The 288358-nt window shown below is 45.8% G+C and overlaps 4 protein-coding genes and 4 long non-coding RNA genes across 31 annotated transcripts; 5 read left to right on the top strand and 3 right to left on the bottom strand.

Annotated features, from left to right (window-relative positions):
- Positions 1-3722: 3722 nt before the first annotated feature.
- EPB41L3 (erythrocyte membrane protein band 4.1 like 3) lies at positions 3723-150707 on the top strand. Of its 18 annotated transcripts, none has more exons than XM_084780487.1 (25): positions 3725-3960; positions 74724-74926; positions 77200-77400; positions 103892-103996; positions 104916-104958; positions 108131-108206; positions 109898-110116; positions 110720-110807; positions 114654-114806; positions 118709-118806; positions 120046-120221; positions 124205-124425; positions 127525-128064; positions 132817-132870; positions 135969-136004; positions 136721-136912; positions 141929-142003; positions 143377-144099; positions 144603-144728; positions 145326-145688; positions 146689-146820; positions 147552-147650; positions 148080-148160; positions 148387-148503; positions 149603-150707. In XM_084780487.1, exons 1-24 carry the CDS (start codon positions 3906-3908, stop codon positions 148495-148497), a joined length of 4170 nt encoding a protein of 1389 aa, XP_084636613.1. In that variant the 5' UTR covers positions 3725-3905; the 3' UTR covers positions 148498-148503; positions 149603-150707. The 18 variants fall into 18 exon arrangements, with proteins under 18 accessions (XP_084636627.1, XP_084636613.1, XP_084636624.1 ...); XM_084780498.1 differs by having other exon boundaries at positions 124259-124425; XM_084780499.1 differs by lacking the exon at positions 3725-3960 and adding an exon at positions 28244-28641.
- A 2905-nt stretch (positions 150708-153612) lies between these two features.
- LOC311596051 lies at positions 153613-160625 on the bottom strand. Its single transcript, XR_014778684.1, has 4 exons — positions 159226-160625; positions 158609-158696; positions 154816-154973; positions 153613-153869 (listed from the first exon to the last, which is right to left on the bottom strand). It is a non-coding gene; the product is annotated as an uncharacterized lncRNA (long non-coding RNA).
- Positions 160626-180865: 20240 nt separating this feature from the next.
- On the bottom strand, positions 180866-193733 carry LOC311596748. The gene is made up of 4 exons (XR_014778959.1): positions 189807-193733; positions 189220-189322; positions 186899-186981; positions 180866-184049 (listed from the first exon to the last, which is right to left on the bottom strand). It is a non-coding gene; the product is annotated as an uncharacterized lncRNA (long non-coding RNA).
- Positions 193734-200718: 6985 nt separating this feature from the next.
- On the top strand, positions 200719-207620 carry ZBTB14 (zinc finger and BTB domain containing 14). 3 transcript variants are annotated; one of them, XM_084780505.1, is made up of 3 exons: positions 200719-200935; positions 203171-203255; positions 204457-207620. In XM_084780505.1, exons 2-3 carry the CDS (start codon positions 203253-203255, stop codon positions 205801-205803), a joined length of 1350 nt encoding a protein of 449 aa, XP_084636631.1. In that variant the 5' UTR covers positions 200719-200935; positions 203171-203252; the 3' UTR covers positions 205804-207620. The 3 variants fall into 3 exon arrangements, with proteins under 3 accessions (XP_084636631.1, XP_084636633.1, XP_084636632.1); XM_084780507.1 differs by lacking the exon at positions 200719-200935 and adding an exon at positions 200969-201086; XM_084780506.1 differs by lacking the exon at positions 200719-200935 and adding an exon at positions 201595-201876.
- Positions 207621-225258: 17638 nt separating this feature from the next.
- On the top strand, positions 225259-232293 carry LOC311596749. Its single transcript, XR_014778960.1, has 3 exons — positions 225259-227303; positions 229493-229680; positions 231557-232293. It is a non-coding gene; the product is annotated as an uncharacterized lncRNA (long non-coding RNA).
- Positions 229313-247519, bottom strand: LOC311596745 (uncharacterized protein). Of its 5 annotated transcripts, none has more exons than XM_084780508.1 (5): positions 247103-247519; positions 246868-246935; positions 246567-246632; positions 233975-234067; positions 229313-231397 (listed from the first exon to the last, which is right to left on the bottom strand). In XM_084780508.1, exons 2-5 carry the CDS (start codon positions 246904-246906, stop codon positions 231269-231271), a joined length of 327 nt encoding a protein of 108 aa, XP_084636634.1. In that variant the 5' UTR covers positions 246907-246935; positions 247103-247519; the 3' UTR covers positions 229313-231268. The 5 variants fall into 5 exon arrangements, 2 of the variants coding, with proteins under 2 accessions (XP_084636634.1, XP_084636635.1); XM_084780509.1 differs by lacking the exon at positions 229313-231397 and adding an exon at positions 231762-231845; XR_014778956.1 differs by lacking the exons at positions 229313-231397; positions 246868-246935; positions 247103-247519 and adding an exon at positions 232299-232551 and having other exon boundaries at positions 246567-246680.
- Positions 232811-242618, top strand: LOC311596750. The gene is made up of 3 exons (XR_014778961.1): positions 232811-232966; positions 240930-241064; positions 241166-242618. It is a non-coding gene; the product is annotated as an uncharacterized lncRNA (long non-coding RNA).
- On the top strand, positions 246596-286320 carry AKAIN1 (A-kinase anchor inhibitor 1). Its single transcript, XM_084780510.1, has 2 exons — positions 246596-246920; positions 284178-286320. Exons 1-2 carry the CDS (start codon positions 246905-246907, stop codon positions 284372-284374), a joined length of 213 nt encoding a protein of 70 aa, XP_084636636.1. The 5' UTR covers positions 246596-246904; the 3' UTR covers positions 284375-286320.
- The last annotated feature ends 2038 nt before the right edge of the window (positions 286321-288358 follow it).

The raw sequence follows: 288358 nt of genomic DNA on the forward strand, positions 1-288358 counted from the left end.
CTTTCACAAGTCTTGTTCTGTAAAGTGTATGCTGGAGGGAGACGGAGTAGGAGATTTTGACAGCAGTTACTGTGTCTCCTGAGTAATGCTGAAGAAACAGACAGATGAATGAGTACGTGTATGTGCATATGTGTTATCTACACCTCTATGCGTATGAACACATCTCTATATATTTGTGCTTGTTTATGTGTATCTATGTATGTCTATGTATATCTACTTATATATCTGTAGATGTACATATCTATACACACATGTGAATGGATACTGTCAGTACTTACAGAGTGTATAGGCCTTCATGCTTGCCCATGAGTGTGTGTGTATTTCTTACAATTTATCTTATTTTTTTATGTGCATGTGCATATATCTGTGTGCATGTATGTGTGCGAGTGGCCACAGAGACAAGAAGAGGGTGTCAGATCCCCTGGGTCTGGGATTACTGGCAGTTATGAGCCACCCAAAGTGGGAGCCAGTCCTGTGAAAGCAGCGAATTCTCTTAACCTACAAGCTGTTCTTCCATTTCCACCATCTAAATGTTTCTATATATGTGTCTGTATGTGCATATATGAATGTACACACACCCGTATGTACGTGTGCATCAATGTGTGTACAAGCATGAATCTATGTAATGTGTCTACGTAAGTGTGTGTGTAGATATACCTGTGTGTCTGTACATACATGTATGGGTATGTTCTCTAAACAGTTGCATGATTGTGTGTCTATGTGTGTGTGGATGTATAATGCCCACAGAATAATTGATGAACATATTGTCACTACCCGCTGGTGCTATTGTGGAAGACTGGAAACTTTAAGAGGTAGGACCTGTGCCTGGAGGAAGTAGATCCCCAGAAGCAAGCCTTGAAGGTCATACTCAGACCCCAGTGTACTACACGCTCCATGCCATTCTTCCTCAGCGCGGGCCCAGGACACTGTACATGCAGATCTATGAAACTGCGAGACAAAATAAATCCTCCTAGGGTTGGTGGGGTGCTCAGCTGGTAAAGCACTTGCCACAAAGCCTGAGGGTTCCAGGAACTCACATGATGGAAGCAGAGAGCTGACACCCAAAGGTTGTCCTCTGACCACTCCACATTCAAGCACATGAGCAAAAACACACATACACTCATGCACGTGTGTACATACATATACACGCAAACACGCACACACTCGTACACACAGATAAATAAACAAATAAGCCTTCGCTCCTTTAAGTTGGTCATTTCAGGAATTCTTTCAGAGTGATAGAGTAGCAATGTGTCTTTACATCTATGTGTGATTATGTAACAGCGCACATTAGGCCTCCATACCCAGGAGTGTCCATTCACAGGTATATATTGACTTATATAAACTAGTGCTTATATGTGAACATTTCTGTACCTGTACATGTGAGTGTATATGTGCACATCTATGCATGTGTCTACACATGTGTTGGTTGCATATCTACACATACGAGATGTTAAGAGCATATGTGCACATTTGTGTACCTGTCCATGTGAGTGTATATATGCATATCTATGCATGTGTCTACACATGTGTTGGTTGCATATAGAACAGGAAGGGGAGCGGGATGAAAGCATGTCATGTTTGTCATGTTTCATCATAACTGTATGACTTTGGGGGAACCCCTCGCCCTCCTTCACTATCAAACCCCTCATCTTTCCATTGACCATAAGAATAACTCATGCCCCGTGGGTCCCTTTAGTGAAGGTCATATTCAATTAATCTTTGTTTTATACCCAACTAAAAGTACTAGTCCTAACATCATCGCTTTGTCAACATATCTAGCCCTCTCATCCTGAAGAAACCGAGGCCAGGTGGTTGCAATGTCCCCTTGAGTGATGTTGGTGGGAGTTGGTCCAAGGGTTCCAGCCTTGCTTAGTCTCCCTACTGCCCAGAGTATCTCTTCAGACGTGTCATCAGTCCAAGCTACATCTCACATCACAAGAGGACGGAATAGTGTGAGCTGCTCTGCTGTGTCATGTTGAGGAAGACAGTCTGGCCCCTGCCCTGCAGGCAGCCCAGGCCTTGGGGTCTGTTGACTGGAACTTGAGCCCTGGCAGCATCTCCGTATGATGTCTGCCTGGTTTTTGCTTATTTGTTTTCTAGGACCTCAGATATATGGAGTGGAGTAACTAATGACCTTTGGCCAATGTAACACTCTTATCAGTGTTTCTTCTTTATGTTTTATTTCATTATTAGTTAGGCAGTTTAAATAATGTAAAACCCTGAGAATGCTTTCCCAAAATGAAACCTAGAATTGTGACGACGACCTTTGCCTGACATTTGCCCAACCCCCATTCCCTTCTGTGTTGTCACCTGACAGAATTCTTAGGTCCGCTATATTTTACTTTTACATTCTAATGATGACATTCATGACTATTTTGAAAATTGAATTTTAAAATTTAACTGTTTTGAACTTTAAAAGAAGACATCTTGTGGTTCGTAACAATTGGATACTTTCTGGTGTGAGTTTTTACCTATATTATGGTATGTGTGGTAAATGTATTTGCTCTTATGTTTAGTGGTTCTGGGTATGGAACATCCATACACTGGTTACTCACACCCTCTCTTTTTGATTGGTATTTTGAGGATTGTGCTATAGAGGAAAGAGCTGTCTTAGCGTTGTTGGTTAGAACTGTAGCCCCTGATGCGCAGGTCCAAAAAGTTGCCTTGGATCAGGTAGAATTGCTGGACCGTGGGGTGCCTGGATGGTCAGCTTTGCTTTGCTGCCTTAATTAGATTGTCACTAGAGGGTGGGTCTGCCTTTCTTCCAAGGCTTGGAATTGCTACAGTTCTTTGGTGTGTGTTAATTGATTTATGTAAATCGGATTTTTAATTTATATTATTTTGTGCAATCACCCCCTGTTAGAGTTTGAATTGATATTTCTCTGATGAATGATAGTGCTGAATACCTCTTAAATCACACATGCATTCATTTTTCCTTCCAGTCACGAAATGTCTGTTCTTGATTTTCATTATTTTGCAGCTGAGTTGTGATTTTCTTGCTGTTATGTTGGAATGTGTTGGGCCATATCACTTAACTGCTGTGAGATACTTCCTTTATCAGTTAAAGGTGGGGTGATAATATAATGCTCATAGGGTTGCCTTGGAATTAAATTAGTGTTTGAAAATGGTATTTTGCGTTCTTCCATAGAGCATTCTAGAGCACTGAAACAGGTTGCTTCTTCCTTGCTGGGTAGGCTCTGCCCCTTCCCATGGGAACCACCCGACAGTGGACAGATTCTATTGGAGATTTGCCCCATCTACTTAGCTGAGAGACTCCGCTGTTTGTGTGACCAGGGTATTTTTGCTAGTATTCTCCTTCAGGACTAAATCAAGCCATATACACTCAGACCTACCTGGAGAATCAATAAGGAAACAAGCTGGAAGGAAGGGATAAATTAAAGGGCAAAAGCTGGCATAATTATTCTGTTGATTTTAACAGCCTGCCTGTAGATTTTTGATGTGTGTATTGATATGATAATTGGGAAATGAAACGGTTTCAAAAACAGACCCAAGAAAACTAAAAAGCCGATACCAAAACAGCGGATTATAAGTTGATGCCTAGAAGCCGAGGTCACAGGGAAGCCTGGATTCTCGCTCCTAGAGTCTCCTTCCACAGCAGTTTGGAGAGCACTGCACAGTCATGCAGAGCGCTACACTGGGAACCCAGGAAAGTACTAGAAGGAGAATTCCAAGGACATTGCAAAATGCTGCACAGTTACTAACCGCTCCTGGCTCGCGGCTTGATCTTTGAGGGTTGCATTCACGAGGAGATTTTGGAAGGCACTGGGAAGCATTGCTTTTGCCGCCCACCCGGAGCTTCCTGTGCCTCCCCTGAGAGTCCTGGAGGCACGGATGGATCTGCGCTAGATGCCACAGTAACAGCGACATTGCTGCACTGCAGCATGCCTTCCCTCATCTGCCTCTATCTGTGCTCAAAGTCTCTCTTAGGACTGGGAGGTAAAAATTTTTTTTTCTATTGCTGACATGAATGTATACCTTTGCGAATTATGATTGTGATTAGAACCAGACCGTGATAAACAATTGAGCAAATTAACACATGAATTCTACAAGGGGAGTATGGAAACTACTCTCACAGCATAATCTTCTTGTGTGTGTTCGCTTGTGGCTCTGCTCCTCTGTCCTCTGGTTTGGAAGCTCTGCTTGTTAGTACTGAGCTGGGAATTTGAGGGTGGAAGGACATGGGCCTAGCCACAATGTCACCTCACCTTGGGTCGTTGTCCTCTCTTGTACTGGCTGACCATTTGCTGGGAAGTCTCTGCTCTGGAGAAATATGATTGAACGGTCTGGAGACAGCTTTCAGTTGTGCTGGAAACGTGACAGTTCAGGAGGCAGTAAGTTAAGAGAAGTTTGAACGCCCTCCAAAGATGTGAGTGCTTGAGTTTCGTCTCGGCAGCTCCTAAATTGGGATTCACTTCATCCTGTGCTGAGAGCTAAACAGAAGAATGGTGCGGTGGAATTCATGATTACTTTGTAAGCAACTGCAAAGACCAATTGGTGACCGGTGTCACTGATCCATGGCTGTTAGTTCTCTGACTAAGGGTGAGGCTGCCTCTAAACCCAATTCAGCTGTTGTAGGAGTGAGCCCTGTGCCCGGGTCTCTTAGTGGATGTGTTGGCCTCTGTGTGACCCTGGAAACAGTGGACTTCAGCAGTGACTGAGGCCAGAAGGTCAACAGACTTTTACGGAGAGAAGGTGGGCACCTTGGGAGCTTCTCTTGGTGAAAGCTTTAATCTTTCCATCTATTTCACAAAGCATTTTTCATGTCTCAGAAGTGACATTTCCCAAATGTTTTATGTGCCTCATCTGGAGGGGCATAGGAACTCAACCCCTCTCCTGCCTACTATTTGGTGTTCTCCCTCCCTCCTTCCCTCCCTCTATCCCTCCCTCCCTCTATCCCTCCCTCCTTCCATTCCTCCCCCTCTCTGCCCCCTCTCTCCTCTCCTTTTCTCTCTTCTTCTTCTTCTTCTTCTTCTTCTTCTTCTTCTTCTTCTTCTTCTTCTTCTTCTTCTTCTTCTTCTTCTTCTTCTTCTTCTTCTTCCCCCCCTCTCCCTCCCTCCCTCCCTCTCCTGACCATGGCTCTCAAAAACAAAGCTGTACTTTGAAGATGTACCCATGTGTGATATTTTAAGTATTTCTACATTTGCAGTACATTCCATTTTCCCTTACATGTCTAACTATGAAGTATTTCTGATACTTTTACAATGAATCTAGATATTCTTTTTGTAGAATTATTTAATTCTTTTTCCAAGCCTGAAGTTATGAGGTGTGTGTATGGGAAATGAACAATCCCCCCCCCCAGGCTGTAATTTGAGATTTTTGATGATAATAGTAGTTTTGTGTTGTTTTCAACACAACTATGTCATGAATATGGACTGCACACATGACATTCAGATTGTGTATATGCCAGGATCTTAAATGCCACTTTGATATTTAATGCAAGGAGTTCCCAGCTTTCATTTCTTCACTCAACTTAAAGGTGGCCCCGCAGTCACAGGCACAGAGTGGAGTCCCCTGCCCTCTGTGATTAAGAACCACTGTTACTTTTCACATACTGCATGACGCCATAATGTCACACATTAACTCTAGCCTTCAGAGCATGCCTGTGCATTAGAGAGGCCCCATGTGTCCTAATGCGGGAACTGACAGACAGCAGCACTAAGTGGCCAGCTGGCATCCTGGTGTCTTCTTATTTCTTCGGGCGTCTGACTGGCATAGAGTTCAGAAAGGGCCAGTGTTTCCTAGGACACTCTTCTTTACAGGAGTAAAAGGATGAAGTCTGAGAAAAGTAGGCGGGCTCCTTTAGGCAACTCTCTTCCTGAGTGCACATCCCCCTGAACGGGGACTATTCACAGTCGGTAAGAATAACTCAGTGCTTGGTCCCAGTTAGAACCAACTTAGCTGGAACTTGAGGGTCAGTGCTCCCAGAGCATTTGAAAGTTTTTTTTGGGGGGGGGGGGTTGGAGGGCACAATTATTTTTCATTGATAAAATTTAGGGACATGTCCTTCGGTGGCTGGTAGCTTGCTTCACCTGGAGAGGGAGAGTTAGCCTCTGAGGGGTCTCTCTCAAACTAGTAAGGCATGTGATCCTAACCCAAGCTGTCTCATTTTTATTGAAGTTAATTTGGAAAAGCTAAACATTCTTTGCAATGATTTGTCACCAGACTGAAAAGTAACCCTTAAAATGCCTCACAGGAAAAAAAAATGACACTTACTACTGTGAGCAGTGAATCTTCCAGAGCTTATTTTGAAATAGAGACAAGAAAAGGCCTAGATTGCGTTAATTATTTTTCCTAATAAGCAGAGAGCTACACTTCAAAATAGAATTTGACGTGATATTAACTAATGCTCCCCAGTGAGGGTGTTTAGAGTCAATGATTGTTTCAGATACTTGGAACATTTTCAGAAATGTCTCTTTTCTTGCAGCCATAGCTTTGTAATGCCACACGCTGTCCACTCTAACCTTCAAAGCGGTCTGGTGTAACAGAGAGCCCTGTTACAAAGCAATGCACATAACTGTAATTCCGCATGTACAGTGGACTCGTATTCAGAAAGGAAAAAAAATGTCTCTAAAAACTTGGCATTTGATAAGAAAAAAATTCAGGCATTTAATACAATGAAAACTATTTTATTGCAAAGATTACAAAGCTTGATGGAAAACGCTGGATAGGGCTACTTTCCATGACATTGATTTGCTCCTTAGCCTCTGACATCTCTGGCCCCATCTTGTTGCCAGGCAACAGCAGGGAAATAAAACCTGAGTAACAAAAGTTCCTCACATAAGAACGGTTGCATTTTAGAAGCCAGCAAGCTGGGTTTCAAGAATTTAAAAGTATTTTTCTTCATGTACCAATTCTGCTCGTTATACGATTCGCAAATCTTCTGAAGCATTGGCAAGGAATACCTTTGCTATCAGGAGGAGAAAGTGATGACTCTCTTATTTCAAATGCCAGACTCCATGAACTGGGACACACCACTGAATGGCCAAGAGGTCTTAGCTGCAGGGAGGTAGATGAAGTCTGAGTCTATCAGATAAAGTTCAGAAGTGATTCCTAACAGAAAAGGCGAGAAGGGGCCCTGAGAAAGCTACTCCCACCTTCAGAATTCTCGAAAGCTGTGTATATTGTCCCCACAGCAAGAATGACCAGGCCTGTGCTCAGGGGGTTAAGGAAGCTGTCACCAAGGCTGAAAGCCTGAGATCCATCCCCAAGGACCCACATGGTAGGCAGAGATACCAGTGCCACAGGCTGTCCTCTAACCTGTACACGTGTGTGGTGGATTGCGCAACCAGGTACATACCCGTATGCATGCATGTGTGTGTGTGCATGTGTATGCATGTGCATACACGCGCGCGCACACACACACACACAAGCACCCACACGTACCCCCACACACATGCACACACCCTCACATACACATGCACACACACTAATCATAACTTGCCTATAGTCCCCACACTTAGGAGACTGAGGCAGGAGGACTGGATGTTTTAGGCTAACCTGAGCTACATGGTCACTCTGGGCTATCTTGTAAGTCACTATTAATATTTTTTAAAAGAACAATAATAACCAATAAATTATGTTCTAGTTAAAGATTCCCAGTTGTGTCCTTTGGAAAGCTGGCATTATTTATAGTCTACATTGAAACAGCACTGATTACAACCTCTTTAATTTAGATGACAATAATTCAAGAGTTTGCAGAGGAAAACGTCACTGTACTGTGTTCTTATTTTTTTCTCCTTCCTGTCACCTTTCTCCATGCCTTCTGCCCAGCTCGAGGCTGGCTCTCTTTCTGACGTCAGCCCCAGATAGTCCATGTCATATCTGTATGACATACCTGTATGGAAAAACCATAACAAAAGTAATTACTTTGTATGCTAACTTAAAATTAGTTTAAAATGGGTAGTAAGTTGAAGTTGTCTATGTCAACTGCAACTTAATTATACTTGTAACTTAAGCATTGTCAGAGAATAAATTCAATTTATTACGAATTGAAATTAGAGATGTCACATACGGACCCCACCCAACCCCACCCTGCAGATACTGAGCACTAAGCACAGAAAACTGCCTGCTCTGAGGAGATGCAGAACTCTACAGAAGAGAAGTTCCTGGCTCTGATGAGTCCAAGATGTTAAAATTCTGTTGTAATGCCATTTGTCACCAAGGAAGGCAAAACCGTACATACCCCCCCTTCTTGCCCATTAAAGTGCCTCTCTGCAGGGCCACTCGGTCACAAAGGATACCTCCAATTAGGGAGAATATGTGTCGTGTCTCTGTAACACGAGAATCTAATTGTTCGTGAACCCTGCCGACTCTTAACTACTGTTTATGTCATGCACACAGCAGTAAGAGTAATTCCAAATTAAAAGGTGAGTGATTGGTGCTAAGCATTTGATTAACTCTATATGATACGTACTGAAACTTACTAAAAATAAATTCATCAGCTACACCTCCCTAGGCTGCGAACAGCTTGACTGAAAACACTGCTTACCGGAGCCAGGCTGCTGGCGCTGTTTTTTCTCGTTTATTTCTGTACATTGTCCCCATATCAGAAGGACCCTGACTCTATGTTCCAGATGTGCAAACTCTCTCATAATGCTGTGTATTCCTGTAGAAGGGAACACCGTAGGCACATGTATGCAGTATCTTTAAGACACACTTTGTAAATGTGGCCTTGAGGAAGTCGGCCTTGGGAGACCCTGTGCGCAATGCCACATCAAGCTTTGCATGGCTCTTCGTCTATGCAGTTCTTTGTTTCATTTTGTGTGAGGGTCTCATCTAACCCAGCCTGGCCCCGGATAGACTATGCAGCTGAGCTTCACCCTCCCACTTCTACCGGGCACCAAACCCAGGGCTGCCTGCACACTGAGCTACACCTCTCACCAACTTCTGCAGGGTTTTTATGACTATAGAGTCTTCAGTTTTCTTTCCCAGGTCTTCAATCTAAGTTTATTTTATTTTTGTTGTTGTTTATTTCATTTGTGCTCTATTTTCTTTGAGACTGAGTCTTGTCATTTAGCCTTAGCTGGCTCCAAACTCCTAGCATGCCTGCCTCAGCCTCCCAAGTGACAGACAAATGGGCGTTACCACGCCTGGCTTCCACCTCAGGTTCCTACAAGAGCCCTGAATCATCTTAGCATCATGCCAAGGCTTTTTGAAAGATTCTGGTGCAAAAATGGGCAGCACAGTTTATATAGAACAGCTAAAAATCAGGGGTCCACAATTCTGATGTCTAAGAACAAAATATTCACGGTGCTTCTTCCGTGAGAGAGCCCGTGAAGGTTTGGAATAGACAGTGCCGGGGCGACGCCTCGGGGAGCTCTGCGACTCCATTAGTCTCTTCTTCTGTTGACAAACAATCTCCTCACAGATGTTTCGCATCTAATCAGGGCTGTGCGTGCCCTGTGGGGCCTCTGGCAAATGTGGGTAGCCCTGGGAAAGCTAGGGCCATGCTTCACACTCACTGCTCCAAAACATTTCCTCATACAGCAACAATCGCTTTGCATTTTCTCCTACCTTCCACCGCCCGCCCCAACCCCCGTTTTTTAGAACCATCCCAGCGAGTTGGTAGGAATCAGAGTCCCAGTGAGGCAGGAAGATGGTGGGTGGCCATGTAGGGGTTGCCCGCTCCTGGTCTTTCCGGTCCTTACTGTGGGCTGCTTAGCAGCACTTTGATGAAACTATATGCTCCTTACGCACTTTAAAAGTTCACGTCTTTTTTTTTTTTGATCTTTAAGTAGTTACACAGCATGTAATTTCAGACATCATGTATGTATCTTGTTTTTTTACAGCCAACGCACACCTCACTTTTCATGTGTCTTTTAAACGCCGTAGTGATTCGTTGTCTACTGCTGTATACATTGCAAGCACAGGAGAAGATTTTTTTAAAGGTTTTCTGCATATGTTTTACCCCCCAAAACTTTTATTTGCATCCTCCTTCCTCTACAGAATGCTACCTCAGCCTAATATTTTTAAGCCGGGAAACATTTTGCTAATTACCCTATAACTTGATGAGATAAAAGGAGCAAAAATATTGAAACTTTGTCACTGTATGTGAATAAACACTAGCTTTTTAAAATAATTTCCGAATTATGTAACAACCATAATTATTAGTGATCTATACTTAGATATAAATAATACAAAATATATTACAAACGGACACTTATAAAATACAGAAAGCAACTCAGCAAACAGTATCAGTACAAGCAGAGTGTTTTCTGTTATTTCACATGTTTGTGGATAGCTGACATACTGCCAAAATGAGAAAGAGTTCAGAAAATTTCCCTCCCTTTCTTCCTTCCCTCCCTCCCTTCCTCCCTCCCTCACTCCCTTCCTCCCTACCTCCCTCCCTTTCTTCTTTCCTCCCTCCCTTCCTGTCTCCCTTCCCTCATGCTCTTGCCTTTTCACTTTGGAAGATAAGCACAAATCAAGCAATCGAGGCATGGAACCAGCCATAGCTGAAGAGCCAGCCACACCCCCATCTGTCCTCTGGGTCTCTGATTCACTCTGTTACTCACTTCGTTTTCTCTTTCAATTTTGTAGAAAGAACAAAAAAGTGGTTAGTTGCCTGTGGTATATGGGACTTGTTAACTAGTGATGAAAGTAATTCAGATAATTGAAGAAAGAACTTTCTCGAAGCTGGCCTCAGTGCTGGAGAGGGCCAGCCCTCTGACTGGCCAGCACTACAGACCTAGTTCTCCAGTTTGGAGCCTCGGTTCCTTTAACTCTCATTTCTCCCCTCAACCATTGAGCTACTTACCCTCCGACTCATCTGAAATGTCTCAGATGACGTCACTTGTGACTTTTATGTCCTAAATCCAGTAAAAAATAAAAAATTCCTCAGCTAATTTTTTGGATGACTGGGCTATTTCCTGACCTCTTTTCCCTTACCTGAAGTTCTATTCCATCTTTAGCCTAGTTTTTTTTCTCCACATTCCTAGGTTTAGCTTTTACCTAGTGCTAGTCTCCTGTGAGCTGCAGGTAAATATTTTATTGATTATTTATTAAAAGCACGAATTAAATACCATAGGAATAACTTAGACTTAACATGCCCCGCCCCCCGGAGATTTTATCAGCTTGTCTGGCAGTCCTTCCAAACACAGGGTTTTTCTGTGTAAGAGCCTGGATATCCCAGAACTCGCTTTGTAGATTAGGCTGGCCTCAAACTCACAAAGCTCTACCTGCCTGTGCTTCCTGACTGCTGGCATTCAAGCCACTGCTCTTTCATTGATAAAGTGACCCGATACCCTGGCAGAAACCTGGCAGACCCGTCCTTCTAGAGCCAGAAGTTACCGTAATCAACACTGTGCAAAGGACCTGACATCAAAGGGAGCAGATCTGGAGAGAGCCAGGCAACGAGTCCCTCAACACCATCAGAAGCGTAAAAGATCTGTGTGTTCTATTGTTCCGTGACACACAGTGTGACTACAGGTTACATGTGAATATTCTGATGCAGAGAAGATTTATAGATTTTCACTATGAAGGATGACAAATGTTCAAGGAGATGGAGTCTTACTTGATCACACCATAGCATATCATATATACGCTGAGTGCCACGAGTAAATACAGCTATATGTGTCAATCAAAAATCTAAGCTGCTGATTAACCAAAACAGGGGAAATAAATGGTGCATCAAATCCTGAGGAGTGTTTGCCCTCTGGCATGTTTTTATTTTTAATATTGCTTCTTTCTGTCCCTTCTATTAGTGCCCGAATAGTGACATGAAAGTTGTCATATGTGCCTTTAAATATTAATATTGGTATTTTACTTGTGGCTTAAATAATAGCAAAGTGTCCTTTTGTCTCCCTGCTGTAAACTAATCTGTTATGTCTCCTAAACGCAGGCAGATGGTGCTTCTGAAATATACGTGCAATGGCGCCCCCTTGTAGACAGCTCACCACCTACAGGTGCACTTCAAAGTCTGGCCCTTGTCAGCCGCCTGCCACTCACCTGGGCCTCTGGTGCTCCCGTGCAGACATTTCCAGCCCTCGCTTTCACAGGCCTTTCAGCATGACTGGTAGTTCAGGGATGCTGGGGATTTGCTTCAGCCTAGAACCCCTTCCTGGTCTCCTCCCATCTCCTTTTGCTGCCCAAGTCCCTCTTTTCCTACAAGGCTTGGTTTAGCTGGGTTAGAGTTTGGGTCCAGGTCAGCCTTCTCCTCAGCGCAGAGGCTCATGGCTGTGCCTTTTCTCAACAAACTCATTCTGAGGTCTGATCCTCGGTGTAATGGTATCGAGGGGAGATGGGTTCAAGGGGTCATTAGGTCATTCGGTTGTTATGGGGCATTAACGCCTGTCTTCTGGAAGCAAGTTCTTATTATTTCAGGACTACATTAATAGACACAGAAGTGTGTTGTCATGAAGCAAGGAGCATTCCTTTTGTTTTTGTTATTTCAGGCTCTGTACCCTGTGTGTGTGTGTGTGTGTGTGTGTGTGTGTGTGTGTGTGTGTGTGTAGAGAGAGAGAGAGAGAGAGAGAGAGAGACAGAGACAGAGACAGAGAGACAGAGACAGAGGGGAGGTGCCTTCACTACGCTTTTAGGCTTCCAAGCTTCTAGAACCGTGTGAGCCATAATACTTCTTCCCTTCCTAAATTTTACCCCGTCTCTGGGATTTTGTTATAGCAGAAGACTACATAGATACCGAGTCTCTCTTCTCTCCACGCTCTGGTTACTTTAGTGCAGTATCCACCACAGTGAGTGCTCAATGGTGTTTGAGTAGAAGCAGCTGGGGCGAAAGCTCTGGCTGAGTCATCCCTGTCAGTGGGCGGATGGGTTATCTCAGGGCATCAGAGGAGAAGATCTGCCAGTATCCAATCATATACAGGGGTCCACACTTCTGAGTCACTGCCGTTGGCATGTTTGACAGTGATTGAGTTCCAAGGATGTGCCAGGCATGTGCTTCTATTTATTTGGAAATAATGTTAAGAGGAATAACGAAGGCAGCACTAAGAATAATTATATAAAACTCATGCCATCCACCCTGTGAACAATATTTTTTATATAAATACAATACAATGATTAAAACTAGGAAACTGACGCTGGTACAATACTAGTAACAAAAATTTAACCCATATTTCACACTTCTTCTATTGTCATCCATTTTACGTTCTCCTGGGATCCCGCTTTGCGGATGAGGTCTCCTGTTCCCCTCCGTTCCACGGCAGGTCTAACGTTCGCAGACCTCACCACAGTCTGTAGTGTGCTCTCCTGGAGACCTGACATTTCTAGTCTCAATGCTCCACCTACAGATTTCAAGTCCTCTGTGGTAAAGCATGTTCCTTCTTTTATTTATTCAACCATTTGCTTATAGCAGTATGAACTCGCGGCTATTCCTTTATTCTTAAGTTTTAATTCTATGCTATCCCTCACCACATTTTTGTTCAGATGGCCTGACTTTTGCCATCAGGAACTCTTCAGGTAAACTTGAGAGTCCTTTCAATGAGCCTCTCATTTTGTTTTTTTAAAAAGATTTTTAAGTGCTTTTTTTTTTCACTTCTGTCACTTAATGATGCTCAGCAATTTTTTTAAAAAATTAAAAATTTAATTGCAACTTGTTAATTGTTATACGTAGACATTGACATTTCTTATCAGAAAACCAGGGCAGGATGCCTGTAGTCCTGGAATTTGGGAGGCTGAGGAAGAGGATTGCTGACCGTTGGGAGTCACCCTAGGATATATAGTAAGCTCTGTCTCAAAGGAGTTCTCATAGGCTATCTCATGTGGTCTGTTACTGCCCTCCAAGCAGCTTGCATCTCTTGTGAAGGGTTGGTCACATGTGACCTCAGAAAACAATAGGTTTTTTGTTCCTCCTCCTGCTCTGCCATCAACATAAAGTCTTGGCAGTTACTGTGCTAAGTGTGGGGTGTAGCATGTTCCAACCATGTCTCAATGCCTGCCACTCACTCTGCTTCCCATAACAGCGCGAGTGTTCTCCTTCCTCATAGATGAACCCAATGAAATGCAGAGTCTCAGAATGGCACAGAAGGGGACGGCAGGGTGGCTGCTGAGCCCTTTACAGCATGTGGTGTGTGCGCACATGACGACCTGTGTAGATGAACTTTGCTCATCACTTGGGGCTTTGACTGAGCTCAGTAGTTAGTGTCTCTTTCTTCTTAGTGGATTAAGTTTGAAAAGCTAAGATGACTGTTAACTTCATGGTGTTGCCAACACTGTTTAGACAGCATCTGCATCTCAGTAGGGAGATTCTTCTTTGAAATTATCAGGAAAGTGATGCCCCCAGCTCCTCACTCCTGAGCGAGTGGGAGCAGTGCTGTGTAGAGGAGCCAGCCGACGGCGGCTCTTCTCTGCGCATCACTTTTCAGGCTGTTGCTCTGCTGTCAGGCAAGGGAACCCATCTAATATTAGGTTTCACTTTAATTGGCTCTTGTGATGTTTCCCTTTTTATATCATCTTTCTATAAAAACACCTTAAATTATTCTTGGCATTTTTGTAACTAAAAGTTACAGAAATTTCCAGCACAGCAAAATAATTTAAATAGAACTTGTAGGAATAGATTTTATTAGGAAATTTCTTTTTGGACAATATCAATGGGAGTGCATACATTTTAATAACTGCATGGCATCTGTATTTGAGCTAAAGATGAAAATAAGAGGAAAAGAAAAACATGGAATTATGCTGAGCAGAGGGCTATTGATGTGCAGTGTATATGTCAAAATACTATATATAATAGTTTGGACTATGATATAGATGTCAGGTAGATAAAAAGAGAGATAGAAGATTATATGTATGGATAGGTAGATAGATTATAGATAGATAGATTATAGATAGATGATAGATAGGTTATAGATAGATAGATAGGTTAGACAGAGAGGGAGGGGGGGCAGACATTTTATGTGGTCTTATTGATGCCTATGTAAGAGATAAAGAATATTTTATTTGGCTGGGCATGATGGTATATATCTGTAATTGTAACAACTAGGAGGCTTAGGCAGGAAGATCACCATATTTGTGGCCACACACTGAGTACCAGGTCAGCAAGGGTTACACAGAAATGCCCAGTCTCACAGAGAGTAAAAAGTGAAATAAAACAAAACCTGAAAAAAATTTTTATTTGGATCCTGCACAAAGAGTCTGAAATGGCAACTAAACCTCCAAAATGTCTGTCAAGCCTTCGTAGGTGTCTTTAGGGAAGTGAAAAGGAACCCTGTGTGACTGATATCGGCTGAAAGAAAGTTTCCTTAAAACAGACGGCTGTGGCTATGCAAACGTTCACGTCCACACGTTGGTTCACAGACTGATCATCTGTAACTCAGAAGATGCTTTCCCTTAGAAAGGCTACTTTAGTGGTTGGAATCCCAGATGACATGACATCAGCCACACCAAGTCACCCTTCCCTCTGCCGTTGGGAGTTCTGCCTTCACGGTTCTGTCTGGTGGCTGTTGAGTGAGCTATGTCTGCACAGCCCCAGCACAAGGTCTCTGCAGGAGCTCCTGGACTCAGAGACGTCACCGCAGAGCACACAGCTCTTTCTGTCCATCACGTGAATGCTCCTGACGAGAGGAATTCCCTTCCACTCATTCATAGGTGGGGCTTCTAATAAGATCAAGGTGAAAAAATGCAAGAAAATACCTCCTCTATTTTCTTCGTAGGCAACTTTGTTGTAAATGTTATAAAGCTGTGGCCACGCATTCTGAATATGGCGAAGTCTTCTGTGGGACAGTGAGGATGTTTCTTCATGCTCTGAGGAGCGCATGCCAGATGATTTATTTCCTGGGACTTATGCAGGAATGGTCCTAGCAGCCTTTTTATTAATCACAGACATAGTAATATTAACTAAGAATCACTTTTACTCTTAAACAAACATAAGCCCCTTATACTTAAGCATAACGGGGAAGCAAGGCCAGCTGTAACTGCAAAGGCCCACGCTAGTGGCCTGTTCCATCAGCTTTCCCCTTGCCTAGAAAGATTCTATAGCTTCCCCTAGTACCATCTGGGGATTGTGTGTGTTCACACACATGTGGGAGAAAGGGGGGGGGGTCACTTCACAGTCAGAAGACTGATTGATGAAAGCACTCTGAGGGAGGCGAGGTTTCTCTTGCCTCACAACTTCCAGGAGGCCAGCCCATCACAGTAGGGTAGGAACTACATCTGTGCTAATAGCTGCGTTCATCAGTTCTGACCTCAGATCCTTCAGCTAACTCCTCATTTGTGACGTAAGGGTGATGGGGTTAGAGGTTATCTGCTCTTACATGACACAAAGGCCGTAACATGCTCACAGAGCACTCGGCACCTACTCGGTGCTTAAGAAAGAGCGGAGGTTATTTTGAGGAGAGGAGAGATGGTTGTGTTGCCCCAAAGCTTTTGGGAAACTAACCTTTGAGTTTCCTCTGCAAGTAGCTCATCAAACTATCCTAAAAATTTCGCTGTTTTATGGACAACTAAGCACTGTAGAACCCACAGGTGGGTTTGTTTGTTTTGCTTTTGCTTTTGTTTGGCTTGTTGCTGTTGCTTCATGTTTTTCTTTTGATGGATGCCAAAGAGCTCTGACCATGCTTAACATTGCGTTTCTTTACCCTGGTTCTGAACCATGTCGGTTCCCGAAAGAAAGAAAGAAAGAAAGAAAGAAAGAAAGAAAGAAAGAAAGAAAGAAAGAAAGGAAGGAAGGAAGGAAGGAAGGAAGGAAGGAGAATCCATCTCAACAGTATGTGTATGTGTATATTTGGCGTATTTGCAGTGTGTAGTCTCTAGAAGATTTCTCAAATAAATAAACACTTGAAGCAGGTTTTGGCAGCCAGTTACAGTGGTGCACCAGAACTTGGGAATCTGAGGCAGGAGAATCACCATTTTTGGGCCAGCCTGGAATACAACATAAATTCTAGGCTAGCCTAAACTGCACCCTATGTTGCCATAAAATAGAAGACTGAAGTAAATCATGGCTTGCAGGCCTGGAGAAAGGGGTCAGGAAAGCACACGGCTCCATCTGTCTTCACAAGCTGCTTCCATGTCAGTCCCAGTGTCTCCGAACAGATGCATTTCCTGCGTTTGCCTCTTTTGCCCAAGCAGAGTAAAAATAACTATGTCAGCACTCACCACAGACAGGCTGCCACGAGTCCTGACTGTGTCTTCTCAGTGTTGCCCTGACCAGTGAAATCACCAGTGTGGTGCACCCCAGGAGGGCAAGAGCCTGTCCCCTTCACATTGTCAAACACTGGCATCTACAGGGGCATCCTGTTCCACATCCTGTCCTCTGTGTCCACAGAGGGAAGACAAGAAAGCGAGACGCCTGTACCACCACAGGGGGAAGTGGCTGAGGGGTATCAGTGAGAGCTGGTTATGCAGCACTTAGCGCCCAGTGCTTGCTATGTTAGTTGTTTTAGTTAACCCTCTCTATGATCGCGAAGCCGGTCTAGACAGTAAGGTGGACAAGAACACACATAAAGGAGCCAGCAATACGAGCCAGCTAAGGTCGGCACAGGGGCAAAGAGAAGAACGAGGTGTGTCTGGGGACACCAAGACTCCCCCTCAGAGTTTCCCAAGGTCCATAGACCGACAGAGAAACTTGTCTGTTTCAGGCTTTTTCAGCCTATCAAAGGTCCGTCATACCAAAGACCCCTCATGTTCAGGCTAGGGCTTTCCAATCATGTTTAGTCACTGGTACTCAGGGAGCAAACGTGGAGTGTGAACCAGTACCTGACTACAGAGGCCAAGGTGAGGAAGAGATAGGTATTTTGCCCTTTGGAAGCTGTGTGTCAGCACTGCTCTGATGCAGCTGAGAAGCTAGGGAGAGTGCTACAGGTTGGGTTTCTTAAGATAAAGTGCACCATCCGCAGTTGTGTCCTGCCCCGGCCTCTCCTGTTCTGTACCTAGAGCAGGTGTCCTGTCTGTGTTTGCAAATGATAAGGGCTCATATTTGCATCTAATGTGTCTCACCTATGTGAGTAAAATCTACAGAGCCTGTTGACTTCTTCTGCCTGTGGGCTTGCTTCTCCCTGCGATTCCAGCAGAACTGGAGAGCCCCTGGCCAGCCCCTCTGCAGAGGGAGCCCAGACTGTGCGAACTGCACCTGCTTCCAATGATGGTATCCAATCAGTGTTTGTCAAGAGCATCCACTGAGCATCTGACACCCACCAGGCAGTGTGCAGGTCGGGGACATGAACAGAAGTGGCCCAAGTTCCTAAGGAGAGCATCCAGTTAATGAAGGGTGGCAGTGATCCATAGACCAGCCCCCCAAAATGCAAAAGTGGTCTAAGAAAACTAGAGGGGCCAGCACCACCAGAACCCTCCGTGCGCAGGTGTGACCTTCGTGACCTTGAAAAGGGTGGATGGATGGGTGGTTCTGCTGACTGGAGTGAAGGAAGGAAGGAAGCACTCAGCACCGGAGAATGTCATCCTTGCCCCAAGGAGGATGGGATGTGGGGGCTGGAGGTCTGGGTGAGGGCATCACCTTTGTAACCAGAGAACTCGTTCATGTGAGGGGAAACGGGATGGGAGACCAGAGGAGAGAACAGCACAGGTTAGGTCGGAGTATGGGAAGACCCCAAGTAGCCAGGGTAAAGCATGCAGCACTCCGTGCTGGGTATGCTAAGAGGGTTAAGGAGAATAACGTTACATGAAGACACCTGTCTCAGTTGGGGTTGCTATTGCTGCGATGACACACCATGACCAAAATCAACCTGAAGAGGAAAGGGTTTGTTTCATCTTACATTTCCAGGGCCATCACTGAGGGAAGTCAGGGCAGGAACTCACACAGGGCAGGGACCTGGAGGCAGGAGCTGATGCAGAGGTCGTGGAGGGTGCTGCTTACTGGCTTGGTCCTCGTGGCTTGCTCTGCCTATGTTCTGATAGGACCCAGGACCAACAGCCCAGGGAAGTCACCACCCACAATCAGCTGGGCCCTCCTCTATCAATCACTAATTTTTAAAAGTGCCCTACAGGCTTGCCTACAGCCAGATCTTATGAGGTATATTCTCAGCTGAAAGTCCCTCTTTCCAGATAACTCTAGTGTGTGTCAAGGTGGCAAGCTGGAGAGTACAATACCAAGTTTCGAGTTTGCATGACCCTAGATTAGTGGCTTTTCTTATTGGCCCAGTACTTTTTCTTTTACCATCAATGCATTGTGTTTATTACACTGGAGTGAGCAAGCCCTTGCAGAGGCTGTTAGTGGGAATTAAGGAGTTAAGATGTACGGCACCAAGCTGCCACCTTCCAACATGCCCAAAGTATGACAGTAGTAAATAATAAAGGTCACCACACACATAGCCCCCTAGAAGGAGATGAGAGGGCGACACCCTGAAACTTGAGTGTCCTCTTAGAAGAAAAATTGGGATCAGGGCCCCGATGCAGGAACGGCCTAGGGAGGTAAGAACTCTCAAAGTCACCAACTCAAACCTTGCTACACAGCCACGTGGGAAGATAGCTCAGCCTTCAAGCCTAAAATGGCAGGGTATACCTCAGCTCCTCCGTGGGCGCACCGAGAACTATTGAAAGAAGTGAGCTGCTTTATGGGAGCCCGCCCGTGGGATGAGTGAACTGTGAGGACAAAAGGTGGGCAGCAGTTTCTTTTACCTCAGTGGCCTCTCTTAAAAGTGCAAACTGCCTGATCATTGCTGAGTCTTTATAGGTATCATCATGGCAACCATTGATATGAAAACTAATATTAGCCTGGGCGCTTTAGCCTCAGATGACCTGATATTTTCCACTGTTGTGGTCATCTCCTTGGTTTGTGCACATGAGCAAAGACGGTCTCCTCAGATCCTGTCATACCGTCATTTGTCCTGAGGAGACAAAGTGCTTGTAAAATGTCCCTGGTGTCACTGCTCGACTCTGTGGCATGAGCATAGGGTGGCTACACATCCAGTATGTCAGATCTGCTCTCTCTGGGTGCACAGTGAAGGGCCCTGTGGTATCACGTGAGGCAGATTTGGGATGGCGATGGGGTACTTCCTGGGGTGGTTGGCCGGAAACAGTGTATGGTCCCTCCTCCCCCACCCCTTATCTGCAGCTTCACTTGTAAGGCTTAGGTTACCCCTAGTTAGTATGAAATGGACGAGTAAAGGACAATAAGGTGTCGTGAGCGAGGTGAACAGACCACATTCACGCTTTCATTACCGTACATTCTTGTACTTTAATTTTATTATTATCAATCTTTCACTATGTCTAATGTGTATATTACATTTTACCATTGTTACAGCCACAGGGAAAAATAGCATATATTGGGTTTAGTCCAGGCCCTGGTTTCAGTGTGTGTCATATGCATCTCCCATATCTAAATAGATGTTTCCTTTTTTTCCCCGTATAGCTCTGTACATATTTTTATCATGTTTCAACTGTTACCTTTGTATTTAATTTCTTTCTTTCAAACCTTCTTGTGTCTCATCTCAAAACTGTGTGCCACACCTCTTTAATTATGTATTTTCCTATCATCACCTCCTTCACTGAGTCCCATATTTTATAATCCTTGGGTCCCTTTTAATCACTCATTCACTCAGTCAGTCAGTCAGTCATTCTTACATCCATCTGTCAATTCAGTGAACAAATGTACTGAATACTGGTGTGTTAGTGAGCCTTTCTGCACTGTGACAAAACGCCTGCAGCAGACAAAGGACAGTCAGAGCTGGGTAGTGAGACTCTATCTCAAAAAAGAAAAAAAAAACAAAACAAAACAGTTCCTTGTCAACTCCCTTTATCAGTGCAGTGACAAAATATCTAAGAAAGGCATGGCTCACATTGGTTCACTGTGATGGGGAAGGCAAGAGTGTGGCCCAGCTGGACACATGCTCTGCTAAGTTCTGTCCTTTCTCTTGGGACCTCAGCTCAAGGGACGGTGGCACCATGCTGAGAGCATCTTCTCTCCTCAGTGAAGCCTCTTTGGAAACATCTTTAGAGTCCTAGACAGACGCCTGTGCTTCCATGGTCAGGCTAAGTGAAGTTGACACTTAACACTAGTCATCACATATCCACATTGTGCTAAGTTTCTCCTAATTGAAACTTTTGTAAAATGCTTCAAGTGTGGACCACAAAGGGAGAATGTTTCCATGAGCAACCAACGCTCACCCTCCAGCCACGATAATTAACTTCAGCTTCAGGAGGAGTTTCCTCCCAGGACTCCACTGCGGAGCCACGGTTAGTTAAGGAGCACCACCGCATCCTAATCAAACAGAAAACGTAAGGCAGGTTTGATGGATGATGGCCTTGAGCAAAGTCAAAGCCCAACACTACCTCATATGCTGCCTATCTGCTACAATGGCATTCATGAGCATACAATTTGTATGTGCATGCTTCTTGGATTCTAACAGTCATACGATTTCAGGACCAGCTCTGTGATGCTTCAGAGGGATTTAGTGAGAAAGCCTTCCTGGTTTTCCATTCTGAGCATCTGCACCTTGACTCAAGACATCACCTCCAGCCACCTAATTTAGCTTGGTGAAGCCTGGCTTATAGGTAAAAACAGGTCTTCTGTGAGGGGGGAGGGGGGGGATATGGGAGGAGAAAGAGTAGATTAAGCCAAATTGGTTAGAGGACCTGAGAGGTCCTTCTCAGGGGAAGAAGAGCTGGGAACTGTCACTAGACTCAGAGAAAAGCACTGCCCCAGAGCCAAATGCATCGTCATCCATAATAGGCATAGTCTGCACTATTTTCCCCAGACAGTGAGTGCAGAATCCAAGGCATTACCACAAGTGACGTATGAATACAGGCAAACCTTCCTTCCTGGGTGACAAACTCTTGAAGAGCAATTTCCCCTCCGAGTTGGATAGCACTTTGTGCATGTTCTTACCCAAATACCCCGCAGACAGGGGAGCCCGTTGGAGCATTAACAGGTATTGTCTGGCATCTCCTTGAACGGCACAGCCACATCATGCAATGTTCTCCACAACTTGATCACATCACAGCGATCCTCACTTTCTGAGCCGAATCCTGACTCCTCCATACTACCTGAATAAGGAAGACATTTCTGAAACCATACGCTGTTGTCTTAATGCATACAGATATAAAATTAGACCTAGAGATTTCTGATGCTTATGAGTTCTTTCATAAAACAAAAACAGTGCTTTGAATTGACATACAAATGCAAGATCCATAGCGAAATATTAACAGCATGTTGATTTGAAAGCATTAATGCTTTGTAACACTTCCGTGAGCTATACTTTTGGAGAAGAAGTTGTGACCTGTAGTCAGTTTACTTAACTCGGTCACTAGTTAGCATGAGAAATGTCACTTTGCGTACATTAATCCAAAATGTATTAATCCAGGTAAATCTCTCTTGGGTTTCAATGCCAATGCTCATAGTCAGATGCCAGATTTAACTCAAACTGCCAGAAATGAATCCTTTATGAAATCTCAGTGTGGCACGCCTTGGCGATTCTGTAAAGATGTTTTGTGTGCTTGCAAATTAAGGTCAGATGTATCATTATTGCAATCTTCAATAAATGGCCTCCTAATGCAATTATGGCTGGAGCTGGGAACAGAGCACTCACTCATGGTTATTTATTACTGTACTTACTGCTAATGAGCTGCTGTTGCAGGCTGATGCATCCGAGGACAAGATCCAAGCAACTGCTCTCCTGAAAAAATGTGAGATGACTTCATGGTGTGTGCTGTGGGCCTAGCTCACCTGTGTGTGTGTGTGTGTGTGTGTGTGTGTGTGTGTGTGTGTTGAATGTGTATGTGTGTGTGTGTGGTGTGTGTGTTGAATGTGTATGTGTGCACATGTGTCTATGTGTGAGTGCATGTATTCATGTGTGCATGCATGTGTGTTTAGAGTGTATGTGGTGTGTGTGTGTGTGTATATACAAATTTCTTCTTACATGTTGTGCTGTTTTATGTTTCTGTGAAACATCCATCACCCATGCAGACCACTGTGGACATCAACTGGCCACTAAGATCAGTGGCTGCCAAGATTAAGTGACTTATAATCACCTTGGAAATTGTTGCCCTGTGTCTTTTGATTTGCTTAGACTGGGAAAATCTGGCCACACAGAAAAAAAAAATCATTATTAATCAGAATTCAAGGTGATTCTGACATAAACGGTATAAATTGTTGCTGAGACAGAAACAGCTTAGAGAGCAGTTTGTACTCAGTCTAGTTTGGGAAGTTCCAATATTCTTTTCCAATCTATACTGTGTGCAAATGTGTCAGCCTTTACTACTCAGGCCTGTCCCTGCTACACGCCGGTCAGGGCAGAGGCAGCAGCCATGCTGTTTTCAAATGCCTCTGACCTTTGTATGAATTGGTTTCCGGTGGTGCCGACATTCTGCACAACATTTTCACTGACTCTTAGAGGGTTCTAGAAACTGTGCACCATAGCAGGACCACATTTTCAGGGCTGGCCCATACTGGACATGAACAGGTCAGTGAGCAGGGGAAAGGAGAACAGGCGCTGGACAACAGGGAAATGCTAAGTAACAAAGCTGTGTTTGTGGAGCCGCCATGGCAGGCTCGCCTGAAGAGGGCGATGTAACCCTGAGAGCTGGCAAGTCTGCAAGCCAGGCCCAGTTGCCTCTCTCCTCGCTCCTCCTTGGTTAATTGTTGGAAGAAGTACAGGTGACTAGGATCACTGAGGACTTCATGAGACTCAGGCTCGCTGGGGATGGTGTGTGTCTTTCGAGGGAGGGTAGAAAATGACAAAAAAACAAAAAACAACAACAACAACAAAACAAAAACGTTAAGCATCTCAGAACAGCTTAATACAAGTCATCTGTTCTGGGGTTGAATTTAGCAGTATTACATATTAGCAACTTCCATTCTTAATATTTTTAAGAGTATATCATCCTGTGCATATCTACTTTAATTGGAAATTGGATGAAATTTACAATTTCCAACCCCGATTCTTTATGTTTTACAATTCCATTCTTTACATTATATACAAAAACTCCAGAGTAGAAAACATTCGTAATGGAGCCCTATTTCTGTTTAAGAGAAGAATACAATTATTGAGTATTCCAACTCTACAAAGAGCTGAGTGTTACAATAACTCTTACAACTGCATTGTTAGAAATTGCTCTATTTAAGCTGGGTGCCACTAGTAGTGCACACCTTTTAATCCCTGGCAGAGGCAGGTGGATCTCTGTGTGTTCCAGGACAGCCTGGTCTACAAAGCAAGTCCAGGACAGCAAAGGCTACACAGAGAAACCCTATGTTGAAAAAAGAAAAAGAGTATTTTTTATTTTATTTTATTTTTTGAGGCAGTGTTTCTCCGTGTAGCCTTGGGCTGACCTAGACTCACATTTTTAGACCAAGTTGGCCTCGAACTCACAGTCATCTGCCTGTCTCTACCTCTTGAGTGCTGGGATTAAAGGCGGTGGCACACACCTTTAATCCCAGCACTCAGGAGGCAAAGGCAGGCAGATCTCTGTGAGTTCGAGGCCAGCCTGGTCTACAAAGTTGAGTCCAGGACAGCCTACACAGAGAAACTCTGTCTCGAAAAACCAAATAAAATAAAATTAAAGGCAAGCACCACCATACCCAGCCAAAAAAGAAAAAAAAAGAGTATTTTTAAAGAGGTAAAACAATGTATACTGGCTGACTTCTGGCTTCTATAAAAGAGTGGAAGAAACAGAGACAATTGAGGAATTCTACTGAATAGGAATGACCTCCATTAAGGTATATTAACACGTTAAAACCCACTCCTTTGCAAATGCTCACTTTTGTGTATGTGTGCACTTTGTTTCGCATTTGTAGCTATTTGGTGGTTTTTAAATTGTATCTTACATCTGTGCCATGCATCTCTTCAGCCCCTAGACTGATGAATACACACCCAGGGTAGAGGCAGCATCTGGAAGCCTTAATGAGCTATAAGCTTAGCACTATTCTGAGAATCTAGAAACTAGAAACTCTTAAATTGAATTCTTATTCCAGGAGACGCTTGTTGCTTTTGAATTATGCATCCATCCCCATATTTCTTATTTACGGTTTTCAGTAAGGCTGTGGCTAAAGACGTGCCCTGATATCAAGGAATTCTGTGCAACTGAGGTGCCTGGTATTCCTCTAAGCAGAATGCAGGCCCCAACTGGTTCCTGTGAGGGCTGCTAGCATGTTATTAAGCCTGCAGCTTAGGTTGAACAAATGGGAGCAAACGCTGTGTATGCCCAATGGACTAGCAGGGTTTGGCCCAACTTCAGTCTTCCTTCAGCTGTTGTGTTTGGCACGTCTTCAGATAGGGTGACCAGTAGGATTCCCATAATTTTTTATGATCTCTTGATCACGACACTGACAAATGTTGCTGTCAAGGCAACCGGAAAATTCTGTTTGCCCTGCCTTGGTTATCGAGGCGGAGCAATCATCGCTGTTCAGGTGCACAGGGCCGCGTACCAGCAGAGTGGCCTTACACAGCTGCTCGTGTATGGATGGAGTGTCGTGGGGGAATGAATCCTGCCTCTTTATTTCCTGTCTGAGGTGAGCTGCATTCGTAATGCCAGACCATGGATAGAATTCTGCACGCTGGTTGGCCTTCAGCGATACATATTATGTGCAGTAAAGCAATTATAGGAAGCGTAGAAATAACTTTAGTGTGATAGAGTAAGCTTGAGTGTGTAGCAGGAGAGCAGGGCAGGCATCCTGAGACCTAAGCGGAAGAGAAGGAATCTTGCCCCACAGTTTTGAATTTGCATAATGCATGTGATGCCATCTATATAAACCCGAATTCTCCTGTAAAACGGCCACTAGCTCTAGACAGTGTGGAAGGCTCTTACCTGGGAGCTTTGCTTCAAATCTCTGAAATACACAATAAAACTTTTTTTTTTCTGTAACTTGTTGGAAAAGCATCGAGTTTTGCATTAGCAAAGTGAGGACTTCCCTGAGGTTTTGTAATAGTGAAAGGGATGCGAGACGGACGTACGAAAAGCAAGTGAATCCAGCTGTGAATGACATCGTCACTTCACTCACGTGTGACTTTTCTATGAGGAAGAACTGGATACTTTATTTCCCCATGAGTGTTAGATGGGGACTTTACATATTACCTTCCCTAAGTCGGTATTAAGATGTGATGTTATTTGTCACGGGCGTGTGAGCATGCGTGTGTGCGTGTGCGTGTGCGTGTGCGTGTGTGTGTGTGTGTGTGTGTGTGTGTGTGTGTGTGTACCCGTGATGTCTTTCAACTTTCATAGAATCCTAGAATATGGAAGCACAAGGAATTTTGAAAATAGCTTGGTACCTCTTTTCTACATAAGGAGGCCGGACCTGCAATATAAAGACGTGGCATGGCCCGTTATTCAACAGCTATTCATTCATTCCGCAAAAACTAAGCTCTGACTTGCAGTGTCCCCAGTGTGGGGAGACAGAGATGAGGACTACCAGGGTCTCCCTGCCAGACAGTAACAGGGCAGGATGGCCAGTGCTCAGTTCAGCACGCGAAGGAAGCTGCTGAGGAGCAATGCCCTGCTTGCAAGTTGGCCCTTTAGCATTTCTTTTCCTTCTGTTGTCTGTGTGAGGTAAACAAAAAAGATAGCTGGTAGTCTCGGTTGTGCCCAAAGGAAGTTAGAACAATTGTTTCCCAGATTCGCTATTCAACTAGGCAAGAATCCAACTTCTACTCCAATTCTTTGTGGGGGCGTGGGCGTGGGCGCGGGGCGTGTGTGGAGCGGGGCAGGGAGGGGTAAGATGCTGTCTCATGGAGGCCAAGCTCAGTAGCTGAGGAAGACTGAACTTCTGGTCCTCCTGCTTACGCTCCAGCTGGTAGCTGAGATTTACCAGCATGCATTGCCACACCAGGTTCATACAGTGCCCCGGGTGGGGTGGGGTAGGTAGGTGGGGGTTGGGGGTGAGTGGGTGGTGTTAACCCTGCAGCTTCCTGGGCGCTAGGCAAGCACTCTGCAAACCCACCTGCTTCCCTAGCTCTTACTCCTGTTCTTGAGCTCTTGAGCCTGTGGAATATGAGGATGATTAGCTCCATGTCCCCAACTTTTCAATCGACTACTTAGCGTTCCACCATTTTTCTCCCTAGAAAGTAGTCACGCACATGCCACCACGAACGGATCCACAAGGATCCAGCTCCGTGAGTCATGGAGAGAACAATTTGCGTTCAACTTAAAAAAAAATTCACAAAAACACTACAACAAAATGAATGAAAGCACGAAGAAGCCACCTGTGTCTCAAATGATAACGCTAAAGTTTGTGTTTGTTATAAATAATGCGGTTTGTTCATGCCCACTTGCAAAGAAGGGACCCTCATTGTGCACGCACACATATACAAAACAAACAAACAAACAAACAAACAAAAAAACTCTGCCTTCCTTTATGGATCTATGTAACAGAGCCATGGACACGCACACATGATATGTACACGTGTCCCAAGGCTAACATAGTCGATATTTGAACCTTCACATGTTAGTTCTAAGGAACTCTGGGTCCTTGGGTCTGGGCCATAGGCTTCTCTTCTGCAGCCTGGAATCTACCCATCTATCTACTCTTCGGACTAGGCAGTGCCATTGGGTCCCCCCCTCCCCCTTCCCCTCCCCCCTCCCGCTGCTACCCGCCCCAGCATAACTTAAGTCAGACTACCCTACCCAAATGTTCTCATTCTCGGGGGTGCGAATCTACAAAACCCAGTCCCTAAACTCCACAGCAGACCAGTAACATAATTTTCTAACATTCTCCCATCTGCGTCCTCAGAGTCCCCTCCTCACGGCCCTGGCACCAAGGGGCTGTCATCTCCCTTTCTTACTGACATCGCTCATACTCTAGGTAGCCAGGCCAGGCTTCCGCATCCCCCCCAGGCCTGCTGACGGAGAAAACCACTCATCTTTGCCAGAGGCGTTTATTCTGCATTGTATCTGTGCCATCCGTTAGTAAATTCTAGCTTGTGAATCTCTTTCGCCTTTTATGAGTTTTAGCTTCAGGCCAGTGACTAGGTACTTTGAGAAAGGCCTTATAAGTCTGAAAGAAATACGACAGGGTCCCCTGTCGTCGTTGTCGTCGTCCCCCCAGCCCCGCCCCAGAGTGTGAGGCGACCAGAGAACTGAGCGATATCTTTCTTTCACTAGCAAGTCAAGATGTGTCTGCCTCTCTCCATTTCAGCTTAAGCGGTACAGATGCCAGGAAGGAGGGAGCTGCTGCCAGACACAAAACCTAGTTATCGCCCTAATTAACTAGGGTCTTCTCTATGAACTTAAGTATTTGGAGTAACAAACCTGTGTAGGACACTTCCAGTTTTAAAACGAGTGTGGGAGGGTGGGGGGTGGGGGGGAGGACACTGCGGTCCCTAAGCCAATGGAGAACTCACAGGAAAGTCGGGGGTGGTGTGGGGGGGAGAAAGCGCCTCCCTGCACTGGCACCTCAGTCTGTAAAGGGAGAGGAGAGGACCCAGAGGCCCAGCAATAATCCAAGTGTAAATCCAAAGGCTACTGCTATTGGCAGCTGTCTCAGTCGCGATTCCCAGAGGCAGGATCTAGAGGACTGCTCCACCTAGGTGTCCCGAAGAACTGCAGCGGCCCCCTCCCCCGCGCGCGGGAGGGAAGTCGGGACGAGGTTGGCCCTCCTCGCTCGAGTGTCTGGGCGTGGGCCCCGCCGCAGCTCCGCGGAGCCTCCGTGTCTCCTGCAAAGGGGGGCGGGGGAGCCCTGAGCTGCGGCTTCCTCCCGCGCGGAGTCTCCTGCGCACCGCCGAGCAGGACGCTAGCGCCAGCCGCGTCCCCACGCCGCGGCGCACCCGGCCTTCCCGCCGCCCCCAGGTAACTTTTCTGCCCTTGGCGGCCGAGGGGCTCTGAGGGGGGTGAGGGGATCGTTCCCGAGCCGCGCGGGGCTCGGGGGCCGGTGCGCTGCACCCGCCACGCTTGGCCTCCGGCCTGAGGGGCCTCTGTCCGAGCCCCGGCCCTCGGGGGCGACCGGGCCCCGTGCCCCTCTCCGGCCATCGTCACGGATCCCAGGGCCGGGGCGCCATGTTCTGAGCCTGCGGGGCTCGGAGCGACACTGCGGCGCCAGGCAGGGGTGGTTGTGCGCGCGGGAGGGGCCGTGCGCCCCGGGGCTGCGGCTTGCAGCTGCGTCCGTGCCCGGTGCAGGCGCGGCGGGGCTCGGAGCATCCCGGCTCTGCAGCGGGGACGATTGCTTTTACGTAACTTGCCTCCTTTCCCGAGTAGGCAGCGTCCCCAGGCCGGCAGCGGGCCAGCCCAGGTTGCTCCGGGCCTGGGCACCTGCCGCCCGCCCGCCCCTGGGACAGCTCCTTGCACCAGGCGGGAACGCGCCCTGGCCTGCAGACCGACACACCGGGGCGGGCGCGGCTCACCTGGCGCCCTCCGGGCCGCGCGCCGCCCGAGAAGGGTGGGTGCACGAAGGCAGGGGGTCGCTAGAGTGGGGTCCCTGCTAGTTGCGGCTGGTGAGCCTGGGCTCCTGCACGGGGCAGGGGGCTTGCTTTTCGGGCTCCCCTCTAATCGGGCCCTACTTCTTCCCCTTCCCCCTTCCCCCTTCCCCCCTTTCCCCCTTCACCCTGTGCCAAGTTCACAGCTTCTGCAATGCGGTGGGTGTGGTTACCTCGCAGATTTTAAGTGTGGTCCTCCTCGTGGTGGAAGCTTTCTTGCCCTTTCTTTCTCCTTTTAGATTTACCGAACTGAAGTTTTCTTGGGGGGGGGGGGTCTTTACCCTCCTGTATTTGCAGACCAGGGTTCAAGTTGAGAAGGATGCCACAGAACAAACAAACAAATGATAAAGGGAACATGTGGTATTAATTAAGCCTGGAGGCTGGGCAGTCCTGAGAGGGCCAGGCAGTTGTGCTAGTAACGCAATGCTTCCATTACGTGTTTAAGTTGGAGTTTCAGCTTTTTCTTTTTCTTTCTTTTCTTTCTTTCTTTTTTTTTTTTTTTAAACATTGCTTTTAGGGAATTGCTTTTGCAGACGTCCTTGGCTGCGGTTTCCAGGGGGCCCACTTGGGGGTCTGTGGGGCGGCCAGATGTTCTGGGGTTACTCGTGGTTAGCATAACTACCCAAGTAAAGGAGGCATCAAATCCGGTGCTAAGAGATACTTGTTTTTGCATCTTATGCTGCGTTTTAAAGGCTCAACGAACCAAAAAAGAAAAGAAAAAAAGAAAAAAACCGATGCAACTCCACCTATATCTGAAAGCCACGAATGCAACACCCTTTACAGCAAAGTGGGGCATCACACTGGAGTACACCCTGAGGACAAGGGGGTGCTGGGATGGACGGTCCCTGCGTCTTGACTCAGCAGTGGTGGTTTGCTGCTGTCTTTTAGCTGCATGTTCATTGTGGCACTGACTTTTAATACTTTAATTGCTGTAACAAAGTTATTGAGAGAGGAATTACTTTCTAATTTGAAGAAGCACGCCTTTCCTTTGCTAATTTCCAAGACGCCGATGAGACAAGCTGAGTACTCAGTAACTTACATTATGATTTCCCAATGGTTTAGAGAAGCTGTGCGGTGAGAAAGCCAGAGCCACCGCAGGAACTGGCCTCGCTCAGCAAGTTCCTACAAAACACGGCAGCGCCAGTTCTGAGTGGCCACTGCAGCTTGTGAATAACTTTAGGCCAGGGCTTGCAGAGCGCAAGGTCAAAGGCCAGTGTCCCAATGACATGTTTACATTTAATTTTTAAGCGTTTCCTTAGGTGTACCTATAGCTTAGATTAGAAAGTACATTTGTCAGTTCTTGTTCAGCGGTTGGACCGAAGCCAACTTTGACTTGTGTGGAAATACAAGATGTCTGGATCAGATGTGATTGTAGTGTGGGTGTGTGTCTGTGGGTGTGATTTTATATATGTGTGTGTATTACATTTATGTGATTATCATCATACACATGTGTGACTATGTACGTAGATTATGTATAACTATATATGTGTGTTTTTTTTTTAACAATCCAATGGCAAAGCACATTGAGGGCTCGCGGAGATAGAAGAGAGGTGACCACCTGTGTCCTCAGAGAGGCACCATTGCTATCCTCTCCTGGCTGTGTGGGAGTGAGTGTGGAGGGGTCCCCACGGCAGCATCTTCCCTTGTAGGGCGTGCATTCACCGCTTTAAGTCAGTGATCTAGACGCTCCGCAAAGGATTAAGTGAGAATTCGGGCCTCCCATGCCAGTGAAAAGGGACTCCAGAAGCGGCCTGGAAATGGTTTGTTTTGGTGAGATTCGAGCATAATGAGGAGAATTTTCCTAAGCAGAGCACCCTGGGCACCTTTAGCTCTATTTTCCTGGTCTTTTCCCCATCACAGTTCTTCGCTTTGAATGCCAGCTGTGTTGTGGAGTATGGACACCCCTGATTGAAACCCGCGAGGAGTCAAGTTTATCTTCAGCACCCCTCCACTTAGAGAGATCCTCAGGGGTCCCATTGCAGGGCCCCTTCCTTTCAGAGGTGGCTGACTTGCTGGGAACTGCTCAGGACACCCTTGGAGGGCTCTGCTGTCTCTTCCTTTGTCCTGGCTTTGAAGGATCCTGTCCCCAGGAGCAGGGCCTGGAGCAGTGATGTCATCGCTGTGGCAAAGGCTGTGACATCACTATGGCTCAAAGGAAGCAAGGGTGGGGCGGGCAGAACCATGGGAAGCCTATTGCTGCCTTTAGCAGCCTGGTGAATGAATGGGATGCGCACGCTGAGCCACACAACAAGGTATCAGGTATCCTACGGATGTAGGAGAATGTGTCGCACAGATCAGAGATTTTTGGTGAAGTAGTAAAAGTCTGTTGACTATTTCTGTTAGATAAGAAAATACTATGTGTGTGTGTTTTAAGGGTCATTAAAAAAAAAAAGTAAAGAACCAGAAACTTAGCGTTTTAATTTAGTAAGTCAGTAGTTCAACCTGCTTATACTAATAGCATTCATTGTACTTATATTTTGGGTTAGATTTTTGGGAGTGGTCTTCAAAATACATCTATATTGCCTCCTGAGTTGGCAATGCTGTCATGTACTTTTATGTGAGGCACTTGCGGTTTTGCAGCTGGGGAAAAATAGAAAAGCTAGAGGTTTCGCAATCACAGGAGATATCTTTCATGACTTGGGAGGTGATTAATTTCCATTATAACTTTGATTTATTTGCTAATATTAGTCTATAACTTGACATTTTTAATCCTTGTAGAATTCTACTGTGGAGACGCGTTTCATCCAAATTAGTGTGTGATGAGGGGAAAGCGGAGCACTCGGGTTCAGAATCTGTGAAGTGCATTTGCTGTTCTGTTGAGAACTTAGCATGATCTCAGCAGGAAAGGGAAGAGCTGTAAACGAGCTGCAGGCATCTTCTGTGTGGGTCTTTGCTACCATGGCTGCCATATTTTTCACCTTGATGTGGTCAGGGCCTAGGGACCCGGCAGGGCAGTTCCTACTAGTGGTGCGGCTATCCCAGGACACACTTCTGGAGCAGAGAGAAGAAAAAGACTTGAGGGCAGCGGGGGTAGGGAAGTCTAAATTAGGTGCCGGGACTGCAGATCACTTGTGAAATGTCTTCAGTACTGGCTGTTAGACCTTGCAATGACTGGTTAAATTGCACACTGTGGGACTGGAAGCTTCTATTAGCTCCAAACCCCTAATTCTTTTGTAATTTGCAGGATGGAAGAAAGGCTGACAACTTAATTTTCAGATTGCTGACATTTTGATACATTGTTCTTATCGACTTTCTTACAAACCACACACATATGCAGTCACACAAGCATATGTGCCCACAACACACACACACACACACACACACACACACACACACACACACACGCATGCACTCGAAGGGAGGGAGGTAGCCTTGTGGTAAGCCTAGAAGACAAGTGCATTACTTAACTCTTTTCCTGTGTTTATTGCTTTCGCTCCAATCATGAGGGCATAGTTTGGGTAAGGACAAATTCTTCCTGGGCTGTTATCACTGACTTAAACAGTTGTAACTCCTAAAGCATTCAGTAAGTATTTGTGGAACTAAATAAATAATTTTGACATGTTGCTTAAAAAAGAAATGCTACAGAAGTAAGTATTCCTACTGTGTGCAAACTCTGAAGTGCCTGGTCTTACTGTGTGCACAACTCTGGTCATGCTTGCAGCCTTGTTTTTTAATAGAAAGATCCTCTTTGTATCTGCCTTGTTCTCTCTCTGTGGCTTAAGTTGTGGAGGACGTCTCCTGTGTGGTCTTTGCAAAGATGGCTGCAGGTATCAAGTTTATCAGGGAAGAGCAAGGTATTAAGCAAAGAGGGGATGTTGCCTTTGAGGGGAGGACTGTGGGCAGCAACTCTAATTGGTGTCAAGGAGAACCAGTCTGGGGGATGCTCACTCAGGAGAGAGACAGCTAGCTGGTGGAAGGGGGACAGGCTGAAGAGGCTCAGTGCTGGGAGATGGTTCTGTGCTACTGGTCTTGCCTGTGATGCAAAAGGGGAAAAACCCCATATATATGCATACATATATGTATATATTTGTGTATATATGTATATAATATACAAGACATACATATACATTATTTCTTTATATATACACAATATATATGTATAATGTATATTATATATCAAGATATACATTATCTATATACATATATACATTGGATTCTCAAGAGTACGGTTCCTTTGCTCCTGGTGACACGCAGGTTGGTAGCATGCATCCATGCTCCTGGTGTCACGCAGGTGGTAGCCTGTATTAAAGTATCAACAGTGATGACTGAGCCAACATGAGATGTAGTATCTGTGTATAGTGATTTTATAAAAACCCAGATGGTTTTGTTTTGCTCATGTTGTTTCTATGTGTTTAACACTTAAATAAGTCCGAAAGTTCTTTAAACCAGTGGAAATTTAAATTTCTGGTTTTAGAAAATGCGTGAGTCATAGCTTAATTGGATGAGTACTGTGTAACTTAATGTTATCTCATAACAGATGATGCCATAACCTATATAAACATGTTTTGCCGCTCTTATGAGCTGTGATAATGATCTCTCAATGTACAAGAGCCCGAGAAAATTGGCTTAAAACAAGGAAGTATTTATTTTGACCCCTTGGTTTTAGAGAATTCAGTGCCTGGGTTTTGGCCTTTGGACCTATGGGAAGGCAGCACGTTATGACTGGAGGTCTGGTGGTGAAAATTATGGCCATAGGAAATAAAAGCATAGATGTAGAGGAATTCTAATTCAGAACATGGCTGCTCTGGCAAGAGATCACATTCAAAGATCTCCTAGGTCTGTGTGATCTGGCTGGAATACAGACACACCTTTAATCCAGGAGACAGAGGTAAGCAGACCTCTGAGTTCAAGGCCAGCCTGGTATAGAACAAGTTTCAGGTAAAGAAAAGTTTAGGTCCAGGAGTGTTGGTACACACCTTTAATCCCAGCACTCAGGAGGCAGAGGCATGCAGATCTCTGAGTTGTAGTCAGTGCTGTCCAGGCAGCTCGGTTGAGCCAGGGAGTTGAGAGGCGGTGCGGGGGAGCTGAGTTCATGGCAGTTCAGTTTGTGGAATTCAGAGGCAGTCTTACCAGGAGAGTTTTACAGAGACAGGCTGAAGAGAGAACAAGCTAGACGCAGGAGAAGACAGAAGGAGCCGGAGAGTGAGAAGGAGCCAGAAGATTAGAACAGATGGCTACAGTTGGTGTGAGGCTAAGCAGAGCAATTCAGTCAGATGCCGAGAGAGAAGCCAGATTGAATCAGTCAGCCTGGAGAGGAGTCTGAGCCAGAGCAGCTGAGTTGAACCAGCCAGCCAGAGTTCAAAGCAGCTAGAAAGGGTGAGCTTATTCAGCAGTAAGTCTCAGAGGCTGAAAACATTCTAGTCTTATATTAGATTGTGTGGAGGCTAGAAGCTTCCAGGGCCAGGCGTAGGTCAGCAGAGCAGTAAGCCTTCGAGATGACAAGTACGTCAGGGGAATAAAAGATATTTTTACAGAGAGGGAAAGGATCCTAGTATCACCTTTGAAGGAACTCTCCCCTCGGCCCAACTGCCTCAAGTTAGGCCCCACTCTTTAGGGTTCCAGTCAGGCCCCAGACTGGGGACCAGTGCTTCAAGAGTGGGCCTTTGAGGACCCTTCCAGATCTGAAACATAGGCCGTGTGTGTATATGGATATTTTGTCTAAATACATGTCTGTTTACCATATGCGTGCCTGGTGCCCAAGGAGGACAGAGAGTGTGGGATCCCCTGGAACAAGATGGTTGTGAGCTTTCAAGTGGATGCTGGGAACCGAACCCTGGTCTTCTATGTGAGCAGCCAGTGCTTTAAATGTAGAACCGTCTCTCCAGCTCCAGCTTACATGTCTGTAATACCGTATGCTACAGAGTGCTTACGATTGTGGCCTTGTGTGTGTGTGTCAGGTGACTTGTGCTTGTTAGATGCACCATCTTGTAGGAATAATGTGCCCTTTGTTTCCTGTTTTTGACTCGGCATTTTGACCCTGGTAGATGGTTTGGTTTTTATTAAGATCTTCTGGGAGCCAAGAGCCTAATCATAGTAAACTTTGCCCTTCGTTTCAGGGAGCAATAGTGAGAGATGACTCTAAGAGAGTGTGGCCGGCTGTGGAAGACTTGGGTGTGCTATGTCATGAGGAGCCAGTGAAAGGGTTTGGGTAGGAGGAAAACTCCGTTGGGTGGTACTCACAGGGTGAGCCAGAAGATGGAGGAAAACTCCGTTGAGTGGTACTCGCAGGGTGAGCCAGAAGACAGAGGGTCTAGGTGGGTTTTTCCTTATTGAACTAATCCTTTTGTTGTTGTTTATCTCTCTGTGTTAGCCTTGGCTGTCCTGGACTCGCTTTGTAGACAAGGCTGGCCTCGAACTCATAGTAATCCACCTGCCTCTGCCTCCCAAGTGCTGGGATTAAAAGTGTGTGCCACCATGCCCGCAAGAGTGAACTAATCCTTTTTTTAAAGAAATTGAGACTAACAATTATTCTTTTCAGAGGTTGACATCTTGGCAATTAACTCTTTGTATGTATGTAGTTGGAGATTAAATATTACTTCTGGATCATTAGTGACAGAAATGAGATATACAGAAGATGAGAAATTGTTTATCCCTCCAATCAAAACATCTTCAAAAGCCTTCATTTCATATATTAAAAATGATGAACTCTTACTTTACAGTGTTCTCTGACAGCACTGAAAACACTCTGGAGATTTTTCACATCTACAAATTTTTACTCATGTTCTTTTCTTTAATGATAAACATTTTCTCTTGGCCCTGCGCAGTGGTGGTGAAGGATCATTACCTTAATGATGATGACTATTAGAAGCCATCTTGTCCAGCCCTACATCTCTCTGGTTTCCACACTTGTCATCGCCGGCTTCTAGCCTGCACATTGGAAAACATCCAATTATGTACACCTCCTTGCTATGTGTAAAAGTTTAGTTTTTAAAAATGAAAACAACCAGACTTCCACTATGTATTCCCCAATTTCTCCCTTCAGTTTTGATATCATCTCTTCATAGAGGGCTGATCTCACTTTGCTCACTGTAAGCCTGAGTTCCTAGCTGCTCACTGTCCTGCCCAACCCTGCACCTCCTGGCATGCCCAGGGGCCAGCAGACCTAGTGTGTGTGTGTGTGTGTGTGTGTGTGTGTGTGTGTGTGTGTGTGTGTGTACGAGGAGACCCTAGGTACCAGAGACAAAGACTTAAGCTTATGACTTTTTCTTGTTTCAGTCTGAATCTTTCCTGACTTTGTCCTCTTTAATACAGTGGTAACAGAGGTCAGTCCCCAGTGCACAGATCTCATACAAGTTCTGCAGACAGATTGGCCACTCTGTTATCCATGAGTGCAGAGTCTTCAGTTTTTGTACCATCGTGCTAACAGCAATGGTGCTAACAGCAATGGTGCTAACAGCAATGGTGCTAACAGCAGTGGTGCTATAAATTTCTCCCAAACCATGTTAGGGAGTTTGTGAATTCACAGGCACATTTGAGTTGTCTGCTTTGACGCTAGCTATTTGTACCTAATGTTTCTTACGTCACAGAGATACAGGGTTTGGGACAATTAAATTACAGAGAATTATTCCCCCTCCCCCGTCCCTGTACCTTTGCTTGTCCCCTTCCTGTCACTGTCACAGAACACCTAGGTTGACCAGCCTAAGAAGAAAAGGTTTCTTCTGACTCATGACTTCTGATTTTAGTTCAGAGTTGGCTTGGGGATGTTGCTTTGGGCCTGTGGGAAGGCAGCACCTGGTGGCGGGAATGCATGGCAAAGGCAAGCTGTTCACCTCACTGAGGCTGGGAAATGGGACCTACCTCAAGCCCTTTAAGGCTGAGTCCCTGCCAACCTGACTTCCTTTCACTAAGCCCCACGTCCTAAAGGTTCTGCCACCTTCCAATAGTGGTGCTGGCTGCTAACCAAGGCTTAAGCCTGTGGGTCTTTAGACAAATGGAACAGATTTACACTTTTAGCTTAAAACATTCTAGGCGTGGTGGCGCACACCTTTAATCCCAGCACTCAAGAGGCAGAGGCAGGTGGATGTCTGTGAGTTCGAGGCCAGCCTGGTCTACCAAGCGAATCCAGGACAGCCAAGGCTACCCTGGAAACCCTGGCTTGAAAACCCTAAAAGAAAAAATAAAAAAGACATTTGACATTCTTGAAATGTGGATAGTAGCAACACACAGGGAATAGCCATCTTGTTAGATAAAGAAAACGCAGTGAGTTAGAGGAGGCCCGAATGGAAGAAGCATCCGCTGACGGGAGCTGGCTGTCCAGTTCATCGCATCTCTGCCGCAAGGTTGATTTGCTTGCTCTGAGGTGGCGACGGTGCTGCCTGAAGGGTCCTGTGAGAAGTGTGACGAGACGTGTCGGGGTGTGGTGAGAGCAGGCACAGGTCATACTTTAACATTTTTGGTACTAGGTATTGTTTTCCCACTTTGTTAATGGGGACAAACATCAGGAATTTTGATCCAAGGATGACTCCCAAGAATATAGGATTTCGTGGTGTTCTGGGTAAAATTCCCAGGATGCAAAAGAGGATTCCCTGGTAGAATTGTAGAGTTTTGTCAAGCAGGAGACTCCACATGACAATACACATTGGCAAAGGGCAAGACATAGTGGATTTTAAATGCAACAGAATTACCTGGGGGCAGTCAGTGAAAAGGGAAATTCTAGGGGCCACTCGTCGATTCCCCTTTGGTGTGACCAGAGTGGGGTCCAGGCAACTGTTACCCAAGAGTCTGGTGGCTTCTGATAGAACTGGATCCGGACCACATTTGAGGGATGCTCAGTGACTCTCTAGCTTCCTGGCTGTGGTCAGGTAAGCATTTGCTCTAGGAAGACAGTGCACTATACATTAATAGTACTGATGTTTGTGAGAGAGTTACACATTGAGCAAAAGCCCTGGCCCTGGACCCAGAATGTCTGGGTTTTGTTACATGGATGGCCTACTGGTCTACCACTTGTAACTCTTACTGCCTCAGGAAACTTTGTAAAGTTTAAAGAAGTAGAGTAAAGGCTGGATTTTCTTATCTATTAAGTAGGAAGGATAGCAGTTGGGTAGCCAGGTGTTCAGAGGGATTAAATAAGAACTGTAAGGAAAGCATATGCTCTTACTATGACTGCATTTAGAGTTAGTTCTGCATGACAAAGAAGTGAAGTGATCCTGAAGATGACATGGCAGTCTGAGTGGGTAGGGTCATATGATCAAAACTGGCTGGGGAATGCTCAGAGGTGTCAAAGCATTTGCCTCAAGTGTTTGAACCCCTAAGCTGGGGACCTCACACTGAGCTGTTTGGGTCTTGAAGGTATTCTTGGGCCTTACAAAGCTCTCTTATATAAATGGAACTCACCGGGGTCAGAACTTTTCACTGCAGATGTTGTATCTGGTGTTTTTAGTGCCAGAGGTGAAGTGGGCAGGATACACTGTGGTTAGTATTTTCCCTTTTATTTATATCCGGAAAAGGAACACATACTAATGTGAGTCACAGTGTCGGGCCCTTAACATCACCATATCCTACATCCATTTGCACCCATTTGTCCTTACAACCTGTCAGCCTTTGGATCTGTAGCTATCAGTCCACGGGAGCTTAACTTTTCTGAGTCTGGCCCTGACCTGCAGCTGAGCTGTCACATCTATGAGATGTCACCCACATTCAGGCACTGGCCTTTCTTTTTCCTTTCCTCTGGGCCTCATCACCCTTCCAAAATGGAGACTGCCTCTATGCATGCAAAGAAGAAGGTTCTTGAAAGGTCCTGTGGTGAAGAATAATATATATGTATATGTATATATATATATATATATTAATAAATTGAATCTCATTATCTCCCCCACTCAATTTTCAGTAAAATATTCTGTGGGAAAACTTCTAATTGTATTGGCTTGCCATCAGACCTTGATTTCTGCAAGATCCCATTTAGGAGTTGGATTTCAATTTGATGTTTTTCTTGCCTGGGGCTTTTCCTGGCTAGAATCGTAAAATGTCTTATTTGGTCACATTAATGTAGTCAAGTACCTGTGTTGCTGGTCTGATCAGAGATGGCCCCGTAGGCTCCTTACCTGAGTGGGTCTTTCCTGCCCTTCAAGAGGAACCAGAGCCAACTCTAGAATTATCTCGTCTCCAGATGATTAGTCCAAGTATCTCTCAACCTAAAGACACAGAATACGCCAAGCCCATCTTTTGACTCAGCTTCCTTCTAGGCTAATGTTCTTCTTCTTCTTCTTCTTCTTCTTCTTCTTCTTCTTCTTCTTCTTCTTCTTCTTCTTCTTCTTCTTCTTCTTCTTCTTCTTTTCATCCCTTGGATGTGCAGGGAACATTTTCACATTATGATTTGTCCCAGCAGGATGATCATTTGGCCATTAAAAAAAAAAAAGATTCGCCAGCTGTACCTACCACCTCAAGCTCTGAGGACCTGAGTTCAGATCCCCATTAGCCATACAAAAAACTGGATGTGGTGGCATATGTCTGTAACCCCAGTGCTGGCGGGCCAGTCTGACCACTTGGTGAGCTCCAGACTCAATGAGAGAAACCCTGTCCAAAAGAAGAAGATGGAGACAGACTGAGAAAAGACACCAGCTGTTGACCTCTGGCCACCATATGCATACACACACACATGCATAGACGCACACATGTGCACCCAGACACACACACACATACATACACACACTAGCAAATTCATATATCACTCATAGAAAAAAATGTTAAAACATTAAAAACATGTGCTAAAACATACGTCCACACCGAAGAAAAAATCTGAAATTTATGTAGAAATGAAACACAATGCGGTTTTGCAAAGCTTTATTTTTGTGATTGTTTGTTCAAGCACCAATCTGAAATGACCATTTAAACAATTTTATACTGTCTTTGAAAAAAAAAAAGTGCTTCCTTAGATTATTAGAGGATGTCTTAGCTTCTGGAGGACGCATGTTTGATAGTGTCACCCAGCAATCAGTAAACCCACGAACACATCCTGTGTTCCATCACTGTGTAGCTTTATGCAAAATGCCTAGTTTTAAAAGCTTCACTTTTGTTTTGTTTTGTTTTTAAATGCTATCAAAGCAGTCGGAGCTCTCGCCATCAAGCGTCAACCCTTAGATAAGTCAGTGTGTGAGCGCTATGCCCCTGGTGTGTACTGAGTCATGATGTCAATGCCATTCTTCAAGGAGGAGCTGAGGTTGGTGAAGATGAAGAGAGTGGCTGAGAAGTGAGCTGTCTGTCTGTCTAGAAGGATAATTTTAATGCTCCCTGCCATGTTAGTATAGAGGCAAGGGTGTGATGACCCTAATTACCGTTCCCAGAGATTGCATCCATCAGGGGAGTTACTACAGTGGGATAGATAATTGGGGGGAGCGGGTCAAGATTCTTGTTGGAGGCCTCGGGAGGGGCTGTGAGATGACGCCTAGCAGCCCTGTCAGTCTGCAAGCCTGAGGGGTCCAGCTAAAGACGGAAGCTCAGAGTCACTGAGGTAGGAAGATAACCACAGTCATGCTCACCAGGGATGGGGTAGCGTGGAAAGGGCGTGTGATGGAGGGACTGCAGAAGAGAGCACAGGGACAGGAGGCGTGGGACGCTTGCTCCAGATGGAGTAGGCTCAGCCCTCGGGCATCCTGATGGTACCTTGAGCGCATCTTTCTCTCTGTCCAGCATGCTGATGGAGAGACACCAGAAGGCAAGCAGCACTGAGCAGGGTACCACTGTGCGGGACACCGCGGTGCAGGGTGTGTACACCCCATTCATCCACATCTCTGTCTTCTTTTCATCCTCAGGCCCTTTATTCTTGGGTGAGCTCCAGGCTCTGGTAGCCTGTGAGAGGAAGTCAGTGGGGGGTGGAAACATCAGCGCACACAGCAGGGCCAGCTGGACACGCCAGGAGACCCAAAGAGAAGATTAGAAATGTATTTATATTAGGGATAAAATGCCGTTTTAATTCACCGGGGGTTTTGTTTTGTTTTAAGGGCTTGGTTGGGAAGCAGAATGACATTGCCGAAAGTCCAGACCTCCTATGTAGACGAGGAGTTGCACTGACCATCGGACAGGCAGCTCAGCCCAGAGTGCTGACCACAAGGCGTGCTGCGTTTGCTTTCCTAAAGCCCTTTTATGCTCTATGCACAGTTACAGAGAACTGGAGAAGCGGAGACACCTTCTACTCCCTGTAGTTTGCTCTTTTTCTTCATAACAAAAACTATTCAAACAGTAGCAGGATGTTCGTGGTCACAGCTGACCAGGACAGACATTGGCTTGGGGTTGCCTTGCCCATGGCTTAGAGATAAGGGCCCTGGATTCTCTTTGAGAACCAGCCTGGCTAGTTCTAACGTACTGGGAGATCGGGCTGAGAGCGTGGTAACTGGCTCCACACTGGACAGCCAACTCGGGTGGACATTCCTGGAATTGCTTCAGTCACCAGCTTTCCCCTCCTCCATCGCCCCTACCCCCTGGGAAGATACCTCTTCCTCTGTCTCTTCTCTGGACTGGATCCCTAGGTTATCTGTGGCATTATTTTTAGTGCCTGAAAATATTTAGTATGTGTGTTTCTCACAGCTGGTTCTTTGGTTTGGCGTCATGATCAGGATCTGCACATGTTGCTATCTGAAGGGCTGATATTTTGCGTCGGTAAATTGAGTTAACTGGGAGCTATGAGTCATGTCGGACTCAGGAGGACTGGACTTGCCAGCTCCTCAGGCCTGGAGACCACCCCCCTGGCCTCTCCCCACACACCCCCTCCCCGCAGCATACACACAAATCCTGCGCTCTCAACTCTCATAACCCTTTGCCCCGTTTCTCCTTCCTGCTGTCCACCCACCCCAACTTAGCCCTGTCTTCTGCTTGCTTTTCGTCCTGTCACTACATGTTTTACTTATTCTGCCTCCTGAGTTATCCATTTGTTTGCTGCCATAGCTACCCTCTCTCTTGCTCTTTAAAAATTGTAACAAGTTTGTTTTAATGCAATTTTATATATGTATATTTTAGGGTTGGAGATAACAGGAGAGAGAGAGAAAGAGAGGGAGAGAGAGAGAGAGGAGCAAGGATATGATTCACATAGGGCCTTGCTTACTCTAAGTGTCACTGACCTCTGCATCTTCAGCCCTCAGTAAGTATTTAAACGAAGGAGTTCACAATGTGAAAGTCTGATAAGCTTATAAAAGGAAATAACCCTTGATGTTTTCATGGCTTCGTTGAAAACCATTTGAGTTTAGATTGTAAGTAATACCTCAGTGTGAGTGTCTGGGGAGGAGAGCTCCTCTGTGATGCCCCCAGAAGCTTGTTGGGGATGTGAGAGAGCAAGGCTTTGCCCCACAGAGCAGTGTGAGGGGCCCTGCTTATCACTTTCCGTTAATAGGGACCTCCCCTTCTCCGTGCTTGTTAGAGAAACACCCCCACCCCCACCCCCCGCCGAGGGTGAGTGTCCCTGAGCTAGCACTTTCTCCGCTGTACCAGCTGGCCTGTCTATTTCATATTCTTCCAGATTTATCACAATCCCAGGGAAAATGGCTTTCCTTACCAATGAATATTCCATTGTCATATAATTTGGAAAATTAGCTGCATATACCTAAGTTTCACTTCTATATTCAGTGCTGGGAAAATCAAAATGCAATTGCTTCTCACTGCTGAGTTTAGCACTTCATAGAGAAACAAGAGTTTGCTTGGGTATGAGTTCTAACTAAGGAAAAGTGAACTCATTTCCGTTTGGACCTCTGTAGGGCATGCTCCTGAAGTGTAAAGACATGCATCTGTGTTTTCTTTTTGGCCGAACAATTTTAAATTTAGTTTTGAAGAACTTCTCATCCAAAAGAAAAACTTCACCACTACCTTATTTTTATCTTATGGCAACTTAAAAAAAACTTTTTTTTTTAAAATCTCACATCACTTAGGAGGACACACATCTGGACTCCCCCTTTAGACCCAGGATCTCAGTGCGTGTCGGTGAAACTGGATGCTCTGGTCCATTCTCAGACCTGGGCTTCATCGCACGCTGTTCTTGGCGTCAGTTGCTCTTCAATGGGGGTCTAGGGTTAGTGCAGTGGTTTCCCCAGGCGGGAGGGCAGACAGCAGCCTAGACGCTCTCCACGGTTTGCAGGGGCGAGAGGCAGCCTGTGCTCAGGCATCCCCGCACACTGTGCCAGGGTGGAGGAGGCACACAGGAAGGTCTGAAGGAGAACCCATGCTCTCTGCCTTCACCTGAAACTAACCACACTGGATTTAGGATGTCCCATAGTTACCACTTGGCTGGAAGTTACTGTGCTTTGAAGTAGTAGATAGTCAGGGTTTGGGCCCAGGCCTGGGCCCATAAGAGAAACTCTTAGGGGCTCCCGTGGATAGGCGATCATTTCGTGGCTCCTTGTGAATCGAACTTCCTGATAGAACTGTCCTTTCGGGAGGAGGGTAAGATGGAAAGTGTCCAGGCGAAGCGCAGCAGCATCACTGTCCATGTGAGCGCTAAATGTGTCAACGGCATCCTTCCAGATGGACCGGCCATGCTGAGGCCTCTGCAGGTAACCATCGTGGCGTGTTTGTTTGAGCAGCGAAGAGATGTCAATTGAGACATTCTCTAGTGACTGAAGGTGTGGGAGGCCCGATCCTCCTGATGGCGTTCTCCTCCGATTCCTGGGTTCTAAAAAGAGACTTGAAATCTACATAGGTTTTATGCTAGTATATGTTACCAACAATAGTGATCCTATGTACTATATGTATATGTGTGTAACAACCATGCGTACTATAATCAGGGTGGGCCCTGGTGTTATAAGTTCCAAATGCTGAGGTAAGGTCATCCGTGTGGTGGCTGAGGTTCGAAGGAAGATCTGAGAGAACGAAAGACTGACTGACATCCGCAAAGCCTTTATTCAGAAGCGAGTGTGGATACATTTCTGATGTCACATACGGTGGTCTGGGAAGGCCGCAAGTGAGAAGCAGGAACGCCAGGGCACTAGTCTGTCCTCTGGAAAGATCTTAATGGCGACTGGTGAGGCGGCCCACCTGGCAAAAGGGCGTGTGCTGCCTGGCCTAATGTCCTGCGTTTAGTCCCTGGGCTTTAATGTTGGAAAGAGAACCAATTCCCACAAGTTTGCCCTCTGACCTCCACAGGAGAGCTGTGTTGTGTGCCCATCACCCTCAGCCCACGATAACTGAATAAATGTACATTTCTTTTCCCATTAGATTTGATTACTTCCTGTATCTCTGTTTGCTAAAGCCTCGGATGTTGCTGGTATTAGCTAGGTCCTTGTTATTCCTCTTCCAATACTAAAATAATTTGACATGTAGTTGTAGTAAAAATTGAAAGCATATCTATTGTTTGCATCTGTTTTTTTTTTTTCCATTAAGATTCCCTCACTCCCATTAGGATGGTATTTAAAAGCAACTCTAGTGCCCTCCCCGCATTTTGGCTCATTTTAGGTAGGAACTGGTAAAAAAAACAAAACAAAAACCTAATGACTAAGTGCCTGTTCTGTGGTATTTTACACCACAGCATCTGTCGACTGCACCTGTGTAAATAACTCTGAGGTTTGTTGTTTATAGTGTTTGGTTGTATTCTTGCTACAAATTTTAAAAGGCAGATATGTGTTTTAATTAAGGTTATTTTTGAAGTTTTATTTATATGTATGTTTGTGTAATATTCTCTCTGTGTGTGAGTGAGTGTGTGAGTGTGAGTGTATATGTTTGTGTGTGTGTAAATGTATATGAGTGTGTCTCTGTGAGTGTGTATAAGTGTGTAAGTGTGTGTGTGTGACTGTGATTGTGTGTGAGTGTGTATATGAGTGTGTGTGCTGTATCTTCACATGCCACATGGGAGTGTAGCAGTCCGAGGACAACATGGGGAAGTCGGTTCTCACCTACTCTATGGTCCCAGGAATGGACCTCAGGTCTGCAGGTGCAGTCCTGGGTGGGCACAGCCCCAGGCAGGTGCAGTCACCTGTTGAGCATCTCTCTGGAACCCTGGGATGATAATTTTTATTATTCAACAATTTCCCTAAATGTTTCTTGAACACCTGTTGTGTGCCAGAAATTTCTGTGCATAGCAGTGAGCCAAAAGCAAGCGTGTGTGCCTCTATTGCATTCCCATTCTAATGGGCTCTTGATAGCTTTAAGCCCACAGCATTCTGTTAGCCGATATCTCCCTGGTTTTCACAACAGGAAACTGAGCTTTAAGGAGTTAAATGACTTGTCCAACATCATATGTACAGCAAATGCAGACTAAGAACTTGAATTTGAGATCATCAAATTTCAAAAGCAACTTTTGGCACTGATTATTCTTTCCTTGGTTAGATTCTGCCCCACCCCTGCCCGTTTGGGAAACAATATCCTTAGTGTGGCTGAAATTTTCTGTGATCATTCTAAATTTCAAACATTTCCACTTTTGATAATTGCACTTCTTAGCTAGCCACGTTCATTGTCATGCTAGGGACTTACTTATTAAATAGCTGGATCCCTGGAATACACATAGTTCTGACAAGCTCCTCCTGTTCATGTTAAGTCAGTATTGGTTAAATGGATGAGCTGTATGTTCGCTAAATATAGACTCAATCAAGATCCTTCCAACTGTCACCAAGAGACGCCCATGCCACACCAAGGCATCTGACAGGAAACCCCAGGCAGTTGCTGCGCTTGATGAAGAACATGTAACGTTAGTCAATAATTTAGATTAGAGTGGTTAAAAGGAAGCCATAGCCTGGTGCAGTCTGTATCAGCCGCCTATTGGAAACATTTAGGTTAGAATAACAAAATGGGGTTTCTGTTTGTGAGTGGGCCTCTGCTAAACCTGAAGCATTCTGGAACTGTTTCCGGTGATGTTGGTGATTTCTCATGGCACTTTGATTTTAAGGCTTGAGTGACTTGTAGGTTACAGTGTATATATCTTTCTGTTTCTTTTTCTTTTCTTTTCTTTTTTCTTTTCTCTTGCCTCCTTAATACTGAGGTCCTGTTTTGGCGAATATTTTCTCTCAAATCATACTTGTATATACTTACTCTTTTATTTTTCTTAAAGCTGAGAGACCTTTTGGAGGTTATCTCACCAAGGGCTTCCAATTGCGAGTCATATAAGTGAAGTTCAAGGCGAGCGTAGCCTTTCCCAAGGCTGCCAGCCTCGGAGTGGAGGAGGCTCGCCCCGCTGCACGTGTGCTGACTGAGTCCAGTCTCCGCAGCAGGAGTCGAACTACTCAGAGTTCTAATTATTAGTGGTTGGGTCTTTTCCCTACCATTTCAGTTATCTGTGGATTTTGACAGGCTCTCTAGCATTATATGCTCTCTCCCCTGAGATGTCAGTGCACAGCACAAGGATTGTGGTAATTAGGTACCATTTTATTGTGTTACCAAGTGATAGAGATCTGTCTCAGTTACTTTGATATTGATGTGATAAAACACCATGACCAAGGCAACTCTTAAAGTTTTTAATTTCATTTATGATTTCAGAGGGTTATGGAGGGTCCATGATGGGGGAGTGAAGGAACAGCTGACAAGCTGACAGATCATATCTTTTTTCCCCCTAAGATTTATGATTTATTTATTTATTTATTTATTTATTTATTTATTTATTATGCATACAGTGTTCTACCCGCTTGCACCCCTGCAGGCCAGAAGAGGGCACCAGATCCCGTCACAGATGGTTGTGAGCCACCATGTGGTTGCTGGGAATTGAACTCAGCAGCATAGTTCTTCAGGAAGCACATAATCCCCTTCACCTCCTTCCTGGCTCCTTCCTCTATACAATAAGGCATGCAGTGTGATTGCTCTTGTAGATTAATACTCAGACACACGTCCAACTCGCCGAGCACAGAAGTAAATCCAGTGACCTACTTTGTTTGGCCTTGATCATGTTCTCCTGGTTTGGGGGTACATCTCTTTTGGGGCCAAGTCTTAATGCGACATCTTCAAAAGTGGAAGTTGTAGGTTAATTTGCATCCGGGGCCCAGCAATGGAGTTGGGAAATTTAGCACCTGAACACGAACAAGCTCTGAGTTTCACCTCAGAAAGCAAACTGTTCCAGGACCGAGAATCGCTCGCCCCTGTGAGCTACACAGACTGACTGTTTGGGTTTGTGTTGTGGTGCTTACGATGCCAGTCCACATCTGTGTGATTGCCCTGAAAATGGAACTGTGCAGGTCTGTGGAATAAGGCAAGAGGAGGAAGACGCGCCCGCTCCGGGATCGCTCAGCTGCAGCGTTGCTTCAGGTGCAGGGAGGGGGCCGGAGGAGCTGGTGATTGCCTGGAAAGTAGGACAAGCCCCTGTCCTCACTGGCTGACACGTGGCTCATGGCTTGATAGAGCTGCGTGGGGGGAGGGGGCACCTCAGTGTGTGGGGCACAGATTATGCCTTCACCTCCTCCTGAAAACTGGAGCGTGGAACGCTTCCAGGGAGCCAACTTCCGTTCCACAGACACGGCTGACAATTTGCTCTGTGGTTGTCTGGTGCAGCTTGTGGTAGCAGATAACCAAGTGACTCTTCCTTGAGGACTTTTGTTAGGAGAAAAATAAGAAGCAGTGTGGCCATGCTGGGAAGTAGCTTCTGTGTGGACCAGCTTGAATAGCTCGGATGCGGGGACGGCTGGGTTCTGACAGATGTCCCCTTGCCTGACAATCAGACCCGAGCGTTTCCATTTTCACTGTATTTGGGCCTTTCTGCCAGGTTCCCATGAAGAGGGTCAAACGTAGTGCCAGAACACAAGGGCACTTTTTTTTTCTCTCCTAGAAATGTGATCTATGCATTTAACAAAAACAACTGTCGGGAGTTCACTGTTGTTTCACACATTGTTTTCCTCTCTTCAAAGCTTAACATGAGTCGTTTTCCCTGTTATTTTTCTCTTTTACTGAACCTATAATTTAACATAATAATCCACCGTGGGCCGTCACATGACACAATCTAAGATGTGTCTCTGCCCAGCAAACAGATTGCCTAGTCGTTGGCCCACAGACATATTTATCCACATTTAAGTGGGTTTCTGTTTATTCTTATTATATCTTAAGGTGTGTATAATAGAAAAAGAAAAAAAAAACCTGCATTTTGCATTTTAGTATCGCTTCTTTGCAAATGCTGTGTTCCTGAGCAGTGTGCATGACTGGGGACCCCCAGGTGCCCCAGCTCCTGAGGCTGGTGGCACAAATGCGTCTTGGGGGCTGGCAGGTGGGGAGAGGCAGCAGCTGATCCTATGATAAATATGAGGAGGCCATTTCAGGCATTTGATAGAGAAATTAACAGGAGACTGCATTTGGTCTGTATTCTTTATTTGCTTGTTTAACAAATACAGATTGAGAACAGGAGGGCTTTGTTCAGATTCTGGGTAGAACAGTTAAGGCATGCTTTAGGGGACACTCATGAGTGAGCCATGGGATGCCTGGAACATTCCAGGTGATGCTCTGAGGACAGGTGGCATAGCAGACAGACAGACAAAACAAAACAAGCAAGCAAACAAAACCCGTACATATAAGAGGGCCGCGTTTGACAATGGAAGGCCAGCCACGGCCTCCCTGAGAATCATGGGAAGTTGATGGAAGCTCTGACCATAGAGATTCCCTCACCCAACCTCATGTTTTCAGAACCCTCTAGAAAGGCAATAGCGTACTCTGTGGAGAAGGGGAATGAGGACGAGATGCACAGAGAAGATGGGGAGCCCGTCGTGGGGCTGTGGTCCATCAGTGAGGTAGAGGGAAAACCAGAAGCCCAGCAGCGAGGTCCTCAAGGACGGGACTGATCGGCCGGGAAGGAAGTGACAACCAGGGGAAGATCACGGCAAGGAGCTGTGTGTGTTGGCTCCTCCTGCCCCTCCTCTCACCCTTCCTCCTGCTCCTCCTCCTCTTCCTCTTTCTGCTCTTCCTCTTCCCTTTTCTTCTCTTCCTGTTCCTCTAACTTCTCTTTCTCCCACTTCTCCTCCTCTGTCTCCTTTTATTTTATTTTTTATCTTCTTCCGAATGTGTTTGTGCTGTACACACATGTATGCTTAAACATGACCAGCACATTTCTAGGAATACCCTCAAAGCCTGGTGTTGTTCCTCCTATGATATAAAACTGAGACTCCAGTAGGGCAAGAAGGGGTGTTGCCGTCTAAGTACCGTGGCCCGTCTTAAGCGCATAGATAGGCCATTTCCAGAGCAAGCGCTTGAGTTGACAGTGGCCCCAGCCTTTCTTCCCTGCTCTTTTTATGTCCTTCTAACTCCTTCCAACGTCTCTGACTGGTGGACGCCTTTCAAACCTCTTTCTCTCAGCAGACTCTCAGAAGCTTAGCTGGGGTGTTCCCTCACCCACACTGAGTGCCTCGCGCGTTCCAGGAATTGCTTGAGGCATGTAGTGATGGAAATGGGCAGAAATGGACAAAGCAGCTTTGCTCTGTCTCACGGCATCAGGCCGTCCTCCCTGAGGCTGACTCCCACAGGGTGCACGGAGGACATTCACACAGGTCTGCAAGATTCCACCGAACGTTGCTGCTGCTTGCGTTTGTTCCGTATCTGACCTCCATAGAAGGCCTTTGAAGATTAACTTATAAAGTGATTGCCAAGGACCTCGAACTCCACCTTCCACCAACGTCATATAATAGGTCTTACTTATCTGAGGCCTCACTTCCTGAAGTTTGCCGTCCACGGGCAATAGTGATCCAAAAATGTTAAATGGAAAGTTCCGGAAATAAAGAACTGTTTGCCACCTGAGATGTAAATCATCCTTTTGTCTATTGAATTCATGGTGCCCACACTCCCCTTCTGGCCCTCGGCGGGCGTTTCAGTCACAGGCTGGCACGCATGCTACTGCAGCTTTTGTATTCAAGAAATTCTATTTCACTCGTGTAATCCCAAAGTAAGCAGGTCCTAACACTAACATTGCATATGCAACAAAATGAAGCTGAACAATTCAGGTGAAAAGCTGAGCAATTAGAAAATAACGCTGGTGCTGAGGCTCTAAGGCCTGTCGTCTGGGAAGAGAAATCCCTGTTAGCATTGCTGCCGACCCTCACGCTGCCAAAGACGTGGCCACAGTCCTTGGTAAGCTCTGTATGGTTGGAATATGTGATGTCCCCAACTGGCTCACCTGTGGAATGTGTGGTCCCTCACTGGTAGCACTATTTTGTGAGGTTCTAGAAACTTTAGGAGTCAGGGCCTTCCTGGACGGAGTGGACTGCAGAGGGGTATGCCTTTCAGGGTTGCGCCTGGTCCCTGGTACTTTCCTGTCTCTCTGTGTCTAGCATGATTTCAGCCACATGACCCCACTGCCATGATGCTCAGCCACATGACCCCACACTGTCATGATGCACAGCCACATGGCCCCACTGCCATGATGCTCAGCCACATGACCCCACACTGTCATGATGCACAGCCACATGGCCCCACTGCCATGATGCTCAGCCACATGACCCCACACTGTCATGATGCACAGCCACATGGCCCCACTGCCATGATGCTCAGCCACATGACCCCACTGCCATGATGCTGGGCCACATGATCACACTGCCATGATGCTATTACTGTGCCTTACCATGGATCCAGGCCATTGAATTTAAGAATCATGAGCTGATGTATGTGACGTGTGAGGCAAACTAAATAATTTCTCATTTTAAATTGTTCTGTTGGAACTTTTGTGACAGACTCATCTGATCTGACAAACACGATTGCCTGATTAATATAGGAAAAGCGTTAAGGGCCTCAGGGCTTCCCTCCTGTGTGTGGGATGTGTATGTGTGTGTGTGTGTGTGTGTGTGTGTGTGTGTGTGTGTGTGTGTGTGTGTGTGTGTGTTTTGGTGCCCATGTACAGGAAAACAGAAACAACACTTACTGTCTATATAAACCATGGGATATGACTTTGTCCTGTATTACCTGAAATTTTAAGCATTTACTGAGGGGGATGAAACATTTCCCTGAACTGACTTTACTCTTCCTATAAAAATGGCATTTAGGATCTTGGCAGCCATTTTATAAAACTCATTCTGGAATAATTAACTGGCACGCTGGGGCTTCCTGTGCTCTGGTTTTAGTCTCCATCAGCATATTTTGTGTGAAACTAGCAACTGTCATTTACCTCCACTAAGAGAAGTGTGCAGCAGGGTAAACGAGCCTCTGATAAGCCCAACATGGGTTTCTTCTGCCATGTACTTAGGCTCATCCCAATGAACGTGTCCCTCAGTTCCCAGCAGCCACCTTTGGAGCTGTAGAGCCTGCCATTGCTAGGGGCTTGCTGGGAATTTGGTGTTGGGTGGTCTTAGTTGAAAGGCAATCAGGAGATTGGGACTATTTCCCAACTTTCCAGGACAGATGTTTTTAAAGATTGTTTTGATGTTGGAAAAAAAATAAACGTTTTTTAGGAGAAAATCCACTTAGGAACAACAAATGATGTCAGGGCCTTGTGCACGTGTGTGCCCTCCCTCCTTTATCGTGCGGCACCCTGCTAGAGAAGTCCTGTCACCAACAAGCAGATGGCAGGAAGAAGAGCGCCCCCCCTCCAATCCCCCCGAATTCCCCCTTCCCCTCTCTCCAACATTCCCCCCTCCACCACAGTGCATCCTTCCTGGAGCTGCCATGCTCCCAGTCGCCTCCCAGAGGTCTGTTCAAAACCTTTGGCTGCCCAGACTGGTGCTATACAGAGGTGGTAGAAACTTCAGGAAAGTGGTTCTCAACCTGGGGGCCATGACCTCCTTGTGCATTGTATGTCAGACATTAACATTTTATCTCATGACAGTAGGAAAATTACAGTTATGAAGTAGCGATGGAAATGATTTTATGGTTTGGGGGATCACCACGGCGTGAGGGTCACAGTGTCAGGAAGATCAAGAACCACAGCTTTAGGGGGTTCCAGCCTCATCTGAGGCCTTCATGTCTCTGTAGGTGTTCCGTAAAGAGCGCTGGGACCCACCCCCTTCTTGCTTTTTATTTCCTTGGGCGGTTTTGTCCTCTACTCGTTTCTACTGCGATGCCCTGGGCTCCCTATAGCGCCTTCACAGCCGGTCCACCTGACAGAGATGGGAACCTCCAAAGCCAAGCACAAACTGACCTTTTCTCTCCATTGATGTAGCCACAGAAGGTTAACAAAATACCCTCTCCTCTTCACTGAGGTTTGGCATTTCCCATGAAATAAATGGAACCATGGCTTTAGCTGCCTTGTCCTTTGGGGCTTAAGAACCTAACAGCTCAATGAGTTCCCAGCAGTGGACAGGTGTCACCTGCCTGGGAAGAGCACAGCTGTACCAGACATGAGGAGCAGGCTGCGGGAGGGCAACTGCCCGTTCTTGGATCATGGCTTCGCCCTGATGCGCAGACCAGAAACATCTGCAGCAGCTCACGTGACAGTGTCTTACCACCACCTAACCCTGTACCCGGCTTTGGCACCTGGTTTTCTAGAAGACTGGCAGGGTTTTTGGTGTTTGTCTTGTTCTGTTTGGTGCTGGGGATTGAACCCAACATCAATGATGCTCTATCCCCAGTCTCCAGCAGATTCCGTAGTCAGGGCAAGGGTAGCCTTCGCAGGCAGAAGATGGTGGTGATCCCTGGGCTGGTTTCTGCAGCTGCGCAGGGTCTGTGAGTCCTTCTCCGTGGCATGGGAGGCTCTGCCTTGAGCTTGAACATTTGTTTCCTAGGACACACAGCCTGAATGACCATAGTGGGTGGGTGGCTAAGCTGTGTTTTAAAAATATTTTCCTTTACATTTTATTTGAAAGACTTACTCTAAACTAAAACCTGTCTTCCCCGCCCCCCCCCCCCGTCCTTTTTTTTTTTTGGACTTACAACTATCTTTAAATCATGTGATGCTTTTCTGGTAATGTGAACCCAACAGATTTGGAAATAGGGTGAGATTTTCGGCCTGTCCCTTCCTGCTTAGTTCCCTTGGGCTGTGTCATATCAGTTAGTTCTGACAATGTCGTCTGAGAAGGGGAATTACATAAATCACCAAGAGGACTGTTGTAACCTGACAGCCTGGACGTTGCCTGCAAGTTCAAATTAGAAGTTTCTGGTGTTGCATTTGACTTCCTTTTTTTTTTTTTTTTTTTTTTTTTTTTTTTTAGTGTGCTTAGTCAAGATTCCTTTCCCATGTGGCTGACACGGGGCCCATGTCAAAGCAGACCTTGGTTGTTCACAGCAAAAGGCTAAAGAATTCACATTTTCTATCCCAGCTGAGTCCCAAGCAGTGTGATTCTGGCAATGAAGGATTTTTGTAGGCAGTGCTGTAAAGCAGAGGCCTCTCCATGCCACCCCACAGGGTCCATGGCAGCAGCTGGCAAGTCTAATTATAGTGTGGGAAGCCCCTTAGGAATTATAGACAGTGTTAGCAAAAGGCCTGAAGTAAATGACAGCTGTTTGCCTTGGGCACCAGGGAGCCAAAGTCCACATAGAATAAAAATAACATGTCCAGCCCAGCATTTGCTGGCCTTAGACACTTGCAAAATCACTCTCCTCATGGCTGGTAATAGTAGATTGATGGCCAATTACTGAAAGCGTTGGCTCCAGAGGTCTGGGAGCAAGGGAGTGCACACTCATCTTTCACAGTTCTGCATTGTGCAGTGAAAGCATTGGGTGAGGAGATAAATATCACATATATGCTATTTGGAAAATCAAAATATTATGGATACAGCTGTATCCTGCCTGCACCAATGAATTTGTCTGGTTTATTTTTTTTTTTTAATAAAAACTCAAACACAAAGACTACCAACAAAGCGATAACGGTTCCTACAATGAAGTGCATCCCCGAGTCTCAGCAGTTTTGTTAGAAATTCATTTAGAACTACATTGCTTCAGTTTTCATTAGTGTTTAGGCCTTTTGATAAATTTAAGACAGGTATGGTTGTTAGTAGCATGCCTCACATAAATAAGGCTAGGTTCCCAGGTTCCTCTTCTAAAGAGGAGGAAATCACCCCGGATATAAAAAGCAACAGTTGCGCAGATGAGCAGTGTATAAACAGAAGAAGAATGTGTCCAGAGCGCCCAGGACAGGGCCTGTGTCTCCACCGTTTGCGCAGCGTAGCCTCAAGTTTGGTTATAGTTTCAAATTGCACAGAAACGGTACAAGATCATTCTATGCCATTTGTGACCAGTGTCACATACAAACGCGTATTAGCAGAGCATCCGGGGAAGATGAGCCTCGCGCCGTGAGCGGGCAAGCACCGCCAGATGTTTGGGCGTTCTGTTTCGGTTGGGATGGGGCTGGGAAGTGGAAGACGTGCTGCGTGTTCCACGCTGAAATCATCACCGCATGAGGGTTGATGTCATCTCCGTTGCCGCTGAGGGTTGTAATTTAATACGCAAGGCATGCTGGGAGAAATGCTCGTTTTTCTTCCACTTTTGCAACCTTGTAATTATGCTTCTGCCTCTGTGCTGACATGAATGAAGTGCTTATTACTTTTCAAATGAATATAAACTTAAAGTGCAACTTTAAAAAGGCAGCGTTAGTGAGGTGGGAAGGGGTCCATGAGCGACAACCCCTAGCTGAGGAGCAATGAGCGGCTGATGGTCGGCTGGGGAGTTCTTTGAAAGGTGTGGCTCCTGGTAGGTCAGCCACGCCCAGCAGACGCCCCACCCAGGAGCATATAGGCAACACAAATTGGAGGCAGTGAGTTATTTCTTTTTTAAAAAAAGAAACAAGGTTGAGCAGGTAAGGGATCTGTGGGAAGTTACGGGTAGATATGATCAAAATACATTGTGTGACATCATCTCAAATGATTTTAAAAATTGAAACAAGTGAAACTTGAGCTTTGCTTCATTCCATTTTATTATTATCAGGTTGTCCACTTGAATTTTGTTATGCATTGGGTTTAGAACATTGTGCATAAATAATAAGTAATATCTGGTACCCGAATAATATATGTTTAAAGTATATATATATATTGTCTGTATAGCCTCAAAAATTGGTGATTCTTGTCTGATTTTGTGAATACAACTAACATCCCCATTTGTCAATCCAAGGTACTGGCAAATAGAACCACTCACCTAAGTTATGCAGTTGATTGCAGAGGTAGTTGGTTTCCAGTACTTTGACTACAGGATTCAGACATCTGGTCTACCCAGCCAAGGCTTTCCCAGGAGTACAATAGTAGGCTCCTAGCGTCATGGAGGAGATGGGCAAGAGAAAAGGCCCCTTGATTTCTGCCTTCTCTCTGCATCCTGCAATCCCACATTTTCTTCTCTATCCAGACTCAAGGTTCATACACTCACAGCCTTAGATTTCTCTATGGGTCACATGCATGGTCTCCTTCTCCAGTCTGGGTCCCTTAGAGCAGGCAGCTAATCTACTGTGGGGCCCACCACATCTCTTTAAAGGTCCTTTTTGTTTCTCACATGGGCGTTACAGTTGGCAGGGCCTATAACGGGCCTCTAGTTATTATAATAATGAGGGGCAGGAGCCAGGAGGACCTGTAAACGTGGGCCTGCGTGAAGAGGAAGAGACGCCAGGAGGGAGCGCTGGTTTTTTACATGTGTTTCCTTATGGGGAGGCACTGCCCATTGCATAGACAAGAGCCCGCGTGATGCTGTTTTCCTCATTTCACAGCAGTCTGCGGTTTTTGGCCTTTTTCATGCTGAATTTGTCTGCATCCCCAGCACTGATTTGATAATGAAGTTAAGTAGCACAGTTTAACCATGTGATGTTAATACCGTTCCAGAAATTAAACCAAACAAAAAACCCAAAACAAAACACTGTTTCTCAGCTCTTCACTGTTCCCTTAAAACTGAGGGTGCAATACCAATTTTTCTGATTTTCCTGTTAGAAACATTTGTAGCATGTGGTGCTGTGTGTTCTAGTACTGTAGTGTGCGGTGCTGTGTGTTCTAGTACTGTAGCGTGTGGAGCTGTGTGTTCTAGTACTGTAGTGTGCGGTGCTGTGTGTTCTAGTACTGTAGCGTGTGGTGCTGTGTGTTCTAGTACTGTAGCGTGCGGAGCTGTGTGTTCTAGTACTGTAGCGTGCGGAGCTGTGTGCTCTAGTACTGTAGTGTGCGGAGCTGTGTGCTCTAGTACTGTAGTGTGCGGAGCTGTGTGCTCTAGTACTGTAGTGTGCGGAGCTGTGTGTTCTAGTACTGTAGCGTGCGGAGCTGTGTGTTCTAGTACTGTAGTGTGAGGAGCTGTGTGTTCTAGTACTGTAGTGTGAGGAGCTGTGTGCTCTACTACTGTAGTGTGCGGAGCTGTGTGTTCTAGTACTGTAGTGTGCGGAGCTGTATGTTCCAGTACTGTAGTGTGCGGAGCTGTGTGTTCCAGTACTGTAGTGTGCGGAGCTGTGTGCTCCCATGGAGCAGGTAACTTGTGACCAGAGTCTGGCCAGGAGGTTACTTGTTCTCATGTATTTATTTTAATAATTGCAGTACATAACATAGTCAGTGTGAGAAGTCCAAAATCCACTGATACACAGCTCCCTTTGGTGTAATAAGCTGGGTTGTTTGTTTGTTTGTTTTTATAACCCATGCACATTCTCCTGATTCTTTAAAACTGCTTTAATACTGCTATGCGGTAAATGTGTAGATATAGGGAGCAACAATACAGAAAACCTGCACAGCTACAGATTTTGCACATGCTGTTTTTTTTTTTTTTTAAATCAGTGCCCGGCTGAGTCGGCAGATTTAGTACCTGTGCCTATTACAGACCAGTGGGTTAACTGCGGGGATAACAATGGGTGAAGGGTGAGAGGGATTAAAATAACAAATTCACTTACCAAAACAAGGTGGAATGATAGCAAACCGCCTCTCAGCAGACAGGGCCTCTGAGTGCCCTGGAAGGGAAGGTGAAGCCCACCTTCCTCCCACAATGCTTTTCGGGAGCAGTAGTCAGCATAAACAGACCAGGGCTAGCTACACTTACCTTCTGATCTCTTAGGATTCCATTGGAATTGGTGTGAATATAGACGATCAAACCATGAAATAGGAAGATTAATGTCTGTAGTCCCACTTAAATCCCACCACACACACACACACACACACACACACACACCATCTTTCTTCCCACTGCATTTACTGCTGTTCATTAGACTGTCAGGATCCCTGTGGGGAAAGCTGCCTTGGACCACCCCCGTCCCTGAGGCGCTAACTGTGGCCAGTGAGGAATGGGGTCAGTTAGTCCTCTGTCTGTAGCACACCTTCCATCACAAGGCAAGGGGTTTTCCTCTTGAAGGTCGCGGGGATCTGGCTGAGGTCAGAGGAGAGTCTGAAGTCTCCTTTGCCAGGACTCTGGCTAACTCGATTTTCAGGAATCTGCAAGGAAATCATAAAGTATTTATTCTTTCAGGCAAATGCAAAGCCATTTAAATTATTTAAGAGATGTTTCTTAACATTATAGCAGTGTCTGATCGTGAGAGTGTGTGTGTGTGTACGTGTGTCACTCAGGCTAGACCTCTGGGCTTTAGGTCTGTCAAGCACAGGTTCTGCCAAGCTCCACCACAGCCTGCAAAGCATTGCTTTAATTGCTTTCCAAGGCATTTTGCTGGTGAGGCCTTGAAGCTGGACCGTGAAAGCCGAGCTGACCTTATAACCTTATATCCGTCTCTGACAAGCAAACAGCATCAGCCTGCAGTCCCTCAGAGGCATCTTGGTTCCCGTAGTTCAGCCGAGCAAGTGGGCGTCTACTGTTTGTCTCTCCTACCTGGTCTGGGTGCTGCTGTGAGCATCCTTGCACGTGGGTCTGACTCTTGCTGTCTTATGTAGAAAGCAAATTACACAGTCATGCAGAATGCGAGAGTGTGTCCAGAAAACAGAAAGCCGGGCATGGCTTCTCAAAAGCTTTGGAACAAATAAGATGCTTCAGTGGGCTGAATACCTCTGCAGGTACTCGGACTACATTAATATGAAAATAGATCTGAAGTAAATCTTGGCATTTCTTCCCCTTCGCCAGGGAGAGGGCACAGCTCGGGAAGCAGCACAGGTTTCCTTCATTGTTGTATGTTGATATGCCTCTGGAGAGTTGAACGAAGAAGACAGAGTATTTCCTGTGTACGTAAGCAGGCCCTGCCATTTAGACTTTTGTCGTTTGGTATTTAGAATTTTGTAGTTGCAGCCCTGATTCATAGAAGATTTATTTGCATTGTCTTCCTAGCTAATCAGGGGATCCTTCCACGGACACCAGCCTTGCCTCAGCCAGGGGATCCTTGCACAGACAGCAGCCTTGCCTGAGCCAGGGGATCCTTGCACGGACAGACGGCAGCCTTCTTTGAACTCTTGACCCCTATCTCTCCTCTGAGGCGCTCCTGGGTTAAGATAATTATCTCCCAAACCCAGACTTTCAGGGGTTCCATGTAAGCAGGACACTGGAGATGACACGTGCTCAAAACTGATAGATGCTGCTGCTCGTGTTCTGACAAGATGACACTGAGACTTCAACCTGTCTCATGATTTGGTTCATATTAGTTACAGTCACATGAGGACCTGTGGTCTTTACAGCAGCGCAGAGAGCACTGAGGAGTGGGTACTGTTTCACTAGGGTGAAAGAGCCTGGCCCGACTCATTATTTGAGCTTAACAAAATGTCTGTTTGTTTTTCTTTTTTTGTTTTGTTTTGTTTTTTTCCTCATTACTACTGGCATAACCTGTAGCCAGGGGATGGTCACAGGAGACATTCTCCTGATCTAAAAACAGTGACAGCCACTCGTTGGCACTTGTTGGGCATATTGTATCACGTCAGATGCTACTCAACACGTACTTAACTTACCAGCTTAAGACGTGCTGTCTGTGTTTTACAATTGATAAAAGTTGGTTTTTAGAGAGCTAGTGTAACTTAAACTCGCATAGCAAGAGCCGGAGTTAAGCTCTGCGTACAGGCTGTCAAGTGTGGGCACTGTATAGGAGGATACCTGATGGGCATCTGCAAAGTGACTGACAAGGGTTGCGCTTGGCACAGACGGTTGGATCAGAGAGGGTCACTGGGCTGAAAGGGCAAGCTGCAGGCTCAGTGAGAGACCCTGTTTTAGGGAGTAAGGCCAGAAACAGTTGAGAAAGACATCCCAGTGGCAACCCTTGAGTAAGCGCAGAGGCAGTTGTTATCCCAGATTTCATGTTGCAGTGTTCTCACGGCTTTACAACGTTTTTATAGTAAAAGATAGCCATAAATCAAAACCCTCTCAAAGACATCGGCGTGTGCATCTGACAGGTGCTGGGCAGGAGGACCTCTGGTACAGGGCGTGCACACTATCTGATGACATCTTCAGCTTTGAGGCTGACGGGAGCTGCTGGTCCGTCAAACTAATACAGCCTAGAGATTTCACATCATAAAAGATGTTAGTCAGGCACGGGCAGGCAGTAAGCAGCTATTGAAGAGGCTGGAGAAAGTTCACGCCAATTTGTAACTAGGCTGTTGGACGTGCAGCAATCTCACCTCTCACAGTCGTGGAGTTCTGTCAATCAGCCTTTGTAGAATATGAAATGTAAGATGTGGCTTTCCGGGGAAACTTCCGGCTCGTATTTCCTTCTGATTATAAAGGTAGTTTTTAAGGAAATCTGGAAAATGACTGACTATCATAGGATAATCGCTCTTAAGCATTTTAGACTGATGGCTGATGACCCCAGGTCGTGGTCCTCAGACGAGCAATATCGCTCTTATCAGTCTCACTTTTCCTTGAACAGCAGCACCCTTCCTTGGCAGTGTGTTGTCTTCTGTATTGGACAAAAGCAAGCACTCCTGCCCTACTGTGTGCAGACCCCTCAGGATGGCAGGTGGAAGGGTCAGTGCACTCCTCCCTACTGTGTGCAGACCTCTCAGGATAATGTGTGGAAGAGTTAGTGCACTCCTGCCCTACTGTGTGCAGACCCCTCAGGATGGCGGGTGGAAGAGTCAGTGGACTCCTGCCCTACTGTGTGCAGACCCCTCAGTGTGGCGTGTGGAAGAGCCAGTACAGAGTCTTGTTGTGCACTGCATATAAAGCTTTTGCCTAGACAAACTTGCTTTCATGTTAACATTTCAAGTAGGCAAGCTGAAGGATTTAAACTGAATTCCCAGTGAAAAAATATGGTAATTAAAAAGATTATCAACACATGAAGGGGAGCACATTTTGCTGTGATAAGACAGTAAACAAAAAACTAAAGAACCCATAAGAATTCGCGAGATGAGCTGTATGTCAGCTTTTCAGTTTTCCTTCAAATGTATTTTTGGCCGTAAGGTTTTGAGTTCTCATTGATCTAGAGATGTGTGGATTTGAAGATTGAAAGGGCTATTTATTGGCTTAGTTTCCCATTGGAGAAAAATAAAACATCACACCTTGTAGCTGTTCCGTCATTTTCTCCATATAGTGTGTGTGAGAAAACCAGCCCTATAATCAGGCCAGCAGCTTCAGTCACCATCCTCCACTTCACAAGCCGAGTTCCCTCCTGGCAGGAAGACGGTAGGAGCTGGCCTCCTTCCCTGACGTGTTCCTGACCACTTCACGTGCAAACTGGGAGCCTGATCATCAATGTAGGCCTGAAACAAGCAGAAACAAGCAGCCCTGGAGGAAGGAGTCCTCTCCTGAAGCCTCCAGGGAACTTGCTGAGGCGCTGTTTGCAAGCACCTCATCTGTTTGCCACTGAGATCTCTATAACAACACTGTATAATCCCCATCCATTCTAACCAGCCGGAAGTTCAGATGATACATTACAGTAAAAACAATAATTAAATAGTTGGCCTCAGACTTGTCTCCAAGATTGGAAAACTCAATTGTCTGTTTGACCTTTGGAGTGAGGAAAAGAAATAACACATTAGAAGAATTCCCCGTTTCCTCCCTCTCTGTGAGGAGGCATGATGGATGCAATTGTGAATCAATTAATTGTTAGGCATCAGAGATGCCATACTGTAGAAGGTTGAGGAGAGGCTGAATTCTATTCATTTGGCTTAGGAAATGCAGTAAGTGGCCCGGAACTGTTAGGGCTGCAGGGTAACTGATCCAGCGGACCATATTGTGTGGGAAAGGAGCTGAGTAACGGTGATCTGTCTTCGTTAGCGGCTCAGCTCAGTAGACCACAGGGCAGCCAAGGGCTGGGGGTCAGCCTGGCCTGGATCCGATTTTCCAAGACATCCATCATGTCTCCTCACACAGTGTTTGAGCTAACAGGGGCACTCTCTCCAAACGTTAGTTCTTCTGAGTGTGTAATGAGCACCAAGCACTGTACATGATTTTCATAAGCGTTAAACAGAAACAGTGATATGTGTCTAGAAATTTTACGCACATTTAGTTCTTCACAGCGGGAGTATCATTTTCATATTTCTTTATTGATTCGACCTAATGTTATGCACGATGCACAAGTCATCGGGGCTTCCTGCCCTGAGATAGGACTATTGTGGGCAGCCAGTCTGTTTGGGCTCCTAAGTGAGTGAGCAAGCGAGCGAGCGAGCAGCCCTTTGCTTCGCTTTGCTTGCTTGCTTGCTTTCTCTCTTGTTTCTAATTATCACTACAGTGTCCTTAGACACGTTTTGGGGGTATGCACAAAGCTCACCGTTAGGAGCTGACTGCAGTGATCAAAGCCCCAAGACTTACAAAGGGGCTCAGACAGCATGCAGGCTGGCTCCTTGCTCAGTCTCTTGTTTGAATTAACAGGGCTCCAACAGTGCTCCGTGCTAGTGTGTTAGTGCGATAAGGGGGGCAGAGACGGCTCACTTATGCACTCATCCTTAGGCTCTGCTTGCTTGCAAAATTCTCCCTGGCAGAAGGGAGGCAGACTCATGGGTTATTGGAGGCAGCCATCTTTGTTGTCCTGCTTGTCATCAGCACTGTGGGATGAGACAGCGTCCACTCACCAGAAGTGACCTTAGATAGAAGGGGATATACTGCCCCTCCCCTCAGGTGCATAACTCTTAATCCTAACCTGTGTGGAAGTGGAAGAGCTCTTACTGATGGGGCGGGGGTTGGAGAGGGGCTGACTTCACAGGACCTGTTGTAATTTATCCCTTCTCTGTGTTTTGCACCATATTTCTCACAGATGCAAAGTCAGATGCTGCATAATAGGAAAAAAAAACATGCTCCTGAATTAAGGTGCCAAACTTATCTTTTTGCTAATAAGTTCTTCCCAAATAGAGCTGGCCAAGTGTGCAGGGAAGTGTGCTGTTGCCATCTCTTGCCTCTTGAAGGGAGTGCTGGGACTTTTGAGCAACGGGGTTGGACAGCGATCACTGGAGAGTCCAGCCTCTGACCGCTTGCCTGGTGATTCTCAAATTTGTAACTGAGTGAAATTTAGCCTTGTGAGCTTAGAAGCTTAGGCCTACTGTAATGACGCTCAGGGATGTGTGTATGTGGGGGAGGGGTCTGGAAGTAGACGATGTCGTTCCTGTTTTCTTGAGAAGCAACTGTGATTATATGTTGTTTAAAGGGCAATCTGTGACAGGGCCCTGAAGGTCCCCCCTCAATTAGAGACCTCGCTTTAGGAAAGAGGAAGGTACAGTTCTGGGGTTTCACATCTATATTTAGTCAGTAATATAATTTTACCAAAAGGTTGCTGTACTGATGCTTGAGTTGCTAAATAAAAGGGTCACGCAGCCTTTTGGCTGGATGGAATCACAGACGATCACATGACCTGGTAAGTCAGGTAAATTGTCCAGTTCTGCAATAAAAAATGGATCAAGTGGGGACTTCATGGTTTACTGATTTACCAGTGTGTGCAACTTGGCAACTTGAGGGGGGGGAGGGAGGGAGGGGGCAGGGAGGGAGGGGGGAGTGAGGGAGGGAGAGAGTTAGTTTTGTTGTTGGAGGCAGAAATGTAGCTTTAGCTGTGGACTATTCTCACTGTGCAGTGTCATTTAAACATTTTCATGTGACCTGTGTAAAGCGTACACAGCTGCCACGGTAAGCATGGAAGAGCGTGTCTCCTCCCCGACCTGCCCCTCCCCCTTGGTGACCAGCCACCCTTGCTCTCACGGGCACACCCTAGTGGTGAGAACGATACTATCACACAAGGCTTTGAGAAACCTCTGCAGCCACCTCCTGAGGAGCCAGTGTCCTTCAGTCTCCCTTGTGGGAACCAAGAAGTTGTCTTTGCTTTAGAGGCAGTTTTTGCTTAAAGACTAGTGGAGAAGGCAATCTGCAGTATTTACGGTATATAATGTGTGCACTGAGGGCATAAGGACGGCTTTGCTCTTACAAAGACTGATTCACAGCTGACGGAAAAGGAGTAGTATCCCCTGACTCTTCCAGGATTTAATTCACCACAAACACTTTGCTGTTACATAGCTCGTTGTGTACTGAAATTTCTCTTTTGATTTAATGAATTCCTCATAAAATCTCCAGAGTGCTGTTGAGTGGTTGCCTTTGGGTAAGGGAAGCGAAGTCGCAGTCACAGTCAGCCATGAACTCCGTCTCGGTGCTGGAGGATGCTAACGAACCGCTGTGAGCGTAGCTATCAGGAAACAGAACCCAAGCATTTGCGTTAACTTCTAAACATACAGTTTTTTTTTCCTTTTTGGCACTTTCTAATCCCAGGAACGGCTCCTTGAGTGTTTCTGCTGTGCACTAAGCACTGCATTGAGACGGAAAGCACAGCTAACTTGTGGGACAACCCTGCCCTGTGATGGCTGCAAGGAGTTTGCTCTAGGTGTAGTTCAAGACAGAGTTGGCATGTCCACAGCTTAGAAAATGAAAGCCACTGATGGCACCAGAGGGACCGTTGTGTGGACCTGATAGAAACTGTGAGCAGTAGCTGTTCAGGCTGGCAGTGGCACTCTCGGGCCACTGATGCTAGTTCCGGGGAGACGAGGATTCCGCCATATTAAGAGCGTTAGAGACAAGGGCTGTTTATCCTCTGGTGACTCCTCAGGTGAAGTCTGGAAGTGCACCGCAGACCTACATGTGAGTGTTTGACTTATGCGAGAGGCTGGCTCTGTCCCCCAAAGCCACAGAAAGGCATCTGTTAGAGATGAGGTAAGGCCTTGCCTTTGCGCAGCTTGAGGCCCGTACACAATACTCATGGGCTTGGCTAATGATTTCCCCAGCGGAAAGTGATGGAGGAGCCACTATGGCAGACATGTGCTAACTCTAACCCTAACCCGTGATACCAGCTTGTTTGGCGGCCCCTGCTTTGCTGTCTGTTGGAGAGTGAAATGTTTTCACCCCTAGGGACCCTCTTGTTAATGAGACCTAGCGGTTGCGGTCATTGGTTTGACTGGCCTGGGATGGATGCTGCCTCATTCAGTTCTGTCTCCTGTGCTCCCCAGCTCTGCACAGTTCCTGTCACTTGGATTGTTGCCCGGAGTCTGGTTTCTCATTGCTAACACTTGTCCATCCTTTGAAGAAGCCAAAGAGACCCTGTGAGAGTGCCCAGAAGGTTCTCTTTGCCCGCTTCAGATGCTCCTTGGTGTTTACGAGAGGATCCAGCCTTGTGTGCTGGCCCTGACATCAGCTCCATCTTCTCGGCTGCTCTTCCTTTCCTGTACGCCCGTCTTCCCAGCTACTCGGGACTTGTTTTGTACCTGGACCGAAGCTCATTTTCTTTATCAGGCCTGAGCCCCAGTGCGCACCATCTCAAGTCCTCCCCCGTCACCATGCAGCAGATTCTCCTTGGAGTCTGAATGCTGCCTGAATGCCCCTCCTGAGTAAAGCCGTCTCTAACCACTCAGCATGAAGTGGCTACTGTCTGCTTTAACTGGGCGACTTGAAGCCCTCTACCTCTTGCAATCTAAAAACATTTTCTCTTTCTCCTTCCAATGGAGGGTGGGCTCTGCCAGAGCAGAGAACTCATACAGCTCGGTGTGACATGTTGCAGGAGTCAGAACGGCTGCCCTGGGATTGTTCGTGGAACGACTGTAGTCACTGAGGAAGCAGGCTGAGGCCAGGATTTATAACAGTAACTGACCCACCCTCAGCTCAGAGAGAAGCAGGCATGTCGGTCTGTGTGGCCACATGTGTTCTCCTTTGAAGTGGCAAAACTCAGGAAACACGGTGGTAGTAACAACACGAAGTAGAAGAAAGTTTGTTATGGAGGTCAAGTGACACCGACTGACCCTCCTGACTCTAGGACGTGCAGCCTCCCCTCCCAGACCTCTCAGGTCCAGCGGTCCCTGCTTGGAGACCTTGGTGCTTCTGGTGGAATACACAGATGCAAAGGTCCTAGAACAAAGCCTGACTGGCCACTTCCCCCACAGCCTTGATTCCAGAGAGTCCCACCACCCCCACACCCCACCAGGAGCCTGTCTGTTCTATCAGTAGGGTTCCTAAACTCTGTTACAGGCTCCCTGTGGCTCAGACCCTCCTTTCACAAGAGGGAAGGCCCACTGCCTACTTTATTCACAGGTGTTTGGAAGACAAACAGGGGAAGAGTCATAGTGTTTTAGAGATAGTGGATTTCAGGCTTTAGTGCCGGGCATCAGTTGGAGTTAGAAACGTAAATACTAGGTAGACAAGATGTCCATTATGCTTATAAAGTTATCTCATCAACATATTTTAAATATGCAGATGCACATTGAATTGTATTCTAAACTGTATGTAGAAACTTTTCTGCTCACTCATAGCAGAAAAAAAAACAAAAAACGTTTTTGATTGGAAAAGGTAATAGCATGCAGAAAATGAGCCGTTTTTTTTCTAATCTATTAGGTGCAAGTACGTCTTGTAGCTTGCCCCCATTGTCTGAGTTGTGTATTATTTCAGTGAGCTGAATAAACATTGGTGGTTCCAGTAGTTAATGACGCTTCAGCCAACCTTAGTGGGATCAAATGATTAATGACACGTCAGCTGACCTTAGTAGGACCAAATGGTTAATGGCAGGTCAGCTGACCTGGGCAGTGGAATGGAGTTGGCTTTCTTAGCAGCTAGGGTGTTAACAGTTGCCTGTCCTGAGACGCGTGTACCTCAGACCTAATCAGGAGGGTCAGTTGGCGCTGGCTGACCTTCCTTCAACTTAGTGCTGCTGCTACCACAGTGTTTCTTGGTAAACCTAGAATTTTGAAGTTTTAGAATAGAAAGTAAAACCAAATTCTGTTGAGGTCACAGAGCACATGGCATGGGTGGGTCTAGAAAAAACCGAGGTATCCTGACCACTTTGCATCCTCCTGCTCCTGTCACGGTACTTCCTTGATATTTATTATACCCAATTTTTCTTTAATCTTTCTGAAGTAGGCTTTGACTTTAATGGCATGTAATGTTTACAATTAGTAACTTAATTAGGGACTGAAGGTGAGTGGTTGTCTATCAAATGCGTGTTGCTTCTCATGGGTACCCTCCCACCTCACCTCCGTGGGTCTGATGGAACCCCCCTCCCTGGGCTGAGTTCTAGCCTGACACAGGGGTTGGTTTGCCTCTCAGGGTGATCACTCAGTGAGCGTTTTTGAGATAGAAGACTATTCCATCTATTTACTTATTTGATCTTGCTAGCTTTTCAGCTTACAACACTGAGTCGCAGATACAACGTGGCTGTGCTGTCTTCCTCTGGGTAGATCTTAGCACTGGTCTCCCACAAGTTGGCAATGACTTAGAGCTTCTTCATAAAAATCCCAACTTTCTGCTTCTCACATCATCTTTATATGTCAGTCAATGCTGAGTTGAGATATTGGCTTGCCTATACTTAGTGTGGCCGTGTGTGTGTGTGTGTGTGTGTGTGTGTGTGTGTGTGTGTGTGTGTGTGTGTGTTGTGTGTGAATGTGTGTACATGTGTGCACTTGCACACTGCATCAGGATTGCTCCTACTGTTTGCAGTAGCAGCACCTCAAGTCTATGCTGCTAACATTTTTGAAGATAGCTGAGTAGCCCTGCATGTGGCCAATGGGCATTTTGAGGGGTAAGGAGCCCACTGTCACTCATCACCCTATTTGGTCTCCTTTTGAACTGAGTGGTAACAGAGTCCAGCTGGTCCTCATGGCTGCCACAGTGTTTGTTGTGTAGCGAGTAAAGTCTTGGCATGGGAACAGAAAACCTTAGACAACTGGCCTACATCCTCCATGCTTAACAGTCACCCCTACCTGATGGTAGTCCCTACCTTTGACCCTTCCACTATTTCTTTAAGTAAATCCCCATAGGCAGTGTGTGGCCTGGATTAAAGTGGTGGGTAAGGAGGAAGTGGGTGCTGTGACCCAGTGTTAATAGCTGGACCAGCAGAGGTCACTTGCTGAAGTGGGTGAGGCTGAAATGAACAGACCGGGGGTTCAATGGTGGCAGAGCAACCTCTTGAATAGAGGCAATCAAAGGTCTAGATGTGGCAATGGCAGGTCTTGGGTTCCCCTGAGGTACCTAGGTAGAACAGGATGCCGTCAGTGAGACTGAAATCCTCGGTGGAGGGATGTATGTCTCTGTATCCGAAGTGGATAAGCTTTCCAAGAAAGGGAAGTGTGAGACAGACTTCTGCTTGGCTTGGAAATGACACTAGGAAGAGGCAGCCAGAAAGAGACAAGCCAGAAAAGAGAGAAGGAGAAACCACAGGGCCACATACACGGGACATCATAAGAGTAGGTGTCACCTAGGATAGGCTTCTGAAATGCCACTGAGAACCTTTGTATGTTTTCTATGGTGATGTGGTGTGTGTAAAGAGCGGGCAAAGAGAGGAAGTGGTGACGGTATGAGACTATTCTTCCCAGAGCCATGGCTATAAGAAAAAGCGGAGAATTAGAACCTCACAGAAGGGGGGGGGGAGATGGGAGGGGTCACATAGAAGGGTGGGGTGTGAGGAGAGGAGTGTATTGTTCCGGGTTCCTGCAAGGGACTTCAGGTTTACTTTTTGTTTTGGTGGTGGTGGTGGTGGTGGTTTGTTTGATACTGAGACATTTGTTAAGAAGCAAATTGGCAGTATCTGCTGGAAAGGCGCAGGCTGCACTGCCTTCTCAGGGACCAGCGCTGGGTGGTTTTCAGCATGCTGGTGTATAGTGCTCCACCGGCCTGTCCTTGTGCTGACTAAGGTCACTGCAAGGGGAAGGCGATGCTATAAGTTATGGGCAAGAAAGCAAGATGTCAGGAGCAGAAAGAAGACCCAGGCCGGCAGCAGATGTGGCAACCACAGTTAAAGAGATGTTGAGGCACACCAGGGAGGAAGTGCTATGGCTCACCGAGGTAACAAAGCTAGAATGCTGTCTCCTGTTAGCTGGTTCTCGTTGCTATTTAAAGTAGCATTTGTTTCTTTCCTATATTGGCATGTGTGTAGGGAAGGGAAAAGGAATTGACTTTAGTGATCTAGGCCAGCAAGGTGGGTACATTGTGTGTGTCTGTGTGTGTGTCTGTGTGTGTGTGTGTGTGTGTGTGTGTGTGTGTGTGTGTGTGTGTGTGAGAGAGAGAGAGAGAGAGAGAGAGGGAGGAGAGAGGGAGAGATGAATTTATGTGCCTTTATATGGGTAGAATTGGATATCGATTCTAGTGAGAGCCCAGCATTAAGAAGCATTACATTTTTAAAGGATTGTTACTTTGCTGTCTCTTTTAGCCTTGAAGGTTCTATTTTTATAAAAGGTCATCAAACTATAGCAGTGGTTTCATTGTCTATTATCTGTGTAGGGCTGGAAGCAGCAGTAGCATGCCTAAGATTTTGATGGCAGCATACGCGTTTATTTTGAGGTATGAAGTTCTGTGATTCATGTGATATACGATACACAAGGTGTTATATGGGACATTCACGGGTAAATAATGATGGCAGGTTATTTTTTATTTAAATAGCTTACAAGTAGCTGTCGAACTCTATTTTGCACTTTGCTTCTGGTTTCTTTTGCTGTGAGAAAACACCATGTCCAAAAGCAACTTGGAGAGGAAAGGGTTTATTTCAGTTTACAATCCCCCATCATAGTTCATCATCAGAGGAAGAGGTCAGAGTAGGGACTTAAACAGGGCGGGGCCTGGAGGCGGGGTGGGGCCTGAGGGCAGGGCGGGTGGGTGGAGGGTGGGGCCTGGAGGCGGGGTGGGGCCTGAGGGCAGGGCCGGTGGGGGGAGGGCAGGGCCTGGAGGCAGAAGCTGAGGCAGAGGGCGCTGTTTACTGCCTTGCTCCTGATGGCTTGCTCAGCCTGCTTTCTTAAACAACTCAGGACCACCTGCCCAAGGTGGCACTCCTCACAGAGAGCTAGTCCCTCGCACATTAATCATTAATCAAGAAAATGCACCACAGGCTTGCCTACAGACTAATCTGGTGGGGGCTTTTTCTCATTGAGGTTTCCTCCTTCCAAATGACTCTAGTCAACATAAAAACTGTCTGGCACACTGGCTTTCTGCCCTGGAGGTGAATCTCAGAATTAAAGACAAAGCAAGAACTAAATCCCTAACCAGAATTACAACGTCAACATCCGCACTGGAGTGCTTCCTTAAATTTCTCCTTACATTTCATGTTTGATACTGACGTTATGTTTAGGGATGTTCCTGTTTCGATGCACAGTCAAGAGTTTCTGTTTCGATGCACAGTCAAGAGTTTCTGTATGTGTACCTTGTGTGTGTGTGTGTGTGTGCATGCACATGTGTATGTGTGTGTACATGCAGCTGCAGTGTGTATGCATGCAGGTAGAGACCAGAGGTCAACTCTGGGTGTTTTCTCTTTCCACCTTATTTTCTGAGACAGGGTCTCTCACTGACCATTGAGCTGGATTGGCTGGCCAGCGAGCTCCAGTCCCTGCCCAGCCAGCACTGACCGAGGTAATACACGCTCTGCCGTGGCTGACTTCTCACATGGCTGCTGGGATCCCAACTCACGTGTGGCAATTCACAGTGCCACAGCTTCAGTCGCCATATTTGGTGGCTGTTACGCTACATCTAGACCGCATGGATGTGAGAGATCTATGGTATAGATTCTCTTTTTGAAGTGCTCCTGGGTTGAGAAGGTAGAAAAGTGAACAAAGAAAAAGACCCTGAAAGAACCAGACTTGCAGAGTCCCGTGGGAAGAAGGTCTGCGTCTCTGCTCTCTCCCTGTTACACACGCAGAGTCCCATGGGGGGAAGGTCTGGGTCCTCTGCTCTCTCTCCGTGTTACACACCCATCGTTGTACTTGCCTCCCTTCATCTGGAGAGGAGCGCGTTCTCCCTCCTCGTCTGTGCATCTCAGAAAAGTAGAACGTGTTGAGGTGCCCGTGCAAAGTCACACGTGACACACACACTTGCTGACAATTATTTCCATACATTACACACATAAAGATTATACAGAGAACTGGATAGAAACATTTCCAGCTGGAAATGAGATTCTAGGCTTTTAACTGTTTATAGTTTATCTGTTTTAAATTTTCTATTATATTTAGTGTATGTTTGTGTGTACATGTGTGTTTGTGCATGTGTGTATCCATGCTGCAGCATACATGTAGAGGTGAAAGACAACTTGGAGGAGTCAGTTCTTTCCTTTCACGATGTGGGTTTTTTAAATTTGAACTCAGGTCCGCAGGCTGTTGGCAAGTGCCCTTACCTCCCAGGCCATCTTGCCTGTCCTTAGCAACAGTTTTGGCATATAACTATTAAGGCATAGCTACCATTTATTAAGCCATTCATAATAACACAACAAAAAATCCTGAATGTGATATTCATAAAACATAACAAAAGGCCTTAATGATACCCAAAATTATTTAATAATATGAATATGATTTATATGTAAAAACTATATTAATATAGGAAAAATCTGAGCTTTATTTATACTACACCTTTCTCATGGTCATTTTTTGTTTTCTACACTCATCACTCTGTAGCTAATGTTCTGTTTGTTTCTTATAGAGATTCTGTGGAATAGCTAAACCTTTCACTTTGATTCTTTGGGAAGGTCTTATTCTACTGACAAAATCATTAGAGTGAAGAGGCCAGTGGCATTCCAGTGGGCCCCATGTTTCTCACTGGGTAGTGGGAAACACAAACGCTTTTTTTTTTCAGGTTTCTCAGACACACACACACACACACACACACACACACACACACTGTATATATATATAAAATACTTATAGCAGTACTGTGTTCTTGGTTGTATGCTGGTGCTGAATATCCTGGGGCATAAATATACATGGCTCTCACTCTTAAATATGTAGACGCAGTTGCTAGAGAGCAGAGAATAATCACAAAATTGGGTAATTATAGAGAGCAAGCTCTTAAGACACAGATAGGACAGCTGTGTGACCAAGGAGGGCTTCTCTGCCAACACTTAAAGAACAGGAAAGTAACTGCTTAAGAGTAAGGAAACGCGTGTCTTCATGTCTCCGAAACCTTGACTCGGAAGACTGAAATGGTGTGGATACTTGGAGAGGACCAACTCTGTGTTGGAGGGGATAAACAGTAGCCACCAGGCGGGAGGTGGGTCCTGGACGTAGATGTTAAGCTGTGGCCAGTAGGAACTTGTGTGCACTGGGAAGCTGTTAGCGGGTTTCCAACAGTGAGTCCCACGTCAGGCTTGTGTTTTATGACGATTACGCAGAGGCGAGCGGCAATGGGACTGGGAGGAGTAATTGGAGGCTTGAAAAAGTCAGTAGAAAAATGATGGGGTTCAGTTTAGTGCCAGGAAACCAGCTCCAGGTGGATTTGGAAGATGGAATCATCCTTTTTTATTAGATAAATAAGATAAGAGAAATAGCAGGTGTCTGAGATTCTGACTTGAAGAAAACAGCTTTGATTGCCCTTTCTGAGGCAAGGGGGAGGGGGACAGGGAGAAAGGTGGGTGGTCCCTGATCTGAGCACAGAGCTAGGAGCTGAGCTGGAGAAGGGGACAGTGGGCTTACAGGAAATACTCACAGCACAGGGAAGCACTCTGTGTGTTATGGAGGAAACTTGAAGAGAGAAGACGGACCAGACAGAGTCTTCTGACTGGACAGGATGTAGGGCTGGGCTAGAGGATCAGCTTGCAGCTTAGAAGAGGAAGAGCCAGAGTGGGGACAGGAAGGGAGCGAATGGGGCGCCCTGAACCCCGAGATGTCTTACAAGGACATCTACTTTCTGAGTCCAGGCTGCCAAGGAGGAACCGGATGAGGGTCTGGCTTGAGCTGATTGGTGGTCTGACATGGTGGCTGCCAGAGCCACAGCAGTGCCATGGTGGAGTCACCAGCTGGATGGGGAGGTGGCACTGGAAAGCAGAGTCGAGGAAGGCCGTGAGAGAGAAACCTGCTGGCTAGGTGTGCAGAATCTGCCTTTTGTGGAGCAGACTGGCTGCGAGTATGTGTGTGTGTGCGTGTGCGTGTGCGTGTGCGCGCGCGCTCTAAGGTTCAAACAAGGAAGACACAGATTAGTGTCTCAGGAATAATCAGAAACAGGTGGTGGCCCTGGGTCCTGCTGTGTCTAAAGAAACTATGTAATTTGTTGTCATTTTCCAGGCAATGTGCAAAGTAGGACAAGTGGTTTGTCATATAAGGATGAATACCAGACATTGAATACTGTTTTTTAAAAAGTACTTTTATTCTTTGATAACTCTACACATTGTATCCTCTTTTTAAATTTTTTTTCTAAAGTCCTAAATTATTGAATCCCATTAACTTGGCTGCCCATGTACTTGGGTGTGGGGCCGACCATTGGAAGGATGGCCAGCCAACCAGGAGCCACCCCTCCAATTCCCCTCCCCTCAGCCTGCAGTTGCCTCATTAACGTGCCCTCATCCTGACGCCACGCAGGGCTTTTGTCTGTCTGGCTGTGAGTTTGCCCAGGTTCTGTGTGCGCTCTCGTAACTGCCGTAAGTCCATACGTGCAGCTGCCCTGTTGTGTCTGGAAAGTTCTCTTTGCTGTGTTTGTTCATCACCTCTGGCTCTTAGAGTCTTTCCGCCTCCTCTTCCTCAGCGATTCCCGAGCCTTGTGGGGAGAAGGTGTGAAATGGTGCTCCCCTCAGGGCTGAGCACTCTTGACTCTCTCGCGTTTTCTCCGCCAATCACCATCTACTGCAGAAAGTAGTGTCACTGATGAGGTGTTTGTGGGTGCACTAGTCTGCGCGGGTGTGAGGATTAGCGACTAGGAGTCTAGGTGTTACTGTGTCCACTTCAGGGCATGGTAATGCTAGGTTCTCTGTACTGCCTGCGGCCTGTCTAGCATTACGTCCTTGGCCCAGTCATGGTGCCTAATACGTATTTTCAGTTGTCTTACTGTTCAACCCTGAGCCTGTCTCAAGCCAGACCCTCATCCGATTCCACCTCTTCACAGACTCAAGCTACAGGGGAAGGAATGATGGTTGAAGTAAAGGACTATGGGAGGAACGGGCTTTACCATCCGTGGCGCAGTCTTCGGGATTAGAAGGGGTCGTGCTATGGGGCAAGTGCTGTTAAAGCGCACTAACTGGCTCGCGTTTGGTCCACAGATGAATTGACTATTAAAATTATCTTCCACCTTCCTCCCAAGCCTGAACGGCTGAATTCCACAATGCTAACCCCCGCCCTCCTGCCCCCATACAGGATTTCTTTGTACTTAACACCAGCTTTCAGGGTAAGCAGACCAAGGAGAGGTAATATTTACTTTCAAGATGTGTTTAAAAAGCTAAAGTGTGGTGGGGGCGGGGGGTGTGCGACTCACAGTCTCGTCTGCGTTTGATATTTACACTGCTTAGGGCGGCTCAGCGCATGCCAAGCTGATATGTCTTTTAGGCAGGAGTAGCTGGTGGCTGAGAGAAGGGACCCTACAAGACGGCCGTAGACAGAGCCAGACTGGTGTTTGTGATTCTCCTTCACTGAAAATGGTTAAATTATTAAATGGCGGGCTTGCTGTAGAGTTACACATGCCGCAGTTGCATAATCCCGTGTCGGACCAGTGTGTGCGCCGTTTGCTTAAGGTATTATACTAGCTCTTTGCTCAGAATGTATTGTTTTTCCCTTAACCAGGGAATTAGAATTGTGAAAGGAAATTGTAAAAGGCATATTGTCCCTAGGATATTCACCATGCATCTGTGAGTCACGTAGCACATCAGGTGTGCTTGGCATAGCGTTACTCTTTCTGCATGCGGCAAGAATGTGCTTTAGGACATGGGGCATGTCTGCCAGCGGGACACAGGGGTGACTGCGGAAGTCTGTTGTTTAGGCTTGAGAGCAAGGCGCTCAACCAGACCACCCTTCCCTCATTCAGAACATGCACGTTCACTCTTCACCTGCTGTCCCAGTTAGAGTGCTGGGTTTTTATTTTATTTATTTATTTTATTTATTTATTTAGTGGCCGCAACCTATCAGGAAGAGACACTTTGATCATTACTGATTAATGTTTAGTGTGTGTTTTTCCCAGTTAGGGTGGCTCTTGCTGTCGTCAAACACTGTGACCAAAGCAAGCCGGGGAGGAAAGGGTTTATTTGGCTTACACTCCCACATCCTAGTTCAGCGCTGAAGGAAGTCAGGACAGGAACTCAAACAGGGCAGGAGCCTGCAGGCAGGAGCTGATGCGGAGCAGTGGAGGGGTGCTGCTTACTGGCTTGCTCCTCATGGCTTGCTCAGCCTGGTTTATTATAGAACTCAGGACGACCAGCCCAGGGATGGCACCCCCCACAATGGAATGGGCCATCCTTCATCAATCACTAGTTAAGAAAATGCCCTGTAGGCTTGCCTACAGCCTGATCTTATGGAGATACTTTCTCAACTGAATACCCCGTTCTCCCAGATACATCAGTGTCCTGCGTCCATTTCTGAGCTACTGTGAGCATCGTTCTCTGTGGTGCTTCTGCACAGAGCCCCTCTGGTATGCAGTGGAGGACTGTGCTTGCCTGTGTCACTGCACCTCACCCTTTTCATCTTCTTCTGGGGGAGAATTGCACCTAGTGACATGCCCTGGCCTCTTTCTCTGCAGAACAATCAACCATGACGACCGAATCGGGATCAGACTCAGAATCCAAGCCAGACCAGGAGGCTGAGCCCCAGGAAGCAGCGGGGCCTCAGGGGAACGCAGGGGCACAGCCTGGACCAGAGCCTGCCAGCGGGAGCATCGAGGAGCAGCCAGCGCTCGAGCAGTTCCCTGCAGCTGCTGCACATAGCACCCCAGTGAAGAAGGAGGTGAGCTTGGAGCATCTCAGGGGAGGGCCAATCAGGGAGAGCCAATCAGAGAGGGCCAATCAGGGAGAGCCAATCAGGGGACTTGGCTGAGCTGTGCGGCTCTGTCTTTGCCCTAGGGGCAACTCTAAAGGTCACCTGCTTGTGCCCTCTCACCCAGGGGGATAACAGGGTTGCTGTTGTTGAAGGCTTCTAGGGAGTGACATTCTTCAGCTGGCACTGGTCCCTCCTGCCTTTGATAAAAACAGTTCCATTCGGCTGGACTTTCCACTGGAGATTCTGCCCCGATCTGGGTTGACAGGAAGGGTAGACAGCAAGCTGGAAGCCCCCAACTACGTCTCTGGCTGCTTTCATTTCAAGCTGTAAAGTCTAATGACAGAGTTAGTTTTCCCAGCCTTTATTCTGACCCTGGACATTGCCGGCTAGTTTTACGGACTGCTTTGGTAGGGCCCCCTCTGCCTTGTACAACTCTGTAGGCTCATGGCCGCCTCTTACGCACGTTGTGGGTATGGTGACCAATTATTTATGCCTTGTGAGATGGAGCTCAGTGGTAAGGCATGCAGTTAGCCTGTGGAAGTTTGTTCTATTCCCACTTATTATCAATTAAAAAAATATCACTAAGTATAAATGCTTAATAAAATAAAAAGGAGAGAGCACGGTGGTGGCTAGGCTGAAGCAGTGTAGCCTTGAACCATCAAACCTGGAATCAGCACATTTTGTGGTCAGTTCCTCCCTCTTCCACGTGGTCCAGCAAGATTTCTCCTTGAGTGATGTGTTTAATGTCTGCACAGAGCAAGCAAGCGAACATCATTTGCAGTTGATGTTTAATTAACCCAGAAAGTATGTTTTCACTATGGACACTTTTACTGGAGGGAAATCAAACTCTCATCTTCTGTAGTAGCTATAAGCAGGTGATTCACAGCTAAAAAAATTAAGTTAAAAGTAGCTTCATTTGACTTTGCATGAAATGAGACAAGGCTAGTTTAAATATGCTCAGGGTATATATGAATTACAAATTATCTATTAAGACACACCATGCTTTTTGGTAGTTAATTCCAGGATTACTGTACTTCTCCCTAAACTATATTGAGGCCAAATTAATGACGGTCAAGACAGTGGGATTGCCGGGTGGTGGTGGCGCACGCCTTTAATCCCAGCACTCGGGAGGCAGAGGCAGGTGAATCACTGTAAGTTCGAGGCCAGCCTGGTCTACAAAGCGAGTCCAGGACAGCCAAGGCTACACAGAGAAACCCTGTCTCGAAAAAGCAAAAAAAAAAAAAAAAAAAAAAAAAAAAAAAAAAAAGACAGTGGGATTGAGTTGTCAAAACAGTTTTCTTTCGATTATTGACTTGTCGGGGTTTGCATTCTCAGCTACCTTGGCTTCTCAAGTCGGCATTCAGTCACTGTTGGCTTAGGTACCTGTCTGTGTGAGAAGTCCTATGCTCACCCTGAGGGGTGGGCCCTGAACATTAGTGCCTCCATTGCAGACCACCCAGCCATGCCTCAGATTTGCACGCCACCATTGTGACGATCAGAGAGGAGTGCAGAAACATCTGGGGAGCTGTGGTCAGAGATACTGGGGCACGGGAGGGAGGGTGGGCTGACTCTGGGGAGAATTTCTGGTTCCATAGGACATTTTCTCTGTAGTTGTGAGGCTGGCCCAGAAAAGAGCGTGGAGCTGCAGGAGCAGATTAAATCTTTGCACACACTCGGTCTCTCCTCACACCAGCCCATTACCAGGAAAAAAATGCACACCCAGGGGATTGTTGGTTCAGAGCAAAACCGAATAGTTCAGCAGCTGTAAAACTCCTGACACAATGAACACTTGCACCTCTGTAAGCCTTAGCGTTTATAAGATATCTTGTGAATTCACAGGGGTGGACCTACCACGTCAGGGAATGTAGCCGCATCCCATGAATTACGAACACAGGGTACAAAAGGCAATCCAGGTGTGATCTGGAGCCTTCGCTATCCAATGCCTTCTAAAAGTCAGGGATGGGCTTGCTTCTTCGGTGAGATCTTGATACAATTGGTTAATTCTCTTCCCTGTTAAGACTTCAGTCCACTGAGAAAAGGGCCCAACTGGTGCATTTAAGTGAGCGGAGTTATGTAGGTGTAACTAAGTTTCAGGAACATTTCTAGCATCATAGTTGAGACAGCTCCCACCCTCGAGGAAATGGGAGTGCAGCCTGGCTCTCTGAAGCTGCACAGTGTCTGAGCGACTCAATGTCCATTTCCTGTGTGTGACGAAAGGTGCTTGTTGTTCCTGGTCACAGGTCAGCGACAAGGACCGGGACTTCGCTGCTGCTGCAGCTGCGAAACAACTCGAGTATCAGCAGTTTGAAGAGGATAAACTCTCTCAGAGGTCATCCAGCAGCAAACTCTCGAGGTCCCCACTAAAGATCGTGAAAAGGCCTAAAAGCATGCAGTGCAAAGTGACACTCCTGGACGGGTCGGACTACATCTGCGACGTGGATGTAAGTGCACACTTAAAAGCAGGAAACTGCTGTAAAACGTTCAAGGTGACATTTCCCAGAAACATGGAGACTTAAATGCAGAACTGTTTAACTCCAGCAGGAGATTAAATTACTGCAAGTTTCCAGTGTCCCAAAATGTTTAATGAAAAGTAAAATGCATCTAAAAACGAAAACAGATGGACTCTTTTAGCATTTGCCATGTTAAAGTGCACTTTTCTTTAATACTTCGGCTATGAACAGCATGTCAATCTATTTACCTTTCCTATTGCATCGCTTATGGCCCAGACACCCCGTGGAAATTTGTTGCCTGGTAGTAGTTGGATAACTTAAAATGGCCATGTCCTTTTGTTTCTGAGTAACTATTTTTTTTAAAGAAAAACAAAAATCATGTGTGGTAGACTTTGAGCCTCCACGTAAAACACTGCAGTCTTCTTTGTTTTGTGTGTGCTCTCACATTCCACATTCATGTGCTGCTCCCTCCTCTCACTTTCAAAAGATTCATTTTATTTCTTAAAATTATGTATACTTGTGTTCGTCTATATGGGTCTGTGTGTGCATAAGTGCAGTACCTGCAGAGACCAAAAGAGGGCGTCTGGTCCCGGGGAGCTGAGCGTGGGGGTGGGTTATAGGCTCTGGTGAGGAAAGGGCCCTGGGAAGCAAACTCAGGTCCTCTTGCAGGACTGCTCACCCCTGAGCCGCCTCTCCAGCCCCCATCGCTTCCTCTTCTGTTTACGGCACATTTAGCATTCTAGTTACATTTGATGCAGTTTACCTGTGTGCACAGCAGGGTGTTTTTTTGTTGTTGTTTTCTGTTTTGTTTTTGTTTTGTTGCAACAGAAAACAATTTATTTCAGAGTTAGTGTTATCTTGATGGCAATGAAAGACCGATTGCTAAGATATTTCAGGGCACAGGAACACAGAAAATAAGTCTTTACATTAATAAAGATACTTAATCTAACATACCCTCATGTATATAGAATTTAGTCGTATAAAATTTTTGTGGGTGGTACAGTGTATATAAGACACTTAAAAATTCTACTGAGCACAGATCCATTGCTTTTATTTTGTTTCCGCTGATTTTGAATTGTTTGTTTTTTTGTTTTGTTTTGTTTTTTCCAATCAGTGTGTGCAGTAGTTGACTTAGATGTTAACTACAGGGCACTTGGAGGGTGACCCGGGATTGGTTTTACTGTGTGGCTCAGAGGACCTCTACTCCCTCGTGGGAGACTGTACTTGCCCTCTGAAGGCCCACGTTATGGAAGGAATTCCTGTGCAATGGATGCTCTCTTCTTAACTTTGATTGCAAGTATGTAGTAGAACCCATGGGCTGCTGTATAATGCTCTGGTCATTGCTGTCCAGTGTGCTGTGCAGAATTCTGGGTAGAGGAACTCCCGTGTTTGGACACATTGCCTTGCGGATGACAGATAACATTTATCCTGTCTGTTTAATTTATGCCTGGCACCGTGGGCTCCTTGTGGGTAATCACCCTGAGTCTGTGCACAACGTCCTTGTTGCCTTTAGTCCATGTTGCTGTGTTTGTCTTGAGTAACATCATTATAAACTGAAATTTTTTTCTGAGCATAGATTTTTTTTAAAGGAAAAAAACTTTTTCTCACATTTATTTTGATCATGTTTTCCCTTCCCTCCTCCTAGGTCCTCCCCACCTCCTTCTCCACCCAACTTTATGTTCTCACTTCTCCCTCCCTCTCTCTTTCTCTCTCTCTCTCTCTCTCTCTCTCTCTCTCTCTCTCTCTCTCTCTCTCTTTCTCTCTCTCTCCCACTCTAGCTAAATAAAACAGCACTCAAACAAAATACAAAAATAAAAATCGAAATAAAAAGTAAAAAAAAACCCCAAGAAGACAAATAATAATAATAATAATAATAATAATACCCAAATAAAGCACACTGAAACAAAACGTCTACTAAAATACCATTGAGTTGGTTTTCTGTTGGCCAGTTACTCCTGGGCATAGGCCCTGCTCTGAAATGGCACAGGTATACTCAGTAAGATGCCCTTGGAGAAACTGGTCTTTTTTTTTTTTTTACCAAAGGATATCAGTATCAGTTTCAGATAATGTCTTGGCTAGTGGTGGGATCTCTGTTCTGCTTCTCCTTCTCAGTGCTGGGACCACATGTAGCTAGAACTTGTGTGGGCCCCGTGCGTGCTGCCACAGTCTCTACGAGTCCATATGTGCATTTATCCTGCTGCGTCTAGAAGACACTGTTTCCTTGGAGTCACTCGTCACCTCTGCCCCTTAGAATTCCCCATCTCCTCACCGCAGATTCCTGATCCCTGAGGAAAAGGATTTGATGAAGGGCATCCACTTGGAACGAAGGACTGCATAGTCTCCCGCACTCCACACATAGCTTAGTGAAAAACCAATCTATGAATCTTTGTATTTGCTGTGTCCTTTAACACAATAGCAGTCCACTGTTTTCACATAGGCCCATGGCCTGTCCACTCTCAGGTCTTGGCCAGTTAGCAGTGTCCGATATGGGCTTCATCTGATAGTGCGGGCCTTAAATCCAAGCAAAAAGCAGTCAGCTGTCTCTCTAACGTGTGTGCCACTAATACACCAGTGTTTCCTGCAGTGGATCACTGTTGACGGTCTCAGGGTTTGTAGCTGGGCTGGTGTTTAGCTTTCTCCTCTGGTAGAGCGCAGATCTCTTCCAGAACCGTGAACACTGGTCACTAGGTGTAAAGCTCTGCTTCTCCACGTTCAGTGAGATGGATGAGTGTTGTCTTCAGCTCTGGAGCCTTATCGTCAGGGTGTGGAGTGTTGGTAATAGCCTTGATATTTGGGGGATTTCCATGGGTTGTTTGTTTTCTTGGTGTCTTAAGTGTTTTAGTATTTTATATAGTTTAGATACTAACCCTCTATCAGATACATAATTAGCATCAGATGTATAATCAGTGAAGATCTTTCTCCATTCCATAGGCTGCCACTTGGTCCAAATGATGGCTCGCTTTGCATACGGCTTTTCAGCTTCACGAGGACCCGTCCATTAGTTGTTGCTCTTAGTGCTGTGCTGTTGCTGTTGTGCCTGCTCAGAAAGTCTTTTCCTGCACCAGGGAGTTCAGAACTATTCCTCAGTTTTGTCTTCTATCAGATTCAGTTGTCTGGTCTTGCGTTGAGGTTCTTGATTCATTTGGGATTGAGTTTGTGCAGGGTGATAGTGTCTTCTGTTCTACGTGCAGCTGTCTGCTAAGCACACTTATTAGCCTGCTTATGGAATCACAGGCTACATCTGTGGAAGATCTTGCGGTTGGCATTGAACTGCTGGGCAGATCTGGCATATGGCATCTGCAGGACCATCTTGCTCATGGGCGGCGAGTGCTTTGAAGCCATCTTGCTCATGGGCGGCGAGTGCTTTGAAGTTACCAGACTAGAACGGGCTAATGCCCCTGTGCCCGCTCACTGGCACAGTGTGACTAGAAGAAACGTCCTTAAACTTTCTAAGCCCTGATTTTCCTCTGTTTCCTGTGTTTCTCCGAAGTTTCTGTGTTGGAAACTTAGCACTAAACTCAGCTGTATGTTAACAGGGTCGGAGGGAGGACTTCGGAGAAATGTTTAGGGTTGGGTGAGAGAACAGGGGGCAAGGCCCAGATGACATTAATGGTTGTGCGTGACAAGCGAGCAAAGACTCTCACTAGCACACGTGTTGTCTCACAGGGTAGTGCCCTCTGCCATGTTACAGTGCAGTAAGAAGGGTATCCGTGTGCCTAGGACTATGGGCCAATAAACTTCTGTTCTTTACCAACTATCCAGTCTTGGTTATTTTGTCATAGAAACAGAACCCAGATTAAGAAGGTTTTCTCAATGTTAAATTTGAGCGAAGATATTTGCCTTAACAGTGTGTTACTGAGGGCCTGTGAGAGGGTTTAGCAGGTGTGGCACCTACCACCAAGTCTAATGACCTGAGCTCAGTCCCCAGAACCCATGTGGTAAAAGCCGAGAACCGATTCCCACAAGTGTCCTCTGACACACTCATACCTTGGCATGTGCGCACCTACTCCCTACACAGAACACGCACGCAAAAAGGAAAGAAAAAAATATACTGAAAATTAAACCAAATAATTTAAATACTTTGGGGAATGTATCCTGGAAATTATGGAAACTGTTTTATAACAACAATACAAGTGAAATCTGATATGAGCCTTTTTATATCAGAGAAGTTTAGAAGGATAAGATCCAAAACTGTATCCAGCCCCTGGGCAACAGATGGGACACATCCAGAACTTTTATTGGAAGGGTGGTTTTGGAGGGTTTCTGTTGCAAAGGTTATTTTAAAATATTTAAAATATGTCAGTCATTGTGAGGAAGGCAGTGAGAATGGAACCCAGTCATATCTATATGTTCATATCTCAGAAAAAAAATATCCTTGAGCCAACTACACTGGAGAAAGTATTGAATATAGCTTTTTTTTTTTTTTGAAGACTTAGTAACATCGTAAAAGCCTTCGCATGGTTTAGTTAGCCCTTTTCCACATGCCTCATAGTTGAAAGAGTGCCAAGTGTCAGGCCTGTGCAGGTCCCTCCATGTTGGGCTCACCTGCAGTAGGAAGACTATGTCCCTTTCAGCCACCTGGAGATGCTCATCAGGAGCCAGAGGTCGGGGAGTCCGTCACGTGGTGTCCTGAGTGTGCTTGGTCCTCTCCTAAGTGTAGTTGGGAAGGGCTTGCCGAAGTTGCCCAGTGGTCTGTCTTTGTGGTTATTTGGTTGTCTGTCTGACTCGCATGCCCGTTCCGTGCTCTTTACCCCCCTAGATATGCTTGGAAGGAAACACTCCGGATCTGAACCTCACTCTCTCAGTAGGGTTTGGAAAAGACAGTTTCTTGACCAATTTGAAACTCAGGGCAGAATGATAGAATGAATTAACTTAATTCAAGAAGGTAATTCAAACGCTTACTTTCCTTTCTCAAATTACCAGAAACAGATAAATATGAAACATGACATCTTCACAGCCTGCACAACTATTGTTCTCTTGAGAAAACCTATAAATCTGAGCTTCTCATTTCTGTGTGGCTGCCGGTTGGGACGTCTGCTGCCACATGCCACTCTTCTCAACGGAATGGCTTGTCGCTTCCAGCATCTCTCGTGCTCTGAGCAGCGATTTCCGGCTTGAAGAATGACACCCTCCCAGACTGGGAGATGTGAGGACACTAGTTGACTTTTCTATCCTCATGGGATGGCTCTTTGTGCAAACACGGTGTGATTAATATCTCTTGTACCTGACAGAGGCGCTATGAGGCCTTCCCAAGACATTGAGACTTGTCCTCACTACAATCTGGTGATGACAGACTTTCTTGCTGTAATACTTAAGCCTATCCTCCTGGTATTCATTCTTAAAAAGCAATAAACTTTAATAGTCCATCATGAGTCTAGTCATGGCCTATTAAGTTCTCTAAAGAATATTAATGTTGAAAAGGTGAGCGTATATGTTGAGGAATAGGAACTTTAAAACCATCCGCTGTGTCATCTGTTGTAGGTTGTGTTTGGAAAGCCAAGTAGATCTTGAGAGCTTGAGCACTTAGGTCATTAGGCGATGGGTAAAATGTTAAATATTACTAAGGAATACATAGTAATTAGGCGATGGGTAAGATATTAAATATTACTAAGGAATATATAGTAATTAGGTGGTGGGTAATATATTAAATATTACAAGGAATACATAGTAATCAGGTGATGGGCTATGTATTAAATATTATTAAAGAAATCTCTGTAAGGAATTCTTTCTGAATTTGGCTCAGCTGCCAAATTATATTATTATGTAATAATTATGCATGTGTGTTTGTATATGTGGGTTTGTTTGTGTGTGTGTATGTGTATGAGAGAGAGAGAGAGAGAGAGAGAGAGAGAGAGAGAGAGAGAGAGAGAGACAGAGAGAGAGACAGAGACAGACAGAGACAGAGACAGAGAGAGAGGGAGAGAGACAGAGAGAGGGAGAGGGAGAGGTGGTCTCACTGAACCTGGAGAGTGACCATTTGACTAGCTCTCTGCTCGGTAAGCCACCGGGATTTCCCCTGTCTCTGCATCCACAGTGCTAAGACAGGTGCCCAGTGTCGTGCACAGGTTACTTACATCAGTTCTGGGGATTGAACTCTGGTCCTTGGACTTTTGCAACAAGCCCTTTTCTGGCTGATCTGTGCCCTCAGCCCTCGTTTCCAAATGTTAATTCTGTAACATTGTATCACTAAGTTTGCTTCTCCTGGTTCCACCCCAACAAACCTGTCGGGTTTGTTGCTATTTATGCAGCCCCAGGTCATACACACGACTTTCTTCTTTGCCGAAGATCCAAACGTTCAAGTGTTCCTTTGTATCTTATGTCTAGCTTGCTTGCTAGACATTGGTATCTTTTCCAACTTTGTGGCTGAGAGCTGTCACATGTGCCCTGAACGAAGTCCTTATCGGTGGTGACATAATCACTGCAGCCCCCATGAGATGATGACGTAGACATCAACAGTTGCCCTCAGCCCCTATTCCAGTTTTCAGTTCCAGTTTCAGATATAAAGACAATCTGATTCCTTGAGGAGTCAGGTCAGGGAAGACCTTAACGGAGAATGTGCCTGCTACCCCTCAACACTCTTCTTCCTTCCCAGAAACCACTGTGCCCCCTCATGGCAGTGGCTCGTTACTCTCCCCGGTTCACAACTCCATGTTGAGTCACAGAGAACACTTTGGTCCAAGGCATCACTCACTGCTCTGTTCAGGGCATGTCTTCCCTACATGGTGGGCTGCAGACAGGCCCTGGGTGGTGACCAGGGAGGATTATCTGCTCCATGACCCCGGGACAGTTGTAGCTGCTGCCCGCAGCTCTTCTGGCCTCTCTAGCAGCAGATCTCGACTTACAGCCTCCAAATCTTCCCCAGTGACTGTATCAGGCACCGCTCTACAGTTCTCATCTATTCTACAGACCCTATGTGCTGGTATCTTTTACACATGCAACTGTGGTCCTTTTCCTGTGTGTCTGAATATATGTTTTCTCAATAGTACTAATGCATACAGTCAATATGCCATCACACTTCGGGCAAAAGTACCAAAAGCCTGTGCTAATTTTACAGGTCCTTTCATATGACTGACATGGTTCTTAGGGTCTCCTTACGTACTAAGTCACTGCAAAACAGCTGAGTCAATGTTTCAAGCTTAAAGTTGAGCTTGTCATCATCATAGAGGTAAGCCGTTTTATCTACAAGAAACATGGGGCATAACCTTGGACCTGCCTTGCTTCTCTGCTGGGAAAGTCAGCTCAGAAAAGCTCATGTTGTGCCTGAGAGAACACAGCCTGGAAAGCAGAGAGAAGAGCAGGAATTCACCACCACTCCTCTGACCCAAAGGTTCGATACCTGACCACCACCACCACCCAAAAAAGAAAGGCTTGCACGAGGAAAAGGAATCAACCAAAAAAAAAAAAAAAAAAGATAGGGTTTGTCTTCAGCGTGGACTTGTGCAGTGGCACTTGAAAGAAAAGAGAATTTTCTACATGTGATATGGGGGCCCAAGGTGATGGTTCCCTGGGTAAAACCCTTGCCACACAATAGTGATGACACGAGCTCCGCCACCCAGAACACGTGTGGACAGCTGGGTGTGGCCTGGTTCTCAGTGTGGGGAGGTCTGAGGATGGGGAGATCCCAAGGCTTCACCGCCAGGCAGTCCAGCCACCTCAGTGAGCCTCAGGGTGACTGAGAGACCGTGTCTCCATAGGGTAAGGTGGTGAGCAACTGAGGGAGGCACTCGCCCTCACCTCGGGGCCTCCACACCACAAGCACACTTGTATGCACACACGCATACCCACGAACACACACAAAACACACAGTGGAAGAAATAGATTTTTTTGGTCACCTACCCTATTTAAATTCTGTAAGCATGTGACTTTTTATTTTTATTTTTTATTTATTATAAATATAGCTTGAGAGCAGGACGAGAGGCTGTGAAAATCCCTCCTGGGTTTTATTGTCTCGTCTTTGTTTCCTTCCTGTGGCTGGAGGGAGTAACGGGCTGTGTAGCAAGTCCCTTCTCTCTCTCTCTCTTTTAAATTATTTTATTTTTTATTTAATTGATTTATTCAGATTACATGTCAGTTGTTATCTCCTCACTTGTATCCTCCCATTCCTCCCTCCCTCTTTCACCCTATTCCCCCCCTCTAGGCCTGTGACAGAAGGGGACCTCCTCCCCTACCATATGGTCACAGCCTATCAAGTCTCATCCTGGTTAGCCTGCAAGTCCCTCCTCTTAATAAGCTGGAAGCTGGCAGTGGGTTCCTTTGGACTCCCTGTGGAGCAGAGGAGCAGAAACCGAAGAGTGTGACATCATAGGACAGTCTACCAGAATTCCTTATAGCTCGTCTCTGAAAATAACTGCCCGGCTCCGATGTGGACCACCCACTGAGCCCTGATGGACAGAGCTTGGAAACAGTGCTTCAGTTCTGACTGAGAAGAGGAAGATGGTTGAGGAAATCAACTGCATAAACTCCTCCAGCTGTTGCATGGACCCGGGTTCAAGACCGCACTCAGCCTTTGTGTCTGTGTGGAATCATGTCAGGAGAATTCTTCAGGTAGCATTCCGAATTCCCCATCAAGCCTGGGGTGCCCAACCACCCTCCCTGAGAGACACATGTCACCACACAGTGGTTTCCTTTTCAATTTCCCTGATCAGCTGCCAGTTCATTTCATAATTACAGCATTTCCGCCATGATAGACAGGCCACAATTTTTAAGATTGTAAGTCATCTCTGATCATTTAAATCAATGCCTTGCTTTTTGTGGCTGTACTCCTGACTCTTCAGACGTTGGCTACAAGGTGAAGATAAATCTCTGTACTGACGGAGACTCACCGGGGAGTGACACTGGCCTCTTCAGCTTCATACTCCACCTTTATTACAGTCTGCGTCAGAGATGAACTATTGTAACCTTGTCCCCAAATCATGCGCCTTATAAACGGAACCTGGGATCTCTCTGAGCACAGTTTAGTTCTGGGAGAATCACAGATTCTTCGAAACACAGGAGCACATGGACCATGGCTCAATTTCTACATTTTAATTTTTATTTGGTTCAGGGTGTGTGTGTGTGTGTGTGTCCAGGAAATACCCGTGTAGGCACACTATTGAAGGACCTGTTGTAGCGATAGTAAAATATTGACAAAACAACTCACCCAGCTCCTGGCGTGTTACACTCTGGACAATTCTGCCGCAGTGGAGAGCACACATTGGCAATGATTAGTTCCTGAATGTGGCTCACTCACCTGTATTAGAGTCCAGCATCTGATTGGCAAATTGAGAGAGCTAACACGTTCTTTTAGCTTTTATCGCAAAAGGAATATGGGGCTATTGGTTTGGAAACATGTTCAAATGCCAGGGAGACATGAAAGTCTATTTATGAGTACCCTGTGGCTGTACTGTTCCTGTGATCTTCGTGGTGATGTTTACAGTAGAGACAAAGGAAAAGTCTGCCGTGGTAACATGTCAGCCCAGTGTTGTTTGTTCTCAACTAAATAATTCAGCGGGAGATGGAAAGAATAAAAATGAAAGAGAGGGAAGAGCCCTGTTTAATGCTGTACAGTGGAATTTAATAGATTTTCCCTCTTGGTTTGTTAATGGTAATGATGCATGCTCTCTAGTTAGTATTTATGAGCAAGTCATAAACTGTGGCCGCTGGTTGGTCTGGCCTCTTGTTTCAGGTTAAGGGTGCATTTACCATAAACTCAACCATCCTTTGGATTTGAGGCTACAGGCACTTAAGAAAAACATTACTAATTGTTTTCGCCAAGGATTTTTGTTGTCATTTTAATGGGTTGATTTGGAAGGTGCCTGTGGGTCCCTGTTGGGGGAAGGGTGTTCACAAGGTGCTTACACAAAGGTCAAAGGGCACCTCAAGTGTCACTCCTTTTGTTCCGGACAGCCTCTCACTGGCCTGGCAGTTGTCCATATACACCAGCCTCCCCCCCCCATCTTGCTCCCCCCCCCACCCTCCCCCACCCCACCCCACCCCACCCCACCCCACCCCACCCCACCCCGAGCCTGTGAGCTTCCAGGAGTCCACCTGTCTCACCTTTCCTTGTTTCTGGGGTGCAGATGTGAGCACCAGGCCCAGTTTCTTTGCTGGATCCCGAATATTCAAACCAAGGTCATCACACTTGGAAAGCAGACACTTCCCTGACCTAGCTGCCACCGACCCCCATCCCTGGCTTTTCTTTGTAGCCCACATAGCCATCTTTTCAGTTCTCTCTGTCAGACATGCATGCTGACAGCAGCTGGCCTCTCAGCAAACAGAGGACCATCTGAAATTGTGAAGCTGACTTAGCAAACTCATGTTTTCTTAAGGGCTTGCTGAGAGGACCTTGCTGTGTCTGTTTTCTGAAGCACTCTTGAAGGCATCTAGAGTTCATTAGGACAGGATGTGAAACTCTCATTTTCCCTCCTTTCATTCACCAGTAGTAAATGGGCATAAGTTAGCATTTCATTTAAAGGGGTTTTACACACACACACACACACACACACACACACACACACACACACAGAGGCTTTATAAAACATGTTTTTGAAGTTTATAGTATTGAAATACCCCAACAATTGGAGGGCTGAGTGTTTGCGGAGAGAAGGATGAGTTAAATCAGACCGTGGCGTTGTTACCTGGCCGACGAGAAGCTCTCCCAGCGCACTCTCTGGAATGATTGAGCGAGGAGCTCAAGCACGCCAGCCTTCAGAAGGCTGTGTCATTGTTCACCTTGGTGTCTTGTTGGCTTTGCCACTTGTGCGTGTGGAATCCTCCCACGTTCCCATTCCCTCTGTAAAACAGACTCAGGGGTCTTGAAAAGAAACAGAGAGGCATGGCCCCCCGATGCCAGGAGGCCTCCAGGTCTGCTGTGCCTTGAAGATTCGAAAGCTCCCCCAACTTCTAGACGTTGTCATCACGTATAGCACAAAGCACATCCTTCTGAAAATTGGCTAAGAATAAATATGAACACAAAATGCTCTATGTACCTGGTGGGATTTAAAAAAAAAGAAGAAGAAGAACTGGAGTAATCACCCTCACACTTTCTAAAAAAGGCACTTTTATCACTATACTATATCCGATACTGAGCAGTGTGTTTTACCTGTGAGAAAACAAATTTCCTGTGACTCTCTATTTCCAGGATTTTCATAACCAGGAATTAATATCAGTGTTTTCGGCTCGGCTGTTCATTCATTTGTCACTTTTAGAAATGCACAACAATTTTATGAAGGTTCAGGAAGTTGTTTCCCCCCCCCCCCCCCCCCCCCCCCCGCTCACCAGACACTGGCAGGATGGAGCCACCCTGAGTTTGCTTACGCTACCCTGGTGAGCCTGCTGCAACCAGAGGACCCAGTGTCAGACACCAGGAGGCACTGAACAAGCCCACATGTGCTCTGTGCATAATTGCACACACTGCATCCCAGCTGGCAGTGCTCGCCTCTCTGTGTGCAGATTCACATTCCATGGGAGGCGGGAGATGCAGTTCCGGGTTCACTAATGAACTCTGCATGAGGAAGTCACCTGCGTTTCCTACAGCCTTAGTGCCTCGTGTTGCTGTATTACGTGGTGTCTTACCTAGTAGTCCTGCGTTGAGAGAGGCATCCTCAGGATTCAGTTTGATCTCAAGTATCTGAGATTATAGGTCATCCTGTACCATTCACGCCACTTACAGGCTCAGACTCTCCCTGGCCTTCGCCTCGCCCCGCATGAGGAGTTCTGTGCTAAGCTGGGTTTTCATAAAATAGCGACAAACACAATAGAAGGCCCTGGGGATGGAAAAGAGGGGGAAACTAGCCTAGCACTTTCTGCCTCGTGTCAGGACAGATCCTTTGCTGTCCGTGAACTTTCTTGTCTGGAGAGGGTGCGGCTTTTTGAGGTCTTGCCTGGATTTTTCTATGTCCTTTTAGGCTTAGGTTTTGATAAAGGGCTGACAGATGTTATAGCTGGCTATAAATACTTCCTTGGGAGGAAGGACTCCCCCAGAGTGGCTCAGATTGTTGAACCTGATAAATGGGATCTCTAGTCACTCTTGGCAGGTGGGGATTAATTATCTGAAAGCGCTGGCTGGCAGTCCCTGTGGTGGCACGTGAGGCAGCATCAAGGCAGGTAGCGTTGGTGTGTTTTATGTTGGGTTTTCTTTCTTTCTTTCTTTCTTTCTTTCTTTCTTTCTTTCTTTCTTTCTTTCTTTCTTTTCTCTGAGGCTATGATATAATTACAACACCCCATTTCCCTTCCTTCCCCCCAGCTTATGGAATTCATACTGTGCACGTAATATGTACTGAATGTTGCTTAGCTCTTTCATCCCTTGGGCAGGTAAGATGATGGGAGGAACACGCATTTGCATCCTTATGGATGAAGAGAATGAGAAAGAGAGGAAACCACAGGACCATACAGAAGGAAAGACACAATGGGTGTGGCAGAAGGGCTCCGTGATTTGTCATTGGTGTATTGCTTTCCTGTTGAATGCATAAAGCTTAAATGTGCGCCCTAAAACACATTTGATCATGGCGAGATTAGTTTTATTGATATTCTCGAGGACTGTGAGGGCAGACACACCAGAGAGGCAGGGAAGCAGGAAGGGTAGGGGCTGTGGGGGAGGGGAGGCATGTAGAACTCTCCTGGTCACGGGAGGGTGACATGCTTCTGAGGGGGCTTCACACGGCACAGGTTGTTGACCCATCTGTGTTTTTGAGGTTTGCGTCTGTGAAATAGTAATTGGATAGAAAGAGATTGGTTATGCTGAGGAAAGAGACTAATGAATTCTGGTCAGTTCTACTGCGGTGGGCTTGGCAAGAGATGCTGAGAAGCTGACCAAGACAGGGGCATGCAGTATAGAGGGGGAAATACATTTCAAAGAACCGCCTTGAAAGTCAGCAAACTGAATCAACTGGAGTAATGCAGGTGGGGTAGGAGTAAGACAACAGGTGCACAGTAACTTCCGTTTCTGTCACTCTGAGCATCAGTGAGTAAGGTAAAAGATAGATGCTTGTTTAACTTATGGACGGAGGCCAAGACTGGAGCGCAGAGCTGACCTCTGTCACGGGCCTTCTCACTGCGTTTAGCACGCCCAGAACATGGGACAGAGCAGGCATCCCAGCTTCCAGCGCTCTTCCTCCACTCATACGGCCTCACGCTCACGACCCCAGCTGACCCCAGCTGTCCCTCGAGGGTCCCTCCTCCGCAGACCATTAACACGTGAGTTTAAGAAGTAAGTTTCCATCACATGAGCTTCTGGGAGGGGCAGGCAAACCACTCAGACCCCTTCCTAACCTGAACTCATGGCCACAGGACAGGAAGGAAAGCCTACAGGACAGGAGAATGAACCTCCCTCAGATCCGCTGAATTTGAATTGTCGCAGGTAAGAAAGTGGCACTTTACTGCCCCTGGGTGTTTTCTTCGGAGAGACGTCAGACTGGCAGGCTTTGGGGACTGTTATATTCTGTGTTAACTCAAACATGAGTGAGTGAAGCAAAGGAAAAGGCATTACTAGCTAGGTCTGGGGAATACTGACAAAGTAAGGGTCTGGGGAGTCTTTACCCATATCCCCCACTTACCCCATCAGTCACGTTGACTCTCCAGGTTGCCACCCTACACAGAACCCATTTCTCCTCTTAGCCACGGTTTGACACCTCACCTAGCCATGGAGGTTACTGTTGGTGGCCCCGGGAGAATTAGGTTCTTTCAAACAGTTTTCATGGAATCTGTAAAAGCAAAGCATTTCTGTTTCATCTCCAAAAAGCCCACTGAAGGTGTGACTCTGTTTGGTGCAGGAAGCAGGACAAGTGGCCATTTGTGGAAGAGTAAGGGAGTGTGCTCAGACTCAGAGGTTGGTCCCGGCCGCCTTCAGATCCATTGTCAAGTCCCTACCATGTCTTCCGTTTGAATCTGTGCTGCCTTTTGCTCGTTCTAGCTCAGTCACATCCAACTGATCAGAACGATGGCATCACATGGCTTAGAGACATGACTGGTCCAGATATTTCTTTGAACAGCTTAAATGAGCATCAGTACCCTTGTGTTGTTACACAACCTGTGAGGCAGGAGGGAATGCTTTGATGCAGATAGTTCTAGAGTTTCTTCAAGTCAGAAAACATCTCTCCAAGTGCAGCCTCTCGTGTCTCCCCAGTGTGCAGCTAACACTAGAAGCCTGTTGGTTATTTGCGTCTCCTCCACTCTCTTGCCTCTCTTTTGGGATCCCTGCCCTTCTGGTCTCTGCACGGGCATCTAGTCTCGCTCCCTCTCCTCACAGAAGAGAGGCAAAGTGTCGTCTTCCCTTTCCTCTCAGGGAGTTGTGTTGGTCAGCCTTCACACCCTAAGATTCTATACCTAACACTTCTGACAATAAGGTTAGCCTTCCATGATGTTGTGATTTTCTTATCAGGTAAGCGTTGATGGATAGATACTGTGCTTCAAGGCGGATGGCACTGATGTTTCTTGCGTTGCTTCTCTTGTGAGGCTAACCTACTTGTTTGGCATTGGCATGTGATGTTTTGTAACCCAGGACAGACAGAACTCTATAGATGACAAACTTGAGCCTAAACACCCAGAGACGGTATTAACTCATGATGTGCTGTTCCCAGTAGGGACAACGTCTTGTTGTATGGGGTGTGTCCTTTGCATGCGACAGACAGCTGTGTCTCACTGCTGTGTATATTTGAAATTCTTTAGGAAGAGCAAGAGGAAGCCCTTTCTTGAGGCTGCATTTACCAGCAATAGGGCCCCCCCGCTTTCCCCATTGCTCCCCAGAGGAGTAAGTGATGGGAGCAGATGGACAGCCACACAAGAAACTTCTCTCGCCATGATGCTTGGGCAACTGAAAGGCACGCAAAGACTTGCTCTTTCTTATGGAATGCCATGGTGACAGCTAATACAGTCACCAAAGAGGCACTCCATCCTTCAGGGAAGGGCCATCAGCCTGAGCTGGGAGAGCACACAGATGGTTTGAGATAAATGCTGTAATGTCTCCAGTTTCCCTTTAGATAAGGTCTTGCTCAGAACACTATGGCTTCCAGGACTTTCCTAGATAGCACAGCAGTGAGAACATGGCATGTTGGAGCTGAGCCAAGCCCACCCCACAGCCAGAGGGGTGATGGGCGTCAAAGACACAGTTTAACTTGGGCCTCTTCTCTGTCTTATTCTCACAAAGCCCTTGAATGCCTCATTTCACCTAAGTGCCCAAGATACAGTGAGCAGGTTCTAAATAGGGAGAAAACAAAACCAAAACAAGAGGAACCCAAAGCTGGAGCAAGACTGACTCACAGAACAACCTCTCTCCAGCAGGCTCAGTGTCCAAACCGTAAAACTTGAGGTGTTCAGGAGAGGCAGTCATGCCATGGCAGCTATGGGAAACTGCTGCTGCAGCCCCTCTCCACTTGCCCTGGGCGTGGCTTACATAGCCCCTGCACTGACTGGTAATTCTCTCAACCAAACCTGAAGAGCATCTGGAAACAACCTGTCAGTTTGAGATTACAGCCACATAAGAAACGTCCCTTTCCATTCGAGTTGTATTGGTCAGCCTTTGCATCGTAAGCTTCTTACAGGTTTTTCTACAAGAGATTTTCTACAAGAGAAGTATCTGAGATTTGGCTTCTTGGGGTATTTGAGGATCTCTCTGTTCTCTCTCTATCTTTCTCTTCTCTTCTCTGTCTCTCTGTCTTTCTCTCTCCTCCCCCCCCTCTCTCTCCCACCTCAGTCTCCTCTTCTCTCTCACACACACACACTTACTTTATTAAACACAGGAATTTTATTGTGGATAAAGCCAGGTACAGCGGCATGACTCTCAAACCATCACAGGAGATGCTCTGGACTCACAGAGTAGAGTGGTACTTGCCCAGCTGTCCTCCTGAAGGACTATGACACAGTGAGAGGCAGTGTACATAAACCTGTCATGACCAGAGAGTAGGCCAGTGGCATCAGGCTGTATTCCTTCTCCTTGAAGCTGGGGAGAAGGATGGTTATGGTGGCCCCCAGGCAGTCCACCAGGCAGTGTGTCCAGGCTGTGTTAGTTAACTCGGATGGCAAGGCCTTGACATAAACATTAGCAGGGCTCATCCCCCTCCCTAGGCAAAACCATGGGCCATGTGAAGCCTGAGCCTGAATTTAAATTCACCCTCAGAGTTTGAATTGAAGCCATTGTAGAGAGACTGAAGGAGGCTCCAGATACCCAAACTGCAACGTATAGTGTATGCTTTCAATAATTCCATCCCATAAAAACTCTAAAGCACTCACAGGGCATTTAAGCTGAAATAATATAATGTTTTTCTTTACTGCTCAAATTGAACAGTGTACTCAGGTATGTAAATAAGTTAATTTCCATATAGAATTATTAGGCTTAACCCCATTAAATATGTGACTGCTGCAAAAACATGTGACCATGGTGTGAGACTTCCAAATCGAACCAAATGCATGCATGCTATTAGTACTCCAAGCGGACCCCCACATGTTCTGGTTATAATGTCTCTGTAGTTAGATGTGGGAAAGGAGAACTTTGGATTAAGGAGTAATTTTATGTAAGCTTTCCAAAGCCTACAGCTGCATTTATCCAGAGACTAGACTTCCTGGTCCCGCAGGTCTCTTGGTTCCTTGAGGTGAAGTTAAACTTAATAATAACCATGCTCTCGATGACGATGCCTCCCACTCTCCTGCTCTCGATGACGGTGCCCTCCACTCTCGCGCTCTCGATGACGGTGCCTCCCACTCTCGTGCTCTCAGTGACGGTGCCTTCCACTCTTGTGCTCTCGATGACGGTGCCTTCCACTCTCGTGCTCTCGATGACGGTGCCTCCCACTCTCGTGCTCTCGATGACGGTGCCTTCCACTCTCGTGCTCTCGATGACGGTGCCTTCCACTCTCGTGCTCTCGATGATGGTGCCTTCCACTCTCGTGCTCTCAGTGACGGTGCCTTCCACTCTTGTGCTCTCGATGATGGTGCCTTCCACTCTCGTGCTCTCGATGACGGTGCCTCCCACTCTCGTGCTCTCGATGACGGTGCCTTCCACTCTCGTGCTCTCAGTGACGGTGCCTTCCACTCTCGTGCTCTCGATGACAGTGCCTCCCACTCTCGTGCTCTCGATGACGGTGCCTTCCACTCTCGTGCTCTCAGTGACGGTGCCTTCCACTCTCGTGCTCTCGATGACGGTGCCTTCCACTCTCGTGCTCTCAGTGACGGTGCCTTCCACTCTCGTGCTCTCGATGACGGTGCCTTCCACTCTCTCTATTGAAATGAAGTGCAGGGTGGTCCGGGTCACTCACACTGGACAGTGCTTGTCTGTCCAATGTTATTGGTTTTATTCATATTTACAGCAGATCTTACATTCACCTGGCAGGTGATGCTGTGGGTGGTTTCTGTAGTGACCCAGATATTCTGTCTCTTTGTGCTCACAGCCTTGCCCAGTAAATAGGTCAAAAGATTTTATGTAAATAAATGATCTAAGTTGACTTGATATATAATTTTTAAAACAAATTCGGTGTCATTACCATATTGTTTTGATCCTCAGTGCCTTACAGAGTTTTTAAAAAGTGGCACTGTGAGAAATGTAGGTTCATCTGGACTCGTTGGACACTTACAAGTCATGTTTTGTTCCCTGTATTTCCCTGTGGCTCTTTATTTTTGTTTTGTTTTGGTTTGGTTTTTTGAGACAGGGTTTCTCTCTAATCTTGCCTGTCCTAGACTCGCTTTGTAGACCAGGCTGGCCTCGAACTCACAGCGACCCACCTGCCTCTGCCTCCCGAGTGCTGGGATTAAAGGCGTGCGCCACCACCCCTGTGGCTCTTTATTTGACTCAGTAAATTACTGAATTAGAGATTACACTCTTGGTGTATATGTGGGTTTTGTCTTTTTTGTTGTTGTTTTTGGTTGGTTTGGGGTATCAGAAAACTTCTTCCTCTTAAAGGCAAAAATTCTCAAAGCTGGTTATTCAGAATGAGCCAATAGGGGCCCTAGCCATGATTCAGGCTTGAGCTGTGTCCCTCTCCTAAGTTCCTCTTTCTTAGGCGGCCCATTCTGCGTTCATTTTGCACACATTGGCATAGTGACCTGAATCCACGGCAGATTAACAACAGGAAATATTGTCTGGCAGTCTGCTGCCGGCGCTCATGTGTGCTGTGAAAGTCTTTGTAAAAATATCAAGCCAAGTGCTGTTGCTGGCCAAGAAGAAGCGTGCTCCACTCAAAAGCTATCACCAACCCAGGCGCTCCACTCTAAACACACAAGTCTGATCTCAAACACAGGCTCCACCTCCTGCAACACATGAGGGCAGAAGCCAATTATGGATGAAAGTAAAAGACAATCTTACAAAAATAAATAGGCCCAGGAGCTGAATGGCAAAAGGGACTTGGATGGTGTGTGTGTGCTGGGAGTATCTGTGCCTCGAATCTTGTTGAAAACACAGGGCGGCTGCTGATGCCTTCTCCTCCCTCCCTCACTGTTTTGACAGTGTGGTATGCCGTAGCCATGACGATATATGCCCATCTTATGTGTTGGCCTAAGAGATAACCAAATGTGCCAGTCTACCTAATGCATATTCAGATCTGTTCTGCCAGTGTGTTGGTAAAAGGCTGAGTGTGTACTTGTGTCACTGGTGGTAGTGATAGTTTTTTCACCAAGAAAATTTAATCGTTTTAGCTCTACAGTGAGTGTGACTGTGTGATTCAATAGACTAGTGAGTTGTTTTGGGTTTTTTTGTTTTGTTTTGTTTTGCAGATTTGTTATAGAAGAAATAGACCTTTAATAGGATTTCAGTTTCTATTACTTTGAGGACTAGAACCTATGCTGATCTTATTTATGGGACCTAATCACAGTTACCAATACTTTTCACTTACTGCTTCCTGTGATTTAGGCAGGGTGCCCGTCAGTGTGTCTCCCCACTTCGTGGAGTTACCCTGCAGGAGAATATCCGTCACATTCTCATTTTGTGATCGAGACAGCGAAACCCAGAGAAAGAAGCTAACTTCTTTCATAGCACGTAGCTAGGTAGGTGTACAGCCAGGGTCTAAACTGGGATTGTCTGGTGCAATTAGATGTAAAGATAAACTTGCAATACCTATCTTAAATGTATTTAAGTGACATTGAATAAATTCTAACTTGGAGTTAGTTTAGACATGGGGGGAAAAAGTCATATTTTAACTATCTTGCCTAAAAATGTATCAGGCCCAGGAAATGGTTCCATATTTCTGTTTTAACAGAGTACTGTAGGTGATCATAACTAAGTTCAGAAAGCAAGAATATAGAAAGATAATTACCGACTAATTAATATCTTGTTTGCAAGAACTACTGTGGATATTTTTCAGGGAGCTGGTTGCCCATAACATTAAAGAAAAGGGACTAGAGGTGGACAGATGTGTCCTCTGTGAATTTAATCTCTGCCTCATGTCAGTCATCCATGCGTGTGCAGCCTGTGTCCCACGTGGGCCTGGTGTGTGTGCTGGAAGACGCCATTGTGTCCTGCCCCTGCGGGAATGGACTGAGGCAGGGGCGCTGTGGATAATGGACTTCCTTCCGTGCTTATTGAATGTGGCTTTGAATGTACACTTGAGACAGGGAGCATAAAGTGCTGTATGTGCGCTCAGGACAGCTCGTGACACGGCTCACTTCCCAGGGCTTCAGGCTCCAGCTCCTGTTAGGGGCCTTGTGGACTGCGCTGTGCGAGCGACCCCCGTCACTTGTTCCTGGCCTTGCCTGCAGCGCAGCCTTGTGCCATTTTCCATGTATGAGGTGGAAACAGTCCGGCTCTGAGAACAGGCTGTGTTAGAGTGCTTTCTCCTGAGTGCTTGGAAGGGAAACAGAAGGCTCAGAGCCGGATGGCGGACAGGCTGAGGGTGTGACAGGGCAGAAGCCCTGGCAACGGGGAGTTTATGGAGTTCGTCATGAACTCCTGGGCCCAAGGGAGATAGTAATGCAATCACTTAGAAATGAAGTTTCAAGTGACCCTTAGAAATGAGGGGGGAAACTGAAGTGTCCAGTGAGGAAAATGCAATTAGGAAAGGAAGCACTGAGGGAGACATTTTTTTTTTTTAAATAAAAGACAGTATATTGCCTTAAGCTTAATCCAACATATTGTGAACAGGAATTCTTTTGAATTCAGCCAGCAGGCTTCTCTGGCCAGGAGACCAGTTACTGGCTTCCGGGGCAGTAGAAAGAGTGGGTGTCCTGTCCTCAGGCCGCAGAAACACAGACGCACAAAATAAGTACCTGCAGTCACGGAAGACAGGACAAGTGGGTGAGGCCCTGTGGTGCTGAGGTTGCTTCTGGTTTCAAAGTAGATAAAAGGTGCTCGCCTAGGCAGCACATATACTAAAATTGGAACGATACAGAGAAGATTAGCATGGCCCCTGCGCAAGGATGACACGCAAATTCGTGAAGCGTTCCATATTTTTTAAAATAAAAACAAAACAAAACAAAAACAAAGTAGATAAAAGGTCGTAAAAGCATCAATTTCCCTGGACCTTCTCATGTTGTTGCTCTAAATATTTTATATGAACAAGCGGCTTGTGCCTAAGCTATCATAGATATGGTTTGTTTGGTTTTTGTTCCTGGGTTTTTGGGTGGTTGTGATTGTTGTTTCATTTTCAGCGTGCTTGGGTGCAGAACCGCAAACACGCCCTCTGATGGCACACACATCTCATCTGGCTCACAGTCCCCTCCCCCCCATCCCCTCACCCTCCCCACCTCCCCTACCCTGCCCTGGTGCTCGCAGACAAAACCGCTTCTCCTCAGTTCTGCCCCGGTCAAGCCACTCCAGAAGTTCAACTGCAGCCCTGTTCCTGAAGCAAAAGATGGCATTTGACTTGACAGTCCTCAGTTCAGGCTTAGTCTTTTTGGAAAAGGGCCTCACTCACACGGGTTCCGGCCTCTAGGCTTGGGCTGGGCCTGAGCCTGAGCCCAGCGTTGCATTCCCACTTTCTACTCTTCATCTTAAACGTAGATTAACAAATTATTTCCAGCGGCTCCAAGGGACACAAGTCCTTTCTGAGAAGGCACCACCAAGAGGCGCAGTCTCCATCTTTGCAGGCCTTCCTTCACTGGGGGGTGGGGTTGTCCTGTCAGTCACTTCAGTCACCTGCTAGGAATGACGTTCATCCTCCTGCTCAACTAGGAAAGAGATGATCACACGGATCACCCTGCCTTCGCTCATTCATCAAATAGCAGGATCTGCCGTGGAAGCCTCTGTGTGAGGGCTGGGCATGTCGCTTGGTGGTAGAACACTTGCCCACCAAGCATTCAGGGGGCCCTGGGTTTCATCCCCCAGTACCTGGGTAAAAAACAACTTACATTTTAGGTATGGAAAAGAAAATGTCTCAAATACCAGAATTTGGGAAATGTGTAAAACACTTGTAACTTACACACACACACACACACACACACACACACACACCAAGAATAGCTTTAAATGTAGGTTAGTACTCTGAAGGCTCTCGCCAGCATTTGAGGACTCTCATTTGTACCACTTTACTGCAGCATCCAGCTAGTTTCTTCATCACTTCCCATTTGTTAGTTGGGAAGGGGTTTTGTAAGGCTTTTAAAGCATAAATTCTGAGGTGAATCAGTTTTCTCACGATGTAGCTGTGAGTACTGTTGCCGGAGACTCTGAAGGAACTGCACTGGGCCCACATTTCATTTGAAAAGAACATTATTTTCTCAGGAAAATTAAAATCTCTTTGGAATCCTTGTGCTTTAGAATTTTAAGTTAGGAGCCTAAATTAACTCACCGTGTGCCTTTCATCTGTACTTACAAGAATCACATGGGACTCTTTCAAATTTCCTAGTTAATTGTCCTGAGGGGAGGTATGGATGCTGGGATGCTCCTCTGGGGACCATAGCATGCTCCTGCCTGGAAGATAGCACAGGATAGCTCACTGTGTGTGAGCGAGGAATACCTGAGTGAGGCAAAAGCGACTCACCTCACAGGAGACCACAGAGCTGAGACTTAACTTTACCTGGTTAGGTATCCGATCCATTAACTTGGAATTTATTATTATATTTTCATTTACTTAGGTGACTCAAAATAGGTATTTATACCCCTGTATCCATTTGTTTTCTCATCACTATGATGAGAAAGGAACAACCAATCTCGGCTCACAGTTTGAGGTGAAGAAGACCCAATGGCAAGAAGGCAAGCCGGCTGGCCCCGCTGAGTGTGCAGTCAGTGAGCAGAAAAGAATTTTATTCAGTTCAGAACCTTGGGGCATGGAGTGATGCCGCCGGCCTGCACAGCATTTCCTGTCTCCTCGTGTACATCTCCCCATAAATGCTCTCGTCGACAACAAGATGTGTTTCCAACATGGTTCCAGATCCCCTTAAGCATCACACACCCCAGTCAGGTGACAAAGCACCGATATGTTGGGGGCAATGGGGGGCCGACCCGTTCCCAAGCTCTCGGAATAATTGACTCATGAGGCTCAAATTATTATTAAAGATACCTAGGCCACATAGCTAGGCACTCCTCTGACCAGCCCTTAACTTAAAACAACCCATTTACTCTAACCTACATCCTGCCACATGGCTGGTTACCTGTGCTTAGGCACCATGTGCCTGTCCTCCTCACATCTTGCCTCCTGAATCTCGAGCACCTGCCTCTATCCCAGAATCCTTTCTGCCTGCCCATGTGTCACCTCCAGTTTCCTGCCTTGTCTGTAGGCCATCGGATTTCTTACCAACCGCTGACGTTTCCATACAGACACGCAATATTCTCACAACACCCGTATTTAACCCCTTGATGAGCAGCACGTCTTTGAGAGCTACAGCCCATGATGCAGCCTCTCTAAGTGCTTTCATTTGTTGAGCTTTGGTCGTGGATTTGCAAGCTATGTGTGGTTCAGCATTTTGTCATGGCAACAGACAGTAACTGATGCCTCAGCACGGCCAGATGTCAATAAGTAGGAATAGTTGACTTGACAAGTTGAATAATCTGCTAGGAAAAAAAATTGAACTCAAAAAGAAAAGAAAAGAAAAGAAATCAAGGCTTCTTCTGATTAGGAAGAGATTTCAAAGAAGATCCAGTCTTGGCCTGAAAAGCAAGCTTGAAGTCAGGTCCTAGCTTTCACCATTAGCAGCTTCTTTGCCGTCAGAATGTGGAGGTGTCAGAGCCCCATGGATCAAGAAAAATCTTTTAAACCCAGTCGTTAGCCATTAGCCACAGGAGGTGAGTTATAGCCTCACAGCCATCATCACCCTCCACCACCAAGGCTTTTGCCCAAGGATAAGAAATGGAGAAATGACAAATGTTCCAGGACCACCACGTATCTGGTGGCTGTGCTGACACTTAGCAGGCGGGGATGCCAGTGTTCCCAGACCATGTCTTCTGTCGTGGATGCTCAGAAACTGGCTTAAAGAGTCAGGAAACAAAATGTCATCACTGTGAGAGACGGACCGCTATGAACAAGACGTGTTCAAAATATTCAGTGAGAGAAGCTATAGAACACTCCAGAGAGATGTAGAACACTCCAGAGAGAGCTATGAGCCAGTTTGACAAACAGGAAAAGAGGAGCTCAGCCAGGCTACCTGCACCTGGGCTAATCTATGTCACCTCTTAGGTCAAAGCAAGAACACACTAGAAGACAGCTTATGGAGACGGTTACCCTGGTGGAGGAACCAGCGTCAGTGTGCAACCTCACAATGTATCAGTTGTTATAAATGAAAGATTTAAAACAGCTATCGCCATTTCCCTTTTTACATTTTCTGAGCAGTGTGCTGTAGTTTTCCTAACAAGTCATTTATTTTCTTGCTTTGTGGAACACATCATCGCTTATGTAGCTTGCTATAATTTCCACTTTACTTTCCCATCAAAATTTATTCAGTTCTGCAAACATTCATGCTTTTGAAGGACCAGGTAATTAACTTTCAGGATAATTACAAATGCAGACTGACACGCTCCACTCACTGGTCTTCACATGGTTATTATTCTGTCATGGGCATAGTTTATCAATTTTCTTTTATCTCATTGTTAATACATCAAATCTCAAAGATAAATATGCTTAGCATATTGCATATAAAATATCAATGCCACAGAACAGGAAAGTAATTTAGCTTAATTGTTGGCAGTTAATACGCTGCAGACTCCAAGGTGGTGTTGAAAGGCTGTGGAAGCATTAGATAAAAATTCATGGGAAGTTAACACAAGACCCCAGCTGACGGATATTTCCCGCAGTTGATTAACTTCCTCCCTTCCTCCATATGACTGCTTGAAGACCCAAAGTGTAGCATATACATCTGAACCACATATTTATATGGCCTAATGGTAATCTTTAAATGGAATAAATATTTTGTTTGTCTTGCTATGTTCATGTTTATTTCTTTTCAGAAATGTGAAAAGATTCGGTTTGGTTTTTTTTTGTTTTTGGAGACAGAGTTTCTATGGTGTCTCCTTGGCTGTCCTGGACTCACTTTGTAGACCAGGCTGGCCTTGAACTCAGATAGATCCACGTGCCTCTGCCTCCCAAATGCTGGGATTACAGGCACATTTTGAGTGCCGTTATACAAGACCAAAAGTTATGACGAAATTACAGAAATAAACTAACAAATACAACCTAGAGGAGGATAGTCTATAGATGCTGAGTCAGGGTAGAGGAAAATAACCTATAGATGCTGAGTCAGGAGAGAGGAGAGTAGCCTATAGATGCTGAGTCAGGACAGAGGAGAGTAGCCTATAGATGCTGAGTCAGGACAGAGGAGAGTAGCCTATAGATGCTGAGTCAGGACAGAGGAGAGTAGCCTATAGATGCTGAGTCAGGACAGAGGAGAGTAGCCTATAGATACTGAGTCAGGACAGAGGAGAGTAGCCTATAGATGCTGAGTCAGGGTAGAGGAGAGTAGCCTATAGATGCTGAGTCAGGACAGAGGAGAGCAGCCTATAGATGCTGAGTCAGGAGAGAGGAGGGTAGCCTATAGATGCTGAGTCAGGATAGAAATAGAACTTGAAGTGATAAGACACGGGGCTGGTTTTTCCCAGGCTCAGAGTTGAGTGCCGACATTCTGAACATGGCTTTGAAAGTGCTGTGTCCTCCCTTCCTAGGTCTGTCGTTTCATTTTTCACAGAGTACCTGACACCGAGCATTGCATGCGTCCTCCAGCCACTTCTACTAAAGAATCTTCCCCAGTCACCCGTCCTTCCTTGGTGACATTATTGACATTTTCATTTGTTTTGTATATTCATTTGTAGAGGTAGTTTTTACGGGGTGAGGATCATTTTATGTGCATGTGGCACGTGTGTGCACACACACAAGTGTGCATGTATGTGTGTGTTCATGTGTGGAAGGGCACATGCATGACTCTGGTTTCAAGGCCAGAAGTCAATCTCAGCCATCTTTGCCACTTTGCCCCTTTTCTTCTGCTACAGGGAATATTAGTTATTTGTCTTACTGTGAGACAAAGACAACTTAAAAGGAAGGAGAGGTTCCTTTTGGCTCAGGGCTTGGGGGTTAGGGTTATCGTGGCGGAAAAATGACCATGACGGCATGTCTTTGTTGTGGGATACATCTCTGAAAGGCGGCAAGTTAATCACTGGGGAACTATCTGTCAGCTGAGGTGTTGTGATGACTTCCCGTCAGTTTTCATCTAGTGCTTCAAAGGCCTCTCATCGCCTCCTTGGGGTCTGCAGTGCATTCCTACCGCCAACCATGCTGGTTACATTGTGTCCAAGCTTAGAAAGCGGAGTGATGGGTACCCATGCCAGACTCACTGTGTCCCTCTGGGGTGGCCTTTCTCAAGGGGAAGGTCTGCCTCTGTCACTTCCGTTGTTGATTACTGAACCTGCTGAGAGCCGAGTTCTGGCAGGATTCTGGCAGTGTAATTTCTATGGCCCATCACAGGGTTTTCTTTTGTAAATGCTTGTCTGTCCGCACCTGCCCAAAAGATGAAGGTCAGGCAGCCCTTGGCTGCCTTAAGGCTACCGAAGAGACAGATTGGGCATTGTCTTGCTGCTGATTGGGTATAAGAAAGAGCAGCTGGCCAATAGCTGAGGGAGGAAGTGCAGGGGTGGGACTTACAGACAGCTGCAGGAAGGACACAAGCAGAGGCTGGAAGGGAACAGAAGGGAGACTGGATGGGGCAGGGGGGTAAGGAGCTAGCCACGTGCCAGGGACGCAGTGCACAGAAGTCAGGTTAAGTTCGAAGCCAGCTGACCAAGGCCTAAAGCTTGAAATGACATACAAGTTTCGAGTCTTACTTATTTAAACAGCAAGCGGGTCAGCAAAAAGCCCCTCAAGAGTTTGTTTCTTTTTATTTAAAGTTTAGCCCCCAGCCCATGTGAAGGTGCTACCCACAGTTCATCCTGGTCTCCCTTTCTCAATTTCTCACCAAACCAGACTCGCTGGGTAGAGCACAGGCGGGGAGGAGGGAAGGGGGGGCAATCACCTTGTCTCCATCTGGCCCTGAACTGAGGTTACAGGCACGGGCACGGGGCCCATCACTCACTGACCAGCTTGAGCGCCTCTGTATTCGACAGGTTGCCCTGTTTTAGTCTCGGGGGAGATTTTCTGAGTGTTGACTTGTTTTCCTGTTCCGTGTTGTACAGAAGCGCTCCCGAGGACAAGTGCTGTTTGACAAAGTGTGCGAGCATCTGAACCTGCTAGAGAAAGATTACTTTGGCCTCACGTACCGGGACGCTGAGAATCAGAAGGTGAGAGGTCAAAGAAATGTGAACCGTTGTGGCTGGGCTCCGTATCACTGTACAGAAGTGGCCTGAAGCTGGACAGACATGTTGCTTTCACTATGTGCACCCCGTACCCCGTGCTCACACATCTTTGGGTCCCTAAATGTGATTAACCTCCCTTTTTTTCTCATGAAAAAAAAAGCCTTGACAACTTCCTGTATCCTTGAATATTTTTGAAATGGTAGGCCAGCCCCAGTTTTCATCCTTGAGATTTAGTGGTGGGAAAGCATTTGATAGGGGAATTTCCCCCCATAATACAGTTCAACCAATTACTTGAGCCCATGAGAAACAACCAGTTAGATTCTTAGGTGGAAGACATATTCCTACTCCCAAGTTCTGTGAGGAGATCAAGACTGTGACACAAGCAATTAGACTGTGAGGATGACATTTGCTGATTGATGTTTGTCCAGGGTGTTAGTAGGTGTTCAGTGTTCAGGGCAATACCTTCAGACGCTCGTGCCTGACTGATGGCGTCCACTCAGAAATTCACCCCACAGCTAAGCAAGAGGCAAAGAAGAGAATTGTTCCCGTCGTAGGGATGCTAAAAGCAAGGCCGGGAAACTCCGCTCGCCTGAATCGCTTGTTTTTTTATTGCACACAAGTCACGAATACTCCCACTGAGTGACAGACAGTGTCTGACTTCATTATTGAACACCTGGCTCTTCCCCGGGGAAGGACTTTATCGGGCATTAACTGTGAATGTATTTGTCTCCTTATCAAGTATGTGTGCCCTCACAAGGCCACTGGATGTGTGGGTAGAGCCACAGAGAGAAGGCCTTCTCCACGACGGTTCCCCCTAGGTGCACTTGGGGCTCGCCTGTGTCTGATCATCAAATTATATTTCCTTCTTCTTTGATTCAAATTCATATTGTCATTTCTTTTCCAGAACTGGTTGGACCCTGCTAAGGAAATTAAAAAACAGATACGAAGTAAGTTCCTTTGGGCTCCTCTCTGTGGCGTGGTGATGGTGTTTAGAGAGGGGGTTGTGTGGGCTGCGACCCACACTCAAGTGGTTCAAAGACAGATGGCAAGCTGAAATGTGATCTGACACATGGGTCTGGCTCCAGTGGGATGTGTTTTTGTCATCAAAACTCAGAAATTAAAATGGCTTTGACAGGTGACCTGTTCCTTTGCCTGTACACAGATCTAAAGTGCAGTTTAATCAAGTCTTGCTGCACTTACCGCGTAATCATTTAAAGTTCCAATCTTAATTATTAATGTTAAATCTGTCGCTAATGGACAAAAGCCACACCAAGGAACCATTTGGCGATTTTTGAAAGGGGATGGCAAGCCAGCTGTCTGCTGTTGGTAGCCTTTCCTCTCCCTAAAGGCAAGTGATGCTTTGAGGAGGCTGAGGCAGGAGGATTACAAATTCAATGCCTAGCCGAGACTAGTAAGACTCCATCTCAAAGGGGCAGGAAGTCATCAACCACAAAGCATGTCTATTCCCTAACTGACAAGACCACCCCACAAGCACACCACAGAACCAGAACATAAGCAGCTGATAATATTAAGCAAGTTGCTAAAGCTAGTGACTAGATGCAAATGAGACATTGCTTCCCACTCATCCTCGTTAATGACAATTTTCATACATTTTTAAAAATAATCTTTACTGGCGAGTGCAAATGTAGAATGAGATCTTTGAGCGAATGGGGCTCAAGCTGATGAATGCTTCAGGCACAAATTCTGAGGCTGGGGAGTTTGTTCTTAGAAGGACCGTCCAGTTGATGTGTTTTATACATCCATGCCTGGCCATAAGATCTCACAATCTACTCGATAATGAGAACAGCATATTATATAATAAGGTAATTTGTGATGCACAATAAGAATGTGATATGTAGTAATTTATGATGTACGATGACTGTAGAATTTTAAGATTTGTCTGGCACTGAAGATTAAGAAGCTTTCCCTATGGCAGTTTTTGTTTATATCGAAAGTGCAGTGTGTCCACACATATTTACATTAGCGTGGTGTTGCTGTTTCACTTCCTGCTTTCTGCCAGGCCATCCTTTGGCCTCTCTTTTGCATGACCCCTCCTCTGAGACCATGTGCTGTCAGCTCCTTTCTCCCAGTCCCTCTCTTTCCCCCACTCCATCGCCCCCCCCCTCCCCCCAACCTCTCCTTCCTCCTCTCTCCCCGCTCTTTAATTTCATTTTCTCATTAATTTCTAGTTTAATGTCTCATTTCACTGGCTTTTTGTTTTGGGCCTTGATTGACATGAAGATTGTATTATTGTCTCCTTAAACTTTCCCACTTGTTTGCAAATGTACTAAAAAGACTTTGTAGTTCCTTTGTAATAGGGATCTTCACAGGGACAACACACACACACACCACATACACATACACACACATACACACACACCACACACACAGCACACACACGCATACACATACACACACATACACACACACAACACACACACATACACACACACAACACACACACACACATACACACACACAACACACACACGCATACACATACATACACATACACACACACAACACACACACAGCACACACACGCATACACATACACACACATACACACACACAACACACACACATACACATACACACACACAACACACACATGCATACACATACACACACACACACACACATACACATACACACACACACACACACACACACACACACCTCCCATATTAGGACACACAAGGATACTTACTAAAACCAAAGGTTTAGCACAATATTCCAAGGCTTAGGCTCACTATCGTTTGCAAATCGATTTGTAGAGTGAGGGTTTTGTATTGAAATGTGTTGCTTATACTTTCAACTGAACAGACCACTTTGAGTGGTCACAGAGGACTTGTCAATGTCATCAAGGCTGGCTTGAAGTCAGCGACAGTTATGACAGAGTTGCGATCCCATGAGTAACCGTCAGTTTGAGTCCCATGTGTCTGCTATAAAGCCAGCCCCTGTTACCAGCTCACTATTGCCAGACACTGAGAGGGGTCTGTTTTAGTAAGAACTGAGCAGGAATCCATAGCAACACGAAACAAGATAAGACAAAACAGTTCTAGGATAACAAAAAGATACTTTTTGAAACTGTAGAAAAATGATCACTAAAAGCATCTAAGTGACAGATCGTTACAGCTTACGATTCCTAAAGCCCGTGTTTCCTTCATATCTTGAATGGCTTGAAAATGGCGTTAAGTATCCAATAATAGTGAGCTAGATGTCAGTGCTTTGGCGTGTAAACCCTGAAGCATGCCAGAGACAGTTGTTCCGAGAATAAACAAGAAGGTGTAAGTCAGGCTATGACGTTGATGATGGAAATGTAGAAACGGACGAGGCTGAGCGTTGCTGCCTCTGCAAGAGAAGGGAGCTCAGACACGTGGGTGGCAAGTGGTCCTCCTCTGTCCAGGGAGTCTGTGAGTGGCTTGTGGGGTGTGTGGAGTTCCTGAAAGTCATTTCCCAGGCGTAGGAAGTGGAGGGGGACAGTGTGGCTGGGCAAGCAATTGCCGAGCAGCAGGGTCATGTGGCAGGGACAGGAGTGAACCTTCGAGGGGGCGGGGGTGGGGAAGGGGCTGCCCAGATGCATCTAGAGGCTGACTGACAGAAACAGATACAGGGTCATGGAGAAGGAATGCCCAGAATTTGATAGGTCATTGTATCTTCAAGCTAAAATAAATGAAGAGGGTAAACAAAGAAGATTATGTCTAAATAATAATAATAATAATAATAATAATAATAATAATAATCAGAAAAGAAGAATCGAGTGTATGCATGTCTGAGCTTGGCACGCGAACTATCAAGAAATTCATAGCAGTCAATGTGGCACATTCCAGCTGTCTGCTGCAGGCTTAGCCCTGTCGTTTGCTTCCATCCCTCGTTGGCAGAAGCTTGTCTTTGATCATGAGAAAAGGGAGATTTGGTCAATTTCCTTGCTTTCTAAAAGTGTCAGTGAATGACACTTGACTGTGGAGGAGATTTGAAATTGAATTGTCTGTAGAGTTCAGCTAACAGGGATCAAAAGATGCTGGTGCTGACGCCTGGAGGCTCTGGCGCTTGGGCTTTAGGTCGAGATTGAGGAGCTTCCGAAGGATTTGTCCTGATTCCTGTCCTTCCCTACAGGTGGCGCTTGGCATTTCTCATTTAATGTGAAATTTTACCCACCAGACCCTGCCCAGCTATCGGAAGATATCACCAGGTATTTGGAAACTGGCTGTGGGCACTTGGGAGAGCCCTGCGTCTCTTGAGTGCTCTGGGGCAAGCAGCTGGTAGGGTAGCCCGGCAGTCATTGCTTGTCAAAGGGCAAACAAAAGGCAACTGAAGGAGCAAACGCATGGAATGCCGAGAGTTCCCAGGCCCTAACTGCTCACAGTTGAATATCAGTGATGGGCTGGATGTCCCTCTGTCTGGCCCTCCTGGGAAGACATGCAGAATTGAGATGCAGATACACACACACACACACACACACACACACACACACACACACACACACACACCTTTTTGGAAGGCTATACAGAGAAAATAAATCACTTCAAACAGTGCCCCCCCCACTTGTTGTATCAAAATATAATTTTACCCAAATCTTTGAAAAGAGTAATAATTAGTTCTAGGGGATTATTTTACATAATCAAAAAACTGGAGAAAACTTATACTTTGTCTGTATAAAGATAGTTCTGTTCAGGGTTCAGTAGTTAGTTGTGACTAGTTTGTGGTTATAGATCCTGAATGTGCTTTGCCCTAAATATTCATGCACAGTTCCCATCTCCTGTGGGCTGTGTAAGAATTCTAATATCTGAGTTACATAGACTTCGCATCTATCTGTGGCTGAACTTACTTCAGGCTGCACAGTTCCCTCTCACACGGAGGGTATATGACCACAACCATTAAAGCTCAGGGGTGTCAGCACATACCCTCGAGAGCTTATCTGTCAATATTTTTCTTTTATGTTATATCTATGAGTCTCAAACTAACAGAACACAGATTGCAAACAAATAAACAAACACAATTGTTATGCCAGGTGTGGTGGTGGATGAGTTTAAGCCCTGCACTGGGGAGGCAGAGGCAGACGGATCTCTGTGAGTTCTGAAGCCAGCAACCAGGGCTGCTACACAGAGAAACCCTGTCTCCAAGAACAAAAACAGACAAGTAAACAAACAAACAGAAGATAGATCCACTGCCAATGTACTTAGTTTATGACATCACAGAAGAACTATATAAAATGTTTATATATTTCTCCCATTTAACATTATTCACCTATTATGACAAAATTCTCAGATTTCAAGATAGGAGATTTTTATAGAATTTCTATCAGCTAGGTTCCACAAGATATCATACTAAAAAGAGATAAAAGTGTGGAAATCATGTGTTGTGTAGAGATGCAGCCACTGAGGACAGAGTCCTGAAAGCACAGCAATTGGGTTATTGAGGTCGGCTTGGCTATATGGAAAGACCTGCCATCTCAATTTCAGAATGAGCACCCCTGACGTCTGCGTGGGCTATGATGGTGTTGTATGAGAGCATCCTTTTCTGTTACACTTCACCACAACTGATTTCCATAATTCTAGGAAAATACAAATGTCTTCCGCTCAGTGCTTGATTGATAAAGCCTTGTTTCATTAGGGGAAAAAAAAATCCTTCTTCTAGGTTCCATAAATAATATTTGTAGCCTTATGTAGACTGATTATAGTTGAAATCATTTAACAGTATGCAAGTTAACCTCTTTAAGGACATCAGTTGTTTATGAATACTAACTGTTCTCCTTTTTCAATTTCCCAGTAATCTCAAAGATGGCTATAGTGTTTTTGGAGCATGCCCGCGCTGCGCTGTCCTTCCCGACCCCGCTTAGCGCGTCCTAACACAGGCTTTCCTTCTTCTTCCGGCCCCTGGAAGGTACTACCTCTGCTTGCAGCTGCGAGATGACATCGTGTCGGGAAGGCTGCCCTGCTCCTTCGTGACCCTTGCCCTGCTGGGCTCCTACACGGTGCAGTCCGAGCTGGGAGACTACGATCCGGAGGAGTGTGGGAGCGACTACATCAGCGAGTTCCGCTTTGCTCCAAACCACACGAAGGAACTGGAGGATAAAGTGGTGGAGCTGCACAAGAGCCACAGGTTGGTGCGGTTGGAGAGCGGTGGGTCCCCAGCCGGGTTCTGGTTCCAGGGGCCTGAGGGCGGGGTGGAGGCTGCGCATGCGTAAAATGGTGGCGTGGGTCAATGGGTCAGCTCCCTCTTGGAATATCCAGGCATTCCTGTGTATGTCTCAAGGTCGTTTTTTCCTTGTGTGTGCTAAGGGCCTGCTACCCACAATGCTTGGGAGCAGACAGGGTTCAGATTTCGGGTGTTTCAGACTATAGCACAGTTATATAACATAGTGCCGTATCTTTGGGGTGAGATGAGAGACAAACAGGACATTTCATTTATGTTTGAGAAATGAACACCTCAAGCATCATATGAATGCTTTAAAACATTCAGATTTTTAGAAAATCTCAGCTTTGGAATTGTAAGTTAGGAATGTCCAAACCTGTATCTGTTGGTTTCCACAGCGGAGGCTTTCTTACAAGATTAGGAGGGCGCAAAGTGGGAGATTTTTGAGCCCTACCTACCAGGGAAAGAGGAAGCAGCAGAGTGGTGTGACAGAGCAAAGGTGGCTAATTGCTTTTTGTCTTCAATCCTAATTGATTGGACAAGTTGTAACACTTGCTTTTTCCTAATCAGAGGAATGACACCAGCTGAAGCAGAGATGCATTTCTTGGAAAATGCCAAAAAGCTGTCCATGTACGGGGTAGATTTACACCATGCCAAGGTACGCCTCCTCAGACCCTCGCCTGTCCTGTCCACAAGCTGGAATCTGTGCTTCGTTTACTGTAAATGAACACACCTGTGCCTCAAACCTATGTGCCTCTGAAACCCTGCTCCGCATTAAAAAAAGATAGTGCTCAACTTTGGGAGGTACACGTCATGGCTCAGACTTACCTCACTGCAGTGGCTAAACCCGTGGAAACCGGCAGAGGTGGAGTCTCTGCTCCCTGGTGATTCCACAGCAAACGTCACCTTGACCTTGCAACCCTTTTCACGCCGCCTTCCCTGCCATGAGTGTATCTCCCACTCAGCACTGACATGTGCGCTGTGTACCCCCACCACCATCTCTGCCCTTTCCTCAAACATACCCTCTTTGTCTGGACAGTCCTGCCTCTGTCTGTCTGTCTGTCTAACTTGGCCACTTGTCCAAAGCCAAGTGTTCCATTTGTCATGTGTCATATACTGCTCTTGCCCCTGTTTTGAAATCCCACCAAGCAGTCGGTGAGTTTGTGTTAAATCTAACGAATCCTGTCTCTGAAGTTTAATTAATCTGGCACCTATCGCCAGTGCTTTGAAATAATATTCCTTTAAAAGTACAGCGGCTAAGACATTCAGGGCCAGGGCTGCCGAACGCAGTGTTTGAGGTGCATCTGGGAAGGAGGAAGTGGAAACTAAGCTGCAGGAGGGTTTTAGGAGATTGAACAGTTCTGACCCGATGATGCTTTTTCTAGAATTGTCCTTCTTACCATTGATAGGATGAGTACATGACTACAAATCTACTATTCAGGCAGCTGTGAGCAAATGTACTGTTAGATGACTGGGATGCGAGCAAGAAAGCTCCTACCAACAGAGTAGGTGAAATATCTGCTGGGACTCCAGAGATGGAATCTTGTAGTTCAGCCTTTTCAGAGCGTCAGTCCTTAAAAGATGATGGCTGCACCTGACAAGATACTATCAGTCCTGCATAGGAACGAGGACCTGACCTCTGGTGGACCTCCCCTATTTCACAGGCTGGGACTCAAAAGAGTGTGATTGCAGGCTGCCAAGGAAGCGAGTCTTTTTCAGCTCCAATCTGAAGCCTAGAGATAAAGAGATTCCAGATGGCTAAGTTCGAGCAAACATCGCAACAACCAACTGTGACCAACAAAGAGAAGGAAGCCTCTGCCCTTTAAGTCCTGTTGATAATTGGGGAGGCTCTTGGGTTGGCTTCTGGGGGAGCAAGGCAAATCCAGTGAGATTGCACAGGAAAATAGTAGATATCTGGATTTGATTGGTGATGTCTATTTTGTTTGATTGGTAGTGCCTTTGGATCACCATGAACATCACCAAGGATAAGCACTTCTCAGGCACATCTATTAGCAAGGCTGGGGCTTCACCAGGCATATGCCAGTATGTTAAAGCCCAGCTCCTTGACACTGGTTGTGACGACTGCAGCAGGTTCCTTTTTCACTCTTTGGGGGTTTTTTTTTTCCTGTTAAGCCAGGTATACATTGGCTAAAATGATTTCAAAATAAAACTAAGGACATATGGTGAAATTTTATTTAAAATCCCCTTCATGTTTTCTCCACTTGGCTAACAGGTGAAAAAAGTGAACATGGCGAGATAATCTGAGTGTGGAGCGATGTTTGCATTACATCATGCACTGTGACTCATTCACTATCTAGAAATAAAGATGAATGTACCATCCAGGGGCATCTCACCCAGGATGTATCATTGCTACCACTTAACATAGCTGTAGCTACTGAACTTACACAGATGGATGCTTTTTACTTCATAATGTGATTTGAAATTACGCCAATTAAAAAGAATGAATTACGGAAAGAGAATGCGGCCTGTTGCAGGATTTTTATCTGAATATTAAGTATAACAAATGATTCAGTTGTAGACTTCATTTTCTCATGAGGCCATGCTCCGTCATTTCAGGAAGGAAATTGCCTGAATTAGATTAGTGCTAATTTCCGGTCATCAACGGGATGCTTCTCTTATGTGGATGGCATTGAGTTTAAAATTCATTTAAACATTCTGGATTGCCATCTCGGACTCCACGAGAAATACCCGTACATAATAATGGTCTTGTGTTTGGGAAACCTATCCTAAGTAATTTGTTTTCTCTTAGGAAATCTACCTCTGCTTGTTTGTCACTTAATATCCATCTTACTAGGTTTTGTCAGTTATTTCTTTGAGGTAAGATTATGAAGTAACCATGCGTGCGTGCGTGTGGCGTGCGTGCGTATGTGTGTGTATGTGTGTGTATCTGTGTTCTTATCAGGTGTCCTATTTGAAATCCTGAAGGAATGGTTCCATACTGACTGTGAGTGGGGAGGAGGACTGGGTATGGTGATATATTCCTGTCACCTGAGCACTGCAGTGTCACAGGCAGGAAGACTGAGAATTCGAAGCCAGCGGAGCTACATAGCATGACCTCAGAAAACTAAGGTCTGAGTCTGTAGTTCCGTGGTAGAGCAAAGCTCCAGGTTAAATCCTCGATGCTGCAAGGGAACATAAGTGAGTGAGTGGATGAGAGTGGCAGCAGATCTCTCTGCCCTCATCAGGACAGGCTGACACACCCCAGTGTCTCTGCAGCGCCAGTGCAGTAGGCATGTCCTCGTGGAGAAATGCCCCCAAGAAGGACAATGGAAACTTTATGATGAAAGATCCTTGAGATCAGCTCAACCTGTAGCCAGTGTCAGAAAATTTGATACAGACATATCTTTTGCTGCTGTGCAGTTAATTAGCCGGAGATTTTCATATTTTTGTTTTTCATTCATCTTTGCTTTCAACAAACAGGTTGGCTTTGATACATGCTGGGCAGGCCTTGTGCTGCCCAGTTACAGAGGCAAAGCAGAGTGTGTGCGGTTCTAGCCCTCTACGTCTCCAGGGGAACGGAGAGAGGGGGAGATTTGGTCTCCACACCACTGGCTAGCAGGTGTGCGGGTGATAAAGGCAACTGAGGAGCACTTTATGGAATAAGTTGATTGTCCAATGGAGTAGTGTGTTTCCAAGAAAAAAATATTTGACTTTAAATTCTATCATATGTTTTCAAAATTTACTATTTCCAAGTGAAAGGTTTTTCATTCTGAAATCATCCTTCTCTTTTGCTCGTGGTGCAGGACATAGGAAGTAACTTCCCACCACACAGGAGAACAAGGTTCCCGTGTTTGGTTCCCTCTGCACTTCCCTAGTGCTGCTACAAGGTGACTCTGGGCTGGCAGGCCCATGCCAACTGCCAGACAAAGGCCTTTGTGTCACTTCCTGGGCAGGACCTGCTGGTGAAGCTTCCAGAGCCATGTGGCACTGCACCTCACATCCTTCCTGATATTATCCTGTTTTATTCCTCATAAACCACCAGAGTCCACTTTACAGATTTCAGTGGATGAAACATTCGAAGGGGACAGATGTCACAATGATGCCTCTTAAAGCAGGCTGCTGGGCAACTCCATGTCTCAGAATTTCATAGTGAAGACCGTGTGTATGCACGTGCGTGTATGTGTGTGTGCGTGTGAGTGTGTACATGTGCATGCATGAATGTGTATGTGTGTGAGTGTGTGTGCATGTGCATGAATGAATGTGTACGTGTGCGCGCGTGCATGTGTGTGTGTGTGTACATTCTCTGCATGCAGTATTAGTGCTATCAGTCTCATATACTTGGGTAAGTTGATTTAACTTCACCAGCCCTCCACAGTGAAAAATGTCATCATTAAAATGCTATTATGTGGTAGTGGTGTTTTTAAAACTGCCGCAGTATTTTTCATATTTAAATTAGTCAATTATATCTTCTGTCATGGAGCCCTAAATCTTGTACCTGCAGAAAATGGAAATAAGTAAAATACTGCTCCATTATTTCTTTCAGGATTCAGAAGGAGTAGAAATTATGTTAGGAGTCTGTGCCAGTGGCCTATTGATATATCGTGACCGGCTTCGAATAAACAGATTTGCTTGGCCCAAGGTCCTTAAAATTTCTTATAAGCGGAACAACTTTTACATTAAAATCCGGCCAGGAGAGGTAAGTGCGTCCATATCTTCATAGGCTTTTGGAAGGAAACTCCCAAGTGCAAGCAGAAATGTAAACCATGTGTTGGTTTGCTCCAGGCATTGTGGGACATGGGGGTTGTGTCTAAATGCATCCGAGAATTTGCTGTCGGTTTCTCCAGTAAGTAACAGAATGATCACTTCTTTACTAGCTTATTCTAGGTTATTTTTTAACCAACTCTATACATTAACTGAAAGGACTTTCAAAATCATGTTTTAATGTGGAATCAAGACTCCTGATTAATTTTTCTATGTCTCAGCCTGTGGTGAATACTTCTTTTCCCTTGTGTCCTGTTGTAATTCCATTGCCCCATTTTGTTCTCCTGCGAATCTGGGTGCTCTCTCAAGTCAATAGCTTCAAGCTAGTGTGCTTTAAAGTATAAGAGACACTGGAATGGGGCCCTGAGAATGGTAATTATTTAACTTTTTATTAATCAGAGAAACTAATAAAGAGTAAGAGCTGTTAGTACTCTGTGATCGGACAGCTACACCGTGAGCTTACCTCTTCCTTGGTGATTTGTATATGGTGTGATGTAAGCACCTGCTGGTTTCTCCCCCTTGGGAGGTGACTTAATAAACACCTAAAATTTCTAGTAGGTGTGGTTAACATACTAAAGGCTGTAAACCTCCAAGATCCCTGCTCATCTTTGTCTCTGAACACTTTCTGGTATAATACTAGGATCCTCTCTCTTAAGATTGTATCTCTCTTGTGAAGTTTCTAAGTGGAAAAATTTATTTTTCAAAATTAAAGCATAAGGTTGGAGACATGGATGTCTGGATAAGTGCACTTGTTGGTTTTGCAGGTGATCCAGGTTCCATTCCCAGCACCCACACAGTGGCTCACAACCATCTGTAGCTCCATTCCCAGAGCATAAGATGCCCTCTTCTAGAGGGCTCCTCGGGCGCCAAGCATGCAAGTGGTGTCATACATACAGACAGACAAAATATTTATATGTGTAAATCGTTAGCAAGCTTAAAAATTATAGAGAAAGATTCAATTTTAACATAAGTTTAAAATCATAACCATCTAGAATGCCATAATATGTATTTCATATGACTATACCAGAAATTGTAGTGTTTTTAAAGATTATATGATAAACACTTAGCACACATACATTCATTTGACTATACCAGAAATTGTAGTGTTTTTAAAGATTATATGATAAACACTTAGCACACATACATTCATTTGAATTCAGTGACAACCTAAGTGGGCAGCTGTTTCCTGTCAGACAGTACGGTGAGCATTAGAAATGGACACATATTACCTGCTCTTTTTCTTCAGGCATTTTCAGTTTCTACTGAGCTGAGAAGCAGTGGGCACTTGAAGCTGTCATACCATGTTACACACGAGACAGTGTCCTGTAGATGTGCAGGGGGCAGTGTTGGGGGTCAGAAGGGAGAGTTGGTGACATGAACTGATGGACAGCCATGAGCCATGGGGGGGGGGTTTAAAAATCGCACCCAGGAGGAAGACTTTGTGCTTTTGTAAATTTCATAATGAAATCCAGCTGCGCAGTATGACAATGTGATAAGACCCAGAGGCCGTGAGAGAAGAATGGAGGAAGTGGTTCCTGAAAGAAAGGTTCTGGGCAGAACTGGCCCGCTTTGGAGCGTGATGGGGACGGGAAGAAAGGGAGAAGCTTCCGTCCAGAAGGATCAGAGGGTTCTGTTCCTATGAGTGACATTGAAGAGATGATTTTAAACATGAGGGAAAAATTGGGGAAATTTTTCAGAAAATAAGATGGAAATTCTTTAAACACAGACCTATTCTCTTCTTTTGGGTTTCTCTTAGTTGAAAATACTAACACTTTGCCAGTTTTTAATGTTAAAATGTAAGAACCAGAAAGGAGAAATAAGGTCAGAAATGTCATAAAATGAAAGTCATTTAAAAAAAATATCAAAATGACTCAATCACTTGGAAGATTTGCCCCGATGAAGGCAGACAATAAGTAGTCATCAGCTGTATGCAACTTATTAAAGGCCATAACATGGCATAAATTGCCCAAAGAAGAAGATGGGTTCAACAGAAGGCTCTAATAAAAAGTGAACCTCACTGTTCAAGAGAGGGGCAGGCTGACAGGCAACACAGGGTGAGGCAGACAGCATGGACATTAAGGGACTCAGCACCACAGGACACACATGAGTCCCTGCATAAAGGGATCCACTTGCAGTGTGTGGTCTACACAGAGGGCATGCAGAATGTGGATTAATGTGGGTTAGGAGCAGGTAAGAGTCCAGAGGCATCAGGAGCACCTGCCTGTGGCATGCCACTAAGGTGGGTGGTGAGCTTTTAGAGGCAGCAGAGTTGGCTCCTCTTAAGCATAAAAGCGAGGAATAAGAAAGGCCGTTGATTCTGGCAGAAGCAGGCGTAGAGCTGGCAGAGCTCCCCATATGCTCATGTTTGAGTTAAAAATCACTGGTGCCCCACAAGCTCTGCAGACACAAACCGGAGCGGGAAACCTGTCTGTTTCCGCTGCTAAGTGGCTTGAACTGGAGAGAGTGAGGGTTTCTCCGGAGGCATGACACCGGAGCTGAGTTAGAAAGAAGATGGCCACCACATCCAGCTGTGCTGGGACAGGAGGAAGAGCTTTTCAGTGCTCTGTAGCTCAGTCCGTAAACAGAGTCGGCATTGAGTCATACATTTCAAAATTTCAAAATGCCCGCTAGGGATGACCTTGACAATTCCCATCAGTAAATCCCACAGTGATTGAGGAGATGAGTATCACAGGAAATCCCTAGTCCCATCATCACATCGTGTGACCTTTGAAATTCTCAGTGTACTCCAGAAATATGTACACTTATTATATGACTATAAACATGGTGAACATCTTTAAAAAGAGAAGTGAGATTCCTCCTAGTGTCTTGTACCAAGGGTGAGCTGACTCTACCCTGGGCAGAGGCTTTTTTTTAGATGTTAGACACAGGGAAGAAGCCTTTAGTCAACAGCCACATTACTTACTCGGACCTTCAGACCGCAGCAGTTTTTCCGACTACCACACTACAGGAATGGCTGAAGCAAACAGGAAGCTGAAAGAAGGCAAATTCTTATGTATTTACCAATCCCCCCTAGTTAGCTGAGCAAACAAGAGGTCAGCAGTAGCGTATCTCCCATGCCGTGCCTACGTGATTTCTCTTGGCCTTGGTGCTTTGCCTCATAAATTACTTTTGCTGTAGATGTCAACACTCTGGTTACTCTGTGTTCCTATGTAAGGTGGTTGCCCTCTGCTGGCCTGATGCACAAGGCCTGCAGACATGATGCAGGAGAACAGATATTTATCTTGAGAGCCTAAATGACTGACAGGATCGCCTGAAGGTTCTCAACAAGTAGAAAAACAGGAAAATGTGCTCTGCCCGTCTGTCACGTACAATATAGAGACGTGTGAGCAGTCAGGACCGTGGCCCACAGCAGAGCGCACGGGGCCTCAGCAGCGCCACATAAATAGCAAGGCATCAGCTACGCAGAATGGATGTGTAGCTCCAAGTACGTGTTAGGAGAAAGTGTTGTTTCTTCGGGTGCTGGTTTCTGAGCATTTTAGCTCAGGTCCTCCTGTCACTAACAAAGCCTGAGACCACTTTGGTCTCGGAGGGAACCCACCGTCTGCTTGATTTAAGTTCAGATTTTCTGAGGTGAGCGATCATATAGAACCCTGCAGGCCTGACACAGCCGTCTACACTTCAAGCTTTTTAAAGTGAAAGATTTTTTTAAAAAGAGTATTTAAAAATGAGTGGATCTCTTATTGTGAATTCGGTACATAGCAGCTGACTTGGCGAGTAACAAAAATAATTATGAAATGAACCCTTAAGTAAGAGCTTTTTATTAATAACACAAGAGTGAACTTTAATCTCTCCTCTTATTTTGAAAAAACAATTTAGTTTGAACAATTTGAAAGCACCATTGGGTTCAAGTTACCGAACCACCGAGCTGCCAAGCGCCTCTGGAAAGTGTGTGTGGAACACCATACGTTTTTCAGGTAAGGAGCAAATACTCAGATTTCTTCCTAACAAAATTTTGAATTATTGGAGCCACTTGTACTAGAGTGAAAACAAAAAGTTGTAGAGGAAAATGTCAGAGACTCTTTTTATTCCCGGAATTACAAGGACCACTGTTTCTTGTCATTTTTTTCCTCCTTTTTAAGAAATGTGCATATGTGAGGGCCCCTCTCTATCTTTCTCTGTGTGCACGTGCGTGTGCTGGGGTCTGTGTTCACACTGCCTGCCCTAGGCTGGCTGGGGTCCATGATCACACTGCCTGCCCCAGGCTGGCTGGGGTCCATGTTCACACTGCCTGCCCTAGGCTGGCTGGGGTCTGTGTTCACACTGCCTGCCCTAGGCTGGCTGGGCTCTGCTGGCTCCACTTCCATCTCCCTGTGGATGGGCTGCTATTGCAGGATCTACCTGGCCCAGATTTAAGTGGGTTTTTGGGGATCAAAACCCAGGTTCTCGTGTGTACACGGCACTGCATCATCCACTGAGCCATTTTCCCAGCCACTTTGTTTCTTTTTTAAGACACAGCCTCACTTTGTAGCCCAAGCTCTCCTGAGGTTCCCAATCCTCCTCCCTCAGTCTCCTGAGAGTTGGGATCACAGACCTGTGCTGCCATCCCCAGCTCACACTGAGAGCTGGTGCAAAGTCCTAAAAGAACATTTTACTAAATTAGAATGATTTCCCTTAATTTTTCTTTACTTGTCTGCTCTTTCTTTATAGCATGTGTTTTCATCATTATATTTTGTAATTTTCAATTATGCTGTCCGTTCCCTCCTCCACACACTCTGTGGGGGTGTGGGGGGAGTATTAGAAACAGGTCTCCCATAGCCCAGGTTGACCTTTAACTCACTATGTAACAAAGGATGATCCTTCTGTTTTTATCTCGTAAATGCTGGGGTTGCAGGTATGTGCCACCATGCCTGGCTATTTCTTTTATTCTTTTTTTTTTTTTCATTTTTTTTTCAGTAGTGTGAGGGATAGACCCCAGGAGCTTGGCATGCTGGGTACACATTCTGCCACTGGCCAACACCTGTTTTGCTTTAACTTCTGTATAATATTCCTAGTAAATGCATGTTGTATGCATTGATACTGTTTCTTTTTATAAACTCAGATTCACTTAACTGCAAGTCATACGTTAAACTTTTAGCACAGAAAGCACAGCAATAAGCTTTAAACACTATCTGAATGTGGGTTAATCTTCCTGGTGTTTTCCGTAATACTTTTAGACTGCTGCTGCCAGAAGCACCTCCAAAGAAATTCCTGACCTTGGGCTCCAAGTTCCGCTACAGTGGCAGAACTCAGGCGCAGACGAGAAGAGCCAGCGCACTGATAGACCGCCCGGCACCTTACTTTGAACGCTCATCCAGCAAACGATACACCATGTCTCGCAGCCTGGATGGAGGTAAGTGTCGCTCAGTGGCCCTCAGTGGCGTTGCTCAGTGGCGTCACATAGTGGTCCTCAGTAGTGTTGCCCTCGGCAGCCCTCAGTGGCCCTCAGTGGTGCTCAGTGGCCCTCAGTGGTGCTCAGTGGCCCTCAGTGTCACTCAGTGGCCCTCAGTGGCGTCACTCAGTGGCGTCGCTCAGCACCCCTCAGTGGTGCTCAATGGCCCTCAGTGGTGCTCAGTGGCCCTCAGTGGCGTTGCTCAGTGGCGTCACATAGCAGTCCTCAGTAGTGTTGCTCAGCGGCCCTCGGCAGCCCTCAGTGGCCCTCAGTGGTACTCAGTGGCCCTCGGCAGCCTCAGTGGTGCTCGGTGGCCCTCAGTGGCCCTCAGTGGCCTCGCTCAGTGACCCTCAATAGCTCCTGGTAGCTCCACAGCGGGACATATGAAGCCACCGGGGAGCTTTGGCTAAACAGACATCTCCTTGCTCTCTGAAGAATGATGCGGTGTGGTCCTGAGGAGCTGAATGGCAGGCTCTGAGCATTCTCACCTCTGAAATACAGTCTGTGTCACTCTGTGTCACTGGGGGTGCGTGTAGGAGTACTTCAGTTAGGACCAGGCAAGCGAGGATCTCGGTCTTAGCGGACTGAACCCCGAGAAGGGTGCATTCATCCTCCTCCATGTGGGACTCACATTCTAGAGTTCAGTTCTCCTCCAGGCAGGTCTTCAGGGATCGAGAGGAAGAAAAGTGTACGTTAAATACATCTCTGCTTCTAAAACAATTAGGGAGAATAAGAATTGTGGTAGCTGGGAGAGAGCCTCGCTGCAGTGTGCGGCCCTGTCTGCCGTCCAGTCACACGAAGCAGCCAATGGCGGCGGCGGCGAGCTCACCCAAGGGAAGAGCATCACCTGAGCTTGCAGTAGGGGGTGGTTTTGTTGTGACATTGTCCTTCCCAACAGAGGGCTCTGCTTCCTGCTCCAGAGCCTGCCAGCAGTAGGAGGACACTTAGGGCCTGGCAGTGGGCAGGTCTAATCCCGCCCCTGGCCATGGCTTGGCTGGCTCTTGGAGGACTCATCCTTAATGGATAGCTAATTAGTCATATCTGAAAAAACTTGAGTAGGTAAGCCTAAATAAAAAGGAAACAGTTAGATTGTCTGGGTCACTCTTTCCCCATCTGAATTTTTCCTGCCGCTCCTTGGTGGGTCGTAGCTGCCCTTGCCCCATTTACTTGTCTCGGGGTGGCCAAGGGCGAGCCACTCCCCAGCCTCCTGATTAAGGAGCAACCGTGCTGCGCTATGAATGTTATGATGTAGGAACGACGCGTATATAGCATGTAGGAACGACACGTATGTAGCATGTAGGAACGATGCATATGTAGCATGTAGGAACGACGCGTATGTAGCATGTAGGAACGATGCATATGTAGCATGTAGGAACGACGCGTATGTAGCATGTAGGAACGACGCGTATGTAGCATGTAGGAACGACGCGCATGTAGCATGTAGGAACGACGCGTATGTAGTGTGTAGGAACGACGCGTATGTAGTGTGTAGGAACGACGCGTATGTAGTGTGTAGGAACGACGCGTATGTAGTGTGTAGGAACGACGCGTATGTAGTGTGTAGGAACGACGCGTATGTAGCGTGTAGGAACGACGCGTATGTAGCATGTAGGAACGACACGTATGTAGCATGTAGGAACGACGCGTATGTAGCGTGTAGGAACGACGCGCATGTAGCATGTAGGAACGATGCATATGTAGCATGTAGGAACGACGCGTATGTAGTGTGTAGGAACGACGCGTATGTAGCGTGTAGGAACGACGCGTATGTAGCATGTAGGAAAATACATCCTGTGGCCCTCGGCTTTAGTCATGTACAAACGGACATAGGACCACGTTCGGCAGGGCTGCCGTGAAGAGGAAAGACGGTGCGTGGGAACGCATCGTGGCATCAGTATAATTGTCACCAGCATTGTGTTGTTGATAATCATCCTTTAGACACTTTTGTGAGACGGCCAGCATCAGTTACATCAGCCTTCATCTTTGGAGATTCTGACTCTGCAGTCAACCAAATGGAGGATGAAACTGTAGGCTGAAAACATGAGAGACTCCAGGGTGGGTGGGGGAACTTAGCTTACCAAACAGGCCCAGAACCCTAAGCTCAGTTCCGCCGCCAGCACCAGTAGAGTAGACAGACATACAGACAGCTGACAGACAACTACAACTGCCACTGTTTCTGCCCCTTAAAGCATGAATCGCATCCATACTGAATACACAGATTCTCTAAACAGTACAATGTAGTAACGATTTCCGTATTATTTACATTATGTTAGGTTCTTTAAAAAAAAACAATAGAGATGGCTTAAACACCAGAGGCAAATGTGTACAGGTTGTGTGTAAGTAGTGTGTTATTCTCTCTAAAGGACGTGAGCGTCTGCAGGCTAAGTGTTCGGAGGAGTACTGGCACACCCCACAGTAGGTGCCTAGAGAGGATGCTGCCGCTCCGTATCTTTCAGTGTTTCTAGAACATTTGCAGTTGAATTAAGACAGGAAAATCTCCATGTTTATGCCACAAACTTTCTTCCTGCTCTTTGGAGACTCTTGGCTGAGAGTTCGTATGTTCCCTGAGTCAGTATTTGGGGAATGTCTGCAGAATTGCAGCGTCTCTCCTTCCCCTGAACACCACCTACCTTGTTCTGTGTTGCGCACCAGAGGGAGCGCGGTTGTTGCCAGTGTCATGTTCCTCTTGGCCTTTGTATGAAAACAGAAAGCAATTGTGAGATCATTGTACTAACACCAAGCTGTCTCTTCCTTTCTGCCCAAAAGTGATGTTAGTATGTGTCTTCCCGCTCTCTGTCGCCCTGCCAGTTCTAAAATGCTTTCTGCTTCGGAGCCTGGTGCCATGCCTGCATGTTAGAGCATTAAGCTGCTTGATGACGTGACAGCGCCCCGTATAACATAACAGCATACCTGGCTGCTAAGAAACTGTGTCCCCTGTGAGCTTTTCATCAGTGTGAAGAGGCAGAGAACAGCCTAGTGAGAAGCCTCACTTAGAGTCTTCTTGTTTTAAAGTACCTAAGACGTGAACTCAGGTCTTATTTTCTGTCTGTGATCAATTGTGTGGTATTTAAAAAGCAGTGCTTATAAACTTCACTGGGATTTTTTTAATGGTATCTAAGCCCTAAAAGAATACATAGCAAAATTTTAAATTGATCTGAATTAAGCACTGAGCTGACTGAATAATCTTTTACTAAGACAACAGCTGGACGAGGGGCTGACCTTACATCCCTGTGCTCATGTGCTCTGCCTCTGCATGTGTTCAGCTGGACGAGGGGCTGACCTCACATCCCTGTGCTCACAAAAATGTGTATGTGTATGACTACATTATATATATATATATAATACATTATATGTATTGTGTACTCAATATATATATAATGACCGTCTGTTTAACATGCAGTGGAAATTAAAACACTTCTCTACATCAATTAAGAGGAATGACCTTCTAAATTTTTTTAATCTCTGCCAAAAATGATTAAAGTTTCTTACTATGTTTTGAGCTTTTATATTTTAAGAGCGATGGGCTTTTCAACACCGAGCAATAATAGAACTACTCCATTTTCCCCTGAAGGGTGGCACTTCCGTGGGCATGCTCAGCCAAGTGACTAGAGCACTTACCGTGAATACTGCTGTGGGCTGTTGAACTTAGTGTGACTCTGGAGTGCCCACCCAGTGCTCCTGGGTAAAACCCGCCTCCTCTCCTTCAAGTCCTCCCACCCCACCAGAGTGCATGAGAATGCTAAGCATCGTTCTAGAGTCCAGGACCCCTGGGCCAGGCGATGCAGAGAGCTGTAGTGCTTGCCTGAAGGTCCCTGCAGCAGCCCCACCCCCCTTTGCCTACGCACTGGTGGTTTTCCCCCAGCAATGGGACCACGTGGTGTCGCTGTTCCGTCTTCTGACTTAACTATTTGGGGTTTTATTTCCCTGATTGTATTTGCTTTTAGCCTCAGTGAATGAAAACCATGAGATGTACATGAAGGATTCTATGTCTGCTGCAGAGGTTGGCACAGGCCAGTACGCCACAACCAAGGGCATCTCTCAGACCAACCTGATCACCACTGTGACTCCAGAGAAAAAGGCTGAGGAGGAGCCTGTGGAGGACGAGGACCGAAGGAAGAGGGCCGAGGAAACCACGCCCGTCGCAGCCCTCCGGCACGAGGGAAAGGTACAGCTCCGGCTGCCTTTGAGCCGTTCTGAGACGGGAGGCCAGGAGTGTGTTGGGTGGAGGAGCGTTCAGACTCAAGCGCTGGTCATGGTCATGTCAGCCTTTATAGGATTAGCAGTATTTTAGCATTTTCTCTAAACGCTGTTTTCTTAACATTTTGGAAACTTTTTAACAAGGAGTGTGTTTTTACAAGACTTTCAACAGCTGTTCTGTATAGATCTCTTTAAAAGTGCTTTGGATAATTCAAAGGTTTTTTTTTTTCTTTTCTGTTTGGACTCACCTTTTATACCTGTCACTAAAGCCATAATCTAAAGCCATTGACTGTTTCTGGCTCCACTCTCCTACCCAAATATGGTATGCTTGACCATAACCTGAGTGTTTATATCTAATCTCTTAGTCTTCTAACTATAATCTACTCTGCAAAGGGGCGACCGTGTTTTGAAAGGGATATACAAGCCTATCTTGCAATGAAAGAGGAAAGTGAATTTGACATAATAGCAGTATTCATTCGTGCATTTTATGACATCACTTCCCCCAAACTGAATTTTAAATATTACTTTTTGGTTTCAGATAGATTTCTAATGATCCAATATTATATCAACTTGCTAGCAAGACAGCTCAAAACTTAACATATTTGGGGGTTTCGTGCACAGTACAAATGGAAATAAGAGCCCCCTGTAGTGTCCAGTGCACGCAGAGGGGGGCGTGAGAGGCGAACCATCTTGCAGTCTCCAGCTTACCCTGACTGTATTAGACTCCCTGGTAGCTTTTTTGCATACAAATGTTCTTCAAAAGACAGTTGCCTGGGACTGCACAGGGCTTCCTCCCAGGACAGTTCAGCAGCCTCCTAAGCAGCTCTTCATCCGATAGTGACGTCTGCCTCCGAGGATGTGGCTTAGTGAGGAAGGGCTGGGCCAGCATCCCGGCCCCTTAGCTTACCGTCCAACACCTAAAACACCTAAACTGAATAAACCAACACTCCCTATCATAGATAAAAGTATTTCAGGCCACCCCATGGACCGTTCCACTTTTCCTGCTAGGAACAGATTCTTTGTTTTCCTAACATGGATATCAGCCCCGACTCAGAAATGGCGGCAGGGCCTTTGGGTCACATCTGCTGCCCAGGTGTGCTTTGCTCTAAACCTGGCCTTTGCAGTCTTCTCATCACCGAAGCCAAGGGTCAGACTGTACACCTGGGATGCGGTGGGGAGGGGAGATGGCCCACCTGGGACGCGAACGTGGGCAGTTCCTGCACCTGATGGTCACAGGTTTTCTTGAGATTTAGCCAGTGCCTACAGATGATTGGCATGGCTGTAAAAATACACTTCAATGGCAAACAGAAAGAAAGGATTGTACGTTTGCTCGCGAAGTACTTCCAGGTCTTCCCCCTTCATTTTGTTGTTTACAGGCCACCCTGTGACCTTTACAAGTAGGAACGTGCAGTGCCCAACCCCCTTGCCCATTGCTGTCCTCGGGAAGTGAAGGGCACAGAAAACTACCCCTCATATCCCCAGTCCCCAGGAAGATGGCCTTTCAGCAGCGCCTCCTCAGGGAGGCTGTAGCTGAGACCTAATTCTGGCCAGGTACTGCCAGTCTATTCCCCCTCTGCAAAGCTGCCTTTCCGAACGCCATTTAACACACAGCACAGAAGATTAAACCATAATTTTATTCTTTTTCCATCTTCTTCAAAAAGCTACATGGAGGATGCTTGTTTTGAAGCAAAATGAAACTTCACTGCTGGAAATAATGTTCAAAGGACTGTTTCCCAGGCCGCCTGGGCAGGGGCATGTCGCTGTAGCTGATGACTGCCCCACCCCCAGCCCCAGGTCCAGGGCAGTGTCTCACGGCCCGGGGAGAGCTGCCTTCATGAAGAGGCTGCATGTGGCATCTGCGTTGTTCTTAGCTGAATGAGCTCTGCGCAGACGCCTGTTCAGGGTGTGATGTTTAATGTCAAGTGTGAGTGCCAAGGAAACATTCCAGAGGTCGACACATCCAGACCAACCTTTATCTGGGCCTTACCTCCGTCCCTCACGCCTCAGATGTGATTTTATTTGTGCATTTTCTGCCCCTTTGTTGCTATATTTATCACATTGATAACCACCACCGAGCAGGCTGAGTAATCTCATGCTCTGAAGCTGCTAGGTAACATGCACGCACACGCACGCACGCACGCACGCACGCACGCACGGAGGCGGGGCAGCTAAAGAAGGCTATCTCAAGCGCCACATGACCTGGTCTTGAACTTACCATGCTTCGCCCCAGCCCGTTAGGGACTCCCTGCTTCTGGCTCTGGCTCCTGAGACCGCCAGGGTCCCAACCAATGGAGTCGGTTCTCCAAGCTCATAAAAGCAGCAGGTCGCAAGGACCACTGCGTTGGGAATGCTTGCTTCATAATGCAGGATTCCGCCCTCAGGCAGAAACATGCCTCCTCTGCTACAGAAGCGGGAAGGGGGCCGAGTGGCTGCATCTTCCCATTTGCAGACCATGTGTAGCTGATGGCAAACACTGAGAAGCCATGTCACAGGAAGCCTGCTCCTTTTGCTGGTAAACGTCCTTAAACCCAAAGTACTTACTGCTGACACCCCCATCCCTATTTGTAACTGTTCTTTGACAGGAATGGGGCCAGAAACTTCGCGATTCAGAGACCCACCAGTTTGGGGTCTAGTTGGCTAACCAAGGAAGGAGAGATGGTTAGAAATTGTTTGAATGCAGTCCAAATTTGAATCGAATTTCATTCTTATGTTTAACCCCACTGAGCTGTGGGGCTGGTCGGTTACCTAGAGGTCAAGAAGGCGCTATTGAAAGTCTTGGTTTTCACTGGTTAGAGTTGTTCGCTCTTCAAACGTGTTTATGCTGGGTTCTCCACAGCGACGTACGACCTGACCTTTAACGACACCTCAGCCTGTTGTGTGATGGTCTAGTAGGAGAGCCTTAGTCCCCCTGAGCGTCGCTGCCAAGCAGCCTGACTGCTTTAAAGCTCTTGTTTTTACAGTTTTGTGTTGATGCCCATGAGAACCGTTAACTAATTGCACTTTTCTTTTTGTCCTTTTTGCATCCATGTTGACTGCTTCCTGTCTTTCCCTGTCTCTCTCACATCAGTCACCCGGGCATGGCACCGACTCATGTCCCTTGTCACCCCCACCAGCCCATCTTGACCCCGCATCTCCCACAGAGCTCCGCAGGCGGCGTAAGGAGAAGGAAAGCTCCGGTTCCGCGCTGCCCCAGGCTGAGCCAGCCTCGGAGTCCGACGGCCAGGGCAAGGCTTACGGAGGGGACCAGGACATGGCATTTAGTTACAGGCAGCAGACCGGCAAAGGAGCCACGCTGTTTTCCTTCTCCTTACAGCTCCCTGAGTCATTCCCCTCACTCCTAGACGACGACGGGTACCTCTCGTTCCCCAACCTGTCCGAAACCAACCTGCTGCCCCAGAGCTGGCAGCACTTCCTGCCCATCCGCTCGCCCTCCCTCCTACCGTGTTTCCTCTTCATCTTCTTCTTCCTGCTGTCTGCTTCCTTCTCAGTGCCATACGCCCTCACTCTCTCCTTCCCTCTGGCTCTGTGCCTCTGCTACCTGGAGCCCAAGGCGGCCTCCTTGAGCGCCTCCCTAGACAATGACCCGAGTGACAGTTCAGAAGAAGAGGTGTGTACCTCAGCATAGAACACACTTCCCCTGCGTGTTCCGTGCTTCAGTCCGAAACAGTGTTAGCTGGCTGCTGCGACACTGGTCCTACTTTCAGAGCCTCATTTATCGTCTGTGCCACTACGTTGAGGGTTTTTCGTGTTGGGGAGTCCAAGCCAGGCCCCAGGGTTAGGCACAACACCATGTGGCTGTAGCGGTCTATAGCTCGCTGTAATCATCACGCGACCCACCGAGTTCGACGTGGGCTAAGTAAGGACTCAGCAGAATGCAGCTTCAAACGCCCCACTCACTGTGGAAAGGTCATGTCTTAGCTACAGATTCTTCTCAGTTACGGTCGAGTAAGTTGAATCCCATATAATACAAATAAGTAGCTTCCAACTTAAATAAGATGCAGAGGCAGATGGGATTGTGACCAAGGGATTGTGGTAGAGGCTAAATATCATTGTGTTCAAGTAGCATCCCCAAATTGTCCTGTTTCTCCTTCCCACGGGATGCCAAATTCCAGATCCCAAAAGTTTTGGAATGAGTTACAAGTTCTCGTTGTTGGGTTAGAGGGAATGCCTACCACAGTTTATCCCACTCGGGCCGGAAAGAACCACAGGAACCACATATGTAATGCTGTGGTGTCCAGAAAGGGACGGGACAGGTTTCTTTCCTCGCTTTATGCTGGTCATACCCATGTGTGTATCAGACAGCAGCGAAAGGCCCAACAGTTGAGTGTGCAACAGCCAGGCTTGACGTGTCTGGCCCTTGGCCAGGTGATCTTATAATGGGAGAAAACCCCAAACTCTGAGCCTGTCCCCCTCTTGCCCCCCAGCCCAGCCACTAGGGTAACAAGCAGCTTCTCCTCTGAACTGCTCTGTTTCCCATGGCTCCACAGCCCCACAAACAGTGCAGCAGTTTCCCTTGCAAAGGATGTCAGTCAGAACACAGGGCAAAGACCAGAAGCTGCCCCCCAGAGGCACTGGCTGTCATGTGTTCACCCAAACTTGCCTGTTCCCTCAAGGCAAGCACTGTATGTGACCGGAGACAAGCCAAGCACTCCTTGCCTTAGAAGAAAATCACAAAGTCGAGACAACACATTAAAAAAAAAAAAGAAAAAAGAAAAAGGAAGGAAGGAAGGGAGAGAGAGAGAAAGAAAGAAAGAAAGAAAGAAAGAAAGAAAGAAAGAAGAAAGAAAGAGAGGTCAGTTTGGTTCCATGCTCAGCTAGAAAGTGGCAATTTAGCCCACATTTGTTAGTGTGTGGAGCTGCTAAAATGTGTCAGCATCTACCTTTAGTAGCCGGCGACTGTTTCAGAGCAGCAAAGGGCAAACCTGAATGCTCCCACAGGTGTTTTAAAGGGGAGCCTAGGTGTTCCAACTCATTAATGCTCAAGAGTCCTTTTCCAGGTTCTGTGTGTGTGCACAAGTAGCTAACGATGTTTCTATTGCAATAGACTTTGGGAGCCACTTTAAACCTTAGGCTTTTAATACAACTGTCACAGTGGCAACACCATCAGATGGAACAGCACTTGAACGTGCTGCTGCTGGGGATAGCACATTATCTGCAAAGACCACTGACAGGTTGCCAACGTGGAAATTTGTTTTCTCTTTGGGCAGAGAGTAAGTCCCCATGCTCACCTGCTCTTCTCAGTCCCGAGCCACCGTTCGTTTGAACTTCTCTCGTGCTAACCACACAGATCTTGTGCCTAATCCAGGGTCTACATGTTGTGGGAGTTGGTGCATGAGAGCCAGTGTTAAACCTGGGCATGTCTGCATTACATCAGCAAAGCAAATCACAGCATCCCCCGCTTTACGCTCCTGGGTACCACACTGGGTGGGCGCTTCTCCTGCCCCAGTCCTCAGTGCTGCACACTGTGAGGCTGAGCCAACACTGGCCAGTGCAGCCTCCATTCCCCGTATTCCCCAGCCTCCTGGCGCCCGCCCGAGCTAGCACCCCTGTACCCCCAGGCTTTGGGTTTGGCCATCTGTTCAACATTGACTCAACCCCAGGTGTTGAGAGCCTCACAATCTAGTCATCTTAAGATGAAAAATTCGTATTTGGGTCCTCCCATTTCTTAAAATACCACTTGTTTACATGGCTTATTTTACCCTGTAGGCCTCAAGTGCTTTGGCAGCCAAACTGGATGAGTTCTTAAAACGCAATTCATCTCTGCCCCTTTTGTTTCGCAAAATCACTAATGACAATGAACCTTTCTACATTTTCCTTGTGTTGTAGACAGTTAATCAGTTATTGGCTTTCTCAAAAGCAAGACCCAGCATACACGCACTTAATCACTTCAGATAATGAAGCAGTTGGCGCAGCAGTATTTCTCTTCAGCTTTCAGAATGGTAAAATAAGAGGCAGAATATCAAATCACCTTCCATGAAACACTAAGATGAATTTAGTTTACCATAGCATAGGACGGGATTATATATGGATTTCTGAGTAATTTTTATAATACTAAGGAAAGGGAGATTTATTCAAATAATCAAGTATGTAAGAAAAATTAATTCATCAACTGGCTTATAACTTTAAGTTGTGTAAAGATGGTGCCGCACAATCACTCATGGCACCCTGTCCTTCTGCAGTGTGGTGTAGTCACAGTCATGTTTTATTATTATTAATAATATCAATATAAATAACTGCTGCTACCCAAAACTTCTTTATTCAGTTATTATTACTGTTGTTGATAGATTGGACTATACGGTAGGAATTTCAAGGCGTCTACAATGGAGGTTTTTTCTGACCACATTGAATTTTTGGTCCTCATGCCTCACTACAGGCACATGCCCTGCACCCAGGTTCTGGAGGCGTTTAGAAAAGACCAACATTTGATACCTAGGAACATCAGAGTAATAGCTAACAATATATTACATTTCAGTTGCCACTGGCAATTTTTGATTCTGTGTGACAGGAATTCCATAAAGCATTTGATATCTCTTATGAATATAGGCACAGCTCTTATTATCTCCATTTTCAATGGGGAAAAAAGGGTTAAACTATGAAATATGCCCAGTGGGTCACAGGTTTGAAAAGAAGGATTTGAGCATGGTCTGACATCAGACCCCTCGTTCTAATGCTAAGATGTTGGCAAATTCATAAGTGGGGGAGAATTTCCTCAATAGCATTAGATGTGTTTGTTGCAGCCAGTTAGTATTCCAAACGCAAGTGGTTCTTATTTTCTTGAAGGCCTAAAAATGTCTTCAAGTTATTCTGTGTTTTGTACTAATCCAAACTACCCTTTCCCCGGCTGTCAGCGTGGAGGCCTGGGGTTACCACAGCCATGCCTTCCCTTTAAAGGAGAATGAGTAGACACTAATTCTGCCCCACTTTTTAAACTGCAGTTCTCAGGTCATTGAAAAATATCTCTTACATTTTTTTTTTCTCCATTCTCAGGCACAGCTGGTAAGTGCACAGGTGAATTCCTTTGTCTTAGGAATATGTAAAACCAAAGTTTGAGATAGTGTGAGGGAACTCTCCTGGCCAGATAGATCAGGAGAGATGAAACAGGCTGGAGAGATGGCTAAGCTGTTAAGAGCACTGGCTGGTCTTCCAGAGGACCCAGGTTCAACCCCCAGCAGCCCACGGCAGCCCACACCTGTCTGTAACTCCAGTCCTTGGACACCCACACACAGACCAAAACACCAATGCACATAAAATAGTAAAACTAAGTAAATTTTAAAAAGAAAGACAGAGCAGCCCCAGCCACCATTTCTAACATCAGTTGGACATCGGAGTTGTACTTAGAACCACAACCCCTAATGCCAGTGCTGGCCTTCAGCATATTAGCCACAAGGCCTAGACTGACGGGAATTTACTAATAATTGGTTGAAATGTGTGGATGAAAAGCCACTTTGCACTTGATGGCTCATCTTCTCAAAAGTTGTTTGTTTTAATCACATCAAATCACATGAGTGTTAAAAGTGAGGCCCGAAACGGCTCTTCAACTTCCCCCACCCCCACCCGAACCCTCGGTTCTGCCAAATGCTGTGCTTTGTTTGACTTGTCTCTGAGTAGATGTCTCTTTCTATTTGTTTTCAATTTAGTATTACTATCATTCGCATCATCTGAATGGTCCTCTTGCGATGGGATGTTTAAATGCATATTTGACTATACCTCTTTATATCGGAGAGTGGGGCAAAGTGAACAACAGGGCTGTTACCCATTTGCAACGCTATCTGAAGAATCAAGTTGTGGTTTTTTTTTTCTATATGAAATATATGCCTGCGATTCACCAGTGTACGCTCTAGTCATTAACTGGTAATGCAGACAGCCTGGTGGTCATAGTGGGTGATCCAACGGTATAAATGAGGGGCTGAAAGTCCAGTGACTATTATAGTAGCTATTAGCATAAATCTAAATTTATTTACTTTCCTAATGTGGCATCGCTAGAGTAAAATATGTATAAATGAACCTCCGTTTGATTTGTGTTCGGCTTTCTTAGGAGAGCATTTAGGGGCATCAGGGGAAGGTGGGTGGGGGAGGGGAGACAACCTGGTGTTCTGAACTGTAAAAGCAGACAGCTCAGGGCGGCCCACTGTGTGTGCGCCTCGGGTCTTGACCTCGGAGGGGCTCTGCTGAAGACCCCCAAGCTCTGCCTCTTCTTTGCTTTGCGCATACCCATACCCCCCTCCGTGGGAAGGTGGGATTCCACGGATCCCAGAGAAAGAGAGTGAGTGGTCCCACCGGCGTGTGCTCTGTTTGACCAGACCGGTTTGTTTTCTGTCCCTGCTTCCTCCTCGGACCTGCTGGCTTCTGTGATCCGCAGACTGACAGTGAACGGACAGACACCGCGGCTGATGGGGAAACCAGTGCCACCGAGGTGAGGCTAAGGCTGGAGCGCAGGGGTTTCCTGGCGCAGATGCTTTGTGGGAGGAGTCTCCGTTTTAGCTTTCGGACTGGAAAGAAAAGCTGACTCCACAGAAGCCCAATAAGTTTTGCTTTGCTTTTAGGTTTTGGTTTGCTTGTTTTTTTGCCAGCAATTCTCAAACTGTGGCTTTTATCAAAGTGATCTGAATGATCCTGGCCTCATGTTTCAGGTTCCGAGAGGCTGAGGAAAGCGTGGGACTTACAGTTCTAACTGGTTCCCAAAAGTCTTGGGCGTTACATTTGTTTGTTTTTCAAGACAGGGTTTCTCTGTGTCCTATACTCACTTTGTAGACCAGGCTGGCCTTGAACTCACAGCGCTCCACCAGACTCTGCCTTCCAAATGCTGGGATTAAAGGCGTGTGCCACCATGGCCGGTTTGGGGTTACATCTTGAGAATCAGTTGTCTGAGGACAATACCCTAAAGACAGAAGAGGAGCAGGAAGGCAGGAGAGGAGGACAGTGATTCCCCTGTCAGAGATCGAAGGCTGTTTGTGCATGCTAGCCATGATCAGTAAGGCAGAAGGCTCACAGAGAACGGAATTATCATACCGGCTGGATACAGATATATCTTTAAAACCCCAATGGCCAGCTAATCTTATTAAAGTAATATTTAACACATTTTTGAGGCCTTGGCTATAACACAAGTCACTCTCAGGGGAAAAAAATTCGATAAGGAACCAGCAAATTACTACTTGTAAAAAAAAGTGCAAAGCATAAAAGACAGCATCCTATTGTTTCTCCTGAATTAAGTCTTTAAGATATATTAGATGTGTATGTGACTTGCTATTCTTCAAATCTGTTCTATTAGTAGCAATTAAAATACAATAAAGGTGGAGAGATGGCTCAGCAGCTAGGAGGGCATCCAAGCGCCCATGTGGGACAACCCCCCCCCCCCGGGGGACTCAGATGCTTGTAGCCTCTACAGGCGCCTGCACTCGTATGTGGGCACGCTCCCACACATAGACATACGGCTAAAATGTTTAAAGAATACAGTAAAAACAATACAGAGTATGGAAATCACGATGCTCATTTCTCACGATGCCAGAAAAATTTAGGTTTTACTTTGTGACAGAGTTTACTTTAGGCCACGTGCCGTGTTTTTATATAATTCAATAATAACCATACTTTCTGCTTGAGTTTCTGGGGAGAATTAAAAGTATTATAAACGCTCTCTACGTATCAATTAACTGAAAATGTCTTCAGAAAAAACATTATTTTCTGGTGATATTTTATAAGGTTTCTTCCTTAGGAAGCCACAATTTATAAATCATGACATTTTAAAGTAGAAGATAACAGCGTGGCACCATTTCCCAGTCTCTTTATAACCAAGTGCACAGGTTGCTCCTTTTCTTTGCCAAAAACAAAACAAAACAAAACAAAAAAAACCCTACACCTTGAATTGTAAGAGATAGTTGTAAATAGCCACAGGCTAGTGCATTTGGTAGAGAGCGTCCAAACCTGATAAATACTAGGAGTGAGTCTTAAGTCTCTATGACAATTCTTCAATTTGCTTCATGGCACTAAAGCAAGTGTGTGCCTCTGTGTAATCTGGCACATTGTGAAACCTAAAAGAAATAAAGAGCTGTAATCCGACCCATGTTTAAGAATCAGCTTGTCCCCAATACTGGGCTGATGTCCTGTCGCCCTTGTGTACATGGTCCCTTCCCTCTGTGTCACCAGCATCACTATGTCAGAGGGATGTGCAGACAAAGCTCCTTGGTCCCCCAGTCTGGTAAGAAATCTGACACCAGCTAAGAGGTGGCTGTGCACACCTGTAATAACAGCACTTGGAAAGCTGAGACAAAATTTGTGGCCAGCCTGGGCAATACAGCAAGATTCTGTCTCAACAAAAACAAAACAAAACAGAAAACGCGGAGCTCTAGGCAGAGTGGACGCTTTGCTTAGGGCTACTTACTTGAGCGTGACCTGTTCTCACCTGTAGTTTGACTCTGGTCTTAAAAGGAGCAGAACACCAAGCTGTGGTCAGAGAGCTGTGCTGAGAAACAGCCTTATGCTGGTCCATGGGCTGTGGCCTCTGGTAGTTCATTGTCAGGCCAAGAATAAGCTAGGCCCTTAAAACTGGAAAAAGAAGGATAATGGGTTGTCTGTGAGATATTTTTAATGTGTATCTTTTTAACTTAAAAAATTATTTTTTTTAATTTTAAAGAATGATCTAATAATGCTGTTGATGGTGATTGACTTTGTTTACACCTCCTTCCTTTCTGTGTAAATCAATCTTTTCCCCCTCTGAAACTCATTTAAGTATAAAGGTCCCCCTGGGTGTACAGTTCGTACCTGCAACCCCAGTGCTTCATAGCCTGAGGTTGCTGCCCTTGCCTCAGGAACAAAGTGGGGACTGGAGAGATGGCTCAGTGGCTCAGCGCCCTGGCTGCTCTTCACGGGACTTAGATTCCCAGCACCCTCCTGGTAGCACAGGGCTATCTGTAACTACAGTGCCAGAGAATCAAAAGCTCTCCTCTAGCCTCTGCAGGCACCAGGCATACAAGTGCTGCACAGACACGGGTGCAGGCAAAACACTGATACACAAAAGTGAAAAAGAAGATAATAATAATTTTTTTAAAAAAGTACGTAACTACAGGGAAGCCAAGGTTCCACACGGTTTTAAAATGCAGGATGCTATATATTAAGCTCGTGGAGCTGCAGTCCTGCCCTCTAGTAACTAGAAGTTACCGGAGCTGACGTATAATCATCGTGAGGTCTTGCAGATAGCGGGGCTGTCGTTACCCCATGACAGCCACTCGTAGGAGCTGTGGACTGATTCCCCAACTTCCAGACTCTAAAGCCTTCACTAATGTTCAGTTAGGACAGCCCCTTCCCTCACTTTTTCAAAGCATACACATCTGCCTGTCAAGCCACCAAGCAAGGAGCCCTTTGCTGCTTTGTCCTTTCGAGGCTTCCTCAAAGCATTGCACGTGAGTGCAAAAGAGTACCCACTGACATTGAGTGTGTATAGGCCGTAGACCGCAGTCTCCAACCTTAGAGTAAATGCTTGGTAAGTCTGTATCTCCCACTCTTTCTTCACGCTGACAGTCGGACCAGGAGGAGGATGCAGAGCTCAAGGCACAGGTAGAAAACTAAACATACAACAGCCCCTCACCCCAGGCCAGTGTGTAATAAGTCATTGTCTGTCGGCCATGTTCAGATGTTTTCTGCATGTCCCCCCTTCGGTCACCACGCCGACGGTGTGCAAAATGGCATTTGTTCCCTTGACTACCGTGTCCCTTACCTTTCCCTCTCTTCTCCCCTTTTTTCAGACTAGTCTGATTAAGCGAATAAAGGGTGAAAATGTGTATGTCAAACATAGTAATCTTATGTTAGAGGTTGGTATTGGTACACACCAGTGCATGTTTGTGTGTGGTGGTTCTCCCTCATGGCATACCTGTGGACTCAACCATGCTGCATGACCTGTGTGATCTGCTGCTAGTGACTGCGTGTGATTTCTCAGCACACTCTGATCCCTTATTCTCTTCTAGACTTAGATTCCCGTTTCCGGTGTGTGTGTTTGTTTTAATCCTCTCTGGTTACATGTAAACTATATTCCTTAAAATTCACCTTTAACTTTTTATTTTTTTTTTATGCTTGTGTGAAACTAAATTATTTTTCTTTCTCTTTTCCTGGAAATACTACATTTACACAGGAGTGCTTGTGGTAGTGTCTTGAACCCTGATCCAAATTCAGTTTCCCTTTGGCTACTAATGTGTTTGGTAAACTTTACAAAGAGAGAGGAATAGAAAACCATTGTGAAAGTCTTGACTGTTGGACTCTTCTTGCTCTGTATCTAGGAGCTAGATAAAACTCAAGATGAACTGATGAAACACCAAACCAACATTAGCGAGCTGAAAAGAACCTTCTTGGAAACCTCTACAGAGACTGCCTTGACAAACGAGTGGGAAAAGAGGCTCTCCACGTCCCCCGTGCGACTGGCCGCCAGGCAGGAGGACGCTCCCATGATTGAGCCACTTGTACCTGAAGAGGTCAGTATTTGAGCCAGGGACTGGCGTCTTCTGCCCAGCGGTATTGCTTCTCCTAGGATCTGGGACTAGGAAGAGGGTGTGGTGAGAGCTGGCATGAGGCGCTCAGTGCTCCCAGGAAAGCTACCAGGTAAGCAGCAGGTGACTAAAGAGTGGGTCTCAGCATCGGATTGTGCTAAGAATGGCCTGGCAAGGGCAGGGAGGCTCGAGGGTTCATCGCCTGACTCTTACCTTTACTGTCAGTTTGACCTGGGAGAAGCCGATCTCTTAGTGGACCAGAGCTTTCTGTAAAGACATCTTTTCTCCTACATGTATGCTTCTTGTTACTTGGAAAATGAGGCCTGATAAGACTGTCTGCTGTTGAAATGGGAGGCCGGAGACTGATAGCACTTCAGGACAAATGTTATCTGGCATATAATACTGGGCTTTTATTTAATTTTTTTGCTTTTATTTAATTTAATATCTTTTATTTTAGTTATGACTGGTTATTTTAACTAAATTCTGAATCAGTGTTTGATCTCTTTTTTTAAATGGAAAAGCAGATAACAGAAGTCCCTATTCCAGTAAGACTTCCATATAAGAAAATTGACTTTAAATGACATATTTGGGGCTCAGCTGTGTCACCCCATGGCTCCCCCTCTGTGGGTGTAGCGGCCATTTGATCGTTCATTAGAGAGCATCCTGCTACCTCCCTCTTTCAGAACAAATCGGTTTTTTGGAAATTGCATCTTTAGAGCACTGTATTGATTAGCCACCTTATCAAGACCTTTTTCTTGTAAGATATTTGCCCAAGAAGCTGTGACAGAATAGAAAATTACAACTCCAACTGTTGTGTGGGAGCACGCCTTTAAATGACCGTGTGCGTGCAGTGCTGAAGTCCTGGCAGAGGAAATAAGTGTCATGTTACATCTACTGCACATCACACTTTTAACCTGCTTTGAGCGCTGTTTATCAGAAGCCCCAGGATCTCATTGTCACTGTACTCATGACAAACCCAGGCCCAGCCGAGAAGGGAAGCGTTGGCTGCCCATCTGAGTTGCTCTGAAAAAGTTCCTTTTAGGCAGAATAAACAAGAATATTGTACCAAAGTCTCCCTGTACCGTTAAACACCAGTTCCGTTCAAATTGCTTAAGGATCAAGAGACGAAACTTGCCTGTCAGTTTGATCTCATCATTACAGTCTTTGTGTCATTAAGAATATCGCTTGCAGACTACGGGAAGAGCTCCCTCGCTGAGTAAAGCTCTTGCCGCGCAGTCACATGGACAGGCGTTTGATTCCCCCAAAACGCACCCTAAAACCAGATGTGCCTCTGTAGTCCAAACGTCCCTGCTACAAAAAGAGGCAGGGACAAGAGAGTGCCCGGGACTCCGGAGCCACTTGGGTTGGCATATACAGCAGCAAGCAACAAGAACCCCGCCCCAACCGAGGTAGAAGACAGGAGCCAAATGCTGTCCTCTGACCTCCTATACGTCCTGTGACACGGGTGTGATTTCACTCACACATATACACAGGTGTGCATGCACACGTACGCACACACATGCACACACCACACGTTAAATCATGTCACTTACCTGCTAGGCTGTCATAAATTTTATTGTAATTTTAAAATCTGGGTTACTCTTCTTCTGCTAAGATGTTAGATACTGGCCTGAGTTATAAGTACACACAACAAATAGCAACCAAAGCAAAACAAAGAAAGAAAATCGCATCTTCTCGCGTGGATGGTGAAGGAAACGGTGGGTGATAGATAGATAGCCGTTCTGAATGCAAATTTGTAAGATGTTAATAAACACGAAGACTGTAAAAGTCAACGCCGTAAAGGCTGACAAAACGTCTTACTCCGAATCTTAGGGAATGGTGCTGGGTTTGTAGTTGGAAGATGTGGTGCTTTGACCGCCCCAAATGTACGGTTCCCTGAATGGCCCTGATTTCCCTGTGTCCCTGCAAGCAATGGACACAGCCAAGGGAGGCTCTTTCCCACTTAACCAAACACAAACATCCCTTAGTGGCTAAAGGGCGTTGCCGCTTGGGTCCACAGACTGGAGGAGTCCAGAGCTGGCATTGGTGGCTGCTGTCACGTCTCTGCTAAACTGTGCGGGGATCCCATGTGCCATCCCTCCTGTACACAGATGCAACCTCAGGAGGCTTTTGTCCGGGCTTGAGAATGATGCATACTGGGTAACAGGAAGCTTCAGGAAAGCAGTGGCCAGGTGATTTGGCTCCTGAGGGATGGGAGCTGTCCTCTCAGGGCCATGCGCTTCCCTAGACAGCTGGGCGAGTGGCTCTACATCCCCTTAGGGGCAGACACTTGTCAGTGACATCCAAGTCCAGCTGGGAGCTCCATAGACAGCGCAGAGAGCAGCTAAAGCATCCCATTGTCTAAGTCAACTCCAGTTTCTATATTTATACCTCGGCTTTTCTCTCCTGCTTTATAAAAAGCCAGACAGTCACTTTAGCCTCCAGGTAGGTATGTACAAAGCAGATTCATTTACAGACCGAAGAGCAATCAGTTTTATTTTGGAGAGGAGGCATTTTTCAAAGGATACAGATTACTTGGTATGACTCTGTCATTTGATTTGGCCACTTTAATTATCCAGGGTAGAGAGAAGCCCAGTTCTATCTACATAGAAATATTTAATTTATCTTTTTTAAAATTTGCATCCCAAATAAGATAAATTCTTTTCTGTCAGAACAAGGAAGAGACTTAGAATCAAATTTATGACCCCAGGTTACTTGGTTTCCATTTTGTTTTGGTTTTTTGATGAATTTCAGTGAAGAAATGGTATTTTGAAAAAAAATTTAATAACTTTAGATTTTAATGTTATCATCTTTTTATCTATAGTGATTAATAGTAATTGTTCTCTCTTTAAAATGCTACCATTTATGAACAGTTAGAAAATATTTAAAAATGAATGGTGAACTAATAATGATCATATTCTGAGAATGTCATGCGTTTACCATACATAAAGTCAGACTTTGATTGCCAGTGATTTCAAGTTTCAAATGTTTTAAGAAATAGCAGAGAAATATCAGAGGTGCCCCCAAGTGGTAGATAAAATCAAGTCCTTGTGAACATTAGGAAACAGATCAGCTCATGTAAGAGTCATGTGATCTGTGACACTGAGTACCGATAGTTCCCAGGAGGCCTTGCACACTGCTCATAGGTGAGCACAATTTAGACTTGTGTTCCTCACTGATTACTTGCATAACAAAATTTTCCCAGTCCCAGTGAAAAAGCAGCATTCCCTGTGCAGTACCATCACTGTCTTCCTCTGCAGGTGAGCTGTACGTTCACAGCTGTGTTCCATATACGTGAGCCTAGCACGTATAGTGCATCTAATACAATATTGCTTTGTGTTTGCAAGTTCACCTGCTCCCTAACAGTTATTGGTTAAAAAAAAAAAAAAAAAAAAGCTTGATAACCCAGAGACTCCGTGCTGTGAATGTGTGTCCCAGAACAGCACTTTGCCCCCAAGTACATTGCAGAGCAATGTTTACTAACTAAATACAGTGGCAGCATATGCACATGGCTGTGTTCCTAGCCATGATAAAGACACATATGTAGAGGCCTCAGTTTATCAGAAGCGCATCTCTTCATTAGTAGAGGCACTGGCTGGGTTGGGAAGGAGACCATGAATACACTTTAATTTTGTACCTACCCTCCTATGTAAGCTGTTTTTGTTGATGTTTCCAATAACAGGCACATATTTTTTAAATTAGGTTTTGTTTGTTTTTTTTAAAGCCAGGAGGTTTCCTGAAACCTACTGTGTAGGTGCCAGACGTTTTCCCTAGCTTTTATCTTTGGAATAACATTCATCTCAGTATTATAATGAGAGGTCTAACTGTTATTCTGGAAGAGCACCTGTAAATTTTGAACTTCTCTTCCCGTTCCTCACTTCTATTTAAAAAAGAGGTTGTGACTGAAAGCTTTTAATCTGCATCTAACAATTGCTCATAGTAAATTTTATCTTTTGCAATGTCTTCCTCCAGAATTGCAAGAGGATAGGAGTTATTTTCTCCTATGAAAATGGGTTACTTACTACCACCCAGTAGAAAGAGTTGTCTTAAGGCCAGGCATGGTGGTGTGTGCCTTTAATCCCAGCACTCGGGAGGCAGAGGCAGGCGGATGGATCTCTGTGAGTTTGAGGTCAGCCTGGACTACAGTGTGAGTCCAGGACAGCTAAGGCTACACAGAGAAACCCTGTCTCAGAAAAAACAACAACAAAAGATAAAAGAAAATAAAGTTGTCTGATAATATTATTGTAGTAAGTCCTACAGAATGTTCCAGATGTTCCCCTACAACCTCCTATAGGCAAGCAATTCGATGTAGTTCTTATTAAATGACCAGGAGGCTAATAATAGTCAGCTCATTACTAGAAGGACTGGTTGGGTTGGAAGGTAGGCCATGCTCTGACTTTCCTTCTAAGCCTATCACACTGTGTTAGCTGTTTCTGTTTTTGATATATGGTTTTGAATGTGGGCTGAACTCCAAAGAGTTTTCATAAAGGTATATTGTTTATGGGGTCTCCTTCTCAAAAAAAACCTCTGGCTTTATCAAGTTAACAGTTAAAGGTAACAGGCACAAATGGCCAATGTGCCCTCCATGTGTATACCTGTCCTCACCAAGCAGCCTGTGAGTGAGGACATGGTTGGATACTTGTCAGCAATAGAAGAGAGTGTGTCCTCCTACCTTCACTTTTAAGGATAGTGTCGTCACATTTTCTTTTAGAACTATTAGGGCCATGAGAGAAACCCTGGATACCGCTCCAGTGTGTTCTGTGTTTGCGGAAAATGTAAAGTGCTTGAGCTCTGTGAGCATCCATTTCGGAAAATAACATTGCCCCTTGGAAATGATTATTAGAACTTGAAATGGTTCTAGAACATTTTTCACGTTGGTAATTCTTCAAGGAAAACATGCGTGGTGTGACTACATCGGTGATGCGGTACCACTTCCTAACTCGTCTTTCTGGAAACTGTCTACCTCCCTCTTTTCCAACCCAACCCCCTTTATTCAAACAGACCAAAGAAGAGAGAGAGAGTTCTGAGAAAGTTGTGTTTTTACAGCAAGGAAGCTCACCATTCCTTGAGTCTCAGGTAAAAAGCCAACACAAATATTCATGTAAAAAACCACTCTTAGGTCTCCAGTGTCACCAAAGTGTCCAGTTTTTAACTTCTTTAGATTTTTTGTTTGTTTGTTTGTTTGTTTGTTTGAAGCTGGGGGGGTGTTAATTTGCTTAGACTTTGGGAAAGGGGATTTTTCTCAGTGTGTTAGTGATCAATTACGTATTGCCCATGACTTCTGCATGATAAAAATTACCACTGAAGCTTCGGCTCTCCCTCACTGTCTGTTTTCATCTGGAGACTGCTACTGTTGCAAGCGACCTTGACTGAATTTGAAGGCTCTGAACTGACATTGATTTTCTTACTAGCCAAGTGTGGTTAAGAACATGGGGGACGGAGTCTCCACCGATTCTGTGTCTACTGCTCATCAAGTAATTTTCCAGAAAACTGTCCCATCGACTGTAGAGGTTACTTTTTTTTCAATTCATTTATTTCAGTCCAGTGACAAAATGTAGATCAACCCGTAATTATTTTGCTTAACACAAGCACGTATCTTGACTCAAGTTTTCAGGCTATAGTAAATGCAAAACATAGCGCCCTAGTTTAAGTCGTAAAACAGAATGCGCAGCTGCTGTGGTCTGGCCTGCCCTCTGTCACCTGATGGGCTGGTCAGCTGTTACCTCGTCATCCTGTTAGCGCTCCTGCAGGCCAAGGTTCCTTACCTTTCTTCTGCCGTGTGGGACACAAATTACTGAGACATCGAACCTCGGTTATAGTTAAGCTCGGAACAACTCTACAAGCCGCTAAGTCTTACTTACCAAAGGATCCGAGCAGTAGTGTTGCGCCAGGGGAAATCCCGTTACCGTGCCTCAAATACAGGGACCCTCAGTGGGCATTGCTGCAAGTATAGTCATGAGTTGACTTCCCTAGGTAAGGAGATGAATTTGCACAGGTGAAGAACTTGGAGGACACCGGCAGCTTCCTTGTGAGACACCAGCATGAGAAGCACGGAATGACAACAGCAAACAAGGAGAAGTGCCTTTTGCACCTACATGTGTAGCACTAAGTAGCTCAGCTATACTGTCCAATCTTGAGATAAAATGCAACCGGATGCTGACCGAACGGTCAAGTGGGTTCCCTGTAAATTCATTGCCAAAGTATGTTCATATTTGAAGAAACTTGAAATTTCAAAGGCCGCCCCACACAATGTATTATGGGTTGCAGTTGTATTTTCTGTGAGTGGAGACTGCAGTCATAATTCTTAGATGGCAGATAACAGTCATCCTTTGCTTCAGGCCGACCCCATGCTCAAGTGTAGTTTATGCCATGTTTTGTTTTTTTTAATCTTATTTTAGAAACAAGGTACCATCGGCTTTTCTAATTTAGCTTTTATATCTCAAATATAGGGCACAGAGGATTGGGTTATTGTAGACAAAATACCCACTGAGGTAGCTGATGGTGATTTGAAAAAGATTGTGACTTACAAGGTGGTGACCGTGAGCAGTAAAACTGGTGAGATCCCGGCCGACGTGCTAAAATCTGGCATGATGGACGGGCATGGCTTTGCTGACTTGGCCACAGAGATGCACCTTCAAGAAGAGAACACGCATAAGATATACACACTGGGAAAATCCTACGACACTGTCTCTGGGAGAATAGTGACCATGACTGGGAAAGCTAAAGACGGGGAGAAAGAAGCAGCGCAGCTCTCCACGCGGGAAGCCCTGCGGAAGACAGAGAGAGGCGCTTCAGAGGCCGTGAAAGTTGGTCCCCTGCTGGTGGAATACGAGGTCCTAGAAGCCCTGACTGATGAGAAATCCAGAAGAGGACCCGAGGTCCAGACCCCAAAGCGGCGATTGTCAGAATCCCTGGCGCCCATCAAGGAAGCCGAATCTCGTCGGCAAAGCCCTGAAGAAGATGACGCCCAGAAGGCTCCAGAGCTGGGAGAGGGTGCAACTGCCCAAGCCCGGCTCACCAAAACCCAGCAGGTGCCAGAATGTGAGGTCCTAAAGGTGGGGCCCTTTGGCCCACGCAGGAAGAGCCTGTCTGAGTGGCGGTACACCCAGGAGCCAGCCATCACAGTCGCCACTGCTCACTACATCACTGAGTCGTCCTCATCCCAAGTGGTGGTAACCAGTGGCTCTCACTTGGTCCAGCATGAGTTTTTTGAACCAGCGCCCTTCTACCCTGAACCTTTTCTGTTTCTCTGGCTGCTTCGCTTTATGTTGAGAGCAGCAAACCCAGCTTTTTATTTCCATGATTAAATCAATACTGCAGTCCAAAGTCGGCATCAAAACACTTTTGCGTTTTATTTCCAGCTGCCCCTTCCCAAAGACGTGATAACGCTGCTGTGGCTTGCAATGACCTGGCGTGGGGGAGGGGAGGGATATTGACCCGCTTAAATCGGCGCCACCCTAATCCTCATAACTCTCCTCCGCTTTAGCACACGAGGGCTCGTGACCACCTAGTTTGCTACGTTACGCCCCATTCTTTTCTGTTTCCAAGCTCTCTCCGTGGTCTCCTCCATTCCTCCTCCCTTTTTCCTCTGCCTCCAGTTTTGTCTAACAAGCTTCGGATCTGTGTGTCTGAGGTGCCTCTCTCGTGCTTGACTGTCCTTTCTTTCTTCACTCAGACTAAGCAGTCTTCTGGGGAGAAGCTCACAGACGGCTCGGAGATCCTCAGTCTGTTAGAGTCTGCGCGAAAACCCACAGAGTTCATAGGAGGGGTCTCGCCGTCGTCTACCCAGAGCTGGGTGCAGGTGGCCGTTCGCTCCCATCCTTGGTGTTTCTGACTGTGCCCATTTGCTCTGCTTTGTGAGTCTGTGGCAGGCGTGCGTTTGTGTTTTGCACCCAAGTGGCCTTGCCTCTCTGCACCAGTGATTGTCCTTTGTGCTGGCCCACGCGTCTGTCATGTGCCTTCCACGCCACTCCGAAAACCTGGTTCCTGTACCCAAAAGCAACCATGTTAGGACGTTTGAATAGCGTTTAATATTTTAGAAGCATTTTGTCTCATCCACTGGGCCTAAGGGTGTCCTGCAAAGCTTCCTTTTTATTTCTTTCCACTAGCATACTTTATTGTATTCTGTCTTTTGCCAATGCTCCAAGGAAGCTGTGCAGGCCTGTGTGTTTGTGTGTGTGTGTGTGTGTGTGTGTGTGTGTGTGTGTGTGTGTGTGTAACAGGCACACCTCAAAGCTGACTGGGGGAAGGAAAGCTAATTTTTATTTCCATCCGTGTTTGTGCATATGAGCTCTCGATGCTGGCTGTGGGTGTCCTAGTGAGCAGCAGCCTTGGGGGCTTTGTTCGCTTTGTCTTGTCTTATGAAGGGCCACTCAGACACTGTCCTCTTCCCACACAGAAACTGGAAACAAAGACAGAGTCCATTGAAACAGGGGTGGACTCGACCTCACACGCCAAGCCCCTCATCTCGGAGAAGGTGCTGCAGGAAACAGTGACGGTAGAGGAGAGGAGGGTGATGACCGCGCAAGCCAGCGGAGATGCTCCCCACACAGCCGGGGGTGACAGGGGACCCGCCGCACAGTCCACGCCCGCAGATCCTCACGGTGTGGAAGAAAAAGAGGGCTCAGCTAAGGAAGAAAGGGGAGAGGACAGGGAGAAGTCTGTCCCTGAGCAGGAGCACCCAGCCAGCGTCTCGCATGAGGAGGAGCAGGTGTCAGCCATGCACCCATGTGAGACTTTGGAACAAAAATCTCATTTTGAGGTAAATGTTAGCAACTATTCCTGTCATGCGGTGCCCTGAGGTTTAAATCAGTGTGAAAGTGGGGCCAAGTTTAATGTGACACCTTGTCGTGCGTGGGCCTTTGGCTTCCGTCTGTTCTTTTTCTTGTCCCCACGCTTGTTTTCAGATTTGGGGTCACGTAGAAACTAGTTAAGTACTGATGATTTGTAGTTCCAAGAAGTGGCTTCTGTCATTGAAATTATAACTGACAAAAGACATGGGGAACCAATGCTTAGATATCAGAAAATCTGAGGGCTACCAAGATGGCTCCGTGGCTAACAGTGCTTGCCACACAAGCCTGATGACCTGAGTTCAATCCCTGGAGCCCACGGTAGAAGGAGAGAGCCGAGTTCTGAGACTTGTGGTCTGACACACACCACACACGCACGTGCACACACACACAGACACACAGATATACACACAGACAGACACGCGCGCACACACGCACGTGCACACACACACAGACACACAGATAGACACACAGACAGACACTCGCGCACACACGCACACACAGGACCAGAAAACACTCCTCCAACTCGCAGAGCTGCTCTTATCCCCTTGTGCTGAGATTCTCCCAGCACTGGTGGGTGGTGACTGATGCTGAGATTCTCCCAGCACTGGTGGGTGGTGACTGATGACGCGATGCTTGCCTCGCCTCCCCTCTTTACTAACATAAGAGATCATTTATACATTAACTCTATCAGCGCTTGCCCAGGAGACTGAGGAGAGGGGATCCGTTTCCTTATATTTCCTCTAAAATGTTTCCGTTGCCTTGAACATTCTGTGTCCACAACACTGTGGGATTTGGAGAGACCGGCATCTGTGACCCCTGTCCTCCTCCTTTATTTGATATGGACACTTTTGTCAAGAACAAAAGCACTAAGGAGAGAGAGAGAGAGAGAGAGAGAGAGAGAGAGAGAGAGATTGACGCTCAAACTGGGTGCATGCTCCATAACCTCTCCCTTCCTACTCACTCACACAGTCGTCCACTGTGAAGATGCAAAGCGTGAGTGTGGGCAGTGTTTCTCCAGGAGGAGTAAAGCTAGAAATCTCTACCAAGGAAGTGCCAGTAGTTCACACAGAAACCAAAACCATCACATATGAGTCATCACAGGTAAGGTGTCTATAAAGACCAGAGGCAACTTCATGGCTTCGTGCATTCAAGTGTAACTACAGTGTCAATCTGAGGCTTAGAGGATCCAGCATCCAAAGCATCTCTCTCAAACCCGGTGCTATACTATAGTTCGATTATTGATTATGGAGCTACTGGTGACTTGACCAAAGCCTCAGATAATTCTGACACACACAAGCCTCAGAGGCCTGGGTATGCAGCTATGGGTAAGGAAGGTCTCCCTCAGCCAACCACTACTCGTGTTGCATAAGCCTCGGTTGCCTGTGGCTTTGCCTAGACCTTACTCCAAGCAGCTCTCACATTCTATCTGACCTGAGCAATGACTGTGGGAAGCAATCTCCCTTCCTCCCAAAGAAACGGGTTCCAGGTTCCCCACAGATATACAGATCAGTGGGCGCTCCAATCCTTTGGCTAGAACGCTATCACATTTCCTTATAACTTGCTGACACCCTCGGGAATAATCTCCATAATCTCTAGATGCACAACGCAGACATTGTGCAGGTGGTGGTTGTCTATACCTAGCAAATATCTGCACATGTCCAGTCTGGCTACAAATAGATTTTGAGTATTCTCCATCTTTGGCGGATTGAGTCCTCAGAGAGGGAGGGCCGTGTTCACTCACTCGGTGGAGTGCATTAAAGCATAAACAGTCCCGAGGAGAAGAAATGGAACCCTGCAGCATGCTGCAAGCATATGTTCTTGTCTTTGCTTAGGTTGATCCCGGGGCAGACCTGGAGCCAGGCGTGCTAATGAGCGCACAGACCATCACATCTGAAACCACTAGTACCACCACCACCACGCACATCACCAAGGTGAGCAGAGCAGACGCCCGCATGTGTTCTTGGCAGCTGGAGGAAGGCGCTAATCGTCAGAACCCCCGACAGATTGGGCAGCACGAGGAATTCATTGCTTGCCTGCCAGATGCCAAGATAGCTATGTTAAACACGAGCTCTGAAACATGTGTTCCCCATGCATTTGTCACCCTAGGCTTGTTTCTGTTGAGCCCATGGTGCTCGCTCCAGTGGTGGACATAGAGCAGACCGCGTAGAAATCGGGCCTACCCAAACCCAGAGAACCCAACCACATCCTCACTTTTGAAAGTGAGCCTACTGAATGCCTGTGGTAGAGTGCTGTTGTAGTTCAGGGAGGATGAATGACAGTGCTGCCGCCGCCACTTCCTGCCCTCACCCCACCCCTCCCCCACCCGTGAGCAACTCACAAGGCTCTCCTGCTTCCTTCAGACTGTGAAAGGAGGCATTTCAGAGACGAGGATTGAGAAGCGGATAGTCATCACGGGAGACGCGGACATCGATCACGACCAGGTAGCGTGTGTGTGAGGAGGAGCAGTGAGTGTGAACACGTTGGCCTTTCGGTTCCCTTCAGCATGTATTCTACGACGAGTTTCGGGATTAGCTTCCCAGTATATGGCTTTGAATCCTTCCCGTAATCATTGTACCCCATTGTTAATTGTGGGTGTAGATTTAGCTACTGCTCACGCATGTCCCACCTCCTTTTTGTTTCTGCCCTTCTGTGATTTCCTGGGGATAGGCGCTGGCTCAGGCAATTAAAGAGGCCAAAGACCAGCACCCTGACATGTCCGTGACCAAAGTAGTGGTTCATAAAGAGACAGAAATCACACCGGAAGACGGAGAGGATTGACCAGAGGTAAGAGGTGGCACGGATTCTCCTGGCTTGCCTCAGGTGGCACGTGGCATGGGCCGCTTCCATCCTTTGCCTGATCAGCCCCGCCCCTGCCCCGCCCCCAGCCCCACCCCTGCCCCGCCTCCTTTGTTCTCTGACTGGCACTTGTGGAGCTGGCTATGAAGAAGGTGGAGACCTGCTTTGTGGGTACCGGGCTGCCTGGGATGGCGAGAGTCCATCTTCAGAACTGTTGTGCACCCATGCCAGTCAGGGAAGAAGGGAAAGCGGGGAGGGGCCTTGCTTGCGAGGCCATACGGTTGCTCCCTTCATATTCTGGACTTTGCATTCTCCTCATTAACTTGCCACGCGGGCTAGTGAAAACCAAGCCCGATTCTTACAAGCTGAATTTGTGTTTCAAATCGTGGTTGTAGAGAAATTAGCCGTACTCCCCCATGCTTTTGATGAGAGCACCGTCCCTTGGAAGTGCACTCTTCCAAGACAAATGCCTATGCCTCTGACTGTCCCGTTTAGCTTGAAACCGAGCACTAACTCTCTTTTTGAGTGTCTTATACTTCCCGTATTCTGTGGGAGGCAAAAGTGCAGGTTTATGGTCCTGTTTTTCTCCTGAAACTGCATGCCTTGTCATGGTGTGGCCAGCATCTCCAGCAGACTCTGCTTCTGTGTGCACAGGCTTGTCGTGTACACGGACCTGCCCTGCAAGAACTCAGGTGGCCTTCAGCATGCCTGGGTGGGCTGTGAACGTCGACTGTAGTAGCAACTGCTTACACACACGTGTACTCCTGAATAAGACACTGAAAAGCCTTTGTCCAGATCCGCTTCAGATTTAGCATTTCGATTAATGAGTATTATCTCTTTAAAATAAGAAAAATAAATGCTAAACTCACTGAGTTTCAAATTAACAAGATCCTTGAAGACAAAGGCAAATGAGAGAAAATGTTTTTTGTTTTTTTGTTTTTTTCTCTCCAGTGGGCTTGGGTGATGTAACTTTAGGGCACAATGTAACAGCATCCCGTCATAATGGGCACTTTAACTTCTAATGTACTTTTTTGTGACTTCTCAGATATTTTCAAATGAGAAACTAATTTACTATTTCTTCCCACAGGAATAACTTAGCTTGCACATGAAACCCAGTCATGTAAAGCATTAGGAAAACTGGAGCCTATGTGGAGCTCCTTCTTCTAACCCAACTGACTTACGTCTGTCCATGGAAAATTCCAATCCAGAAGAGCTGACCTTGACCATTAATGAAAGACACTGGCAGAGAGACCCTCCCGTAATAAAGCAATCTGAATCAGCATCACTAAATTGATACTGCATGAAGCAATGATTAAAAAAAAAAATCACAAAAGAGCAGCACTTTTAATTTTCACCAAAATATCTGTTTCAATTCTACCTGCACGCTCCTAGCCAACAGTGTGAACCGTGATCCCATGTGACACATCAACAGCCCATGCCTCTCATAGTTTATTATTAAAGTCTCAACAGAATCGCAGTCTCATAGGTGACAAGTCCTCTGTTTACAAATAAATGTTAACTACCCTAAAACGCTACCAGCCGTCTAGGTACGCTGTGTCAGGTTAGGTGAGCCGACACCGACTTTATTTAGTAAACAACTTGAATCTTCTCCTTGTCTAATCTGGTTTTCTTATTCTCCCAGTAATGACTCTCTGACCCTCTAGAAATACTTAATGCTTACCATCTTGCTTTGTCTCTAATTTGTTATAAGGTAGCACTGATTTTAGCACATTGATGTAATGCTTCCTGGTCACCTTGTCTGGTCTGCGTTCAATCCAGAAAGATTCCCGGAATTACCTAGGCAAACCCTCAATATGTAAATCATCATTGTTTGGGAAGAAAATCTGTATTTTTGTTAGTTTACAATATTATGAAAATTCACTCCAGGGAGACCGACCGGGCTTCTTTTCCTTTGTGTTTTTTCCTTTTTCCTTTTTTTTTTTCATTGCTTTTTTTCTTCTTCTTTTACTTGAACAAAAAGGTGTTTTATTTACAAATCTGGTCCATATTTACAATCTAGTTCAGAGCCAAGCCTTAAATTGTACAGAATTTTCACTGTAATTAAGATACTCAGTGTTTAGTTATAAATAGCCTCCAGAAAGATATATTCTCCATTACACTGTCAACTGCATCACACCCCGTCATGAATGATGTTACCGCATTGCAAAATAAAAATGGCAAATGCATTGACAGCTCTGCTCTTCCGTGTGGACTGACTGCGGCTCTGTGTGGTTTAGCGCCCAGGTACATATTTACGTCAAAGGCCTCATCTCTCTGAAGTACGGAAGAATCCTTTTTGGTCAGGGCTGGAGATTCACACACCCAGATGCTTGGGGATGATACAGCAAAATGCATTTATATAAATACTCAGTTGCCTACAGTGGCTTCAAGGGGACGTTATAGAGTCCCATTTTCAGTTTCCTGAGGAAGGGGGCTTTGTGTTTGTGCGTACTTCTAGCCTAGCCAAGAACCACTATTTCGGGAAACAGCTCCACGGTTAAGTAAATCAAGTAGAAGGTATTTCAAAGTCCTGTATGACCTCACCCAGCTATGCGGTCGTATCACACTCCTCACGTGGTGGGAATGAGAGAGAAAATCCAAAGTAATGCCTGCCTCTGTTGATGTCATCCATGACACAGTCTGCCTAGGTTTCTGACTTGAAACATTAGAGTCTGGCACCCAGAGCTCAGTGGGTGAGCTGCCTGACACACAAGGCAAATGTGAGAAATGAATTTCAGTCCAACACACATTTAAAAAAAAAAAGCCAGGGACTCTCCCCTGGCAGAGGACCCAGGTTTGGTTCCTGGCACCCACTCAGAACCTCACAACCATCTGTCACTATAGTTCCAAGGACCCCAAAACTCTCCTGGCCTCTGCAGTCACCAGGCATGAACATAGTGTGCATGCATACATACATACATACATACATACACAAGCGAACACTGATACACATAAAATAACTCCTTTTTAAAAGTCCAATGTGGTGTGTGCTTGTGACCCAATGCTGGGGAGGTAGAAACAGTGGGGGTTGCTTCAGTTGACTAGTCAGCCAGCCTCACCCAGTCCATGAACTCCATACCAGTGAGAGACCCTGTCTCAAAACCAATATGGATGGCTCCTAGGAGCATCCAAAGTTAGCTTAGCACACTCACATGCAGTCGGACGCAGACACTTAAATACGCCAATGAGGACACACACACATTACAATAAAAAAATTAGCAAAGCTTAGAAAGTTAAGTCCCTTTCAGCTCATCACTAAGCATCATTTTAATTGTGTTTGTAAATCAAAAGTATGTTCAATGGCTGGAGAGATGGTTTAGCAGTTCAGAACACGCGTTGCTCTTGTACAGGACCCATGTTTGCTTCCCAGTACCCAGCTGGTAGCTCACAACCATCTGTAACTCCAGTTTTAAGGGATCCAGTGCCTTCATCTGATCTCTGTGGGTACCAGGCACACACATGGTGTACAGGTGTGTGTGTGTGTGTAGGCAAAATATACACACAAAGCTAAAGAGAAGTCTCTAAGGTATATTCAAAAAGTTAACATTTTAGTTGACATATAAAACTGGCACACAGTGTCCTGAAATTGCCTGCACCTGTCTGCCTAGATGGAGTCCAAGTCTCACCTAGGCTAGGTGTTCTTACACACCTTCATGTTTTTCACTTTAGGAATAACACGCATCATCAAGAGAGTCCTATATTTTCAGCCTTGTTTTTGTTCTCCACAGTGTTCCTCACACTTGTCCCAGCTTCCGCCCGCACTCAAGTTCCAAGGTCTCCTATGTGTTTAGGTATCTGTGATAGAAATACTTCCTTGTTAGCACTAAAACCTTTATTACCACTAGCATCGTTAGTATTACTACGTTATTATTTTTATTATTACTACTACATTATTACTATTATCATCATCATTACTATTATGATTATGATTATATGTTACTACAAAATTAGCAGCTAGAGATAGAATACATCTTTGGCCTGTGGCTTCTGTGAGTTGGGAGTTACATGTGTGTGTCTCTGTCTGTCTGACTGAATATCACAGCAGTGTCTACCGGGCCTTGGAGTCTTGTCTAAAGGGGAATTCTGTACTTCCAAACTCTCTGCAGAGAAGGATGTACTTACAAGTCTCCCACCTCACCCTTGGTTGTTTTCATGATGAGGGCTTCGTCTTTGTTTCCCCAAAGCTGCAAAGCAGGAAGAAACTTCAGCATTCAGTGTTGCGAGGATGCGGCTGGGTCTTATGTGGCGTAGCGCAGCCGAGGGTGCGGCTTCCCGCTATAAAGTCAGCTTCTAGTTAGATACACGTCACGAGTCCTCAGAGCATCTGCACATTTTAATTTCTGATTCAGTGACTCATTAGCTGCTGCAAAGCATTTCCTAATCCAGTAGTTTGAAAGCTCAGTTTCAGTTATGTATCTAAGTGGCTCACTCATGGGGAAGATTTAAGTAATCTCAAAGTGTTTAGTATCACTACAATGTTATGAAAATGACCCCAAATAGAAGCTAAGATTCAAGTCCACTGTGGCAAGAAAAGCAGAATGTATAATTCTTTTGAATAAGCGGCTGCGGGGTGTGTGTGTGTGGAGAATTGCAAAGCTAAAAACATTGTGACACATGTAGTCTGGTAGCACATAGTTTCACAATGACTGGACTACAGAAGCCGTAGATGTCATCGGAACAGCTCTTTAAAAACTCTTACTTAAGCCAAGCATAGTGGTACATGCCTTTAATCCCAGCACTTGGGAGGCAGAGGCAGGCGGGTCGCTGTGAGTTCGAGGCCAGCCTGGTCTATAAAGTGAGTCCAGGACAGTCAAGGCTACACAGAGAAACCCTGTCTCAAAAGATGAAAAACAAAACAAACAAACAAACAAACAAAAAAATCTTAAGTATTTTCTCTAGACACAGAGTGAACGAAAAAAATCCTTCAGGTAAAATACCACTTCCACAAAGGCTCAGGGCAAAGAGCACTAGTTGCTCTTCTAAAGGACCTGGATTCGGTTCCCAGCACCCACTTGACAGCTAACAATGGCCTGTAACTCCAGTTCCAGAGAATCCAACACCCTCCTCTGCACCCCATGGGCACTGCACACACACGGGCACTGCACACACACGGGACACTTGCATATGTTCAAGCAAAACACCAATGCAATGCACATAGTATAAAAATAAATCTGTTTTAAAATTTGCTTCCCATCCATGGCTCATGCTGGGTACCTGGCTGTGTGGGGACATCCAGAGCCTCCGTGCACTGAGGTGGACAGACAGATCCCCAGGGATCCTGAGATACCCAGTGCTACAGGGAGAGATGTGAGGACATCACCGCTGATGTGGAAATCACAAATGGTTTGACTTTCCTATTAAAAAAAAATGTTATTCTTTTATCATTTATATGCTTCTGAAGTGTCTGGGCCGCAGCTGAGGGTCCCCAAGGTCACACACGCTCTTTGGCTCACTGTGTAAGTAATTGTACACTGTCTTTTTTATATATCACCTTCCTCATAGCATTTCTATAGCTATAGTAATTTAATATCAAATTTAGCTTTATTTTTAAATATCAAAAGAAAACAAATTCAAAATTATTTCTAAATTATAAACCAGGATTGTAAATGTGTCTTCAATTATTTGCATTCTCACAACATCAACCCATATAAGAAATGTCTGCCTTGGTCTGCCATAAAGGTGACCTTGTATTTTAATAGATATTTATTTGTGAAGTAAAGCTAGACTGTTCTATTTTTTAAATAAGTTTTATGGCAAGTTGTTGAAGCGTGTAAAACTGTGATCTCAGAAATGGCTTTTTTGACAGACAATATCTTATAGGAGCTCTGCGATTTAGGAGGGATGACAGAAGAGCCGATGGTATGTAGTCACGCCACACACACACATGCACACACATACACACACACACAGACACACACACCACACACACACACATGCATATACAACACACACAACACACATGCATACACATACACATCACACACATACACATCACACACACTACACACAGGCACACGCGCACACACAGACACACACCACACACACACATGGACACACACACTACACACGCGCACACGCCACACACACACCACACACACACATGCATACACAACACACAACACACATGCACACACACCACACACTACACACAGGTACACGCACATACACAGACATATATGTGCACACACACACAAACACATACATATGCATACACACACACACCACACACACACAGACACACACACTTAGCTCCATAACAGAGATGAGGACAGCAGAAACCTAACCCTCACAGGGTCTTACTTATCTTTCTTCAGTCGTGATGCCATCTCAAGTCCTTTAATGTCACAAAACTATGAGGACATTAGTCACTTTTCATCACTGTGACAGAAGGCCTTGGATAAACAGTGTAAACTAGGAGGTTTTGGGTTTTGGTCTCATCTGGCTGCATTGCAGTGAAGCTGTGGGGAAGCACAATGTGACGTCAGCATGGACATTTGATAGATGATACCGCTCACCTCATGACAGACAGGAAACAGAAAGAGGAAAGAGGCCCAAAGTAAGATCTACCCTTCAAGGGCACACCAGCAGCTACCTGTGTTCCTCAGTAGTTTCCATACCCCTGATCGTCTGGTGAATTATAAACCCGTCAACAGATTAATCCGTCGGTTAGGTCAAAGCCCTCATCACGTTCTAAAACCTTCCTGTAGTCACTGCACTGGAGACTAAGCCCTGGGCACACGAACCTTCAGGGGACTTTTCATATCAAAATCATAGCAAACACTACAGGGTGTCTAATTTGAAGACGAGGGGTCGGAGATATAACTAAGTCTAACATGGAAAGAAGCTCATCGTGCTGTGTAGGGCAGGAACCTGGGAGACCCTTTCCCACCCATCTCACATGATTTCCTCGGCTTGCCAAAGATGTTTCCTTGATGCCTTGGCTTTAGCTGTGGCCCCCCACCCTGGCTATCCCAGCAGCCTGCTCACTCCTGTTCCCACAGTTCACCCCACATGCTCTCCTTACACTCCAGCTTGCCACCCTTAAAGATGCAAACTCTATTGCTTTTTGTGCAGTATGTAGGTGGCTTTTCACTGAATTATTTATTGGTTCTTAGAAATTTTCCTACAGTGTGCTTTGATCGTGTCCATCCCCTCCCGCAACTCTTCCCAGATCTGCCTCTTCTAACCTTGCAACCTTTTTATAAAAATTCATCAAAACCAAAATGTGTTGTGTGCTTTAACTTGGCTACGTGGCCTTCCGCACGGCTCACTTCCTGGGGCTACATTCTTAGTGAAAACTAACTCTGCTGCCCCAACGGCTGGCAGATGCTTACATAGCTCTTAGTAGGGACTGGACTGCATGCCCACCTCCCTCCTCCGTGCTGCCATTTTGTGTGGACTGAGCTTGGACGTCTTCTGCTGTCCTAACTGCTGTGAGTTCATATGTGCAGGCTACAAGGCCCCCTCCAGATGGCCACGTTTTCCTGTGGTCATCCCGGCCTCTGGCTCTTACAAGACTTTCTGACCCCTCTTCCACAATTATCCCTGAGCCTTGGGAGGAAGGGAGAAGGTAGACACACAGGCTGGCCTCAAACTCACAACAATCTGCCTGCCTCTGTCTCCTGAGCGCTGGGATTAAAGGCGTGCGCCACCACGCCCGGCCTTAGTTATTCTTAAAGAGAAGCAATGACAAAGAAATACACACGTGGGTATCAAACTGGGTAAAACAACTGTAACTCTTAATCATTAGCAAGGAGCAAAGCAGAAACCATTGGAGCACGTGGTGAGTGTGTGGCCGGCAGTCTGTCCGAGGCAGCACTCAAGCAGATGTGTAGCCATGAACACCAGAGCCGGGGCCTAGCTCATCCACCCCTGGGAGTCGGCCTTAGAGACCCCGTAGCCAGGAGCAGATGGAGAAGGTGAGGTGACTGACTTGGCATTCATTGTATCTGAAAAGAGGGAGCTCTGCATTATATTTACATTTGTGGAATATTGTATGCCCACCAAAAAATCATAAAGCACCAACAGAGAGAGGAAATTAAACCTAGTGTACTCTGAAATAACCCTAAATAACCTGTATGTGTTTGCACATTGTGGTGTTGACTAGAGAGAACGCTTGTCCGTGCAAAGAACAACGTCTGGGAGGTCAACACGGGGGAGCGTGGGCTGAACGTTTCCTTCTCTGCACTTTCCTAGTTTTCCAAAATCCCCGTCACTGTGACTTTACTGTTTAGAAAAGCAGAGAAGTGATGCCCATAACCTAATACAGAAACTGGTGATGGTGGCGCATGAAAGGCGGATGAGAAGGAATGAAGAGCTTCAAGGCCATTATGACCGTCACCACATCCCACAAAGGCCTTCCTTAAACGCCACTTCCTCAGCCACCTTCTAATTAAAATGGTGATAGATGAGTTTCTGTTATAGATAAGGAAGTTATTTACAGCAACAGTAGATGCTGGGTCTTTACAGACAATAAGCTTCTCCTTAGATGCACATTAGCAGCTCGGGCCTTCATTTGCTTTTTAGGGATGTTATTTAGTGTGCCATAAAAGTAATTTTAAGTACCACCACCAGATAATTGAAAGATAAGGCTCCCTGGGTTCTGCTCAACTGTTGCTTTCCCACACACAGAGCTGTCCCATCTGTTTAAGCCACCGTGGCCTGGGCAAATATGCAACGTCTGCAAGTCGGCGTCCTTGCATCTGCCTCTTACACCTTTCACCTCGCAACACGGACATGCTCCTCACACTTAGCGCTGACTGAAAAAGCACGGCTGTAGGGGTTGTGCTGAGAGCCCTTCGTCTGTGAGAGGACGCAGGTGGCCTGGTGGGAACCTAGGAAAAGACTTGTAAAATGCATAACAGCCGTCCAATGTCCTAGTAGCATTTTCATTCTCAGCGTTGCTCACTGCCTAAGCCATCTTGAGAATTCAAGCTGGTTTATGTCAGCACTGGCTTGCCACCCCTGCTTAGGAAAATCTCCCTGGGGATGGAGACACGCCGCTGTGCAAAACCATACTTGTGTACTTGAGTCCTGCTGACCACAGTGGTCACATCTGGGATCCCACCCAGTATCGAAGTCAGTTTCTACCCCGTACAGGGACAAGTAAGAAATGTATGATTACCTTTATGTATATTGCTTGCTTTTCTTCTTGTACATTTAGAGAACTCCTCGTTAGTGTCTGTGATAAGACTCATATATATGACATCTTACATAATTAGTACAGTATGTAACCCTTGTACTGATGGGGAAAAAATTAAGTTCAATATTTCTAGACCAATGTGGCTATTAATGTCAACTCAACACAGAAAATTAGGATACTTTTTTTCCAAAGTTGACAGCATAGCTTACGTTTCTTAAAAAAAAAAATTTTTTTTAATTATATCTACACACACATTAAATGGCCAATAATAGCAGTATATTGTGCAACAATAGTAGTGACAGCTTCTCCAGGGTCTGCAGTCATTTGGACAAACTGGTAGAGAGATCTGGCACCCCAGAGAACAGCAATGCTCTGTCACTGTTGTTTGTGCTTTTCTATGGTGGCACTTGCTTTTGTCAGTGAGACAGTGAGCCTGGCATGAGCAGCCCAGAACCTGCTGAGAATGCGGTAAAGCGTGCACTGAGTCCACACCCCTAAGTCTCCATGTTCCCAAGATCATTGTGTGTTTCTAAACGGGTATGCCCATGTCTGTGAATTAGCCGTGATGTTCTACACTACAGACTTTGTGTGAACATCAACAATGGGTCGCATTCCAAACTTCTGCGAAGCCTTTGTGTGCGTAAGTGGGTTCCTATCTGATGCCTTTCTGGAGGTGCTTAGAATCACTGAAACAGAAGGAAGTCGGAACCACAGAGAGACGGTACCATCCACAGCAAAGCATCTGAACCCTAGCTCCTCGTGAGCATCCCCTAAAAAAAATGTTTTCAATAATTCTGAAACTGTGTCTTCTGTCCGGAGAGTCTAAACTAATTGGTCTTCAGGCCAGAGACAGGCTTTACCATCATTTTAAAGTGCATAGCTTATCTCAGTAAAGTGGTTGTCAAGCCTGAGCGTGTGTCAGAAGCACCTGGGGGGGGCGCTACCACATACCTGAGAAAGAGCTTTGTTAGCAAGCTCTCTTGGTCTGCAGCTCATGCTGAGGTCTGAGTGGCCACTTTCATGATCTGTGGTGATTCATCTGTTGGAGAGACGTGTGCAGGTGGTAATCTGAAGCCACCGTCAGGAATGGTGTAAGCATTAGTGTGGTGACACCCGACGTGTTGGGGACCATGGAGATCAAATGGGGCAGTGTCTAAAACACCACACGAGGCACGGATGGTGTGGCGGTGCAATCAGCAGCCGCCGAGGCAGAAGCGACGGACTCTGTAAAATAAGTTGCACCTCACAAATATGAGAGGGCATCACCTCGTAAACATTACAAAAATATCCAAAGTGACAGAAAGTAGGTGTTTCCAATAAGGCACCAATAATTATTCAAAATACTATAATGAAACCCAAAAGGTGCTCACTATTCATTCGTCATAATCACCCAAAATAGACCTTCAGTGGTGGCTCTTCAAACAGCCTCTGCAGAGTAACCAATTTTGGCTCTCATAAATATGTTAATGAGAGGTTTGTAAGTAGACAAAAACCTCAGTAGATATTATAGTTTTGTTGCAGATACAGTCAGTGAATATTAAGAGCCCAAAGAAGAAAGATCATCTTACAGCTTCTGTGTTGCTGTGATAGAATGCCCAGGACTTTCTCAGATGAAGGTCGCTGCTTCGTGGGTCCAGATCCTGAGTCTACTACACAAACACAGGATGAGCATCTGCCAAGAACCTACATGCTGCCTCGTCCCGTGGTGGATGTTAGAAGGGCAAGACAGGACACATGCAAGACAGGACATCTGACTTTTTTCAGGAATCTACTCCTGTGATAATGACATTGCCTAAATAGCCTACAGGACTTTGCAAAGGGGCATTCAGGACTGGAGAGACGGCTCAGCTGTTATGCGATAGGCTCAAAATCAAAACGCCAAGAAAAGAGATATCCAAACCCCACCATGGGGTGGAAGTGACATCGACAATGACATCTAAAGGATATACATTGTTCACTAGGTTCCAAAGAATGTGGTGGAGTGGGAAGCAGGGCTCTCAGACAACAGACGCTCCTCCAAAGAAAGCAGTGTGTAGGTCTAGCTCTTTGGCCTTTTTGAGGAGCCATCTGCTTACAGGTCTGTCTTGTAACCGAGAACAGTAACCTATGAGCACTGAGTGAAGACAATTGGAGATTTTGTGTGTGTGTGTGTGTGTGTGTGTGTGTGTGTGTGTGTGTGTGTGTGTGTGTGTACTGCCCCAAGAGTAAGAACCAGTGCAAATAACCAAATTCTGCCCACAAGTGGTTGGCTACAACTTCTGCTTACAGCTCCATCCTGCAGCAGGGCCAAAGTTCTCGGATGTCAGATTGACTACATCTGACATCAACTAAAACCCAAGCTACTGGGTACACCTGTGAGAGATTTTTTTAACCTTTCGAGGTTGAAAGATGTACCTTAAATCTGGGCCACACCATCTGCTGGCAGCCTATGTAGAGGACTTGGAAGAAGCTCACTTACTCTTCACCTGCGGGCAGGGTCATTCCTTCACTGGGATGAGAGCCTCCTTCTTCAGGACTCTGGAGTGTACCATGGACCAGATAAGGCATCCAGCCTTGTGGAATGAACAATGGCTAGAGTCTTGGACTTCCTGTCGGAGTCAGCCGTCCTTAACTAGCTGGACCACAGCCTGTAATTCCGATCAACCCTCCTTTCCGTGTATCTGTATCCATTGTATCAGTACGGATCCCTTAGACAACCCCGACTAATGCAAAAGTCTGCCATACAAACTTAGGACCCTGAAGAAATGGTTGCGCTAAGGGAAATGGCTGCTGGTGTCCACTAGGTGGTGGAGGCACTGGGAATCTCCTCCTTTCTAGTGTTCTTAAAACAAAAAAGCGAAATGTAGAACAATTATCCACCTTGGTCCGTAGCTTAAGATGCCCTTCAAGAAGGTTTGTAAATAGACTCTTACCAACAGTGGGAATGGCCTGAGGGTCCTGTGACTTTCTCATAAAAGTTGAATATGTGAAGGAGAGAGAAACATGTTTTTTGTTATGATCCCAAGAGTGGGATGAGGAACGGACTTGTGAGAGAACAGGTGATATTAATCCACTAACGATGAACCACCTAGTGCTGGAGCTTGACTGTGGCCAGCTGAAAAAAACATGGACAGACTCTGGGAGGAGCTATATATATGTATGAGTCCAAAACAGGAGAGGGGGCTTTCTTGGAGAGATTTGGGATAGTTTTGGCTGTTCATCACTCCACTTCTCTAGGATGCCTAGGATCACTCTCTAGGATGCCCCTAGAGAGAACCACTTGAGGGAAGGCTTCAGAGCTCCAGACTCTGGCTGTGGCTTCAGGTTCCGGCTGCTCCAGGATCCAGGAGAAGAAATGTTGCTGATTACGCCAGGAGAATCATTCCTCAGAACTGATATCCTTAAGGTCTCATTATTGTGTTCCTTAACCTCCTTTTCCTATTGTTTTGGTTAGTCCAGTTATAAGTGAGGTACTCTCAGTTTATAAGTTCATAATAAAATATAAGTGTTAATAAAATTGAGCCTAAAATATAAAATGCAGTAAAATCTACAAGTATGAATTACATAAATGTTTACATCCTTTCCAGAGTTTGATCTGAAGTAACAGCACTTGGTGGCAGAAAAGATGTTGCCTGACAAACAGGCCCTGTGTTATGACCTCACTTCCCCTGCCTCCCCAGAGACTCAGGAGCATCCAGGCGTGGCCCATCACTGATGCTCATGGAGATATCTTCTCAGATTTTGAAGCAGACGAAATTATCCTTAAGTGCCAACAATCTTGGACATCTGAAGCTTGAAGAGTAGACAGGAACCCACCCTCCCTACCTAGAAATAATTCCCCACATTGCTTCTAGTCACTTCTGAGGAAGAGGTGATGCTTCTCCCATGTATCAGGGTTTGGAGGGCAATGGATGAAGGCAGGACCATTGAGATCTGGGAGGAACTGGCTGACAAGGGACCAGTGAGCGCAGCCAGGCTTTATACCTGGTTCTCCTGGCATCAGTTTCAGGGAGAGCGGAAGTCTGTGCCAGATGAGAGCCGTAGAAACACGCGTAACCAGCCACACATCAAAGCAGGACAAAGCCACCCGGACAAGCATGAAGACAGGGAATTGATAGCGAGACTGAGCTCAAATAGGGCAGCCCAGAAGTTCGCCAAGAAACGGTAATGCTGAGTATAGATGACTTTATAAAAACCTGATAATAAGGGCTGGAGAGATGGCTGTGTGGTTGTGAGCACTCACTGCTCTTTTGATTCCCAGCACCCACCTCAGGCTGGGAGTACCCACCACGACCTGCAGCTCTAATTCCAGGGGGATCCAATGCCTTTGGAGGCGTAGGGCACTGACACTCATGTGCACACAGCTACACAGACAAACACAACTAAAAATAATAAGCCTGGTACTACACCACTAAGCATGCGCCTGAAGTAATGAAAGTCAGCACACAGTAGGGATATGCACCCTTCTCGTCTGTGGCATCCTCCACAGTATCTACTTACAGGATCAGCATGGGCACCTACCATGGATGAATAAGTGAAGAAAATGCACCATGTGCATATATGCAAGGGCATTTGTTAGCCATAAAGAACTGACTATGTCATCTTCCAGAAAATGGACGGGACTGGTAAAGAGCACCATTTTAAGCAAAATAAGTCAGATCAGAAAGACAAATATCTCACTTTCTCACATGTGTAGAATCTAAACTTTCTTTTACAAAGAGTACCAAAGCCAAAGAGGGGCCATCAGGGAAGAACGGGACACAAAGTGTGACAGAGCCAAGTCAGGGTCATGAGCTTAACTGTGTCTAAAATACATTAAATACATGCAAAATGCCACCAGGGAACTTATTGATAATATATGCTAATCAAAAAAGGGAAACCCTGGAATGGGCTGGTTTTGCTGCCATTTCATTTTTCTTAAAGATAAATCAGTGGCTAGTGAGAGAAGAGAGGAGGGCAGAAACCTAGCTGAGCTTCTTGGTCAGCGGGGTACTCAGTAATTAAGGATTGGCAGTACAAACGGATGCTATTTAAGAACTTGTGATGAATGCCTAGCTGTCACTCTACCACAGAGTCTGTGAAAGGCCTGCTGTGCCCAGAATGGCTCCTGCAGAATTTTTTTTTTGACAAGCACTATATATTAAAAAGAGTGAGCACCTGACTTCAACCCTTTGGGATATGGAAAGAGAAAAACGGTGATCTCTCTTCCAGAGCGATGGGTGCACAGTGGCGGCGTTTAAGCTCGCCCCCTCCATGCTTATCTAAAGTGTATGTCTAACGCTCAGCTCACCCCCACCCCATGACGTCTACTGTCCGCGGGCTCCAGCATCAGTCTCTAGGTTGAGCTTCCACACCGTTATCAATCGTGTTGATCTCCCTGAAGCAGTCTTTCCCTCACTGTCCTCAGCCATCCCGTTTGAGGGCGCCACTCGTTCCCACAGGAATAGCTGGCTCGGGAAGCCGTTCTTTAGCTTTATGGTGTCAAGAGAGCGGCTGCATATCTTCCAAGTCTGCTATGCTAAGAACATCCATAAAGTAACAGTTGAAACCATGTCAGGATGACAGCATGTGGCCAGTCCTGACCTACACAAGTAGCAACTCCATACGCTGGGAGAAATCAATTAAATGCACACCGATTTGAATAGTGCTAGGCACAATGCGAGCTATTATGCATGTCTCACTGTTACACTCACCCTCCATAAATTCTGCCTTTTGCCCAAGGATAGCAAAATCATGGTCCGGTCTTGCCTCGGCCTCTGATGGGCCCAAGTCAACACTGTGCATCAACTGGGAGACTCTGTTACAGAGCCTGAGGCCACTGTGTGTCCATACTGTTCCTTGTCATCTGGCTTTGACCTACAATGAAGGTCCCGGACCTTTGGCCAGTTTGTATACTGGAAGGCTGCTCCTGCCCTTCTGTGTGGACACAGGGGCCCTGGCACTCATGTGCTTGTCCTGTGTGGAGGTGAGTGCTTACATTCCTGCGCGTACTTGGTACCACTGCAGTTTTCCTATCGGTTAAGTAGGGTTCACTGGGTCACTTAGTGGCCCAAGAAACTTTATGTAATTTTGGTTTCTTAGAACAATAACAACAACAACAACAAAATCTGTAGTTCAAAGCCTCTAAAGTTTGATGTAAGAGCTTAAGAGGAAAGTGACAAATAACCTAGTAAACTAAATTTGACGTGTGTGTGTGTGTGTGTGTGTGTGTGTGTGTGTGTGTGTGTGTGTGTTAGAACTCTGTACCCACCGTGGAAGCCGTCAGCCCTAAATAGCCTCTAACTTCCAAAGGGGCATTCCTTACCACCCGGACTCGGCCTCAAACCTTCTGGATCCTGTCCTTGGATAGTAGGCACTAGCCGAATGCCAGGTTCCCACGCAGCTGGGTGAGAGCTTGGACACGTTTAAGGAAATGGAACAGTGAAAAGGTGAGACTTACTCGGAACTCGGAAAAGCAAGATAACAAAGGCTAAGTACCCCACCTGGCTCTGGAGTGAGACGTTGAAACAAAGAACACCTTAACTCGTTTTTTTAAATTAAATGATAATAATTGTGCTGCCTGGGTTTGTGTGTCAACTTGACACAAGCTCGAGTCCTCAGAGAGGAAGGAGCCCCAGCTGAGGAAATGCCTCCATGAGGTCCAGCTGTAAGGCAGTTTCTCAATTAGGAATCAATGGGGGAGGGCCCTGCCCACTGTGTGTGGGGCCACCCCTGGGCTGGTGGTCCTGGGTTCTATGAATAAGCAGGCTGAGCAAGCCATGGGGAGCAAGCCAGTAAGCAGCACCCTCCATGGCCTCTGCATCAGCTCCTGCCTCCACTTTCCTGCCCTGTTTGAGTTGCTGTCCTGACTTGCTTGGATAATGAACAGAAATATAGAAGTGTAAGCCAAATAAACCCTCCCCCCCCCCCCCAGCAACTCGTTATTTGGTCACTGTGTTTTTTCCCAGCAACAGAAGCCCTGACTAAGGCAACAGTGACGTTTACTTTGCGAGGCTTCAGCGGAGTCTGTTGCCAGAGACAGTTCCTGGCCGGGCACAGCAGGCTTCTGCTTGCACACAGCATCTTCTGGCGCCCTTGCTGTGGTGATAAAACGAGTGGCTTCCTGTCATACTGGCAAAACACACTGGGAATTAACTTAGAGGAAGCAGCACTGGGTCTGCACATCAATTTAAAGTGGAAACGCGGTTTTTTTTTTTTACACTGCTGCTTAGTGAAGCCCACCCATGCTGCAGAGCACTGAGAGGGCGGGAGCAAGAAGATTCAGGCTGAGAAAACGGCTCACCTGGAGATAAGATGGGGCTGATGAAACAGCCTACTCAAGACGCACTCGGAGTTGATGATTTTGTCCTATTACGGCTAATTGTAACGTTGTCATCTTTGTTTCGAACCCATAGCTGGATAATTACACACTGATCATCTTGACTCTTTCTCACACACAGGAAGTTTGTACACATGTCCAAACTATGTCCTAAGTACAAGCTTAGCAAACACTGCTTTTAAGGATCTGTCATCTCGTATATGTTAAGAATCCAAGCAGTAGTGAAATTCCCTTTGGGGACTTGGAGGGAACACCAGATGTGCAGCCTGCCCAGGCAGGTTTTTTTTTTTTCCTTGCTGCCCCAGGTTTAGCCCTCACACAGATCGCATTTGTTCTAAATTTAAATGATGCCAGATTCGCATCACGCTTCACGGTTCGGTGTGTCTGAGGCACTCCTGTAAGACACTGCGGTACTCTGGAGACTTTTGAGTCTGCTTTCAACAGTTTTGTCAGAAGGTTTGAATTTATTTTGGTTTGTGTTTCCTATTTGAATTTTAAAGGTCTTGCTCTTGAATGTTGCACAGGCAACTAATAATGAGCATTTGAGGACCAGGCAGGTGAGTTCCCTGCCTCCTGTTCAATGTGAGAACCCTGCTTCACTTCCAACCGTGTCTGGACTTCGTTTGAGCCTGGGCTTCTAGATTTACCACGCGTGGCTTTCAGGTAGCTTTTTCAGTAGCCTCACAGACTGGCCCATTATTAATAGGTATATCTGGGCCACTGTTTCAGATCTGTCCTCGCAACTCTGATGACAGCTTAAAAGACACAGATGGTCACAAAGTTGTAAACAGCAGACTTTCCACTCGGGGCCACTGCCCACTTGTCCTGTGCCTACAGTATAAAAAAAAACCACATGGCTGCCCTATTCTGTGGAAGCCTCAAAACCACATGTCAGCTGCCTCAATCAAGTTTCAAAGAAAATGGTAGGGGCAGAGAGGTTGTGAGCTACAATCTGAAAGTCACAAGTTTATGCACATCACTGCTATAACAAAGATGTGGACTTTTGAAATGCCTTAACTGCGGTTTGATGTTTTGTAAACCACATTTTCTGCAGCTCGCTGTGTCACTTCCGAGTCCACTGTGAGCTCAAAGCCACTCACAGACTCTCCACTCACACCATACCCTAGACTGTGGACCCAATCAGTCCCAGGCTTATTTTTCAGGCTTATTTTTTTCCCCTGCCACTGTGATAAAATCCCTGACAAACACAACTTAGGAGAAAATGGGTTTGATTGGCTCAGTCTAGGTGAAGCCCTTCATTACAGGAAGTTCAGACCGCAGAAACTGGAGGCGGCTGGTCGCATCGTACCCACTGTCAAGAGTGCAAAGCAATGACTGAACGCATGCACGCAGGTGCTCAGAGCTCCACTCTTACGTCATACAGGACCACCGCCCAGGGAAAGACGCCCCCTCACAGCGAGTGAGTCTGCACGTCCTGCTCAGAAACATCTACAAAGCCATCAAATATAGACGGCCCTTCATTGAGACGCATCCAGACGGGTTCCTAACACTTATTCTTACCATAGCATGCCATTGTTCACAAGGCAAAGGGGGTAAAGTGGAAAGCATTAGGGCAGTCCTGGCTTTTCAGATAATGATGATAAAATACAAAGATAATATATCAGGGGGATAATTCTGAACAGTATTTTTAAATCAGATACTTTCAAACAGGACCTGGAGAGAAAGATTGGAGGTTAAAATCCCAGAGACGTGCGCTCAGTGTCCAGTAGCATATTACGCAGCACACAAGGGATCTGATGCCGTCATCTAGCACGTGTGCACACGCCCCCACATGGACATAGGGCCACTCACACTCATGTGCACACGCCCACATGGTCACAGGGCCACCCACACTCATGTGCACGTGCCCACACATGGACACAGGGCCACCCACACACACGGCCACACTCCTGTGCACATTGAAAGCATCGTTATCTTCACTATCAGAGATGAGAGTAGGTCTGTCTCTATACAGAAAGCCTTGCTATGCTTTCTGGACTGTCAGAGATCACAGTAGATCTGTCTCTAACTTCCTAAGACCTACTACACTTAGCTCGATGAACGTTTGCAGAATTCAGGATCCCCTGCTGTGTACAATTTACACAGCCACCTCAAATACTTCAAACTGATGTCTTTCTTCTATGAAATCTAGCCAGAACCAAAGGAGTTAAAAGGTAAATTTCCTCTAATTATTTACTTCTATGGGTTTTTTCATCTGTTGTTCGATTAGAGCTAAGTTTCATGCCCCAGGTCTGTGGCTCTGTCACAGGGGCTGAGTCTGTCTGGGGGACAAAGGCCCACACTGTAAAGGAAAAGTACGCGCACTTTGTCCACTCCAGTTCTCACTCTGGGAAATGGGGGCATCGCCCAGCAGCTCTGCTCCAGTGCTTATGAACATTGTTTATCAACATTCAATAGTACATTGACAGTTGTCAGTGAAAAATGGTTAACACTTGTGACTTTATTTCAATATTTCAAATTCATGTTCCTGCTAACTACTGTAGGGAAATCCATGAAGAACCAACTGGGCAAATCCTACAAGGAATTAAAAGCAGCATGTTTGCCCGTACAGGTCTTGATACTTTGATGTTGGAATTTTTATAGAAAAACAATATTTAGATATTTGCATGTTCCATGTTAATATTCTCATTGCTTATAAAGTAAATATAATTCATGGGTGTTGCTATTCTCTATAATTAATAGTTATGTCAGCATATGAAATTAATACAAAACAAAAAAATATGATCTATATTTCATTTTTAGGACATAAAGCTCACCTCATCCAGTAACTGAAAGAAAAAAAGGACATAATTGTTCAGATGTTTTTGTTAGTGAGATGGGCAGTAAGGATGGCCCCCCTCCTAGCCATCCCTGCTAGCCTCAAGTGGTAGAGGCCGGAGGCTGACCAACTCAGCTGCCACTCGGGCCCACACCCAGCACTTTGAGTCAGTCCACCCCAACATCTACCCGATGCATGAGCTAACAGAGCATGTTAAGGAGCCGGTCCTGTGGAACCAGAACTTCAGGATCTCCATGACTCTGGACAGCAGCAGGCTATCAAGAGCAGTCTCGGCGATGGTCCAGTACTGATGGTTTGACAGAAACCAGACACCTCGAGCCATCTTCCAATGCCACTATAGCAAGTATATATGATGGGGAGGTGACAAAGATGGAGAGATGGAGCTGTGTGTGGGCAGTGGAGAGAGATGCAATGGCTACAATAGGTGTGAGAGGAGCTGCAGTCAATGGAGGAGCAGGTCACTGCCCAGTAGGGTTGCCAAGGTAATGTGTAGCTGCCTGGAGTTTGCAGGGGCTCGGCCCTGGAGCAAGCTGACTCTGAACAATGGCTGGAGATGGTTCATTTACTGGGTTGACCTCCTCCTCAAAAGACCTCCATGTGGGCCATGTTGGTATCGACAGGTCATACTGCCACCTGAGACCAAGAGGAGATCGTCGGCACTTGCTGATGTATGTTCATGGTCTGTGCTTTTCCCATAAACCATGCGGAGGCCCAGGATCCATGCTCACAGGATCCGTGACCACAGCGCTGACCGCAAAGGGCAGGGAAGTGACACCTGCAGTGGTATTGGTGGTTGCAGGTGCACAGTTGAGAAAGAGGAACATAGCAGTCTTCTGTGAAAACCCCTACCTCCACCCCAAAAAGTAACAGCTAAAAAAGGAAGCCATCAAAGTGAACGCTTAAAAATTGTGGAATGGATGCTGAAGTGTAGCCCTCCACAATTGATGGCTGCTGGCAGGGGTGAGGGTGGACAACTCAGCTTTCCTTAGGCAGCTGGCCATGGGGAGTTTGACCATGCTCCAGTGAATATATGGAAAACACAAAATTGACTTTTTTTCCCCTTTTTTCTCCATTTCTTCCTTTTCTTTTAGGGGTGGGAGGTCATAGAGAGGAGGAACAGACATGAAAGGACTGGGGGGTCCGAGTGACCAGGCTGCATGATGTGAGAGTCCCAGTGTTGGGTTCAGGGTAGGAGCCGAGAAAACTTCAGACAAAGAAGCTTAAAAAGAAAGCTTTATTTTCTAAGCTCAGGGTGGTGGCCAGTTTGGGATCTGAACTATGTCTCTGAGGGGAAGTTTCTATTACATATTAAAAAGGTGAAAACTGCAATTAGCTCATACAGAGGGGAGGCTGGTGGAACAGGGTGGTCAGCTCTGACTCAAGTTATTTTGCTAACAAGAAGTTCTAGCTGACCTTGAAAGTGTGCCTGGCAGTGGGGGGCAGCTGGGCTTCTGGTTGGGGAATATTTGCTGAGTAATAAGGCCATAGGGTATGCTGATTATAAACATAGTTTATGGTCAACCCAACCTTGTACAGAGATTTTTTTTTTTTAACATCAGCAATGAGCTAAGAAGATGTGGCTGGTGGGCCGGAAATAAAAATATTTATAGTTATGCTACCCAAAAGGAACAGGCCTCAACACCAGATAATCAAATATTAAGTTGGAAAAAAGTAGTTGTCAATTAGCATACTCACGGCTTAGTCCATTTAAGCTCTGTAACCAAACACCACTGACCAGGCGGTTTATAAACAATAGACGCTTATGTCACACAGTTTTGTAGCTTATGAAATTCAAGGTTAAGTTTCAGGCAGATTCAGTTTCCAGTAAGTGCCAATTTCCTGACTTGTAGATGATCGATCTATCTCTCTCTCTCTCTCTCTCTCTCTCTCTCTCTCTCTCTCTCTCTCTCTCTCTCTCTCTCTCTCTCCTCCTGTGACATCAGTTAGTAAAAGGAGTGAGGGGTACTCAACTCTTGTGTGTCTTTTCTAGAACCAGGATCATATCCATGAGGCAGGACTCCCTTGTCATGGTGGGAAGGCCCCACAGGGACCTGATGACCCCATGGTGGGAGGACAGAGGGGACTCCTGAAGGTGTGTTCTGGGCTCTACCCACACACTGTGGTATGCGTGTGCCTGCACATGCACACACACACACACTCATTTAGACCATCAACCTGGAGCTGAGTATTTCAACATATGATATTGAGGAATGAAAATATCCTGCCTGTGGTAAATATTTAATGATAGTATGAGGGAAATGCTTTAAACAGTATCTAATACATTTTGCTATTTTAGAACATTGTTGCTTTTGAAAACTAAGACCAAAATGGTTGCACAACATTTTCCAATCTAGAGATACCTGCAAGTTTTTAGCAGCCTGGAAAGTTTGAGCAAGTGGTTATTTTCAGAGGCCCCTATTACTGTGTGTGACTGTATATTTAATGACTTGCCTGTCGAGTTACTGTACATGCGTCATTTCACATTCTTACAACATGACAGGAACTTTAAGGTGTTAAAATAAGAAGAAGTAGACTAGAGATACAGATGCAACAAGAAAATTTAGCCAGAAAAATACTTTTATAGCATCGAAAGGGCAATTAATTCACCTACCCACAAAGCCCTAGTGTATTTTTATGAAACTGTCTTAAAAGTGACCGTGGCTTCAAGTAAGATGTTCTTATGTTCTGATTCATCGCTTCTGAACAACGCGGCATGAGTCATCCAGGCAGCCCATCTTAAGTCATTCTAATTAGACATCTGAGTAATTTTTTCTTTAAATTTACTCAAGGAATAGACCAATAGCAGCAAATACTCCTTACATTTAATTATTTTGGAATAGCTTTCTAACAACCCCTGACATACGTGTGATGGCCTGCAGTGGTTGACGCTCTGAAGAGCGAGAAGATGGGATGCCCGCTGTGCTGCATGTGACGACAGCTCTGTAGCTCAGAATGTGAGTGCTGCCCCCACCCCGACCCCACCACCCAGAAGCCAGCATTTGGAACCTCAGCCTTGGTGACACTGGAAGGCAGAAGTCTATGTTTGATAACTGGGGTCTAGTGGGGGGTTCTGGGTCACTGAAGGCACACCCTGGAAGGAGTTGGGGAAAGCTTATCTCTTACACTTCTGTGCCCAGCCATGAGGCAAACGGGCCACCTCTGCCACCCACTCCCACCGGATGCACCGTGTTGTAACACAGCCCCACGGCAGTGAACCAGTTATTCACGCAGTGAAGAAACCACCAAAGCTGTGAGCTAAAATAAACCTGTTCTCTTTTTAGCTTGGTTGGCTCAGCCTTTTGTTTCAGGAATAGAAAACTGGAAATCTGGATGACATACCTGTCTAGTTCTAGTCCTGTTGAACAGTCCTGGAGTTGGTCTGTTCTAAGTGTGCACTGAGCAGGTGCGGTGGCTCAGCAGGTAAAGGTGTGCGTTGCCAAGCCAGACAACCTACGTTCAACCCTAGAACCCACGTGGGGCAAAGAGACAACTGGTTCACGCAAGCTGTCCCCTGATCTTCACATGCCAATATTACACACACACACATACACACACGAGCGCGGGGGAGGGGGAGAGAGAGAAAGAAAAAAGAGAGAGAGAGGTTCTCAAGTACTTCTTGGATGTCTTTGTGCTGCTAAAATCACCAGGTGCCCATATGAAGACTCTTTATTAGCCTCAACAAACAGATGTATCACCTTATGCACATCCACCATGATTGACAAATATGGATGGTCTCTGGCTTATAAAAAGAGATGAATGGCAACTTCTTTATGAGAGACTGTAAGAGCAACCTAGAGCCTAGGAATCTATCCTTGTAAAAAGGCCCCGCTCATCACGTATGTGCTTGTGAATGTTTAAGTTATCTAGCCCTTTAGTTAAGCTACACGTAACTTCAATTTCTATAATCTCTTTCCCTTAGGACAATGATCCATGAATTTACTGCCCAGGTAAATATTCTGTACTTGTCCTTAGCTGCTTCTTCCTGCTTCAAGAGATACCCTCTTCGCCTGGGGTGGCTGTATTTGGTGAGTACTTTAGAGTTTTTGATCTATATAAAATGTGAGGTCTTCCCACACGTGTGTTTGTGGCATTGTGCTCATAAGTCTTGAACCTGACACTCTTCTGGATGTTAAAGCCATCAGTGAGCATGTAAGATAAGTGTGTGTCCGTGAATAACCTTAGTTTCAAAACGACTCCAAACACAAGTGTAAAGCAGTAACCTTCACTTTATTTTTCTTCCTGAAAAATTTGAAAGACAAATAAACTGTATCTATAGCTGTGGTGATTGTTTTGACAGGGGGAATGGTAATTTAATTTCAATATTTATATGAATACATGAATATTCCTGTATTATTCAAATGATCTATGAATAGTACATTCTGTTAAAAGAATGTAAGGCCTAAAGGCACAATTATAATTTTGATTCTAATTTCCTTCAAGGAGTTTTACATTTCCATTACAAAATATCATCTCATTTCCATCTGGTATTTCATAAACTATTGTAAGGCAAGGTGTAGGAACGGGAAGAGAACCAGATGAGGATTTGCTGGGATCCGTAGCTTGCTGCTTGGAGCCGCGTGCTAAGCTCTGAAGCTTGACTGCCTGTGAGCCTCTCTCATCTCACACACGACCTTTACCTCAGCAGCTCACACCCTTCTCTCCTGGGCCTTGCGTGTCCCTGTCTGTGACTGTGCTGAAGGGTAAGGGAGAAAGAGCAGACGAAGCACCTGTGTGTGGGGCATCGTGCACAGTGCTTTTCTTCACCGCAGCACTTGCCCTGGCTCCACCACGAGTTCTGAGAAGCTGGGCCAGCAATAGCCTATGAAGGAACCAATTTCTGTATTTTTAGCTACGAGACAGAATGAGTGCATTTTAAATTCCCTTTCAACACTGGATTTTCTATTTTGGTGTCTGATATACATTTCCCACCATTTCTATCTCCTCGAGTTTGTTCACTGTGAGGTCTCTCAGGGCTATCACCCTCCTCCACACATCAGGGCATTGCAGCCCCCTCCTCTGTGCCCACATTGCCTTGTCTCCTGAGACGAAAAGCTCCTTGGGCCCAGTGTGGTGCTGTGTGCTACTAATCCTGGCACCTGGGATATGGAAGCAGGTGAGCTTTGTGAGTTCAAGTCCAACCTGGTTGATATAGCAAGTCCTAGGGAAGCTAAGACTACACAGTAAGGCCCTGTATCAAAAAATTAAAACATACATGCATGCATACATACATACATACATACATTCCTTTCAGGACTCAAGGCAGTATTTTTCTCATCTTTGCCTGCTGAGAAATACCCACACACAGTGTCTAGTATGGAAATCCTTCATTTATGACAGTTAACAGTGGTTTTTTTTTTAAACATTATGGTGACACAAAATTATATGTAATCAGAAAACATATTTGAGGTTTGGGTTTTTGTTGTTTGTCTGTTTGTTGGGGGTTGGGTTGTTTGCTGGTTAGTTTGGTTTGGTCTTTTGAGACAGGGTTTCTCTGTGTAGCCTTGGCTGTCCTAAACTCATTATGTAGACCAGGCTGGCCTCGAACTCACAGAGATCCATCTGCCTCTGCCTGCCACCATGCCCAGTCATATTTAAATTTTTTTAATTTTGACAATTTTCTAGGCTAGTGATTTTTACTCTGTTCCATAATCATAAGAAGAAACAACCTCTGGTCCCAGTTGCTAGACTAAGGCACTGGGTAGGCAAAGCACCTTTCCAGCTGGGTTTAGTTTTTATGGGGGGTTAGTTTTTATGGGCAGATGGAAGGACGGACAGCACATCTGCTTCATAGTAACACAGACTGTAGCTCAAGGGTGTATGGCTCTAACACGAATGCGTTGGCAGGGTCGCGCCCCAACTAAAGCCTACGGAGAGCCTCTGCCCTTGTTGCTTCTGGATTCAGATATTCTGCAGTGACCGTCGGTATCCTGGGCCAGAGGATGTAGTGAGTCAACACTCTGCCTCCACTGTCACGTGACGTCCTCAACATTTTATCTCCGTGTTTTTATTTTCTTATGAGAGGACACTGGTCCACACTAAGTTAATGGACCATTGCAGTCTATCGTGAACTCTTTACTCATTTCTGTAGGGAACATTTCCAGGCACGGCCACGTCAGACACTGGTTAGCGCTCTGAGACACCACTTTGAGTGAGAAGCGTCCTCTCTCCTCCGAATAACCTTATCTGCTAGTCTCTGACTTGGACTCTGTGCCCACAGTAACTGTCCAATTTCCACAAGAATCTAGCAGGCATCCCTCATTAATCACCTTCAATAGCTACCAAATTCTTTTGTTTTGTTTTGTTCTGTTTTGGGGTTTGGGGGTTCTGTTTTGCTGTTGTTTTGGTTTGTGTTTGTTTGTTGTTTATTTGTTTTGTTTTGTTTTTCAGCTCCTGCATGCTATCCAAGGCCGGTCTGGGCCACACCTAAATCTTATCTTCAAAGAAAAGAAACAGGGCTGCAGAGGTGGCCTAGCAGTTAAGAGCTCTTGTTGCTTTTCCAGAGGACCCAGGTTCCATTCCCAGGCACATGGAGCAGATGACAACCATCTGTAACTCCAAATGCAAAGATCACAGTGCCCCCTTCCGGCCTCCACATGCACTGCATGCGTGTGGTACAGGCAAAATACGCATTAAAAATAGAAATCCATCTTTTAAAAAAAATTAAATAAGCCTTTCTGTAGTCAGGTAGAACTTAATGTTATGGTCCAGCATATTTAAAGTTATGAGTTGGATGTTAAAACTGAGGAGAATAAAATAGAATGAGGTAGAAAAGAAGGAGACGAGCCCAACCATTAAGTGTCCTGTGAGAGGAGTCGCTTATAAAGTCCGCGCTGGGTCACTCCTCAAACAGGAGGAAAAGATTTGTCCCACACTCTCCGTGCCCAACTTGAAGCTGTCAGTGGCATAGCTGGGTGTGTTGTGCTTTTGAAGTTCAACCGCCCATCAGATGTCACTGAAATTATCGGAGGGAGACAACAGGGATGAAGTAGGACGGTGCCTTTGACATTTCCCTTGTCCTGTCAAAGTCCTTTATCTACAGGCAGTTATGTCAGGTACAAAGGCCCTGTTTTTAGCTCGCCCTGTCATCCTGTCCTGACTAGGGCTGTGACAGCTCGAGTCCTGACCTCCGATTACACACGCACCAAGGCGACTGTACCAATTGTGTTCGGTTTGCCCTTGATCGCTGTGTCCATCCACAGGACAAAATACAAAAGGAGGGGGCAGTGTGCAGCTGTGAGTGAGGTGACATTTCCAGCGATACCTGTGAAATGCTCTGCCGTCACCTCTGGGGTCCGAGCGCTGCGCCGTTTCTTACATTGTGTTCGTTTAGAGACTGTAAGAGTGGCTAGGTAAGACACTGCCAACACTAGCACTGCCTGCCGGGAAGGTGGGAGGTACTCAGACAGGCGGCACCCGGACCACAACAGCACAAAGCATGGAGTTGAGGGTGATGCATGCTACACCCCTCACTGGCTGCTGACAGAGGCCGGGCCCTGCTTACAAACAGCACACTCTTAGCCGTCCCTCATAACCTTACCCTAGATGCACTTTTATTATTATTATTATTATTCTTTAGGTGTTTAATTTGTGAAGTTCTTCTCACATTCTGGATATTAGGCCCCACTGTTGAGCACATTGAGAAAGACTTTCTCCTGCCATGGACACCACCTGTTTGCTCCCTTGATAATCCCCTTTTCTGAGCAGAAATGTTTGTGCCTCGTGTCCTCTAAACGGCCCAGCGCTGAGGCAAACATCTGCTCTTAGAAATGGGGTGAGACGATAACCCCGTGAACACGTGGTGTTCAGGCGGCTTTCCTCGGTGATTTCCTTACCAGCGTCCACGTACGCATTCTTATGACACAAGGAGGACACACAACAGGGACGGCCAGTGGGGACCAAACAGGCCACGAGGACACACAACAGGGATGGCTAGTGGGGACCAAAACAGGCCAGGAAAGCTCTTAGGAGGTCAGCTGACTTCCTCCCAAGCTACAGAGGAGGTGGAGATACAGAAGACACCAGGCCCAGAAAGGGAGAGTTAATGAGCACGGGCTTTGTGATACAATACACTGGGGCTTGCCCTTTAGAGTCCCTTTAAATGACTTGACAAAGATGGTAACTGAGCCATGCCTCTGTTTTCTAAGTAAATAACAGAAGGCTGGGGGGAACATTCCACTAGTAGTGTGTGTGTGTGTGTGTGTGTGTGTGTGTGTGTGTGTGTGTGTGTAAAATGTCTGATGTTATGTTCTCTACGCTAATCTTGAAGTCACGGCCCACGTGATCTTCCTACTGCACCCTCCAGAGCAGCTGGGACTGTACACATGCTATGCGCATGCACTCTTAGAACATTTTAAACTAACAGTTTACTTTAGTTAGCAAATATCATTCCCATAAGTCTGAAGATGTTCAGCATTTGACTAGTTAAGACAGGAGACCTAGCTGGGCATACTGGTGGCCCACACCTTTAACCCCAGCTCTCAGGAGGCAGAGGCACGTGGATCTCTGTGAGTTTGAGGCCAGCCTGGTCTACAGAGTGAGTCCAGGACAGCCAAGGCTACACAGAGAGACCTTATCTCGAAAAGACAAACAAAAAAGACGGGAGACCAAGGGCTGGTAGAAAGCGCTGAGGGAAGAGGTTGGGAGGACAGTAGGACTTGGGACAAGAAAGTAGACAGGAGACTGGAGGGGGCGGTGGGGGGGGACAACAGAGGAGGGCTGGTGGGAGAGGGGGAAGTCAACTAAAGCCCATGCTGCTGCAAAAAGCAGGGCTTGCCTGATGGGCCGAAGGTCGTTCGCTGGAGGAACTTTCTTGTCTTCGTTGCGTGTCCTTGGCGTCGGCTGGAAACACTTAAGCTGTATATGCAAAGTTCCTGCCAGGCTCTCTGTTCAGTTGCATCTGTTAGTCCGTGCATCTGTCTTTTTGTCACTACCCGCACTATCTTGATTGCTACACCCTTATACGCTGTTTGTTTGTTTGATGTTTAAAACAGGGTCTCTCTACATAGCCCTGGCTGTCCTGAAACTCACCGTGTAGGCAAGGCTGTCCTGGAAGAGATCCACTTGCTTCCACCTCTTGACTGCTGGAATTAAAGGTGTGCACGACCACGCCTGGATTTTATGAGTTTTGAAATTGGATTATAATAATAAATTCAATGCTGTTCTTCCTTTTCAATGTTGTTTCAGCTATTTGGAGTCCTTTGTGATTCAGAAATAATACATTTGGGGAAGGAATTTTTTTTTTTTTTTTTTTTTTTTTGCTGAAAAAAACTATTGAATTTTGATAGTTGTCGTCTTGGCTGGAATCACTTTGGGCAGAGTAGGGGCTTTGTTGTTGTTGTTGTTGTTTTTATAATAGTGAGTCTTGCAATCCACAAACTTAAAATGGTCTTCCGGTTATGTTTATTTTTAAAGGCTTTTTAATTGACTAAATTTATTGACTACCTTATACGTGCATATGCATTCTGCTTGTTCTCACCCCTCCCTCTCTTATCCTCAGCCATTCCTTCCCAAGCACACACGTCTTTTTCTCTTGTAGCCCATGACTTCATCCCACAATGGCTGCACGGCCATATACGTTTGGAGTCCACTGAGTCCACAGCTGATGATAATTACTGTCCAGAATATACAGTTTCTGTCTCCTTGGTCAACGTTATTCCTAAATGTTTTACTTTTAATTGTGTTATAAATTAAACTGCCTTCCTAATTTATTTTAGGTCATCTACTTTTCGTGCTTAGAAACTCAACCAATTTTTTTTTTTGCAATATTTAAAGAATTTATACTCTGAAGTTCAGCCGAGCCTCTCAGCTTACTCCCAACGCTCCATATTTTGCTGCACCATAAAGAAACCAGTCGAAAAACCCCAGTGCACCCAATCCATTGTCATGGTTTTATGCCATATTTCACAAGCTTTTCCTTTTTTTTTTTTTTTTTTTAACCAATCCTCGGTTCATGTCATGTTTTATCTGTATTGGTGTTGGGAGAAACGGGGTAAAAACCCCGTAATGTACTTCTGGCCTTTGAAGCTCACCTTTGCACTGTATACAAATGACTGCCTAACAGAATTTATTATACAGGACTTAGGTCCAGGAAACGCCGCATTTCTTACCTGTCAACAATGTTCTTATAGTTTTGGTGGAAGTCAAGGGGAAGAATAGATGAAGAGGTGTGGTTTTCATCTGGCTGTAAATCTGAACAAGGCCTGACATTTTTCAATTACACCTGTCATTGAAAACCATGATTTCCCAGCCTAGGCCTACAGGCAGCTCTTGGAGGGCAGTGGAGAAGATGAGAAACATCAGCCGGGACGCTGACACGGACCGAGGCAGTTTGCCATTTCCAGAGGCTGGGGAGGGTCATCCAAGCCCTGTCTCCTGCTTGCTTTAACGTGATTTTCTTCCAGTTTGATGTATGTAGTAAAGATAAAAATCATGCATAATATGATATTTTCCTTTTGGACTATAACCTGGGGGCGAGAGTCAACATTATTAAATGAGTGACTCAACACAGGAGTGGTGCATGGCTAGCCTTGTGACCCTTTGAGCACAAGTTGTCATTTCGTAGGCTGATTTGTTTCTGAGCAAATTGGATTTTTCAAGAACACAGCGGCCATTCCTTTCTTCTGATATAATAGAACACTTGATTAACTTGTGTGAGGTAGCCTTGCAGATGCATGCCCCAACCTGCAGCTTCCCATAACTCTCACCAGTTCTATGGTCTGACCACTTAAAGGCGAAATCCCCAAAACTTGAAAACTCAAAGGATTTAAAATGATATTTTTGCATCAGATTACTTGGTCATATCCACAGAGAATCTGATAGATGGCCCAGATGTTAAGGCCTCCCACATCCCCGGGCGCTGCCAAAGGACTTGTGACTCATGAGTGGCTCATGGTTAAATGTTCAACTTTGCATCTTTTCATCATTATTACTTCACGACCCATTGGCTCCAATTTGCGCTGTCCATATGCTTCTGTGTTTCTGTTTCTCCTTTTAAAATACTTATTTGTTTGTTTTGAGAAGGGGTCTTAGGTAGCCTGGTCTGGTCTCACACTCAATGTGTAGCTAAAGACGGCCTTGAACTTCTGCTTGCTCATGCCCCCACCGACGCTGGAGTCCTGCATGTGCCATTGCCCCTGGTTTCTGTGGTGTTGGCGGTAGATCCCAGGGCCCAGTGCATGGTAGACAAGGACTCTAACAACTGAGTTGCACACCCAGCCCTTAATAAGTATTAAAACTATCACTTAAGTGTTAAACCTAATTTGTCTGCAATGCATTGCCGTTTTCTGTATCTCTGGTTTGCTTTGGTAGTTTTTGTCTAAGTTTGTTCATGCTTGTTAATGTAAACTACTGGCTATATGTGTCCTTTGGCTTTATTTAAACTTTCCCGTAACAGCAGGAATGATGTCTAGCTTCTCCACAGATGATATAGAATCCACTAATTTTTTAAAATTTAGCAAAGGAGTTTGCTAAGGTTGTATAACAGACCAATATAAAAGATCAATTCTATTTTTTGCACACTAGGACTGAACAGTTCAAACTGGAATCAAGACAAATACAGCTACAATGACAATGAAATGAATAAAATATTTAGGAATGTGGGGGTGCTGGTGAGATCGCTCAGGAGTTAAGAGATCTTGCTGTTCTTCTAGAGGGCCGACGTTTGGGTCCCACACCAGCAGTGTTTGGCTGACTAAGGCTCCTGGAGTCACTGTTCGCTGAGTGGTTTCCTCCTCGTAGCAGCAGGGACATTTGCCATCTAGTGGCAAATCTCAAGGTCTTACACATCCACTGCATTAAGCACAGGCAAGGTAAACACTTTTCTATGTAGAAACTTACATAACACAAGTCTGCACCCAACACCCTCCGCCCATATGTTAGACAAATCTGTAGCAATTACAAACCTAAACTTCTGTGCTCTGGAGCTCCCTAAGGCTGAGATAAGCCCCCACCTGTGCCTATGAGGACCTTCAGCCTCTACAATCACCTGTCTGAGCAGTCCTTGCTCCCCTCCCCTTTGGGTAGTGACCCTGCTGCCCTGTCAGCCCTGTGGGACCTCGGTATGAAACACTGCCATCTTGTGGCCTTCAGTTTTCATCATATAAGGCATAAAGTCAGAATACAAATGAACTGAATAGAGCTGAGCATTCATAAACGAACTTTCATACTGTGGTCAGTTGATTTCTAACTGCCTTGACTGTTGAGCGCGTTTCACCCACTGTTCTCTGACCCTAAACTGCCAGCTTGATTGGCAAATTTTAGACCCAATGGTCCCTATAATCACATGAGTCAGTCCTCTTATGTTTAAATAAATAGCAAGATAGATAATACGTTAATATAGTAGATGATAGACAATAAATGGTTGATAGTCACATAGATAATAAATAAATAAAACATGATTGATATGTAGATAATAGGTAAGTGACTGACAGGTAGATACACGGATAGATAGCTGACTGATAGAGTAGATAGATGGATAGATAATAGCTGTTAGATAGTTGATAGGTGATAGGTAAGTAGGTGATTGATAGATTATAGATGATAGATGTGTAGGTACATAGATGCTACATGAGGGTGGAGTGAGGACACACATTATAGTGGCTTTATAGTGTTTATTATTTAACACAAAATTTAACTTTAAATATATTTTTATAATATTCTCCTCCCCAACTTTTTCCAGATCCTCTCCCCCTCCCTATCCACCCAAGTTTAAGTTCTTTCTCATAAGAGAAACAAAAATCCAATACAACAAAATCCCCGTAAACCAGGAAAACAAAATAAAATACCACCCAAAAAAAGAACAGATAAAATAGAATGAGGTAGAAAACAACAAACTTCCAAACCATAGCCAAATAAAAGCACACACAAAGCCAGGTGTGGTGGCATGTGCCTTTAATCCCAACACTTGGGAGGCAAAGGCAGGAGGATCTCTGTGAGCTCGAGGCCAGCCTGGTCTACAAAGTGAATGCAGGACAGCCAGGGCTACACAGAGAAACCCTGTCTTGAAAAAAACTAAATAAATAAGTGCACACACAAGAAAGCCTGGAGTCCCCTAAATATTGTTCTATTATTCCCGAAGATGTTTCCCTTAAATCTGTCCTGAACCTCCTTTTGTAGCTCCTAACCCCTCCCCCTCTCTCTCCCTCTCTCCTTCCCTTCCTTGCCCCACCCCCAATGTCTTTTAAATATATTCACTTGATCTTTTTCTTTCAAATTGAAAATCCTTCTAATCACTTTGTACTTTCAGGTGGTTGAACCTCCTATTATTTGAATGGCTGGGGGGATTCATTTTCCTATGCCTCCTGCCTTGCTCCCATGACCATTTCCCCTCCCCCACTCCCAACCCCACCCCTAAGCCCGCACTTTGAGACCGGGTCTGGCCTAGATTCCTTGTGTAGAGCAAGCCGACTGGTCTGGAAGGCACACAGATCTGCACGCGGCCTCCCAGTGCTGGGGTTAAAGGTGTGCACCACCACACCTGACTTTTTTTTTCTTATCTACTAAATTTCTTCTTCCAGTTGATCTTCCCACTGTGAATTCATTTTCAAAAAATAGAAGGAAGGAATCTCCCTACCCTCCTGGGCTATCTAAGGGCAAAGAGTGAATCTTTCCTGGCATGGAGACCGAACGTGTCACTTGCTCTCCCAGGAGAATCCTTCCTCCCACCTGCGCCTGTCCCAGGTGGCTCTCCTACATGACCAAGACTGACAGGCCTGCTACGGGAAGCAGGAGTCCAGGCTGTGAGGGCAGCGATCCGGAGCGACATTCAGACACCCGGCAGCTCAGAGAACCGCAGTCTGCTGCGCTGGCTTGTTTTGTCTTGCTCTGCGCTCCTGCTCTTGAGGACAGGCTGCCCTGTAACTGGTCATCCTCCTGCCTCCACCTCCAAAGTTCTGAGTCTAATGACACACCAAGAGCCATGTGGGCTTCTAATCTCTAGTCCCTGGGAGGATGAAGCAAGCCTCTCTGAGACTGGTTTATCTTCTCCCTGAAAGAGGCTGTTAAGCACCATGGTCTCGTACATGGCCAGATGGTTGTGCCAGCTCACAGACTCTCTCCTGATACTCTTACTTGCACAGAAGCTCAAAGCACTTAAGCTTATCATACTTTGAAAATCTGTGTTAAATGTCAGTATCTTTGTGCAGTACTTAAGATGTGCTGGATCATGAGTAAAGGGATTCTGGGTAAAACCTGAAAGAACATGTATTTCACGATAAACTAGTACATCCCTAGACACTTTACTATAGACACAACCAGCCAGCTAGCTTGCACTTTATCTACTGGCCTGTGACTTTGTGTGGGTCCCTGACATCTCAGAGCTCCCATGCCTTGTAGAGCTGTTTAGGATAGAATTAAAAGTGAAGCATGGAAGATGGAATAAAGATAAAGAACCAGGGCCAGGAGTGGTGGCACACATCTTTAATCCCAGCACTCGGGGAGGCAGAGGCAGGCGGATCACTGTGAGTTCAAGGCCAGCCTGGTCTGCAAAGGAGTCCAGGACAGCCAAGGCTACACAGAGAAACCCTGTCTCAAAAAACCAAACCAAACCAAACAAAAAGATCAAAGAACAGGAAACAAAGAACAAATGTAGTTGCATCCTACAATGTGCTGTCCCAAGTGGAAACAACTAATCTCTTCTTGCCAGAATATTTGGTGAGCGATTTGTGCAGAGAAAATAATAGCTAAGGTGGAGGCAGACAAATGACAGCTCAGCCACCAGCAGGAGCCCTGTGGGCTCACCAAAAGCTGGACTAGAGAGCACTTCTATGGCTCCTGCCTGGTCAGTGAGCTCCCTGCAACTACATGGAAATAAAGACATGTTGGCTTAATACGACCAGGTCAGAGAATTTATGAGTTGACATAATAAAGATGCTGTGTAGAACACTTGGGCGATCCTTTCTTTTTCCTGTCTAATAGCCTTCTCAAACTTACACCTGGTCATAAATAATGAAATGTTTACAATATGAATCTCATATGTATTATGTGAACTTGTAATAGAAAATACAATTTGTACATCGGGTGTGGTGGCGCATGCTTTTAATCCCAGCACTCGGGAGGCAGAGGCAGGTGGACCGCTGTAAGTTCAAGGCCAGCCTGGTCTACAAAGTGAGTCCAGGACAGCCACAGCTAACACAGAGAGACCCTGCCTCGAAAAACCAAAAATAGAAAAAAAAAGAAGAAAGAGAGAAAGAAAATAGAATTTGTTGTTTTAAAGAAATGAAAATTCCAATGGTTTGATTTTACCAAAGAAGACTCAGGAGCCAGATGCTGGGGTGAAAACCTGCTAGCCCAGAGAGGAAGAGAAAGTGCCCAGCTGACCTTCCTACTCAGCTCATGTCTCAGGAAAAATCCCCAAAAGCTTATTAGCTCAGTGGGCAGCCCAGGAGAAAAAGGCCCAAAATCCAAGGCCAAAGGCTTGCCAGCTCAAAGCTCAAAAGGCTAAAAGACTCCTTCTTCTTATCCACACTGTCTTAAATACCCCTCAACTAAAGTCCCTCCTACTCTTAATCCATGACAGCTGGTTTCTTGCTCTGCCTCTTGACATAGAGTTAACTTTATTACATCCTGTGTACAGAAAGCTCTTGGATTAAAGATGTATTCTAGGACTAAGCCACACCATAACCACCAGCTTATAAAAACAGAATTTTTTTGGATTAAAGGTGTGCATTAGGGCTCAACCACACCAAACAAGAAAGAGGTTTTTACAGTTCACAATCTCCGGGTTCACAATGGGATCAAATATCCTGCAACAATAAACAGTATACCTGAAAAGTTCTGAAGCTGTGTGCTCCTATCTCCAGGATTTTGTGCCATTACAGAGGATACAAAACTTCCCACTTGTACATGATTAAAGTGGAAGAATTATTTCTGGCTTAAATCTCTAAATAGTTTCAGATTCCACAGATTGCTAAAACACTGTACATAGGAAACGTTTCCAGTTCTTGCACTGAGGGATATTTTAAGTTTTTGTCTCAGGAAATAGAGGCGTGCTTGTTTGGGGCCAGGACAGAATCTTGTCATTCATTTCAAACAGTGAAACTTGTGTCCATACAAAGACAGAGAAAAGAAAGTCCTTTTCCCACAAGCAACATAAAACAAACCTTGGCAAACAAACATTACTTTGAAAATACAAATGATAAAGATCTCTCTTGTGTTGGGCTGGAGAGATGGCTTGGGCAAGGGTCTCCTACCGATCTCTCTGTGCAACCAATTTCAGGTCCCAGCACCCACAGGGTGGTCACGGCTGTCTGCAACTCCACTTGCAGGGGTCTGGTGGCCTCTTCTGGCCTCTGTGGGCACTACACACAGTGGTGCACGTAAATAGACTCATTCGTAAAATAAAAACAATCACAATGCCTCAGGCCACACACCAGTCATACAACTCCCCAAGCCTTCATGGTGGTTTCTCCTCTACAGTGCCAGTCACTAGGACCCTGCCTAGCACTCAACTACAAAGTTACTAACTTAATAGGAACTATGTTATACTCAGCCCCAATTTGCTACAACTTTTAAAAAATATTTTTTAATTTATTCCTTAAACTTCACATACGCAGTGTATTTGACATACGGGCTCCCCTTGGGCCCCCCAACATACCCCCTCCACACCGCCTGTCTTCTTTGTTCCCTTGTCACCGGTGCCTCGGGTCCATTTAGTGCTGTCCTTATGCACATGGGTGTGAGGACATTCTTTGGAGCATGGGCAACCGACCAGTGGCTAGATCCACCCCTCCCCCTCCCAAAAAAAGAGGCTCCGTCTCCACCAGCCACCTAAAACTGCCACCAACTTCCCTGCTAGAGGGGGAGCCCCCTCCTCAGCTCATGCAGGTTGTGGGCAGGCACCCACAGCTGCTGTGAGCTGACATGTACATCGTCCTCTGGGTCACATCTGTAAGAGAGTGTTTCCCAGTGCCCCTTTACCCATGATGCTCTCTGAGGTGTGCTTGGGAGGGGCATGGTATAGATTACCCATCTGTGGCTGCATCCTCACAGTCGCTTAATATCTGCACCATGACACCCCAGGAGCCTTTGCACTCACTAACTATTGCCTGCTGTGGGAAGATTCTCTGACCAAAGCTGAGAGAAGCACAGATCTATAGATACAAATACTTCTAAGTCAGTTCGACAACGTGATCATTTAATGAAACCTCACCAGCAGCTTCCCTCTCAGGGCCTATGATCTCTTGAGTGGTTTCAGTACCAGATGGGAAACCAATTTGCTACATAATTTGTTTCAAAATCCTGTGCTCTTGTAAAAAAAAAAAAAAAGAAAGAAAAGAAAAGAAAGAAAGAAAGAAAAGGAAAGAAAAGAAAAGAACCTTCCCTTTGCTATGTCAATTTCCCTACTCCACACCAGGCCTAAAGTATCATCTTCTGTAGCACATGGATTATGCCTGTCTGATCACGGCTGCACTCCCAGCCCCCCACCCCATAGCACATGGATTATGTCTGTCTGATCATGGCTGCACTCCCCCCCCCCATAGCACATGGATTATACCTGTCTGATCATGGCTGCACTCCCCCCCCCCATAGCACATGGATTATACCTGTCTGATCATGGCTGCACTCCCCCCCCCATAGCACATGGATTATACCTGTCTGATCATGGCTGCACTCCCCCCCATAGCACATGGATTATGCCTGTCTGATCATGGCTGCACTCCCCCCCATAGCACATGGATTATACCTGTCTGATCATGGCTGCACTCCCCCCCATAGCACATGGATTATGCCTGCCTGATCATGGCTGCACTCCCCCCCATAGCACATGGATTATGCCTGTCTGATCATGGCTGCACTCCCCCCCATAGCACATGGATTATGCCTGTCTGATCATGGCTGCACTCCCCCCCCATAGCCCATGGATTATGTCTGTCTGATCATGGCTGCATTCCCCCCCATAGCACATGGATTATGCCTGCCTGATCATGGCTGCACTCCCCCCCATAGCACATGGATTATGCCTGTCTGATCATGGCTGCACTCCCCCCCATAGCACATGGATTATGCCTGTCTGATCATGGCTGCACTCCCCCCCCCATAGCACATGGATTATGCCTGCCTGATCATGGCTGCACTCCCCCCCCCCATAGCACATGGATTATGCCTGTCTGATCATGGCTGCATTCCCCCCCATAGCACATGGATTATGCCTGTCTGATCATGGCTGCATTCCCCCCCCCCATAGCACATGGATTATACCTGTCTGATCATGGCTGCACTCCCCCCCATAGCACATGGATTATGCCTGTCTGATCATGGCTGCACTCCCCCCCATAGCACATGGATTATGCCTGCCTGATCATGGCTGCACTCCCCCCCCCCCATAGCACATGGATTATGCCTGTCTGATCATGGCTGCACTCCCCCCCATAGCACATGGATTATGCCTGTCTGATCATGGCTGCACTCCCCCCCATAGCACATGGATTATGCCTGCCTGATCATGGCTGCACTCCCCCCCCCCATAGCACATGGATTATGCCTGTCTGATCATGGCTGCACTCCCCCCCATAGCACATGGATTATGCCTGTCTGATCATGGCTGCACTCCCCCCCATAGCACATGGATTATGCCTGTCTGATCATGGCTGCACTCCCCCCCATAGCACATGGATTATGCCTGCCTGATCATGGCTGCACTCCCCCCCATAGCCCATGGATTATGCCTGTCTGATCATGGCTGCACTCCCCCCCCCCATAGCCCATGGATTATGTCTGTCTGATCATGGCTGCATTCCCCCCCATAGCACATGGATTATGCCTGCCTGATCATGGCTGCACTCCCCCCCCCCATAGCACATGGATTATGTCTGTCTGATCATGGCTGCATTCCCCCCCCCCATAGCACATGGATTATACCTGTCTGATCATGGCTGCACTCCCCCCCATAGCACATGGATTATGCCTGTCTGATCATGGCTGCACTCCCCCCCATAGCACATGGATTATGCCTGTCTGATCATGGCTGCACTCCCCCCCCCCATAGCACATGGATTATGCCTGCCTGATCATGGCTGCACTCCCCCCCCCCATAGCACATGGATTATTCCTGTCCCTTTGCTATACCACTCCACACCAGGTTTTCAGTTGCACTAACAGCAAAAAATGAAGAAGCATCAAAGAGCATGAAGGGACTGCAGAACCGCACCTTTCCTCACTGACGGACTCACAGACTCCGCCGGCTGAAAGCTTCCTTCTGTTTGCTGTCTCCGTAGCTGAATACATGCTCACCTGTTTTAAAAATTAAAATGATCTTTTGCTTTCATTTGTTTTAAAGTATGTCACACCTCTAATCCCAGCACTCTGGAGGCAGAGGCAGCCGGATCCCTGTGAGTTTGAAGCTAGTCTGGTCTACAAAGTGAGTCCAGAACAGCCAAGGCTACACAGAGAGACCCTGTCTCAAACAAACAAGTATAACAATTCTTAACACATATACACACATATATATACATATATGTGGAATTTATACATACATATGTATGTATACATGTGTGTTTGTGTGTGTGTGTGTGTGTGTGTGTGTGTTTGTGAAATTTATCAGTATATGCTCGAATATTGAGGAAGTAGTGATGAATTCCAAAGCCAGTGATGAGTTTTAGCTAATTCCAGATGTACTCAAGTTGACAACCAAGAATAATAACCAACACAGTGTGGAAGAATTCTCTATTATCTCTGTAACATTTCTACAAATAAAAAATTAGTTCCAAATAAAATGGTCAGAAGCACCTAGAAAGCTGATGTCCAAGGGTCATAGGTTCAAAGCCAGCCTGGGATGCAAAGATGTATCTTACTGATGGAGGCGTGACATTTTGGGGAACATTACCTTAGCCTGGCACACAGGATGCGGGCTACTTCTGGGGTCAAACATGAGTAAAGTTATTGCCTCTTGGGTGGGAAATTTAACATGAATTATCTAACTCCATTACTATTTCTACAATATTTTTCACTTGAAAATTTCCCCATAAATGTTAATCATACAATGGTTTTTATTTCTACATAGAATGAATTTTTATTAAAAATGCTTTTTCAGATTGTAATGTAAACTGTCCATAAACCCATTCAGAAAGCTACTTTCCTCTGACTTGAAGAGGCACACACAGAGAAGCTGATGATGTCATCTGTGAGAAGCTGATGACGTCATCTGTGAGAAGCTGCTGACACCATCTGTGAGAAGCTGATGATGTCATCTGATGTTGTTTCTCCACTTTGTCAAATGGTTTAACTACTGACTCTGAAATGATCTAGACCTCTTAACAAATTCTGTTATATTCTCAGTAAATTTTTATTTAGCTATAGAGAGTAAAACCTCAACTTTATTAATAATAACATAAAACAAATGTGGTAAAATATGTTATCTTATTCCATAACTATAAAGAAAGTTGTCTGATTTTAGGGTCATCTGTCACATGGCACATTTGCATATCATAACAGCTCATAAATTAACTTGCTTTAATTTATTATTAGCCCATTCACCCTAATTAAAACTGGAATTTAGGCCAGGTGTGGTAACGCACACCTTTAATCCCAGCACTCTGGAGGCAGAGGCTGGTCGATCGCTGTGAGTTCGAGGCCATCCTGGTCTACAAAGGGAGTCCAGGGACAGCCAAGGCTACACAGAGAAACCATGTCTCAAAAACAAACAAACAAACAAACAAACTGGAATTTAGTTATGCAAAAAAATCTAATTCTCAAATAAATTTTGAGGAGAAAAATGTATCTTCTACCTGTTCAAGACAAGTTCATCCATAGCTATTTATACACGGAAGGTAAGAAATTGTGCATTTCTAGGGAGACTGACTAGGAGCCATGAACATATGCTGTGAAGACATGGTCCTAGGAGAAACAAGGAATTCCACAAACATCTTTTACCAATCAAACAGTCCTGCAGAACAGAGCATCATCACCTTAGTTATGTCAGGATTTAAGGCCTAAAGATCTAAAGAAGCTGACCACTGTGTCTGTACCAAGAATCAACTCACGTCTAAAACCCATCTTCTCCTATAACCTTTTATTTCAAAAACAAAACATAATATAGTATTCATTTTATATATGAGTGTTTTGACTGCATGTATGCATGCATACCACACATGACTGGTGTCCAAGGAGGTCAGAAGAGGGTACTGGACACCCTGAAACTGGAACCACAGATGGTTGTGCACCCCCAAGTGTGGGCCGGGAGTCAGTCCTGGGTCCTCCAGAAAAACAAGTGCTCTTGGCCACCGAGACTCATCTCCAGCCCCTTCTGTAAACCTCTTAACACCTGAGACAGGGATTTTAAACTCCGTGTCTCTGAATCACCTGGGAAGCACTGAAATTTCCTAATAACACAAGCCATACCCCGGTGTAATTCATTGGAGCGTCTGAGAGCAGGACGCCAGGGCCAGGATCACCCAAGATGGCTTCAGCAACTATCTCAGGTGACTGCAGTGTGCTGCTAAGGTTGACACGGTGTCCTCCTCAGATACTCACCGAAGGAGTTCACTCTTCTTGGAAGCTTCTAGAGCCATGACTAGGAGCGGCATGATGGCAATTCTTGGTTGTCAACTTGACCACATCTGGAACTAACTAAAATCTAAAGGAGAAGAAGGCGCATGTGTGAGGGATGTCTTGCTGAACTTGAAGTAGGTCCAGACCTCTGTAACAGGAAGACACACGCCGCTGTTAGCCTGCGTCCTGAAGTCTTTGATCTGGGCCACACCTTCTCTGGAAGCCCTGATAAGGACAAGGAAGGGAGATTTTGCTTGCCCTCCCCTTGCTAACAAGTCCATTCCTTCACTGCCTACTTCCTTAATGCCTACTTCTCCTGGATTCCAGTGTATACTGAAACCAGCTGAGAGACCCAGCCTCATGGACTGCGTCTCAAAGTAATTCCAATAATTTCCATATATGTGTGTGTGTGTGTGTGGTGTGTGTAATACACTCACATATGTACACATATTATAAACACACACACACACACACATATATATTTCCCACACATATGTAAGTTTTGTTACCCTAGAGAGCCCTGGCTAATACAAAGCCTCCTCCTCTTTGCAAGCCTTCCCTTTACCTACCTTTATCTTTGATGTTCATCAACACAAAAGGTCCAGGTGCTTGCTTGGGAGTTCTCTTCCTAGAGGACTCTACTGAAACCATCACCCGAATGACCTCCCCGAGCTCCTTCAAGCGCCTGCCACCTGCTTCCGGTGAGGCTTCCGTGGCAGCTTTATTTGAAGCCGCTCACCCACGCTGTGTACTTCCGCTCACCCACGCTGCGCGCTTCTGCTCACGCACACTGTGTACTTCCGCTCACCCACGCTGTGCGCTTCCGCTCACCCACGTTGCGCTCTTCCGCGCCCATGTTGTGCGCTTCCCTCTCCCTTCCCCTGCTTCGCCCTGCTGCACAATATTTGTCCTCAGGAAGCAATACACAACTGGTTTACTGTTTGCCTCCCAGACAGAAGTGTTTGTGCGTTTTGTTCACATTGCTTCTGAGTGCTGTTGTTTAAAAAACAAACAAACAAAAAATCGGATCATCATGAGTTAGAGGCCAACCTGGTCTAGCCAAAGAATCCCAGGACAGCCAGGGCTATTACACAGAGAAATCTTGTCTCTAAAAACCAAAAAGAAAAAAAATCCAACCATTCAGTTTTGCCAATGAGGACTCGAGAGCCCGATGGTGGGGTGAAAACCTGCTAGCTCAGAGAGGCAGAGAAAGCACCCAGCCGACCTTCATACTCAGCTCACATCCCAGCAGAAAAACCAAAAAAGCTAAAAGCCATAGAGCTTGCTAGCTCAAAACTCAAAAGTCCCTTCTTCTTATCCACACTGTCTTAAACGCTCTTCAACTCAAAGTCCTCCTGCTCTTTAATTCCTCTCAGCTGGTTTCTTGCTCTGCCTCTTAACTTTATTAAATCTTGTGTTCAGAAAGCTCTTGGATTAAAGGTGTGTGATAAGGCTGGCTGAAATATATCTTAATCACCTGTTTACAATAAACAGAAAGTTCTTGGATTAAAGGTGTATGTTAGGGCTCAACCACACCAAACAAGAAACAGGTTTTTACAGTTCACAATTTCAGGGTGCACAATGGGATTGAATATCCCCCAATAGAGTGCCTATGCAAGAGTGACAAAGTTGGTCTCCATAGACCACAGGTACTAGATATTGGATCCAACAAGCTACAGACTGAATATTCTGGAAGAAAAAAAAATCTCATTTTGTCATGACCATCTGCCGACTTTTCTCGTCAACATTTCCTAAACAGTATAATGAGTACTAACATTATACTGGGTACTGTAAGTCATCCAGGGTTAAATATATATGGAAAGACACGTGCAGGTTACATGTAAATTTGATACCATTTTATATAAGGAACTTGAGGATATCTTATCTGTATGAAGAAACAAGCACTCCCATTTTTATTGAGTTAATTAGCCCTAGAGGAGGGGCTATCTTCTGCTTACACAAATAAGGAAACTGATTCATGAGCCGAGACACAGCCTGCTTGAGGAGTACTGGTTGTTATGCAGTGGCAGAGGATTCAGGCTCTGCCTGGGTAAGGAGGCACCCCTTGCTGTAGGCTGGTTTTCTCCGATATCTTTACTTGAACATTTATACATTAACCTTGTCAGCGGGTGCTGAGTTTTTATGTAAAAACTAAATACTGTAACATCAGTGGGCTGCCTCAATGGCCATTTGACCTGCTATGACAAGTTTATTTAGGTAATATGAACCAAATGTATTTTAAACATACAACCTAAGTGACAGGTTCTGAGAGCATGCTTAGTGTACCTCAGGGTTGAAAAAGACAAAGGTGTGTATGGATGCTCACATTGCAAATGCCAGTTAATGCAATTTTTATTTCAATCAGTTACCAACTATATCAACATTGAGTTATTTATGGCTCAGAAAACAGCATGACCTCTTGATTTCCAAAGAGAAAAATAAATTGTGATCATTATATCATATGCCTAAAAGCATCAGTGTGATAGACCAATTTCTACAAATCAGTAGTTGGATGTAACGATCAATAGTTGAGGGCACAGAAATGTAGGTAAGATCTAGCCTTTATAATGGACTTAATTTGAATTCCACTTGCAAAGTAAAAAGCTATCAATTCTGTAGCGTGTCACAGTTCAGACACCCTGAGTGTCCTGGGTTTGGACAGCATCCTAGAGTACAAAGGTAGTCGTGGGTACTGTCCAGCATACTCGCGAATCGCTCCTCCACACAGTTCAGGTGTCCACAATGAAGAAGAAATTAAATCCAGCTTCAAAACCTGCTGCTCAAAGAGAATATAACACTTGGGATGCTAACGTAAGAATATACACTTCCCTCTCTTAGACGAAATATTCCCGGATCAATGACAAAATTCAAATCTCCAGGCTTGTCCTCTGGAAAGGAAAGAAACAACTCTCAAGTGGCCTCAGCGCTCTACTGTGGAGTCAGTCCGTGGCTGAGCCTCGCAACTTGCAAGTGAGAAAAAGAATAAGGAAAAACAACAGGTTATTCTGGAGCTTCAGGAAAGAGGGACTCTGAGAACAGTTTCCGGTCATGGGGCTGCCTGTGTCTGGGGGAAGCGTACAGTGTCCTTCTGCGTGGAATTTAAAATAATCCTAAATACTCCACAAAGAACTTTTCCCGCGACGCAGACCACAGAATTTAGGAGATGACCCATATAAAAACCAAAAGCCATAAAGGTGAGCCTAGAAATGAGTGAGGAAAGGGCTAGCCCAGGACAGCTAAATGTAGTGGTACTCAGACTGTCACATCTGCCCAGTCATCAGTACCGGGGTAGGGAGCCAGAATGGGAGCCATGGGTCACGCAATGGCATCACCCCAGCATCAGGCGCTGTGGTACTGTTCCATAAGATGCTGTCACACATCAGATGTAACACATCGAGGCATTTGGGGGGAAGCAGCATGTCTGTGAGGCTCTCCTAGAAACTGTTTCAGAACAAATGTGTACATAATGTACAGAGAGAAAAGGGAGGAAGATGATTGGGCAGATGGAGTGGTAAATATGAGTGAAAGTTAAACACACATATGAATTTTTATGATATCCTTATAGATTATAAGGTAGAGCCAATATAAAATTAAGAGGTATCAATAAAGATGTAATGAAAATACTGTACCATATAGTTGAAAAATAGTATTTTACTAAATCACACTTAGGTTAATCACATTATTAAATAATATAAATTAATAGGAAGTACCAGTGGAATGTAGAAAGTGCATAGAACTGAATGAAAGCAGAATTACATAGAGAAAAACACTACAAAGATTAAAAGAAAAGGCCTCATGAGGATATTCGTAACTCTTTAAAATAGATGTATGTATTAGGCCAGTGAGACGGTGCAGCACTCCACACACCCAACAGAGACCTTCTGACCTCGCATGACGCCATAGTACTTATGTGCCCCCCCACACACATAGCAAAATTAAGTTACAAATGAATGAATAAGTAAGTCAAATGTATCAGGAAAAGTATCTTTCCTGTGACAGAAAGAACTACCCATCCGTCCACTGTGGCTTTTTTTCTTGGCTCTACCTACAGATGTAGCCACAGAGTTACAATGCCCCAGATTTGCCCTTCCAAAGGTCCTAAGTTCAACTCCCAGCAACCATATGGTGGCTCACAACCATCTATCATGAGACCTGGTGGCCTCTTCTGGCCTGCAGGCAGAATACTGTATAAATAATAAATAAATAACTCCTTAAAAATACATGCACCATCTTATCATATGAAGTTAAAATTATCCAATACATAATTCGAAATTATTTGGCATATGACGACGAGATCTCAATTGATATGATAACACAAAGGACAGAGGGTGATGCTAAGGTGACAGTTGGACTTCAGTGACAAGTCTTTGAGGCAGGTATTAAGGTTTCTAACAAGCTGCAGTGAGGACCCCGGGACCTTTGACAGGATGATAGTATGGAATATCATGGGATGTCTACCTAGGAAGGGCTGCAAGAGACTAGCCAGGCCAAGAAAGAGGTCAGTTTGCTCAGGAAAATGGCCTCAAAGCATGAAACCACGTACCCTCTATGTGGGACACGAAGCTACAGGAATTAATGTCTTTCAGGCTGTGCGTCAGTCTTGTTTGATGGGAGCCTCCTTACATTCCTCCTATTCTTCCTTGTTGGAGTGGGAATGTTAACTCTGAACCATGATACCTTGGGAATATATAATTTGTTTATGATCTTACAGAGGCTCGTGGCTGTGAGCTTCCCCTGACTCTCAATGGAACATTTCAGCTTGGCCTTCTGAGCAATGCCAGAATTGTTACGACTATAGTATCTTTAGAGACTGGCTACGTACCTTTTGCATAGTGAGATGGACATTAATTAGTACTAACGTATGTTACTAAATAGGTAAGGTTTGCAAGCCGGGCGTGGTGGCGCACGCCTTTAATCCCAGCACTCGGGAGGCAGAGGCAGGTGGATCACTGTGAGTTCGAGGCCAGCCTGGTCTACAAAGCGAGTCCAGGACAGTCAAGGCTACACAGAGAAACCCTGTCTCAAAAAAACAAAAAAATAAAAAATTAAATTAAATTAAAAAAAGGTAAGGTTTGCAAGTAAACTACTGTCTATTTCTAGGTAGCCACAGAGAGCTTTCAGTGGCCAGTGTCGAACGTGTCTTTCACTAGGCTGGAGAGGAGGCGCAGCCAGTAGAAGGCTCAGCTTCCAAGCCTGAGTCGGCCCCCTGGGATCCTCATGGCAGAAGGAGGAAGAAACTGACTCCTGCAAGTTGTCTTCCGACCTCAATATGTACCTCACGGCACCTGCACCCCCACCCCCGCTATATTAAAATTTAACGTCTCTCGTTACATGACTGCTCAAAGAGTTTTGTAAGAACAGCTGGACTACTGCAGACCTTTGAAACTCAAGAGTTCATGATGTGTGTGCCAAAGGCTTAATTTATTTTGGATATGAAACTCAAATTTACCCAAGTGAGATTTACTTTTTACTGGGGGGGGGGGGCAGTGCTGTGATGGCATACACAAAGATGGCAGGGAAAGAATTTATGGAGTCAGTTATTTCTTCTACCTTTATTTGGGTCCCAAGAATAGAAGTTGAGCCAGGCTTGCAGCAAGCATCTTCTACCACTGAACTATCTCACCAGAACCTAGCCTGACATGACAGCTCAGTGGTTAAGGAAGCCTGTAGAGAAATGTTAATTCAGAACATGGCTCTTCTGGCAAGAGTTCGCATCCAATGGTCTTCTCTGTGTGATGCCGCTGGAATACAAACACGCCTTTAATCCAGAACGGAGGCAAACAGATCTGAGTTCAAGGCCAGCCTGGTAACAGAACAAGTATCAGGTAAAGAAAAGCTTAGGTCCAGACGTAGTTGTATAAGCCTTTAATCCCAAACGAAGGTAGATAGTTTGTAGAAGGAAGCATCCATGTTTAAAAGTGGCAGAAAAGATGACGAAGCAGAGAAGAACTGACAGAATAGGATACGCCCAGTTCTCACAAGAAGAGAGAGGAAAGGGAAGCTACTTAAGGGTCAGATTTTCAGAGAGAGTAAGAAGTTTTACCAGGACAGTAATAGAGAGACGGGTTGCAGAGAGGGAGAACTCAGGTGAAGACAGAACAGGCCAGAAAATGAGAAGAAGCCAGAAGATTAGAGCAGATTGCTGAGTTATTTTGAGGCCAAGCAGAGCAATTCCTGGCTGAGAGAGAGGCCAGATTAAATAAGTCAGCTGGGAGACGAGTTTGAGGCAGAGCAGGTGAGTTGAACCAGCCAGCCCAGAGCTCAGAAAGAACAAGAAAGGGTGAGTTTATTAGGCAGTACGTCTCAGAGGCTGAAAACATTCTAGGCCTCGATTAGATTGTAAGGAGGCTAGAAGCTTTCAGGACTAGGCCTAGGCTAGCACAAGAAGGCAGTCAGCTTCTGAGACGACAACTGAAACAGGAAAATAAAAGATGATTTACAAATAAAAGATGATTTACAAAGGCCCACTTGCCTCCAAATCAGATGACCCCAGTTCAGTCTCCAGGACACACACGGTAGAAAGAGAGAACCAATGCTGCTAAGTTGTCTTGAAACCTCTAAACCTGCGCTGTGGCGTGTGGCACACACACCATCACCACCAACAGCAACTTACAAAAAGAAACGTTTACGAAAGGCGCCCCTACTGCAGACCACGAACCCTTACAGGTGCTGGCTCCTGCTCTCCCCATGGCTCTGTCTCAGGGCCACTACGTTCCGGTCACTCTGTCCTCTGTGAAACCTCAGCCATACCAGTTGCTCCCACTGTTTCACTGACACCATGCCTGGCTATGGCGGCCATTTTGGGTTATCAACTCGACCACACCCGGAACTAAAACCCAAAAATGGAGGACACACTTACGAGGGTTTCTTTAATTAGAGAGATCTGCTCCGAGTCCTCATCCTAGAAGTAGGAGGACACACCTATAATTCAGACCTTTTAAGCATGGAACAGAACAGACCTGGAGGTGAGGAGCCCTGTCTTTTCTCTGGAAGCCTATGTCAGGACATGGAAGAGGGCAGCTTTGGCTCATTGCCTGCTTGCTCGCAAGCCCCTTCCTCCGCGGGCCTTAGAGCCTACGTCTTTGCAGCTCCAGCGTCCTACCGAAGACCAGCTGAGACGCCCCGCCTGGTGGGCTGAGCAACTTCTGCACTCTCCGGCATTCGGTGCACAGGTACCCAGTGTTGGACTGCGACCTGAATGCCATTCTAACAAATCCCCTTTGTGTCTATTCATCCTGTGAGGGCTGTTACTCCAGAGAACCCTGCCGGATGCGCTGGCGATCGAAACTTGGTTCCCCACCTCCCTTCTGTGATCCCTCTGCCATCCTACAGGCCTTGGATGGATACGGGAGCCTTTGCTGATTTCCCACTGAGTCTAGCTTCCCCTGTTCCTTTTTCGTGGTAGTGTACACAATTATGCTCTCGCGTTAAGGTCCTTGCTGGAGCGTTTGTTCAAATGTGTACATCTTTATCTCCGTGTTGTCATGCCATTTTGTTCCTTACTGTATGCAGGATTTTCAGGGCAGCAGGATGGAAGGGTGCTTATGGCACTAGGGTCGCTGTCTGATTTGTATCCATCTAAGGCCTGGTATCCCACAGGCCACACTCCGGTCCTAGAGCCTAGTCTCACACTTCTCAGGCTTCCTATCAGAGGCTATGAGCCTCTGAAAAGCAGGATGCTCTGAGTGACCCCAGCTGCTGTCTCATCCTGCATGGCAGCCACAGTTAGTAGAAAGAGAAAAACACTTCAATCCAGGTGTATTTCAGGAGGGCTTTGTGTAGCTAGCTGGTCTTTGCTACTTTGTGGGTTCTTTTTATCCCAACCCTTTATCCCCCCTACCCCCCACCATTTCACCTGCTATCACTAGACAGGGGAGAAAGAAAAGAGGGGAGAAAGAGAATATAGTTTCTTTCCTTTTGTTTCTTCTTTGAGCACAGCTACTTAAAAAAAAAAAAAATAAAAGCATCTAACCTCCCTGAATGACCAACAACCTCTCCTATGAGGGCTCTAGCATTTATATACCCTCTGAAAGGTTCCCAGAATTCTAAAAGTCACACACAGCCACAGAAGCTGTCTGCAGCTGGCAAAACCATCACGCCTTAGCTAGAGCATGAGGAAAATCACAGTCAGCTGCTGCAAGGCAGCCCCCATATCCTCACACCTGGGATTAAACCAAAAGCACATTCTTATAATATTTGGGTTTTTTTTTTAAGGAACCAAAATTCCAGAATTCTCACTACGCCTTTGTTGTTATGAGGAGAGAAAATACCAATTGTTCGATTTTACTAATGAAAACTCAGGAGCCAGATGCTGGGGTGAAAACCTATTAGCTCCCTGAGGCAGAGAAAGCGCCCAGCTGACCTTCCTACTCAGCTCATGTCCCAGAAGGAAAAAGCCCCTTCTCCTTCTCCACACTGCCTTAAAAACCCTTCAAACCCAATGTCCCTACTTTCTACTTCCTGTGCATCTATCTGTCCTCTGGACTTCCTCCCACTCTATAGTTCCCCTCCCCCATGTTTACTTCCTGTGAAGTGGTTGCTTGTTCTGTGCCTTAACCTAGGATTAACTTTATTTAATCTTATTTAAAGAAAGCTCTGGGACTAAACGTGTGTGCTAGGGCTGAGCCACACCTCAACTACTTGTTTACATAAACAGAAAGCTCTTGGATTTAAAGATGTTTGCTAAGGCTGAGCCACACCAAAACCAGAAACAGTTTTTTCCAGTATACAATCTCCGGTTCACAGTGTGATCAAATGTCCTGCAACACACACTCTGATCCTACTAACTCCACAATGCTCCCTATAATACTGACATCTAGGTTCGTTCTTGCTGTCACTGGTGTTTTTTGTTGTTGTTGTTGTTGCTGTCTGTTTGTTTGTTTTTAAATGAGCATCATAGATGCTAAGGGTTTGAGGATAGGTAAGGAATTTCCCATCCCTGCTCCGCCCTTCCCATGAGAATGGCCCTTTTATTAAGTTTGTTCCTGTGAGTCCCAAGGATAAGCAAGGACCAGCCAGCCAGAGCACAGGGGCCATGAACACAAATTCAAGGAGTCACCAATACAAAACTAGGAATGCCGGGCACTTCACTGCTCTAATGTTTATGAGCTCTGCTAGACTAATTTAATTCCATCAGCTTGGGCTGAGACGCAGGGACAGATTCTCTTCCACATACAAAATCATCATCATCATCATAATCATCACCACCACCATCATCACCACATCATCATCATCACCACCACCACCACCACCATCATCATCACTACCACTACCATCACCACCACCACCATCATCATCATCACCACCACCACCATCATCATCATCACCATCACCACCATCATCATCATCACCACCACAATCATCACCATCATCACCACCAGCACCGTCATCATCATCACCACCATCATCACCACCACCACCATCATCATCATCACCACCACAATCATCACCATCATCATCACCATCACCACCACCATCATTGTCTCTACACAGGAGGCAGACAACGAATCCAGGAGCAAAGTCCCTCCAGATGTGGTCCAAGAGCAGCCCCAGTGTTGACAGAGAAGATTACTGCAAGTTAGCCACGCTCCCACACTGAGAACTTCAGCCATCCCTCTACTGCCTCAAGACATAACTACACGAGCGATGGTACCAGCTTCCTGTAAGCAGAACAGAGAGGACTGAAGTGCAAGCATACAGTACAGCTACACACAGGAGAATAAAGCACACGGGCAGCCACTTGGGTGTGACGACCACCTCCTTCGACTTGCCACAGTGCCGCATGTCCACAACAACACCGGATATGCACTTACCTGGGCATTGTGTTGGCCAATACTCACAATTGCCCTGATTTTCTTGTCTCCATTCCAGGAAATAAGAGAGTAGGGCTTAAAAGACAGAAGAGATGACTCAGTGGTTACGAGCACAGAGGACCAGTTTGGTTTCCAGCACCCATGTCAGGTGGCTCACACTGGTCTGTAACCGCAGCTTCGGAGCATCCAATGCCTCTGGCTTCCAAGAGCACATGCACTCATGTGCACATACACCCAGGTGTACTAACCTGTGCTATTTCGTGCATCAAAAGACACTTCGGGTGGCTGAAACAATGGCTCAGCAGTTAAGAGCACTTACTGCAGGGAGACTGGGGTTGGATTCCCAGATTCCATAGGGTTGATGAGGGCATCCCACACTCTCTTCTGACCTCCGCTGGCACCATGCACACACGTGGCATGCACACATTTGTGTAGGCAAAACAATCATACACAGAAAATAAAAGTTTGGAGATGTGCAGCAAAAGACCCTGGGAGACATTAAACCAGAACTGGTTAATATTACAGCTGAGGTTGAACATGTGCTATTTAGAAAACAAGAGGCAATCACAACATTCCTTCATGCTTATGTACCTGCTGTAGGGTTGGGATTTTTTCTTTTTCATCATTTTCCCAGAAGCCCATGGTCCTGCCCTAATTTCAGATGTTATTCACGTGATTTGACATAAGACTGTTAGAAGTGTGATAAAGCAGCGAAAGTGACTCTCAGGAGGTTGACAGCTCAATCCAGCTGCCAGTATTGTGGGTTGAACAGAACACGTGCGAGCTAAAGGGACTTCCCAGGTCAGGGGAGGTCGTGGGCCTCAGGGAACGCAAAGTTTCAACAGTAGCGAGCGGTAACTCGGATGGCACTAGGGAGCTATCAGATCTTTCCAGGGGAGCATCAAGAGCAACCCAGTTCAGGAACATGGTGGTTAGAGAGGGCTGCACCTGGGTAAACGCAAAGGCACCAATTAGTCTGGCATATCCAGAACTTCGGGATTGAGGAGTTTGTCCAGGGTGACTGGGACTGCCTGCCCCTTATACTCCAAATCAAAGATGGCAGGCACGTCATTTGTTCTGCAAATGCCTGCTCCCCATAAACAATGCCTCAGCAACGCGAACCAAGCCACTGGCGTTCAGGTATTCAGCCTGGGTATCCGGGTGAGAGCACAGTTGGAGACAGTGCCCTAAGCACCTGCCAAAAAGCCGGGACGAGCTGAGCGCCCGAACCGTGCGCGCCCAGGGGCAGTACTGGCCCACGCACAAGCACATGCACACGCACGGGAGCGCAGGCTCCCGCGTTCCCGCTGCAATGCCCAGGCCCGGCGCCGGCGGGAGCCCGAGAACTGAGCTCGAGCATTGGCTCCTCTGCAGCCCAAGCCCCGCCCCGGACCAGCCCATCTCTTCTCCCGCGCGCGGGCTCCGCGCGCCCCATGACGCGCGCGTGCGCGCGCGTGCGCAAGCCAAAGCCCTCCGCGGGCGGCCCCGTAGACTCAGGGAAAGCGTCGACCCGTAAGGTCCCGGTTTAACCCTTTCCCTGCTCGCTCGCAGTAGAAGCCTGACCGGGTTCCGTGCCTGCGCAAGCGGCGGCGCGCCTTCACTCCCCCCCCTCCTCCTCCAGCCCGCACCGCGCATGCACGGGGAGGGGGGGTGGTGGGGGTGTTCGCGGCAGGCTGGATATTCTGTGCTCGTGCAGGAGTAGGGCTGCTACCACCAGGGACGTGCACGATTTCCCCCCCACCCCCTCCCCAAACTACAAAAAAAAAAAAATAATAATAATCCAAAACACTGCCACCCACCGTGCCCCCGCGTCCATCCCGTCCTAGCCTGCGCGCTACCGAACGCGGGAGCCCACGGCGAGCGTCTGTAGCTGTGCCAAGGTGCAGGTAAGCGCGGGCCGGGTGCGGAAAGGGCCGGGGCGGGCGCGGGGACGCGGGGGCAGCCGGCGGCGGGCGCGGCGGGGCGGCTGTTGGGGAGGCGCGTTCCCGCCGAGCTCGGGCGGCAGCCAGCTGCAGGATGTGGCGGCGGCGCAGCGCGGTGCGAGCGGGAACGGGCGTGGGCCGCGGCGGGGCGTGGGGGCCGGGCGCCCCGGGGCCCGCGCAGGCCAGCGAGCGGGGGGGTGGGGTGGAAGAGGCCAGGCGGCGGCCCGCGCGCGCGCTCCGCGGCCGAGTTCATGGCCGCCCCGCTCTCCGCGCCGCAGTGCACCGCGGTGGGGGTGGGGGACGGCCGAGCCGGGCCCGAGCGCGGCCCGCGGGGCGCCGCCCCTCGCAGCCGGAGCCGCCGGGACCCCCCGCGCACGCTCCCCGCCTGCGTCCGGGGAGCCGGCCGCGCGCCGCCCCCGCCCCCTGGCCGCGGGAGGGCGCGGGAGGACCAGACGCGCAGGCCGCGGAGTGCGCGGGGCGCGAGCTCGGGGCTCGCGGGCGGAACAGGGCGCGGCGCAGCGCGGGGCTGCGGAACCGGCCAGCATGCCCGCTCCCGAGCCTGTCGCGCCACCGGGGCTGCCGCGGGCCGGGAAAGAGCCTCGCGCCCGCGCCGCGCCCTACAGCAGAAGCGGCGGCTCGTGGAAGAGAAGGAGGGTGGCCTGCCGCTGGCGGGCGCCGCTCACCGGAGCTTTTGTTTGGGAAAGAAGGCGGCTCAGGGCTCGCTGCACCCGGTGGCTCGCGGGCTACGAGATGCGGGCGTGGGCTCCCCACGCGCGGGCTGCGCCCCGAGTCTCGCGCCGGGCCCCGTCTTCCCCACTCCCAGGTTGTGAGGTCGCAACAGGGAAGTGGCGTGGCCGCCATTGTCGCAGCTGCTCCGGAATAAGGAGGCGGCTGCGGCTGCTTATGTAAGTTTGCTTTGGGAAAGGCCGGCTCCTTTTCCTTGCTCGGTGAGGACGCCTTAGCGCTCCCACGACTCGGAGATCTGCTTGCAAGGAGCTGCGTTATGGTGTTGTAGGTGTAGGGCCACGTCTTGTCCCACACCTACTGACACACATGTTGGCAATGGCTATCTTCCGGTTTGACTCGTTTGAACTTAGCAATGGGAACATCTCTATAGGGGAAAAACCCGAGCCGGTTGGCCCATGACCTCCTTTGGAAAAAAAAAAAAAAAAGAATACACACTCCCCAGAAATGAGAAGCTGCACGCTGATGTTGTGTTGCTATGGCTACTGTAGGGCCACTCTTCTCTCAAGAGCCATGCCCCTTGGATCCACAGTTAGTGACAGCAAAAGTGTCCGCTGAAGAAGGTTCTGCAGGGGATGCCCTTCCTCAGGCTGACTGCAGGCCCGGGGTGCGACTGGAACATAGGAAAGGCCAAGATGAAGAAGAAATCATCTTAGCAGCCCTCACACAGTGCAGACGAGAAAGGCTACTAATTCAGAGCTCCGTGGCTCCTAGAGCGCAGACCTGTTATCGTTCTTAGTGTGATGGTCCCATGGCAGGGTCTCGAGCACAGTCCTGTAGGACTGTTCTAGAATGACTGCCTACTAATGCCGAGCCAAACTAATGTATTTGTGGGGTTGATGGTCAGTAGAGGGAATTTTGGTTCCTTGGCATACTGGTCTGCAGGATGTGGAGTTCTTTAGGTGAGAGTTAGTGGCACACGCCTTTAATCCCAGCACTCTGGAGGCAGAGGCAGGCGGATCGCTGTGAGTTCAAGGCCAGCCTGGTCTACAAAGCGAGTCCAGGACAGCCAGGGCTACATACAGAAACCCTGTCTCTGAAAACCAAAAACAAAGAATGAAAGAAAAATCTTGGAACCTGCATGTAGGGATAGAAGGGAAACGTGGGGTTTCTCCATGCGGTCTTTTCGGGTATGTGTGCGCTCCTATGGCTTTCCTGTATAGAGAGACCTGCATCTAAGGTGGTTACAGACCCTTGAGGGAAATGTGCAGAGCTGTGCACCCAGCAGGAAGCGCTGGGAGAAAGGATCCCATGCTCCTGTTTAACGCAGGAGTGCTACCACAGGCCTGATGGCTGTGAGCCTCAACTGTTGCCACCCAGAAAGTGGGTTTCTATACAAGAGGTGGAACAATAAAAGGGTGTTGTCGCTTTTTTTTTCCTTGTCAACATTTGGTTTTAGGAGCTGAGTTTAAGATAGAGAAGACTCTTACTTAGTGTTTCTCTTTGTTCCTGTAGATCTGGCTTGCCCCTGATCAGACTTGCTCTGATCTGAAGATATTGGTGTTTTAAGGCATTAAGAAAGTAGCCTGAACTGTTCATGGTAAGTATGCCTTAGAATAGGAAGCCTTAGAATATCGTCCTGACATGGATTTGAAATAAGTATCTCAGGTCTAGGGGTATCAGATAAGCAGTAATGTACTTACTCGGTTTAGGCAAGCCCCTGATCCTCAGTGTGTACACATACACACACACACACACACACACACACACACACACACACAATCATACATTTACAATTCTATTTCCATGAGGAAAAACCTGTTTTCCTCAAGCTAACCCTTTGTTGAATAAAAGTAAAGATAGTATCGTTTTTAGTTTTTGGTTTCTTAATAAAAAACACAAAACAGGTTATTTCTAGATTAATTCTCAAAGGCAGTGGTAGGTCTTTCCTGATGGTTCTGACGTTGTTTTGCTTTTAAAATACTCCAGTACTTAACAGGTTGGACCTAAGTTCAAAATGTTCAAAATCTGAAACATTCTGAAGGTCAATAATAAAGCCACAAATGAAAATTCTATATGAAGTTTTGTTTAGAATATTATTTTAGTCAGGCAAGATCTCTGAATTCAAAGCCAGTCTTTGTCTACACATCGAGTTCCAGAACAGCCAGGGCTACACAGAGAAACCCTGTCTCAGGAAAACAAAAAATAAACAAACAAGATGATGATGAAGAGGAAGAAAATGTATTATTTGAAATAGTCTATATAAATTACCTTCGTGCTATGTGTGTGTGTGAGGTACATATAAAATCTCAACTAGTTCTGTATGCAGGCTTCTACCATGTGCCCACCCAGATTTACATAGGTCTGGCTATTTGTCAGTCTTGACAGGCTGGCAGCAGGAGTTTTAAAACCATGTTTCCTGGTTTTGATTACCAGATCTTTAAAAGCTGTAAGTTGTTGGGTGGCGTCCTATCCCCTTTATAAACTGGGGACAACAGCAGCTCCATAGGATTATTTGAAATGAAGTGAATTGAGCCATCCAAAACATGTAGACTGATGCCTGGTGTGTATTTTGTAAAAAGCTGCCGTTGTCATTATAACGAGGGAACTGTGAGTAAACAAAATAATTCAAAATAGTAATATGGAAATCCCTTGCCTGGGATCTTTTTTTTTTTAATTTTTAAATTTTCTAAATTTTTACATTCCAAATATTCACAGTATGACTGTTTTTTGTGGGGAGTAAGTAGTACATTCACAATAGTTAAACTCCTCTAAAAAAAAAATAATTTTTTTTTTTGCAGGAGTTTTTCATCAGTATGTCTGAAACCATAAAGTATAATGACGATGATCATAAAACGCTGTTTCTGAAAACGCTCAATGAGCAGCGACTGGAGGGGGAGTTTTGTGATATCGCGATCGTGGTTGAGGATGTAAAGTTCAGAGCCCACCGCTGTGTTCTTGCCGCCTGCAGCACTTACTTTAAAAAGCTTTTCAAGAAGCTGGAAGTGGATAGCTCTTCGGTCATCGAGATAGATTTCCTCCGGTCGGACATATTCGAGGAGGTCCTGAACTACATGTACACGGCGAAGATCTCCGTGAAGAAAGAGGATGTCAACTTGATGATGTCGTCCGGCCAGATCCTCGGCATCCGCTTTCTGGATAAACTCTGCTCCCAGAAGCGCGACGTGTCCAGCCCGGATGAAAGTAACGGCCAGTCGAAGAGTAAGTACTGCCTCAAGTTAAACCGCCCCATCGGAGATGCGGCCGATGCCCAGGAGGATGACGTGGAGGAGATCGGGGACCAGGATGACAGCCCCTCCGACGACACGGTGGAAGGCACGCCGCCCAGCCAGGAGGACGGCAAGTCCCCGACGACCACTCTGCGGGTTCAGGAAGCCATCCTGAAAGAGCTGGGCAGCGAGGAGGTCCGCAAGGTGAACTGCTACGGCCAGGAGGTGGAGTCCATGGAGACTCCCGAGTCCAAAGACCTGGGGTCCCAGACCCCGCAGGCCTTGACGTTCAACGACGGCATGAGCGAAGTGAAGGACGAGCAGACCCCCGGCTGGACGACGGCGGCCAGCGACATGAAGTTCGAGTACTTGCTCTACGGCCACCACCGGGAGCAGATCGCGTGCCAGGCGTGCGGTAAGACGTTCTCGGACGAGGGCCGGCTGCGGAAGCACGAGAAGCTGCACACGGCCGACCGGCCGTTCGTCTGCGAGATGTGCACGAAGGGCTTCACCACGCAGGCCCACCTGAAAGAGCACCTCAAAATCCACACGGGCTACAAGCCCTACAGCTGCGAGGTGTGCGGCAAGTCCTTCATCCGCGCCCCGGACCTCAAGAAGCACGAGAGGGTGCACAGCAACGAGCGGCCGTTCGCCTGCCACATGTGCGACAAGGCCTTCAAGCACAAGTCCCACCTCAAGGACCACGAGAGGAGGCACCGAGGGGAGAAGCCCTTCGTGTGCGGCTCCTGCACCAAGGCCTTCGCCAAGGCCTCGGACCTGAAGAGGCACGAGAACAACATGCACAGCGACAGGAAGCACGTCACCCCCAGCGCCATGCAGAGCGAGACAGAGCAGCTGCAGGCCGCTGCCATGGCTGCCGAGGCGGAGCAGCAGCTGGAGACCATCGCCTGTAGCTAGAGGGGCCGGGCTCAGGGACGCTTGGGCCTCGGGGGGGTAAGGGGGAGATGCTGAGGTTGCGTCAGCTGCGGTCCCGTGAACACCCTTGACTGCTTTTAACAGTGTTGTACTGACTGGTCGCCTGCTCGCTCCAGTTGGGTAGTTTTCAAATTCTCGAGGCAATTATGTTCCTACGTTTATGACCAAACAGTATTTTTTTTTTTGCCCCCTCCCCTGTGATGGCTAATATTCATGTTCCCGAATAAGGTCCTCTCTGCCCTTTATGGCTTTAATTTGAAAACTCCTTTGTCCAGTTGAACGGGAGCAGCTTCTGTTTCGTTCTTAATTCCCGTATGCTTGCCAAGCTGGTGAGTGGGCTGCGCAGAGTGATGGAATAAATTGATCTCCTGATTGTCCCAGTATATGTGACTTACAGTCAAAACAGCAGGGGTTTGTTTGTTTGTTTTGTTTTGTTTTAATAACTGGCTATAAGAACTTCGTGTTGATGCAGAAAATGTTGGCACATGGCTGACCTAGAACACTGCTTAAGTACAAAACCAAGTTTGGAAAAATGGAATGATGTTATTAGTTTTGTATTTGGGTTAATTTATATATATCTTACTGTTTCCGCTATTCCTGTGAACAAGTAATGGTTGCTTTGCTGAGATGTTTCTTCATCCATTGTGATGGTCCCTGTACGCAGGACCTCAGGGTGAGCGAGACCACTGGGATGCTGGGAGTGTTGGCACTGAGTCCCTCTGTTGTCCAGTGTGCCCACTCTACTACAGTGGACCCAGTGGTGAGGGGAGAAGAAAAGTCTTTCTGAGACATGGTTTCCACAGATACAAAAACCCTAAGATTTCCTAGGTCTTAAAATTTTGGCTGATTTCAAAAGTGGTTTTATATTTAAGATCAAAATTAGGACAAGAAACAAAAATGCTTCTTCCAATATGGTTTTATAGTTTCTGGATCATCAAGCTTTGGGGCTCTCTGCATAGGGAAGATGTTTACTTAAATTTAAAATCTTTAAGGATGTACATAGTAGTGTTGGTCTTAATGTATTTCAAGAAAAAAGGGCAGGTCCACTTTTCTTTCTTTTTGCACATTGGATTAAAGTACCTTTCATTGGCAACAAACATCAAACTGTTTTAACCAAATGTTAAAGATCATCAGACCAGATGTTTATGTTTTCCAAGTATGTTTTATCACTGGTTGCAGGTTTCAATAGAAGAAGATTGCCTTGTCATAGCCATAAATCAGAATTATGAACTTTGTTTCAGATCCGGTGTACTAAATGTTCTTTTAACTGTTTCCTTAGGAATATGTTAAAATGCCAACGGAGCTTGAATTACGTTCTGTAAGAAAGTGCTAGGCGGCTGTTTTAGGATGTGTACAGTTGTAGAAGGTGCCAACTTTTAAAGTTCATGTTTGGTTCTTAAGGCTTCCTTTTTTTAAAAAAAAATGCATTAAAGTAATTTAATTACATGGCTTGCGGTACTAACACCTGTTAATACTATTGTGAGAAAATTTATATTTTCAAAATTGGTGTACATTGTTATGCCCAAGATTGTCGAATGGAGAGGCTACCTTTAAACTTGTTTTTATTTATTGGTAAAATGATTTGGTTTTTAAATTAATTTTTTTCCTGAGAGCTCTTTGTTCTGTATTGAAGGCAGTCCTGTCTGTGTGTCTGTGCTGTTCGTAGGAGGGGCTGACTGTTGATCCTAGGCTGTGCTAACCAAAGCAAATGTGAAATCAGCTGGCATCCTGTTGATAGCTACTTCAACAAACCATATTTTGGGCCTTTGTTTTTGTATATAAAGACGATAATATACTTCTGTTGTCCTTGATCTTTTTTTTTTTAATGCCATCGCTGTACACGCCCAGATCCGTGCTACCTTCCTCATGGTTTCATAGAGGTACAGACTTCACATACAAAACCAGTCCCTATGGAAAGCCTTGTTGGAACCTGGGAACACAAAGCAGAATTTTCAATACTTTGTATTATGTGTTTAGCACTTTGAACTGTTTTGTACAAGAAATGTGTTTGTGTTACAGCTTCTACCATGGGTTTCTGTTGGGAGTGCGTGTTTTCCTGAGATACTTCTAGTGACAGTGGGCTCTTAAAGTTGCTTTTCTTGGCTCTGCACAGCCACACTGCTGCTCCTCACCCAGCTAGCTCTAGTTATCCATAGGCAGGAAAACTGTCGTGTTAGGTTTCTCGGCGAGGGGCCTCCAGAGGCATAGAGAGTTCCTTCCGAGATGTGCAGGCCTGTTCTGCGGTACCAGTGGAAGGGAAGTTCTAAACCAGCTTCTCCATCAGTACCGTTTCTTTCTGGATCAAGTCAAGCCCACAGACATTGTGTTGGCGCCATTATGTCAGTGTTGGGGTAGGTAACAAACACTAGCAAGTGTAAGCTTAGGGCAGTGTGTGTTAGTCAGCTTTCTGTTTCTGTAAACACAGCCAGGAGCGTTAGTTGGTCTTGGTGGCACAGGCCTGCCATCCCAGCCACTCAAGAGGCTGAGACAAGATCGTGAGTTCTAGACCACTCCAAGCAAATAACTGACACTGGGGATATGGCACAGCAGCAGGGTGCTTGCCTATGATGCATAGAATTCAGTCTCCTATACTGAGGGATTGGGGGGTGATAACGCCCCAATTTGAACACATTTTTCACTATTCTGATCCTACCCTTCACCTTTAAGGTTAATGATATAGATTTTTACCTCATTGCTTACCATAAAAATTATACAACACTGAGCCTAGTACTCAGCTCTCTAGGTGCACCATGAATAATTCCTGGTTTTGGGGTCTATTGTTTTTTCTCCTTGTGTTGGTCCGTTTTAGACACAGTATCACTGTACGTTGGCTCACCTCAAACTCAGAAATCTGCCTGCTTCTGCATCCTTAGTGTCATGACTCTTGGCATGTGCCAACAAATCCCACCATGTTGAGGGTGTTCTCAGTAGACAAAAACTTTTGGGGGGTGAGGGAGATGTACCTGTCAATTCTCTAATTGCTGTTCTGGACTGTAGGCTGACAGCTCACTTAACAGTTTATAAAGGCGGGTGTGGTGGCGCACACCTTCAGTCCTAGCACTGGGGAGGCAGAGGCAGGTGGATCGCTGTGAATTCGAGGACAGCATGGTCTACAAAGCCACTCCAGGATAGCCAAGGCTAACACAGAGACACTGTCCCGAAAAAACAAAACAGTTTATAACTGAAAATACAGAAGTTGTGTTTAATCCTGACATTCACAAGCTACCCGTTCACAGCTTTGTTTCTTAACAATTGTGTTCATCCTGGAGTTTTCCTTGGTTTCATAACCTACCGTCATCTGCCCATTTTTAAGTAGGTCGCTGGCGTGTGGTCAAGTGTACACTCTTGATTTGGCTGGCTTCCAAACCGACTTAGGGAACATGAGGATGGCACAGCCAGGATTGCGATTTTGACAGCTGTACATGAAACCCGCTATTGAGAGAATATTTTTATGTAAAGCTTTTTCGAAAGTGAACGTTCTTGAGACTACACTAAGTATTATTACCCTTCCTGCTTTGCATAAATCCCAAGGATATCTGTTGTTTCCTCAGTGAAGGGATTAAGACGACCACTCAGGATTTTGGTTTTAGTTCTGAAGTTGCTGTTTGCTTTCCTTGGAGGATGTTTTCATTGATCTTACAGGAAGACACTTTCCGTGGAGTGGGGTGAGTGTCCCTAACACTGGTTGACTGCCTGGTGCTCGTGGTGCCAGATGGTGCTGGGGACGCAGCAGGGATGGGACTGGCCCCGGCCCGACTGTCCAGGAGCACATGTGCAAAATGCCTTTCAATTGGGCAGTGTGTATTTAATACAGTCTATGAGACATATGTTTTAAGGTAACTGAAAATTTGTCATGTTGTCATGAAGCCCCAGCAAGAAGACTCAGCAGGCGAAGGGCTGAGGGCCTGAGTCTGATCCCCAGGGCTCACACAGTGAAGAGAGGAGTGACCCCTACAAGCTGTCCTTGGGCTCCAACAGGACGCCTTGATGAGCGTGCGCGCGCGTGTGCACACACACGCACACACGCACACACGCACACACGGCCACAATAAAAAATAGTAAAGCTAGAAGAATGTCATGTCACAGGTCAGACACTAAACTGATGTTACCTGTCCCCAAACATGGAAGCCCACTGGCAAAATGTCATGGACAACTGCAGCCACTGGCTGCCTTTCCTTGTGAGCATCAAAATGCAGTGATTCAGGAAAGCTCCACAGTACCCAAGTCCATGCAGTTTCGGGGGCCAAAACCAGCTGTGAGGTCTGTCACCTGTGCTCAGAGATCCTGCTGACCTCGCCTCCACTACTTTCTCTTCCTAGAAGGCCTTAGGTTCTCGGATTCAAGTCCTGCCCCCTGAGCTCTGCTGGCTGAATGGTCTTCCCTTAATGTTTTTGGTGGAAATGCGGTTGAGGCCTGAGGGATGGTTCAGTGGTTAGAGCACTAGCTGTTCCTCCAGAGGTCACAGGTTCAATCCCCAGCTCACAACTATTATAAACACCAATTTGCATTTAGGCATGATGGCATGCCTTTAAACCTCAGCACATACGAGACAGAGGCAGAAGGGTCTAAGTTACAGGCCAGCCTGGTCTACAGAGCAAGTTCCAGGACACCTAGGCTACACAGAGAAATCCTGTCTTGAAACAACAACAGCATAATGTATTTGATTCCCTGCCCAGTTTATATCATTCTTAGTCTAAAAAAAAAAAATAGATGTTTAACTTTGAAACCAAATATAATTAATGTAAAGTATTGTTGACTTACACAGAACGGTAGAGACAGACATCGGACATTCGATGAGGCTGCCCATGGTTCACTGTTAGGTGTTTACAGTTAGCAGAGCATATGAGCACTGTTTCTCCCCAATCCAGGATTGCTCCGGCTCCTGTGTTCCTGCGGTAGGTAATCTCTTAGCCAGCAGGAAATGCTCTGGGTCGGCAAGCAGTAAAGCACACAAGGTTGTGTTTAAGGTCTGAGTACCCAGTGGGAAAACATGACTCCTCGGGCAGGAAATGAAGCGCAGAGACAGTTCATTCCGGACACTCCGTAATTCATCTCTTCCCCAAGATCCTGCGACCTTCGAGACAGTAGAGGCTCTCTAGGTACTACATACACCAAGAGTGTGCAGAACCCAATTTAGATAAGCTGCACGCAGGCTGTACGAGAATAAGTCTGACATCTGTGCCTTGCTTACACCTTACTTGTCCACACTGGGAGCTAGCTACTATTCTCATTAGTTTTGTGGGTGGGTTTTTTTTTTCCTCCTCTAGATTGTCACACCATCCACAAACCTTTGCTTGTTTTCAATAGGACTTCATGTAGCCCAAGCTAGCTTCAATCTTAATGTGTGGCGAGGATCACTTCACACTCCCGACCTTTTTCCTTTGCTTCCCAAGGGATGTGGATTACAGGCACGTGCCACCATGCCAGGCTACTATTCTCGGATGGAGAAGAAGAAAGAAGAAGAGGAAGAGCCGAAACCTAGGTTCTTTGACATTTATTTATTTATTTATTTATTTATTGAGTCAGGGTTTCTCTGTGTGGCCCTGGCTGTCCTGGACTCACTTTGTAGACAAGGGTGACCTTGAACTCACAGAGATCCCCCCAGCCTCTGCCTCCCCGAGTGCTGGGAGTAAAGCCTGGCTACCTTGACTCCAAACCTCTACATAAATGATTTAGATTTAGACTTGTTTTCACGTTTGCTGCAGATGATTGACTACTCACTGTCTTCCAGTGTCCTCGGTCCATGGCAAGTGAATTTCCAGAAAGCCGCTGTACTGCTGAATCTGACATTATTGAAACTGGGATTTCTTTTTCTTTCAGTGACTAAACTTTGAAAATATTTGTATAAGTGACAAAATACGGTCCTTGCTTGGTCCAAGAGTACAGGTCTGAGCTCTAGTTCTGTAGATTGTACTGGTCAAGTTACTTTCCAGATTTAATGGACTCTGCCGTGGGTTAGTGAGATCATAATACAGGAACTGAGTAAGATTCATGGAGCTATGGTCTGGAGCGCTCCAGACCGTAAAACTACTGTTGAATTTGGTCAGCATCTGTTACTGTGGCAGCTCCCGAAACATCGTAAAAGATAGAAGCCTGCATTTGGGCTGGCAGTCTTACAGGTTTCTGCCCATGGGCTCTTATCTCTATGACTTTAGGCTTGTTGGAGCACAGTCAATCCTGAGGACATGAAATAGTGACCTCACAACAGCCGGGAAGAATGGCGGTGTTCAAATATTCTCCTCCAGGAAAGGCTCCAGAGACATAACCTTCCACCAGCCTCAGGTCCTAAACCTTCAGCCTTCCTCAAGAGCACTATTGGTGACCAACCCTTTAACCAGAGAAGCTTTTAGGAGACAAAAAGCTTGGAAACAGCCCACCTCTCTGAAAAGTGATTAGGTTTAGGCAAGTCCCCATGGTAGAACTCATGCAGCTTTATAAAAAAAAGTGTGTGTGTGTGTGTGTGTGTGTGTGTGTGTGTGTGTGTGTAATACATTATAGATACACAGGTGCATACATGCATTCTCACGTGCACACAGACACTCCCTGTCCTTTGCCGTAGGAGGCCTTGTGGTGATTTTCTCAGCAAGAAGGACATCACCAGATTTAACTCTCAGCTTTGAACCTCCAGAATCATGAGAGAAAATAAACCAGTTTTCTTTAGAATTCTTTCATTTGGTGGCTCACTTGGCAACAGAGGACAGATTATATACATGGAAGAGATCATAATTGTATTATCATTATTTTGTCAGTCAGCTATTTTAGTTGCTAACTTTGGTGTTTGTTTCGGTTCCTCTAAGAACAAGCTGCCTTAGGCCTTGCTCCGCCGCTTTCTTCCCGAGGAGAGCCTTCCCTCTCCCACCCCTGCTACCCGTGAGCATTCCTAGTCCTCTGGAGCTCAGGGCTGTGGGACAGACTGGGTTAAAGATTCTACAAGGCTGAGCCGTTGCTCAGAAGCCCTGATTATGGCCAAATGATCTTGGACTATCTTTGGCCCCTCAGTAGCCAGTTGCAAAAGGAGATTTTATTCTCCCGGCACAGTTGTTGTCTGGGAAGCTGACTGCCTCCTTCTGCTAACCTAGGCCTAGTCCTGGAAGCTTCCAGCCTCCTTACAATCTAATCTAGGCCTAGAATGTTTTCAGCCTCTGAGAGTTACTGCTTAGTAAGCTCACCCTTGTTCTTTCTGAGCTCTGGGCTGCCTGCTTCAACTCACCTCAGACTCCTCTCCCAGCTGAGTTATTTAATCTGGCTTCTCTCTCTGACGAGAATTGCTCCGCTTTGGCCTCAAACTAACTCAGCAACCTGCTCTAATCTTCTGGCTTCTTCTCATTTTCTGTCTCATTCAGTCTTCACCTGAGTTCTCTCTCTCTCTCTCTCTCTCTCTCTCTCTCTCTCTCTCTCTCTCTCTCTCTCTCTCTCTCTCTCTCTCTCTCTCTGCAACCCATCTCTCTATTACCGTCCAGGTAAAAACTGCCCCCTCTGTCTGTAAAACTGCCTCTTAGGTAGCTTCCCTTTCCTCTCCATTCTCCTGAGAGTTGGGCTGATCCTATTCTGCCAATTCCTCGCTGATTCATCACCTTTTCTGCCACTTAATTTGGCATCACTTTCAAACATGGGTGCTTCCTTCTACAAACTAACTTTAGCTTTGTTTGGCATTAAAGGCATGTACCACCACATCTGGACCCAAGCTTTTCTTTACCTGAAATTTGCTCTATATCAGGCTGGCCTCGAACTCAGATCTATTTGCCGCGGTCTTCTGGATTAAAGGCGGGCCCATCTTCCAGTCAGATCACACAGAAGGTTGTTGGATGTGATCAATTGCCAGAACAGCCACGTTCTGAATTAACATTTCTCTACAGGCAGTTGTTGCCTGCCTGCTCGTCTGGACACAGGGAACCCTGGGGCATATTCACAGACCACCAGCTCCCACCAGCTCAGGACTGGGATCCTCATCAGATCCCAACAGAGGTTTTCCTGCTGTGTCATAGCTGTCATGGCCTGGTAACGCTTCCACCAATGCATGCCCCTGATTTGTAGCTCTCTGTGGGTCTATAGCCATGAGAACTCCAGAGAACTGTTAGCAAGTTGTAACCTACTGTTTACTTCGCACCCAAGTCCTCAGCATCTGATCACTCATTTGACTCCAGGACAAGCTCTCAGTCCCCCTTAGGCTAGAGCTAAAGCAAGGCCACCCATGTGTTGTGATTTTATTCCGCCAGAATTCACTGCTCACAGCTGTTAACCTAAGTGCTTTCTCAGCTGAGATGTTTAGCATTAGGAGGTACACCCCAAAACAAGTGCCCAGTCGCCAGGCATTGGTGGCACACAACTTTAATCCCAGCGCTCGGGAGGCAGAGGCAGGCGGATTGCTGTGAGTTTGAGGCCAGCCTGGTCTACAAAGCAAGTCCAGGACAGTCAAGGTTACACAGGGAAACCCTGTCTCAAAACAAAACAAGAAAAAACAAACAAACAAACAAAAAAACCAAACAGTTTTGGAAGTGTAATTGAGCAGCCAGGGCGCTGAGAGGACCTGAGCTCCCCGCCTCCTGCTGTGTTGAATTTCAAAGCAGAGTTTTAGCAGCAGGGTCCTATCGCCACCATTTGCATTTTAAATGGCTGTTAATGTCTAAAGAGTTCAACGCCTAAAGAGTCCGCCCTCTTCCCTGTGGGAAGGGGCAGTTTGCAGCTCCAGGTTAGTTATTTCAGGCCCCCTACTGAGCGCCAGGGGAGACTAACCACACCAGCTGTAGGACATTTGGCAGTTAGAGATGTTATTACCGGCCAGCTAGGTATTTTCTCCAAAAACCTATATTTGTTTTCAGTATAAAATCAACTGATGTCCATGTGACTTAAGTGTGGCGGGAGAGACTGTAATCACAGTCCAGGGAGGCTGCGTCAGGAAAACCTCAGGTCTGAGGCCCGGCTCTGGCTACTGGCGAAACACTGTCCGCGAAAACAAAACAAACAAAAACTATAATCTGTCTTCAAATTTCAAAAATATCCTGGGAAGTCTGAAACCATTTGAATCTCTGATATTTTCATTTTCTTTCTTTCAAGTTTCAAGAAATCTAGACATGGCGGTACAGGCCTTTAACCCCGGCGCTGTGAGTTCCAGGAAACCCTGGTCTGCACAGGAGTGGCAGGTCATCCAGGGCTACAAAATAAGATCCCATCAAAATGAAATAGATACTTAATAGCAAGCTGGAAGAAAACCGGGCACAGGGATGGGAGCTTGTCATCAGGGAGAAGCTGAGACAGGAGGATCTTTGAGCCTAGGAGTCCGAAAGTTTGGGCCTCACCTGAGAAGTAGAGACCATCTCTTAATTAATTAATTAAGCATTTTAAAAGTTTGAGTATGTTACTTGGACTGTACTTAAAACTGGTGGGGCCTGCTACTCTTGATTGTCCTTAAGATCTGAAAAGTTTTCTTGAATTATTTCATTTGCAATTTCCATACAATTTTATACTTCTCCCAGTTCTTTTTTTTTTTTCCTGTGATATCTCAGTTTGGTTTTTTTTCTTTTTTTATTAATTTATTCTTGTTACATCTCAATGGTTATCTCATCCCTTGTATCCTCCCATTCTTCCCTCTCTCCCATTTTCCCCTTATTTCCCTCCCCTATGACTGTTCCTGAGGGGGATTACCTCCCCCTGTATATGCTCATAGGGTATCAAGTCTCTTCTTGGTAGCCTGCTGTCCTTCCTCTGAGTGCCACCAGGTCTCCCAGTTCTTTTAAATGTCTCCTTTTAAGTTTTTGTCGTTCCTTAATTTCTGTTTGTTTTCTTGATTTCACTTTTAAGTATTTACCTTTGAATTTTCTTTTTTAAAAGATTTATTTATTTACTTATTATGTATACAGTGCTCTTCCTGCGTGTACACCTGCAGGCCAGGAGAGGGAGTCAGATCACATTTATAGATGCCTATGAGCCACCCTGTGGTGCTGGGAATTGAACTCAGGACCTTCGGAAGAGTGATCAGTGCTCTTAACCTCTGAGCCGTCTCTCCAGCCCCCATTTCAACAGCATCAATAATATTTTTTCTTTTCTTAAATATTAAAACCTTTTAAAGCTTTTCATTTAAAAACAATTTTAGATTTTCAGAAATGCTGATCGGAAACAAATAAGCACAGGATTTTCAGGGCCCCAACATCCCAAGTGTCAGACTTTACACAAGCACAATGCAGCAGTCATCAGTTACAACTAACAAATTAACCCTGGTACGGCAACTGGCACAACCCTGTAACTAAACTGCAGACTTCAGTTTGACTTGGCTGCTTTCTTTTCCAAGTAAAGCTCTGTTTGTCGCTAGGTCTCATCGTACTTCTTCTCCAGCTTCTGACAGTTTCTGATCCTGTCTATGACTTTCACGACCTGATGCTTTTGAACAATATGGGCCAATCAGGTCTAAATTGAGAGTCTGTCTCAATTTGAATTTGATAATTTCTCAGGATTACACTAAGATTATGAATGTTTGGCTAAGATAAAAATAGAACAGTGCGCTGTCTTCTGTGACTCATACAGGGGGCCTGGTGTTTGCTGTGTGTTGCTGCGTTTTCTGCGTTTCTCAGCTACGGTTTCTATTTTCATATATATATTTCTACATGTACATATATGTATGAAAATACATTAAGGAAAACATTTATATAATATTTATCATCCCCTCTACTCTGTGCGTGCATGTGTGTGTGTGTGTATGTGTGTACGTGTGTGTGCCTGTGTGTATGTGTGCCTGTGTGTGTATGTGTGTATGCGTGTGTGTACATGTTTGTATGTAGTGTGTGAGTGTGTGTGTATGTGTATGTGTGTGCATGTGTGTATGTGTGTGTGTGCATGTGTGTTTGTGTGTGTGTGTGTGTGAGCTCTTGCCATGGCATGCACAACTGTCAGGAGTCAGTCAGTTTTCTCCTGGGAACTGATCTGAGGCTATGAGGTTTGACAGCAAGTGCCCTGCTGGGCCATCTCCTCAGTCACTATTTTCTCTTTGTAATTAATAGAGTTGGTGCTTTTATAATATATACCTATCCTGAATTACTTTAAACTTTTGGATGCTAGTTTTAACATACAATTTTGGTGGATCTTGCCCAGAACAGTTAATACTATCCTGTTCTGATAGTTGTTTTTCAGATTTCCCTGGGCTTTCTAAGTGTGCTCGTCGGGATTCTTTCTCTGAGACAGGGTCTCTCTGTGTAGCCTTGGCTGTCCTGGACTCACTTTTTAGACCAGGCTGGCCTCGAACTCACAGCGACCCGCTTGCCTCTGCCTCCCAAGTGCTGGGGTTACAGGTGTGCGCCACCACGCCCAGGCTTCTTCCACATCGTTTATACAGACGTCACCAGAAGGTGTGGGCAAGATTTAAGGTGGCTCGTCCCACTCAAAAGATCTGGATTTAGGGTGGGTCTTTCCACTTCAAATAATTCATTCAAGAAAAATCCCTCACAGGTGTACCCAGGTTTTAGTTAATTGCAGATGTGGTCAAGCTGACAAACAAGAACAGGCTCCAGGAGTCTCTGTGAACTAAAACAGTTATGACGGTTAATATTTAAATTAATTTTCAGTCATTATACTGCTAATGTTTGTCTTTATTATAAACCTTTTTACTGTTTTAATTTTCTAGGCCCATGTAAGTCTCATAAGAAAAATAATGTGTATATGCATATAGGATCTGTGCTAATTTTCTTTAAGACTAATAGCTATGTATTTTCCTGGAGGCTGCAGTTTTTAAAAAAAATTAATAGGGCATTAGCAATTCACTTGTGGAAAACTGAGATGGTGGTTTTCAGATTCAGGCCAGCATGTTCATGTAATAGTTTTTCTTAGAATACTACATATTTGTCCTTTACCAAAAGGTTAAACCCATGACACGATCTCACTCTCTTCACAGCTGTCAGGAAAGGATCTGATAACTGTTCAGCTGTCTCACCAGACCCAGCGCTGTTCAGAGACAAGACCTGAGCCAAGAGTTTGACTAGAAAACTCACCACTATGACCAAAGAAACTAAACAGTGGGGCTGGTCAGGAGTTCAAAGCCAGCCTGGTCTACAAATTGAGTCTAGGACAGTCAGGGCTGTTACACAGAGAAACCCTGTCTTGAAGAACAAGAAGGAGAAGGAGGAAGAGGAAGAGGAGGAGGACGACAATGAATCCAGATGCTCACCACTGGCCACATCTCAGTTAGGGGCACAGTGATCCAGGCCAGCTTCTGCATGGAACACTGTAGAACACTCTGTTTGAGGAGTTTGAGGAAGTAGAAGTCAAGACAGTTAATAACTGATTAACCCTTGAGACATCAAGGGAAAACTAGAGCAGTAAAAGCAAATGTTTATCTAAGCACTATCCGGGAGACCTCAGTACAGAAATGAACTCAGTCTGAGCACTGCATGGGGAAGTGGGAGATTACAATAAAGGACCAGGAAACAGGCCAGAGACAGAACATACTATGAACGAGCATCTGGTCCAGTGCACAGTGCCCATGTGGTGAGAGTTACTCCAGGAGTTTGTAAAGCCCAGGGAAGAAAAGCCTCCGATGGGAACACCAGAGGGGAAGCTACCTCCTGGCAAAAACAGTGCCCTCACTCACAGTTCTGATAATGCACTTCGCAACTAAATCTACAGGCATACATTTCTGGGTTTTGTTTCATAACTTCTAAAAACTGTAAAAATGTCTTCAATCAAGCCAGAGATTGAGATTCTGGCCAATACTGTAAACAAATTAAAAACAAACAAACAAACAAAACAGCCAAACTTGGCATGGTGGTGCAGCACTTAGGAGGCAGAGGCAGGCGGATCTCGTGAGTTCCAGGCCAGCATGCTCTACAAAGCGAGTACAGGACAGCCAAAGCTACACAGAGAAACCATGTCTCAAAGACAAAACAAAACAAAAAACAAAACAAACCAGCCTCCCAAAAACCAAAAATCCCTGTCCCCCATTTCTGTTGTTTTTCAGTAGCACAGCAAACAAAGGATTTTTGTCTAAACGGAACAAGTTGATTCTTGCTCTAGCCAGGACAGGCAGATGGACATCCCCTGGGGGTTAACGGGCTGAAGATTAGATACTCTGCTTGTGGATTCTTGAGAAACAGGTTTTGTAAGGTTCTTTACAAGGAAGTGCACAAGGACTAGGAGAAGGGTCAAAGGTCAGGAGACTGACCTAAGTGTGGTCAAATTGATACATGGAAGAAACTCAAAGTGATAGAAGTGATGTTATAAAAGATTTACTAATAGATTTGCTGCCATTAGTAAATCACAGAAAGTAGAATTCAGCTGAGGAGCCTCTAAACTACTCCAAAGATAAGTAGGCCTAGTAGAGTCAAGCAAAGTTATAACGTTGGGATATAAATGTATGTTATCCAGGACTGATCAGCCATTGGGCCCATCCCCAGAGAACAAGCACACTCAGAGGGACATCACAGGGTTACACAAAGTGTCAAGTCCTGGCTGCCAGAAAGCCCACATTTCCTCCTCCTCTCCTTCTCCTCCTCCTCCTTCTCTTCTCCTCTCTTCCTCCTCCTCCTTCTCTTCTCCTCTCTTCCTCCTCCTCTTCTTCTTCCTCCTTCTTGTTCTTCAAGACAGGGCTTCTCTGTGTAACAGCCCTGACTGTCCTAGACTCAATTTATAGACCAGGCTGGCTTTGAACTCCTGAGTGCTGGGATTAAAGGCATGCACCACCATGCCCGGCCACATTTCTCTTCTTGAGAAAGGCTAATTCTATCAGATGGGCAAGGTAACTCTGGGTGATAGCTATTCAAAAAAGAACAACACAGGTGTACTTAAGAAATATTGCAGTACCTTTGCTGTGTAAATCTCCCATCTGTCCAAGTGGCCAGACTTGGAGTCTCCTGTCTCTGTTTAAAGTGTTCGAAGTGTGATGTGGGGCCGGGATCTAAAAGGTGACTGTGCATGTAAAATACAGAGGCCTAAGGTGGAATGTGTATCCGCTTATCACAAGCTCGAGTCATCAGAGAGGAAGGAGCCCCAGCTGAGGAAATGCCTCCATGAGGTCCAGCTGTAAGGCATTTTCTCAGTTAGTGACCAATGGGGGAGGGCCCTGCCCATTGTGGGGGCCATCCCTGGGCTGGTGGTCCTGAGCTCTATTAAACAAAACAAAACAAAACAAAAGCAGGCTGAGCAAGCCGGTGAGCAGCGCCCTCCATGGCTTCTGCATCAGCTCCTGCCTCCAGGTTCCCACCCTGTTTGAGTTCCTGTCCTGATTTACTTTGGTGATGAACAGTGTGATATGAAAGTGTGAGCTGAATAAACCCTTTCTTCTCCAACTTGATTTTTTTTCTTTTTCTTTGTTTTCCTTTTCCTTTTTCCTTTTTTTGGCCATGGTGTTTCATTGCAGCAACAGAAACCATAACTAAGGCAGTGTATATATGTTATTGAAAATTTCTCTTCAGGGCCAGCTCTCTTCCTTGGGCCTTATCCCCAGCCAGACAGGTTCTGTGAGAGCCTTCCCTTCAGCTCTGAGAGTGCAGAGTGGCTTCTCATTGGGAAGGCACAATATTTCTGAAAACAAAGTAAGAAACCCTAGTCAAATGGAAGGGGAAAGTCTGTGGAATTTCCAGAGTCTGGGCGGTGGTAGCACATGCCTTTAATTAGCACTCTGGAGGCAGAGGCAGGCGGGTTGCTGTGAGTTCGAGGCCAGCCTGGTCTACAAAGTGAGTCCAGGACAGCCAAAGCTACACAGAGAAACCCTGTCTTGGAAAAAAAAAAACAACAACAACAAAAAAGTTTTAATTGTTTAATTTCTTTAGTTTGGTTTAGAACAGTGTGAATTTTACTTTATTGGACAATATATTTCTGTATTTCTTAAACAATATTGTACCCCCCCATGCCTCTTTTCCTTTTAGTTCTGGGCTCAGCTTGTGTATTTTTGGCTCCATCGCAAGCATGACCTATTTTTTTTTATTGGAGAACAGTACTGGATACCAATACTTGGTTGTCCATCACTTTAAAAACAATTTATTGAGTTCTGAGAACATTAACAAAATTTTGTAATAATTTCCAGGGAGTTTATATATTTTAGTATTTAACAGTGATCCACATTATACTACTTTAAATAGGATTTTAAAGAGAAATATTTAAAGTAACAAGATTATACAACTAAGGGTGATAAAATTGACTTAACTAAAACCTAATTCAATAATACATAGCTTCCTCAATACCTGATAATCAAGTTTCCTCAGTTGTATATTTTAGACATGAACAATGTCCATTTTGAGCATTAATTGATTATAATATAAAAGAAGAAAATGTGTGAATTCTGTAGTTATATCAAATGAGTACAGAATTGCATATTAAGTAAAGAATAACTAATTTGAAACCAAAATTTAACATCTGTATCTATAACTGACATGCATTTCCGGTTTCATCTCTGGTCTGTATTCAGGCTTCTTCATCTAGCACTAGTTTAGTTGTACCTCCTCAAGCAGAGCTAATTCCAAAACACGAACAAACACACATGGAAGCCAAAGCAGTCTGTGTAAGATGAGCTCGCCTGAATCTCACCTGTGTCGACTCTCAGTCAAAGTATCCTTGACTCCTAGCGTTATGATCAGTGACTGCAGCTCACCTTTTTTCTGAGGAGGCTCCTGCCAGCCTCAGTCCTTACTACAGCCCTCCTGTGACTTTCAACCTGTGTTTTTCATTATAATGTTATTGAGATATTTTTATAATAAATGAAGCTACTTAAGACAATATGCCTACTTGAGTTCTCAGTTCAGTCTTAGCACTCTCAGGCTTCTTCTAGAAGGCAACTAAGTAGTTTTGAGTCAAATTTATATTCGTATAGATGACGTGTTATGCTTCCTGATGATTTGGCAAATATACTCAATTTAGTATTTGATTTAGGAATCATGTCATTGCAGTTGTCCCACATTCTGTGTGGCATCATTTTACTTTCTAAAATTGAATACTCATTTAAATATTTCAGTTCTTGAGCCATGTACTAGTTTCCTAGGATGGCAGTAACAAAGCCAAAATTAGTGTTTTAATAAAAAAGAGATGCACTCTTTCACTGTCTTGGAGGCTGGTCCAGGGCATAAGTGGGGCACAGCTCCCATGATGCTCCTCTCAGTTCTTGGTGCCTACTGACAATGTTTGGCTCCCAGGGTTTGAAGCTCTGGCACTCAGTTCCTCTGCCTCTTATCACAAGTCTTTCTTTCCCCTAAGATTCTGTGTTCTCTCCTTTTCTAATAGGGATTTACATAGAGTCAGATCTAGGGCCCACTTCATCTAGTGTGACCACACCTTAACTCATTGTGTCTGCAGAACTCTGCATGCCCGGCTCCTTCTCATTCTCTGGCTCATCTGTCTCCCTCTGTGTCTAGCTTCTTCTCTCTTCAACCTGTGTCTGTAAAACTCTCCTGGTAAAACTGCCTCTGAATTCCAGGAATTGAACTGCCATGAACTCAGCTTCACTGCACCGCCTCCCAATTCATGGACTCAACTGAGCTGCCTGAGCAGCACTGACTAGAACTCAGAGATCTGCGTGCCTTTGTCTCCCGAGTGCTGTGTTAAAACTTGTGTACCCCACACCTAGACCTAAGATTTTCTTTACCTGAAACTTGCTCTATACCAGGCTAGCCTTGAACTCAGAGATCTGCTTGCCTCTGTCTCCTGGGATTAAAGTTGTGTCCGTATTCCAGTTGGATCACATATATTTAGAAGGTCTTTGGATGTGATTTCTTGCCAAAGCAGCCATGTTCTGAATTAAAATTCCTCTACATCTTGCCTTGAAAGATAAATTCTAGGGACACTATTAACTAACCATGTGTCCCTTTCAAATACACCTTTTTCTGTTTTCTTTGCTTATTTTATTTCTCTGTACAATAATGAGTTACCAAATAAACAATGAGCTGGCTGGGTTCTTACTAGCCATGGATGACCTCCCACAAGTTTTTCCTTGTTACATTTTCCCCAGAAGTCAGAAATGACAAGGCCATCAACAACTCATGCAAGACATGGTTTATCTTGAGCATGCCTGTTAGCCAGGCTTCATGTATTTTCTCGGAGTCTTTGCTGTCTTCATTAATTGTCTTGCTCTTTTTTGGCTTGCCAAACTTTAAAGGTCAGTGAATGCATTTTTTCATAAAAGAACATTTTCATTTTCAATAAGGTTTTTGAGGATAGAAGATATCATTACATTTTCTCATTTTTAAACAACTGAACATTCTCCCTTCTTTATATTTTTTGTGCAGATATCTACGTCTCTGAATAAAGAGTTGGCATTCATCAACAATGTCCACTGAAAGACTGATATGCAGCAGATGACATGAAATTATGAAGGTGGGGACACTACTGCAGTATCCAAGTGAAGAGGTTATTTGAATCAACACCATTACCATCATCAGAGTCCAGAGGTAGGTTTCAACTGTTATTTGGGAAAATGTAAGTAACCATTTTGGCATTTTTAAAGACTAGCTATATCATCAGTGTGACCAGTAGACTGGAATCTAGAGATACGATTAGGAGGCCACAGGCATGGTGCCACCGCACAGTGAGCCACAAACACAGAGGAACCAGCACAGGAAGCAAGCCTGTGTCCACCCATCACTTATCAGTGTAATCTGACCAAACAAGTTATGAGAAAGATTAATTTTATGTCTTTGCAGGGATTTCTGTCCATGGTTGCTAGGCCACATGCAGCTGCAGAGTTGCATGGTAGCAATATTATATTTCTACCTGATGGCATCCAGGGAGGGTGAGACAAGAGAGACACGAGATAGATCTAGGACAATACACAGACCCTGGGGACACGCTTTCCATAAATTAGCACCTGGGAGGGTACTCCATATCTAAGCCATGATATTCTATTCCTCATCTCCACAAGGTTCATACATTTCATAATACAAAATATATTTATGTATGAAGCCGATAGCCAAGAGTCTCCATAATCTTAACAGTTACAGCAGTATTCAAAATGCAAGCTCACAGGCACATGCACGCCTGTAATCCTAGCACCTGGGAGGCAGAGGCAGGCAGATCGCTGTGAGTTCAAGGCCAGCCTGGTCTACAAAGTGAGTCCAGGACAGCCAGGACCACACAGAGAAACCCTGTCTCAAAATCAGACAAACAACTGCCCCCCCCCCCAAACAGACAACAACAAATCTTAAGTCTCCTCTAAGGCTCAAGGCAAACTTTTAGCTTTAAGCCTCCGTAAGACCAAAACCAAGTTGTAGACTCTTGGGATAAAGTGGCACCAACCAGCAGTGCCAATATTGAATCTTGTTGGCCACATTAGGCCACAGTGTGGCTTCCGTGGGCTGGACAGCCCCATCCCTACAGCCTTAGTGGCTGAAGCCCATGAGGTCTCTCCACTGGGCTGGCCATGCTTCATACTTGCATCTTCCCTACAGCCTTCGCTGTTGGCATCTCCAACTTCCTGAGGTTCCCATTGTAGCTTGGGTTTCACTTTTGTAGTTTCATATACTGATTCCCAAGGGCACCCTGCAAGGATCGGGACTCTAATGCATGCTGTCTGACCTTTCTTGCCTTCCTCTGAGATACAGATGGAGGCCTCCACTGCCCTCTAACTCTCCATTTTCTCCACGTTTAGACAACCAATGTCACCAAAGTCGATGGTCAACTTCAGAAGTGTCCTTGATGTCACTGTTGTGAATACTTCAGTTTGGAGTTAGGGGCACTCATTTTTAATTCTTTCAAGGCTTTCATACAGATATTAGCAGGGGGTGGTGGTACATAGCTTTAATCCCAGCACTGGGGGGGGGGGAGGGGAAACGCAGAGGCAGGTGGATTGCTGTGAGTGTTTGAGGCCAGCCTCATCTACAAATCAAGTCCAGCACATCCAGGGTGACAAGAGAAACCCTGTCTTAAAAACCCAACCAACCAATAACAAAACAAAACAAAAACCCGGACACTATAGGAAGGAGATATAGACATAGATGATAGGTAGGTAGGTAGACAGATGGACCGGCGGTCGGATAGGTAGTTCCTAGAGGGGAGACATGCTGATTACCTTACAAATCCTCAGTCTATTTCTATCTCTTGGGGCCATCATCTGTAGGATGTGGCTCTTGAACTATTCAGCTGGGTTGATTTACACCATTAGCTTTTCTGGCTTTCAGACAGTAGAAAGCAGCCCAGGACTTCTTAGCCTCCATAATCACGTGATCCGAGTGCAATAATACATCTGCCCCTGTTCTGCTTCTCAGGCGACCCCTAGCACTTGCCCCTAATGACAGGAATTTCATCCCTCTGATGCTTCTGTGTGCTTTTCTTGGACATTTGTCTCAACGGTGATTTGGGTTTTGGTCCGTGTCATTTTCTGTTATTTGATTCTACTTTCCAACCTTTTAAACTTTTGGGTTAGATTGAATTTTATATGAACTACTGTCTTTTGCCATGAAACTTTATATTTACTATTTTCAGGAACAAACAGTAAAACTGGCTAAGCCGGGTTTCCCGTGTAGCTTTCTTTCTTTTTTTTCCTTAAAGGTTTATTTATTTATTGTGTATACAGTGCTCTGCCCACTATGCCTGCAGGCCAGAAGAGGGCATTAGACCACATTATAGATGGTTGTGAGCCACTATGTGGTTGCTGGGAATTGAACTGAGGACTTCTGGAAGAGCAGCGTTCTTAACCTCTGAGCCATCTCTACAGGCCGTGCGTAACTTTCTAACCTGCATACATTCTTACAAAACCAACCAACCAACCAACCAACTGACCGGTTAGAGGGTGAGAAGTAAAAATAGTTGTAAATGAGGCCAGCCTGGTCTACAAAGCAAGTCTAGGACAGTTAAGGCTACACAGAGAAATCCAGGGTCAGAAACCAAGAACAAAGTTGTAAAAAAATAAACATACATTCTTTACACAGAAGCATTACTTAACCAGACACGAGATTATGGGGGATTTTACCTCCGAAACAATTTTCAAATATTGAAAATGTACACCTTATCTTTAGCCTCTAACGCTAAGTACAGCCGTACGCATATGGTATATGAAAAGTATACAAAGAAAAGTTGAAAGTAAATACTTCTGCTTCAATTTCTTGATCGAAAAGGCACAATGTGCGAGAAGAATGTGAAACAAAAAGTTTATAACTAAGTAATTCCAGGGAGGAAAACGTGAGATGTTCAGTCCCAGGGGGTGGACGACACCATCTGGCCCTTTCTAGACTGGGACGACTCTGGTGAGTCCTTCCCATTTCTGAAGGTTCCTGCGCTAAGGCGCAGGAGTGCTGAGCTGCGTAAGGATGGGCGGGGCGGGGCACACAGGTAGCCGCCGCCAAAGCCCTGGAGTTGGAGAGTTTATGGCCACACAATCCCGGCAGGTGGTTTCCTGTGTATTTCCACTAAAGGACCCATTTCCGTGAGTCCAGAACCCCTGGAACCTAGCCACGACGGGGCCACCCCCTGCACTGCCCGTGCGGATAAGCTGCTAACGACAGTGGCGGCCGCACCTGCCAACAGGCGTCGCACGTGGCCTAGGAGCTCGCTGTCCTCCTAGCACAGAGCACAGCTCCGCACCGGCCATGGCCGTCCGGCCCGACCCAATACCCGGGGACAGCGGTCGCAGCCGGAAGTGCGTCACTACAGCGGGCCGGAAGCGCGGGCCAAATGGCGGAACCATGCCTGTCCTGGGCTGGAGTGCGGGAAGGCTGGGTCTCTGGGACTTAGTGACCGGAGCTTGAACGCCAAGGGGACGGAGGGCGGAGGAATGCAGCAAGAGCGGGAGAACACGGAGCCGCGGGCGGAGGTCGAAGGTGGTGCTCCGCCATGCGGTCACTTCCGGTCTCCGGGGAGGCTTAAAGGAATAGCGGGTATCTCTGAAGTTCAGGGGCGCCTCCACGCTGCGGTGTCGCCGCTGGTGCCCAGGCTTCTGTGGGTTTTAGTGTCTCCGTAGCACGTGCCTTTTAGCCTTGGTTTTCCGTCCGCTTTGTGCAAGTCGGCAAAGCTATGAGGGAGGCATTCCACCGAAGCTCTGCGTGCGTGGGGAGCGAGCGCTCTCTGACGGGAAGCTCCCTGGACCCCGCAGCCGCACCCGGCAGCCCTGTCGCTCAAGGCGTCATCGCTAGGCACCTGGTATCTCACCCAATCGCCCCCATCGGCGACGTCGGTGCTGCTTTCCTTAGAGATCTGACTCAAAAGAGTACACGAATGTACTGAGGCTGCCAAGACTGCGGAACAAGGGGAGGATGCTGCTTCCTGCCGGTCTTTCTAGACGAATTTACACTTCCATGAGTACTGCTCGCAACGCACGTGTGCAGTGGCGGTTGCGTTCGACCTAATTGCACGTGTTCCTTTTATCGATATAAGCGCCGACAGCATTCGTCTGGAGTGGGTCCTTTCTTATCTACCGACCCTTCCTACTGTTGGGAGTGTAAATTCATCCCAGGTTTTTGAGTTTTCAGTACTTTGACTGCATTCAAATGGAAGCATTCAAATATCACATTGTCTGGGAATGATTTCACTTACAAAAAAAAAAAGTAGACCCTTTGGATGATCACATTACCTGAATATCCAAGGTAAAAGAGTGAATAGAAAGTTGCAGGAAGAGGACTAAGAAACGTAACTAGGGCTGGAGAGATGGCTCAGAGTTTAAGAGCACCGACTGCTCTTCCAAAGGTCCTGAGTTCAATTCCCAGCAACCACATGGTAGCTCACAGTCATCTATAATGAGATCTGGTGCCCTCTTCTGGCTGCAGGTGTACATGCAGGCATGTACTGTGTAAATAAATATTAAAAAAAGAAAGAAAGAAAACACTTCTTGCAGAGCACCTCGTTCAGTTCCCAGTATGCCCATGGCAGTTCAGAGCAACCTACAACTCCAGTTTGAGGGGACCCAGTGTCAAGGTACCCTTAGGATCTCTGTAGCATCAGGCACAAAAGTGATGTATACACATACATGCAGGCAAAACACTCAACCAAATACACAAAAGGCAAGACAGTCTCCCTCATATGTACAATCTAGCAAATAATGTTTTCTTTTCATTATATATGTGTATGTACTTATGTATTTATTTGAGACAGGGTTTCTCTGTATAACAGCCCTGCCTGTCCAGGACTCACTTTGCAGACCAGGCTAGCATTGATCCCACAGAGATCCACCTGCCTCTGCCTCCCAAGTGCTGGGATTAAAGGCGTGCCCCACCACTGCCCAGTAATGTTTTCTTAATGGAAAATAACACCTGTCAGAGAGACAGAAATAAAAAACTTTCATATTGGTTGTGAATATGGAAAAATTTGGTGATTCTTCAAGAACTCAAACATAATCTTTTCATAACCAAGCAATTTCATCCCTTTCAGATCCCAAGTACAGTACAGGTACTGTAAGGAGTATTTGTGCACACTGTTTATGGCGGTATTATTCATAATATCCAGCAGGTAGAAATAGAGCTCTGTTCCCAGAACCCACCTGAAGGCTCACAACCACCTGTGACTCCAGCTCAGGGTATTGGTGCCCTTTTGGCCTCCGCAGGTGCCTGCACTCACGAGGATGGTCTCCAACACACACAATTAAAAATACAGAAGAAACCTATAAAAGCTATAATATGAAAGTTGGATATAATGCTAGAGTTAAGACATAGCTGGGTGTGGTGGTGCACACCTGTAATCCCAGCAGTCCGGGAGGCAGAGGCAGGTGGATCACTGTGAGTTCGAGGCCAGCCTGGTCTACAAAGTGAGTCCAGGACAGCCAAGGCTACACAGAGAAGCCCTGTTGGAGGTTGGGGGAGACTATAATGTAATACAGTATTGCTTGAGATAAGGGTAAGTAGGTTTCAAAGTTGAAATTAATTTAAGCAAAATATTTTAAAACAATAGCCACTACTACTTCTTGAACATGATCATTTGCTAGGCACTGTTCTAAGGTTTTCAACTGTATTAGTGCACACAGTTATTTATTAGTCAATTTCAATACAGTATTTACATATCAAACTATGAAAGTCTTTTTTCATATGATTCTTGTATAATTGAAGGAAATCAATTATTTTCTAACAAAATTCTGGGAGATAATCCAGATGGCCATTGTCAAGGAAACAGATACAAAAACACCCGCTACTCATAGTGATGTATTATGTAGCAATGACATGAACTGATGGAGCATGACAACCTGGAATGCTAGAAACACAGTCACAGATCGTTGAAAAACGTAAAGCACCTTGGTATCAGGCATCACCAACTACATATGTATCTAACTAGAACCTATACTTTTAAAAAAGAAACAGATGGCGAGGGCCCAGCTGGGCTCCCAGGACCCATCCTGGGTAGCTCACGACCAGTTTTAACTCCAGCTCCAGAGGATGCCATATCCTCTTCTGGCCTCCACAGGCACCTGCACTCATGCATGCACATCCATTACACACACACACACACACACACACACACACACACACACACACACTCACGCACACACACACATGCGCACACACTCACCCCCACACACCCACACACACGCACACACACACTCACACACACACACACACACACACACACACACACACACACACGAATAATTTTAAAAGTAAAACCTTGGTGATATAAATAGGAAGTCATTCTTTTTAAAAGGCAGAGGTTAGAATAATACAAACATTTGGTTATTGGGTAACTTTGGGAAGATGCAATAGGGAATAATACATAAATTCATCAATTACAACTTAGTATGTCATAGATTTGTATGGTTTGCTTATTTTTATTATGCGTTATTACTTCAAAGCATACACTTATTGAGCATCTACTGTCCACCTGGCCACATGGTGTTGGAAGACTGTCCATGGACACTGCTACTTTCCGTGTTGGAGCACATGTGCCCCACTTACATGTGTTTCACAACCTTTTATTTCACACTCAAGACAAAGTAAAACTCTTGACTTTCAAATGCAAGTGACCTACCACTCCAAGTAAGTTCCATAAATCACACTCTGTGGTTGGTTTTTCCTCTTTGAAAGAAAAAAAAAACTTGAAAGGAATAATATTATCCTTTCCCAGAGCACAGAAAATAACCTCACACCATAAAAAGACAGACACGCACTACAGTCCAGACCAGCCTGACACAGTGAAGCCATCTCAGCTTTGCCCAAATCCTCCCTAGGTTCCAAGAGCCCCTTTAAAAAAAATATTAAAATTTAAAAATGTATGTGAGTACTCTATCTGTTTATATACCTGCATACCAGAAGAGGACATCATATCTCATTATAGATGGTTGTGAGCCACCATGTGGTTGCCAGGAATAGAACTCAGGACCTTTTTAAGAGCAGTGCTCTTAGCCACTGAGCCATCTCTCCAGCCTCCAAGAGTCCACTCCCTGTTTTTTCTTTCTTTCTGGTTTTTTGAGACAGGGTATCCTTGGCTGTCTTGGCCTCCAGTACTCCAGCCCCCAGAGGAAGTGCTCTTAGGCACTTGTCGTGTCTCTATCCCTGTCACTTGTTTTCATAATGCCCCTTTCACAGAGATTCAAAAATCAGGGGTAAACTGTTCTTATGTTGTTTACGCATTAGGTGTCGTAAACTTAGATCCATCACCAAGCTAACATTATGAAAGTTTGCTCTTGTGTCGGTCTCCAAGAGTTATTGTAGTCTTTTGATTCTTATTGTTAGATTGTTGGTCCATTTTGAGTTGTTTATGTGTGAGGTGAGGGAGGAGCCACATTTCACTCTTCTGCAAGTAGACATCAGGTTCCATCATGTTTGAAAAGAGTGCTTTCCCCAGTGAATGATCCTGACACCCGTGACAAAATCAGCAGGCCACAGACAAGGGATTTGTTCCTGGTCCCTCACTCCTACTCACATGATCAGAAATGAGCTGTTTTTATTGGTATAGCTTCTGAAATCAGGAAGTGCATTTACTCTTTTAAGAAAAAATATTGTTTTGGCTCTGGGGCCACTTAATTTCTACATCACATTACAGATAGACTTCAGTTTGTTCAGAAAAGGCCATCGGTCACTGCACTGAATCTGTACGCAATCTTGAAGAGCCACCCTAATATTATTAGTGTCTTAATCCAGAACAATCTAGTAAGATCTGTACATTCTTTCAGTGCTGTTTGATAGTTTATGATGTCCTTGGCTAAAGTTTATTTTTAAAAGGGTTGATATTTTAGATCTTACTGTAAATGAATTTTCCCCTTAATTTCTTTTTCACATTGTTCATTGCTGGTGTGTAAAAATACAACTGATGTTGACCCTGTTGGCTGTATTGCCTACAACTTAGTCCTTCCAGTCCCGAGGCACTAAGAGGTCTTTTTAAAATCATGTAAAAGTTGGATTTTGTCAAATGCTTTTTCTGTGTCAACTTAAGATGACCACAATTTCCCTTACGTCATTGAAGTAGCGTATGGTACTGACTTGCTGCTAACCCACTCTTGTGTCCCTAGCTAAATCCTACTTATTCAAGATGTATATAATCATGGTGTGCGATCATTTGTAGTATACTTTTATAATCATTTTTATTTCTGCAAGATATTAAGTACGAGTCAGGAGAGTTGGCTCAGAAGTCAGGAGTGCTTCTTGCTGCTCTTGCAGAAGACCCGAGTTGGATTCCCAGCACCCATGTCAGGCGGCACAGAGGCTGGTAGCTCCAGCTCCAGGGAAGCGGAAGCCTCTGGCCTTTGTGAGCACCTGTTCTGTGGACATAGACAGACCGAGTCACATGCACACATATGCACGCTCATGTGCACACACACACAGTTAAAATAATGAACATAAATATGAAGATACTTAATAAGGTCTCATGTTGTTTTAAAGAAATAAAATATCCATATCATTTGATTTTAGTAATCAAGACTCTGTCTCAGGCCAGATGCTGGGGTGAAAGCCTGCGAGCTCGGAGAGGCAGAGAAAGCGCCCAGCTGACTGTCCTACTCAGCTCAAGTCTCGGAAGGAAAAGCCAAAGCACCTTCTCCTTCAAGCTGTCTTAAATACCTTTCAGCTCACATCCCCATCCTTTCCGTGTAATTCCTGTCGGCTGGTTCTTGCTCCACCTCTTGGCCTGGCGTTAACTTTATTCAATCCTCTTTACAGAAAGTTTTTAGATTAATGTTGTATGCTGGGGCTGAGCCACACATTAAACAGCTGTTTACAATAAAGAGACAGTTCTGGATTAGAGGTGTGTGCTGGGGCTGAGCCACTGTACAACCAGAAACAGGTTTTTACAGTTGGGGTTCACAATGGGATCAAAAATCCTGCAACAGTCTCAGTTTTCATTTCTGAGCTAAGACATTTGTCTATCCTCTAGTTTTTCCTTTACCTGGTCAGCCTTTTCAAATGCTGTTGACATTTTCCCCTGGTAACAAACATCTCATTCCACCGAGTCTATTTGTTAATTTTCTCCATTTCACTTCTCCTCTGTGCTGTTCTTGTCTTCCTACAGCTCTAGTGTTCCTCTGCTCCTGTTCTTCTAATTTCTCTCGACTTTCTACTCTCTTTACCTCGTGTCCATACTTTGAAGTCTGAAACCCCAGCTGACTATCTAAGGACAGACAGGCAATTAATGCTGGCTGAGATCGCAGGGTGGGGCCAGCGTGGTCGGGTTGGAATGCTGAATAGAAGCAGAGATGCTGCACGCTCAGAGGGAAGGCCAGGAGAGCTCACGGTGACAGAGCAGCCAGCCAGGAAGGCAGGCCTCCTCAGAAACCAACCCAATCTTCCTTGATCTTGGACTTCCAGGGCTGCAGAAAACAACTTTCTGCTGTTTGTTACCCAGTCTGTGGTGTTTTGTTCTGGCAGCTCTAGTACAGAAATGCGATGTGTGGAGGTAGGTGCTGAGATCTCTCCTCCTCTGTAACGTAGGCATTTACTGTTACACATTTCTTCTAAGCACCGTTTCGTTGCATCACTAAGGTTTAACACAGATCCTGTCTTTATGTTAGAGTTCTATTTCTGTGAAGAGACCATGACCAAGGCAACTCTTATACAAGAAATCACTTAATTGGGGGTTTGCTTGGCAGCACACAGGCCAAAGTAGCTGAGAGCTTCACTCTGATCCAAAGGGAGAGAGCTAGAAACTGGGCCTGTGGGATTTTGACACCTCAAAGCCTATCCCAGTGACACACCACCGTGAACAAGGACACACCTGCCCCAACAAGGACACACCCCTTCCAACAAGGACACACCTGCTTCCAACAAGGACACACCCGCTTCCAACAAGGACACATCTACTCCAACACACCTGCTTTCAAGCACTTGATCAACAGGTGACTAAGCATACGAATATATGAGCCTATGGGAGCATCTCATTCAAAAACCTCATCAAGCTTTCATTTATTTTTAATAAGAAAGGGAGAGGCTGTGTACACTTGGGGGTAAGTTTGAATTTGGCAGTGGGAGGCATGGACGGGCCTTTCAATCTGAGGCCTTAGTTGTCAAGAAGGAGGTAAAAATACTGATTTTGGACGGTGTTGGGGCTTCAAGCCGTTCCAGCAGCAAGAAAGCCAAGCTACTGAGGAAATGCTGCTAAGGGTACCCTTGAGGCTGGTCATCAGGAACCATCAGTAGACATTTCTTAAGGTCCCTGGTAATGAGAAAGAAAAGCTTCTCTCTATAATGCAGTGAAATCACCCACCGACGGGAAAGATTTAAAGGTGACACTATTGAGTGAGCAAATGTTTACCTTGTTCTCTATATCATGAGCCAAGGCGATCAAGGTGTGTATGTAGGGGATGAGGGGAGAAATTGGAGAAAAGCCTCCTGGAAGGCAGTGGGATGTTCTGTTTGGTTTTCCTTCAAGGATAACTGAGGCAGAATGAGTCTGAGGTTTTGCTGAGAACTGCAGTCCTTGGGCCGGGTGGGAGTCGGGAGACCCAGCCTGCAGTTTGTCTTCTGCTGCTGCCATCCTCACCAGTTTTCCCACCAAAATGCCGTTTATACATGATCAAAATGTCTTTCCTTTTCTAAAATCCCCATCCTGGCTCCATGCAATAGGCAGGCTTATACATAATGCAGCTGCTCTGTCTTTGCAGTAGAACATTTTCTTGCAAATGATACATGTCTGAAATGTACCTTACAATATTGGGGTGTGAGGGGACCCGATGGGCTTGGCTCTCATTGCCAATAGTTTTGAGACAGTAAGGCAAAGGAGTCAGGTGGACGTAGATAGAACATTATTGTTAGCATGGTAAATCTAGTATCAGAAAACGTGGCTTAGAGCTGCAGATAAATTGGCTGTGTGGTACTGAATTCCATAATGAGGCAGCATTACTCACCAGCTGACAGAAGCACAGGGGACTTGCAGGCCTTCTCACGGCATCTCTGGGAACATGTCGTATAGACAGGCAGCGCAGAGCACAGACAGCTCCCTACAGGCAAAAAAGAGGGAATGGGACCATCCATTACCACTTTATCCTCAGCATTGGCTGATAAATAAGTTACCCCTCCTTAGGGAAAAATAAGGAAGGGCCAGAGGGAGGCCACTGTGAATGCCCTCAGCGGCTGCTGCTGGTTCCATTCCCTTGCTGGCTTCTTACTGCTCTGCTTTCCAAGTGTCAGGAAGCTTCAAGGATCATGAGAACTTTTGTCCTGCTCTCTTCTCCTCTGCTCTCTCCTCCATCTTATGGCCTCTTCTCTTTACTGTCTGCCTCTGCGTTTCTATAGTAACCATCACTTTCTGTGAGAAGAAATGCTCCATATTTTGTTTATTGTCCATAGGCATTGTCTGTATATCAAATGTTTCTTGAAGGGAGGGTCTAGAATGGCCAGAGGAAATTACCCAAACCCCAGTAGACCTTTTCTTCCAGTAATAGCTCTGGGTTTATGAATTAGTTAAACTGAGGCATATGGCTGTGTAAGCAGAGAGTCTGAAGATGACAAAAAGTACAGGGTTATTTCACAGATAGCTTCTGCTTATTTCCTGACTCTCTCTCCCTCTCTGTCTCTCTCACTGTCTCTCTGTCTCTGTCTCTGTCTCAGTCTCTCTGTCTCTGTCTCTGTGTGTCTGTGTCTGTGTCTGTGTCTGTGTCTGTGTCTGTGTCTGTGTCTGTGTCTGTGTCTCTGTCTCTCTCTCTGTCTCTCTGTCTCTGTCTCTGTCTCTGTCTCTCTCTCTCTCTCTCTCTCTCTCTCTCTCTCTCTCTCTCTCTCTGTCTTTATCAATGAGTGCATATGGAGGCCGGGTGTGGGTTTTGGGATGACTCCCTCATTCACTTCCCCATTTTATTTACTTATACTCTGAGACAAGGTCCCTCACAGAACTCACTCACTGAGCTCATGGTTTTGGCTAAACTTTCTGGCCAGTGAGATGCCAAGATCTGCCTGTCTCTCCATTCCTCCCCAGGGTCATAGGCACATATTGCCACACCTAGCTTTTACTGAGTGCTTGTGACCTGGATTGCAGCCCTCATGTTGCATAGCAATTATTTAACCCAGTGAGTACTTTCTCTAGCCACTCATCAGTCTTTAAAACTTTTATTTTATGTGGCTGACTATTGTGTCTGTCTGTGTGTCTGTGCAGCATGTGCATGAGTGGTGCTGCTGAAGGTCAGAATAGAGAATTGGATCCCCTGAAACTGGAGTTACACATGGTTGTCAGCCACCACATGAGGCCCGGGAACCACGCCTGGGTCCTTCAGAAGACGGGTGGGTGTTTTTAATTTCTCAGCACCTCTCTATCTCCCCACTTGCCTCTCTTAAAAGTGAATTATTATTAATATATTATTACTAGCAATTCTGTTAGACACTGAATTTCATTCATTGGAGGCCAGAGTATTTTGTAAAAGAAGCCACCAATTGTGACAGGAATTGATTTTGTCATCCCCTCCTCCCAATGCTGAGGGATCATTGCAAAAGGAAGGGCTGGAAGACTTTAAGAATCAGAGGCAGTGGATGAATACAAGGAGCAGTGTCCTCCACACACAGCAGCACAGCTGCACATATGAGCTCACAGCTGTCAGGACAGGACAGCTGCGCATATGAGCTCACAGCTGTCAGGACAGCACAGCTGCACATATGAGCTCACAGCAGTCAGGACAGCACAGCTGCACATATGAGCTCACAGCTGTCAGGACAGCACAGCTGCACATATGAGCTCACAGCTATACATATGAGCTCACAACAGGACAGCACAGCTGCACATATGAGCTCACAGCAGTCAGGACAGCACAGCTGCACATATGAGCTCACAGCTGTCAGGACAGCACAGCTGCACATATGAGCTCACAGCTGTCAGGACAGCACAGCTGCACATATGAGCTCACAGCAGTCAGGACAGCACAGCTGCACATATGAGCTCACAGCTCTCAGGACAGCACATCTGCACATATGAGCTCACAGCTATACATATGAGCTCACAACAGGACAGCACAGCTGCACATATGAGCTCACAGCTCTCAGGACAGCACAGCTGCACATATGAGCTCACAGCAGTCAGGACAGCACAGATGCACATATGAGCTCACAGCTTTCAGGACAGCACAGATGCACATATGAGCTCACAGCAGTCAGGACAGCACAGATGCACATATGAGCTCACAGCTTTCAGGACAGCACAGATGCACATATGAGCCCACAGCTGTCAGGACAGCACAGCTGCACATACGAGCTCACAGCTCTCAGGACAGCACAGCTGCATATGTGAGCTCACAGCTCTCAGGACAGCACAGCTGCATATGTGAGCTCACAGCTCTCAGGACAGCACAGCTGCATATGTGAGCTCACAGCTCTCAGGACAGCACAGCTGCATATGTGAGCTCACAGCTCTCAGGACAGCACAGATGCACATATGAGCTCATAGCAGTCAGGACAGCATAGATGCACATATGAGCTCATAGCAGTCAGGACAGCATAGCTGCACATATGAGCTCACAGCAGTCAGGACAGCACAGCTGCACATATGAGCTCATAGCAGTTGAGACAACACAGTTGCACATATGAGCTCACTGCTGCGCATATGAGCTCACAGCACAGTATGCATGAGCCAGATCAGATCCTACTGTGGGGAGGGGAAGGGGGCTTATCTTTAGGTAAAGAGATACTGTCACTGGAAAGCTTCTGAGAAAGGGAAAGTCAGTTTTCTTTAAGAGTTGGGGAGACGGCTCAGCAGAGGACCCAGGTTCCATTCCCAGCACCCACATGGCAGCTCACATCAATCTATAACTCCAGTTCCAGGGGACCTGATGCCTCCATGACACCAGGCTGGCTTGTGGTGTACAAACATATGGAGGCAAAAATACCTACACAAATATCATTTTTAAAACGTGTTACCCCTGATAGTGTGGTGGTAGGTTGACCATACTCCATTGCAGGGCCATGCATCTAAGAATATATGAGCAGCACAAGTTGGACTTGATGAATTGAAAAAAGGGGAGGGGAGCAACACAAAGTTGGGGATTTCGGAATGGGGGCTAATCTGGGAGGAGTTGGGAGAGACTGAATCTGAGCAAAATGTATGAAATTCTCGAAGTAGTAATAATAAGGGTTCAGGGATGAAAGAATTGGTGACATATATGTCCTAGTTCCCTGGAATCAAGAGAGGTACAGTATGCAGTGCTGTAGAGTGACACAGAATCAGTGTGCATCTTGGCACTGTGTATGGAGCTGGAATGGGGCTGAAAGGCTTGTTGAAGATGACTGTTGCCATGGCTTACATGCAAACTCCAGGCAATCACTGTTCTCAACTGACGTCACACACTTAACAGAGTCATATGATACAGAATGTGTCCCCTAATACATGCATTATGTATGCATTACATTTGAATTCAGGAAACAGCACAATTATTTTATTAAAACATAAGTAGTGGCAATGCTGATAACGTTTCAGTTTTATTTTGTGTTGTGTTGCTGTTCAGTTAAATGCTGTCAATGTGTGATTTCCTATGGAGTACAGGTATCTAAGGAAATTTGTCTGTGAAGCTGACTTCTGGTATTTTTTGCCTGTGATTCTTGAATCTTAACCTACATAAACAAAATCATTCCTATAAAGTTGAATTTTTACACTGTATATGGTATTTACTCTTATTTGCCTTATAGTTATTTTGCTTTTTTTTTTTTTTTTTGAGACAGGGTATCAATGAGTAGCTCTGGTTGGCCTGGAATATACTATGTAGAGCAGGCTGGCCTCGAACTCAGAGAGGTTGGAGTCCTTCTGCCTTCCAGCACTACAGTTAAAGGCAAGCAGCACCATGCCCAGCTGTCCTCTTCTTTATTAATAGGCAACCTACTTGAGGGTAGAGGTCATATTATGGTGTTTTTACATCTCACAAGGCAATTAACACTCTGCTTTGCATATTAAAGCTACTAATCAAATGTATTTTTAATAAATATTTAATGAGTGATAATCTTAAATGTCACTCATAATACTATTTAAAAGTATTTCCAATTCATTTTCAGTCATTTCTGTAAGGTACAGCTATGTTCAGAGGAAAATACTATGTAGCATTTTTTTTCATAAACTTGCTATGAATAACAACTAATAAATAGTGATGATGGTAAATGATAGTGTTATAAAGCAAACAAAAATAGTTGTTTATAGAAAAGGCTTGAATTTTGTCATTTGTTATATTACTTTTCTCCCAAACCCATTTGGTATTATTTTTCTTCCATTTTTGTGTTTCAAACATGTAGGCAATAGCTATATCCCTGCATTCTCTTTGTGAGGCACTCAAGGCCAGACCTGGTTACTCACAACTCCCAAGTATCCAGTGTTACCTTCTTTTAGTTTGCAATATAAATTCAAATTTCATTTTTGCTGTACATGTCTACAGTGTAATAAAATGGAAATAATGATATTATCCTAAAGTTCAGGTGATAGATATTGCTTTTATTAAATATAAAATCTCATAAAGAAAATGAAGAGATAGAAATGTATTTATAAAGGTAATATGAATTACTTGGGTTTGACATTTAAATGCTCAGATGGAAACCTTATCCTTGGAATAAATTATGTTTATTTAAGAGTAAACATCCACAGTGCCTAGAATGTTCTTGGCACTAGAGCTTGTGAGGGAGAAGAAACAAATTTCAGTGCAGAAGTCTAGAATAAAGGGCAGAGTGAGCTGAGAACGGACGTGGGAGCCTCAGGTCCTGCCCACTGTCTTCCTATAGCCTTCCTGCTGGGGTCCGGGCTCAGAATGTCTTCAGGTTTTTAGAGGCAGGATAAATGCAGTGTCAAAATGTGGCTATAGAAGTGTGCATTCCCAGCCAGGTTCCATAATCTGAAGCTCTTCTGGGGACTGACATGGTGTTATAAATGGAAAATTCCACTCCTGACCTCATGTGATCAATCATTTCAAGCACAGGCTCACTGAAAATTGTATAAAATTACAATAAACTGTGTCTAAGTTATACATGAAACAAAATGAAATTTTTGTCTTGATAGGTTTGATCTAAAGATATCTTGTTAGGTGTATAGAGATATTCCAAAATATTGGCTGGGGGCGGGGGTTCTTAAAAATGAAATATCTCTGATCCTAGATATTTCTGATGACAGATGCTGCCAACCTTATAGAAATGCCTCACATTTACATAGTTCAAAAGTCAAGGACTACAAGTGCACGCACAAGTGTGTGGGGCTACAGGACAAAATATGTATGTGGTAGAAACAATTCTGTGTATTCACTGAGCCCCAATCCCTTCATATGAACCCACTATTTTTGTGTATTTGTTTAAATATTTATTCAATAATTATTTAGACTTTTTAATATTTGTTAAGGCAAACCGAGTAAGGCAAACCGAGGAGTGAACCGACAAAGCCCTCCCTGTGGGACTCAGGCTTCAGTTAAGGGGAACAGAAAGTGGGGAGGGGGGTGTAGGGGGAAGCGGGGATACTGACTCCTATATAGATCAGGAAAGCTTGAAGGAGTCTGGGTCAGGCCTGGAAGAACAGCAGGAATTAGCCAAGGGAAGAGGAAGTGTGCACGGATGAAGATGAAGACGTGGGTGTGGATACCAGACAAGGATCGCCAGGCTTCGCGGAGGCACGGCCGCTGCAGGGCGCGAAGTATGTCCCACATGAGTGTGATGTATAAAGCAGGCAGGAGACCCATCAAACTTATAGGACACATTCAAAAGCAGATTTTTGTCAACCCTCCCAGTCAGTGAGGGTAAGTCTCAGTAGATTGAAGGGTAACCAGGGGACTCCAGGCGTTTGAGCTCAAGAGTACTGTGAACCAAGCACTTCTCATTTTGTTTTTGTTTTTATTGTAAAGCAAGTAAAACATGAGATGACATTTAACTTAAGCAAATACAAGTAGGACAAGAGAATACACCTGGTGTTATGTCTTATCTTTGGTCATGTGAAATGAGCCAAATATTGCTCCCAGGCTTTGCCTTTCCTGTGGAGATAATATGGGCACATCAGGGCATTGCCTTCATGCTTTCTTTCAGGGGCATCCTCTTATTGTAGTTTATGCAATTCTTTCTAGAAGGACACATTGTGGGACAAATACTCTGCACTCTGCCACATCCATAGCCCACAGCTCTTTTACACAGTCTGCCACATTGTCTGTGAGTGCTCCTGTACCCTGAGAGCAGCTCCTTGTGAGTGCTGCAGATAAAGCATGCAAATAAGAAGACGTGAAGATCTGGGCCTAAAAGATTAGCTTCAGTGGCATTTCAGCAGCACAGGTAAGAGATAACGTGGGGGCTGGGCAAGTAGAGAGATGGATCATCAGCTAAAAGCGCTTGTTTTTGTAGGGGACCTGGGTTCTATTCCCAGCACCCACATGGCGGCTCACAACCATTCTAACTCCAGTTCCAGGGGATCTGGTGCCATCTCCTGACCTTTGGGGAGCACATGACGCAGAGACACACACGCAGGCACGACACCCATCCATGTAAAACGAGAAAGAAAGAAAGAAAGAAAGAAAGGAAGAAGGAAAGAAAGAAAGAGAGATAGAAACACCCATCCACATAACAAAACTGTTGCCAAATTTGGGGTTATTTTGAGACTTTGGTAGCTACTCATCAGGACAGTGCAAGAATTCAGAAAACTACAGAAATGAGGGCAACATTAAAAAAAAAAGGCGTTAGCTCTGAATACCATGAGTCTATTTCCATATGGCACCTCACCCGACCCTTACTTATGGCGCTTGAGAGTTGAAAGGTCTAGGATTAGGACAAGTCTGGCTGTTACCATACGGTGATTAAAAATAACTGACTCTCCCATGGTTGTGATTTAAGGTTATGCCGCAGTATTCCCAAATCAGACATATCTCTGTCTCTTCCTCATAGTATGAACTCTATTCTACATGAATCTGAGGCGTTTGCTTGTTTTCCATTGCTGTGACAATCAGAGAAGAGAGGGTTTACTTCATCCCATAGCCTACTACAGTCCGTTCTGAAGGGAGGTCAGGGAAGGAACTCCAGGTAAGAGCCCAAGGCACCAGCTGAGGCAGAGGCCATGGAGGAACGCTGCTTATAGACTTGCTCCTCATGCCTTGCTCAGCCTGCTTTCTTACACCTCCCAGGACCACCAGCCCAGCAGAGATGGCCCCACCCAGGACCACCAGCCCAGCAGGGATGGCCCCACCCAGGACCACCAGCCCAGCAGGGATGGCCCCACCCAGGACCACCAGCCCAGCAGGGATGGCCCCACCCAGGACCACCAGCCCAGCAGGGATGGCCCCACCCAGGGTGAGCCGGTCCCTCTCATATCAAACACTGATCAGGAAAATTTGCCCATGGGCTTGCCTACAGGCTAATCTGAGGGAAAGATTTTCTTGAAGTTCCTTTTTCCCAGATGACCCTACTTTATATCAAGGTGACAAACAAACAAACAAACAAACAAACAAAAAACCAAAACAAACACAAAGCAAAATAAAAAACAAACCTAGCCAGCATGAACGATAATACTTCTATTTGTTATCAAGGAAAGCCTCCATATTGTTGGTTCCAAATAGCCCAGGACCCATCAGGTTTCCAGAAATGACACAGAAACTACTTTTGCTCCCATACAACAGTATTCACCTGAGAGTGATTTTCTTTCTTTTTAAAAAAATTTTAATTTAAATTTGTTATAATTTATTCAGATTATATCACGAATGTTAATCCCCTCACTTGTATCTTCCCTTTCCCACCCTCCCTCCCTTTTCCAATCCTATTCCCATCCCCTAGATCTCTGACAGAAGGGGGCCTCCTCCCCCACCATATGACCACAGCCTATCAGGTCTCATCAGGATAGCCTGCTTCCCCTTCCTCTGTGTGCAGTCAAGGGGAGGTGATCAAATCAGGGGCACCAGAGTTCATGCCAGAGTCAGTCCCCGCTCTCCCCACAACTGTGAGGAATGGACTGTCCATGGGTTAGATCTGAACAGGCCATCTAGATTTGCTGCATGCATTGTCCTTGGTTGGTGCAACAGTTTGTGCAGGCCCCTTGGGTGAGAGTGGTTTTCTTAACCGTGCTTCAGTGTCGCGTGGGTGGCTAGGGGTCCTGTGTACAGGGGATCCTATGTAAGAATCAGGAAGGCAAATGGTTTCATCAATCACACTTAGCTTTTTCCTCCTCCTCCCAACTTTTACTCACATATAAAATCTGGCTTAACCACAGACTGCCTAGGTAACGTATATAAGTCTATTTAATTTTTCTGTGCCTCAGTATGCCTATCTGTACAGATTCACCACACCATAGTGAGAGTTAAATAAATCCAGGAAAATAAATGAGCACAGAGTCAAGCATAGTCATTGAATGTGGGTCGACTGACTGCTGCATCCCTGAGATGGAGCTGGGTACTGAGGCTGCTGTGGGGTAGGCTGCCTTACTCTGCCCTGGGTCCACACAAAGATCCGCCTTCCTCTGCCTCCGAGTGCTGGGATTAAAGGCAAGCGCCATCACACTCAGCCAGAATGACTTCTTGATTTGTCATTTCTTCCTTACCTTTCCTCCTCCTCTAAGGTCTCATTGCTTTAGTGGCATTCTCACTTGGACCCTAATTTCATGTGATCTTGCCACTCGAAACAAAGAAGCCAACACAAAACAAAACCTCTTAAAAGGACCAGGTCTGGTGGTGCACGCCTTTAAGCCCAGCACCCAGGAGACGGAGGCAGGTGGATCTCTATGAGTTTGAGGCCAGCCTGGTCAACAGAGTCAGTTCCAGGCTATTCCAAACAACAGAGCGAGAGCCTATCTCAAGAAACAGACAACAAACAAACAAAACTCCAAGACAAATAAAAAGACCATCATTCTACTTTGCCTTCTTGTTTAAAGTATTTCTTGTATTTGTTGTTTTCCTTTTCCCCCTTTATTGCTTTTCTATTTTTTCTTTGTCTTTCTCCATTTTTCTTTTCTTCTCCATTATCCTTTTGAAAAATATTTATTTTAGTACTTATTTATGAATAGATTCATATGCTCAGAATTTTTTCTTTTTACTTCTTACTCCCTCTTTTTTGTTTGTTTTTGTTTTTTTTTCAAGACAGAATTTTTCTGTGTAGCCTTGACTGTTCTGGACTCATTTTGTAGACCAGGTTGGCCTGGAACTCACAGATATCCGCCTGCCTCTGCCTCCCAAGTGTTGGGATTACAGATGCGTGTCACTGTACCTCAAACTATGCTCAGATTTTATTGAATAAAATTTTATAAGGTCAACTCACAGGTTTTGAAGATGAGTTGAATGTTGTGAGTTGGGAGCTTCATGCTTCATCTTAGAATCAAGTTGATTTGAATCTGAATATTGTCATTTCATTTGCACACGTCATCCATGTTGTCTCATTTTACACACATGTCATCCATGCCGTCTCATTTTACACACATGTCATCCATGCCATCTCATTTGCACACATGTCATCCATGCCGTCTCATTTGCACACATGTCATCCATGTTGTCTCATTTTACACACATGTCCTCCATGTTGTCTCATTTTACACACATGTCATCCATGCCGTCTCATTTGCACACATGTCATCCATGTTGTCTCATTTTACACACATGTCATCCATGCTGTCTCATTTGCACGCATGTCATCCATGTTGTCTCATTTTACATACATGTCATCCATGTCGTCTCATTTTACACACATGTCATCCATGCCATCTCATTTGCACACATGTCATCCATGTTGTCTCATTTTACACACATGTCATCCATGTTGTCTCATTTTACACACATGTCATCCATTCCGTCTCATTGTTCCTTCATGCTGTCTAGTAGAATCAGCAGTTTTGCTTGGCATCGTGGGAGTCCTTTATCTATGGAAATGAATGCGGACACATGGGTCATTGATGGGGGAAGAGTTTTCAATGAAGTTGGTGCTCTCCAGGAAATTATTCATTTTCCGTGAACACAGTGTAAGATTTTTAACCATTCTGATGTAATTTCACCAATATGTATGTTTTGCAATAGTTCCCAATACAGCTATAGCACATTTTAAAGTACCCCACAGGACCCAGAAGCTGCAAAGGCATGGCTCTGCATCCTCCAAGCCTGAAAAATGCACTAATACTTCCTACTTTGACATAGTAAAGCCATCATCTTCCTCTGTCTGGCCTTCCTAGTTCACTGGGGCTGTCTTTCCTTCTCTTGTGCATCTTTACCTGAGTTTCCTTACGTCTTTACGGACCAGAAAGTTTCCTGTGCTTTCTTCACACAGTTTGTATTTCTGTGTCTCAGGACAATATAAACGTCCCTTTCTCATTATGCGTTGCATCCTTCCTTGGGCCAACCCAACAGTTTCAAGCAGCTCTTAGGAGAGAAAGAATCCACTTCCGGCATTTTATTTCTATAACCGTTCAAAACTTACATGCTCAGACATTTTGGAAAGAACTATGGTTTAATTCCTCATAATGAAAATGCCTCTTTGCAATCTACTTCAACAGTTCCCAGAGATGAAAGATGACTTTAAAGCCTAGTTTGTTGAATAATATATACAATGAGTGAAAAGACTCAGGGTATGCCTGGAACCGCATTGCTCCACATATACTGGGGTCCTCAGTGTGCTCAGGAAAGACTTGCACGTTTTCCTACTCGTCAAATCTCTAATGCAGAGCAGATGAAAGCCATGATAAAGGACTGGAGGCTCGGGGAAGCCCAAGAGGTACAGCACCACATGGCCTGTGGTGAAGTTTTTTTTTTTTCAGAATCTATTATTTAGCATTTGTTTATCACAAGAATTCTGCTTCCCACATCATAATGTTCCCACATTTATGGAAGCAACAATAAAAGCCAAGATAGTAAACAAGCTATAATAGATGCTCAACTTTCTCATCCCAGCCCTGACCCTATCGAACTGGACATCCCCCCTCCGGGGTGCTTGAGAAGGTTCTAGATGGGTTAGAAGGCACATGTGGAAAATGACTATCTCACCAAAACCATTGGGAATTTGGGAGACTTTTTGGCTTAAAATAAACATGTTGTTCTGGTTTCTATTAGATTACATTCCTGTCTATTGCCACTTCAGGCTCATGAAAAAGCTAGAGGCCCCATCAGACTCTCTTTAAATATGTTTCTCCTATTTGCCTATTTTTAATTCCCCTACTATTTTGGCTGCTGTCTAGACTATCATTCTGTGGGACTTTGGGTTCTTTGTTGTTGTTGTTTTATGCCTGGAAACATAAGCAATGGGTTTGGGAGAAGTGTGTTTTAAAAAAATACTGATATGCCTGCTATCTGGCATATTTGAAATATAAAGTTGTAAAAAAAAATAAGGGTGGTAGAGAAGTATTTAAAACAGTTGGCATGCCATTCAAACAAATCTCAATGGTGCTTCATGCATTCCATGGTGCTGAAACACAAGGGGGCAAAAAGTCTTTGACCCCAGGGGGTTTGGTGTGATGTGGGGATGTGAGAGAACTCCATTCCTTCATGCCCGCTATCCTGATTATCAGCTGACCTGCGTCTTGTTGAGGAAGTACCCATCTGTTTCAGCTTGTGTGACACAGGTGCTGAGAGCAGTTCTGATTGTGTTATGGCGAAGCTGCCCATGTCCCTCCATGGAAAATGTAGTTCAAGAGCTGTGAAACTCTTTGCATTTTCAACCTATTATGGCTGCCAGCTCGGCTCCGTGAATGCATATATTTGCCAAAACAATGTGGAGCTCATGGCCTCTAACCAAACTGTTAACACTGTTTTTAGAATAGCAGTATTATTTCCAGGGAAAGGTGCAGAATGTCCAATGAACTCTGATTGCCTTTGTTTTTGGACAATCCCGTTCGACTACAGAGACAGGATAAAGGTCAAGGCAAGAGGTTCTTACGTGGTTTCGAACACACAGGCACGTGGTGCAAGTTGGTGACACCTAATATGGATTGCCCTCACTGCACAAACAGTAACTGGAGAATAGATATCTTCAAGTGAGCTATGTGTTTAGTAGCCTGCAGTGCGCATCCAGCAAGTCTTGTTTCTTTAGGGTGGAGCCGGGTGTGAGGAAGGGGCGTAGATACCAAGTGAGCCTGGTCTGGGAAAGCTCGTAAAGGCTTGTAATTAATCTCATCCTTACAGAAGCTGGAGTTTGTGCGAGGAGACCTGTCTCATCTGGACTTTCTTTTGCCTTGACTAACGCCACGGTTTCCTCTGAGGCTATGACCTTGAAAGCCTGCAAATGTGGGAGGTGACCAAACAGAACAGGACCCGTTAGCAGCGCCCTCTTCATGCACTGCGCCGTCATACTGCTTTTCTCCTTTAGCTCTCTTGTTGATATTAGCAGAGGCCCGGGGCAGCCAGAAAAGTCGTAAAGTCTACAGACGTGGTAACTTAGCGGTTCCTCTCTAGTTCAGAACCAGCCCGACTCCCAAGAACTCAGGCTTGGCCTCTTGAGTAAACTCCAGTTCAATGTGGGGAAAGGGAAAACTCAAATGTCAGCCTGGCATCCCTGGGGGTGAGTGACAGCGGGTAATTAGAAGCAATTAGTTATGCCCCTGCCGGGAAACCGGGCAATTACCTTTCTGTCCGGCTTCCCCTTCCGTCCTTCCTGCTCGGGTGGAAGCAGCAGAACGCCGCCGCCGAGCTGGCGCGGGGACCAGGGATGAGCTGAGCCGGCTGCGTCTCCTCCTCCCGCCAGGCGCAGCGGTGCATTGTGGAGGCAGCGCGCGCCCAGCGCTGACTCGCGGCCCGGGACCGCGCGCGGAGAGCTGTCCGAGGTGCTGACCGTCCCGCCCGCGCCCCGCGCGCCCGCCTGCTCCCGGCACCCGGTCCCCCCCGGTCCCGCGTCCCCCGCTGGCTCCCGCCCTCCGGCTGCCCACCTTTCTGAACCTAGGGGAGCAGCGGCTGAAGGAAGTCATGGTGTTCGCTCCAGGTACTCTTACTCCTTCTTTTCTCCGCAGACGTCCAGGCGGGGAGCGGGGCGAGAGGCGAGAGCACCCCCCCCCAAGGAAGGCCTTTTAAGACGGTAGGGTCCCCCCCACAATGTGCGCTTGGGAGTTGCGGTGGCCCAGGGATGGAGGGCGCAGGGTCGCCCCTCTCCCACACCCGCCTCACCTGCAACCTCCGACCTCTCCTCTTCGCCGTCCCACCAGAATCCCCGCACCGGGAGTGGGCACCGACACCTTGGCAAGTGGCCCACTCGCCAGCACCTGACCTGCGCGGGAGTGCGGACGGGGAGTGGGGCTCCTTCGGTGGGAGTCTGTCGCCGCTTCTCTTCCCCGTCCTTAGGAGTGGCAAAGTGCCCTGCTTCCTCCGGGCCTCCCGAGAAGGAGGTGGCAAGCAGGGAGAGGGGCGAGGGGCAGGGGAGCGCTAGCCCCAAGGGTTTCCAAATGAAACTCTAGTCGAGACTGCAGCAGGAGGAGCCTACTGCGGCGCCGCCGGCGCCCGCGGTGATTTCTGCGGGCAGGTAGCGACGGACCCTGGTCCTTTTGCTCCTGTTGGAGGCTACAAGTTGGCAAAAAGTCAGATTTAACTGAGGTTGGCGGGTTTGACGGTGTGTGTGTGTGTGTGTGTGTGTGTGTGTGTGTGTGTGTGTGTGTGTGTGTGCATGCGCACGCGCGTTCGTGTTCTTCTGCTGGGGCCTGGACCTAGGGGTGTGTGTGTGTGTGTGTGTGTGTGTGTGTGTGTGTGTGTGTGTGTGTGCGCGCGCGCGCGCGCGCTTTCGTGTGTCTGTGAGGTGGGGCTGAATGAGAGACCGAAGAGAAAGATGAAGCGTGGACAGAGTTCAGAGTTAACATTTCTAGATCCAAAGTTTGTCTGTCTGTCTGTCTGTCTGTCTAATTTTTCTCCTTCCCCTTTCTAACCCTCTCTCTGTTTTTGCCTGCCCCCTTCCCCTGGCTGTACTTTTATTTTAAGGACAGTGGACAACAGGCAGGCGGAATCACATAGAGGGTGGCGCTCTGTAGTTTTGGTTTGAATATGTCCTGGCCAGGGAGACCAGACACTAGAGAGGAAAAATAAAGCATTTCTAAATGAAAGGAACTGGATCTGGCTTTAAATTTGTTGTTGTTGTTGTTAAAACGGAAGAAAAGGAAGCTCTCCACCTGTCAGTGACCCTCGTCATGTCCCCAAGAGGCCAGCTAAGGAGGTAGGACCCAGCGCCTGCCAGCTCTAAGTTACTGCAAGGGTGGCCTTAAGACACTGATTCTCAGTTTGTGGGTCGCGACCCCCGGACCCTTTCACAGGGGTCACAGATCCTGTACATCAGATGATATTTTACATTACTACTTATAGCAGTAGCAAAATGCAGTTATGAAGTAGCAACAAAAATAGTTTTTTGGTTGAGGGTCAACCACAACTTGAGAAACCATATCAAAGGGTTGCAGCATTAGGAAGCTTGAGAGCCTCTGCCTTAGAGGACTGGCTCCTTCACTCCCTCCCAGAGCCGACAACTTCAGGGAGGTGCTGGGGGGTCCAGTATGTGATGGACAGTCAGTGCAGGGTCAGTGAACTGGAAAGCAGCTTGCCTCCGTGCTCAGAGACACCTATCAGCTTGCCTGCTCTTGTCCCCCTGTGACTCAGTCATCCTGTGAACTGAGCATTGTCGTCCCCACTTTAACCACACATCCTGGAACACTGACAGTCTTCCGGGCTGAGCTGGCACTGCCTGGCTTCAGACTCTGCCTGTTTTGTTTGTCCAAGTCCTCGGGAGTCTTTCCTCCGTGGAGACACGCCCCAGCTACACAGGTGGGGGTGGAGCTGCATTTAGTGAGCCGCTGGTTATGGGGTGATGCTATGAAGGGGGAGGGGCAGTGCAAAGCATGTGACACCACACTGGGGGGGGGGGCGCAGTCTGGTTCCAGGCAACTCACACTTTGAGCAGGAGTTGACTTTGCTGTCTAACGCTCACGTTTGTAGTTGCTGTTTATCTCTGTGGGGGAAATAGTGATGATTCATATCTGCCAAAAAAATGTCAAAAATTGACCTAGATATGGTGGGCATAGAAACTGGTGAACTGTTTCTTGTGTCACCCATCCCGTCCCCAATTTTGAGATTTTCTTGAAAAAGCATAAGCACTTGGAGGCTAAAGATATTATGTCAGTTTACCATTGTGCCTACTGCTCATGTTTTCAAGCCCTCGTGGTTACATTGTTCTGAAAGGAAAACAACAGTGATTTTTTTTTTGAACTGTTAAAATTTCACTGCTGTATTCTCCCTTCTTGCCTATTATTCCTCCAAATCACTATGAACTGGGCGCACTTTCCCACCACATTCCTCCAAGCTCACCTAATACCCAGGAGGGAGACTCTTGTGGGCTAAGATTACTCAGAAATCGACAACCAGCTATTCATGAAGCTCAGCCGGGGGTATTGTGGGTATTGTGTTCTTACCGGATTTTCCCAGAGGTGAATAGGGGTCATAGGTCCTAGCTCTGGCCTGGCTATTTAAATGGTCCTCTGCTTACCTCAGAGCAGAGCTGCCTTCAGTCTAGAAATGCAATAGGACAGGGAAGCACCAGGCGAAGCTTTATGTGACCCTGGTCGGAAGTCACTCTTAGCATTTTCTATAAAACACGTGCGCATTCTCACATCTTGGTGTCCATGCACTGTAAGAACCAAGGCTCTGTGGGCAAGAGCCTTGAGTGGTTTTTCTCAGCCTGACTAGAATAGAAAAACAAACTCCACATCTTTCCTTTCTCTTACACGATTAAAAGACATTGTAACTCAGAAGGAGTTTAATTTTGTGCAGGCTAACTTTAAAATTCTCTAAGGTAAAGGGCCATGCCTACTTTTTTTTTTTTTTAAAAAAAAGGATTTAGATCTGAAGCCTGCTACTCATTTCTTGTACCTAGCATGGCAATTACACAAAATTTAGTTGTTGGATGAGCAACAAGGTGCATCAATTTCTAGGCAAGGACCCTCAAACAGAGGTTAAGCCAATTTGGTGTGCATGGGTAAAAATGTGGCCTTGGGATTCTTCCCCCCAAATCTTTCATTCATCCAGTTACTGTGTCCTCAAACTGAAGGCAAAATACTTCCTGAGCAATGAGAAAAGCTTTACAAGTGTAAATGACCAAGCCCTAAGGGAAGCGAACCAATAAAGAGACACCCTTTGGTTTCCACCTGTGAGCACAGCAACAGCCACCACTGGGGAGGCAGGAGGCGGGGAGTACTGTAAGATGCTTGGACTTCCCCTGTGGTGCTGCTGGGGTTTGGAGTCAGGTACCACAGTCTTCTTCATCTACTCACAGATGAAGCCAAAGTGGAAGAAGGAAGAGAGAGACCACTGGCCATTCACATTAAAGTTGGCGAAGATACAACCACAAGTTCAAGTCTGTTCACTGCCATTTTGTTTTGCCTGAAGGATCCCTGAATCAGAATAATCTAATGAGGAATGAAAAACAGCATTGGAAATGAGAATGGGAGTTCCCTCATCTCTCTGGTCCACACTGCCTCCCCCACTGAGTGCCATACGTTTCAGGGATTAACTCACCTCTCCTGTGGATGGCTTGACATATGCCTGACTTGTTTGGATTTGCCTCAAGTTAGATCCTGTGCCAACCAAAGATCCTTTCTCTTGCACGTAAATCAGGCGATTTCATAATGTCATAAAACGGTGCAACTGCGAGCAATTAGGTCGACAGACCCTGACGTCTAAGCGTAGTTTGGAGAGCATTTAATACCAGAATATCTAAAGAAAGCAAGAAAGCAATTAAGCATATTTAAGAAAATATTTATTACAAGGTAGCTATAGCCTTTGTAGATTTACATAAATCTATAATTTCAATAGTGATGAGTAAATTTTATAGCAGGTTGTCTCAATTGTCAGTTTTATAATATGCCAGCTTTGCAACTTTTTTCTGTAAGTATAGTCTTTTAAAAATGGATTAATTTCTTTAAAATTAACATACACCACATCTAATTTTTGCATACATTTCAATGAGTTTAAAAATATGCACAGACTCATGTGATCACCAAGAGAACCCTCAACACACTAAAGGTTTTTCCCTTCTCGTTGTCTTTTTTGTCAAAGCCTTTCCTCCCTCTTTCGTGTGTTGATCACAGATCTGTTTCCCTAACCATGTGCTTTGTTCAGAATGTCATACGAACGGAGTCATATTGAGCCTTAGCCATCAATGCCACACTGGCAAAATACCACAGACCATATGGCTTATAAATAACAGAAAGTCGTTTCCTACAGGTTTGGAGGCTGGGAAGTCCAAGGTCAGCATGTTGCAGAGAGGGCATGGCAGATGTACATAGCCACACTCTCACCTTGACTTCACATGGCTGACTGTGAGGGTCTCCCACAGATCTTCGGTAATGGAACTGGTGACCTGGTCAGTTCTTGAAACTGTCACCTTAGGAGTTAGGATTTCACACATGAATGTTGGCCCATAACCAATCAAATCATGGCATACAGCATGCCACTTTTGGAGACTGTTTCTTTCTTCCTTCCCTCAGCATGATGGGTGGTGAGCATCGGGACTTTATTGGTTTTATTGTTGAGTAGCACTTCACTGTTTGGACGCATCTTAGGGAAGACATGTAAGCTGTTTCCAGCTTGGGGAGAATATGAATAAAGTTGTGCTAAATTTTCATGTGTGTTTGTGTACAAGCCTAGAATCAGTTTTGGGTAAATGCACCAGGTTTGAGTGCTGGGGCTTATGGGAGGTAAACCTCAGTTGCCCTCTTGAAAACCCTTTTGTTTTCAAGGCAGCCATGAATCTGGGGGAAGCCTCGTTCTCCTCATCCCTGCGCTGCGTGATTCAACATGCATCTCCTTCAAGATCAATGACTGTGGCCCTTTAAAATGATTTTTTGCATTTGTTTATTTTTTAGCGTGTATATGTATGTATGTGTGTGTGCACGTGTGCATGTTTCTGTATGTGTGTGCACACCACAGCACACAGACGAAGGTCTGAAGGTATTTGCAAAACTAGAATTTGTTTCCTGTTTTACCATGTGAGTCCTGGGGATTGAATTCAGGTTGTCAATACTCTTTCCTATTGAACCATTTGCTGTCCATTTGTGAATCATTGTTTCAAGGGCTTATTTGCCAAGTGTCTATTTTCTTGATGTATCTGTTTAAATATTTTGCCAATTTTAAAGGAAAAATTTATATAGTCTGTTGTCAGAGGCACAATATTTGCTATTTTTTTCATTCTTTCAACACCATTTTAAAACTAAATGTTTTTTTAATTTTATTTTAGTGGAGTCCATGTATTTTAACAGGTTATATTTTTTTGTGACATATCCAAGAACTTTTGCCTAATTCAAGGTCTTCAAGACTTTTTTCTCCCATGTTTCCCCCATGAGTTTTATAATTCCATGTCGATGAACTATTTTAAGTTGCTTTTAAGTTATTTTTCCTCAGTTGTGGTAGTACGATTTCTGTGCCCAAGAGGCCTAAGGGAAAAGGGTCTAGAGCTTCTGGTCAGGTCATAGAAAGTTCCAGGGCAGCCTGAGGTGCACTGGGAAACCCTCTCACTTGGTTTGCTCTTTTGGGTTAACATATGATCACGGCACATGTCTGTGAGGTATGGAATGTTATTTCTGCTCTGGTCACATCAGGGAAGCCATCAATTCTGCTTCCCTCTGGCTTCCTTAGGCTTGGAGCCCGAGTTCTTCTCTTTCTGGTAAAATGTACAACAAGACCCTGTGGGCTACGGCCAGTCCCACCATGGCCTATGGCCAGCTCCACTGTGGGCTATGACCAGCCCCAATGTGGGCGATGATCAGCCCCACTGTGGGCGATGGACAGCCCCATTGTGTGCAATAGCCAGCTCCATGGTGCTGTGGATCACAGGAACCAATGCCATTTCTTTAGCTGTGCTGTGGTTCTCACTATCCAGACGTACATCCTCATAGGCTTATGTTATAACTATACTGATCTCTAGACTGAGTCTTTAAACTTCTGCCCTGGACAGAGGCTATACACTAATTTCCATGTCTCATTTTACTTAAAATTACTGTCTTTCAGTTTTATTGAAAAAATTTTGGAAACAACAGATTTCATTCATTTTTGGTGGTGGAGTGATATGCCCCCCTCCCTGCCCTCACCTTTCTCTGTATGTATCTCACATGTTCATTATTTACTCCTCTGTTGATGGACACTTAGACTGAGTCCATGTCTTGGGGGTAGTGAATTGCTTCAGTAAATATCTGTGTGTAGGCCTGTTTGCTATGATTTCTACTTCTTTACTTGTACAGAAGCGAGGTCTGTGGTGGGCCTGTGTTGTCCTTTTGAGGACCGTTCCAAGTGATTTCCAAGATGCTGTATTAATTTGTGTTTGGGTTATAAGGTAAGGACTCCTTGTTCTCGGTGGGATGTCTACACTGGCTAAGCTGTATCTTTTTTTTTTTTTTTTAAGATTTATTATTATGAATACAGTGCTCTGACTGCATGTACACCTGCAGGCCAGAAGAGGGCATCAAATTACATTGTACATGGTTGTGAGCCACCCTGTGGTTGCTGGGAATTGAACTCAGGACCTCTGGAAGAGCAGGCAGTGCTCTTAACCTCTGAGCCATCTCTCCAGCCCAGTTGTATCTTTTTGATAAGTTATTTTAACTGGGTGAGAAGCTGTGTTACTGTGGTGTTGATTTCCATCCCCTAATGGCTAATGATAACCAGCGTTTCTTATGGATTTGTCAACCATTTGCATTTTTTCATTTTTTTATTGTTTTTAAAAATTATTTAAACATTTTTATTTTTTACGTATACATTTATATTATTACACTTTTTCCCATTTTTATTGTGTTTCTTTTTTAGCATTTACATTTATATTATTACACATGGATAAAATAAACTACATACAGTTGGAAGAACCACAAGACAATCAGGAATTATACAAATGTTACATTCATAGTGATTTGGCTATTTGTATTTGGCAAATGAAACAGTATCTATCAAAGCTCATCTTTATTAACTTAAAACATCTATCTTGATCTAAAAACATCTTAATCCCTAACCAGTTAAGCTTAATTGAAAAACTAAACTATCTGTTCTTCAACCCCATCAGAGACTTGAGAAAGAATAAAACTTAAATACCTGAGTGAACCCGGAGCGCAGGTTAGCAGCTTCCAAAATGAAAAAAATGACTGAAACAGTTTGTTGCCAGAACAGTCAGCCAACACTATAATGCTGGAGCATTGTCTTCAGCCTTCTAACCCATGCAGTTCTTTTTTGAGAAAGATATATTCATATCATTTCTCCAAATTTAAAATGATTGTACTTACTTCATTGAATTTTAAAAGTTCCTGACTGACTCTGGATATTAATTTTGGTCGGATGAGTGGTTTGCAACCTCTGCTCCCCAAATTGCTCTGTAGCCCACTTTGCTGGTTGCTTCCTGCACTGTGCAGAATTTTTCTGGTTTTGCTCTTGTTGCTTTTGAGTTTTGTGGGGCGTATCTGGGGACCGTTTGCTTAAGCTCGTGATCACACTGTTTTAATGGTGGTAGCTTTATAATGTGTTTTACAGTCTGATACTGTGATGCATTTCTCTTTGCTTAGAACTTTTCTGCTTTCTAGATTTCTATGGTCCCACATGTTATAGTAGTGATTTTTCTAGCTAGATAAAGATTGTCAGTGTTTTCAGTCAGAAGCAGCGCATAGACCGTTTACCATTTTATGTCATGCGGGAGCAATATCAATATTACTCCATGAAAGGGAAGGTCTTTCCCTTGCTTATGTCTTCCTTAGCCTCTTTCCTCAGTGTTTTAGATTTTTATTGTAGAGATCATTCATGTCTTTGATTCACTCTGACTCACTTTATTTGAGGGTATTCCTCCTCCTCCTCCTCCTCCTCCTCCTCCTCCTCCTCCTCCTCTCCTCCTCCTCCTTCTTTGGCTGTAGATATTTTGACTAGAATTGCTCCCTTGATTTCTTTTTTAGAATCTTGATTTAGAAGCGTGTTGCTTAATTTCCAGTTATTGGAGGAGTCTCTAATTTCTTCTTCCTTTTGATTTCCAGTTTAACTCTATAATAATCAAAGAAGAAAAAAAAATCCCTTGTATTTCAGCCATGAAAGTTTGGTGAGACTTTTGTGATCTGCAATGTGTTTTTACCTCATTGAGTATCTCACATGCGTTTGAAAATGAGCAAGTTGTGCTCTGTGAGGGTGGGTTGCTGTTCGGTTGTTGTTCCGTGTCATCATGACACAGCGAGTCTGGCCCTGGTCCTAGCTGATGCTCAGTCTACTTGGTGTACTGATCACCCATGTTTACAGAGGTGAACTGTGCGGAACAGAAGCTCCGTTGCAGTGCTGCCTGTGAGCGCGAAGGTGACTGAGCAGATCGCATGTATCAAACACTGTGTCTGTGAGGGAAGGCACAAGCCAAGGTCATGCTTCCTTGACAAAGTGACTGAAGGTTAGAAGCTATAAGTCTGTTTCCCTTTAGAGCTAGGGTCACATAATTGCCAATTCATCGTTTGTGAGGCTCTCCATATTGGACTATGGTGGATATTGGGAATTAACTGTAATTTCGTATTCTTTTAGTTACTGTTTTGTTGTTGTTGTAGTGTGGGGGTGGGGCAGGATCTTGTCGTGCCACCCAGCCTGGTCTCACCTTTGAGATCCCCTTGCCTGAGTCTCCTAGCTAAGTGGTAGGATTAAAGGTTTGCACCACCACGCCTAGCCTCGTTTTACTTTTACGTTGGCTTTTTAACAAACGTCATATTCAACAAGGGTATAATGGGTACAGGGAATTATTGTTTTTTAAAAATTATGTGTACCATCTTAAAGGTGATTTAAATAGATTACTAACCATCTAGATGCCTTTCCTCCATAATCACCACATTTTCTACCTCTCCATTATTACTTACATCATATTTCACCATTTGAAAATTGGTGTTGCTATAATTTTAGCTGACCAAAACAAACAAACAAACAAACAAACAAAATAAATAGCACCATCACACAAAATAAATGTTAATATTTTATATGAAGTTTCTAGTTTTTTACTTCATGAACATATTTCCTCTTTAAAACAAAATAGTATTCTGAATACACACACACACACACACACACACACACACACACACACACACACACACAAGATGCAGTCTGCATGCACAGTGGCTGCTATCCAGCCATAAGGAATGGCATCTGGTCATTACAGCTAGACACTGTCTAATGTGCAGGGAGCCAGGCACTAAGTGACAATGTTGCATACTCTCTCCCGTTGATGCTTGTTGTTTTAAACTCTAGTTTATTTGGGGTATTGAAGTCTCTACCTCACTTCCACCAACCACTTAACCCTGGAAAGAGTGTTAGTGGGGAGAGGGGGTGCAGACCCCTTTACTTCTCCAGGCTGTCTGGGGTCAATGGGTTCTTTTGCGGCAACACCAATCTCTGTCCACAGCGAACATGGCAAGCAGTCTCCTCAGAGCTGCTGCGTAGAGACATTTCTCTCCATCGGTCACACCAGCCTCTGGTATCTCCAAACTGCTACATGCCTCACACTACCACTGCACCACAAGCCTCTCTCTCTCTCTCTCTCTCTCTCTCTCTCTCTCTCTCTCTCTCTCTCTGCTCTCCCACTCAGAGGCCCTTTCTGTGCTGCATGAGGCAGGCTGTTACCAGCTGGCAAAGACCACGCCCATCTAGAGACAGTCATAAGCTGTGGACAAACTAAAGCCCAAACTAAAACCCTGCACTTGGGATGAAGAAAAAAAAAACCATGTTTACATAACACAACTGAGTTTACAAAGAAGCCACAACTTCCATTACACGCTGCTGTATGTGGAAGCCGGACAGGGCTGATCTGAGTTAAAACAGTGACTTCCGGAGAAGGGAGGAGTGGAGAAAGGAGGCGAGCTAGCAGACACGGAAACGTGGAGAGAAGGAGTGTGTTCCGGTGCTGCACTGCACAGTGGGATGAGTATAATTCACAGGAACCTATTATGTACTTTATGGACATCTGGAGGAAAGACCCCAAAAGCTCCGAACACAAGGGAGACGGAGATACGTGCTGATGGAGTGTGTTGAGCCGGATCAGTGAAACCGAGGGGCAGCAGACTAAATGGCATCCATGGCTGGTGTCCTGCGTTTCATCAGTCTTGGGGAAATTTACTCACCTGGGTGGAGGTTATGAAACTTTAAAGCGGAAGTGCTCCGCCAGGCTGAGCTGAAGGAGCAGGTGTCTGAGCGCGTCTTGGGATGAATACGTTACGAATCATGAGAGGCTGCTGTTTAAAGGCTAGCAGCTGCACGCACGAACGCAGATGGCCATCTCGCTGCTCTGAATGATTCCGGTCTTGTCTAAATTTAAACGCTGGCTGCGTGTAGGGGCAGGGAACGAGCTCTTAAGACCAGTGGCCAGCACAGAGAGTTCAGGTTCTGGGGAGAACCCCACACCCCGTGTTTCTAATGCCCTGAGTCGGGCGAGCTTGTATGCCACGGCATCGCTCCCCGGTTGGTATCACAGTCTGTTTGGAACTAATTTCCCGTACTGCGGCTTCATGTCCTAGCCGGGAACTATTCTTTGAACACTCACATTGGGCCAAAGATCATGTTCAAAGAATAGTATCTAAGGATGTGTGTGTGTGGCACTATTATTGGTGAGATGGTCACACGGCCCTCTCTGTGGGTGTGAGGAGGACTTGCCACACGGCTCAGCCTTCTTTTCCATTCCTGTCCTAATTGGTCGCTTGCAGCGTGGTTAGACGCACAGCGCCTTCCCTCAGGGTAAAGACAATTCTTCATAGGAATTAATAAAGGAGAGACGGACACAAAGTAAGGGAGCTCGAGTCTATGAGGAAACCTGACGTGTGCGAAACGTGTCGCCTGGCTCCGTACAGCACAGGACAAGTTTAGCTAAGGACGTGCCAAAGCACGGCTTTCCTTATCTCGTGGCTGCCAAGGTGTTTCACATTCCTAATGGTTGCTGCTGACTTGTTCACTGAAATAAGGAGGTAAAAGTAAAATTATTTCTCCGATTTCCTTAAAAATCTATTTTTTTTTCAAACTTAGACAAATAGTCCTTATGATTCTCGAGAAATAAGCTCAGAGTCTGAGTCAGTGTTTCTTCCAGGACAAGTATGGCAGTTGTTTAGTATTTGGATAGGGTACCACTTTGCAACTCATGTCTAGTGCTGGATGAGAGATGTTATTCTTGTCTCCGTGGGATTTATTTATAACATTCTTAGTAAACCTTTGACTCCCCCCCCCCTTCCCTTAATTTTTGGATATTCTTATCATGTAGCTCTAGATTTTGCAGTGTAGGGCAGGCTGACCTTGAACTCAGAGACACAATATTCTCTCTCCCAAGTCCCTCCAAATTCATCTCATTAAAGATGTGCATCACCACACCCAGCCTTTTCTGTTTTAATTGTACATTTTTTTTGTAAAAATACAAAATAAAACCCATATGCTCACTGCAGTGTCATCGCTGAGGGTTTCACCATCCCTAACAATGAGTTCAGACTGAAATTCTCTATAGCTCAGAATAAATTATTTTACCACATGATGAAGTCATGCCGTAAAAGTCAATAAATAGCAGTTACTTTATTCAAGAAAAAAGAAGTTACATCACAGAGGTCATATTTGAAAGCTTCACTCACCTTGCTATTTATTTTATTTGTGCATGGAGCCCAATGTTAGTTGCAGGCAACTGAATTGATTAAAAAAAAAAAAAAGACCTACCTTCACTTCCCCTCCCCCACTGTATAAAGGGTCTGATGAAGGAGAGATAAGCCTGTTTTTTAGGATTCCAAGTGTGGGATGGGGAACGGTCTTGTGAGAGAACAGGTGATGTTAATCCACTAGAAGACCAACCACCTAGTGCAGGAGCTTGATTGTTGCCATCTGAAAAGATCCTGGGAACAGACTCTGGGAGGAGATATATAAATGAGCCCAGAACTGGAGGCGGGGCTTTTTGGAGACTTCAGATAGTTTTGGCTGTTCATCGCTGCACTTTGAGATGCTCCTAGAGAGAACGGGGCTCCGGCTCCTGCTGGGGTTCCGGGTTCTGGTTACTCCAAGTTCCAGCAGAAGAAATCCTGCAGATTACGTCAGGAGAATCATTCCTTGGAACTGATATCCTTATGGTTTTGTTATTGTGTTCTTTAATCCTCTTTTCCCTAGTGTTTTGGTTAGTCGGGTTATAAGTGACGTACGCTCGGTTAATAAGTTCGTAATAAATTATATTAATTAAATTAAGAAAATTGTGCCTACAGTCTGACCTGTCTGTGAAGGTCACATGCATCTGACCTGAAGGAAAAGAAATAGCTTCCATGGTGGGAATAGGGCAGGAGTATCAGGAAGGCGCAAATTGGTGTGGGTTTTTATATGTGTATATGGCCACATGATTTTCATAATTCCACTATTTTTTTCAGTAAACTGCTTATCTTCTGTGAATTTTAATATAAAGGACATTAAGGGCTAGAATTCTGTGTTTGAAAGTCACAGGGTGCAGGGAGGATCAAAAGGAAGACTGGCTCAATTCTGTTGAGTGACAAGTGACTCACCTTGGGTCTGATTTCCTTTGGGAGGGTAGTTCTGGATGTGGGGGGTGGGGAGATGGGGCTGGGGGAGGGGCGTTGACAGGTCCTTTCCATTATGTCTGTTCAGGAATGTAGACGTGCTCTATAGAGGAGTGTGCTGTGTTTGAATAAGGGAAATTGAGGCAGACCCTGGGCTTTCTGCATGCCAAGCAAGCTTTCTACCACTGAGATACAGCCCAGCCCAGGAAATGGTCACTAACAGCTCTGAATGGCCATAAAGATGCCCTCAAGGAGGAGGCAAACTCTTAGCCGGAAAGACTCTCTGTGGAACGGGCTTGTTTGATCTGGCTCCTCATTATGACCCTGACAGAGGTAAATTCCCTTCGGTGACAGTGGCTACAAGCAGGACAGAACAAAGTCATGCTAGGCTCCCTTTAAAGAGTCACCTCAAGCATAGGCAGACGGCAAAGCTGAGGTGGGCTTTTACAGAAAGGCAGAAACCCCTAGAAACAGCACGAAAAGTATCTCAGAAGTGTGTATGGGAGGATGCCTGGGTCAGGAAGAGCCCACCCCGGGAGACACTTCCTCCAACCAGGCCACACCTCCCGATTCTTCTCAAGTAGTTGTCACTCAGAAATATACACCCATGGGGGCCAATGCTATTCAAATAACCACAACCTGAGCTGGCTCAGTCCTTCCTTGAAGGAGGAAAGATGTAGGGTTTAGGAGCACAGCACAATTTGGAGGCAGCCATGGATTCACACTGAGGACCTGAGGACCAGTCATCTCTTACTTGGCTGTTGGGTCACAGCGTCGACTGCGACAAAATCGAAATTGGTGAAGGAATCAGGCAGCACACATGTCAACCACACTCAGGGACAGCCTGTCCAGTGTCATTCTAGGCAGTGTTTGGTTTTCCAGCCAGGAATCTGGACTAGCTAAAGAAACAGGGGGAATTGCCTTGGTTTCATATTACAGAATAGCATATCATTGCAAATTTCAACTACAGAAGGAAAGAACTGAGGGAAGGAGATTATTGAATTAGTTTTCCTTCAGGTCCAAGGCTTACACTTTTATTATGTGACTTAACAGAAGCAATTTACATAGTAAAATTAAATCTATTATTTATAGTGTTTATAATGTCTTACTTTTAAATTAATTTTACTATTATCACATATGCTAGGTGTATTACTTTGTTTTTTGAAAATCCAGGAATTGAACTGGTTTTTATAATGCTATAAAGATTTACACACACACACACACACACACACACACACACACACGAAACAGAGAGGTTATTTAAAATATAAGCTACAATATTTAATAATGTAAAATATTATGCAGTGTCCTCATATCTTTTAAAAACATAACTCAAAGCTAGTATATGAACTAAGGCTTTAAATCAGAGATGTTGGTTTAACAGTTTTCTACTCACTCGCTATTTGACTTGAGGGAGTCACTTAGCCTCTGAGCCCCAGATGTCCTAGTTATAGAATTGATAATAGCCTTTCTTATTTATAGAGTTGCAATCATGACTTAAAGAGAAACATGTAGAATGCTTAATGAACTACACATCACATAGAAAATCGAGTTATAATTATATTTAGGTTATTAACCTCAGTCAGAGTCTCAGCTTACATAATTGATCAAAAAAATCCTATGCTATTCTGAGGCACTGATGCCAGCTCCTGTGGGTTTCACTGTGTAGCTCAGGCTGTCCTTGAACTCACAACCCCCTCCAGCCTCAGCCTTCAAGGTAGCAAGAGCACAGGCAAGCACCATCATGAGGAACTCAGCGTAGTAGTTTCTATTAAAAACTCATTTCCATTTTTTATGCTTTTATTTTATTTTCATGAAGATTTTATTACTCACCACTTTTCATGATTACCCTTTTGTCCTTTAGTTAAAAGAACTCCAGTGCATCCTCCCCATCCACATGCACACACCACAACTGGGGCACAGCAAGCTTTCAGGAATCGATCCGAGGTTACAGCCTTTGTGTGATTTAGACAGCACCACCATTTTCTTCTATAGTGGCCCACTCCTTGGCAGGAACCCCATGTTCAGTCTGAAAATGCTCCTCGGGGAGGGCCTTACAGATGTGCTAAAAGGGAAGTGAGTCAAGCTTCTCAGAAATTGCTACTCCCAGCAGTAAAATTTCAATTTCTTACATTCTTGGTAACTAAGTAAGTATACATGGGAGAGTCCCAGTAGCAAATTCTTTCCTGACACTGGGTTTCGTTTCTCTGATAATGTTATCAGCTACCTTTGCCTTTGGGGATAGGATTCCTAGGGTACAATACATGTGACTACTTTAAAAGCTATATAAAACTCGTCACTTGTATTGCTTGATTTAAATGGTTAGGCGAAGTATGCTGAGAAAGATAGGACTAACCCAGCCATGCATTAGGACTGATTCTTCTGATAAGCGCTTGATAAATGAAGCTGTAGCTCCTGTAGCTCCGAGCGGATTCCTGGCCTCAGCCTTATGTGTAGAAGGAGGGTGAAATGCATGCGGCTCTGTGCTAGTTACCCATTTCTGCAGAACAAAGCGCAGTGGAGCTCAGTGGCTACGCGGTGTGGGATTTGTAGCGAGCTCAGCTCTGCCCTGTTTGCCACTTGCCAGAAGACATGGATGTCAGAGGTTTGGGTCAAAGGCTTGTTTACTTGAAGACTTGATTGACAGCCTCTAGTGTAAGACTTGATTGGAGCCCCTTCATATTGCTTGCCGTATGGCCTGGAACTCTCGTATGACGTGAAAGGACCATATGCCGCCTTCTTATGGCAAACCTTTGGAAGTCCGGTACTACTGCATTGCATTAACCTAGGCAAGTTCAAGGAGCCAGGGCCGTGACCCCTCACTGACAGGTGGGCAAAGTTCTAAAGAAAATAGGACACAAGATATGTATGCAGAATATACTGTTAGTGAATATTTAAAAAGCCAAAATATACAAAAGGATGTGGTTTGTAACCAGTAAATGAGAATGCAGCGTTGTTACTGCCTTTGTAAATTACTAGACTGCTGTGAAGGAGTCTCTTTGGTCAGTGGAGTCTCAGCTTGTAGGTTGTTAGTTCAGGCTGAGGGAACTCAAGCCCGAGGGTTCACTTGCTCAGTCATCCAGAAGGAGCTGAGGCCAAGAGACTGAAGTTGGGACTGTCCATCACAGGTGAGACTGAGGAGCTGCCACTGACGGTCACGGAACCGACCTCTGAATAGTGAATGAGGGCAGGTAACTGGCAACAGCTCGTGATAGTTGAAGATAGCCATGCGCCTAAAAAATAGCTCTTCTTTTTACTCTGGAGTGTATTTGCGCTCAGTGGTAAAGCTGTTGTTTTGCGCCTATTTTGTGAATTAATATGATCAATGAGCTTCTGCAAAGATCACTAATATTGTATAATATATAATAGGCAATAATTTTTAGGAAATTATTATGAGTGTTAACATGTATATCAGGCAATAATTTTAGGAGATTGTTGTGAGTGTTAAAATATATGCATTGATGTTATAGAAGGCACTTCCTTCTGTTGCGTGCAATTGCACACAGCATGTGATTGGCTATGGCCATAGTTACCTAACCTTTAGGCAAGCACACACCTGAAAAGCGTCAAGCGAAAAGTGACAATGAGCAGGTGAGCAGCGCCTAGAACGGCAGGTGGGCGATACAGAGAGGGTTTGATGAGTTAGTGTGCATTTCTTTCCCAGGGAATAGTGGATATGATTTATTGCTTTGCCATTTTTTCTGAAATATATTAATTAAAACGGATTTAAGGGTTTTTTGTTTTGTTTTTTTTGTTTTGTTTTGTTTTTTAATTTTAAAGGCTTTATAACATAACCCAGCTAAACTCAGAGAGGCTTTTGAGGGGCCTAGGGTGACACTGGGGTGACACATGAGTTGATGGTGGTACCATGTGATGGTGACCCACGTGACGGCTCTGCACTACACGATAGCCTTTCGGTTACTGACAGGTTATTTTTCATCTTCCAGTGACCATGGCTTCCTGGAGCTGAGCTGTGGGGAACTCCTTTGGGGAGGGGCTGCTGGCTGATAAGGCACGTCTGTCAAGGTCTCAGGTGCAGGAGTTGGCTATCCGTTTGTGCTGCGTAGTTGCTGTCTGGGTGAATTTTGCTCGTACCTCTGGTGGCGGTTACTTGCGTATGGTAGGTAACTCGTCTAGACCGTGGTATCTGTAATTTGGTTCAAACACTGGTCTGGGTGTTGCTGAGAGAGCAATTTTCAGATATGATTAACATTTATTTCATCATATCTGAGTGAAGCAGATTATTTTCCTGGATTTGGTTGGGTCTCACACAATCTGTGGGCAGATTTGTGAGACAAGACCGAGGTTTGCTGAAGGCGAAGCAACTCTCAAGACCGCATCTCGGGTATTAGGCTGCTCTCCAAACATGCTGCCCTGATGCGCTTGCGCACAAGATGGCGCCATCGGCGTTTCCCTTGTCTCCAGTCTGCTGGATTTCCTTGCACACTTTTAAGTTCTCAGCTTCCAGGAGCTAAGTCCTTAAAGGAAATCTCTCTTGTTCTGGTGAGTCCTGACTTTAAGAGCAATGGGAAACTGACTAGCCTAGGCTTCAGGATAAAGTCGCGTGTTAAGCAGTTGACACTGTGGAGCGGAGACAGTGGCGTTCCGGAACCATGTGCGCAGGTTCTGGAATTGAGTCCCTTGAGTCTGAGCCCAAACCACTCAGCTGAGTGGTCTGCAGCAAGTTATTGATCATGTTCAGCTGCAGCTTTCGGTATCTGCGATGCTCATGTTCTTTCAGGGATATGCTTACAGGGTTCTGTCAGCGATGGCTCCTTCAGGAAGATTGCGTTAGGGTAGTGGGGACATAACGGAGTGCTCACACCCCCTGCACCCTCCTCCCTTCCTGTCTCCATCTCCCTCCCTTCCTGTGTAGGGGTGAGTGGATTCACACTCAGTATGTAGCCCAGGCTGCCCCCGAACGCTAGGTCTCCTTCAAGTGAGCCTTTTGTCTTATCACACTCTACCTACTGTTCACTCCTGATACATAAAAACATACTTTTTCACTTTGCTTCCAAAAAGGCTTAGGAATAAGCCAGTGACAAAAGTTCTGGTAGTAACTGCAACACCAGGAGCGTTGTATTCATATAGCCTTGGAGATGTGGCAGATCAATGGTGGCTTCTTCCTCTGTCAGTTCCTGAATGTGGCTGGCTCTCTTCCTGCATGAAGGGAAGACAGCATCCACTCACCATATCATCTAGAAGAATCCATGGGACCACTCATGAAAAGTGCTTAGTAGTGCCAGGATCACAGCAAGAGTTCAGAACAGATTATCTGAGCATAGCAGTCAGCTGCAACGACAGGAATTTTATTGCAAAGATTGGATCCAGATCCAAAGTGAATAACAACAATAATAATAATAATAACAACAACAACAGCAGCAGCAGCAGCAGCAGCAGGAAGAAACAGGCCAGCTGGGCAAATAAACATGATATATTCTGCCATGGGCTTCAACCAGTTTTCACTAGAGATTAGTAAGAAGCAAGTTCCTCAGGCATGGTCAGATCACCACCACATGGCTCCTGCCTGGCTTCACGGTTGTTATTGTTAGCACTTCATTTGGTGGTAGTTGAGAATCCATCCCACAGAACATTGCCTCTGCTACAAACTGGGCTGTTGAGCTTCTGCCAGGCTGATCCTGCCTGGGAGTTGTGCACAGTTGGCAACACTGGTGTGACAGATGCAGAAGCTGTCGCTGAGCCGACAGTGCCTCCCTCGCCTTGCCCACATTTGCGGGGGGGGGCGGTGGAAGCTTTTCATTCTGAATTTTGCTTTGGTACGGAGCCTTTGCCTGTGAGACTCAGGCAGAAGCTGGGTATTACATTACAGTGATGGTTCATCCCCACAACCCGGGACTGGCTCAGCTCCTGTCGTGTGGCCACAGAAGTTGAGAGGAAGCCTGCCAGTAGGGATGCACAGAGGAAGATCTCCCCACTTCACTGTCTGTGTCCCACCTAGAGCCATAGATTTAACGCTTAAAAGAAGTATGCACTTTCCTCTGTTTCTTCTCTTTGCTCATTTGGGCGTTCATCTTTAGCATATATAGAATAGCTTTTCAACCTGTTCCATTTGCCACCTGCTAGTCACTTACCGCTTTAACTATTATGCATTTAAAACATTTTAGTGCAAGTAGCAAAGATATTCTGCATCATGTCCATGTTGCACTTAATCTGGTTTTTAACATGACAAAGTGGTTGGCAATTTGCACACCCTGCATGTTTGCACAGCCAGCTGCTCACCTTGGTCACCTAAGCCAGGCATGTTCGGGACTTTGCAGATGAGAAGAGGGGGGCTTGGGGAGCTAAGCGTGTTTATAACTAGGGCCTTCACTGAGTCCCGAGAAGCAGAGGCTCCGAGGCTCTGCTGAACTCCGGCTTGCAGTTCCTGAAGATGCTAACTGGGAATAACCTCTTGGTGACCTTAAATTATGTTCTGCCAACTTCCTCTTAGAAGTCGGTTCCAAACTGCTGCCGCTTTCAGTGCCAGGGGACCAAGAACAGAGAACAAAGTCAGGCTCTGGACCCCTCCCCCTATTCCCCCGCGTTGAGCATAACTGAAAATTACTTTTGTTGACACATTGTAGCCTCGTGGATGCTTTTGGTTGAGATAGGCTTTGATTTTCACTCTGGTGAAATCGTGTGGGAAGGTAGGGTATTTGAGGATTCCTTTGTTTTGGGGCACAGAAGGGAGCCCTGTTCTGTGAAATAACACTGGATGAGGTTCTGTGTCTGGCTGGAAGACTAGAGGGAAAAGAGAGAGCATGTTAAGACACCTTTCTGTACCTCTTGGGGAAAGTGAAAGGGAAGATTTGATGATCTCTAATTTAAGAAGAGTCAAAGTTACTCAGGAAACAAAGCAAAACAAAACTGCAGCATTTTGTTGTAAAACAGGCAAATCCAAATGCACTACTACACACGCTGAGCATCTTCATGCCTGTGAAGAATTAATACTGTAACAAGCAGTTGAAGAAAGGTTCTTACATAGATGATAACTCTTCATTTAATTTGTTATGCAGCTTAGTGTAGATATTCTACACTTTAATTAATTTCTCAGAAATCGATTTAAAATAGGGAGAGGAATGACTTCTCATAGAGATTGCAGGGCACATCTGTGAGCTCTGAGTATCAGAAGGATTTTCTTTTCTAGGAAGGAATGCTTGGGCTTGGCCGGTGACTTGTTGTCAGCACATAGATTAGTGGGGAGGCTGGCTTTATACCCAGACCTTCATGCTCAGCCCATAAACAACTGAAAACTTGAAGGTCAAAGGACAAAAGGCATTTGGAGCGCAGCGTTGACAGGTCCCCAGGTCACAAGCAAGCTGCTGTACCTGCCTCAGCAGAGGAGCCGGGATACACGCCACATACGCCTCTGTTCCGGTATTTCAGGACGTGAGTTTGCAGATATTCAGGCTGATTTTTAGGCAGAGGCCAACATTACTTATAAACTTTGTTATCTTGATTCATGATTGCATGAAAGGTGGTCTGTACTTTGCACACCAACGTAGCCAGATAAACGATGGAGTTTCACTATTGGCATTTTCACACATTGCATGATTATACATCGTTCCTAGTTGCACCCCTCCCCCACGGTCCTCACTCATCTGCTCTGATCTTCTTTTCTGGTTCATTTCTTCCTCTCAGAGAGTAATAGGTCTCCTGCCTGCTTTTGTGACATGGATTCCGTAACTGCCCCTCCCCCCTTAGGATTCCCTCTTCTCTCATGTCCCGTTCCTAGTTTCATGCCCTACATGTACACGGTGCAAGTACACACCAAGAAATTTCAGTTTAAACTCTGCATATGGCATTGGCTTATGTTGTTCGATGTAAATTTGTTTGTAGTTCCATTGACTTTCCTGGAAAGGTTATGCTTCTTAATGAACAAAAAAATTATGTTGCATATACATCACATTTTATTTGTTGTTTATTCATTAGTTGGGGGATATTTAGGCTGGCCCAGTTTCTGAGCCACTGTGAAGAGTCAGCGGTAAGCGAGTGTGTGTGTTGTTTCTGTGTTGTGCTTTAGCTGGGTGCTGTGGTCACTCTATTTTTGGATTTTTTTGAGGAACTGCTACATTGATTTGCATATGGGTTCCCAAGTTTATAGTCCCACCACAGTGTTGTTAAATGTGCCCCTTTCCCTGTGTCCTGACCAGCTTTTGTTGACTTTGCTTTCTTTGATGAAAGGCATCTGTCTGCAGAGAGTACTCAGTGGGTTTTAACTTCCATTTTCCTGAAAGCTAAGAATGTCTGGAGAGGTGGCTCAGCAGTTAAGAGCACTGACTGCTCTTCCAAAGGACCCAGGTTCAATTCCCAGCACCCACATGGCAGCTCACAACTGTCTGTAACTCCAAGATCTCACACCCTCACACATAACACCAATGCACATAAAATAAAAACAAATAAAAAAAAGAATGTTGTACTTTTTAAAAATACTTGATGACGACTTGGAGGATATCTTCAGAACTGTCTGTTCAGGCCGTCGGCCTGTAAGTTAGGTGACTTGAGGGTTCTACATGCTTAGATTTACAGCTTTGTATGTACTCTACATGTTCATCCCCAGCCTGTTGTATACCTGGCAAGCATTTTCTCCTGTTCTGGAGGCAGTCTCCTCACTCTGGTGACTGTTTCCTATGTGTGTGTGTGCCCGCCCACATGTGTGTATGGGGGTGTGCATGCCGCGGCATACACGTGGAAGCCATAGGAAATCTTTGTGGAGTGTGTTCTCTCCAACATTTGTGCTGGTTCTGAAGATCAGTGTCACGCTGCCAGCCTTGCACGGCAAGCTCTTTTAGTTGTTGATTCAGCTCCCTTGCCTGGTTTTCAAGGATCTTGTTCAGAATGTTTGTATTCCTGTTCACCAGGGAAAGTAGTCTGGAGTTTTATTTGCTGTGCCCTTCCCCAGTTTGGCACTGGCATTGTGGGAGGAACTGAGTCATACCCCTTCCTTTCCCTCTCTGTTTTGTCGAACAGTTTCAAGAGTGTCTGTGTCAGTGCTGTCCTGCTGGCTGAGCTGAGCATCCCGCCACCTGCTCTTTATGGCCTGTCAGCCTCTGGCGCTCCCGCTCCCCACAGCTGCCTTCCTGGGAGGTCTGTCACCCTGGGGTCACGGCAGGTTAAATCCTGCCTCCCCGACTTTGACTTTGGTTGTTTCTTATAATCAGGCTCCCCAGGAAGCTCCATTTAACAGAATAGGACCCCTTTCAAGATGGCGCCTACAAGTAACAAAAAGGCAGCTGCATTCCTCTCCACTGCTGAGCAGCCCCTTGGAGGAATCACACTAGTTCCCTAATCAATCAGCGACAGTACAGGGGGCTTGTGAGGGCTGGGAGCTTGTTCTGGGGGTCATCTTTAATCAGAAATGTCTGGAATGCCTTTTGCCTGGGGCTTCTATGTCCTGTTCCTGTTTGCCTCTGCGGTTTTCTTCAGTTGTTCTGCGAGTTTCTGTAGCTCCTGTCCTTTGTCACAGAGTCCATGGCTTCTTGTCCCAACTCTTCTCCCTAACTGGCCGCGCGGAGGCACCTTCTGGCCAGCCGTCGTACCTGGAGCTCCCCTGGGAAGGGAGTTCTGCCTTGATTTCCTTTACATTACACGTGGGTGGCATAAATGTTATTAACTTTCTTGCCATGGATTCTTCAAGCGTTTGTTAAGCTACAGCCCTTCAACCACGTGTTCTCCACTACAACTGAGGACCAAGTTGAGGACATGTTAAGTCACAGAGAGATGTTGTCTATAACCCTGAAGGGGTCTCTGACTTCTCACCCACGGCCCCATCCTGCACCCTGTAGGAAACAGTTGAGTTAATTGGGTTCCATGTAATCAATAAGTTAACACACTTTTACTTGTTTTTCTTTAGGAATATTTTTTTTGCATGAAAAAATATACTCTTAAATGCAAAATTAGTGTGTATTTATAACCCGATCGTGTCTTTATATTGTGCTAACTCTACCCCAAATTCTAAGAAATTAAATGCTTATTCTTCTAATTGATTGGATCCTGGCCTGTTAATGTAGGAGAACTTTCTAATAAGAAGCACAGATCCTAGTAAGTATGTGTCTCATCTTTTTTCATCTCTCTGTGTATTGGTTTAGAGAGTGCATGCTTTTATATTAATCCACTTCTATACGCATTTTGTGTTTAGATTGAGTTTTTAAACCATGGGTTTGTCTGTCTTACTCTAGGTTTTCTGTACATGGTTAAGTCACGGAGTCCACAGGCAGCTTCATTGCGTGTCACATGTCCTCACATGTGTACTGGACTTTCCTGCTCGTCCAATGTTAGAATTATACCCTTTCCCCAGTCTTCTAAAAAGGCACAATTGTACTAATGGATTTTAAAAATAAACTGTCCAGTACATTATGTGATTCAAAAAGTATACAGATGGATCCCAAAGACGCTGAGTCATATTGTCCAGCCTTGATATTGACCGTGTTGTCTGCCAGCCTTTCCTTTTCCTCCTTTGAAAGTCTCCATCTCGACTCACCTGATCCTGATCGCAGGGTGAGCACATCCTCCTGATCCTAGGGTGAGCACATCCCTCTGACAGCCCCTGCTTCCTTTCCCGCCTTCCTCCCGTCAGTGTCTCTGTCTCCCTATGGGAGGAGAAAACTCTCTCCATATCCACAGTCTGGATTCTCTGTAGGTTAAAAACATTGGCTTGTTGGCAGCCAGCTAACAACTTCTTGTAACACTTTCCTAAAGTTAGCAGCAATGAATTAAAATGGCTTTTTATGAGCAAGAAAATGACTAAGCCAACTTCAGAGAGACAAGTATCACAGTTTTATCTCATCTGTGGTCACTAGATTTTACAGTGCACCCCCACACGCCCCACCCCATGCCCACACGTATATGGACAGAGGGATGACAGGTAACAGGAAGGTAAAGCTGCCTAGGGGGACAGAGGAGACTAATGGGGGGAGGAAGGCTGAGAACAGGGAGGGTGCGGGGGGGAGGGGGGCTCATGGCGAGGGGCAAATATACCTGAGGGTATTTCTGGCCTTTGGCTTCACCACGAAGTACAATTTGAATATTTTCCATGTGATTTATTTCTGCCAATGAATCCAAAAATTATCATACAACTATCATAGAAGAGGTAGTTACAGTTCCTCTCAGAACATTTAAAAAATGTTGCCCATGACCTGAGTCCTTTGAGACATTTAACTATAATTAAAGCAGGCAAACCTCAAAATGATACCCTGACTTGAGGCATAGAGAGGTGTAGGTGAAGTCTTCAGCATTCTGAAATGAATGGTTTAAACTTTTGCGAAGGTTAATTTTTAGTTTTCTGCTTCTCAAATTATAGTGCACCTTTAGAAATTAGCTGCTTAGGCGCAAAAGGCAAACTGGGAATGTAGGGGCCTGAATCATTCGCTTGCAAGCTCCATGAATTACATGAGCCATGGAGGTAGCTACATGAGTAAAAAGATGGCATTAAATAACAAGATACAGGGCCGAGGGAGGACCCAGTGCTTCTGGCAGAGAACCTTGTTCAGTTCCCAGCTCAGCGCAGCTCACAGCCGTCTGGAACTCCAGTTCCAGGAGACCTGACACCCTCTTCTGGCCTTGCATGTTGCGTGTTGCACATACACAGGGAAGCACAAACATTCTACCCATATAATAAAAGCAAATAAGTCTGAACAAAATAACAGTGTGCATAGCCCTATGCCCCCAAAACCGTACCAGCTGCAGATGGATGCGTTCTGTGAATGAGGCAGTACAAGCCAACAAAGACTGTAGATGTCCGCAACAGTGCTGATCTTTGGAACAATATTAAACAAAAGCAAAGATGTGATTGTGAGAAAATCCTCATGACTTCTTATCTTGTGGGACGAGAGGATCACTCTGGAAGATTGTCATACTGCCTAGTTCTTACATTGAAGGTGGCTAAAGACAGCAGCCAAGTGACAGATGATGGGTGAAGATTTTGTGGTTGGAACATTGTGTTCTATGAAAAAAAATCAAGAATTGTGAACACCGTGGATTACTTTCTCCTGACAGAGCAGAAACTACAGTTCTTGCTGTGCTGGCGTTGTAAGGGCTTACATTTTTACTGGCTATTGTGCCTCATGTAATTCATTTCTGTTTTCCAATGTGTTTGCTAGAAATACTCACTGCACTATTTCCCATGACGATTAGATGCAGGGAACAGTTTTATTTTGGGATAACTAACCGGCACGCTTAGAGATATTACTTCACTTCCCTCCCTCCCACCCAGTATCTAGTTCTGAGACAAAAAGCTCAAAGCATTTAACTTGGCGCTTTCATTTCTGGAAACTCAAAACTCATAGAAGTGCGGGGAGAAACATGCGGTCCATGGCTCTAACGAACACTTATACAAAGTCAACTTATTTTTCTTCAGCTTCATTTCCCGTCTGAAACACCACTGAGGGGAAAAGACCCATCTGATCTTCTTCCTCAGTTCCCTGTTTCTAGCCAACTGTTCTTGTCTTCTGATTAACCCCAACACAGTAAAAAGAGCCAAGATCCTCATGGCTGGAGGGAAGAAAAGGGTACAAGAAAAGCCACATTTAATAGAGTTCCACCCAGGCAAAATTCATGCACAGAGTGGGATTTTTTTTTTATTTCTTTGTTCAGATTGCAGATAAAGTGATGGCAATATGCCTTCCTATCCCTTCATTTCAAAGACGGAGCAAATGTTTTCACTTTGTTATGTAGGTGGATGAGAGCCTTGATGTGAGCCCAGTCAGAGCTACACAGCCTCAGAAAGGAGGCTTAAGTTAATGGTGTCTTGCATGAGTGTTGGAGACAATTCAGAAGCTGCTGCAGAGAAGATGGAAACTTAGTGTAAACATCACCACGCTAGGCATCGGCCCTGTGGCAGAAGGCTGGAAATCAAAGAAGGGTTTCTAAGAATCTCACTCCTGCCTGTGTTCTGCAGTTTTCCTGCAGAGGGCTGGAGCTGGCGTTCAGAGCACATCACTCAGGGCATTTCCTCTTGTCCTTTTGCACACTGTGGCAAAGCAACAAAAGGGCAGCGGAGGCCAAGAATGGAAAATTAATGGGAGCCAAGACACGGGGAGACATTAGGCCAGGAACAGAAAGCTACTGGGGCTGTCGTCCGCTGAGCAACGTTCAACGCTTACAGAGTGTCCTCTGGGATCAAAAAAAATATTGGGGACAGAAGTGAACATCTTAGGATAGGGCAGGGGTGCTCCCCTTGGGACCAGACACTCCGGAGGAGAGTGAAGGGACCCATATTCACTGTTAATTCCAACCACAGGAGCATGTGCCTTTATTGTACTCTTTTCATAGAGGAAGAAACTGGCTTGATCAAGGCCTCGCGGGAGGTGGTCACATACCCGGCACACATTACAAACTAGATCTCCTCTGTGCTACTTTGAAAACCACAGAGAGGTCTACATCAGCCGAGTTCCCAGGAGTGAGGTGGTTAGGCGAACACTAAAAGCCACAGACACGGCATCTGGATGTTGAACTTGCCTTTTAAATTCGACGAGGCTCCAGCAGGGTCTGATTGGCTTGACTCATTTTCAGAAGGCCTCTGTGGCTAAGCTAATGGAGTTCAAAGACAAGATGGCTGCTCAAGTGGTAACAAAGGACTGTGGGGAAGTGAGTGGGAGGCTACCTCAGCGTGTTGCCATTTTCTGTTGGGGAGCAGAGGGCCTCTGAGCCCTTTATTACAGACTCTGCAGTCCTTCCTTACCCCAAGCTTGCAGCCTCAGGTTTCCAGTTTAGTCAGGACTGAGACCTGTAGTGTGGACCTCAAGATGGTGACTCCAAAGAACACTCCCTGCCTCGCTTCCCACAGAAGCTTCGTGGAATTTAAGGAAGCTTCCAGGAAGAACCAGCATCAGGTCTTGCATGCTCTTCCGTGGCACTGAAAGGGAAGGACACTTTCCAAATTCACACTGTGAGGCAAGCATCTTCTCACCGAAACCAGACAAGGGCACAGCAAGAAGCCCATGTATGCAGAGATGCAAAATTCCGTGATAAAACCCTAGCAAGGGGGCTGGAGAGGTGGCTCAGCGGTTAAGAGCACTGGCTGCTCTTCCAAAGGTCCTGAGTTCAATTCCCAGCAGCCACATGGTGGCTCACAACCATCTATAATGAGATCTGGTGCCTTCTGGCCTACAGGTGCACATGCAGACAGAACACTGTATGCATAATAATAAATAAATCTTAAAAAAAAAACCCTAGCAAGTCAAATTCAGTAACACACCAAAAGTGTCATTCAGCATGATGATCACGTGGTTCCAGTCCAGAGCGGCAAGGGTGTTTTGACATACACAATAACACAACACAGCAGCAGGACAAGGAGACCACACCATCATCTCAACAGAGCCAGTAAAAGCATCCTATAAAATTCAACATCCTTTAACAATAAAAGCGCCAAACAAATATGAATAAACGGACCACAGCCTGACCAAAGAAGGCTTCACATGACAAACCGTAGTAGCCATCATTTTATGGAATCAGGAAACACCTAAAGCATTTCTTTTAAGATTGGGAACCAGGACGTGAAGTCTACTTATAACGCTCTTATTAACACCACTGAAAGTTATATCCGGAGCAACAGGACAAGAGAAAGACATTGAAAATAGAATTGATTTTATGCCCATTAGTTCTTTCATATATTAAACTTGGTTCACAGTACACTAAACAAATGTTAAGAAATCGAGCCTGCAAGATGGTTCCGGGGATAAAGCTGCTTGCCGCCACACAAGACAACCCGAGTTTTATCTGGAGACCAACATGGCGGAAAGAGAGAGATGCCTCCCACCAGCTGTGTGATGGTATCCTTACGTCTTAGGCCACATGTGTGGCCTACTGCAATGCAGACAAGCAAATACAATTTAATTAAAAACTTAGAAAACGAGAGAAATTCTAGCCACCCCATCATGCCCACAGGTGTCCACTTTGCATGAACCTTGCAGAATCTGTCATTTATTTAGTGCACCACAATTATTTAGGGGAGGCTGGAAATGACACTGGGTTGGTGGAAGCCCGTGCAACCGTATCAGCTCTGCCCAGTCTCATTATGGTTTTGCAAATTCATCACTAGGAATTAAGTCATGTCTGTCAGCTTTTTACGGTTGTTTCAAAGCCGACCGGGTAGGGCACAAGGCACGCCAGATGTTCAGAACCATGTGTTTTAGTTACCTTTTGTGGTTGTGAAGGCACGTGGGCAAAACAACGTTAAAAGAAAACTTTTAATTTGTAGGCCCAGGGTTCCAGAGAGTTAGAGTCCATAACTACCATGGCAGAGAGCGTGGTGGCTATAGGTAGGTGGACAGGGGGCGTGGCCACAGGTAGGTGGGCAAGGAGCTTGGCCATAGGTAGGCGGACAGGGGGCGTGGTCATAGGTAAGCGGACAGGGGGCGTGGTCATAGGGAGCCAGGCAGGGCGTGGCCATAGGGAGCCAGGCAGGGGCGTGGCCATAGGTAGGCGGGCAGGCTTGTACATTCTGAGCAATCATAAGGCAGAGAGAGCTATCTAGAAATGGCGTGGGCCTCTGAAACCTCGAAGCCCGCCTACCTACGTGACATACCTTTTCCAACAAGGCCATACCTCCAAGCAGTTCTGCCAAGCGTGCATCAAGCATTCTAATATATAATAAGCCCGAGAAAGGCCGCGTTTCCCTTCAAACCACCACACCGCGTTTGTGTCCTGAGCTTCCATAGTTGGAGTGCAGCTTCTCCTTAAACATTTTCCAAATGCATCTGAGTTGTCTCTATCCAAATTCACGTTAGCATGACCGACTTCATATCGTCTTACCACCATTGTGTAAGGAGAATTAATGGGATATTTTGACATTATGAAAAGATTATTTCCAAATGTTTGGAACCTACTTGTTTAAAGAAAAGCGGAAATATTTCGCCTACACCTTTCTCTACTTATCCTTCTTTCCATACACTCTTCCTCCGGAGACCACGAATGGCTCGTGATAGCCGATTTGCTTTAACTGACAGGGAGCTGTACTTGCTGATGGCTCTCTGCTTCCAGGACTTCGAATGCTGGGAGTGACACGGTGCTTTCCAGGGAGAGCAGCAGGAGAGGGAGATTGTCAAGGGTTCTTTTAAAACCATTCATATTATTTATTCTTACATCGATCCCTCCCACGACCCCGTGGGTGAGAAGGGCCAGCATCTGACTAATTTTGCCTAGAAGATAAAAATATTTTGTTAAATATTTAAGATCTTTGGCGTTGTGGTCAAGTAATTAAAAAGATTAGGTCATGAAGCCTCTGGATTGCTTGCTAACTCCAAACAGGACCTGCGAGTCCTGGGGAGACCTCTGGTCTTCGTGGCTGCGGCAACGCTGGAAGCGGCCGGCAGGGGGCAGCAGAGGCTGCGTGAGCGGAGGCCGGGGCGGTCCTCTCGGGTTTTTATTCTGACTTCCATCTTGCTGCCAGGGAGCGAGGCTACTCGGTGCCTCACTTTTCTGTCTCCCCCGCAGCCTTGGCGCCGGGCTGCTCGGTGTGAGTTTGCGGTCCCTGGAGCCCTCCGCCTTCAACAGTCGCCCATCCAGGCAGATGCGGAGAAGGGACAGGAAGTTTTATCCTGCACAAAGCACTGCAAGTCCAGCTGCTGGACGGATTCTTGATTTTCCATCCCGGTGCCTCGCATTCATAAACTTCCCCTTAACTGGAAAGTGGTCCTGTGAAAGGTGGAAACCCAGATCTCTGCAACTCCATTTAGAAGCCCTGTGTCCGGCAGAACAGCCTTGGGGCTCTCTGGACTCATAACCCACTTTTGACTGAGTTTCTTGTTCTCCACGTGCTCAGAAAACACAATATTTAAACACCCCCAACATAACATTTTCACGAGCGTTTGTCCAAATTCTCCGAGTGCAAAATGTATTTCTTTACTCCTTCCTTCAAACAGCAACCCTCACCTTGCGTTTCCTTGGACCACAGCATTTTCCTCTCTACTTTTTTCTCACCTGCCCCCCCTTTTTTTTCTTTGTAAGGATTAATTGGTTTTGGAGTAGGGAATGTGGCTCAATAAAGCAAGTTAAGTACTTGTTTCATACGCTCGAAGACTGGCGTTCTGAAACCCAGAACCCACCTAAAAGCCAAGTTGTGTAATACTTCCGGGAGATGGGGCAAAATTAGAGAATCCTTAGAAGGGAAGGAGGGAGGAACAGCAAGATACTTCCTCAAACAAGGTGGAAGGGAGGGACAGGCACCCAAGGCTGTCCTCTGACCTCAACCCACACTAGTGTTCACACACACGAGCCCTTGCACACACCCTCCACCATTATACACACATTTTGAAATAAAAAAATAAACATTTTTTTAGAGCAATTTTAGGTTCACAACAAAATTAAAGCACACAGATTTCCCATGTGCCCAACGTCCCTGAATATGCACAACTTCCACTCAACACAGTGGCTTACGGATCAGTAAGCCCACGCTGGAACACCACACATCCAGTCTGTACACATATTAAGACTCTTTTCTCCTGTCACAGGCCCCTACGAGCTTGGGTAAAGGGATATGACAGGTGCCAATTATTTCTACAGGAGCAGTTTCACTGTCCGAAACATCCTCAGTGTTCCAAATTTATATTTAATATAGATATAAAATCTTCCTGGAAATAATTAGGTGGCGTGGGAATTAGTTAAACTTTGTGTGTCTCAGACTCAGTGATTGGTGTGTTTCTCACGAGTCAGATGTCCACATATTTGCAAGGTTGTTCCTGGACATGGACCTTGCTTTCTAGATGTTTGTAAACTCTATTTTCACTCTGGTAACTGTTGCTTTAAAACTAATATTTGTAGCTGCTAACTCAGGGCCTTCCATTCATTGTGAGTTCCCTCTCTCTCTCTCTCTCTCTCTCTCTCTCTCCCCCCCCTCTCTCTCTCCAATTACCTCAGTAATTTGTGCCTGAAATAATAAAATCTGATTCCTAGATTAAATTGCGGTTCGTTTCTTTTTCATGTTTTATTGGCACTGTTTTGTATGGCTTCCCTAAGGCATTGCAACCCAGTAACACAGTAGAAATTAAATTATGTGCTGAAATAATTTAGCATCTCTGAAGCTAAAAGCCTTCCATGGCTCTATTAGTGAGCTCCATGTTTGCCCTGTCTTCTGGGGCCAGAAAAGACTCCATTTGTTTTCCCCTTGGCAGGTCCAAGTTCCATCTGCCTCTCCAGGCCTCTCCAGATCCTCCAGATTTCCAGTGTGATGACTCAGCTCTCCCTGGTTTCTTCATCTTTATGGCATAGATTTGACAATCTATGCTGCTTTGCCACAAAAGCCACTCAAAGTGCTCTTGACCACTTCCCTAAGTGTGACCCTGCTCTCCTCCCCTCCCTCACAGATGTCCAGCCATTCAGGCTTCCTCGTGTCTTGCTGAGCCTTGGGACTTTTCACTCTGACCACCTTCTCCAACCTGCTCTTTTCTTCTTGTTCTCGCTGCCTCCTTTCCCTGTCAACACAAAAGTGTCTTGTCTGGGAATCTGTTGCTCATCCCTGACTAGATCAGTCACCTTTGTAGTTGTTTCTCTGTCATAGTGTGTGTCCCAGCTCAACATTATAAACCTGCCAATCACTCAGTTATAATCCAGCTCCCCATCAGATCATATGAGCAATCAGGGCAGGGCTATGGCCGTTCTATTCAATATTTTGACCTCTAATTCCCAAGCTAGTGTGCGCTCCACAGAATGTGCTATGTAATTATTTTGCAGATGGATGCACACACCAACGGAAATGCCTCAACCTACAGGCTTTGGCTCCACTCAGTGCTGCCTGGCACAGAGCTGTTCTGTAACTGTATTTGTGGTTATCAGACTGAACATCTAAATTTTTGGTCACAGATGGGCGAGGGGCTCATGCGACCCTGCCACACACAGGGCAATGGGTGGCATCCCAGGGCTGCAGAGAGACAGACACTAACTTGTGGTCTTCAGTGCTGTATCCATTGATGAGTAATCTGTGCTCCGGTAGACAGCTCCACACACTCCTGACCAGAGGTCTCTGCTTAAGCCCAGCTGGTAACAAAGTTAAAAAAAAAAGGGCAACAAAAAAGACACAAAAGAAAAGCGGAGGCTTGATGGGAGGAGGGGACCTTGATTGGATTAGAGGACAAAAGAAGGCAGTGGATGAGTGTAACCAGAATGTATTAAATACATGGATGAAACAGTCAAAGAATACATTAATTTGGGTCTTTTTTTAATCTTCTCATTTTGTTCTGTAGGAAATTTTAATAGCAAAGCCCATACAGTTCATGGGAGTAGTCACATTGTGCAATAATATTGTGAGACACTGAAGACACAGTCTTCTTGCTGCCCCACGCCAGATAAGCCAGGAGTGGGCACTTTAACTACACGGTGCTGCTTAAATATGACCAGAAACATCCTCCACTTGCTAATAACACTATATTATCAAGACTACTTTTGGATATTATAAAATGCTTCTTCTTGTTTGGTTATGGTGTATATATGGAGAAAGCATGGATTAGTGAGGCTAGCATCAACCTGGAAAATCAGGGTTCGGAGCTTTAACATTTTCAGTTCCAAAGTGGGGCAGCCAGCATGCCTTCATTAGCAGGTGGCACAGATGAGTGAGACATAACAGCTGGTCCTTCATGCACAGAGCCCAGAAAAGAACATCATTACATTATTAAAGGGACCAGAATTAGTTCTCTTTCTCCATGTCTCATATGCTGGTCATTGATGAACGGCAGCACCGCCTTTATAATGTCAAGTGATCAGAAGGGAAGATAAGAAATGCCTGGCTGGTTGCCACTGGCCACATGTATTGGAGAGCCTGTTGGGGAGAAGTGGTGATCCCTCTGCTGTCCTGGTGGCCCATCGGAGAAGGATGAGCTAGAGGTGCTGTTGACGACACTGGCCTATGCCACTCTCCATGTGTGATGCACATAAAGCCACCACCTGGATTCTGTCTCTAAACAGGATGGCAACAGTGACCCTCGCAACACCAACGCAACTGGTGTAACAGGCTCCACAGGTAAAAGGCATATGGTTTCTGGAGTTAAGAACTGATACACATTTGTAATTTCCTACAGTTGTCAGAATCAAACTTTTAACAGCTATACATAAAGGATTAATATTAATTATTAGGTGAGCAGGACCGGCTACGAAAAGGCTCTGGACAGGGTCCTGGGTTTGGGGGACTGGGGTAGAAAAAGAAATAAAGGGGTATTGAAAGGAAAGAGTCAAGAGCTGGGGTCAGGAGGCTGCAAGGGCTGATGACCCAGGCCAGCTAGTTCATTAACTATATAGCTTTCAAGTGTGTGTGCGTGTGTGCATGTGTGTGTATGTGTGTGTGTGTGTGTGTGTGTGTGTGTGTGTGTGTGTGTGTGAGAGAGAGAGAGAGAGAGAGAGAGAGAGAGAGAGAGAGAGAATACATCACACAGCAGAGTTACAGGGAGCTCAGGATATCGCAAGTTCACCTTTAGTAAGGTATATTCTGGGATGGCAAACAGCGTTTCACATCTCAGAGTCTGGAACATCTGACCACATACAATGGGCGAAAAGTCCAGTGCCACGTCCCGGTCTGCAGCGTCCTAGCCCTTGGTGCCAGTCCATAGCTGACCTGCCTGGCATGATCATCCAGTCTAGCCACCAACCCTTAGCCGTAGGACAGTTACATTCTTTAGAGATCTTCTACCAGGGTGGGTGAGATGGACACAGAAAGGAAGCTCTGATAAGGGTAGGAGGGAGCGGCAGAGCTTCTGTCGGCTTCCGGAAGTCTGAATGAGACACAGACAAAGCTGGATGATTGCAGGAAAGCAAGGCATTCTGGGTGCTTGGGCAGCGGGGTGAGGGACTAACAATCCGCCACAGGAAAACACCACAGACAAACTTAGCTGTATCATGTTCTTGACTTTGCATGGGACATTTAGACTTTAAAGTTAATTAAATCGATTTGTCATCTTCTGTGGCATAGAAAATGGTACTGAAAATGCTAGTTAGGCTAGAGGACATTTGCATCATTAAAAACCAGGCGGAAGGCCACTTAAAATGTGTAGTGATTCACTACATTGCAGCGAGTTAAATGCCTGTAAGTAGATGGAGGGGCTCCAAGCGTTTCCGTGGCTGCCTCTGCCTTCTGTTGGGCTGTAGTAGTGTACATCGTCACACTAGACTCATGGGAAAAACTGCGTCTCCTCCAGGAATCTCTCCAACACTGTGTTTCTGCAAACGAACACTTGGCTCAGCCGTCAGCATTTGGTTGGGAACAGAACATTTCCCAATGTTCCGCCCACATTGCAAGGTCCTAGTGATTGCTTCTTTAAAGGGCCGTCTTCTTCCCTCTAGGCTTGACCTCCCTAGCAACGAGGAATGGACCAGAATGAGCAACAGATGTTCAGTGACAGCTGACCCAAGACGTGGCTAGCATCAGTGGGCACACGGTGGTGGTGTGTTGTGTCTAACAGACTCTCTCCAAAGGATTTCAGCTGAAGATAGGACAAAGGTCGGGTGGTATCTTAGCTGGGGAGGAGGGGGTACCTTTGAGAAGTCTGTCAATCATACAAGACAAGTCACAGATACGGCAGGGACAAGAGTGAGTGAGTGCTGGGAAACTGGGGAGAGTACAACAGAACAGAACGGAAGAGGATGTCAGCTGGCGGCAGCAGAGGAAGAGCTGACTCCGTCTTGGCAGAGGAAAGCCCGGGTAATGCGATGATTAGAACTGTGAGGCTCGGCTGAGAAGTGACGTATGATACTCATGTGCCTGTAGTAACAGCTCTGTGCCCGAGTTCCGCACATGTGTTTCTTGATCTCCAGCTGTCTGTTAAGTTAATTAAATCGTTCCTGGACACTTGTCCTCTTCCTTTGTGCCTTCCCCGCGAAGGACTTTGTTTGTCACGTGCTCTGCAAGTAGATGCTCATAACTCAGGACAAAGGGCTAATGAGGACAATAAAGGGTTAACTCACAGTGAGCATTGGTCAGACTAACCTACTGGCCACTCAAGGGTCCTCTAGGCAAAGTTTGGCACACACTGACTTTGGCTTTTCATTCTCTTTAGGTTTGTAATGGTTGAATGAAGAAATGATAATTTAGCTTAAATATTGGGTCACAGCTCATCTTAGACTGCTCTCTCCCTCTCCCTCTCTCATTGAAGATCCACTACATTGCTGAGGATGCCCCTGAAGTCCGGATCCTCTTGCGCTTACACCCCCATGTGGGGGATTGCAAGTGGGCACTACCACACCTGGCTTCCTTCACAAATCTTGAAAAAAAATTTTTCTCTCTCTGTCTTTTGTTTTCTTCCAACTCCAGTTGGGATGTTGCTTGATCAACTTCCCTCAGGCAGGTGAAGGTCACATTGTAAGAACATTAGAGTAATGACACAGGAGGAAGAAAAGTCCTCAAATAAGCAGGAGGCACACACCACAGACACAAGGGGGTCTATCCATAGTGACACGTGGGGAAACATAAATATCCCTTGTGGCGGTTTGAATAGGAATGGTCCCAGAGACTCATGTGTTTACATATTTGGTCATAGGGAGTGGCACCATTAGGAGCTGTGGCCTTGTTGGAGGAAGTGCGTCACTGGGGTGGGGGTGGGGCGGGCTTTGAGGTCTCAGAAGTTCACATCTGGCCAGTGTGTCTCAGTCTCCTTCTGCCCGAGGACCCAGATGTAGAGCTCTCAGCTCTCTCTCTAGCACCATGTCTGCCTGTGTGCTGCCATGTTTTCTGCCATGACAACAATGGACTAAACCTCTGAACTGTGAGCCAGCCCCAATTAAATGTTTCCCTTTATAAGAGTTGCTTATGGTCATGGTGTCTCTTCACAGCAATAAAACCCTAATTAAGACACTTTGTCAGTCCGGGCGTGGTGACGCACGCCTTTAATCCCAGCACTTGGGAGGCAGAGGCAGGCAGATCACTGTGAGTTCGAGACCAGCCTAGTCCAGGACAGTCAAGACTACACAGAGAAACCCTGTCTTGAAAAACTAAAACAAACAAACAAAAACAAACAAACAAACAAACACAGACACTTCCTCAACCATGGATCAGTCTTACGTTTTAGTTTTTCTATTACCACAACTTAGCCTACACCGTCACTCACACACAACGAAGGACATTTCTCTAGATGCTTTCATTGTGCCATGATCCATACAGAGTTCTGCATAGATAAGCTGTCACTCTGTTCCACAGATATCTTTTCTGGGTGTTGCCAGCCATTTTACAGACGTGCAAGTGAGCTTCGGAAGGTCGAGCGTCTTGCACAGGCTTCGTGGCTGTATGGCATAGGAGGATTTGGACAAAGCACTAAAGCACACACGTGTCTCACGACACGTTTTTCAGGGCTGGCCATTGATACTGGGTAGCCGATTGGTATGCTCTTCCCAGGAAAGCTGTCCTCTCCCGCTCTGAGCATGCCTTGGCTGCCGCAGTTCCTTGTGCAGTGCTGCCCCATCTAGGCGTTCACTCGTCCTCCTCAGGGTGTCAGCTGTGGTCCTTGGTCCGCTCATATCTGGGCAGCTGTGTGAGTGAGGTTTCTCTGCATGAAGCTCCTGACATTATTATCAGACCAGAAACATGCACATAAGTAACATAATACAGACTGAGCAGGCTGTATTTTTGTGTTTAGGAATATATGTAAGTAACGACAATTAATGAATGAAAAGGCCATAAATTTGAAAGAGAGAAAGGAGGGTGTATGGGAAGGTTTGCAGGAAGGAACGGGCAGGGGAAAATGATGCAATTATATTAAAATCTCAAAAAAAAATACAAGAAAAATACTAGTAACTCCACTAATAAAAGTTTTCCAAGTAGCAGTCCCCCAGTGTCTGTCTTCTCCCTCTCCTCTCCTCTCCCCTCCTCTATTTTCCTCTCTCCTCTCTCCTCCTCCTCCTCTGTCTCTGTCTCTGTCTCTGTCTCTGTCTCCCTCTCTCTCTCCCTCCCCGCTCTGTGTCTCACTTCTTGAGAGAGGGTTTATCTGTGTAGCCTTGGCTGTCCTGGAATTCACTTTGTAGACCAGGCTGGTCTTGAACTCAGAGATCCGCCCGCCTCTGCCTCTCAAGTGCTGGGATTACAGGCTTGTGCCACCACTGCTAGGCTTTCTTCTTTATTTACATAATTCCCCTTGCTCTTTATGTATGAATACATAATTTCCCAGTGACTTTATGACCTCTTTTCCTTTGATTATTATTGTTACATTTATATATATGGAATATATATATTATAGTGGAGATGCCATTAGTCTCCACTGCTGAGCCTGTTCACTGTTGCTCTTGCATATGTAGGGCTGGACACTTGGGATGTGGGTATGCCCCTTCCTAACAGACTTTCCAGAGGACTTGGACGCCTAGGGCTTTCTCCTTCTCCTCCTCTTCCTCCTTCTTCTTCTTCTTTCTTTCTTTCTTCCTTCCTTCCTTCCTTCCTTCCTTCCTTCCTTCCTTCCTTTCTTTCTTTTTTTGGTTTTGTTTTTCGAGACAGGGTTTCTCTGTGTAGCCTTGGCTGGGCTGGACTCACTCTGTAGACCAGGCTGGCCTCGAACTCACAGTGATCAGCCTGCCTTTGCCTCCCAAGTGCTGGGATTACCGCCCGCCATTAGGGCTGTCTTCTGACCACCTCTAGCAGCAGGGATTCTGGGATGGTGAGAGCATTAATTAGGATACACTGCGGGGCAGAGACAATAGCGGCTTGGACTATGAGGTCCCTCTCAGCAGGACTTTCGACCTTGCTCCCTGACCCTCCTGGGAATTAATTCTCTTCTCTCCTCCCTTTTCATGCTCTTGGCTAGGTGAAAAGCCTGGGAACGAGCTGGAGGAAGTGAGGCTGCAGACCGCCAGCAGGAAGATCGTGCAGAATGCCATCCTGCGAGCCGTGCGGCAAGTCTCCCAGGAGAGCCTGCGGGGGAGGGAAGGCAGGCCCGGCGACGGCAGGGCCCGCGGCCAGCTGGGAGCGCGCGAGCCGCCCAAGAAACACGAGAAGAAGTAATGGGTGCTGGGCTGGCTCTTGTCACATGCTTGGTTTCTGCCTTTCCTGTTAGCGTAGGACGCGTCACCAAAATGTTGCCAATAAGCAAACCAAAAGCGTCACGGATGCTTCTCAGTAGGATGAGTTCACGCCAGCCTTCGCGACAAGCCACGGTTTGCGAACCTGCATTCTTAGGGACCTTTCACATCTTCGTGGTACCTCTGGAAGCAGCCGAGCCAGACGTGGCACTCACATCACGAAAGTCATTTTGTAACAAATCTATTTTCCAAGTTCTTAAAAAAAAAGAATTCTACATCTTGTTTATTTACACATTTTTTCCCTATGAATTCAACCAGCAGTATTCATTCCCCTTTGGAGCTAATGAGTGCACTTTTTGTTTCTTCGTAAATATTTTAAAAGACACACTAGGGAGATGAAGGGAGTTTTATCCTGTTCAAACACAGACTCACAGGCTGTGATGGCTAGAGTACAGGTTCAAGGTCAAGCTGAGCAGAGCGGATTCTAAGGCCCAGCCCTACACTAGATCTTAAGTTTTTATTTCTTCAAGAAAGAGAGGTATTTACATCTTCTGAAGACTCAGTCCTTTTTATGTCTTTTCCCTGAGTTGTTCACAGCTGGTGTTTAACTTCTGTGTCGTGATCCGCCTTCTGTGTCAGAGACCCGCCTTCTGTGCCGGGATCCGCTGGGGACAGTGCAGACATCTTTTTTTTTTGACTAGAGATTAAATCAGATAAGTGAGTCTGTCCACCCGAGCTGCTGACGACTCAGATCTTTGGCAGTCCTGGGGAACAGCACATGCTCTGAGCCCCTAAGCTCCTCCTCCTCCTGGCTTTACCCACCTTTGAGGCTGGAGGGGGGCGGGGTCCTAGGTGGGGAGTCCGGGCCCCGTGGCCGCTGCGCCATCACCCAGCCCTGCGTTTTCACTAGCCCCTTACTGATAGGTACTCTTCTCCCATGAAAGAGACAAACATGGCTTTAAAAAAACATGAAAATCTTAAGGTCATGAATAAGTACCATGAATACATGGGAAACCGTTTTCTTTTTTATTCTCTGAGACATGTAAACAGAAGGTGAAGAGCAAAGTGTCAGTAGGCTGAAGGCACTTGGAAAGATTTTGTGTGTGTGTGTGTGTGTGTGTGTGTGTGTGTGTGTGTGTGTGTGTGTGTATCAACATAGCCATCGCCATAGCTTCCTGCTGCTCCTGTGTGGACAACAGATGGCTCTCAGAAGTCTTTCAGAGTCTGTTTACTATGCCTCACAGAAGCCACTGAGTTGGTGCTCCCAGGGACAGAGAGAGAATTCAGCCTTGGTTAGAAACCTCCAGACTACAGAGTCAGTGTCTACATTGGCATGTACTCTAAAAGCAAAGTATTGCTACCATAGAAATGTGGCTTGTGTTCAGATACCTCCAAAATTCCAATACACCATGCTACGTGTGACCAGGGACACTACAGAAACAACAGATGGGTAAAACTACCCATTTTTCACCATATTAGACTATATTTGGTGATGCATAGACAGAATACCTTAATTTAAAGAGAGAATTCATGAGGGAAAAAAGGGTGTGGAATTTTAGATATTGTTTATTCATCTTTTAAAAAAAACAGAAGTCATAGCAATTAAAGAATGAGGCCAAAATCATATGCCAATGCAGTTGCATAGCATGGGCAGTGAGTGGAAATAATTGCATTTGGAGAAATTATTCAGATGTACCCGCAAATAAGACACAAACCCAACGCTTGTAGTTTGCAGGTGACCTGCCACTGTGTCTCTGCTAAGACAGCTATCTATAACCAACTTTGTTTTTCTGTCAATTGGAAGAAACATAAATATATTATCTTTCTTCTCTGGTGTGTATGTACTACTAAACTAGGGATCTGGGAAATATTAATTTCTGTATCGAAATAATATTTATAAATAAAATATATCTACCTTTGAAACACGTATTCATGTACGGCAGTTTTCTGCACGCTCCTGTTCGGCTTCCACCTGCTTCTTACAGGCACGAGGCACCAAGGTCACACGAGGAATGTGTTTGTCAAACGCCTTCGTACCAGGGCCAGAGGAGGCAAGTTTTTAAATATAACTTTTCCTTGACCAAGGATAGCTTTGTCTATGGAAAAGAAGTGCACTAAGGAACGGAAAGCAAAGGTAAGGAGATCTGGCTGGCCAGTGTTGATTACGATTTTCCTGGGATGGAAAGTCTGGAGCAAGAGGTAGTGACACTGCTCTCTGAGAGGGGGGAGGGTGGAGCAAGCAGAGCCTTCAAGGGTACAGACGCTAGGAAGGGATCCATGGAAGACCAGTGATGCCAACAAATGTGGCTGCCATATCTCAACTCACGCCCCCTGCAAGGGGCCTGCTGGGCGTTGTGTCGCACAAACTTCAGTGAGTTTTCACTTGGTTATTGTCGTAAGCCAGTACTCACAGATCTCACCTTTCAAACTCGTGGGGACATTTGCTTCATGTCTTTTATGTCTTCGATTTACTGCAAGGTAAAGCACACAGGAATTGGCCAGGCCCGTGTGCTCAGCTGTTCATCCCGGCTTGCCTCCCTCCAGGTCAGAACTAAGGAGAGAAACCCTGCGTGGCTTTGCTTTCCTAAAGTAACCATCTCCTCAGCACAGACATGTTTGCAATGAGACATGGACAACTCACTGGCTACCCAGGCTCCATCTCCGACACCTCCACACCCCTTTCCTTAAAACACTCGGTTGCTTATGGGATTTTACGTTGCAAATAAATGAAAGGGATATTTTAAAATCACTGAATTTGTGGCCTTCAGGAGTGAGCACCAAGGCATTTTTCAAGGCAGGTTTATGACCTCTGTGATAAAATAATGCATAAGAAAAGACCTTTGCATGCACCCACCAGAATAGCTACTACAGAAAATGAAACCTTTGAAAAGGTTTCACCTTTCACTCGGTTAACCCTTTACTGCCCACAGAGATGCACAGAGCCAATGTTTGGACAAATTCCTCTCCCAAGGGAGCTTGTCAACAGTAACAATGTCTTCTCTTTTGAAGGGGCAACATTTCCAGAAGTGTGTGAGCACCTGTTACCTTGCTAATCTCATGGCCACAGCCTCACAATAAGGCAGAAGAAGACTATAATGTCTGAGGGGGGGAATTAATATCACAGGTAGAAAGACGGAGTCCTACTGGGGTCCACAAAGAAGCCACTGAGCTCAGACTGAACACTTGAATCACTCCAAACACAAAGCTTAAGAATATCTATGTTAAAGTGGGAGAGTAAGATAGTTTTACAGAGCACTTTCCTGAATAAATTAAACCTGAGATAGCAAAAGCCCAGGAAAACTATTTGCTAGAAGCAGCAGAGCTCAATGTCATTAACCTCAGACAATGGCAGGCAGCTGAAGCAGTCAGCCTCACGCTACTGTAACGAAGTACTTGAGCCGATTAAGTTATAAGAACAAGAAGTTGATTTGTCGCATTCTTTTAGAAGTTCCATTTCAAGACTGGGTGTCTTTGGGACCCCGCTGATGGTGGTGGCCTGTAACAAGAGCACCCCGGTGGCGCTGTGATCCAGGAGTTGGAGGCTCAAGGGCAGGCCAAGGTTTCACAAACCCATTTAAGGGCTTGCTCCTGGTGGCTCGACTACTTCCCATGAGGCTCCACATCCTACAGGCTCCCTCTGAAAACATCATCCTGAGGACCAATCTTTTAACACCTGGGCCTTCTTAAACACTCATATACTAGTAGCCATGGAAACAGGAAGCCATAGGGAGCAAAGTAGAAGGTCACACCAGAGGACAGGAAGTCACACCAGAGGACAGGAAGTCACACCAGAGGACAGGAAGCTCATCCATTTTTCTGCCATTTGATAGAAAATGTATGGTTTGTGCGCAGTATCCCGAGCCTGGAGTGAGGACATTAGGGTTCTTTGCCCGTTGCCTTCTTGCTACAGTGCAGTACATGAGACTGTTAGGGAGAAATGTGTGAAGCAGAAGAGACCCCTCATCTA

The sequence above is a fragment of the Acomys minous genome (genome assembly GCF_964271855.1).
Source record: "Acomys minous genome assembly, chromosome: 4".
NCBI classification, from domain to species: Eukaryota; Metazoa; Chordata; class Mammalia; order Rodentia; family Muridae; genus Acomys; species Acomys minous.

Bases quoted from the DNA above. Each gene is read 5' to 3' on its own strand.
- EPB41L3 (XM_084780487.1), top strand. From the start codon at position 3,906: ATGCCTTCCCTCATCTGCCTCTATCTGTGCTCAAAGTCTCTCTTAGGA. The intron at 110,117-110,719 runs GTTGGTGCGGTT...TTTCCTAATCAG, and splicing joins GAGCTGCACAAGAGCCACAG to AGGAATGACACCAGCTGAAG. The intron at 144,100-144,602 runs GTAACCAGTGGC...TTCTTCACTCAG, and splicing joins CGTCCTCATCCCAAGTGGTG to ACTAAGCAGTCTTCTGGGGA.
- LOC311596745 (XM_084780508.1), bottom strand. From the start codon at position 246,906: ATGACTTCCTTCAGCCGCTGCTCCCCTAGGTTCAGAAAG. The intron at 234,068-246,566 runs GTAATTGCCCGG...TTTTGCCTGTAG, and splicing joins AGGGGAAGCCGGACAGAAAG to GGAGCTGTCTGTGCTCTGCG. The intron at 231,398-233,974 runs GTGAGTAATGCT...CTATGTCCACAG, and splicing joins CCCTGTGCTTCTGTCAGCTG to AACAGGTGCTCACAAAGGCC.